Below are 288,358 nucleotides of genomic sequence, written 5' to 3' on the forward strand. Positions count from 1 at the left end.
TAGATTCTCATTACGTTGGCAGGAGATAATTAGTTTTGTACCACAGAGATTAATGATTGAACCCCAGAAATTCAAAATCTCTGAATGATGTGGGTTCAATACATTTTTTGTACTTCAAAGTATTAAATTAATTCGAAGAAAAACACGAGAGTGCAGAAATATGGGTTTGTTTGGAGTTTACTTTAAAACGAGACGCGCACGTATCACGTAGTGGCGTGATGACGTATGCATCCATGACGTATTTTTACATATAACCCGTAATTAAGTATTCTTGTTCCTTTCAATAATTAATCAAACTATATATATTACTCAAATATGATTGAAACATTAAATTCACAACACTCCTCCCTGCTTAGCTATAAACTCCACTCAATAGTAAATGCATCTCAACTATATACTATGCTGTGGATACAACTCCATACAGACTATATACCGAGAGTACGTTTAAATTGTCCCGCTCAGACATAAAAATTTAATCGCTGCAGAGGGTTTCTTACTCTTGAGGGATACCGTCTTTCCTGACAAGGGGGATCATTCTGTTTGGAAGGTGAGAATTGTGGCTGTGAAACAATCTCATGTTCTGGTGTCTTCTTCGTGGTGATTGGAGGAGTTGAGTTGGACTGCAGGAAGTGGTTCTGACAGTGATCGCCACCTTTCTTCTTCTTCCCTTTTCTCGCAGTTTGTGAATCTTGAACTTGGAAAGGTGCTTTTAGTTCACTGCAGAATTCTCTTATTAATCCTTCTATTGCTCCCTTTATGATCTGATTTCTCCTGTTGGTTTTCTCATGTACAACATCACCTGACGAATCCTCTGTACTCGTATCTCCATTGAGTCCTTTATTTTTGTCCTTTCATTCATCCAGCTGGGCTTTGGTCTTTGCATCTATTTTTACAAGCAGTGTTATTTACAAGTTCATGCAATGACATTATGGACGCAGAGTAGATTCTGGTTCTTTACAATCACAAAAACCGAATGCTTGCAACCTTCCTGAAGCTCCCTGAACTCTTTTCCAGCTTAAAACCAAGGCACATTTCGCAAGTAACTGCCTGATTAACAGATTAGAAACTTTCTTAGATACGTTGCTTACGAAAAGTGTTGTAGTTGGACCACTGCTTTGATCACTTTCATGTTTCCTCTGAGCAGCATGGTACTTTCTTGGTCCAATATGCTTTCCAACCAAGGCACAGAGGTTGGCACCAACACCTGTTTATCCTCTGTTGGGCAACATTTCATGGTATTCGCTATGGAGACAGTTGTGGCATCATCCAATACCTTTCTTAATTCACTTTCGATTGGATTCATTGCAGGGGTTATGGCATCTCCAATCAAATTGTAGTTGTCTCAGCCAATCACACCCCCACAATGCTGGTCCCCCTGTTTTTACTACATACAAGCTCAATGTGGCTTGTTGGTAGCTGTATATCACCGCAAAGAATGTTACTCCCAGAGGAGTTATCTTTTCTCCAGTATAAATTCTCAGTTGGATATCTGCAGGCTTCAGGCTAGTGTCTATGAAATGCAGTTCAAACACATTTTGTAGAATGACTAAGACAGCTCCATTTTATTTAATTTGCAGTTCACTTCTGGTGTAAGCCATATTGCTTGCCTCCTGTTAGTTTTCACATTATAAATCTTAAGGGAACTCAGACCAGTGTCACTTTCATCACTTTTAGGTTTTTCCTCAACAGCATGCAGATTTGTGCTCTTTTTGAAACTGCAACTTGGACTTTAATCTTTTTCTCTTCTTTGCACTGTCCACTTAGTTGCATTAATTGCAAGTTTTGCCTTTAAATCTGCATTTGTTTGGTCTTTATGAGCCCCTGCCATAATAGTAACACAATTTGTTCGGCCAGGCAGGTTTCTGTTTAGACATTGCAATTTTGTTCACATTCACTTTCATCCTTAACTGCAACTCAGTTGTGTCCCTGCAGTTTCCATTGTAACAGCAATTTCCACTGCTTGTTTGAACGTGAGCTGTGATTTGGTTAGGAGCAGTTTTTGAATGCTTTAAGATTCCTAAACTAAATGATCTCTTAGTGTATCATTAAGCCCATTACTGAACTGACAGTGCTTAATCTTTTCATTTCCGCCATGTAAGCTGAAATGGAATCCCCTTGCTTTTGATTCTGCTTATAAAACCTAAAATGTTCTGCAATCAACACTGGCTTCGGTTCTAAGTGATCCTGCATTACTTTTACAATAGCAGCAAAGCTCATTTATGAGGTTTAGTTGGAGAAGTCAAACTTTGAAGCAAACTGTATGCCTTTAAACCTAATACCCTTGGCACTCGCTTCTCATTGGTTACTTCATTTGCTTCAAAATAGCGTTCCAGTAGCTCAGCATACATGAGCCAATTACCGTATTGTAATCAAACTTGTCAATCTTTTTGATGTAGCCAGCCATTTCTGATTTTTTTAAAAAGACTATAATGACCCAGTACTCACTTTATATGAATGCTGAATTCTTCAGTTTTTAAACTTTTTTAAAAAAATTATCGTGTCTTCCCTTCTGAAGAATATGTGTTGTGCTGCTTTTTGCTTAAAACTCTTGCTGTACGTGCTGGATTGGGTATTTTACCCGATGTTCCTCTGAGTTTTTTTTAGTTCGAACTCTATTTTAACAGGTCAGCAGCCGTCTTGAGTTCATTTTAAAAATACGTTGTCGCCAATGTCATGTTCTGTACTTCAAAACGTTAAATTAGTTCAAAGGAAAACACAAGCGTCTGGGAATAAGGGTGTAGTTCGAGTTTACTTTAAGTGAGGCGTACATGTATCATGTGGTAGTGTGATAACATATGCAATTAACGTATTTTTACATTTTTACACATAACCCATAATTAATTATTTGAAAGAACGCTTAAACAATATATATATATACACACACAAGATTACTCAAATATTATTGAAACATTAAATACACAATAGCTATGTATTTTTAATAGTAAGAGACTGGGAATTACTGATCTGCCAAGGGGTCTAGCAGTCATTGTCTTGACTTCATTGAAAATTATGATCTGGGCACAAGAGGCAGTAAGGAAAATAGATTTCATGTTATGTTCTCTAAGACTATAAGAAATGGAAGCAGAATTAGGCTATTCAGTCCATAGAGTCTGCTCCATCATTTGATTATAGCTGATATATTCCTCTCAAACCCATTCTCCTGCTTTCTCCCCGTAACCTTTAATGACCGTTCAAAAAGTAGTAGACACAGCCCAGTCCATCACGGGTAAAGCCCCCCCCCCCTCCATAGAGCACATCTACAAACGTTTGTACACGGAGCGCTGTTGCAGGAAAGCGCCATCTATGATCAGAGACCCTCTTCATCTGGGCCATGCTTGCTCCTTACTGCTGCCATCAGGAAGGAGATAAAGGAGCTTCAGGATCCACAACATAAGATTCAGGGACAGTTATTAACCTTCAACCATCAAGTTCTTGAACCAGAGGAGATCATTTCACTCACCCCAATATAGAACTGTTCCCACAACCTATGGACTCACTTTCAAGGACTATTCATCTCATGTTCTTGATATTTATTGCTTATTTATTATTATTATTAATTTTCATTTGTACTTGCAGTTTTGATAAAGTTTTAAGGGAATTGGGGGATTCTCAGATTCCTGTAAATAATGGGTTAAGGTTGAGTACCAACTGTGTCTGTGTATTCTGGTTTGTGAATGGCTATAGCATGTTTAAGGTGATGCCTCACAGCTGCTTCTTTGGAGCAAGATCAAGGTAAAATCTCACACAGATCCACAAAGGACGTCGCCTGATTATTCATACCTTTTGGTCTCGACAAAAGGCAGTTACTGATGGAGATAAGACAGGACATTCCTTTCTTAATTAAAGCTTAAATTTGGTGGAGTCTCTTATCTAAGTTTTGCTCTATTTGAGTAGCTGGAACGTCTATCGAACTGATTGTTCTTTTGTATTGGAGGCCTGAAAAATGGTAAAAGTTCTGGAAGTCGAGGAGTGAACTTGTTTGAACCACCAGAGAGATGAGGACGCTTCTCCCCCTGATGTCGAGACCAAGTTCCCTCATCAGCTGAGCTTGAAGAAGTAAACTGGTGAAAAGATAAGTAATGATCTTTTTGTGCTGTGGTTACTTGGTCCAGCAAATTTAAGTTTACAGTTTGTTGTCTTCTACACATTGGTGTCCATCTTATGTGTGGTCTTTCATTGATTCTTTTGTGTGTCTTTGTATTTACTGTGAATGCCCACAAGAAAATGAATCTCAGGGTTGTATGGGGTGACAGATAGTATATACTTCGATAATAAACTTACTGTACTTTGAACTTATAATCGGGAAATCGTCAACCACTGCTTTAATTATACTCAATGACTTGGCTACCACAATCATTTATGGCAATGAATTCCACAGGTTCACCACCATATGGCTAAAGAAATTCCTCATCATCTCTGTTCTAAAGGGACATCCTTCTATTCGGAGGCTCTGGTCCTAGACTCTCCCACTAATGGGAACATCCTCTCTACGTCCAGTCTGTCAAAGTCTTTCGTAATTTTGTAGGTTTCAGTGAGATGGCCTCTCATTCTTCTAAACTCAAGTGAGTACAGGGCCAGAGCCATCAAACACACCTCACACATTAACCCTTTCATTCCCAAAATCATTCTTCTAAACCACTTCTGATCTTTCTGCAATGCCAGCAGCCTCCTTTCTTAGATATGGGGTCCAAAGCTGCTTACAATGTTCCAAATGCAGTCTGATCAATCTCTTACAAAGCCTCAGCATCTCATCTTTGATTTTATATTCTAGTCCTCTTTAAATAAATTACATTTCCCCTACTTACTACCAACTCAACCTGCAAGTTAAACCTATAGGGAATCCTGCACTAGGAATTCTAAGCTCTTTTGCACTTTCAATTTCTGAATTTGCTCCCTGTTTAGACAACAGTCCATGTCTTTATTCCTTCTTCCAAAATGCATGACCATACACTTCCCTACAATGTATTCCATCTGCCACTTTTGTCCAATCTCCTAATCTGTCCAAGTCCTTTGCAGATCTTTTGCTTCCGCAACACTACCTGCCCTTCAAGCTATTTTTGTATCATCACAAACTTTACCACAAAGCCAACAATTCCATCATCCAGAACATTAACTAATTCTTAGTAAAGGATATGAATAAAAAAGTAAAGATATTTTATGCAATTATATATGGTCATGGTGAGACTACTTCTGGAGTATTGAGTGAAATTCTGATATATATACACACACATTACTTGTTACATACACCTGTTAGGGTGCATTCTCTAGTTACCTTATAAGGTAACCGTAGCCTTCAGCCAGGAGCAGATGTCATCAGGTGGTTCCCAACCTTCACCGAGTGTTTCGACCCTTAACCATGACACTCTCCAGTTGGTGGGCCGGCAGTGGTGGCCAAATCACTGCCCATCTGCTCCTGGCTTCCAGCTCCCCTCCTCTCGCCTACTCCAAATCCAACAAGAAGCTTGTTCTGCCTCTTCCCCCATCCTACGAGCTGCTTGTTTTTTTGCTCCTTTCGTCCAGGCCCAGATCTGACAACAACTGCCATGCTGATTTGGCTGGAAAACCTCTGCAGCTGATCTCCACAGGGAACAACCATGCCTGCCATCCCTTGTTTTTACACTCCTGCAGTAAGGGCTGGTACTTCAAGGCCTTTCTCTCGTGGGCCTCTTCCCATCCGTCCTCCCACAGCACAGTCAACTCAACCAGAATTATTTTCTTGTCTTCCATTGACCACAGTACAATGTCCGGGTGTAGGGTTGTGTGCACTACATCCGGGAACTGCAACCTCCTTCCCACATCGACCCTCATCTCCCAGGACCTGGCTGTTAGCAGCAGATTGGGCTTTGGTTTTTTGGTTACGAAAGGCCTAGCTCCCTCTTTGATGAAGGTGATGGCCTTCCTCAAATCTGTGCCAGCCATCCTCTTCTTGCATCTCTCCCGCTCTAGTGTGTCAGCAAGAGCCAGAAGCACCTTATCACGGTGCCACCTGTACCGTCCTTGAGTTAGAGCTGTTTTACACCTGGACAGTATATGAGCCAGTGTCTCCTTTTGACCACAGAGCTTACAGTTCGGGTCCTCTCTCATCCCCATGTGTACAGATGTAATGGTGAAGGAAGGGTGTCATACACGGATCGCAAGAGGAAGGAAATATGGAAGGGCTCCAGTGTCCATAACTCTGCCCATGAGATCTTGCGCTGAGGCAGATCCCATTTTGTCCAGGCACCCTGGGACCCTTGTTCCACTGCCTTTGAAATCCGCTTCTCTTCCTCACGGATCCGTACTTCTGCCTGTAACATGTCTCGCCTGTTCCTTATGCTTGTGTTTCCCCACTTCTGGAAGTGAACTGAGCCGAGGCTTTGCCGCCTGACGCAGGGGTTGCCGATGATATCTCGCAGCTTCAGAGAACACACTGCCTCCTCCACAGCTGCGTTGGCTGCCCATTTGCGCCCAGATCTGGTTGTTACGCCTGCTTGCTTTACCAAGATGTCATTAGAATCTCTCAAGCTTAATAAGGCTCTGCATTTTGCCACCTTGAATTCCTCCACAACAGATGACAGGGGAAGCTGCAGTTGCCCAGAACGAATGTAGAGGCCCACTGAGGAGAAGCTTGGGGGAACTCCTAACCATTTCCGCAGGTGCTTGTTGGTTTTCCTCTCAATGCCCTCTACGACAGTCATGGGGAATTCATAAAGTGTGAAGAGCCAGAGAACCTGGGCAGAAGGCCGTATTGGTACAGCCAGGTCTTGAATTTACCCGGAAGTCCAGATTTGTCGATATTCTTCAGCCATTCGTCTGTCTGCTTCACAGCATTGGTGACATTGGCCCCATCTGTCAGTGACACATTAAACCACTTCCTCAAGCATTTTATTGGGTTATCTTCGATGGAAGGGATTACCTCACCCTGAACTTGGAGGCTAAACTTGCTAGTAACTTTGCCCTTTCTGATCACCATGCATCTGGACTTCTTGGCCTTGAAGGACATCCTCGCCCAGGTGGCTACATTACCCAGGGTTTCCAATACCCATCTTGCTTGGACATGTGACACAGTTGTTATAGTGATGTCGTCCATGACTCCTCGTAGAGCCGGCTGAACAATGCCTGACTCCAACGTCAGGCCGCGGGTTACATGTTCTGTGCTGATAATAGGAGGTTCATTCCTGTAACAAATAGGATGGGGGAGATGGTGCACCCTGTTGGAATCCCCTTCTGGAGGTCCAACCAACATTTGCTATGGAAGAAATGCTGTGAAGATTCACTTCGTAGAGAGCTTGAAAGACTTTGTATAGGGAGGAATCTATCCCGATTGAGAAAGAATTCTGGGTCATGGTCTCAAAATAAGGGTGAGGGCATTTATAACTAAAATGAGGAGAAACAGTTTCACACAAAGGACAGTGAATGTTTGGAATTCCCCATCTCAATTATTTATTTCATTCAAAACTGAGAATGACAGACTTCTCGCTATTAGACGAAGCAAGACACTTGGGGATACAGGAGGAAAATAAAGGTAGATCAAGCAGTCTATTTACAGGTGGAGCAGATTAAGGATCCATGGACCCATGCTTCTATTTCTTATATTTTAAAGTTCAGTGGATCTGCCATGTTGCTACAATAGGAAGAATTCAGGGATTAAAATAGATGAGCTTGACATGAATAACTGGATGACTTGAAAGGCCGTGTCAGATTGGTACTTGATTATCTGATGGTACAGCAAACTAAAGAAGTGCTTTCATAACTTTGGGTAGGTGTCCTTGTCAACAACAATTAAAGATTGTGGATGGTTGTTATGTGTTGAAATCAATGAGCAAGTTTGCTGAAATATAGCCAACTTTCATCTTGTATGGCTGATGAGAAATAGGAAGTCATTCCTGTCTGTGGCCATCAAACTTTACAACTCCACCCTTGGAGGGTCAGACAACCTGAGCCAATAGGCTGGTCCTGGACTTATATTTCCTGGCATAATTTACATGTTACTATTTAATTATTTATAGTGCAACTGTAACGAAAACCAACTTCCCCTGGGATCAATAAAGTATGACTATGACTATGACTATAGAAGTAAAGCTACAAATTAATGACATAGCACACTCTACTCCAGATGTCAGTGACCTAGGTTTTCTTGTTCACTGTTATTCATTGCTTTCCCTTTGCATACCAATTATATCAGCTGAACTTGCATTCCACCACTTTTGTACTATCACTTATTAATAATAAAAGGTAATTTATTAAATGGTAATGACAAATGAACTGATTTGATTTGGCACTTGTTCACAATTTGAAGCTGGCTATGGAAGAAGTCAAACAAAATAGAAAGTTCATTGATCAGTTTCAAATGAGCTTCACCTAGTCTGAGAACATTACATTGGATGGGCAAGTGGTGCAATAAAATAATAGTGGATCAAAACTGGTACAGTATTCTCCATTTCCCTACATGAAGGCAAATAGAACATAAGGGGGAAGACAAGGTACTGGAGGTGTTGTTACAGAACACTTTGCTGAACTTTAATCAAACAGGTTTGTAAAGAAGAGAAAATATGAAGAAGTCCTAGGCAGGTCAGGCTACCCATGCACGACGTGTTCTTCAGCCTCCAGCCCGTAGTCATATTTCCATGTCTGTAGAGATGAAATGACTCCCTTTGACAGACCTTGCACTGGAAAGTGTGCCAGTAAAGTACAGATGGCAATACAAGATTAAGGGAATGCCTGACTAGCTGTTACACTGCAAAGTCCCCCAGAAACACTACAAGCACAGCATGTCTTTGCTTCAGGAGGTATCTCACACACCACACACACACACACAAATGTAATCAGTGCCCAACGGCAAATAATAGGTAAAATCTCCAATATGCTAACTAATTTTTTTTAGGTCCTGGCACATGTAATTGGCAATAAATATGAGGACATTATTTCAGACCTCTGGGTCAGGAGAGTAACAAAGTTCAGGAATCCATCACAAGTACCTGCTAAATGCTGTAAGACTGACAGTAATGGAGATTGAAATTAGCAGTGATGCTGCACAAGTACTGATTTATGAAAATGGTGTACAGAAGGTAACCTTCATCGCATTACTAGTTCATAAACCACTGTGTTGACTTTAAACAGTAATCAAAATTGATTGGGTGTTAAGCTGCTCCAATAGCTTCTTGCACTCTCACATCTAAGGTTTTCTTTCTCTGGCTTTTGCTTGCCTTCACTTACTGATCTGCCTTTTTTTTTACAATTACAGTTCAAAGTTTTCCAGCAGTGATGTGTGGTAGGTAAAATGATACTCATCAATATAAGGCACATCAATATCAACCATCTCAATGCATCAGGAGCATCCTATCAAACTCATCAATATTTCTCCATGTTGACATGAAGTGTTCAGGTACAGTAAGCTGGAAGACAAATGGTACGTTAGACTTCAACGCAAGAGGATTTGAGTACATTTACAAGGATGCCTCGTTGAGACCTGACTTGGAGTTTCTGGCACAGTTTTTGTTTCCATATCTGAGAAAAGACATTTTTGCCACTGTCTGGGTTGTCAGGACTGATATTTCAAGAGATTAGGTCAGTTAGTCTTATATTCACAAGACTACAGAAGAAAGAGAGGAGATCTCTTACAAAATTAACAGAACTGAACAGATCTGATGGCCAGAGAATGCAGGACCAGGGCCACGGTATTAAGATATATCAGAGCATCCTCTTCAATCCTGAAGAGGTCAAGACCTAATGGGCCCTGTACCACACTCAGAGGTGAACTAAGATCAGCTAAAATGGAGTATACCATTTAGAACCAGGATCAGGAAACATTTCTTCATGCAGACAGATATATTCCTTAATGCCAAAGGGATCAAGGGAATAACAGTAGAGGGTAGGACCTGGATGTTCAAGTCAATGATCATCCATGATCATGTCGATTGGTGGAGAAAGATGGAAAGTCCACTCTTGCTCCCATTTTCCTGTGTTATAAACACCTCTGAATGACTATTGATGCTCCCCCTTAAGTCATCAGCATCTTCGCTCACTTTACAGCACCCCTACAATTAATCACTAACCCCTACACTGTCCTGCTCACACACAGTCATCAACACCCATCACATTCTTCACTTCTGTCATGATCACTAACACCCTCCCAATACATTAACACACCCCACATCAATAAATATCCTCATAGACTCAATGTAACCTCCATTCATAAACAACTCCACCAATTCATCAACACCTGTTATACTTATCAACACACCCTCATACTAATCAATATCCCTGTCACTTAATTACAGCCTGATACAGCTCTTCTGGATTGAGGGGGACACTTTGATATTGCTGTCATATTTTCCCAAATACATCTATATTTCAAAAGATGCTTGAAATAATTTGAGATGCTTTAATAAAAGAAAAAATTCAATTACGAAAAAACTTACTTATAGAGCACTTCCCTGTGGAAGATCTTCAGTCTTCACTGTGGAAGACACTGGCAGTGTTGTAGTGTGTGAAGGAAGAGAAGTGAGTGCAGCTACTATTACAAGGGAGAAGGTGCTCAAAAAGCTGAAAGACCTAGAAGTACATAAGTTACCCGGACCAGATGAATTGCACACTAGGGTTCTGAAAGAGATAATGTTAGAGATTGTGGTGGATTTAGAAATGATCTTTCAAAAATCATTGGGCCAGAGCACTGGTTCTTGATTGGACATGACATCAAAGATTACGGGGATAAGACTGGGAAATGGGTTTGAGGAGGAGATAGAAAAAAGGTTCAGCCATGATTGACTGGCGGAGCAGACTCAATGGGCCAAATGGCCTAATTCTGCTCCTATGTCTTATGGTCACTTCATACAATGTGGTTCAAAGTGCTTTACAATGGGATAAAATGCAAACATGAAAATAAAAAGACAAAATTATGTTAGCTAAAAGCAAGGTTAAACAAATAGGTGTTTAAAAGTGTCAACTGTGTCTGCATCCCTTATCGTTTTAGGTATTGAGTTCCACAGTTTAGGAGCATAGTTCAAAAAAGCTAACCTGCCAGTTATCTTTTGAGGGAAATAGTTTAAACTTGAGACCAGCTAAAGAAGACCTAAGAGTTCGAGCAAGATTATAAAACAGAAGTGATTCTGTGACGTACTCCAGGCCCAGACCACTGAGTGCTTTAAAAATAAATAAGAGAACTTTAAAATTAATTCTAAAAGATCCGGGAGGCCAGTGCAGAGTAGTTAGGATGGGAGTGATATGCTCCCTTATCTTTATTTTGGTTAAGTATCTAGAAGCGGTATTCTGAATGATTTGAAGTTTGTCAGTAGATTGTTTTGGAAGGTCAGTAAAAAGTACATTGTAATGTCCTGCTATTCGATATAAAGGCATCAGTTAGTTTTTCAGCATCATTAAATAGTAGAAATGGACGTACCTTTGCAATATTTCTTAAGTGTGGAAATGCTGCCCTGGTCACTTTCTTTATGTGGGGTTTAAAATTCAGATCTGAATTAAAGATAATAAGCAGGATATCTACTTCTGACTTTACAGGGGAGCTAAGTTCCCAAGTTTATCAAATGATCTCTTTTGGCTTTGGGACCAATAAGACTATAGTCTTATTCTTCCATTCTTTTACTTCGACATTTTAGTACACTCTTCCCATCTTTAATTAGGAGAGACATTCTGGGGAACAACTGGAAATGTGCATTTTTAAATCTAAAATACTGTACTCCCCTAGAAATGTTTTATGTCTAGTTTCTTTGCAATGGGGTTTGTTGCACACTTAACTTTTTTAAACTAAAAGCTGCTTCAAAATTCAACTATCCAGCATTTGTTCAAAGCTGACTTCAATCATGTTTTTCACCTTCATTCAGAGAAAAAAAAAAGTTTCAATTACAATACTTATTCCTTGCAATTTGGAATCTTTAAGTGCAGTCTCACAATAGTTTATAGCACCAGTAAATTTACAGTGGAAGTAGAGTATGAAACCATCTCTCAGATTGGTGGCACATCTGGCTCATTGTGCCACAATCCTTCTGCCCCCAAGAAAACCTGCTTTGGCATCGGAAAAATTGATTTGGTTGACAGCTGGAATTTCTTAAACCCCTCAAGAAAACCTGCTTTGGCCTGGGAAGAATTGATTTGGTTGGCAGCTGGAATCTCTTAAAACCGTGACAGTCACTCTAGAAAACCAATGCCTTCTCATTCACCAATGTTCCTGAAACTGCTCCTTAGTTGCCTAGATATGTACAAACTTTTGAAATGATAAATATTCTTGTAAGGGTGTCAATTTCCATTTAATCTTTCATGTGTCTTGGCTGCATCTTCTGGCTGCAAGAACAGTTTGTCCACTCAGGGTAAGTGCTTCATGGCAAATTCCTTTAACTGTTTAGGATTTTTTTCATTGGTTTCATTCGCTTTTGAAATTGACTTAAAATCACAGGATTTTGATAACCATGATTAAAATTGTTTCCAAACCTTTCTCAAGTCTTAGAAGAAAAGGATGTATTGAATTTTTGCTGCAAAAGGTAGCACAGGCATGCTTTGGCCATAATTTATGGGTGTAAGAATTGATGATACCCTGAGAGATGATAACAGCATCATATGTCTTAAAACATAACTTGATTCTGATTTGCATTCATTAATAAGTCACCCATCTGCTTCTTGCATTAATGTTTATCTGGATCAAAATAGGTTAACATTCAGAATGTACAGAAGTTTGGAACTTCAGGCATGTGTGTGTTTTTGATCACAATGCTAGATTTTAAATGTTCCAATAAGGTAAAGGCGGCATGAAAATTACTCTTGATACACTTTTTATAAAATATTTGAATTTTTCATACACATTTCTGAGTCAGTTTTCTTTCTGCGTGTAGACTAAAAACAATTGTTTTGAAGAAGTTGGTTATGTGAAATACACTGATTCACTATTGTCTTGGAAAAGCAGTTTTTCCTCATCCCCATCCTAAATCTATTCCCCTGAGTCTTGAGGCTATATGCCGTGGTTCTAGCCTCACTTTAAAGTTCAAAGTTAAATTTATTGTCAAAGTACATGTATGTCTCCATGAGATTCATTTCCTTATAGGCATTCACAAAAAATACAATGGAATCAATGAAGACTACACACAAAGACTAACAATCAATGTACAAAAGACAAACTGTGCAATTAAAAAAAAACAAATAAGTAAATAAATAATCCAGGGAACATGATCGATAGAGTCCTTGAAAGTGAGTCCACAGCTTGTGGAATGATTTCAGTGTTGAGCGAAGTTATCTACGCTAGTCCAGGCACCTGATGGTTGAAGAGCAGTATCTGTTCCTGAACCTGGTGATATGGGACCAAAGACTGAAGTATCTCCGTCCCGATGGCAGCAGTGAGAAGAGAACATGACCTGGACGGTGGAGCTCCCTGATGATCGATGCTGTTTTCTTGTGGCAGCTCTCCTTGTAGGTGTGCTCACTGATCGAGAGGGCTTTTCCTGTGATGGAAACAGCTTTCCTACCTCCATATTATCTATCCCTTTCACAACTTCACCTGTTTCTAAAAGATCCCCTCTCATTATTCAGAATTCTGACGAGTATAGTCTCAGGCGAGTATAGTATATTCCACTTCATCTCTGGAATCAACCCAGTGAATAGAAAGGGTGACTAGAAACTCACTAATATGTTCAATTCTTTGGAGGAGGACTCAGAACTATGACTTTCTCACTCAGAGAGGAATGAGCTAATACACAGCCAAGGAGATGATTCCTAACTGATTGAGAATAGATTTACATTGTGTTTGGGTACATTCTGTATCATGAATCTAATTAACTAAAATTAATTCAATGTCTTTAAGAAAAGGTTGGATTCCTGTTTAGAATTCAACATGCACAAATGTACTGCAGTAAGCTCTGAGCTTTTGCTATTTAAAATTGAAATTTACTGTTTCAACGTGCCCAGGTCAGTCAAAACTAATCACTATTTATAACCTAGATTTGTATTTTGCATGCTGGTAGTTAAATACTTAAATATTTATAGATTCAGCGATGTAAGAAAACTACAGCACCCTCTCCTGCAAATGCAATTCCTCATTTTCTGGTTAGAGATACAGATAATAAGACATCAACTCTTCAGTATCTGTGACAGTTGGTAGATATTAAAGAAGGATTATATTCGTTCTCCAAGGAGATTATTGAGAAATTAGGGATACTTTTAGTGTGCCAGATAATTGCTAACAATGACAATTTTCAAAAAGCTATAGTATAATCTTTTAATTGTCACAGAAGAATACCGATGTTCACTGATATGACAATTTAAACCCAAAAAGTATATTCTGAAACAACCATACATGAAACAGATAAAAATTAATCAGTGGATCTGGTGAGGCAGTTGATTGACATCTATCACAATCCCTATTCCTGCTTATTTTGTTTCGAATGCTCTGACATATCAAGTAGTAGGTTTCTTACCAAAGTAACTCTGTATCTCTCTGTGACACTGCAAATGTATCATATAACCAAGGGATTCAGGATATATATTGACCTGGGGTTGGGCAGTACAATCCACATGGAAAGAAGGATTGCTTGATTCAGTTTGAATTGGACAGAGGGGATCAGTGTTCAGGAAAATATAAACCGTGTGCAAATAAATGCAAGCTTGGCACACTTAGTAGTGAAAAGATTTATGGCTTCAACCTCCATCAGATTATTGTAATGTTTTCAACCTCTGCTCTCCAAATTTGGAAAGTGGCAAATGATTTAATTGTCTGTCCAAAGTGTACAAACAACTTTTCACTGTGATCCTGGTGGGTGAAGACTTAGCATTTAGAGTGACACTTTTAAGTGTAATGTTGAGAGAATGGAACATTGTGAGAGGTACTAAATGCAGCTATGAAGGTAAAATTGTACTTAGGTATTTGTGAATGATATATTGTTTTAATTGAAGAACCCGGAGAATTCATTTGGTATCCAGAATATCATTATGATCCCATTAAAAACAAATTAACTGTATAGTTATTTGGTTGTTTGTGATGTCTTATTGCTTAGGCAAACTGGCTGCAGCATTTGCCTAAAGAACAGTAATTGCACTATAAAAGCCTTTTGCAATCTCTTCAGCATATACTAAATACAAAGTTCAAAGTAAATTCATTATCAAAGTACATATGTCATCATATACAACCCTGAGATTTATTTTCTTGAGGGTATACTCAATAAATCCAATAACCATAATAGAATCAATGAAAGACTGCACCAACAGGGCAAAGAACCAGTATGCAGAAGACAACAAAATGTGCAAATACAAAAGAAAAAAAAAAGAAACAATAACTAGATAAACAAACAAACAATAAATATCAAGAACATGAGATAGAGTCTTTGAAAGTGAGTTGTGGGAACAGTTCAGTGATTGGGCAACTGAAGTTATCCCCTCTGGTCTAGGAGCCTGATGGTTGAGAGGTAACAACTCTTCCTGAACCTGGTGGCCTGAGTCCTGAGGCTCCTATACCTTATTTCTGATGGCGGCAGCAGCATGAATGGAGTATGACCTGGGCGGTGGGAATTCCTGATAATGGATGCTGTGTTCCTGCAACAACGCTCCGTGTAGATATGCTCAATGGTGGGGAGGGCTTTACTCATGTTGGATTGGGCCATATCCACCACTTTTTTTGAAGGATTTTCTGTTCAAGGATATTGGTGTTTCCATACCAGTCTGTGGTGCAGCCAGTCAATATATTCTCCACCACACATCTATAGAAGTTAGTCAAAGTTATAGATGTCATGCCGAATTTCACAAACTCCAAAGGAAGTAGAGGCACTGCTGCACTTTCTTCGTAATTGCACTCATTGTGCTGGGCCCAGGACAGGTCCCCTGAAATGATAACACTGAAGAATTTACTGACCATCTCCACCAGTTGATCCCCACAATGAGGATGGCTCATGGACCATTGGTTTCCTCCTCCTGAGGTCAATAATCCACTTGTTGGCCTTGCTGACCTTGAGTGAGAGGCCGTTGTTGTTGTGGCACAGCTCTGTCACATTTTCCATCTCCCTCCTATATGCTGATTGAACATCTCCTTTGATTCAGCCTATGACAGTGGTGTTATCAGCAAACCTGCAAATGGCACCGGAGCTGTGCTTAGTGTCACAGTCAGAAGTGTAAAGCAAGTAGAGAAGAGGGCTAAGCACACAGCCTTGTGGTGCCCCTGTGCTGATGGAGATTGTGGAGGAGCTGTTGTTGCCAAACCAAAATGACTGGGGTCTGTAAGTGAGGAAATCAAGGATCCAATTGCACAATGTCTTAAAGTTTATTGATTAGTTTGGGGGGGGGCGGGATGATAGTATTGAATGCCGAGCTGTAGTCCATAGAGAGCATCCTGATGATGTCCGGATGTTGAATGCCGAGCTGTAGTCCATAGAGACCATCCACATCTTTGCTGTCCAGATGTTCCAGGGCTGAGTGAAGAGCCAAGGAAATGGCATCTGCCGTGGACCTGCTGTGACGGTAGGCAAATTGGAGCGGATCCAAGCCGCTTTTCAAGCAGGAGTTGATATGCTTCATCACTGTGGATGTAAGTGCTACTGGATGATAGTCTTTGAGGAAGGTTACCATGTTCTTCTTCAGCAACAGTATAATTGAATCCTGCTTAAAGCAGGAGGGTACCTCAGAGTGCCAAAGCAAGAAGTTAACGATCTCAGTGAACACGCTAGACAGTTGATCAGCACAGGTCTTTAGTATTTGGCCAGGTATCCCATGTGGCTAGATACTTTTCATGAGTTCACCCTCCTGAAGGATGCTCTCATGTTGGTCTCAGACTGAAATCACAGGGTCACTGGGGGCTGTTTGTGACGGTTGCTCCATGTTTTGACAGACTAAGCAAGCATCAAAGGCATTAAGTTTATCTGTAAGAATTGTAGTTTATGTTGCTTGATTTTACTTTGGAAGAAGTGATAGCATTCAAGCCCTGCCACATCTGTCAAGCATCCTTCATTGATTCAGGTTTAGTTCTGAACTGCCACTTGGCCCGTGAGCTGGCATACCGGAGATCGAACCTGGACCTCCTGTAACTTTGTGTTGCTAGACTTGAATGCCTCTGATCTAGCCTCCTCAGACTGCAGATCTCATGGCTTCATCCAGGGCTTCTGGTTGGAGAAGACTGAATGATTTTGTGGAGACACACTCAACTACAACTATTTTTATATAGTGACTTCAGATCCACAGATGTGTCCATGAACACAGCCCCAAGAAATGAAAGCATATACCTTTGTAGCACCTATCAAGATGCCCCAAAGTGTTTTCCAGCCAATTAAAATAGTTTTTAAAAGTATAATTACTATTTTAGGAGATACAGAGATGAGGTGACCTAGTTATAGTATGCTAACAGACATTGGAATAGAGAGTGTTGTCAAAATTCAAGATTCTGTTGTCAAACATGTGGATGATATGGTCTGCCTATCAGAGCTGTTTGAATGTGTTCTGGCTTGAGTGGTGGGGATGGTGCCTTTAGAAAGGATGCTGCTGTGAGTTTGCAGATAGCATTGATGCTGTTCTCCACAATTTAATTACCTTTACCTAAAAAAAATACAGTTTCATTGGAGATGGTTCAAAAGCAGCTCATCTTGGGATGAGAGGACTGACCTATCAAGAGAGACTTAAGGGGTGGGGCCTGTATTGTTTGGAGTTTGGAAGAAAAGGGGAAGTTTATTGAGAAAGGCATCTTGACACAGTAGGTGCTGGGATGTTTTCAATAGTGGGAGAGTTTCGAAGACTGGAGACATACTTACATTTAAAATAGAGATATGTGGAAATTTATTTTACTCAGAGCGTTGTGAATCCCTGGAAAGGTTAAATCATTAGCAGTAATTAAGGTAGAAGCAGATAAATTTAAAAAAAGAACGACACAGAAGAGGAGCTGAGGCTACCTATATCAATCATGATCATACAGAATGGTGGAGCGGGTCTGAGAGGCCTAGTGGCCCACCCTGCTCATGTTTTTGTGTTCTTGTGCTAGGTTGGAAGAAGTTTAGGAAAAGGATAAGTTTTGGCCACATAGTCTCAGAGATTTAACAATTACCATGCACAATCTTAAAAATCCAAGCAGAAGAACTAGAGATGCTGCCTGGCCTGCTGCGTTCACCAACAACTTTGATGTGTGTTGCCAGAAGAAAAGCAAGTTTGTCAAATTAATGATGGTGCTGTAATAAAATATCCAACAGTGTTAAGTTTTGTCAGATGTTCGTTGATCTGTATGGATGGTAAGTAATCAATGACATAACAGAAAATCATTAAGATTGAAAAGCCATGATTTTGACTATCTGCTTAGGCTAAACCGTGTAAAGTTTCTATATCTGAAAAGTTTAAAAGGCATGTTTTTGTTAATGCCGATTGGAGTTTGAGATTTTTCAATAAAACTGCAGTCCATCAAAATATAATAGCACAGGGAATCAGTGTTAGTCAATTCATTACAGAGAAAGTGTATAGCTAGTTTAGAATCAGGACAAAGTAGGATCAACATGAATAGTGGTATGAACAATAACAGAGGCAATCCCAGCAGCAATCAGAATGTAATGTTAATCCCAGGCTAGCAAGCATTGTCTACTATTTACTAGGGTTATAAAGGTCAGTCTCTATCTCCCCGGTAGAAATGCAAATATGATGTAATATAATTGGCTCTGTGTGGACAGTTGAGTGGTAAAATGCATGTCTGTTGTGCTAAAAGCCCTTCAGACCAGAACCTGCTTAATTCAGTTTGCACGGAGTCATTTGATCTCAGCTAGACTAATTGAATAAGTCTTGGAGATTTTAAAATTAGAATATTTACCACCCAGTGTTCCCATTCTTGATCATCAGAATTCCATTTGAGGTAAAACAGATCAGGCCCAGGTATTACATCCTCCAGTTTTGAATGGAATATTTTCTACATACAAGTCTTCCCTGGGTTACGAATGCACGACTTATGGACTCCCCATCTGTATGATCGAGACCAGTAGGTTGGATGGTGATGGATTTGGCATCTGCTGCTAGGTAGGTGTGGGGTCTTTCCATGTGACTTCTCCCTCCTGCCAAGCACTGGGTCAAGCCAAGGAGAGCCACTGGAGGAATGGGCAAAGAAGTGGCAGATGGAGTACAGTGTCTGAAAGTGTATGGTCATGCACTTCAGCAGAAGGAATAAAGGCATAAACTATTTTCCAAATGGGAAGAAAATTCAAAATTCAGAGGTGGAAGGAACTTGTGAGTCCCCGTGCAGGATTCCCTAAAGGGTAACTTGCAAATGTAATCGGTGGTAAGGAACGCAAATGCAATACTAGCATTCATCTCAAGAGGACTAGAATGCAAAAGGAAGGATGTAATACTGAGGCTTTAGAAGACATTGGTCAGACCAGACTTGGAGTATTATGAGCAATTTTGTGCCTCTTATCTAAGAAAGGATGGACTGGCATTGGAAAGGGTCCTGAGGAGGTTCACGAGAATGATCCTAGGAATGAAAGGGTTAACATATGAGAAGCGTTTGATGGTCCTGGAGAGGAGTGTAGGACCAGAGGGCGCAGCTTCACAATTGAGAGGTGTCCATTTAGAACAGAGATGAGGAAAAATTTCTTTAGCTGGAGGGTGGTGAATCTGTGGAATTTATTGTCATACACAGACGTGCAGGCCAGCTCATTGGGTATGTTAAAGGCGCAGGTTGAAAGGTCTTTCATTAATCAGGGCGTCAAAGATTATGGGGAGAAGGCAGGCGAATGGGGTTGAGTGGGATAATAAATTGGCGATGATCGAATGGTGGAGCAGACTCAATGGGCTGAATGGCTTAATTCTGCTCCTATGTCTTATGGTTTTATAGATTAAACTGTTTTGGTATAAGTTTTAGACTAAATGGCAGAGTCCCAAATTTGCTGTCCAGGTCTTTTCAGGAGTGGACTACGGACATAATTCTGAACAAAATTATGTCAGTTTGAATCAATTTTCCACAGGCCATCCTCATGGGCACTCGCCTCCTAGCATCAAGGACATCTTCTAAAGATGATGCTTCAAAAAGACAGCATTCATTGTTAAGGACCTCCGTCACCCAGGACACTCTCTTCCCATTGCTACCGTCAGGGAGATGGTTCATGAGCCTGAAGACATACACTGAATGTGTTAGGAAACACTTCTTCCCCTCCACCATCAGATTTCGGAATGGACATTGAACCAACCCATGAACACTACCTCACTATTTTTATTCTCTTTTCGTACTACTTATTTAAATAAATAATTTATTTGTTTTATGTTTATATATCTTATTGTAATTTATAGTAATTACTGTGGCCGTAAAGCAACAAGTTTCACAATGTGTCAGTGATATTAAACCCAAATCTGATTCAGATTTTTGACTTCAGACAGCTGTTTGAAGCTAAAATGTCAAAATTGTGAATTTTGAATCTGAGATTGAAAGACTTTTGAAAACTAAAAATATTAATGAATACATGGGAAAGGCACGCATAAAGCAATAGTGCAAAGGTCAACTATCACGTTGAATAGTTAGTATTAGAGGCTCAAGAAGAAAATTTGCCTGTGGGCCAAATTTGATGTATAGCAATTCTTGCCTCAGCCTACTTCCATGAAGATAAAGAGCAAATTTGTAGGGAGACTGCAAAGATGTGCAAAAGCAATAATGGGTTTGTCATATCCAAATATATACTGGAATAGCAATGACATGAGAAACAAAGATGGGAAGGAGTTTCTGGAGCATGATCACTACAGATCCAACAAGGAAGACAGTGATGCTGTACCTGGAAGCAAAAATTCTAATATCATTAAATTCACAACAGCTATCTTGAAGGATATAGACTAATCAGAAGTAAAAATTATCACTGGGAGAGATGGGTCAATCTTAATCAGCTAAAAACAGATCCGGCTTGGATAAATTGGAATCTAAAGTGACCAAGAAATCTAAATGATTAATGCAAGACTTTTAAGATAAAAAATTTCATCTGAAGTCTAGGTATATTCACGAGGGATAGGGTAGAGAGATTAATGCTAGAACTTAAAAAGATAAACAGAAAATAGAAGAGGCAAACAAGAACATGTAAAAGCACTAATAGGCAAGACACAAGTCAAAAGTTGTTCACACATAGGAGAATCAATCCCATTCCCTATCATTTTAGACACTTTAGAGAGTGGTACAGATAGCTCAGCACATCTGTTGACATGAACTTCCCACTATTCAGGGCATTTACAGAGACAGGTGTGTAAAAAGGACCCAAAGGACCACTGGGGGCCCAAGTCACCCCAACCACAAACTGTTCCAGGAAATGGTACTGCAGCATAAGAGCCAGGACCAACAGGCTCTGCGACAGCTTCCTCCACCAGGCCATCAGACTGATTAATTCACGCTGATACAATTGTATTTCTATGCTATTGACCTGTTGTACATACAATTTATTACAAATTACTATAAATTGCACATTTAGACAGAGACGTAACGTGAAGATTTTTACTCATGTACAGTATGTGTAGGACTTAAGTAATAAAGTCAATTCAAGTACAAAAGGAAATAGGGACTCAAAGACAGAGCACAAGGAAGGATGGACAACAAACATGAAAATAAAATCCAAAAGTATTCCATAGGCAGATTAATAGTAAAACATTTCAAGACAAGAGGAGGAGCTGATTAGAAACTAAAAGGAAAGCCGAGCTCGGTGATCAACCAAACTTACAAATAGCCAACCCAAGCAACCAATATTCCACAATATTTCACTAAGGAGAAAAATTTACTCACAGGAGTGGAAATGGCCAGGGTACTAAATTAGTTCTTCATATAAGATTTCATCAAGGAACATGATGCTTCTGGAGTTTCAGCACAGAAATACCAGAGGGCGGAGAATGCTTAAAGAGGAGGTACTAGAAAGCCTAGCTGCATTTAGTTGATAAAACATTCAACTGAAATGGGATGCATCCTAGAATGCTGAGGGAAGTAAGAAAGGAAATTGCAGTGGCTGTAGATGCAGGTTTCCAAAAATATTCAGAAGTGATACTTGAGGAATGAAAAACTGCAACGTTACACAGTCTTGTTCACTGCTGGAGGGAAGATCACAGAAACAGAATATGTGGTTGTGTTGGACAAGGAAAGCGATCTGGAAAGATGGTTGATTTGGGAGTGCATCAAGACCTATGGGAGTGAGGGTACTGGTTAAGTGACAGGATAAAGGACTGAGGAAGGTAATTTTCCTGATGGTTAGACATAAGATAATGGGATGCAGAAACTTAAGAATATGAGGTGGAGAGGTATAGCTAGGAAAAAAAAACCTCCAAGATAGAAACTTTAAGATATCTACTTCGAGCAAGGTGGACTCCCTGGTCAGTCGTCCAAAGAGGAATCCAACGTAATGCTTTAAGCAGCCAACTGGTTAGGGCTTTCAGCATAATTAACAAACCTGATATGCATGGTAGAAACACACATAAAAGTTGCTGGTGAACACAGCAGGCCAGGCAGCATCTCTAGGAAGAGGTGCAGTCGACGTTTCAGGCCGAGACCCTTCGTCAGGACTAGCTGACAAAGGGTCTCGGCCTGAAACGTCGACTGCACCTCTTCCTAGAGATGCTGCCTGGCCTGCTGCGTTCACCAGCAACTTTGATGTGTGTTGTTTGAATTTCCAGCATCTGCAGAATTCCTGTTGTATGCATGGTAGAATTTTGCTTAAGTATCGTGAAAAGAACATTGTGCACCAATTTATGCCACTGTGGATGACAGCTGGATTCTGTGTACTCAGTTCATCACGTGGACTCCTGGCCACAAATGGCCATAATACAAATGTGTGAGCGCCTCCAGGATAAATGATGTACTCCTGTTTCTATGCATACCTATAATAAAATTATTGGGATTTACTGCCATCACAATTTGTATGAACACTGGGTCCTTGTACAAGATGTATGCTTTATGATTAACTTTTCAGAGGCATCACATTAGTAAAGTCAAGCCTACCTTATCATCACAAAGCTTTCAAGAAAGAGTTCTACAATACAATTTGGCTCTTAATGCACCAAATTGACAAATTAAAAAATTTGTTTATATCAAACCCAGCAAAATTGCTACTCTAGTGCTAAGCTATAGAATACACAAAATAAACCCAATGATGTAACAAGGCACATTTTAAGACAGGGAAAAAGACTTTAATTCTGTAAGCTGCCTCCACTGTACAAAATAGCACTTACTCATTGTGAAGCACATGGCAAAATATTGTCTTTAGGCAAACCTAATAAAGAGTCTACAAGTAGTTCTCAGACATCATACCACTGGAACTTTTTCAAATGCCCTTTACATACAGTAGATTAATACTTAAATAGTCCAGTGTCTAAACTTATATTCTGCATACAGCAAAACATTAAATAATTTTATGTGCAGTAACTCAGAAGTGCTGTGAATTGGACAGGTGACTTCCACGGCAGACTTAGGCTTCCCTTCTCAGCAGAAGATAATGCCTTTGGATTTTATATATGCACGATATACATTTATTAAAAATCTCAACCTGTTAATTGTACTTTATTTGTTGTAATTAGATGTAGTTTGGATGGCTGAAAGACAAAACTAGTTGCAAGTTAAACAGTGTTTTCAATTCAGCTTGTATAAGAAATATTAATATGATTATAGCTCTATTCCAATTTTGATATAGATGAGATGAAATCCAATCTTAATCCCCATCAACAGTATTAATGATACCATATTGCAATTGATTAATTAGATTTTTTTTCTCTCAAGCCCCATGCAATCTGTACATACAACATTACAGGTCAATGTCATTTTATTGGAAATGACTTGAAATAGTAACCAAAAAGCTGCCTGAACTGGTATTTCTGTTTTCCATTTTTATTTCTCAATTCAACCATGAGCATTTTTGTATACCATATTTATCTGCTGGATGTTATGTTATTTTAGACTTAATTTAAATTTATTCTGAGTCTTCATATTTACTTATCCAGAATCTGGTCAGTATCCTGTGATTCTTATAATGGTGCATTATTTTTTGCATCCTAACAATAAAATTCAAAATCCAACTGTTTTTGCAACTTTATCACACTAGGATTAAATTTAATTCCTGCATACATCTGCTCCAGCTCTCTATGCTCTGAGAATTCAGTTCTCCTGTTCTGGCATTTGAGAATTGCACATTTCCTTTGCCACTCACACAGAAAACATACATTCTGATGTCTGAACTCTGAAATGTGAAATTCCCTACCAAAGTGGAAAAATGATTCCCTTCTACCTCCTTCTCTCAGATCCACTTTACCTTTGACTTAATATACATATTCCTGAAATACTTTATGATAAAGTGACCAGCGTCAAGCTTCAGCCTTGAGGTGCAGTGGACATCGCAGTGAACTTGCAACACATTACCCGGTGGCCAATTTCAATCAGTGTTGACTCTTTCTGATTTCAGATTCAGATTTATCTATCACAGGTACACCGAAACATACAGTGAAATGTGTCACTTGCGTTAACAACTAACACACCCAAGGACGTGCTGGGGACAGCCTGCAAGTATCGCCACACATTCCCGTGGCAGCATAGCATTTCAATAATGCTCGGCAAAACAAGCAGAACACAACAAGCAACAAAAGTGAAGCGAATCCCATTCTTTCCTCCCTGCACCCATCTACGCACATACACAGTCCTCTAACCCCAAGCCTTTGGCTTCCAGCCTCCTGCTAGCTTGTGGAGTTGCGGACACTGGGCTCCAATTTCTGAAGTGGACTCAGGGCTCTGGCTATTGGGCCTTCTGGACTTGCAATCAGCCTTTAGGCTTTGATCTGGACCTCTGATCAACTTTGGGTTTCAATCTTTGGTATCGACACAGGACTTGCAAATAACAAATGAGGACTCTGGATGAGGGTGCAAACTCTAGCCTCAGAACTCCGGACTCACAGATGATGGGACCCCACAAACTAGGCCTTAAATTTTGGTCTCACTGATGAGAGAACCCTGAATGTCCTCACCAGTCTGCTAGCCTGATCTCCAATCACCCTCACGCTGCTGGACTTCGAATGTGGAGCGGAGACTAGGACTCTAGCCTGTCCTCCAATTCCACCCCCACATCCCTAGACGCTAACCTAACCCCCAACTTCCCCCTCTGTCCTCAAAACCATCCCTACAAACCTTTAAAAAAATGGACTGCGCTGTCACTGTGAGAAGACTGCAGCTCAGTTTCATCTTGGAACCTTTCATTGAAATATGAAAGAAATTACACTTAAGATTCATAAATCAAAGGTTATCTATTGACTAGAAAGGTCTACCACAAGACTCTGGGAAAGACAAAATATATGGGGAGCCATCTCTGTGATTGCAATCATCAATGTAGAAATTCACCATCACCCTTGCTATTCCACCTCCAGAAGAGTTAAACGAATGTCAGTATCCTCTCGCAGTCTATTATTCCAGAATTGCACACTCTGTTCTAATGCAAAGGCTACATTTTTTCATTCCAACACTAGATTCCCAAAAAGGACAACTCTATTCTGAGTGTCATAGCAAGAGATATAAAAAGGACAAAATAAAACATTTTAGGATATTCTCAAAGCTTCCTTGAAAAAGTGTAACATTTTCCCAACTACTAGGAAATCCTGGCCTACATTAGTCCAAAATAAAAAGGGCCTTTCAAAGGGCATTGAGCAGTGCGAGTCTCTCTGTCGGGAGCAAAGGCCCAATGTAAATAAATGGTAGAAGAAATGCGACATATTTCTATCTCCCCACCTACCTTCCTCGTTGAAAACCTTTGCCTCCATCTGAGACGGAATTAAGTCTTACGTTGGCCTCAGCAGCCACCTCAGAACCCACAGAAGCAGATGTAAATCATCTTCTATCCCATAGGTTGCCTAAGGAGGGCGAGAAGACTAGATAAATATAACTTTCTGTAAGGTGAAGCCAGTTACATTCAGTGAGTTGAAACGCATTTCTTCCACACTAGTAAGCCTCCTATTTAGGCATGTCGAAGGTCCTCCAAACGTGACAGCAGCTTCGCTCACATTGTACTACACTTAATAAATCTATCTGCTAAATCCTCATGCTTGATAATGTCTTTGAAAACTTATTGACTGTTTTCTTCTCAGTTTTGAGCTGGATATCTGTCAATCGATGTTAAGGGAATAGCACTGGCTACTGTTTACACTATGCTAGATATAAAAAGGCTGGATTTTAAAAAGGTATACTTCAGCCATGGCTTCCTGTGGCGCATTTCGGTGCAGCTTTGGAGAATGTTAAATCACCTAGACCTCCCCCTCGGGGCGGGATGCGCTATTGCGCAATCTGGGATAGTTTCTTTTAAAAGGAGCGTGGTTTGTCTTCAACTCTGGACACTGCAACTACTGCTGACCCCAGCAATGAGGGTAATTAGGGGAGAGGGAAAAAAAACCGAAAGTGGAACACCATAGTTAACCGATAATCGATGGAAACGAAACCACACAAGGACATTATTTCTGAGCTATCTGAAGTCCACAGGTAACAGCCCAGCTGTATAAATGAATCTTTGTCCCACACAAGGCGTGCACCCCCCCACCCTACCAAAAAAAAATCCATCACCCATCCGGGTTCCTTTGTAGAAGACATTACCATCCAACCTAACCTGATCGGAGCCCGCTAGATTATTGGATTGACAGCCGCCTGGACGAATAGCAAGCCCTATCGGTTGCCATTGCGCTACGTAACGGAAAGTCAGTTGTACCTTCTCCCCAATTAGCATCGAGCACTTGAGGAGGGGGTGTCCGGATGTGCACCTATCAAGCTAGTCGGAGCAAGCGCACAGAAGTTAATGGTTCGGGTGGACTAATATTCGCGGGGCCTAGTGTGTGTGTGTGTGAGAGAGAGTGTGTGTGTGTGTGTGAGAGAGAGCGAGCGAGCGAGGCGCGGGGCTTTCGCTGGTGGTAGCTGAAGTCAAACTTTACATCAGAAAAATTCAAACACAAAATATAATAATACACAGCTTCTAGCCAGACTCAGAGGCGCCCGACACGGTAAGGATAGAGCGCGAAGAATATGCAGAATGAAGTGATAGCGGAGAACCGAGCGCTGGACACGATGACAGACGGCTTTGAAGACGAGATAGATTCTGTGACCGCTGCCGTCAGCACTAAAGTTCGCATTTTAGAGCCGACTCCCGGAGATCGCCTGGATTTCAAACTGGCCGTGCTCTCTGGGAGCGAAGAGGATGAGGTTTCTGAGGTAAAGTGACCCTTGCTTCACGTCGCCACTCAACTACACCCGCTCTTTAGTGAATCATTTGAAGGTGTTGATAGCCCCCCCCCCACTTCCCCACCAATCTCCTCCCCTCCATAAAAGAGTAGGCCTAAGAGCTGAGCATCAATGGCGGTGCGCACAAATCCGGGCCTAAGTTTGTAGCACGAAGCCGAGGCTCGATCGCGGAGCTGGGTGAAGCTCTAGGCCGGGGTGGGGGTTGGGGGTTCGGTTTTTGGTGTGGGGGGGGTAAAAAAAAGGAGCCAAAGAGACGATGCGCTTGCGCAGAGGCCTCCCCTGTTCTTGGGAGGTGTAGTTTAAAAGGTGACTTGGAGTTTGAAGGGAATCGGAGAAAAAGCAAGGTTGAACTACATCTCCCAGCTAGCCACACGGTCGTCCTAGCTCCTTGGTTTTTTTTGGAATCCAGAAACTAGTTCAGGCCTGAATTGTCCTAAAGCCTCTAACCTCTTTCAAATCATAGTTTACGTTGATAAAATCAACAAAAGGCGCTGCATTTACGATTTTCTATAAAATAAATGCATCATGTAAGATATAATTTTCTCCACGATATGTTTACTCATTAAATTTTCAGTCCAATTTTCTGTGGATGTGTTTCGCTTACGTATGCCTGACTACTGCCGAAGTTGGAAGGTACCATATTATTCCCTTTTACGTTAGGAAGCGTCGAACATAAGGGAAATTGGCCTAGTGGGCCTTCAACCTTTGAATGCATTCCCTGCTTGCCCAAATCTAGTCTTGTGGGCTTCGTCACATGATGTAATCTCATAGAACGAATGTGATTGTAATTTGTATCTCAGTTACAGTTCCAGATTGATTTTGATGCATTACCAGATGAGCTGACGTGCCTGGTTTCCCTGGATTGGGAAGGGATGATAGCTATGTGCATGTGTAACAATTAGAACAAGTAGGCAAAAAGAAAATCGTTTTGTTTTAAAATTTCTTTCCCTGTTTTACTTATGGGAAAGGTGATTTTTAATGGTATTAAATATCTTGATGTGAGTTTGTCATGTCTGGACAGTTAAATGGTAGAGCACTTTTGCATATATATGTAAGAAACCAAATCATCAATTTCTTGAGTAAAAGTTAGGTTGAAGAGAAACTTGGGGTATCTTAAGATCAAGGAAAAGAATTACTAGAGTAGGTTGATGAATTACTTGTGTCTTCATGATGGCTTGGAGTTAACTAAGAGTTCAGTACTGCAAAGGAAGAATTTTTGTTTTTAAAAGGTTCAAAATTGTGCTGAACGAGTTTTTAGTTGTATTCTAGGCTAATTTGTTCTTAAGTATTGAAATTGGGTTGACGGCAAGGAGGATTCAGGATTAATTATGGATTGACATTAGATTGTGTATTGTACTTTGAAATGTTAAAACTCAGGCAACTTGTGTGGGAAATGTTGTTGGATTTGCTTTACTATAAGGTTTTAATCTTTAGAAGGAACAAACTATTTGGAATTTCTTAGTTGACATTTTTTCTTCTTGGTAGAGAGTGGTCAAATAGAGCGCAATAGCACTAGATTGACCTGCACTCCTTTCCCCATATTAAGAGATCAGTCCCCTTCAGCCTTTGCATTGAAAGACTGCTCATTCTTGTGTTGATGTTGTTTTACAGGTGTGGCTCTGTTAAGTCACTCCTTCACTTACATCAGATTCTCTTGTGCCAAGGAACATTCTGTCTTCTCATATTTATCTGTTCACCTCCACTGAAATTTAGACCATGACTTCTGTTCATCCCTCTTACCAATCTGTTGGCTGTCTTTTCTCTCACCTCAATAAAAATCTTTTGAATCAAACTGCCCTTACTTTTATCCTAGCTTTACACATCTTCCTCCTTCCAAGTTCATTTTGTTCATGAAACCTTATTTCATATACATTGACATTCCTAGAGGATTTTGCAGCATTCAGTCTAACTCTTGTATTGCTGTTTTTCCTGAGTGATGCCTTTATCCCTTGCAAACTTGACATTGCTTTCTTCCTCTTTTAGGTCAAAACATCAATAGTCTTTGTCCTTGAAAAGTGCCTTAATCTCTGATGTACCTTTCTTTACCGAAGTTGTTGCAAGTAATGTTGCATGCCTAATTTGTATCCAACAAGTTTGTGCTAATTAAAAAAATTGTATCAGCTATAATTCATTTGGTCATAGGTGCTCTTACTTTGGAATTCTCTAACCCAGTATTAACAATGGGTCAGAGAAGGTTTCTTTTGTTGATCCCAGGAGAGAAGGTATGTCTTGGAAGAAAAAAGGTTGAAAAAGTTACCTGTATATTTATTGGAGCTTGGAACAATTAAAGGTAATCCTTTTGAAAAGAGATTCTGAGGTGGATTGCCAACATTGCTGCCAAGAGTATTTTTGGGCAAATGTAGAACTAAGTGGTAATTTTGGAATTGGGTTTCCTCTTTGTTTAGTGTTTCTTATGTGGTCTGTTTTTACTTTGGAATACCTTAGCCCAGGAAGTTGTGGAGGCTGAATTGTTGTAAATTCTCGGGGCTTGATTATAGGTAGAGTTTTGGGACGATAGGGACATTGAGGGGGTGGGGTGGATATGGATAAGTGGGACTGAAGCCAAGATCAGATCTGCCATGATCTTATTGAATGGTAGAAGAAGCTCATGGCAGTGCTTGCAGTTAGTAATATTCTAATCAAGACTAGATTGCAGCACAACAACTAAGGGAGCTGCATGGTTGGAGGTGATTCATGCTGGATAAAGACTTGTAATATGTAAGTTTTACATTAAATTGGAGAAGAATGGTCTCCCTGGTTAGATATAAAAACTTCATTGGCACTTTTGTTTGGGTGGTGTGGAAGTGATGTGTTTAATTTGTCCTGAGATCAATACTACTAAAATTTTTTTTATTCATTAACCTGAAGTTTTTTATATAGGAACTTGCTGAATGCAAATTGGCTGTCCTGTTTTTGGCATTACTATAGTGACAGCATCTTAAAGTACTTCATTGTCTGTGAAGTGCATTGATGTCCTAGGGTGCTATTTTGTTGAAAGGTTTAAGCTTTCTACACATTAAACAGCTTTAATCAAAGCCAAGGCTGGTACCCACAATAATAAAATTAATCCTCCAGCCTTCCTGAAGTCAATTGTATCATCCTATTTGAACATGTAATTTTTGTGAAGAGAAATCACCCTTACTTGTTTACACTTGTCTGTCCCATCATAGCTGGCTCATTTACAGATTATAGCTTTATCAACTAAATCATTACCGTTGGATTCCTGCAAATTACTCTTTGTGATCTCTTCCTAATGTGTTCTATGTGAACTATTTGAAGAGGGAACTACCTTCTATGTGTGCTATACACAGATGGCTTTGTATTCAACAGCTCATGAATCTTCATTCCAACTCATGCTGGAAGGCCTGTTTCATTTAGTTGCAATTTCCTTCAGTTAGATATTGGTAAAATCAAGAACATTATCTCTGTTCCCTGTCACAACTTTGTATTCTGACACTGATTCTCATCATACTCCGTGATCGAGCGAGTTTGCTTACTTGGCATCCCATTTAACACTGAACGGAATTTCTAACTCCTACAATTGTCATTACTACAAAGACTATCTGTCTTTATGATGGTTGATGTCTCTCACTGCTACAGCTCACTGTTGCCAAAAGTCTCTTTTGTTACCTTTAAACTTTAATGTTCCAATACTGTGCTGATCTTTCTCCCGGTCTTAATGCTCTGTAAACTTCAGCTGATTCTCTTTAGTTTTGCACAAAATATAACTTGCATTTCACCCTTGTCCTTGTTAATTTACATCAAAGACTTTCATCTAAATATTTTAATGGCTTTGTCCTTGGAACTTCTCCAGTATTGTTGTCTTTAGAACTTTCAGGAATTATCCCTCTGACTTGTACAGTGTCCCTTCCATTGCTTTTGTCTCAACTTTGGCCTTGCCTATGACTGATGTTCTCCCTTATATTAAAATGATCTGTTTTTCCTTGTAGAAACTATTAATACAGTCTTTTATCACTTCCCAGTACATCTTTGATGAGTATTTGTTTTGAATCTTTTGTGAAGACAGTGGGTCATGTTTTGTGTTAAATGTATTATTGATTGAAAATTGTTGCCTGCTAAAGTTCATTTTCCAGCTGGTGTTGAACTGCAGGTAGCAGCAGAAATGGTGACCGATTGCTATCTTTACTAAATCAGCAAAGTCCATGAAGTCAAATAAGCTTAAAGTTGCTTACTACTGTTTGACTATTGAGGCAAATTCAGGAAAGAGCTTGTTTGGACGAATCTGCATCTTGTGTAAAGCTCCATTTTAGTTAACCTTTGTGAGCAGCTTTGATATTAACTAGTAATCTAGGTTGCTTGCAGTGTTGGAACAGTATCCTATTCTTTTGAATGATAGTAAATCTAATTCTTAATGTCTGGTAAAGCAGTTTTCCTTTCTGAGAAATCAGCTGCCCTTTGGATTGTCAGTTGACCTGATGCTTAAAATTGGGGCAGACCATTTAAGTACTGATAAAGTGAAACTGCATAATTTGGAAGATCTGAATTTTTGTTTCCTTCCAATATTCTGGATGGTTTTAGGATAATAGCACACATTTTGAATATTACATTTGTTTATTTTGATGTAACTTGCTGTAAGCCTTGAGCTGCTTCCCAAACAGCAATTTAATTAAAAATCTTTTATTTACAAAATTCTTAGCTGTGTAGGAGTTTATCTCTGTAGTCTTCTCCATCCAAATTTTCACCCGACTTTGCCATCTCTGGATCATTGTATGTTATTTTTCACTGCATCACTGATGACAAAACCTTATGGCTTGTATGACCTTAATTAAAGAATTCCATTTCTGGATGTGATTGCTCATCTTCAAGAGCCCCGTTACAACTTTTTGGTCACTTGGTTTGATTTTCTTCTTTATTGCTTCCTTCCATTCTTGATTTTTTTTAATAACTGCATTGTATTATCTTGATTATGATATTTATTTTTTACTCTGCTTTTGTTCACTCTGTTGGTATTGCTTTTTTTTCTAAGGCCTCAGCGCTAGATTTTCCTTCAGCCTTTGCTTCTCACATCCTCCTCTGAGACTCACCTTAAAATGATCTCTTTGATGCAAGTTTTGATTATCTTTGGCTTATATAGAGTCCAATTTTGCCTGATTGTTTTCTCGTGTGATTATGGAGACTTAACCGGTTTTATGCAATTGTTCCTGCTTAAAGCACCTTACACTATACCAGTAGGTTGAAGAGGCTGTCCCTGTGACACTAGATGCCCATTAAAGCTCTCGTCAACTTCTCAACTGTATTCCTTAGCGGTGGAAGACTTGCTCTTCTCTTTTTAAAATATCATTTGGTAGTGTTTTCCCAAAATGAATAGTTGAGTCTCCCAAGTAAACAAAGTACTCTGCTGATACCACACAAGAGCATCAAATATCAAAGTTGCTGATAATGAAACATCACAGCATGACAGTTGGTATAGATGGGATCATAAAATTACAAAGAGACAATTGAGTAAGAATGCAGAGCTGTAGCAGATGGAATTCAGCACAATTAAGTGTGAGATCATTTATTTTAGCTCAAAAATTAATAACTTTTAGGTGGTGGAAAGCTAGCACATGTGGAGGCATAAGGAAAACAGAAGTACACATTCACAGTGAAATGTCTGACTTCGGTTTAAAAATAGAAAATAAACATGTCCAAATGCCCTGTTGGACTTTGTAACTTAAAGAATAAATTATGGGGGAAGTTTTGTGGTTAAACACTATCTTGACTGTTGTCGCCTGGGAACACGACTGTAAAATGTATTGGAGTTTGCACAAATATACAGATTCATCGATATGTTATCAGGCTGGATTATGAGGAGATGTAAATTAGCTTAGTATTCTTCAAAACAGAACTTAAAAACTAAAGTGATTTTTTTTTATTGAATGGTTGGGAATTTTGATACAACTTAATAGAATTAGAAGCAGCTTTATTGTCACAGACATTAGTCATGAAACACACACACCAAATGCTGTAGGAACTTAAGTCAAGCAGCATCTATGGCAGGGGTTCACAACCTGGGGTCCGTGGACCCCTTGCTTAATGGTATTGGTCCATGGCATTTAAAAAGTTGGGAACTCCCTGATGTATGGATGTGAATAAACAGTCAACACTTCAGATCTAGACTCATCTTCAGGGCTGGAAAGGAAGGGGGAAGATGCCGGAATAAAAAGGTGAGGGGAGGGCAAGGAGGATGATCCAGAATCTGATGGGTGCAGCCAGGTGGGTGGAAATGGTCAAGGGCTGGAGAAGGAGGAATCAAATCTTGTAGGAGAAGAGAATAGACCGTGGAAGAAAGGCATGAAGGAGTGCACCAGGGGAGGTGATTGGCAGGTGAAGAGAAGAGGTGTTGGTTATGAAATTTGTTTTGTGGCAGCAGTGCAGGCATAACAAATTGCTATGTTATGAAAAAATCATGCAAGCAAAAAAGCAATAGTGAGATAGTGTTTAAGGACTGTTCCAAAGTTGATGACAGAGGGGAAGAATCTGTTCTAAAATATTGAATGTGAATCTTCAGACTCCGGTACCTTTCTGGTGGCAGTAATGAGAAGAGGGCATGTCTGAGGTGGTGAAGAAGGTACTTTACGATAATGCCACTTTCTTGAGGCATCATCTTTAGCATATGTCGTCAATGGTGAGGGGCTTTTGCCTGTGATGGAGCTGGCCAAGACTACAATGCTTTGAAGCCTCTGATAATTTTGTGCATTGGTGCCTTCACACTGGAGGGTGATGCAGCCAGTCGGACTGCCCTCCTTGATATGTGTGTAGAACTTTGCTCATCCTTAGCGATAAACCAGATCTGAAGTTCCGAATAAAATTGAGCTGCTGGCATGCCTTCATCGTGATTACATCAATATGGTGGGCATAGATTGCATCCTCTAAGGTGTTCATGCCAGGAACTTGAAACTACTCACCCCTTCCATTGCTGACCTCTCAGTGAGGATTGGGGTGACTTCCCCTTCCTGAAGTCCATGATCAATTTCTTGATCTTGCTGACACTGAGTGCAAGGTGGTCTGACCAGCCTATTACACTTCTGTTCGCTGTCTTTTTGGTGTCTGAGGTTGTGCCAACAGTGGTGTCATTGGTGAATTTATAAATGGCATTTGAGCTGTCCCCAGCTACACAGTCTTGAGTGTAAAGAGAGTACAGCAGCGGGCTAAGCACACATCCTTAAGGTGCATCTGTATTGATTGTCAGTGTAGAGGAGATATTATCAGAAATCTGTACTGGTTGTGATCTCCTGATAAGGAAGTCAAGAATCAGATTGTAGAGTGAGTTACAGAGGCCCAGGTTTTGAAGCTTGTTGATAAGTACTGAAGGGATGATGGTGTTGAATACTGAGCTGTAATTGATAAACAGCAACTTGATATAGGCATTGCTTTTGTCTAGGTGGTCCAAAGCCCAGTGGGGAGCCAGTGAGATTGTGTCTGCTGTAGACCTGTCATGGTGTTAGGCTTATTGCAGCGGGTCTAGCTCCTCAACCAACCTCTTAAAGGTAAGCAAGCATCATTTTCCACTGATACCTGAGCCTGGTCCTACGTAGGAAGAGAAGGTAGAAAACACTTACCCAAGGTGTGTAGCAAATTAGGTGCTAGTTGATTCAGTTGTAAATTTGTTAGTAATAGACTTCATTAGGTTGTAGTATTAATTGGCTGTGGAGATAAAATTAATGAAGTTTAGAGTTATTCAATGAAGTTTGAGATGTAATTGATCTCCTATTGCTCATTGGGTAAATTATAATAATGATTTTCTTTTGGTGTGAATTTTGTGGCTTTCCGCAGGGAAAGCTGTTGGATTTCTATAATATTCTTCAGTTCTCCTATGTTTGTGGAGGACAAGATTCTGTCATGATCAATATTATGACTTTTGCAAAAAGGTGAAGATCAATTAAATTTAGTTTTGGGCTTGGCTGTTCTTTATCTTGTAAAGTAGCTTGCTGATTTATTTTTTTAGACAGCATCAAGTGCTATTATTTAAGATACTTTTTTGGCTGTTGGAATCCTTGCAGTTGGTACCTAACCAAACGTGAGGATAGTTGTGTGAATGCATTTGGAAGCAGTAAGCTTAATTCTGAGAAGGGGACTGTTGGCAAATGCACGCCTGTGGCTGTACTTCATTTTAAGTTTGACTTTTTTTATTTTGGGTAAAGTTGAAATGTCGTGATGGTATAACTCATTATCTCTGTTGATGGGCCCAGTAATACAACAGCAAATTGTATTTCACTTTAAATATATTTCTAAGTCCAAGGTGGTTCCCAGGACTCGTCATGAAATAAAACTTAACAATGAGCCTTACAAAGAAATATTAGGGCAGATGATCAAAAGCGTGGTCAAAGTGGGAGATTTTAGCAACATCTTTAAAAGGAGGAAGAAGATGTGGGGAAGGGGAGGAATTCCAGAGTTGGGTCCAGCAATCAATAATGGAGTAAGGTCAAGAGTAATGGAAATCAGGAATGTTCAAGGCAAATATTGCTGTTCAATTTAATTTTTATATCAAGATGCAACATGGTAACAGGCCTTTCCAGCTTGATGAACCCATGCAGCCCAATTACACTCGTATGTCCAACTAACCAAATAAACCATATGCCTTTGGAATGTGGAAATAAACCAGAGCACCCCGGGGGAAAAAAGACATGCAGTCATGGGGAGAATGTACAAAGTCCTTTTATAGACAATGGCAAAATTGACCCCAAGTTACTGGTGGTGTAACATGGTTACCCTTGCTGTTATGCTGCTGTATTGCCCTAGTTGTTTGGGTATTCTGCAAGGATGAAAATTCAGAGAACAGTGGAAATGGAAACATTTGAAGAATCAAATTGGATTAAGAATTGGCTCACATCAAAATTCGTCTTATTCTTAAGAAAAGTGGTTTGTAGTTTTTTGATCATTAATGTTGGCAGGAATTACATGGAGATAATTTAGCCTGGGTCATGGGCCATACGGAGTTATTGTTAGCTTGTCTATAAACAGTGTATTCTAATGTTTGTTTGGTCTGAACAAGCTGGCATTGAACATCCAGAAGCAAACCTTGTCTAGGACTTGTACTATGGCTGCTGCTGTACTTGAATTATGGCTTTGACCTTGCCAAGCCTGATGCTACTTTTAAATTGTGATCCTGACTACTGCAGTGCCACAATGTGAATAGACTGGTCTGTGCCTGGAATATCCTAGTTACCTGCCCTTGCCACCCCCCCCCCCCAAAAGCATTGGTGGAGTGAGGGCAATACATGTAGCATATATAATTGGAGCAAGTTAGTAATGTCTTTTGTTTAGTGAGTGGAATATATAATAATCAATTGTGAATTTTAAATTATTTGTAAGCTGCATGGAGTTGTCGTCCCCAAAATAGTAAGTGTGCTTAATTTCTGGGCCTTGGATTTGGGTCTCAAATTCAGCTTGTGATGTTGTGTTTATAGTACCCAAGTTATGTGAATTAAAATAGATTGTAGTATATGAGTGGAGTAACTTAAGTTTTAAAAATGAGGTGTGTTATTAAAGATAAAATTTGTAAATGTATTCTATTACAAGCTTGTGAACAAAAGTGATTATGTCAGTGACATGGATGTTTGCCTAATCTGTCACTAGCTGCATATAAATATCTCCATTCTGATACTACTGTGCACATTACAATAGTCTATTCTTTCCACCACTTTCACTTCTTCATGTTATCTATGATGAAAATGGTTGCATGTAGGCTGTGCAGCAAGTTCAAGCATTTCAACTTTGTAGTCATTATGCATACTGATCAAGAGTTAGAACATTAGATAGTTTTCCCTTTGTAATTAGGACTTAACCAAAGCAGCAATTGGGATGTTGTTGCCATATCAGAGAAGGGAGGTTGAATTTCAGTTTATTAATTTTCTCGGGCTTAGACTTTGTGCATTATTGGTCCTGTAATATTTAATTTCTGTATTCTGATTGCAGGCAGTTGTCAAAGCTTTAAATCTTTGTTGATTAGAATCCCCTTTCTGAGAGTTTATCACTCATCTGGAGGAGTTTTTTTTAATGTTAAGATAAATTCTCATTGTTGCTGCAATGTGAACTTATCCCGGCCAGGCCATGTAGGAGCTCTCTGCTCCAAACTATTATTGTGATTGACCTGAGATTTGTTCTGGAGCATTGTGGAAGTATGTTATGGTACAAGAAATGAGTGAAGAATATTTTCCTGTATTCCAAAAGGACAGATCAGGTCAGGTAGTGAGTCATGTTCTTAGTGCTTAATTATTTTGAAAAACTAAAATTATTTTTTATCAGTAATGTGATATTCTCAATTAAAACCACTACTTCTAAATGTTCCTTCACCATTTGAGTATAACAATGAAAGTTAGAATATATAAAGTTTAAAATGCCTTTCTAGACCTCAATGTCCTAAATTGCTTGTTTTGTTGGCAGCCAATTGTGTGCACCAATTGAATGCTCTAATTTTGGTGGTGTTTGAGAGATAAATGGCCAGGAGGAATTTTCTTGCATTTTGTTGTTTATGTATCGTATTGTACAGCAGTTTAATGAAAAACTTAAAAGCCAAACTACAGGGGGAAAAACCTTGCTTTTTTTTGTATTTTATCCTGGATTAAACCGTGAGTCCATGATATTCATAGTAATACAGCACAGAAATGGGCACTTCAGCTCAATTTGTCCACTGAATTGCCAGCTGAGTTGCGTACCTGCGCTAATCCCATTTAACTGTTTTTGGCCCATATCTCCCTAAAACTTCTGTACTTGTCTAAGTTCATTCTAAACATTGCAGTTGCTCCTGTCTTACTTCCTCCCACAGCTCAGTTCACATACCCACTATCCTTTGTGTGTGTGTGTGTGGTGGGAGGGATCCTTGCCCCTCATGTTCTTTTAAAAATTTTCCCCTTATGTCTATGCCCTCTACTTCTAGACTCACATGGTACATCTGCAGAATTTGCTAGAGTATTTGGTGACATACTAAATCTCCTTGAGCTCCTAAAGAAACATAATGGCTGGTGTTTCTTTGTAATTGCATTAGTATGCTTTGCCTCGGATGGATCTTCAGAGATGTAGACAACACAGGAATTTTAAGCTGTTCACCTTTTCCACTGCTGACTCCTTGATGATAATTGTTTATTTCTTCAACTTCCCCTTCCGGAAATCTACAATCAATTTATTGGTTTACTGACGCTGAGTGCAAGGTTGTTGTTACGATACCACTCAACCAGAAGATCTACCTCACACCTGTATTCCTCTTCATCACCATCTGAGATTCTGCCAACAACAGTTGGGTCATTGGTGAATTTGTAGATGGCATTTGAGCTGTGCCTAGCCACACAACTCTTGAGTTTCGAGAGAGTCTGGTATTGCAATACCAAATAGACAGGATCAGAAAAATCCCCATCATCTTCAAAGGATGATTCCTCAAGAAGGTGATGCCCATCACTAAGGACCCTTACCACCCAAAACTTGTTTTCTGAAGACACATTCAATGTTTTACAAACAGCTTCTTCTCTTCCACCATCAGATTTCTGAGCAGTCTATGAACATTACTATTTTTCTTTCTTTTTGTGCTACTTATTTTTCATACTTTTTGTAACTTTCTATGTATTGCATTGTACTGCTGTTGCAAAACAATAAATTTTACGACACCTGATTCTGAGTCATTTCAGCACGCTATCCATGTTAGTGATATCTTTGTAGATTGGTGACCAGAACTGTGCACAGTACTTCAAGTGTGGTCTTATGATGTAACATGACTTCCTAACTCTTGCAGTCAATGTTCTGAACAGCAAAGGTGAGTGTGAAGGAGTTTGTACATTCTCTCTGACCTCCAGGTGCTCGGGTTTCCTCCCACATTCCAAAGGCAGTAAGTTGTGGCATGCTATCTTGCTGCTGGAAGTAGCAACACTTGTGGACTGCCCCAGCACATCCTTGTATTGTTGTTGACAGAAATTATGCATTAAATTATGCATTTAACTATATGTTTTGATGTACATATGCAAATAAACCTAATCTTTTCTTTATCTTTCAACTGTAATGTAACCTTCACTCTTGTCTACTTGCATGCCATTTTCTAGAAATTATGTATTTGAACCTCTAGGTCTCTATTCATGCTCAGAGTCCTGCCATTTACTGTGCAAGTCCTGGCTTGGCTTAACTTGCTAAAGTGTAACACTTAGCACTTGTTCAAGTTAAAATTCCATCAGCCATTCCTTGGCATGCCTTCCCAGTTATTCTAAATCCTCTTGTAATCTTAAATAACCACCTTTACTATCAAATTATAAACTATCAACTATGCCACAAAATTTTGGTATCATTATATAAACTTCTTAACCATGCCAACCAAGTCCAACTCCTGGCCTTCACGTGTGGCATAGTTCTTAGCGCAGTGGAGCTGTTCTCACTGACAGGAGAAGGGGCAAAGGCGGGCCACTGGCGCCTCAAAACCAGTTGCTCTGGGCAGTTGGGGCTTGTTAACCATGGATGGTAGCTCATCTAGGAGAGGGAAAACTCCGATTTCAAACCTCTGCTGCCTTGCGGCTATACCCGTTCACAGGAAAGGCTTTGGGAGTAAACCCGAGGAAAAATCTGGAGTCGGAGTCCCGAAGGCAGCTGACTGCTGTACTCAGCACCGGCACGGCAACTCCTGTGACGCTGCTGGCACCAAACTGTATCGACTTCGTCGTTCCTTTGGACCTGTCATCAGCATGGAGAGGGGTGTCCCACTGCATGGGCAACAGACGGTTCTCCATATCAACTCTGCCCTGGCTTGCGCCCTGGAGAGGCCACTCCTAGTGACTACCAGCTGCACAGTACGCATGGTCGATCATGACCTACGGAGGCCACACACATAACCATGTCAACTATATTCTCATCCAAATCATTAATGTATAGTTGCAAGAAAAAGTTTGCAATTACCCGGTTTTCTGCATTAATTACTTGTAAAATGTCGTCTGATCTTCATCTAAATCGCAATAATAGGCAAGAACAATCCACGGGCCCCTTGCTTAATGCGATTGGCCCATGACAAAGGTTGAGAGCCCCTGGCCTAAACTAGTAACACACAAACAATTGTACTACTTGTTGTTACTGAGTACACCATTTAACAATCAGTCTCGGTTCAAAAAAGTCTGCGAACCTCTGGGGTAATGCCTTCTACAAAAGCTATTTGGTGTCAGGTGATCCAGTCAGTGAAATGTGATTGGATGTGTGGGTTGTCGAGTTGCCCTGCCACATATATTTTTTATATCAGACGACCTTCAGAAGAAGAATTGTGGAGATGCATAAAGCCAGAAAAAGCAACAAAAGCATTTCTAAAGACCTGAGTGTTCATCAGTCCACAGTAAGAGAAATTGTCTGCAAATGGAGGAAATTCAGTACTGTTGCTACTGTCCCTAGGAGTGGGCGTCCTGTAAAGATCATACCAAGAGTTCAATGTGCAATGCTGAAGATGGTGAAGAAGAACCCAAGGGTAACAGCAAAAGACCTGCAGAAATCTCTAGAACTTGCTAAAGTCTCTGTCCACTATAAGAGAAACATTGAACAAGAATGGTGTTCATGGAAGGACACCATGGAGAAAATGACTGCTCTACCAAAAAAAAAATTGCTGTACGTTTCAAGTTGTAAAAGACGACCAGGATGTTCCACAATGCTTCTGCGGCAATGTTCTCTGGATAGATGAGACAAAAGATGAACTTTCTAGCAGAAATGCACATTGCTATGTTTGAAGGAAAAAGGGCACTGCACACCAACACCTCATCCCACTCTAAAGCACGGTGGATGGAGTATCATGGTTTGAGGCTGTTGTGCTGCCTCGGGGCCTGGACAGCTTGCAGTCGTTGAGGGAACACTGAATTCAAATTGTATCAAGACATTTTACAGGAGAATGTCAGGATAGCAGTCTGTCATCTGAAGCTTAATAGAAGTTGGAAGATGCAACAAGACAATGAACCGAAACACTAGAATAAATCAACAACGGAATGGTTTAAAAAGAAGAAAATCTGTGTTTTGGAATGGCCAAGTCCAAGCCCAGACCTTAACCCAACTGAGATATTGTGGCATGACCTGAAGATGGTTCTTCATGCAAGGTATCCCAGAAATATTGATGACCTGAAACAGTTTTGTATAGAGGAATGGTCTAAAATTGCTCCTTGCCTTTGTACAAGTCTGGTCAACAGCTACAGGAGACATTTGGTGGAGGTTATTGCTGCTAAAGGAGGTACCACCAGTTATTAAATACAAGGGTTCACATGCTTTTTCCGGCCTGGACTGTGAATGATTAAATAATGTGTTCAATAAGGACATGAAAAGTACAATTGTTTGTGTTATTAGTTACAAAAATTGTGTTTATTATTGTGATGTAGATGGAGATCAGGCCACATTTTTTGAGTAATTAATGCAGAAAATCAGGTAATTGCAAAGGGTTCACAGACTTTTTCTTGCAACTGTATATGATAAGCATAGGTGGATCTAGCACCAATCTCTGGCATACCAGTAGTCAAAGGCTGCTTAATCTGAAAATCAATGCTCCAATACAACCTTCTGATTCTTAATAAATGTGACAGTCACCAAGTGAACCAAACTAATTATCTGAAATATACTTGCCATTTTCTGTTAATTTCAAGGGGAATTGCTGGTAAACTTAATTGTGCATATTTCCTTGTCTGTATATTTGAGCAGAGTTCAAAGATGAGCTAGAAGTCAGATAAGAGCACATTTAAGATGAAAGGCTGGATGTACTTCATATTCAGTGACATACACTCAGTGGCCACTTTTTGGTATACCAGCTTGTTAATGCAAAATCTAATCAGCCAATCATGTGGCAGCAACTCAATGCAAAAAATCATGCAGACGTGATCATGCAATTCAGTTGTTCAGACTAAACATAAGAATGGGGAGGAAAAATGATCTAAGTGACGGTGCAATGATTGTTGGTGCCATATGGGGTTACAGACAATAGTGCGAAAAACAAAAAAAAATCCAGTGAGTGGCAGTTCTGTGGGTGAAAGTGCCTTGTTAATGAGAGAGTTCAGAGGAGAATGGCCACACCGGTTCAAGCTTGTCAGTAAGGTGACAGTAAATGAAATGAGCAGAACATGTCAAACCTTGGAAGTGTATGGGCTACAGCACTAGAAGACGAGGAACACTCAATGGCCACTGTTTTAGGTACTTCCTGTACCTTTATTGGGTACAAACAAGAGAAAATCTGCTGATGCTGGAAATCCAAGCAACACACACAAAATGCTGGAGTTGTTCATCAGGCCAGGAAGCAACTATTGAAAAGGGTGTAGTCGATGTTACGGGCTGAGACCCTTCAGCAGGACTGGAGAAAAAAAAGATGGTGTAGTGTTAAAAGGTAGGGGAGGGAGAAACACAAGGTGATTGGTGAAACCGGGAGGGGGAGGGATGAAGTAAAGAGCTGGGAAGTTGATTGATGAAAGAGATAGAGGGCTAGAGAAGGGAGAATCTAATAGAAGAGGACAGAAGGCCATGGAAGTAAAAGGGGAGGAGCACCAGAGGGAGGCGATGGGCAGGTAAGGAGAGAAGCTGAGACAGGGAAAGGGGGATGGAGTTGGGTGGGGGGGGGGCGGGGGGGGAGAGGTTGTGCCATGACTGGAAGTTTGAGAAATCGAGCACAGTATATGACCCCAACAGACTCTCAGTGAAGTGTCATCTCACCTGGAAGGGCTGTTTGGGGCTCTGGTTGTGAGGAAGGAGGTGTAGGGTTGGGTGTAGTGGCACTTTATTAGGTGTAGTGCATTTAGCAATCCCATTCGAATTGCCAACTGTGGATGGAAAAATAAGTGGCTTGGTTTTCCTAATCATTTTCAAAGTATTAAATGGATTTAATGATTAGGTTATCAACAGAGACGGTTAAAAAAACAATAAATAGTTCATAGGCATTTAATGGTAAAGCTGCTGAAGGCCAACAGGTCTACCCAGAGGCATTGCCTCAGGATCTGCTGCCAAAGGCTTTTTTATTACTTGGAGGGTAGTCTGGCAACAAATGTTTGAGCTCATTTGGACCAGTCGAACTGTAGAGAATAAGCAGCTGTGGGAGTAGTGTGAGGACTGAGAACAGGTGGTGAATCAGAATCAAGTTTTTTGTAACTGACACTAGTCATGAAATTTGTTGTTTTGTGACAGCAGTACAGCACAGGCACAACAAATAACCATGTTCCAACAGAAAGAAAACAAGTAGTGCAAAAGAGGAATAGTAAAATATTTGTCATGAGTTCATGGTCCATTTAAAAAATCTGATGGTAGAGGGGAAGAAACTGCTCATAAAAAGTTGAGTGTAGGTCTTTAAGCTCCCATACTGCCTCTAATGCTAGTAATGAGAAGAGGGTATGTTCTGGGTGGTGAGGGTCCTTCACAATGGATGCTGCCTTCCTGAAGCATCATCTTTTGAAGGTGTCCTCGATGGTGGGAAGGCTAGATAGAGTACCATGTTTGACATTGTTAGGCATTTCATTTACTTAATACCATTTGCTTTACTAAATTTAGTTTTCCCTTTTGACTACATGTTTTTGGTTCTTTTGAGCTGATACAGAAATGAAGTATGCCTAAACCTTTTATAAAACATTAGATCGCAATTGGAGTATGGTCCAATTTTGGACACGAGGATGGATGTAAAGACTTTGGAAAGGTTTCAGCAAAACCTGCAAGTATGGATCCAGGAATGAGGAATTCCAGCTGCAGTTTTAGATGAGAAGCTGTCAAGAGTTGCAGAGAATTTTGATACTTTAAGGTAAATAAGAAGAGCAGTTTTCTGTTAGAAGTTTGAAGAAGCCGGAACACATTTACAGTATTGAGCAAAACAGATGGGTGGTGAACATACATTATGGGTAGTGGTGAACTGTCTATAATGTTGGTGGAAATGGACTCAATCAAGGCTTTCAGAAGAAAATCTGATTGGCATTTGGGTGATAATTTATTGGACCATAGGGGAATGGGTTGATTAGATTGCCTTAAGCTGGCATGAGCTGTTGCCTTTTGTATCATAGCCAAACTCAGATTTCCAGCATTTGAAATCAAAAATTCAGTTAGATAAATTGAGTGATATTAGTGGAGAGAAATGGAGTTGACATTTCACATTGAATAACTTGCTGTGAGAATGATTTTTTTTTAAATAGGTCAGTCAAATGGTCATTAAATGCTCAATATTGGGTATTAAATTGAAATTTGCTCATTGCATTCATGTATTGTTGAGTATTTTTGACAGTCAATAATGCTGAGCAGTAAATATTTAGATAAATTGGGGGTGCACATTATAGAGGCAAGCCATTGTAATTGGTAATGTTGATATGTTAAATGAGCATTCAGTGCAGCTCTGATTTTGATTGAATTACCAATAAGTGCAAATGGTATATTTAATTATTTCATTTCTGCTCTAGGCAATCTTCATTGATATGCAGTAATCAGCCTCTAACTGAAATTTAAAAACTATTATTTTAAAACTGAACAAATTGTGAAATGGAATTGATTAACAATGTTAAAATAGTTATGAATCTAGTTAGTATATTGTATTGAGTTTTAAGAAGTCCTGCATTCATCACTGTACATTTGTGATGCTAGAATTGATCATGGCAAGAGAAAACAAGGTTGCTTTTGTTATCTAGTAAAAATGCATGCTTTCATGGGCATTAAACTTGCAGGATCAAACTTGTCTCCTGCCTATTGAATAGCTACATAATTATTAATTGCACAGGCTCTTTTTTGAAAACTACTCTAGCATGTGTCAGTATTCAGAAAAAAATTAGGGAGTATTTGTGTGTATGGTGGGATTGATAATGTTGTATAGTTCTAGAATTCTGGTCTATTTTGTGCTCTAGATAATGTTTATGTTACCTTAAAGAATTAGAAACTTAATTGCCGTGGCATTGATGTAACTTAAGTTCTTCCTGGATGGTTTATTTTCATATATAAAAACTATTCTGATTCCTCCCCACTTGCTTCCTATTCCTTTACAAGGCTGTCTTGTTGACTGCTGTCTACAAATTGACTGCCAAAGCTTTGCAAAAACTGCCACTATCTACTCCAGTGAAAAGAGACGTACCAGAAGTTATTAAAGCAAAACTAACGAATTCTCTTTATTTTGTTATAATCTTCAGAGGCAAAATTCTGTTTATCCAAAATCAAAATTTTGCAGACACTGGAAATCTGAAATAAAGTAGAAAATGCCAGAAGTACTCAGTAGGTAAGATGTATATATTGGAGAGAAGTACTGTTAACATTTCAGTTCCATGACCAGATCATATCAGCCAAATGTTAAAGGTAGCTGCAAACTAGAAAGGGAATAAAGTAAATCAAAAGTGGAAGTCTGTTTGGGAAGAGAACAAAAAAGATTATTTTACAAAATGGGTAATAGGGTGAGTAGAAAAAGGTGGGGAATTTTTTAGTAAATGTCAAAATGTAGGTTTGAAGGATAAATAAATGATGCATAAATCTGAAATTTGCAGCAGAAAGTGTTTTTTTCACTTTCATTGAATAGATCTCTTATCCAATCTTCTTATTTTGCTCCCTGTGGTTGCATTATTTGTCTGAGGCTTAAGGCACAATTATTTGCAAACTATACAGAAACATAGGAAATTTAAGAAATAGGAAGAAGCCACTCTGGTTTGCATTTGTGTCAGTTGAAAAAGAGCTACAGTGGTGCTAGAAAGTTATTTCTGCATAAATATGACCTAAAATATAATCAGATCTTCTCACGTCCTAAAACTCGATAGAGAACCCAATCAAATAAATAACAAAAAAAATTAAACCTGTTCATTTATTTATTGAATAAGTGATTTAATATTACATGTATTTGTTGGAAAATGTATGTGAACCTCAATGATTATCAGTTAATTTAAAGGGGAAATTAGTCAGGTGTTTCAATCAATGGGATGACAATCAGATGTGAGTGTGGGAGGCCCTGCCCTATTTAAAGAACATAAACCTGAGGCTTCACTATTAAAGTCTAATCTTCACCACACATGTTTTTGGAGGTATGCCATGCCTCAATCAAAGGAGATTTCTGAGGATCTCAAAAAAATTTGTTGATGCTCACCAGGCTGGAAAAGGATACAAAACCATTTCTGAAGAGTTTGGGCTCCACTATCCAAAGTCAGGCAGATGGTGTACAAATGGAGAAAATTCAACACCTTTGTTACTCTCTTGAGGAGTGGTCGATCAACAAAAATCACTCCTAGGAGCAAGGCGTGCAATATTCCAAGAGATCACAAAGAACTCCAGGGTAACATCTAAAAGCCTCTCTTGCATTGGCTAATGTCAGTGTTCATGAGTCTACCATCAGGCAAACACTAAACAACAGTGGTGTGCATGGCAGGATTGCAAAGAGGAAACCGCTATTCTCCAAGAAGAACATTGCTATCAGTCTAAAGTTTGCTAAAGATCACGTGGATAAGCCAGAAGGCTATTGGAAGAATATCCTATGGAAGCATGAGTCCAAAATAGAACTTGGCTTAAATGAGAAGCATTGTTTGGTGAAAAGCAAACTCTGCATTCCAGCATAAGAGCCTCATCCCATCTGTGAAACATGGAGGTGGGAATGTCATGATTTGGGCTTGCTTTGCTGCCTCGGGACCAGGATGGCTTGCCATCATTGACAGATTTATGAATTCTGAATTTTACCAGCAAGTTCTACAGGAAGATGTCGGGGTATTTGTCCATGATCTGAAGCTCAAGTGAAAGTGGGTCATGCAGCAAGGCAATGACCCTAAACACATGTCAGTCTACCAAAGAATGATTAATGCAGAAGAAATTTTATGTTTTGGAATGGTGGAGTCAAAGTCTTAACCTTAATCCTATAGAAATGCTGTGGAAGGGCCTGAAGCAAGTAGTTCTTGCAAGGAAGCCCACCAACATCCCAGAGCTGAAGTACTGTAAAGAGAATGGCCTAAAATTCCTCCATGCTGATGTGCAGGGCTGATCAACAGTTAGTGGAAACGTTTGCTTGAAGTTATTGCTGTACAAGGGGGTCACACCAGTTACTGAAAGTGAAGGTTCACAGACCTTTTCCAACAAATACATGTAATATTGGATTATTTTTCTCAGTAAGTGAAAAAGTATAATGTTTTTTGTGTTATTTAATTGGGTCCTCTTTTGTCTAAATTTAGGATTTGTGTGAACTGATCACATTTTAGGTCATATTTATGCAGAAATGGAGAAAATTCAGAAGGGTTCACAAACTTTCTAGCATCATTGTATCTGTTAAATTTTGTCTTCCAGGGCCAGGGCCCTGCAGATTATGGCTCTTTAGGTGTAGATCTCTACAAGTTGGGGAAGGGATGAGGTGTCTACCTCTGCCTTCTTTTGAGGTGGTGAATTTCACAGCCTTCCTGCCATCAAGGTGAAAAGAATATTTTCTACCTTGGTCTGTGTCATGTAGTGTAGATACAGCTCCTTTGACCCACTATGTCCATATTGATCATCAAATATCCTTGTCCCATTTACTAGTACATGGTCTGTAGCCTCCTATGCCTTGGCACTTCAAGTGCTTGTGCAGATGCTTTGTGGTTCTGTTTGTTTGCCAATGGCAGACAGTTTGACTAATCTGTGAGGTGGTTCTAATTGTTTGTAGGGCAGATTTAGAAGTTGCACTGTGCATGAAGTGACTTTTCCATGTCTGAATTTGGTGCCAAGGTCAGTACTAGGTGGTTTGTCTAGTTTCTTTCCTTCCACTTACATGTAGTACTGGGTTATAAATTAACAATTTGGATAAGAGTGGCATGATTTACTAAGTTTATGGTGACACCAAAATTGGTGATGTAAACAGAGAAGAAGGTTGTTTAAGTCTACAGTAATCTGTGGAATGCTCTGCCACAGACTGCGGTGGAGGCCAAGTTTGTGGGTATATCAAGGCAGAGATTGATCTTTACTGTTCGGTCAGGGCATCAATGGATATGGTGAGAAGGCAGGTGTATGGAGTTGAGTGGGATCCGGGATCAGCTCCACTGGAATGGTGGAGCAGACTCGATGGACTGAATGGCCTAATTCTGCTACTATGTTTTATGGTCTAATTGGGATCTGAATCAATTGGGAAAGTGGACCAAGGAATGACAGATGGAATTTCACTTCATTTGTCTGTAAAGCATTTTACAAAGTTAAACAGGGCAGATCAATCACAGTGAATGACAGAGAGAAGTACAAATACATAATCCCTGAAGTGGTTAGTTAGACAAGTAAAGAATGTGTATGGTATATTTGGTATATTTGCATTCCTTTGACAGTGCATTGAGTACAAGGGTTTCAATGTGGCTGTTTCAACACATTGGTGAGACCGAACCTGGAATATTTTGTTCATTTCTTATCTACATGCTCTAGAAATGATTAAGCTGGAGAGGTTGCAGAAAGGATTCTCAAGGATGCTGTTGGGACTGTAGAAGGCTTGGATTAGAAGGGGAGACTGGATAGGCTGGAACTGTTTTCCTGGTGTGGAGGAGGGTGAAGGGTGACCCTGTAGAGCAGGGATTCCCACCCTGGGGTCCATGGACCCCTTGCTTGATGATATTGGTTCATGGCATAAAAAAGATTGGGAACTCTGCTATAGAGGATTACGATATTATGAGGAGCCTAGAGTAGATAGGTTATCTCGGATTCTAAAACTACAGGGCATTAAGTTTAAGGTGAGAGAGGAAATATTTAAAGGGGATCTGAGAGGCATGTTTTTTCAGTGTGGTGGGTATATGAAATGAACTGCTAGAGGTAGGTGCAGTTACAATGTTTAAAAAAAAAAAACATTTGGACAGGTAGGTGAATAGGAAAGTTTTATAGAGAGTTGGGCCAAATCTAGGCAAATGGACCTGATCAGGGAAACACCATAGTTGGGCTGCGCGTATTGGGCTGAAGGTTCTGTTTCTGTGTTCTGCAAATCTGACCGAGTGACTGCTAGGCTACTACAAAAAACAGTAGGAGTCAGCAATGTGGAGGGAGGTTCGCTGTTTTGGCAACCCTTGTCATAGGATGCCTTTCTGAAATTCGCATCATACATATCAAATCTTTCCTTGGCCCTTCAGAAAATTCAGTTGCCTCATAAAACACTAGCTTGACATTTTCTTACTGATTTGTACCTTTCTTTGCGGAGGTTTGGCTGCCTCTCAGAATACATTCCAGTAATTTGCCCACCGTTCATGATTTACTTGCAATTATTTACCTGCTATTTATAAAAAAAAATATTGCATCTTTAACACTCCAGTGTTTCGACACCACTCCTGTGACTGATGGTGATGTAACACAGTCAGGACCTTCATTATTTCCTTTCTTATAACAGCCTGGAATATTTTACATCTGATACTATACTCACTCACTCACATTTTCTGTTTGTATCCCATCCAATATTTCTCTCAATTCCTCCTGAAACACATTGCTGACACCCTTTTCTGAAGAATGTGAAGACAGCACTGAATTTTCATTATAAAGCTTGTCCATCTCCTCTCCCTCCCAGGTAAGTTGGCCTTTGGGTGCTTAATAGAATGAATCCTTATTTGTTGTCTTGCTTTGTGTGCAGATATTTTTTGAATGTCCTTAATTTTATTTGCTGGTTTCTTTTATTTCACTCATTGCTTTTATTTCTATTTTAATTTTGCCCTTGCACTTGCAGGCTTTCTGCAATATTAAGTGCATAAGTACTTTGTCCTTGTCAAGTTGTAAACAAATTGTGATTGAGCATCTTAGCATAGTTTGCATATGCACATTTGTCAGTGGTGGCTAACGAATCAGCAAAAGGAATGAATAATATTGGTCATTCCTGACAAATATATGCAAGTCAAGTTAAATTTATTGTCATTTAACTATACATGTATATAACCATATAATGTATTTAAAAATGAGACAATGTTCTTCAAATCATGGTGTAAATCACAGCAGGTCATATAACACATAACTTGTGAAGGTAAGAATAAAATCCACAGATGAACTACACAAAAATAAACTAAACTGCATTAATATTAAATAATGTAAGGTATGGAACACATTAACCAATAACACTTTGAACGTGATGCAGCAGGGAGTTCAGAAACCTAGTGGCCTGGGGGAGGAAGCTTTCTCATTCTGACTACTCTTGTTTTTAATGCATTGTGGTCTCCTGCCTGATGGTAGAAAGTCGAAGAGGGTGCTTAATGGATGTGTGGGTTCTTAATAATACTAAAGCCAATTGAAACACCTGTAGTCCTCCTTTAATTAGTCCAGATTGATATCAAGCCTGGAACCTTCTTTATCTGGATAGCTTGGTTATAAACTAGGTGATATCTAAACAATACGTGAAGACTCACTTCAAACTTGTTTTCATTTCAATGTATTTAATTTTTTTATGGTAATGTTAAGTTTCTGATTCTACATTTCACTAATATTGCATTGCTTTACTTGATTTTTCACCTGTTTACCTTGAGAGTTCAGTGAATTGAATTGCGGATTGCCAATTTTCTGATCTATTGTTGTGCATGTACATTGTGTGTGAGTATTCAGTTTCATTCCATCCTCTAGTTTCAAAGTGATTTGAACTTGGTTTGGTAAGGGAAGAATTCCTGTACATCTGTACCTTGTTACCACTCTTCAGCACTAACCTCTTATCCAGTGAATAAAATACATTCTTTGAATGTACTTAGTGAGTTAGCTCTACAACTATCTTGAAACTTTGGAATCCTTTCCAGCTCCCGAGTAAAGAAAGTTCATATTTCCTTCCTGATTGGCTGACACCTTACTTTAATATTGCAACTCCTTGTTCTAGGCACACCAGGAGGAGAAAGCTTATCCCTTAATTTAATTTCTTTCCTTGAGAGATCATAACCTCATCCTAAGAATCAACCTGATGAATCTTCCTTGCATTTGGTTCGTAATGAGTGTACTGTTTTCGATAGGGAGTGCAGTCTATCTTCAGTATTCTAGGCACGGTCTCACTAGGATCCTCCTTTTTTAGGCAGTCCCTTGATTAAGGATGATTTGTATCCATTCTAAGATGACTGACGAGGTTAAGATAGTAACTACAGATACCTTCGTAGATGCATTCATGCGATCACTCGAAATGAGTATCATGTTCTTCTGAAGGGTTAATCTCTTAATGGAGAATGCTTGAGCATGACTTTGCTTAATGTGGGGAGGCTGCTGCATGGGAAGCCACCACATGTCCTTGACAAATTGGGGTCAGGGTTCAGTGGCATAGGATGTAAGGTGACTGGGGACCCTTCACTGCTGTTGGGAGCTGTCATCATCTTCCGCCAGTTCCACCATTGAGGTCTTGGTTGCATTGCTTTTCATGTGCAACCTCCCCCCTTGACCTTACTGCCATGGGTGACCCTACCAAGAGCTAAACTCCAGATGACGTTGCCTTTTCAGGAACTCACAAGCCTCTTTCTCCACCACAACAAGGTGACAATCCAAGGGTAGGAGGTGCCTGATGAAGTTGGGAGGTTTGTGAGTTGGTATGCTCTTGCTGATCACATTAGTGTACTGTGTGCTCCCAATAAATGAACTTGGTTGTTGGAGCCATTCCAAGGTCCCTGGAGCTGTGAGGCAATAGTGTTAACTTCTGCTTCACTGTGCTGTAGAGTTGCAGTTAAGGAGGTCTTTCAAGTATATACTAAAATAGGCACTGACTGCATCTTGCCCTCAAAGTTTGCTGCCTTGTAGTGTGACCTTATGTTTGACTAGGCCTTTGACAATGCTGAGGAACCAGTGCACAATATGGCTGTTGGCCTGTTGTTGGGCCTTCTGTGCTCTTTCCACAGAGTCTCCTGTTCTTTAGTTATGGCTTTTCTGGTAAACTACAGATTTGCTAGATATGGAGGCTCATGGGTTGATGGGTAAAGACAAGAGGAACATGGGGCAATGCCTCTTGTCCTTGTCTAACACCCATGAGCTGCTGCCATCTCCAAAGGGATCCTTCCACCAAACACATCTTTACCTCCACCTCCACCCCCCCCCCCGTACCACATTCTGCTTTCCATAAGGATTGTTCCCTCTGTGACTCCCTTGTCTATTCATCTCTCCCCATTAAATCTGTCCCGGCACTTATCCCTGTAAGTGGCCAAAGTGCTACACCTGTCCATTCACCCCCATTCAGGACACCAAACAGTCCTTCCAGGTGAGGCAACACTTCACATGTGAATCTGCTGAAGTCATCTGTTGTATCTGGTGCTCCTGATGTGGCAGCCTCTACATCGGTGAAGCCAGTTGTAATTTGAAGAGCAGCTTAATCGAGCACCTCTGCTCCATCCACTAAGAGCGGAACTTTCCAGTGGTCCATCATTTGAATTCTAATCCCCATCCCCATTCCTGTTCCAATATGTCTGTCCATGGCCTCCTCTTGTGTCACACTGAAGCCACCCTCAGTGAAGGAGCATCGCGTTGTTTTCTGTTTGGGTAGCCTCCAACCTGATGACATGAATGTCGATTTCTCCTTCCAGTTAAAAGAAATTACCTTTCCCACGGTCCTGGCTTCACCTGTCATATACAGGTTTCCCCCGCCATCCAAAGGTAGAGCGTTCCTATGAAACTGTTCATAAGCCAGAATATTGTAAAGCGAAGAAGCAATTACCATTTATTTATATGGGGGAAAAACTTGTGAGCATTCGCAGACCCAAAAATAACCTACCAAATCATGCCAAATAACACACAAAACCTAAAATAACAGTAACATATAGTAAAAGCAGGAATGATATGATAAATACACAGCCTATATAAATTGGAAATACTTCTCTACAACGATTGTTCTCCGTAGCGAAAATCTCACGCAAGTGCTCTCGGCAGAAACACGGCGCAAGCGCTCTCGGCAGAAAATCTCACGCAAGCGCTGTTGGCAAAAACACTCTTCTCCAGTAACCTATAAGCTATGAAGCTGCCAAATCATACTAAATAACACCTAAAAATACACAGCCTATATAAAGTAGAAATAATGTATGTACAGTGTAGTTTCACTTACCGGAATCAGGAAGACATCAAGCACACTGATGATGGTGTGTTAGGCTCAGTCTTCGGAGGTTGGGGTGGTGTAGTGGGCCCCACCCTCCGGGCCGCCGCCTAATACCGATCCGTGAAGCATGCAGGGGTACAGCGGCAGCCGGGACTCGTCCAGCACGTCTTTAAGAAAAAAGCCGAAATAAACAAGCTAATTAATTAGGTGCTGCCCCGGCACGTAATTAATTAGCTTGTTTATTTCGGCTTTTTTCTTAAAGACATGCTGGATGCCTCCCAGTTACTGCTGCATTCTCCGCGAATCGGTATCTGTCCGCGGCCCGGAGGTTGGGATGACTGGGGTGGTAGGATATGGGGGTGTCATCTCATCGCTGATCAGGGGAGGCAGGTCATCTTCTATGTCTGCCTGCCTCGATGTTGAAGGTCGCGGTTCATCGTCTGCTGTGGCTGATGTGGAAGGCTTGAAAAACAACAGTATTCTTGACTGCTAGCCTCGCACATTTTTCTATCATACAGTTCTTTGTAAACCATCATGCAAATATGCCCTAAACTGATGTACCCTTCCAAAATTAAAGTAGTACTTTATCATTGCAGCGAAAATCTCACGCAGTTGCTTCACGTTCAGTTCTTGGACGACTTCACTTTCGGTCCATTCGCTCCTGCATTCGGTTTTGATTGTTATCCTTTCCTCTTCCAATTGCATCAGCTCTTCATCTATCAGTTCTTGGTCATGAGATGCCAAACCTCTTCAACATCATCTTCGTCATCTTCCACAAGCCCAACTCACTTTATCCTTACTTCATTCACCACGATTGAAACGCTTAATTATGTCTAGTTTTATGCTAAGTGCAACACCCTTATGAGTTTTAGGCTTTTCTCATACCTTAGAACTCATCTTGCAAGCGGCTGCTCACAGACACGTGTTTAAGCAATGCCAGCTAGAATGCAGTTCCAAATCTGGAGGAGGAGCAGCTACTCGGGGCACGCGCTGCTTTTTTCATAACAGTGAAAACCTCTTCTGTTAGCGAAAACAGGTAACTAATGTAGGTCTTTCGTAACAGCGAGGTTTCGTAAAGCGAACGTTTGAAAAGCGGGGGACACTTGTAGCTAGCCTCCTTCCCCTTCCCTCCACCTTTTTATTTTAGTGTCTTCTTCCTTCTTTTCCAGTCCTGAAGAAGGGTCTCTCCCCAAAATGTCAACTGTTGATTAATTTCTTTGGCCGTTGCCTAGCCTGTTGAGTTCCTCCAGCCTTTTGTGTGTGTTGCTTTGGATTTCCAGAATCTGTAGAATTTCTTGTGTTTATATGAGTATTATGGTGGCCGAAGTGTAACCTTGGAACATATTTAAAACCAGTCCATCATTGCCCCTTGCTGCAACTACCCATCAGTGCTCAGACAGCTTTCCAAGCAGAACTATGTGGGCATGATTCACTGCAACAGGAGCAACAGTGGGGAGAGCAGCACAGTAGCATACAATTGGGGAGGGTATGGTTTTGCAACAGATTTCTGGCATAACTTTGGTATGGCTATTATAAAGTACAAGGGCAAACGTACTTGGGAATGTGCAGTCTTGAGTATTGAGAGTGCTATGATAAATCTATTCTGAGGCAATGCTGAGTAGGTTATATTTATCAGAGGCACAACTTTAGCTTAATACCTGTAAAGAATTTATTGATGGCTTAAAAACAAATATTCTGTAATAACTGGATACAGGAGTTGTAGTCATTCTGTCCCTTTTACTATATATATTACAATAACTTCAAATTTCGTGACCATGTGTTCCAATTTGAGTGAACTGTTGGAAAATTAAAATCATCTAACTTTCATACCATATGAGTCTTTGGTTTTTGTCTATCTCAAGCTCCAAAGTGTGCACCCTTTCTTGAATTATTAACAGCCTCCAATTAAAAAATAGAGGTGCATGGAAGGTGCAGATCATTTATCAGCAAATATACTAATTTGCAATGAGAAAAAGATGAATTGTGAAATACTGCAAGTAGGATGGGTTTGTGTCACTGCTCCTAGTATTGTAATAGTAACATCATTTCTCTCTGCTCCCTCCTTCCCTTTTGCTCCTAATGGCTTTTTTCTCCCTTTTTCCTGCAGCCTTTCAACCTTGAACTTCTCAGATGGTCTGTTGGTGGTTTCTGAGATGGCTTAGGAGGCCAATCTGGGAGCCATAAATTCACCCATAGGTGGGATTTCCCACGGTCTTGTGATTGCTGTTGGGATGGGTAGGGGTGCAATTTGTTCGGTGTTCTACTGGGCTGCCTGTGTGCTGCTTCTTTGGTGCCAATGGGCCGACAGTTCCATGGAGTCAGTGGAAATAATGAATTTCTTTGGAGGCTTTGAGCACTTCTTTGAATCTTTTCATCCCTCTCAATGTCATGACAGAGCTTGCTATTATCTTCTCTATTTCAGAAGTCTGGAATATGAGAATAGTGTGACCTGCTCAACTTGGCTAGGGCTTCAATATGGGAGGTGGGTGCGATGTTGGTCTTTCAGAGGACACTGACTGATATTGGCTCAATTAAACTTCCAATGAATTTGAGGTAGTTTGCGGACACAATATTGGTAGCAATAAACAGTCTGCTAGAGGAATTCAGTGGGTTGAGCACCTTTCAGTGGGAGAAAAGGAAGTGTTGACCCACAGAGCTGCTGACCTGATGAGTTCCTCCAGCAGATGGTTTATTGATTCAGATTCCAGCATTATGCAGTCTCTTGTCTGCAATGGTGGTGGCACTTTTCCTGCCTTGAAATTTCTACAGTAGATTGTCCAGCCCATAAAAGCTCCCAAAAGAACACGGATCACTGCTACTCTAGAGACAGTAGCTTTGTGTTAAGTCTAAGATCATCGATTTCCTTTTTCAGTTTTCCTGTGGGGCATTGAAGGTCATAGTAAAGTTCAAAATTTATCATCTTCCTTTGTGTGATGGCAGTTTAGGTGTTTTGGCTGTACCTTTTTAAGTTGATCAAATCCCTCCTTTTTCTTCTCCCCTTCCTCTTTCATTTGTCCAATCTACCCTTTGTATGTTTATTCTCTCAGTTTCTGATTTACCACCTCTGGTGTGAATCTAATTGAAAACGTACTGTAGGTGAAAGTGATGAGGTCAAGGACAGTTGGAATTGAAAGCTGGAACATAGCCTATTAGCTGGGTTAACTCTGTTTAGTGCTTAACAGTTAGTGTTTCAAATGCTTAAGCATCTTAAAAGCAGTAATTCTTGTTTGTACCATGCCTTTTATTGTGTTACAGGAGAAGAGATTTGATGACTCACCACTGTACAATTGCTATATTTTTTACAATTCAGTTTTTAGCATCTGGTTGTTGTTGTCAGGGCCAGCACTTAGTGGCCATTCCTGATGCATCATTAGCAATACTGTGCCACAGCCTTAGTGAGGGTACTACCACTAGCAGTACCTCATGTATAATTACATGAAAGATTCACAAATGGAGTAGCAATATTTTTCTAGGTCAGGGTGGTGCAAGTTGGATATGAATCTTTAAGTCTATGTATTTAATGCCCTTTTCTTCCTTCATGTTGGAGTTTAATGCTAATCTGTCAAGAATAGCCCAGGTGAATAATTGCAGTGCATTTTAAATATTGTATACAATGAGACGTGGTCCTCTGGTGGAAGGAAGAAACACTTAGAATTATGGTTAGGGTGCAGTCAAGTAGGCTATGTAGTATTGAGAAGCCACGTATATCTTAAATTTTTAGAATGAAGTATAATGAGAACTTTCAAGTTAACTTTCTTATAGTATTCCATTAACTTAATATATCATTTATTATTCATTTAGAAACAGTGAATATTTCTAATAGTTTTAACACTAATTTGGATGGAATGACAGGAAGGCTCTGATTGTTTTTAAATTTGGTCTTTTGTCCTTGAACGAATACTGTAACAGTGTCCAGCGGTGAGTGGTCCTGATAGATTTAATTGTGTTAGTGGTAATTGACCGCACCGTCAGTGATCCCTTGACTTGGCAATTGAAATTCAGCTGATAATGCAAGCAAAACATTATTGCACTACACATCTAGATGATTTCTTATTCTTTGATAGTTTCTGAGATGGTCTTTCAACAGTGCTAGAAGTGGTTAGCTAGAGATTTGGTGAGCTCTGGAGTGTAAACCCATCTCTTCTCTCTCCTCCCCTCTCCCCACTCTCTCTCTTCCTGTTCCCCATTCTAGCTCCCTCTTACCACTTTACTTCTTCCATCTGCCCATCTCCTCCTGGTGCCGCCCTCCTTCCCTTTCTTCCATGGTCTACTCTCCTCTCCTGTCAGATTCCTCCTCCATCAGCCCTGTACATAGAAACCCTAAAGAACAATACACGCCCTTCAGCCCACAAAGTTGTGCTGAACATGTCCCTACCTTTGAAATTACTAGACTTCCCTATAGCCCTCTACTTTTACAGGCTCTGTGTACCTTCGAAAAATCTCTTGAAAGACCCTATCGTGTCCGCCTCCACCACCATTGCCGGCAGCCCATTGCACGCACTGACCACTCTGATTAAAAAAAACTTACCCCTGACATCACCTCTGTACCTACTCCCCAACACCTTAAACCTGTGTCTTCTTGTGGCAACTGTTTCAGCCCTGGGGAAAAAGCCTCCGACTATCCACACGATCAATGCCTTTCATCATCTTATACACCTGTATCAGGTAACCTCTCATCCTCTGTCACTCCAAAGAGAAAAGGCTGAGTTCACTCAACCTGTTTTCATAAGGCATCGTCCCCAGTCCTGGCAACATCCTTGTAAATCTCCTCTGCACTCTTTCTATGGCTTCCACATGCTTCCTGTAATGAGGCGACCAGAAGTGAGCACAGTACTCTAAGTGGGGTCTGACCAGGGTCCTATGTAGCTGCAACATTACCTCTTGGCTCCTAAATTCAATTCCATGATTAATGAAGGCCAGTACACCGTATGCCTTCTTAACCAGTGTCAACCTGCGCAGCTACATCTTCCACCTATCACCTCCCAACTTCTCAATTCACACTCCTTCCCCCACCCACCCACTTTTCTCCCTCACCTGGTTTCACCTATTATTGCCAGCTTCCCCCACCTTGTTGTTCTGATTTCTTTCCCCTTCCTTTCCAGTCTTGATGAGAGCTCTTTGCCTGAAATGTCAACTGCTTATTCCACTCCATTGATGCTATCTGACCTGCTGAGTTCCTTCAGAATTTTGTTTGTGTTGCTGTACATGCACTGAGGATGTCATCAAGTCAGAGCCTTTCTTGATAAAATGAGTTAGTTATGTAGGCTGACGACTTGTGTCTGAGATGATGAGGATCCTGAGAGGCCAAGGTAATTGAAACTTCTGAAGATTAAAATATGGTTTATTATTGGCCATTGCTTGATGGTCCTTGACTTTTCTATGACTTGCTAATGCTTAATGGAGCTGCCTCATGCTTCTGGTTTAATTAATCACTTGTCACACCTGCATATAACAGGATTGAAAGTTTTGATTTATTTCATTTTGGCAGTGCATAATTCTGTTTCTGACATGCTAGTTTAACATGCATATAATCCTGTTACTGTATTTTTGATGTTGCACATTTCTTGATCAGTTTATTTTTTTGCAAGAGGCCTTTATTAAACAGACAGTGTTGCAAGTCATGTTTTAAAGTGTAGCATGCTATTAATTTCCCTGAAACAATGGGATGAAATTAGCTTCATTTAAATGTACAGTAACCCAACTGATGTTGACTTGTTGACAGTGATTGATTTTTAAAAAAGGTTTCTGTTTTCCTTTGCAGTTGCTTATGTTTTAACATATTTGCACATTGTGTAGTAGATTAGTTCATTGAGGAACCGAAGACAGTGCAACAGTAAATATAATTTTTTAACCAGCATTTTGGAGATCTCCTGAGATGAATATTTTCCATTTTTTTTCCCTTGTGCATCTTGTGAATAATTTTCTTAATTGAATGGTAGTCTTCTCCAAGGTGAAAATATCTTCATGGTCTCTGCAGCTTAATTTCCCTTGAAGTTTGATTTGCAAAGATGGTGAAGTACTTGAGCTTATATTGAGCATATTTTGCATTTCAGTTGAGAACTGATAATGGCCTGTTTTCTTTATTGTTTCACATTGATGTAGTCTTTTGATTCCAAGAAAAATGCAATCTTGTGTTTTTATGCCCAGGGAAGGCATAAAATTGAGCTTTTTTCTGAGTTTTGATTTGAGTTTTCTTCCTCCAGAATCTTATCAAGAATAACTTGGCTTGGGCTTGATGAATATAACATCTGTAATGTATTAAATTTACTTAGTGTATTAAGTTTACCATTCCAAATTCTGTGCATCTGCTATCGTGAGAGTAATTTTGTGTACACAATGATCCACTGTTAACTTGGGCTCTGTGATGGGGATGGATTTGAAATACTGAAGGTACTTTACGTTGCTAATTTGTATATGACTGTCAGTATACTTGAAACATCCACTTATTCAGTGAGTGTCATAAAAGATATAATCTCCACAAGTTGGTATGGTTAGAAATAGATAGCTTATGAAAATTAACAATAGGAGCTGTAATGTAGTTCAGGAACGTTGGAGAAACTACAGTGAATAAGGAAAAAAATTGGAATGAAGCCTCTGCCTTTAGCTCTAAATTTGTAGCTCCCTTAACCATTTGCCATCAAGAAAAATCTTACTTTAAAAAGTAGTCTGAAGTAGAAGCAAATAATTTAGAGCGGGGGTGATTTAAGAGAAACCTTTATTAAGATCTATCATTGTGGCATGGCAGAAGCACTGTTTTTACCTACCCCTGAAAAGTTCTACAAATACTAACCACCTCAGCAATATGTGAACCTAAAGTGTCAGGAAGCTTTATGATTGCTTATAGCTGAGCCTTATCCTGTTCTCAACAGATGTTGACATTCACGTTTACCAGCTGGAGTTACTGGATAGCAATCAGGAGTGGGAATCCTGGATGATATTTCTCTTTCTATTGAGACCAAATGTAGTATTCTAACTGCTGCTTCAGCTGAGATCAGCGAACTCTTTTCATCCAGGAAATGGATCTTCAGGTTTGTATGGCTAGCACAGTGCAGTGCTTTTACCCAGGGGCTATTGCAAGGAGTAGTGATACTAATTTTGTGCTTTTTTTTTTGTGGATCAATGCTTAGCCATTCATACTGACTATGATTTACTTTGTTGCAAATTATCTAGAGTTGTATTAATTTCAGATATTGTATCTAGCTGTCAGAAGTGTCTGAAAATCTTGGCAAGGAATATATCTCATAACTAAACAGATGTACAAGTTGAAGATTAAATATGCTAGGAGAATGTAGCACCCTTTTAAACAAAGTTATCTCATTCTCTGCACCCTTCTAACCAAATGTTTGGGTGGACTGAATCTAAATTCATTATTCATGGAATAAACTAGAGTCACAATGAAAAAGGATCGTGTACTTTCCCAGCATATATGACAAATAAACTCTTCTCAGACTTCTAGCTGGATGCAGTTATCGATTATAATCGATGTTTCAATGACAAACTCTCCCATTTTCTTCAGGGATGATGTCTAGGTAGTCCAGCGGTATTTATACCCTCTTATTCCATCCTTCCTGATTGGTTAGTTTTCATCTGTTCAGGTTTCTGTTCTCCCACCTTGTTTACAGTGGAATTTCGGTTCTTACTTAGAGCAAGACTTTTCATCTTTGTTAAAATTCTTTTGCTCTAGTTTTATTTCCATGGTTTCCTTTACCAGGTGGTCCCAAAGCCATTGGCATGGCACTGTAGTTTTATTCCATGGAAGTCAATCCATGTGGTTATTGCAAGTGCAGTGTTGTTCTACCGCCGATTTCTCCGGGTAACCCATATGATACACCTCCTGTGCTCCTTGATGCAGGTTTCCACATTGCATCCCATTTCGCCGATTATGTGCTGCTCCACATTCACAGGGAATCCTTATGTCCTAGGTCATCTTTGACCTGCATAAGCTGTGAATTGAGCTTCTTTACGGGCTCGTGGACTGTATTAATCTGGTATTTATTGGAGACCGTGGAAATGTAGGGAAGACGGGCAGTAACAATGGGTTCCTCCTTGTTAGGTTTTCTGGGTTTTCTGGATTTTCTGCATTCACAATGGCCATAGGATTGACTACTGTGTAGCACCAATGGCTTTTGGGGCTGCCTGTTGAAGGAAGCCATTAAAACAAAGCAGTTGGAAAGGAATTTTAGAAAAGACGAAGGCCATGCTCCAAGTAAGAACTGGAATTCAATTGTAAACGAGGTGGGAGAGTGGTTAGTCCTCATCAAATCAGGTTTCCAATCAAAAGGGATGGACTACTGGGGTATAAATACCACTGGACTAGACATAGCCAGGCATCATCCCTGAAGAAGATGGCGGAGCTGGTCATTGATACCTTGGTTATAATCAATACCTGTACCCGGCTGGAAGCCTGACAAGAGGTTACAGGGTCACAGTGTTTGCAGCTATCTTTTTCTCATTCCCTGTGACATTCTGTGTTTGACTATGTTGTCTGTTTGACATTTTTATTTGCTAGCTTTTGAATTTGTTTTGCAGTGTACTAGTAGACTGTATCCCTGTATACTGCTTTCACATTTTCCCTCAAGTTGAATAAAATGGTTCCATTCTATTGAATTCTATATAAAATAGCAATACCTGATCACTGGTAAGCAATTGGTTGTTGAAGCACTGACAGTTAAAGCATTGCTACCTTTGTGCCAGTCCAGTGTTGTACATTTCAAAGAAATGTTGGAGTTATGGTGGAAGAAGTTGTGAATTATGGTTGGTATATCAATACAGTTTTCAGTTTAACATTTCAAAAGACGTTGCTCCTCTTTGACTAAGCATGCAGAGCAACCAGATCACAGCAATTTTTTTAAAAGCACAGATTGAACTTGCAAATAATATTTGATTAAACACTGTCATAATTATTCAGGACCAAATTAGATGCAAGGTTTAGAATATATCATGCAACTTTTCGTTTGGTCACCTTGCTGTTTAGCTGTACTTTTCTATTTAAGATGTTTATCTTTTGTCACTTTGGTATCTTTTTCGTTTTCAACTTCCTACCAATATCTCTTTAAAGAGGCAAATTTAGGTACAGAGAAAGGAAATGATTAATTTTTATCTTTAACTTGGGATTTTAACTTTTTCAGGTTGAGTCGTTTATTCTGGACCAGGAAGATCTGGATAATCCAATGCTTAAAACAGCCTCTGAATTATTGTTGTCAAGTGCTGCAGATGGAACAGATCTACGAACAGTCGATCCAGAAACACAGGCGAGATTGGAAGCCTTGCTAGAAGCAGCAGGTATTGTTTTCAGTCTAATTGTATCACTAAACTTCATGTTCTCTTTAGAATTGATTTATAGATGTGTACATTTTCAGATCACATTAAGTATATTCCAACCCTTCTGGCACAAATTCTTTTAACTTGGACAAATAAATTGGTACCATTCTTGAAATCTTGCCAGCACAAAACTTTAGTTTCATGAGCTGATGTCCATTCAAGAAAACAGTATTTGATAGTAACAAAGCATTTCTGAGCATGCTTTGTTCACACCTTTTGGTTAACAGAAATCTGTGGATCTTAGATTTAAACTGAATAATTCATATAGTCATTCATTGTTTGTGCAAAAGTTGAGAAAACTCCTATCATTCTTTTACTTTTTTTTAAAAAAGTCTTCCAAACCTTGTACCTAAAAGCCTGACTAATGCTTGGGAAGTGCCTCACCAACATGAATAGTTTCTTTAATATCTTTAAAATCAATCAGATTCCCAATTTTTGAATTCCATGGGATCAGAGTTCCACTTGTGTAATTTATCTTAATATCTTGAGTCTTGGAGTCCAGAAATTATGCCGATAATCAACATCTGCCTTCAAAAACTTCATTGTTTCATAAATTGAGACGAGGGTTACATTGAGTACAGGTGAATACAGGTAAAGCTTTAAGTAGCTGCAGTAAAACCTACTTCATTGTTTTCTAGTCCTTCGTATATAAGGTCACTTCCCCTTAATCCTTTTGATTAATTTTTTATTTCATTACATTAAAATATCAATGAACTTAACATTGGATCTCTGCTTCCATCTTTTCACATACAAAAAAATCTCTTTATATTGTAAAAATGTGTGATTTTATATTCGCTAACTGTTTTTCCATCTTAATTGGTAAAGATCACTTTGCATCTTCTTTCATATTTCAGTCTGTAATTTTAGTATGAAACTTCTTTGTCATTGAAAAACTTGGATATTTTGCACAGTTTTGGCCCCCTTTTTTGGGAAAGGATAGATGAGCATTGGAGATGGTCCAGAAGAATTACTTAGCAGGTTCTAATAGAATGAGGGTGACCTTACTGAAATATTTATGAATGGGTTCCCACTATACATTCCCCTATTTTTAACCTGTTAGAAGATTGACCCAATTCAACATGGGCACACTTCAAAGCAACAAAAAATCTTTTGTCTATTTGCCTTTTCTCCCTTGGATATTCAAGTTGATTATATTAAAATTGCTATAAAATGAGTGTTCCCAAACTCTTGGGCTGTAAACTTAATTTGGCTTATTTAGTTGTTACTCTGTTGAATTTCATGTTTCCAGTGACAGAAAACTGTGCTGAATGATTTGATTTTGTTTTCTACTGTGTGAGAATCTTTTCTTAATTTATTTGAAGTTTAAGGCCTCTTTGCCTCCGCAGTACATTTGTTTAATCACGGCATTTATACATTCTACCACATCTCAGTTGTTCTCAGGTGTTTACAAGCAACTCCTGTTGTAGTAATTTCTAAATTGATATTCTAGGGATGGATCCCAAAATCTTATTGCCAAATTCTTTGTAATTTCTAACTTCTAATCATTGCTTGTTTATCTCCAGTTACTTCCTCTCCTTAAAATGTTTCTTTTACTTGGATCACTGTTACTCTTCTATTGTTCTCTACTGTAAACCTCGGATCTTGAGTTTCTTGGGCTGACCATTTTTCATCTATACCTCATTAACAGCAACTACAATCTTGTTAAGGTGATCGAAGTCTGCAAAATACAGAAAGTAAAATACTGCAAGTGCTAGTAATCTGAAAACAAAAGAAAATGCTGGAATCATGGGCAAGGCGTCAGGTAGTGTTTGTGGAGAGAAAAAGAGAACTCAGCAGTAAGAGGTCATCGTTTACAGTCTCCATGGAAGGTCCTCATCCCACTAAGTATTTGTAGCATCTGATGTATTATGAAAGAATATCTGTGGTGTTTAACTGTGTATCTGTAAGACTTTGTTCGGATTTGTCACTGAAGTGGTGAGTTGGCTGAAATTGTTTCAGGTAATTTGTGTGGTATAAATTATACATTCATCAGTAGTGTTTGTAAAAATGATCCAAGTAATACTTTAGTAACCTATCAGATAAAATGAGAGGGTGAAACTGATTCTTTAAGAGCTCGAAGATGGTGAGACAATGTCTTTGTAAAGCAAATTTCTGATTAACAACCTTTTGGAAGATGAGAATTTCATGAGAAATTGCCAATGAGGTAGGGCATTTGAAGTGGTAATGAAGTAAGCAAAGAAGAAAAGGTAGAGTTGGTTGAGTTGTAGATGGGAATAGTGAAAGCATATCGGAGATTGCTTAAATTGGTAATGGATTGGGAAAGTTATTATATTGTTTATCTTAAAATGCATTTAGATGAGCTTGTGCAGATAGCACAACATGGGCCAGAAAGGGAATGGGTAATTAAACAAAATGCTTTTGGTAGCTTGGGATCATGCTTATGGACTGAGATGTTTCAATAAGAAAATAGAATATTATCGAGATGAACCTTAAACTAAAGAACAGCTGGTATCTTGTCCATTTACAAAGGATTCTAAACATGGATGCAAAGGAATTCAGTTGATGTTTGCAGTATCTTTTGTTTTCATATTCTTCAATATCCACTTTGTATATGCGAAGTTATATTATAGCATCATCTTTGTTTCAAATAATTCTGTTGTGCATCAGAGTAAATAAAAATTAATTTGCATCATTCCACCATTCTATTCTGTTACATTTTTGATTATGAGCAGCCATTCTTGAGACAATACTTCATTTGCAAATCTTTCAAATATATCATGTAATTTTCCACCCAATTCAATGGAGAGCTGCAAGAATTGATTTTCAACTCACAAGAGCTTGCTATTTAACTGCAAGTACAGATAATGTAGTTTAGTTGTTTTGCCTTATTGTCATTCTTTTTATAATTTGCTTTGTTATGTACCCCTTGGGTTCATATTTTCTGTGGACTGTCACTTTAAAACGCTGGGAGAATGAGACTGACTTTTGGACACTAAGCTGCTCTGGAGAGGGGGAGAGAGAGATGGAGTTACTTGATGGACAATCATTGTTATGGTTTCTCTGCAGCTTGTCTTGAATATACAAGGACACGCAGATGCACTAAGGTGTGGTGAAGACTCCACAGGGTTGCTCTTTCACGCACTAATAATCATATATCGTTTCCTCTCAATCGATCCTCAGTCCCACCTGAAAAGGATAGTGGTATCTTCACACCTTAGTGCGTCTGCGTGTCCTTGTATATTCAAAACAAGCTGCAGAGAAACCATAACATCGATTGTCCATCAAATAACCCCCTCCCCCCCTGAACAGTGTCCAAAAGTCAGTCTCATTCTCCTAGCGTTTTAAAGTGACAGTCCACAGAAAATATGAACCCTAGGGGTAAATAACAGCTTAAAATTTATTTTGAATCTATTTTGTAATGTCCTTATGTGGGTGAAAACTTGTTTGCTGTCACTTTTGAATTAGTTTGTTTATATTTTCTCTACATGATAGCTGGATGTGCAGTGTATCCCCAGTCTTTGGCCTGCTGTCCATCAAATCTTAGAATCTTGAGTAATGTTACCATTTTGCAGTTTTCTCAGAGAAAATAAATGCGAATAAGAAATTGAACAATGTTTTTATTGCATGGAATCCTGCAATTTTGAAGGATGGAATCAGTGATTCATCAGTTACATTCGTCTCATCAAAGATATTTTTAAACAATTTACAAATCAGTTCAGTTGGAATTGATTGACGCTTGTTAGTTCTAATGCTTTACATAAGACTGATTCTGCTTGTTTTAGTGGCCATTTAAAAACTATTCTCTTTCTGGGGGGTTATATAGCATTTCAAAGGATTGTCTTCGAGAGATCAGTATTTTGAAATGTCGCTGAAGAGTAAAGTTTGCAATGAATATGTTTTGCATTGTATGTAATGTTCAATTTCTTTTGATATAGGAATGTCCAAAGTGTTTTCATTATTACTAGAATCTTGTTAGAAAATTTTCTACACATTGTTTTAATTGAAATTCCTTTATCTGTTATTGGTGCTGCCTTTTAAAACAAAGGATGTGAAATGAAAACTTATGCAGTTACTAAGCACCTCTCACATTTTAGCCAATAGTCCCATGTGACATTGTATATTTTGAGCAGATAGTACCTCTGAGTAATTAAGCCCAATTTTGAAGTGATGCTTATGGTAGTAGTCTAATTCAGTTTTAAATTAGAAATTGCATAAATCAGAAGGTCAGAATCCTCAGGTACTGAGGATCCCAAACATGGATTTAAAAAGTTTCTTTGAGGAGGAATGCCAGTGGGGGGCGGGGGGTTGGTTAGGTGAATAAATTGTTTAATCCAATGAAGGCAAGCATGGCCTACCTATAAAATGGATTATAAGTGAGGTAAATTTGAATTGTTGAGTGAGGTAAATTTGATTCATTAAGTGAGGTGATATATTGGCATTCAGACTGGATCTGCCAAGGCATTGAAAAATACTATAAGCCTTACCATGGCTACACTCTATTTCTTGGGGAAAATGTTATACCCAGAGAAATATGAAATGTAGGATATTCTCAGTAAATAACTTTTGTCTCAAGCTACCTGTATCATATTTGTAAATTGGCTGTTTCCATTTGGTGTTGTGATTTGTATGTGACCATTTAAAAAAAAATTGATGCCTCTTAATGTGGTACCATACTGGCTGAATGGTGTCACAACAACAACCTTGTGCTCAATGTTAGCAAGACAGGAATTGATTGTGGAATTCAGGAAGGGGAAATTGAGTGCACGCACACAGGCAAACAGACAGACCCCCATTGAGATGGTGGTGGAAATTGTGAGCAGCTTCAGTTTCCACAGCATGAACACCTTGGACACAATATGTGGATGCAGTCGTGAAGAAGGCCTGCCAGTGGCTTTCTTTCACTAGGAGTCTGAGGAGATTTGGTGCACCGCCAAGGGCTTTTTCAAGTTTCTACAGATGTATGGTGGAGAGCATTCTGTTGGAGTTCCATCACCACCTGGTATGGAAGCTCCAACGCACAGGATCAAAAGAGGCTGCAGAGGGTTGTAGACTCAACTATCTCCATCATCGGCACAACCCTTCCTGCAACTGAAGCAGTGCCTCAAGAAGGTAGCACCCATCATTAAAGACCCTTACCATTGGGACATGCTCTCTTTGCATTATGACCTTTGTGAAGGAGGTACAGGAGCCTGAAGATTCACACTGAATGCTGTAAGAACAGCCCTCCCCCTCCCACCGCCCCCATCAGATTTCTGAATGGTCCACGAACAGAAATTCATTCTGTTTTACATTATTTATTTTGTAACTTGTAATTTTTGTCTTGTACTGTACTGCTGTCAAAAACAACAAATTTCACGTCATATCAGTGACAACAAACATATCAAACTTGTAAAACTTAAAAGTAACACTGAAGCATTGAGTGAAAGACCAAACTTATTGTGACTTTGTATCATGAATTACAAGTGGTATCAACAAGGAAGCTTTTGAGATTCTTTGCTTCCTTTTGAGACACTTTTTATCTGATGCAAATAATCGTAAATTGACTGAGTTATTCAGCACCTTCATAAAATATGATTTTACCCAGTAAGGGATTTAAAAATTGAACACTTTAATTTGCACACATGTATAGTTTGGTCTGTGCTTAGTCTGTGAGGTTGATGAGGCCCAGCTATGCTATAAGCAATAGCTTATTTCTTTAGGATTTACATATGATGGCCTTTGTGAATTTTCTAGTTAATCCATTCCCTGAAGGTTAACTGCAGATTGAGTCAGTGGTAAGGAAGGCAAATACAATGTTTGCATTCTTTTCAAGAGGACTAGAATATAAAAACAAAGATATAATGCTGAGGCTTAAGAAGGCATTAGACTACACTTGGAATATTGTGGGCAGTTTTGGACCCCTTGTCTAAGAAAGGTTGTGCTGACATTGGAGAAGGTCCAGAGGAGGTTCATGGGAATGATCCCAGACATGACAGGGTTAACATGAGCGTTTGATTGCTTTCGGCCTGTGATCTCTGGTGTTCAGAAGAATAAAGGGGTATCTCATTGAAACCTATCGAATATTGAAAGGCCGAGACAGTGGATGTGGAGAGGATGTTTCCTATAGTGAGTGAGTCTGGGACCAGAGGGTACAACTGCAGAATAGAAGAGTGTCCCTTGAAACAGAAGTGAGGAGGAGTTTCTAGATCCAGAAGGTAGTGAATCTGTGGAATTCATTTACACAGATGGGTGTGGAGGCTAAGTCATTGGGTACGTTTAAAGTGGAGGTTTATAAGTTCTTAATTAGTAAAGGTGTCAAAGGTTACAGGGAGAAAACGGAAGAATGGAGTTGAGAAGGATAATAAATCAGCCCTAATTGAATGGTGGAGCAGACTTGATGGACTGGATGCCTAATACTGCTCCAATGTCTTAGGATATTATGATTCTACAGAGCTAAATAGTAACATAGTATCTTAACAATTTCTGCATTATAGCTGGTTTTGATACTCATCATTCCTAAAGAATACTATTTGATTTAGCTGACTAAAAGACCTGGCTGCAGAGGCAATGTTTGTAGTTGATGCTGTTAGTCAGATTTGTTTCCATGGCCTGTGGTGTTGTCATTCTGTGATGCTGTCAATCTGGGTGGATGAGATTACAGGTAAAGATGCCATGCCCAAGTAATCTCAGTGTGTTTCTGTAGTCATTCTGTAAATTTTGCTCTACATCAATTAAGTTGAGAAAGTGAGTCTATTGGTTGGAACAGTAGTAAAAATTATCAGTCCATATTGGTGTTGAGCCTCTTTCATATTATTTTTCACTGCGCCCATAACAGGAAACTAAGGGGTATTCTGCCAATCTACGAACATCATTTTGAGGATTGAGATGAATAGTTTTTGTGACTAGTAGTTGAGCTACTTTACATGGGTAGATGCAGCCCCATCCTATACACTGGCTGGTCCAGTTTGGCTTTTACTTGATGGTAATCACTAATATCTTGATTTATGGGGAAGTTGAATGTTCTACTAACCAAATAGGAGTAGATGAGTACAAAAGACATCTTCAGAATTAGTGATTATTGTAGCCATATCTGCATATTTTAACTACATTGCATTCCCATATTCCAAGCTCTGTTTTCCTGTTGCCTGCCAAAGGAGTGGTGATTTCTCCCACACTGACCCACCCCACATCTGTAATATTTGAATTAAACTGCTTGCAATGGCATCCCTGCAACAGTACTGAAATAACCCTTGAAGGTCCTGAACTATTTGTCCTTAGCCCCATGTGATGTGTGTGCATCAAGGTTACCCAGACCATTCTGTTCCACCCTGCTGGGTGGGACTGCCTGCCCTTGCCTCTTTCATTCTTAGTGCTCCAATTGTAGATTCCTCATAGAATCATTCCTACTTCTCACTTGTGTTTAATTCCTGACAGCTCCCATGACATTTCTGTTTCTCAACTATGCTCAAAAGTACTACAGCTGGTCCCTGGCTCTGCTTTATTGTTCTTTCTAAACTTTGCATTTATATTGATTTGTTACAGTTTTTGTCTAAAATTCTTTACTGAATGCACAGAAATTCCCTCTGAGCATTTGTGAAAGCAAAGCCAATGTTTTGTTTCTGTTACAATCTTTGGTCACTGGCTCCATCCCTTGTACTTGTGTGTGTGGAATTGGGTTGCATGCAATCTTAGGACTCATATTTGGTCTTGGAGTTGGAACTTGAACTTCTCAGTCAGAACATTGTTTGACTCTGGTTCAACATTAGCTCATCTGTTGATTCCAATACTTTATATCCCTTTCTGATTTTTACCACCATAAACGTGATCTCATCTAAAACTCTAGTGTTCAGATTCTAACCCATCACTCCAAGTACACTGAATTAATTTGCTTCTGATTGTGTAATCGGTCCATTTTGATGTTATACCGATTTTTAAGTTTTCATGGCTTCACCTTTCACCGTCAAAAACCACCTCCATTTATAATACAACTGTTTACTAAAGCTTATTGGATAGTTCACCTAGAATTTCTGTAGTCTCTCTTGTCTTAAAAAAACAAGGGTGGCAACTATATTGGAACTCTCTCCCACCAACCTCACAGCAACCTCATTTATTACTATTTCTGTTAAGTCAGAAGTGAAAACTTGGTAACTGTTGCTCTGAGGGAGTATAGTCATCAGAGTTTGCAGTGGTTGAAGGAGCAAGCTCACCATTGTTACTTCAAGGGAACTTGGAGTAGTTGAAGTACAAGCAGCACAAAACTCCCTGAGATTGAATTTAACAACAAAGTAGAAGATAAATGGTTAAACTTTCTCTTGTTCAAAGTAATGTGAATTTTACCAGAACTTGTTATCTTGAGTCTGGCTATCATCCCTTTTCTTACCAATGTATGTCAACCTGGTATGTGCTAATCATTTGTAATTGGCATTGGTTGCTTTGTTGAATTTTGTAACTTAAAATTACACTGTTGTACTTTTCAATACAGGTTTCCCCCGCCATCCGAAGGTAGAGTGTTCCTGTGAAACGGTTTGTAAGCTGGAATGTCATAAAGCGAAGAAGCAATTACCATTTATTTATATGGGAAAAATTTGTGAGCGTTCACAGACCCAAAAAAAACCTACCAAATCATGCCAAATAACACACAAAACCTAAAATAACAGTAATATATAGTAAAAGCAGGAATGATATGATAAATACACAGCCTATATAAAGTAGAAGTACTTTTCTGCAATCATTGAAGCACTGTCTAGCGCAGCCAAAATCTCACGCAAGCGCTCTTGGCAGAAACGCTCTCTCCAGTAACCTTTAAGCTATGAAGCTGCCAAATCACACATAAAAATACACAGCCTATATAAAGTAGAAATAACGTATGTACAGTGTAGTATCACTTACCGGAATTGGGAAGACAGCGCCGAGCACACTGATGAAGGTGTGTTAGGCTGAGTCGTTGAAGGTTGGGATGGTGCAGTGGACCCCAACCTCCAGGCCGCCGACCGATACCGATCCGTGAAGAAAGCGGTCTAGCGGTAGCCAGGACGCACCCAGCACATCTTTAAGAAAAAAGCCGAAATAAACAAGCTAATTGATTAGGTGGCGCCCGGCACATAAATGTCGGCCCAGATCAGAGGCGATTGCATCATCTCTGATCTGGGCCGACGTTTACGTGCCAGGCGGTACCTAATCAATTAGCTTGTTTATTTCGGCTTTTTTCTTGAAAGATGTGCTGGGTGCGTCCTGGCTACCGCTGCATTCTCCGCGGCAATGTATCAGTCCGCTGCCAGGAGGTTGGGATGGTGGGATACTGGGGTGTCATCTCATCATCATCTGTTTCCATCAGGGCAGGCAAGTCATTTTCTTCACATTCAGTTTCTGGACGACTTCACTTTCAGTCCGTTTGCTCCTGCATTGAGTTTTGATGATTATCCTTTCCTCTTGCAATTGCATCAGCTTTTCATCTATCAGTTCTTGGTCATGGAATGTCAAATCCTCTTCAACATCATCTTCATCAACTTCCACAAGCCAAACTCACTTTGTCCTTACTTCGTTCACCACGATCGAAACGCTTAATTATGTCTGGTTTTATGCTAAGTGTAACATCCATATGAGCTCCTTTAGGCTTTTCCAATACCTTAGAACTCATCTTGCAAATGGTTGCTCACAGGCATGTGCTTAAGCAATGCCGGCTAGAATGCAGTTCCGAATCCGGGGGAGGAGCTTGGCTGCTCGGGGCGTGCGCTGCTTTTTTCGCGCGCTGTCTTTTTTCGTAACAGTGAAAACACCTTCTGTTAGCAAAGACAGGCAACTAATGTTGGTCTTTCGTAACAGTGAGGTTTCATAAAGCGAACGTTCGAAAAGCGGAGGACATCTGAACGTGGAATATGCTACTCTTTCATTTTTGCTTTCATAACAAAGCGCATTATTTGAAACTTTTAAATATGAACATGAGAAATCTGAGTTATAACAGCAAAAGAATGCTGGGGGTGGCAGATGAGACTGAAGGGTTAAATCTGTGGAGAGCGAAATAGAATTGGTATTTTGAACCATTTACCAGATTGAGTTTTGATGACAAATTATTAAATGAAACAATTGCCTTAATTTGGTCATAGATGCTGTTTTACCTGTTAGGTATTTCATCTTTTTATTTGGTGATTCCAGCATCCAGTGTAAAGCAGTTTAATCACCAGTTGTCTGACGTCAAATTTGCTTAGTTTTTATCTCTTATGTAGATTTCATTGCTTGCTTTTAACCAGGTTAAATTTAATATATGGTGAAAAATTGTGTTAAAGAGCTGGAGCTACAGCTGGATGCCCTTCGGCTTGTATAGGAAAATGAGGTGATAAGAGATACAGGGACGTAGCCACCCCTAAGCCGCAGGAGGCAGGTAGCTGGGTGACTGTCAGGAGAGGGAAAGGGTAGGCAGCCGATTAAGAGTACCTCTGTGGCCATTCCTCTCAAATAGTAAGTATACTGCTTTTGATACTATTGTGTGTGGGGGTGGGAGGGAGAGACTCATAGCACTGAGCTCTTTGGCTTGGGAGGGAAGGAGAGAGAAGAGGAATGTAGTAGTGATAGGGGATTCCATAGAGGAGCAGGCAGGAAATTCTGTGGAAATGAAAGAGACGCCCAGATGGTATGGTACATATTAATACCAGTCACGTAGGCAGGAAAAGGGGGAGGTCCTGATGAGGGAAAATAGGAAGTTGGGTAGAATGCTGAAAAACCAGGACCTCTAGGGTAGTAATCTCTGATTTCTACCTGTGCGGTACACCAGTGAGGGCAAGATGATGATGATTTGGCAGATGAATACGTGGCTGAGATTGATGCATGGGACAGGGTTTCAGATTTCTGGATCATTGGGATCTCTTCTGGGGAAGGTATGGCCCATACAAAATAGACACATTACACCTGCACCTGAGAGGGACCAATATCTTTGCGGGCGATGGGAACTGGAGTGATAGGTCGAGGACGGGGCACAAGTAGATGCAGTGTGAAGAAAGTCTGAGGAAGGGCAGGTGATAGGGCAAAATTGCAGTTATTTGGTTGAATTAAAGTGTAACATGGGGGCAGAATCGAAAAGGGTGATGAATACAGGTCTGAAGGTGTTGTATTTGAATGCATGCAGTATATGGAATAAGGTAGATGATCCTGTAGTGCAGTTAGAGAATGTAGGTATGATATGGGCATTGCTGAATCATGGCTGAAAGAGGATCTTAGTTGGGAGCTTAACATCCAAGGATTCACTTTGTATTAAAAGGACAGACAGGTGGCCAGAGAGAGTAGGGTGACTCTGTTGGTAAAAATTAAATCAATTCCTTAGAAAAGTGGCATAGGATCAGAAGATGTAGAATCCTTGTGGGTAGAGTTAAGAAATTGCAAGATGAAAAGTTATGCAGGCTCCAAACAATGCCCAGGATATGTGTGTATTTTTCTGTATGCACACAGTACTGTGCAAAAGTCTCAGGCACACTGAATTTTTAATGAAGTTTTTTTAATCTAATGTATTAGATTTCCAAGCATTCATTTTCCAAAAAATTAAATGTTACAGAGAGATTTTTGTATTTCGTTGAAGCAACATGGTTACTTTCTAGGTATAAAGCCCAGTGCATGATTAAATAAAGATAATAACTGAAACAAATGGGTGTAGAAGGAATCCAACTGGGCGAAGGGCAACCAAACTAAAAGATGGGGCGTTGTTTAACCTTCAGATCATCAATTCTTACATCTTAACAAGAGTGAGCATAGCAACAAGACAAGCTGGTCACCCTGCATCAGCAAGCTCTCTTCCAATCAGAAATTTCTTGTTAGACAGGAGTTTCAATGTGTTCTGTATAAGCTCTTCTGAAGCACAGAGAAATGGGCAAGGTTGAGAACCGGAAGCGCAGTGGTCAGCCATGGAAACTGAGTGCAGTAGATGAGAGATGCATTAAACTGACATCCCTTCTAAATTGGAAGAAGACGAGCACTGCTATCAACTCTGAACTCGCAGAAACCACTGAAACCCAAGTATGCTGCTCTGCAGTCTGGAGAAATCTTTTCAGAAGTGGTCTTCATGGAGAAGTTGCTGCTTAAGAAGTCATTCCTCTGGTCAAAGCAGAGGCAAGTGGAAACGCTCACCTATGCGCAAAATACAAGGACTGGGGTATTGAACAATGGCAACAGGGGCTCTGGACTGCTGAGTCATAATTTGAAATTTTTGGTTCAAACAGGAAGCAACTTGTCCGTAGAAGAGACAGAAAGTGCTACATAGATGTGTGTCTGTAGCCAACAGTGAAGCACGGTGGAGATTCATTGCAGGTTTGGGACTGCATTTCTGCAAATGGAGTTGGTGATCTGATCAGAATTAATGGAATCCTCCATGCTGCGAAGTACAAGCAGATTCTCTTCCATCGCACAGTACCATTAGGGAGGAGTCTAATCCGTCTCAACTTAATTCTGTAGCAGGGCAAGGAACATGAATGCATGGCAAAGGTAATGAAGACTATCTTCAGTGAAAAAGAAGAACAAGAACTTCTGCAACAGATGGTATAGTCTCCACAGAGCCACAGATAACCAGGCTGTCTTTATTTTGTGAGTATGACCGAGGAACAAATGTTGGCAAAGACCAAAAATGAAAAGTGCCATGGTTTTTTTTGTTATTTTTGAAGTGGCAAATTTATCGTCTTCATTGAAGGTGATGGCTGATGCTTTTTAAAATTGCATTTTAAAAGATATAGAGTAAACTATTGAGACTTCTTATAAAAAAAAGGTTTTGGGACACTTGCTCCTTGAACAGGACCCCACTAAGGAACACCAGGCCACCGTCTCCCATAATGTTACCAACCTTATTGACTCTGGAAATCTCCCATCCACCGTCACCAACCTCATAGTTCTTGCACCCTGTACCTCCTGTTTCTACCTCCGACCCAAAATTCACAAACCTGCTTGTCCAAGTTGACCCATTGTTTCAGCTTGTTCCTGCCCCGCTAAACTCATATCTGTATACCTTGACTCTGTTTATCCCCCCAGTTCAGTCCCTTCCTCCCTGTATCCGTGACACTTCATGTGCTCTTGATCTTTTCAAGGATTTCAGGTTCCCTGGCTCCCATCATATTTTTACTATGGATGTCCAGTCTCAATACACCTCCATCCCCCACCAGGAAGGCCACAAAGCTCTGCATTTCTTTCTGGGCACCAGACCCAACCAGTTCCCCTCCACCACCACTCTCCTCCATCCAGTGGAACTGGGCCTCACTCTCAATAATTTCTCCTTTGGCTCCTCCCACTTCCTTCAAACAAAAGGGGGTAGCCATGGGCACTCGCATGGGTCTTGGCTATGCTTGCCTGTTTGTTGGCTATGTAGAACAGTCTGTGTTCCAAGCCTACACTGGTGACTACCCCACACTTTTCCTACGCTACATGGACAACTGCATTGGTGCTGCTTCCTGTACCCGTGCTGAACTCATCAACTTCATCCATTTTGCCTCTATCTTCCACCCGGCCCTCAAATTCACCTGGTCCATTTCTGACACTTCCCTTTCTCAATGTAACTGTCTCTATCTCCGGAGACAGTTTATCCACCGATGTCTATTATAAACCAATGGACTTTCACAGCTACCTGGACTATACCTCATCCTACACTGCTACTAGTAAAAACAGCATCCCCTTCTCTCAATTCCTCTGTCTTCACCGCATCTGCTCTCAGGATGAAGTTTTTCATTCTAGAATGAAGGAAATGTCCTCCTTTTTGTGTGCAGTTTTGGTCCCCTAATCTGAGGAAAGACATTCTTCCCATAGAGGGAGTACAAAAAGGTTCACCAGATTGATTCCTGGGATGGCAGGGCTTTCATATGATGAAAGACTGGATCGGCTAGGCTTATACTCGTTGGAATTTAGAAGATTGAGGAGGGATCTTATTGAAACGTATAAAATCCTAAAGAGATTGGACAGGCTAGATGCAGGAAGATTGTTTCCAATGTTGGGGAAGTCCAGAACGAGGGGTCACAGTTTGAGGATAAAGGGGAAGCCTTTTAGGACCGAGATGAGGAAAAACTTCTTCACACAGAGAGTGGAGAATCTGTGGAATTCTCTGCCACAGGAAACAGTTGAGGCCAGTTCATTGGCTATATTTAAGAGGGAATTAGATATGGCCCTTGTGGCTAAAGGGATTGGGGGTATGGAGAGAAGGCAGGTACAGGGTTCTGAGTTGGATGATCAGCCATGATCATACTGAATGGCGATGCAGGCTCAAAGGGCCAAATGGCCTACTCCTGCACCTATTTTCTATGTTTCTATGTTTTTCAAAGAAAGGGGCTTCCCTTCATCCACCATCAATGCTGCCCTCAACAGTATCTCTTCCATTTCATGCACGTCTGCTCTTACCCCATCCTCCCTGCCACCCCACCAGGGATAGGGTTCATCTTGCCATCACTTACCACCCCACTAGCCTCCATGTCCAGCATGTGATTCTCCAAAACTTCTGCCACCTCCAACTGGATCCCACCATCCAACACATCTTTCACTCCCCCTCCCCACTTTCTGTGATCCCCTTGTTCATTCATCCCTCCCACTGATCTCTCTCCTGGTACTTACCCTTGCAAGCAGAGCAAGTGCTACACCTGCCCCAACACCACCTCCCTCACTACCATTCAGGGCCCCAAATAGTCCTTCCAGGTGAGGCAACATTTCACCTGTGAGCCTGTTGGGGTCATTCACTATGTTTGGTGCTCCCAGTGTGGCCTCCTGTATATGGTGAGACTCGATGTAGATTGGGAGACTGTTTCGCTGAGCATCTACGCTTCGTCCGTCTGAACAAGTGGGATCTCCCAGTAGCTACCCATTTTAATTCCACTTCCCAGTCCCATTCTGGTATGTCCATCCATGGCCGCCTCCACTGTTGTGATAAGGCCATACTTAGGTTGGAGGAACAATGCCTTGTATTCCGTTTGGGTAGCCTCCCAGCTGATGGCATGAACATTGATTTCTCAAACTTCCAGTAATACCTCAACCCCCCCTCACCATTTCCCATCCCCTTTTCCCCCTTTCATGTTATCTCCTTGCCCACCCATTGCCTCCCTCTGGTGCTCCTTCCCTCCCCATTTTTTTCTTACTTACATGGCCTTCTGTCTCCTTCACCAATTAAGTTCCTCTGCTCCCTCCCTCCTCCTCCCCCCACCTTTCAAATCTATTCAGCTTTTTTTCTCAAGTCCTGCCAAAAGCTTTCGGCCTGAAACGTCAACTGTGCTTTTCTCCGTAGGTGCTGCCTGGCCTGCTGAGTTCCTCCAGTATTGTGTGTGTGTGTGTGTGTGTGTGTGTGTGTGTTGCTTGGATTTCCATCATCTGCAGATTTACTCCTGTTTGTGTTTGGGATAAGCCAGTCATTTTCATCAAATGTGAATTCATAATCAGGCATGCATTCAAGGTCGTTTGATGAAAACAAGAAGTTAGGACAAGTTCAACATTTTTACTTAAGCAGAATGAATTATTAAGATGGATATTGAGACGATTAAAACCAGTATTTTTATGATGTCTTTCATAATCTTTGGAATCCTTAAAATAAGTCATCTGTACGCAGTGGGAAAAACAGGCTGTGGAATGGGAAGTAAAATAGATCTGACAGCTATAGTTGGCACAATAGTAACCATGTGTGCTTTCTTATTCAGTGATACAATAAGTGATGGTAGCTATGATTCGTATGTTGAATTCATGTTAACAAGAATACAGTTGATACTCTGTAAATTCAACATGTTGTACTGCCTTGTAAGTATGACAGATTTTCATAATCATTTCAAATAAAAAGTCAGCCATTAGCTCAGAGTTGTTGCTTCCAGTTGACATGCAATAATACAGCTTACTTCTGTTTCCTTGGTCTTTGGCATCCTGCTCCATACAACTTATCTTGATTCTAGTGGTTAAAAGAGACAGGAGTATTTAGAGGTTTTTTGAAGAGGTAAGAGAATTTGTAACTGATGCCTAACTGACCTGAAATTATTTGTTGGTGAAATTGTTGAGTTTTAAGATGCATTCAGTGGATTGAAAGTTAGCTACTGGATTGGAAATCTTGTTGAGTTTAAAAGAAAACTTGTGATCATGTTAAAAGAAAAGAAAATGAGAAGGCAATGACTGTTGGATTTTTTTTACAAGCAAAATTAGATCAGTATTGATAAAATAAATGCATTTGTTTAAAATATTTTTTGATAATGAGGCAAGAGGGTTAGCATTATTTCTGTCCTTTTCATGTATTAAAATGCCAAGAGGCATGAGTGAAAAGGACATTGAACCAGGCAAAATAATAATAGGAATGATCAAAAGCTGAGTTGTAGTTATCAATTTTTAAGCAGCTTGTCAAAGCTCTTATAGCTGATGCTTAAGTTTTGGGAGCCTTTCAGAGACAATGCAGCCCTGTATTTTGTTTGTGGTTCAGCCAAATTTGGTTAAAGATGTGAAAGTTGGCTTCATACCTATTTGAAAATGCTACCCTGACAAAAATATCTTGATGTTCATTCTCTAACATGTTTTTGGCATTGGTGTTACCAAGCTGTGATGAACATATAAACTTTGATACTTCTTCTTTGCATTTTTGTTTGTTTTGATTAAAGTGAGCGTCTATTTTGAAATGAAGTACAGCTGCTAGACAATTTTTCTCCCAATCAGTTTTTTTAAAATTTAGATTTTTATTTCTCGAGATTTTTCTCCCTGGGAAGAATTACTGTATATGCTTTGCACATAACGTTTTGTAGCCATGTCGAAAATGTACATCTCATGGGGCCCATGTGGAGGAAGCCACTGGCTGGTGATCTTCCCTTTTGACAAGTGGTAATAGCCTTTACAGAAAATGAAGACCTAACTAGAAAGAAATTAGCAGTCTATCATATTAGGGAATTGGAGGTAGTTTCAAAATTAATGAATCTTACTAAATTCAAGAATATACAATTAACATCAGGGGAATGGATAAAATATTTATGACTACAAAAAAAAGTCTTATGTGGTTGCACATTTTACTAAATTGCTGGTCTTCTATGTTAATGAATCCATAATTATAAACAAATATTTTTGTAAGAACTGATTTTAGTAAACTTTGGAAAATCTTAGTCCCATCTTATTTCTTATTTGAGTTAGGTGGTCTTTCTCTTTCTGACATGTACACAAAATTTGATGTTTTTTTTATCATTAAATATTTACAGAATTTCAAGTAGGAAACCTTGTGCATCCCTTACGTGTGTGTTGGTGTGTGTGTGTGTAAAAATGAGGAATTGGTTTTCATTGTCTGTGATCCACTGGATTCCATAAATCTGAATTTAAAAAAAAGTAATAGTGAGTGGCAGAGTATATTCTGGGTGATTTTTGTGGAGGAGGTTATTTGGATTCTGCAAAGAAGGGTATGCTTGGTATTTATAATGCCAGTTTACGTTTCTTATGCCATTTGCTGTGAGATGCATGTCTGCTGGAAAACCAATGCCTCTTTGTATAATGTTGAAAAAATATGGGACGTGAGATTTTATTTCATTGAATTTTAAAAAAAACTTAATTTCTAACTTAATTCTGAGTTCCTCATATGCACAGCTCTGCCTGGAAAATGTCATTTCATATAGTCATTACTTATAATTACGTTTTGTTTTGTAGATGATGATGTGATTAATGTACTTAAATCAGTCATAAGTTGATTTAATCTTAGGAGTCTTTCCCTTTTTATTGCTGCTAATTAGTCAAAACTACTGTAACCTTTTTCAAATTGGTAAAATCTTTTGTATTTTTAAAATCTTTGAACTGGTCAAAAGATGCAATTGTTGGTATTGAGGGGAAAAACCTCATTTGGCTAAAAATATGAACTATAATCTTGAAGAAATTTAGTTGTTAGTTGGAGGTTGATTTTATTCTGTCATTATATAGTTCATTTGGAACATTTATTTAATGATGGTATCAAAATGTAATCCGAGGCCTGGAGCCCAAAAAATCTTTAAAGTTGACAGATAGCACATAACTGTACTGTCCACAAATCACACCTCATAATTGGAAGAAGGGGTGGGAAGGGAGGGTAAATATTGGTCTTCAGATGAATGCCCCATTAGTACAAGTGTAATATTTGAGTTTCTGAAAGGCGTGAACCTGATTCCTGCCTTGTATTTCCATTTGCACAACACATTTTCTGAAGGAAGGAATTCAGGTTTTATACATATGAAGTCATTCTACTTATTTTTTTCTTTTTCCTCTCCTCCTGAAGATTCAGAATGGGAAGAGATATATGGTATGTGTACATTTATGGTCTGTTTGCCCATTGCCTTGATTTTTGTGTTTGCTGTTTGTGTGAAGATGGTGATATTTAGTTTTTTTTGACCCAGTGCATTTGTTTTTATTGCATGTTTTATGGCATTCAAAACAGTATGCAAAATACAGTATTTAAATTCAAGCACTGAGTAACGGGTAGCATGTGCTTTATAGCCAAGCTGTGTTCAAGTTTGAGGCAACATCCTTTTTGTCATCGTTTTAATATGGAAATAAATTCCCTTGTCATATTTTTCATGTTTTCTCTTATTATATGTATCTGGTTAGTGGCAGAATCTTTTGACTTTATGGAAAAATAATTTGAGATAATATTGAGGCAGTTCTATAACACTGCATAATACACACTGTTTTGGTGTACCATAATGTTTGGAAGCGTTTGACTTGATATAAAAATGCATGTTACTTTATTTTAGTTGAACAGCAAGCAAGATGATCTGTCTGCTTGATGAAATTACCTTATGACCATGCTTTTAGAGGAAAATAAACGCCTGTCATCGGAGCCTGAGGTTTTATTATGTCGCATGTTTTGGCTAAATGATTTTAAATGAGATTAACTTTTCAACACTCAGTAAAGTTTTCATCAGATAATTGGGTTTAAACTCTCACTTGTTAGGCAGCATTGTAGTACAAAGCATCGTGGGATGTAATTGCCCCTTGAGGTGTAAGTGTTGAAATTTGAGGGATGATAGGTTGGGGACAAAATATGTCTCTTAAATGTCATTATGTTCAACTTATTTAAATACATGATGGTTAAAGCATGTTTGTAAAACAATAAAATGAATGCAAATGTCTACAATTTAACCTCAACTTATTAATCATTTTTTTTGTTCTGAATTAAATGTTTGGCATTGTTTTAAAATTTCCATTTTTTAGAAGTTTTCCTTACTGTAGGTTATGTTGTTCTTTTCACCCTAGTGTGGTAATAGTTGGAATAAGTTGGTTCCTTTTGGATTTGGGTATTAATTTTTAGAAAATTAATTCATATTTTCTCATTACTGAACAAATAGTTTATTTCTGATTTGATGTATTTAGTTTCTTTTTGTACAGTAAATATAAGTGCTTCAAGCACTACCCATTGCTATTTAAATGGAGATAATTCAGGCACATCTCAAAAGTACTCAAGTGCTTATGACTTGCCATAAAAGAGAAATTGCTGGAAATATTCAGTATCAAAGGGGAGAGAAACAGGAATAATAGCCATTGACTTGAAAGATGAACTCTGATTGTCTTTTCAAAGGTTCTGCTGTTTCACCTGAGTATTTGCAGTGTTTTCTGTTTGTATTTTAATTCTCAGTAATTGCTTTTTTTTTGCTTGTCGATTTTGGATGCATTAATATGTCTTAAAATATTAGTTTTATTTCAGCCAAGATGAAATGAAGCTGGTCAGGCCTGATGTAAAAGGTTATAACTATCTAAATGGAATATTATTTCAGTAGTTGCAGTGCCACCCTGAGAATAGCATTTTGATTGCAGGCAGATAAATTTAGTTTGTGCATGACTTTAGAACTTTGAAGGGTACTCAACATTTGAACAGTTCTTACTACTTCTGGCCTGTTGTAGCAGTGCAATTTTAAGCATTTGTTTCATGAGAACTTCCCCAGTGATCAATTTAGAAATGTAGAATTTATTTCTTTGAGAAAAGAACATTTTAATGATCCACCTGATTTTCCCGCTATGCACACTTTAGTAGTAATTGTATACCAACTTGTCCCAAACCTATAGTACAAATTTAATTGGCTTCATTTTGCCTTGTAATCAGAATGCAATGAAGAATAGATTTAGGTGAAACAGGCTACTTAAATACTGGAGTGTTGGAAGTACAGATGTTCTTTTGCCCCATTCCCCTATTGTGTTGGTCTTCAAGGATGGGTTGAATAGAATAGTGAGATAGTTGGCCAAAACTATATTTAGTTGTTTGCTATGGATGAGAATTGCCAATTTTACAATTGAAATCTTAGTTATTTTTCAGTAAGCTTTTAAGCTATTCATTCTGAATGATAAATTCTGAATTTGCTGTAGTTATAGATGACCTACTTAAGATGTAGCTGAGAGTTTCCAAACTACCATTTTTGGTCCCAAACAGCATTATGATGATTTTAATTAATTTAACTACAAACTCCAGCTTTCTTCACTTGGTTGCTCCTTCTGCTTTCACACTGTTCTCCAAATACTAAAATTTGGGGGATATATTTGAAAATTCTTCAAATAAATCAATCTTAATTTATCTTCATGATATACTTCAAGTTTGTTGCATAAAATTATCTGTCCTCTTCCTTGGGTAATTCCTTGCTGGTCAGGGGTGACTTCCAATACAGTTCATGTTTTCTCAGATGTCTGAAGCATTTTTTATGGGATCCAAGCACACTGACTCAGCGGGGAGTGTGCTGCTTGATAAATTGGGTAGATTGGTTATAGTGCATCAGTATTTGCATTTGGCTGTCCCTGCTTCTGTCCTAGGGAATTGAGAACACAAAAAAAATGGTATGAGTAGACTAGCAGACCCCTCAAGTCTGCCTTGCTGTTCGAAGCGATTCTGACTGATTTATTTTGGCTATGGTCTCTCTTCTCAGTCAGTTTCTGATAGTCTTCAGATCTTTGATGTGTCAAATATTTATCTATCTAATATCTGGCTTCTATCTTGGATACAGAGGAGAAATTTCTACTCAGCTCAGCTTTAAATGACTGGTTCTTTATTTTGTATCTATGTCCCTATGCTTGTGACTCTTTGAGAAAACATCTCAACATCTGTGCTGTCAATCTCTCCTAGGATGATGGTGGAAAGTGTTCTGCAGACTGAATGCCTGTGATTAATGGTGTGTCTCAGCAGTGCTGGCCCCATTGTGTGCATTTGTGTCAATAAATGTACACATGGTTAGTAAGTTTGCAGATGAGACTAAAGTAGCTGGTATAGTGGACAATGAAGAAGATAATTAAAAATTATAGGAGGATCTTTGTAAGCTGAATATCAGATCTGAGGAATCATAAGTAGTTTAATTTGAATAAGTGTGAGGTGTTGCAATTTGGAAAGTCAGATCAAGGTAGGACTTTCACAGTGAACAACAGGCCACTGGGCAACAGAGGTCTGTGATTCCCTGGAAGTGGAGCCACAGACAGGGCGGTGAAGATGGCTTTTGGCATGCTGGCCTTCATAAGTCTGGGCATTGGTGTTGCTATAAGGATGCTGGTAAGGCCCCACATAGAGTCATGTGTTCAGCTCTGGTACTCTGCTATAGGAAAGATATTTTTAAATTAGAAAGAGTACTGAAAAGATTTACAGTGATGCTGCCAGGACTTGAGGGATTTGGACAGGCTATAGGGTAGGTTTGGATTACTTAGCACATAATTCAAGTTTATTGTCATTTATCTGTACACTTGTTTACAGCTAAATGAGACAATATTCCTCTGAACCAAGGTGCACAACACAGCACGTTTAACAGGCATACATAATGTAATATTGCCACAAATAAATTAATGAAAAATAAGTTGCCTATTTGCTACAAATGAAAAAGCTACTGGTACTTCATAGGTGATGAGAGCTGGGTGGTGGCAGGGTGTTAAGTAGTTTTACAGCCTGGGGGAAGAAGCTGTTTCCCATCCTAACAGTTCCTGTACTAATGCTACAGTAGCTCCTACCTGATGGTAGGGGGTTAAAGAGATTGTTGGACAGGTGTGAGGGATCGCTGACAATGCTAATGGCCTGTGTTCGTAGCACTCCTGATGAATATCTCTAATGGATGGAAGAGAGATCCTGATGATCCTCTCAGCAGTCCTTGTAATCCTTTGTAGGGACATGCAGAAACTAAGAGGTTTGTAGGAAATTAAGAGGTGATCTTTTGAGGGGTAAATTTTTTTTACACAAACGTTGCTGTGTGTGGAATGAGCTGCCAAGGAAGTAGTTGAGGCATGTGCAGTAACAACTTTTAAAAGACAGTTGGACAGGTACATGGATTGCCAAGGTTTAGAGGGCTTTGGTTTAAATGCTAGGGATTTGAAACTAGCTTGGATGGGCCGTCTTCGTGGGCCCGGATCACTCGGGTGGAAGGGTCTGTCTCCGTTTAGTATTCTTTTTAGGCAAGGTCACCCTTCATTCTTTTTAAACTCCAAGGAGAGTAATTAGGACCTTAAATATTAGTTGGACTGGCTAACATTTTATAATTCGTGCACTAGAATATCTAGTTCATTTTGAACCACTCTAATTTCCAGTCTCTCTCCATTTTGTTAATCCATTCTCTTGTTTTCCCTTGCCAAAGTGCACGACTTTGCACTATCTCACATTAAATTCCATTTGCCAGCTTTTCTCCCTCTCTAGTTATCTTCTTTTGTAGAATCAGAATGTCCTCAGTGCACTGTCTTCCTACATATTTTGGCAATCTAGTAAGCTTTGCATGATCTCTTCCCACAATTAATGGAAATAGTAAATTGAGGGCCAAGAGCCCATCCTTCGAATATTTCAATATACAATTCCAACCAGCCTGTAAAGGGTTCATTTATTATGTCTTTTTGTTTTCTATGTGAATCAAGGTTTTTGGCGTCTTCCAGGTTGGTGCTCTTCCATTTTGGGTGATAGTCCAGGGAATCCCATATATCAAGAATGATGTTTCAATTTATTATGAGAAGGTGACCTTCAGTATTTTCTTTCCTCCTGGATTTATTTTACTGTGCAGTTTTGAGTCTGGTGTTAGGAGTTAATAATGTGCCCATTGAAGCTGTTTGAACATGTTAAACAATCAGAATGCTGGGAGTATTGTGACCATGGTTTGCCAATCTTTGCAAGTGGTGACTATGTGTTTTAAGGTACTGATTGCAGGCTGTTGTTTTGGGAACACATAAGAGCAGAGATCATTACTACTTGGGCTGTTAGTTGGCTGATGGCTTCCTGGCATCTTAAGATATCAAAAGTGATTCATTCTTTCCAGAATCTCACTGAAGATACTGATTATCAAGTGAGCTTTAAACAACTAGAGCAGATTGGCAGAGGATCTTTAGGCATACTAGAGATACTTCCTTTTTATATAAAATCCATTCATTTGTGTGCATTAGTGGCATATGTATTATTTGGCATTGGCCCTGAGTGTGCGTATACACAAGTGTTGTTGTTTTTTCCTGTAATTCAATAATTAAGACTAGAATGCACTTGGCTCTTGAGCAGAGCTGACAATGTTTAAACTCCTCCCTGTTGGCACAATAGATTACCTTTCATTTGAAAAGATTCCTGGAATGGCACAGTCTTGCACTTGGATGTTAGGTCTGTGATGGAACTTTTGGTTAGAATTATTGAATTGCATTTATTGCTTAACAGATGTGTTTTAGAAATATACTTTGTAATCCCCTCAATGTTTTGTTGGATTGTAACGTGCTTCGCACAGTGGTTGGTGCTGCCTTGCAAGTTTTTCTTGGATTTGTCATGTAGAGAAGGTCTTGCCATTCATAATGGGGAGAAGCCACGTTGCATCTCTGATAAGAGATTTTTGGCACTAGGGAGGAAGTTTTAAAGGAGGGCCTTTCTCTGTGGCAGCATCTGAGAGTAATTATTGGGGTTGTTTCCTTTCTTGAAGCTGATAGTGATTATAATGTCTGAGATTCTCTGGCAATATTCCTCTCCAAGTGAAGGGGATGTGGTCGTGAAAATGTGCCAAAAATGCAGATGTCATGTGTTGTAGAGTTTCAAGGATTATGTCAGATTCAGAGGCTTTTGTAGATGGTGATTGAATAGGTTTTTCATTCTCTTCATGATTGGGTTCACTGGATAAATAGTGTGAGAAATGCAAGGATTTTGTGTCTAAGACAGGTGTCTGCCGATTTAGTTTTCCTGTGTTGTGGACTCTCAGAAGGCTGATCTTTATAGTGCTGAAGAATTCATGCATGGGATATTGCTGACAGTTTTGGTGGATCTCCCATGCTTTTTACATCTTTGAGTAACTTTTTATTTGCCAGACCCTGATCCTCGTTTGGTTGTAGAACTTTCTTTTGAATATGATGGTGTTTCCCTTTTAATGATACCTAGTATTTTGTGACTTAATTGCATTACATGATAATTGTGATAAAACCAGAGTGTTTTTTTTTGTATAGAAGCCAAGAATCTTTCTACAATTGCTAATTATAAAGTCCTACAGACAGGCTGTTCTGTGGATACACTGGCTCTTGGTTGGGAATCAAGCTTATGTGAGGCATTGAGTACAGCTTTCTTTATTGGCTTTTTGACTCCCCAACTTTATTTACTTGTAGTGTTTCTTTTGCTGTTAGCATTTAGGGTCCATGTTGTTAGAGAAAAGAACAGATTAAGTATATTTTTCCCATGGCAGTTTCAGCACATATCTTAGTGCAAGTTGTGTGGATGTTCCTGCAGTCACTTGGTCAATGGCATTGTTTAATTAGATGCCTGTACATACTTGAGTAAATTGTAATGAAGTCTTGCACAAGTTTCTCTGAAGCAAAGTACTGATTGTCAATCTTCACATAATTCTGAACACCCTGGATTCCCCTCCACAGATGAACTTTCAATGCTCTCACAATTAATTTTGGTAATAGTTTAAATGTGAGGGTTACTCTCCAAGAATAAATGTTTCAAATTGTTAAGTGTGAAGTTGAGTTTATTGAAAATCATCTGCAAGTTTCACAGGACTGGCAGTCTATTGTGGTACAATGATGGTGCCACTTACTGGTAAGCAGGCGTACAATCTCTTACCATTTCTGACCCTCTAACTTTGTAAATAAGGTGTGAAATGGGCATTTTTCTGTTGATCTTTGCATCATTCACAAAGTTGATCTTTGCATTATTCACAATGCTAATGAATTAATGTTGTTTAAAAAAATTGAAATTTTATTTTTAATTTGAAAAATGAAACTCATTAACTCAAAACTTAATGACTATAGCTTTATTCATGTCTTTGTTCCACCTTTTGAATGGTGTGTAAAAGAAAATTAATTGATTTACAGGTCATTATTATCTCTTACAATTGAATTATGCTGAATGAGTTCCAATCCAAACTGAATTGTAGATTACCAATTCTGGTGCTATTATTTCATAAATATTGCAATTGTGTTGCCTTCCAAATTTGTTTTAAAGACAAGTTCTTAGTAAATTTCATACTTAATTGCTTAATGACAATTTATTTTTATTTCTTCTGATAGGATTGGCATTGACATTTAAATGCTACAATTGAAATTAGTATAATTAATGCTAAATGCGCCATGGTTATTGTTGGACTCTCTTGTTGCAGCTTTACACTTGCTATTTTGTCATCAGGCTGATTTTGAGAATTATATTCTGCAAGGAATTTTTTTTGTTACTGGGCTGGAATTCATTACCAGCGGTGAGCCATTTGTACTTGCTGCTGACCAGCATAGTAAGTATAAGATGGTATATTTCAGGTTTGGTCTTAAGTTGTAAATCACAAATTAAGTGGTCTGAACAGAAAAAAAACCCTCCAGAATTTGCTGAAGACACACTTGACAATGTAGCCTTTGGCTTAGACCTATCTCAAATCTGATGGAAAGGTTTTTGACCACAAATGTTTCGCTTTCCACAGATGCTGCCGGAACTGCATATTATCTCATCCACTTTTGTTTTTTTTAAATTTGGATGTCAACACTGGCATTTGTATCATTTGCTTCTCGTTTCTCAACTTTTCTGATGTAAACATTCACACTGTAATCAAACCTTTAAACTATTTACGAAGTAAAATACTTTTGTGGAATTGAAAGCAGTAACATCAACTGTTATTTCAAAGGTATATATTACCAACTACTTAATATACATTCCTCCATTGAAATGGATGTACTTGCTGTTTATGTGCTATAGGTAAGTAGTCTGCAGGGATTTGCTGGCATCCATTGAAATGGATGTACTTGCTGTTTATGTGCTATAGGTAGGAAGTCTGCAGGGATTTGCTGGCATCCACATGAAGTCCCTTGTCGGAGTAGTGTTGGGGATTCACCAGCAGAAATCAGCCAGCAAGTTCAAGATACTTACTTTAGTTCAGGAATCTGAAACTTGGTACCATTTTCATTGAAAAAATCTTGGTAGTTTGGTGTGCAATTGATGGCATTTCCTAGTTCAACAAGATGGTGCATAGTACATTTTGTTTGCACTATACAGTTAATTCCATTCTCAGATGGAATCTGATGGAGTCTGTTGTAAGCTATCATCTGTATTTATTATGAGTAATTGCATTTGTTAGTCCTCTTGCTGACTATGTGCAGAGTTGTTAAAGCTAGCTTGTTTTTGTGTATGTATATGTTGGTTCCTTCCTTCTCAGTCCACATTCTGTACACTGTCCCCTGTACCTTTAATCCTTCCAGAGAATTGAGGGTGCATGAAACTTACAGTTGATAAAGTTGTTCATAATTCTCAGATGGGATTATTGTTAGCAAGGGCAGCTTCTGTAGCACTTGCTGAATAATGAGATACACTTGTGATGAGTTATTTTCTAGATTTTATGAAAGTATACTTACGTATACTGTAGGGAAAAGTTGGATTTAGGATTGTGATCCAGTGTGTTTGGAAGGTAGGATTGTTCATAACATGGAAAATAACTTGTAGATAGTAATACAGTTATAGGTTGGCCCGTTGCCTTTTGGATTGGTTAGAGTTTCTGTGTTTTGATGGTGTTCTCAAAGTTGCATTGTTAACATATAGTATTGCTGTTTTGAAGCAGTATGCTACTAGTTAAGGTGATGAATTTTGGATTAGTGGAAAGGATACCAATTAAGTACATTTGATGTGGAGCTCTTTGAATATTGGTAGAGCTTTGGTTATTTGGACAAGTGAAGTATATCCATCACATTGCTGCCTCAAAAATGATGAAACGACATGGGAGCTGTTGAAAAGTGAGCTGGAGTCAAAGATCACTATAATGTAGAAACAGACCCTTTGAGCAGTCTTGCCTGTGCTAAACTGCCTTGTCTCATCAATGTGCACCTGGTCCAGAGACCTCCATACCCCTCCCATCCATGTATTTATCCAAACTTTTCTTAAATGTTACGGTCAAACCCATAGCCACCACTTTTGGCAGCTTGTTTCACACTTGCACCACCCTCTGTGTAAAGAGGTTCCCCCTCAGATCTTCCCTTAAATATTTTGCCTTTCACCATAACCTATGACCTCTAAATCTAGTCTTATCTGACCTCAGCGAAAAAAAGCCTTTTTATGTTTACCCTATGTATACCCCTCAATGTACCTCTATCAAATCTCACCTCATTCTCCTACACACCAGGAAATCAAGTCCTAACCTATTCAGCATTGCTGCCACAAAAATAATGAAATGACATGGGGGCTGTTGGGAAGTGAGCTGGAGTCAAAGATCACTATAACATAAAAATTGGTCCTTTGAGCAGTCAAGTCTATGCTAAACTGCTATTTCTGCCTTGTCTCATTGACCGCACTTGGTCCTGGCAACATTCTTGTAAATTTTCTTTGAACTCTTTCAAACTTATTGATATCGTTCATGTAGGTAGGTTACCAGAACTGCACACAATACTCCAAATTTAGCCTCATCAACTTCTTGTACAACTTCTTCAAAGTATTGAGTACAGATATTGGAATGTTATGAAGGCCAGTGTGCCAAAAGCTCTCTTTTCGACCCCGTCTATCTATGATGCCACTTTCAAGGAATCATGGATCTGTATTCCCAGATCCCTTCATTCTACTGCACTCCTCAGTGCCATATTCACTGTGTATGCTGTACACTAATTTGTCCTCCCAATGTACAACACCACACACGTCTGCATTAGATTCCATCTGCCATTTTCAGCCTATTTTTCAAGCTGGTCTAGATCCTGCAAGTTTTGATAGCCTTCCTGGCTGTTCACTATATCCCAATCTTGGTGTCATCTGCAAATTTGCTGATCCAGTTTAGCACATTATCATCCAAATTGTTAATATAGCATCAATACACCCAGCACCGATCCTTGTGGCACATTGCCAGTCACAGGCCTCCAGTCAGAGAGGCAACAAACTACCACCCGTTCTCTGGCTTTTTCTGCTGAACCAGGGGTTCTCAACCTTTTTTATGCCATGGACCATTACTATTAACAGAGGGGTCCATGGGCCCCAGGACACTAAGCTGATGTTCAATCCAGTTGACGACTACATCCTGTTAAAAAGTCCATGTAAACCATGTCCACTGTCTTTCCTTCATCAACTTTCCTGCTAACCACCTCAAATCTCTGGTTAGACATGACCTGTCATGCACAATGCCATGTTAAGTATCCCTAATCAGGCCCTGTCTGTTCAAATACTTGTCCCCTTAGAATGCCGTCCAATAATTTACCCACTATTGACATCAGAGTCACCAACTTATAATTTCCCATCTTATTCTTGGGTCCTTTCTTGAACAACATTGGGTATCTTCCAGTCCTCTGGCACCTCATACATGGCCAAGGACATTTTCAATACCTGTGCCAGGGCCCCTGCAATTCTGTACGAGCCTTCAACAAGGTCTGAGGATCACCTTGTCAGACCTTGGGGATTTATCCACCCTAATTTGCCTCGACAGTAAGCACCTCTTCTTCTCTAATCTGGATACTTAACGTGACCGCACTGCTGTTTTGTCTTAGTAGTGTAGAGTCCGTGCCTGCTTCACAGGTAAATGCAGATGCAAATGATTAATTGAAGATCTCCCTATCTTTTCTGGCTCTATGCATAGATGACCACACTGATCTTTAAGAGGACCACCAATGTCCCTTGCTATCCTTTTGCTCTTAATATAGCTGTAGAAGCCCTTGGAGTTCTCTTTCACCTTGTCTCAACAAGAGAACCATTTTTATTCTTCTCCTTAGTTATCTTAAAGCTACTGGAATTATAACTAGATCCAAAGTGGTCCTTTACATACTTCTGTTGTGTGCCCTGTTTCATTCCCTATTAGGGGGATCCAGTATTGCACTCTTGATAGTTGGAACCTCTATATATTGATTAAGGAAATTTTCCTGAGCACATGTGGAAAAACTCTATCCCATCCAGTCCTTTTACAGCATGGGAGTCCCAGTCAATAGTGGAAAATTAAAGTCATCTACTTTGTTGCAACGGTTTACTATCTCTGTACAAATTTGTCATGGCTACTTGCCATAGAACATCAGGTAGCTGTATGCTTGTATCCAGATTTTATGCAGCATAAGTAGTTTAACTTAGTCTTTGGTGACCCAGGATATTGGTGGGGAGAAAGTGATTATGTGTTTGAAAATTTCAGGATGATAGTTCGGCACAAGTGGGATATTTTGCTCCCTGGCATTTGTGTGATGAGAATGTTACTTGCCACTTTTAGCCCTAAGCCTCAATTGTCTAGGTCACGCAATAAATGGGTATGGACGAGTTTGTTTTATTTGAGACACTGAATGGAACTAAAATGTAGTTCTGATTTTGGTTTAAAGAAAACAGATTCAAGCAGCTGAAGTTATTTGGACCTCTTTAGTTTGCCCAACGGTAGGCAATAGCAAACCACACAGTTGCAATTTGCTAAGAAAACCATGGTCAAACTCACAAAATGTGTCACACAACAACAGTGTCAAGAGGATCTTCAAGACAACTCTGAAGATGTTTCGCTCAGTAGGGTTGATTCTGGCCAGCAAGGGATCCCCATCTGTCATCAAGCTACTCCCTTGGAATGTAAGAACCCTATATCAAGCAGGAAGATTGGATAATGTGATAAATGACATGGAAAGACTAAAGATTAACATCATGGGAATTAGCGAAGTTCGTTGGATAGCTGCTGGATCATGTCAGAATAGAAATAAAACACTAGTTTATTCTTGTGGAATGTCCCATACTAATAGAATAGGAATTCTTATGGATGAAAACATGGCAAAAAGTATTTTAGGACGTTGGGCAATATCAGAAAGAATGCTCCTTGTTAGATTCAGAGGACAACCATTTGATTTAGCAATTATACAGGTATATGCACCAACAACAGGTGGAACAAATGAAGATATAGCTAAGTTCTATGAAGAGCTTGAACAAGCAAAGAATGGATGCAAATCTCAAGATATTGTTATTGTCATGAGAGATCTAAATGCTAAAGTAGGACAAGGTGCTGATGGAAATACCATAGGAAAATTTGGACTAGGGGAAAGAAATGAAAGAGGTGAGAAATGGGTAGAATAGTGCAAGATGAATAATCAGGTCATTATGAATACTTACTTTAAAAACCATCCAAGACACTTGTGGACCTGGAAAAGTCCAGGTGATAACACAAGAAATCAAATTGACTTTATTACTATAAACCAAAGATTTAGAAACTCAGTGACTCAATGCAAAACATATCCAGGTGTAGACTGTAATAGTGACCATAACCCAGAAGTATGTCATGTAAAAGTAAAACTTAAAAAAATAAAGAAGCAAATACCTGAACAATCCCTTGACTATTTGCAATTAATTAAAGAAGAAAGCTTAAGACAGAAATTTACAATTGAAGTAAGGAATAGATTTCAAAGTCTAGAAATAGAATCTGTTGAAGACGATAGCAATCAAGTAGAAATGAAATTAACCCCTGAAGGATGCCTTGGTAGAATCAGCAAAGTCAGTGATTCCTAAAAAAGGAAAAAAGCACAGAATAAATGGATGACAGATGAAATAAAAAATCTAATGGAAGAAAGGAGACGAAAGAAACCAAATCCTATAGAATATAAGTCTTTAGATAAAAAAGTTAAAAGCTTATGTCAAAAAGCCAATGAAGAATGGTTAAACCAGGAATGTGAGCAAATAGAAAGAATCCCTATTACTGATCTAAAAATCTAACAAGTCAAGAATATCCAACGAATCAAGAATATCAGTGGTAAAAAGCTCCTCTGTTCTTCAGGTGGATGTTTGAAAGCAAAGGACGGTACCATTATCATGGAAAAAGATGAGATTATGAACAGATGGACTGGGATATTCAGGAATTGTTTGAAGACGATCGAGGCGAAAAACCAGAAATTAAGAAAAACATTGAAGGTCCAAGTATTTTAAAATCTGAAGTTCATAATGCAATAAATAAGATGAAGAAAGGAAAGGCAGCAGGCCCTGATGAATTAGTAATAGAACAAATTATTGCCTTTGAAGATTATGGAATTGAAAAACTTACTGATTTAATCAATGACATTTATGAGGCTAGAATAATACCAGAAGAGATGAAAACCATCAGTATTTATCACTCTTCCTAAGAAAGCTGGAGCAATAGAATGTGAATTACATAGGACCATAAGTTTAATGAGTCATGTCACCAAGATACTTCTAAGAATTTTGATTACAAGAGCTAAAAGTAAGATACAAGCTGAAATAGGCAAAGAACAATGTTTTGTGAAAGACAAAGGTACAAGAAACACAACATTGATGTTAAGGATACTATCAGAACGAGCTATTCAAGTGCAAAAGGATTTGTTTGTTTTATCGACTACACAAAAGCATTTGATAAAGTGAAGCACAATAAGTTATTTGAAATATTACAGAAAACGCTAGATCTAGATTCAAAAGACCTCCGCCTAATCAGAAATCTGTATTGGGAACAAACTGCCGCTGTAAGAATAGATGGAGAAGTGAGTCATTTTACGAAAATCAAGAGAGGTGTTAGACAAGGGTGTGTGTTCCCTGATTTATTTAATGTGTACAGTGAAACAATATTACAAAAAATAAGAAACATCTTGGGAATCAAAGTTGGCCGTGAAAACATCAATAATTTCAGATATGCAGGTGACACTGTGTTAATTGCAAGTACGGAGGAAGAACTACAAAACTTAATTGATATAATTGTTGAAGAAAGTTCAAAAATAGTTCTATATATCAATTGCAAAAAGACAATGTATGGTGATATCCAAAAAGGAGGAGAATTCTATCTGCAGGCTGAGAATAAATGGGGAAGATATAAAACGGGTAAAAAATTTTGCTACTTAGGAAGCTGGGTGACATCAGATGGCAGGTGCGACTTGGACATCAAAAGAAGAATAGGGATGGCAAAAGACACCTTTACGAGAATGAAGAGTATACTGACCAATACTATACTAAGCATGGCAACCTGCCTCAGTGCTGAAATGTTACGTTTATCCAGTTATGTTATATGGCTCAGAATGTTGGACAATATCTAGTAACATGAGGAAACGAATTGTAGCAGCAGAGATGTGGTTTTTGAGGAGGATGCAAAGAATATCATGGACGAAACAAATACCTAACGAGGATGTCATGAACAGAGCAAACACAAAAAGAGAAATAATGTATGAGATCATGAAAAGGCAACGTAACTTCATTGGGCATGTGATTAGGAAAAAGGAGTTAGAATGCGCAGTAATTATGTGAAAGATTGAAGGGAAGAAAGCCAGAGGAAGACAAAGACAAATGATGATGGAGACAGCAGCCAGAGAATTGGAAATGAATACTAATGAATTGATCCACTTGACCTGAAACAGGAGTGTGTGGGCAATGGCAGTCAAAGCTTAAACTGGGCATGGCACCTGATGATGATGATGAAAATGTGAAGCTCTGTAATTGAGATGATAGGGCCCTACCAACTGCAGTGTTTTTTTTTTGTTGTGCTAGATGGGGATATTTTCCCTGTAATTCTCCAATTTCAATTTTCCTAGAGCTACTTGGTGTCACAGATTGTCATGCAGGCAGTTATACTACCCTTGCACCTGGAAATGGGCTAATATTTGAACTGTGTAAGTAATGGTGTCGCCAACTGTGGGTCATATTGGTAAGTGTTTGATGACAGCACCAGTGAAGACACCCTTCATCAATCTGCTGTTGATCTAAGATGACGCGGTCATTGTCTGTATATGGTTTTGTATTGTGAAAAAAGGTGAGTAAATTTCCATCTTGTTAGATGCCTGTGCTGTGGTGCTGAAGTAACTTGGCCAGTGTAGTTACACAGCTTGATTCCTTGAAAGCTGAATTGAATTGTCTTCTGTGAAATTGGGAATCTTGCTCTGGATGACTGTTTTGAATTCATTAGTTGTACTCCATTGGCTTAGAGAGGATGTTCATGTGGTTTGGTACCACTAATGACTTGGGGAATAGAACACTGAAGTGCTTTGGGACAATTGGATAATGAAAATGATTTTTTTCTTAATACAAGATTTCTTAATTATGGGTCGTATTTGTGCCATTATTTTCTTAAATGTCAACTGGTAAATACTCACTGAAAGGAAAACTAATATTACAGTTTTACAATTTCACTTTTATCCGAGGAAAGGACTGTTTAAAACACACTACTGGATATAGCTGAGTATCACGAAATTTATGCCATCATTAAGGATTTTTATTTTTTTTTGGGTTACAAATTCTGTAGTGACAACTAAAGCAAAGTTATGTGCAATTGATGTACATTGTAACTGCTGACAATTTCTGGAGCCTAAGGGGTGGGGATGGTGTAGTGCAATAAGGAATTTTGAGGAGTTTTAAGTGTCCCATGTTACAGGCTTTTGTGGAACCATTATATCAAAAAAAAACCTAATGTTATGGATGCCAAATTTAACCTGTTAATTCTGTGTGTTTTTGAGATTTGATCATGACATTTTGATATTTTATTTGTTTTCATTACCATTTTGTTAGTGTGTTACAATTAAAACCTTCTTTCTATTAGATTTGCTGTCTCAGAACTAAAGAGCATTGCCTAGTCAGAGATCCTGGAGATCACATGAGAGTGGTAGTTTTTTTGGAGACCAATAGTGAGTTTTATTGCTGATGGGGGAAAAACTGAACAATAATCCGTATGTGTCCAGGTTAAAAGCTGTGATAATTCCCATTGTCATCTAGTAGATTCAAATTTTAGTGTTCCCTGTCTCTTCATTTGGTTGAAATGATTTCTTGGTGGATTTATTAACAGAAAGTCTCCTTTGAGTAATATGTTGCAATGCTTTGGATCTCATTTTACCACTTCCGTCCAATGATGTCTTACACTAAATTGTTTAAAGAAAACAAAATTCTGTGTGCCTGTACAAGATGGTTGTAATTTTTTTCTGATCTCCAAGCCAGGGTGTCCTGTTCAAATGAATGGGAATAATAATCTTAAACTAGGCTTCATCAATGGAGAGGGGGAGTATTCACAGTATAATGCCCAGTAAATTGTCCACTGGACTCCATATTGTGTTTGGGGATGAACTGTAGTAATGCATACTCCATTATTCTAATGCTAATGAGTTTTAAATGCTAAAAGCTTGGAAGTTTCAGGCAGAACCACTAGATCAATCAAAGTTCACCCCTGATGCAAGGTTTCGACTGGAAACACCAGCAAAGCCTGTGTTCTCTCATCCACAGCTTCCAATTGATGCTGTTTGACCTGCTGGACTCTGCTAGCACATTGTTCAAGTTTCAAACCAAGGCTTACTTAGCCGGGTTTAGTACTATCATAATTGTGATTAAGTTGCACGTTTGTGTTAGAAGATAGAGGAACAGGCGCAGGAACAGGCCTGTCAGCCCACGGTGTTGAGCCAATCTAATTCAATTAGTAATCAAATGCCAAACAAAACTAATCCCTTCCGTCTACGCAATTCAAAAATATGTGCATACAATATATATTACACGTATAAAAGTAACTTCTGTCCCCAAACCACATGCCATCCACACGACAAACTCCAATAATCGTGAATGCTTGAGATGTGGGTGCCAGATTAGATGATTTTCTGGCTTATCAGAGAATACTCCTATTAATGTCCCAACACATGATTAGTTCATCCTTTTTTTCCAGATAACATTATTTTCTAGTAAATCAGTTAATGAGGACCAAAGCTCTGGTGAGTTTTGAGGTAGACCAACCAAAGTCACCTGGTGAGCCAGATGCTGAACCATGGGATTTCTGAATTGTCAGATAATGGATTATTGAAGTTTTACTGCAATATATTTGGATTAATATGGCTCCGTTATTGAAGTTCAATATCATATTGGACACGAATCACAATCTTTTTCCTGAGTAATTACATTATCCACTACATCACCTGTGAGATATTTTTGCTGCAATTCAGTTTTTTTCATTCTCCAACCACATGGATAAGGATAGCAGGTACATGTTGATGCCAACCTTACAAGTCCCATATTATCACAGATTTTAAGTATTTCACTGTTCCTTTGCTGTTACTAAAGGTATGTTCTTTTATTCTGAGGCTGCGCCCTCTGGTCCTAGGCTTTCCCACTACAGGAAACATCCACTCTATTTAGACCTTTCAATATTTGATAGGTTTCAACGAAATCTATTCCCCCCCCCCGCCGCCCCCCAATTCTTCGAAACTCCAGTACAGGAGCCATCAGATATTTCTCCTGCTAACCCCTTTCATTCCTGGGACCTCTTAAGCAAAGCCTCAACATCTGTCATCAGCTCGGGTTCATGAAACCTGCTTGCTTTGCTTGTTACCTTAACAGGAACATGCAAATCCTAAATGCTTGACATCACACTTTCTTTAGGAGGTATTTTTCTTGAGGTTGTATACTAACCAGTCTGCATGTCTCAGATTAAGATTTACTTTGACAAATCTGGAGTTAAGGTCACGGTAAAGGTTAATATTGTTGTGAATTAAAAGTCACTATTATATTGCCTGAGGTGTAAAGGCTTTAGAGAGGTGCCTTATTTCTGGAGTTATTTTAGTAATGTGGATATTGAAGAATCTGTGTTTATGAAGGCACCTGACAGATGTATTTAAAGTCTTGCAGTAGGTAGATAGCCAGTTTATGAGAAACAGTTTCTGTGGGCTTAATATTAAAGACACGAGCTGAAGCTGAAAGTGGCATGAAGAGTGAGTTGTAAGGATCTGGAATGCACTTGGGTTAATGCAGGCATATGATACAATTGTGTTTGAAAGGACTTTGGATAATTGTGCAGTTTTCAGGGCCATGTGTTGAAGCTAGGGGGTGGAATGAGTCGTATTCCTCTTTTGTAAACACATACAGACTTGATGGGTCAGATTTTCTTCTTATTGTATCCATTCTTTGATTGTTCAGTTTAATCCCTTAACAAAATCTAGCGAATTTTTTTTCTGGTGTGTGTCTTGAAGTGTTTGTGCAACTTGAAAATAAAATTCTGCGTTGCATTTTTCAGTTTTACTTAATTTTTGTCAAACTCGTAATGTGTATATTTGTTTGAAATTGATGGTTTAGGACTGTTATTTTGGGACTTGGCCATTATCTGTGATAGAAATATCTAATTTCTCATTGTGATAATCTCAATCTCAATATATTTAAATAGAGAAGTGATTGGAAAAAATGTTATTTTTATTCTAAAAACATTTAGTCTTAAAAACTATTGTTTCTTCAAAAACAACCAAAAAGTAAATTCTATTGTTTTAATTGAAAATGTAAAGTTATTTTGTGTTGTAGCATTTTCTTTAAGTTGCATGTTTAGTATGAAACTTGCTATGAATGTTTAACTATTTGGTAGACTAACCTTGTGTGTGCATGTACTGCATTTAATGTATGGCTGTTGTGTTTGTGTCTTTGTTTATTCGCCTGCAACACTCCTACTAACTGAACGAAAACAAAAGGAATTGGTAAATTATCCACTGCTGATGGTAAAGCCTTCGCAGATCCCGAAGTACTCCGAAGACTGACTTCTTCTGTTAGCTGTGCGTTGGATGAAGCTGCTGCTGCCTTGACCCGGATGAGAGCAGAGAATACTCTAAATGCAGGACAAGCAGACAAGTACGTGCCTTTTTAATTTTGTGGGAAATGGATGGAGGTGGAAGGAAAATTTATTGAACAAAGTAATATTAAAATGCAAAATTAGAGTTTCATAAAACTGATTTTACTGCTTGGGAGTCTGGATTCCTGTTCCTTTTTTTAAAGCAGGCATTGACTGATTCCTTCTAGCAGTTTGTGTTAACAGAAGAAAATAACTTCCAGTTTTACTATGTTAGTATTTTCTATGACATGGGATTTTCTATTACACCTTTTTTGATGTGCTCTCCATGTGCTTTTTATTCGATTCTTCAATTTTGTGAAGTAGCATAGCTTGTAGAACCTCTGACCGATTTTTACAAAGCACATTTCAATCGATGTGTATATAGAGTTAAGTTTACATGTGTGTTAAGCTTTATGCTACCCACATATCCAAAAAAAATTGATTATTTTAAAAACAATTGTATTGTTAACTTGGACAGTAGTGCTGAATCATTAAAAAACCATTAGCATATTGTAATCTTCATAAATTCTTTCTCATTTTAAACCAACTTTTGAAGGATCAATAAATTTGAATTTAAATTTATGAAACATGCTTGGCCATTCCAGCCATTTGGCAGCATGTTAGTGTTGCAGTTAGCATAATACTATTACAGTAACCATGGTTCAATTCCACCACTGGCTGGAAGGAGTTTGTACTTCCTCCCTGTGACTGTTGTTTCCTCTGAGTACTCCCATATTCCAAAGAGATGTGGGTTAGCAGGTTCATTGGCCAAGTGGGTGTAATTGTGATGCACCAGCTCATTGAACAGTTACTGTGCAGCATCTCAGAATAAAAAAAATTCCAACTTTTCCTTTTGCTTTATTCCTTAATCTGTGTTCTGCTTATTTTTAAATCAAAATTTTATTCCTGTATAACCTTTTTCTACAGTTTCTTTTCCAACTGCAATACCTAGCTTTTAAATAACTTTCACAACTAATTCTTTGATTAGTTATTGACAAATTATTGAACTTGGGTTAAAAATGGAAAGGTCCACTTTATAATACACATTTTTTGTGTACGTGTGTTATTGAATTGATTGGTAACAGTATGGGCATGAGCTCATTTTGCTATTGGGGGGTTGTACGTTTTAGAAGGACATTGCCGAGCAGGAGGTGGATTGACCCTGTGCCTGGCTTTTAAAGGCTAAGTGACATTTTTAAATATATCAATTTTCGATAAAATTACAGCAAATGATTGAATCGTGCAGAAAAGAATGGAGTTCAGATATTATTCGTGTGTGTACATAGGTTTCCCTACATGGCAAAGATCCTTTTCTAGAAATATGGCTCAATCTTTTGTGTATAATCTTGGGAGCAAATAATACAGCAGAATATAATTTATTCACTATTAATTAGAGTTCGTAAGGGTTAAGGGGTTGAATTCGAGTTGTTTTTAAAATGCATGTCGAAGTTATCATTGATACCACATGCATTAAAAGTGTACTTTGCAGAGCTGCTCTTGATCCTTTGCCCTATTCCTAACTGTCTCCATGCTACTTTTCGAGTGAACTGTCATGATGCACAAGCTAGAAAGCAAAGACCCCTGAGATATTTTTGTTAAAGGAATCCTTTCCATGAATGAGATGAATATCATCGTTATCCTTTAGTCTTCACCTTGTAAATTATACCTTATAGGATCAATTTAGTATTATTGTGTACCATTTCCCTGATCTAGATCTTGACCCTTGTGTGTGTTTTTTTTAATGTTACTGTTGATGTGCTTTTGCAAGTGATTGGGCTGCTGTGTAGTCTAGGCTATAACCTGCCTCAGATCATTGTTCAATGTGTTTGACATGCTATAGAATAAATAAACACCATTTTGTGATCTCATCCATACTCTCTGACTGGCTTTGTTGCTTTTCTGTTTGCACTCAACATTTTTAAACTGGTAAATTTTCTAATGAAATTCTTTCCTAAAGTTAAGATTTGAATATACAATAAATCTTCTGGGATCTACATTTTCAAAAATGAAATTTCATATGAATGTATTGCATCAAATTATTTGGACTTTAAACGCATCTATTGGAAATAAGAAGTAAATTGATATGCTATGTACAGCTTCAATAAAATCTGATTTTCTGTAAAATAATTTTTTTTTGTTAGCCGAAGCCTGGCAGAAGCATGCTCAGATGGAGATGTAAACGCAGTCCGAAAACTACTTGATGAAGGTCGAAGTGTAAATGAGCATACAGAAGAGGGTGAGAGTTTGCTGTGTTTGGCATGCTCAGCTGGTTACTATGAACTTGCACAAGTAAGTATTAACAGCACATTTGAATGAAAGTGAATATACTTCAACATCCAGAATTTTGTGTCACTCTGCTGTTCACTTTTTTTTTGGGATTTCTACCTTTTATGTATTTCTCTCTGATATTGAGTTGATAAGTAACAAAAACGAATTATATAGCCACAATTATGCAAAAGTCATTTGAAATATCAACAAAATTGCAGTTAGCTTACATAGTTTTTGTTTTTCTGCTAATTAACATCTAAACCTATAATGATGCAGTCATAGCAAAAACACTGTTTTTAAAATAGTTAGAATATTTAGAATGACATCTAATGCTGAAAAGATGCTTGTCTTGCACCACCAATATTCAAAAGCAACACTTGATTATGTTGTTGATTTGTCTTTATGGAGATACCTACTTGATTTGTGACCCGATCTGTTTGCATATCCTAATTCTATCAACTGTAAAACCTCTAGTTTGATACTTTCAGATACAGTGGCATGCAGAAGTTTGGGCACCCCTGGTCAAAATTTCTGTTATTGTGAATAGCTAAGCGAGTAAAAGATGAACTGATTTCCAAAAGGCATAAAGTTAAAGATGACACATTTCTTTAATATTTTAAGCTTGAAAACTTTTTATTTCCATCTTTTACAGTTTCAAAATAACAAAAAAGGAAAAGGGCCCGAAGCAAAAGTTTGGGCACCCTGCATGGTCAGTACTTAGTAGCATCCCCTTTGGCAAGTATCACAGCTTGTAAACGAAAGTTCTATTTTAACTTCATCAGTCAACAGGACTTGTTTCCAAAATGCATCAGGCTTGTTTAGATGTTCCTTTGTACCTTTTGAATAGAACATTTTGGCCGCAATGAGCAAAGGTATGTTTGGAGAAAAAAGGTGCAGAATTTCATGAAAAGAACCCCTCTCCACACGGGGGTGGATTGATCATACTTTGGGCTTGTGTTGCAGCCAGTGGCACGGGGAACATTCTCTGGTAGAGGGAAGAATTAATTCAATTAAATGCCAGCAAATTCTGGAAGGAAACATCACACCGTCTGTAAAAAAAAAAAAGCCGAAGATGAAAAGAGGATGGCTTCTACAACAGGATAATGATCCTAAACACACCACAAAATCCACAATGGACTACCTCAAGAGGCGCAAGCTGAAGGTTTTGCCATGGCCCTCACAGTCCCCTGACCTAAACATCATCGAGAATCTGTGGATAGACCTCAAAAGAGCAGTGCATGCAAGACGGCCCAAGAATCTCACAGAACTAGAAGCCTTTTGCAAGGAAGAATGGGCGAAAATCTCCCAAACAAGAATTGAAAGACTCTTAGCTGGCTACAGAAAGTGTTTACAAGCAGTGATACTTGTCAAAGGGGGTGTTACTAAGTACTGCCATGCAGGGTGCCCAAACTTTTGCTTCGGGCCCTTTTCCTTTTTTTTTAATTTTGAAACGGTAAAAGATGGAAATAAAGAAGTTTTCTTAAAATATTAAAGAAATGTGTCATCTTTAACTTTATGCCTTTTGGAAATCAGTTCATCTTTTTCTCGCTTAGCTAGTCACAATAACCAGAAATTTTGACCAGGGGTGCCCAAACTTTTGCATGCCACTGTATCTAAAAATATCTCTCGCATGGGATGGGTGCTGTTCTAAAATGAGAAGCTGTTCCAAAAGCAAATGTGTGCTTAGCCAAAGATGTGCTTTGTGAACATCCTGTAAGATCGGTGATGCATGAATTTGCGTTGGGGTTAGTTTTTAGTTAACTTTGATTAATCCAGATAATCCGAATCATCATTTATTTTTAGTTAATGGCTTTGTGGTCACTTGTACTTCTGAAATATATCTTGATGACAGATGAAGTGTGTTTTCTCTAGATTTGTGAAAGATTGTATTATACTAATGAAAGATATGGGTTAGATAATTAAGAGGTTTATGCCTGGGTAGAAAATATTGGTGGAAAAGATTTAAAAAAACGAGCTGTTCCAGTATGTGATGACCTGCTGAAGTGTTTGGTGAACCAAGCTCAACATGACAATGACTGCTGGAGTACTAATACAGTTCAGGTGGTAGATGAAGACTAAAATGTTTGTGGATAAGAAATGGTTGCCCTGAACAGGAGGTAAAAGCATATTTTGGTGAGCAGTTTGTAAAAGTGCTGGATGACTAATTAACAGGTGGCAGAGTGCTATAGCTAATAGTGCTGATGCCTCAGTGTCAGAGATGTGGGTTCAATCTTGACCTTGGATGCCAAATGTGTGGAGTTTGCATGTTCTTTCTCTGATGGTGTGGGATTCCTCTGGTTTCTTTTCATTATCTCAGTCATGCAGTTTGGTAGTCTAAATTGACCACTGTAAATTGCCTCTAATCTGTAACTGAGTGGTGCAACCTTAATGAGAATATAGGGAGAATTAAAGAAAGGATTAATGCAGGATTAGTATAAATGAGTGACATGGATTTGGTTAGCCATAGGGCAGGTTTGTTTGTATCTTTCTGAGACTGATTCTGAGGAATTAAAAAGCTGATTTTTAGTAGTGTGATTAGGCCCAGGAAAAGTTAGCTACAAAACATTATAAACCTTACTTCCATTCACTTAGCAAGATTTAACTCCTGGATGAAAAAGCACATGGAAAATTGTTTTATTAAGAGGTAGAATTACATTGCTTCTCCCAAAGAGTTAAAATTGAACCTGTAACATAGTACATCATCTCTATTTGATATATTATGACAAATAATAATTTGATATGATCTTGTGAACTATAATCATATTTAATTTGGAACATTGGCAAGGAACTTGATCAGATTTTAAGATAATATGAGTAACGGACAACAAAAAAATTTGATAGCTGGAATCCAGAATTTGAAGATTGATCTACCTGTCATTTTAAGACATTACAGCAGCAGATGCCATCTCATTGGCTCTTCACTCAATCCTGGACAACGAAAATGCATACATCAGGATGATCTTTATTGACAAAAGCTCAGCATTCAATGCCATCATCCCTTCAAAACTAATCAATAGCTCCAAGACCTTGGCCTCAGTACCTTCTTGTGCAGTTGGATCCTCAATTTCCTCACTTGTAGACCCCCAGTCACTTTGGAATAGCAACGACAGCTCCATAATCTCCATCAGAAAAAGGTGTACCACAAAGCTGTGTACTTAGCCCCCTGCTATACTCGCTTTATATTTATGATTGTGCAGCTAAGCTCAGCTCTAATGCCATTTTCAAGTTTGCTGACAACACCACTGTCATAGGCCAAATCAAAGGCGCTGATGAATAAGCAAATAGGAGATTGAAAATCTGGCTGAGTCGTGCCATAACAATCTCTTAAAGTTGGCAAGACCAAGGGCACAGGAGTACATTCAGCCAGAGATTCATTCCACCGAGATGCAACACAGAGCGTCATAGGAAGTCATTCCTGCCTGTGGCCATCAAACTTTACAACTCCTCCCTTGGAGGGTCAGACACTCTGAGCCAATAGGCTGGTCCTGCATATATTTCATAATTTACTGGCATAATTTACATATTACTATTTAACTATTTATGGTTTTATTACTATATTATTTATGGTGCAACTGTAACGAAAACCAATTTTCCCTGAGATCAATAAAGTATGACTATGAGCTGATTATTGACTTCAGGAGAAGGAAATCAGAGCTCCATGAACCAGTCCTCGTCGGAGGATCAGAGATGGAGAAGGTCTGCAACTTTAAGTTCCTGTGTGCTATTATTTCAGAGGACTGTCCTGGGCACAAGTGCAATTACAAAGAAAGCCTCTACTTTCTCGAGTCATGCCGAGTCTTTGCAAATGTCTAAAACTTTGATAAAATTCTATCATGAACAGTGGAGAGTATATTGATTGGCTGCGTCACAACCTGGAATGGAAACACCAATGCCCATGAATGGAAAATCCTCCAAAAAGTAGTGGATACAGCCTAGTACATCATGGGTAAAGCACTCCTCACCAACGAGCACATCCACGTGAAATGTAGTCGCAGCAAAGCAACATCTGTTATCAGGGGCCCCCTCCACCCAGGACATGCTTTCTTCTTGCTGCTGCCATCAGGAAGGTGATACAGGAGCCTTAGGACTCACACCACAGTTATTACCTCTCAGTCATCAGACTCCAACCAAAGGCGATAACTTCACTCAACCTCACTTGCCCCATCATTGAAATGTTCCCACGACCTATGGACTCAATATCAAGGACTCGTTGTCTCATGTTCTCAATATTTATTGCTTATTTATTTGTTTTTTTATTATTTCTTTTTGTACTTACAGTTTGTTTTCTTTTGCATACTAGTTGAACACCCATTGATTCTGTTATGGTTATTATGCTATTATGGATTTATTGTGTATGCCTGCAAGAAAATGAATCACAGGGTTGTATATGGTAATAAATTTACTTTGGACTTGTAGGAAAGACATCAAGTTGGAAACTCTTCTATAAATGGTAATTACCTTGGGTCAGTTACTTTTAATCCAAGAGATTTTTGTGAGATTTTTGAGATTTTTATATGAAGGGATTGTAGTTAAGTGAGTAGGTCACACATTGGCTGTGATGGGTAAAGGTTGTATATGCCCTATGAATTACAGTTCCAAACTGAAACTTGTACTTGGTTTACCTTTTTGATTCCTATTAATTTAATAACTTGATTATTTAGGTTCTACTAGCTGTGCATGCTAATGTTGAAGATCGGGGCATCAAAGGAGATATAACCCCATTGATGGCAGCTGCCAGTGGAGGCTATGTAGATATAGTAAAATTGCTGTTGGCCCATGACGCTGATGTAAATGCTCAGTCTTCAACAGGTAGGTAGAAATGGTAGTTGGCAATCTAACTTGACTTTCTTTGTAAAGATTTCTTATCTCAGTTAACATTTCTACATTCTTCAGGAAACACAGCACTCACATATGCCTGTGCAGGAGGGTTTGTTGATGTTGTAAAAGTACTTCTGAAAGCAGGAGCCAATATTGAGGATCACAATGAAAATGGTCATACACCTCTGATGGAAGCAGCAAGTGCTGGCCATGTTGAAGTTGCTCGGGTGCTTTTAGAATATGGCGCTGGAATCAATACTCATTCAAATGAGTTCAAGGAAAGTGCACTTACACTGGCATGTTACAAAGGTATGATCATTAATCTTTAATAGTAATCATGATGTGACAAGAAGATATGCACTTCAAAGCTCGCTTTGACTATAATCCAAGTCTTCATCTCAAGGTAGAAACATTGAATCTACTTGTAGAACAAAGTAAATTAAGTTATTTACTACCATGTAAGAAATCAGAAAAGACCTCTGCTAGCAAGAAATTGTCAGCGAATTTAGCATTGATGCAGAATTTTTATTATAAAATAAGCAAAAAGCTGCCCTTGTGTAGCTAGTCAGAGTATCCAAATTAAAGGCTTGTGCAGTTGTATACTATCTGAGCTGTGTCTTAATACCACTATCAACTTTTTAGCAACCCTTGCATCAATTTTTATGCCATGTTTGAAATAATTCAGACAAAGCATCATGCCCTATGCCCTTTCCCTCATCTCCCCTTCATCCTCAAAGTTGAAGCAAGGGAAAGCTAAAAGAACATTCACCAAGAAATTTCATATACAGTGTTTATTCTGGAATGTTGAGCGTGCAGTATATGAATCAACTATTTTCTATGACAAAAATTTGAGGACTTTATTTAGTCTGAATAAACTTTCAACCATTCACATGAAAGCTATTTTTAATTTAAATTATTCATTGTGTCATTTCTAACTACCCTATGTTTCATACAGGTCATTTGGAAATGGTGCGGTTTCTTCTTGATGCTGGTGCTGATCAGGAACACAAAACTGATGAGATGCATACAGCTTTAATGGAGGCATGTATGGTAAGTGTTTTTATTAATTATTTCCCCACCTCTTAAAATTCTTTTGGGTCTCACTCAATATATTAAAATTTGTTTACAGTTTTTGCGTTAATGTTAATTTTACTGAACATTGTTTATCTAGTCCAATTCATTTTGAAATACAGACTGGCGCCATCTGATGGAAAGTAATGCCAGTAAGTTTGTTTTAAAAGTAGATCAAAACACTGCATTAAGGAATTTATGAAAATTCAACTCCTTTGTCAAGTAATTTGCTTTTCTTTTGCCTCTTCATGATTGCATAACTCGAGCACCAATTTTCATGCATTTAGTCGGTTGTTTGTATTCCACAATATAAACAGTCTTCATTTATTAATGAATGTTAATTACATACACTTATAATTTTTATGTGAAGTAAATTGCTGGGTGCTTGAAATCTTAAATATCATGAAATGCTGAAGGAATTTGGGCAGTGTGGCTGAAGAAAAGAACAAATTCTTTGAAGACTGTGCTGTGGATAAAGGAGAACTGATTTTAGATTTTCAAACGTTTAATGAGGTTTTCCATTAGTGGTTATGACAAAATATAAAAACTCATGGAAGGGTAATGTATTGATGTGGATAGATTGGCTTGCTTATAATAGGCCATATGGTTGACAAAACGTAACAACTAATATACTGTATGGATTGGTGCCAGGCCCTCAACTTTTTACAATTTGGGTAAAGATTTTGGAAGAGGGCACTGAGTGATTACTAATGGTGCAAAGGTGGGTAGTAAAGTAAGTTATGAGGTTGACTTCAAAAAATGTAAAGAAGACATAAGGAAGCGATGGATAAGTTGAGTTAGCAAAGATCTGGCAAATGGAATGCAATCTGGGTAAATGTGAAATTGTTCATTTTGGCAGGAATTTTTTTTAAAACAGTATTGAAAATTGTGAGAAGTAGAGGGGTAAGGGTGATCTAGTTCATGATATGGTAAAGACCTGTGTACATTCAGTGATAGGAACATCAAGTGATGTTATTGTTCATTGCTAGGGTAATCACGAACATAGTTGATTAGGCTTCAGTTGGATAAGACCATATTTGGCATATCTCGTCCATTGGCTTGAGCAACTAAGTGGATCACTTTCACTTCTAATTGAGTCATTGGTATGGGATGGATCTGAACACTTAACAATTCCTTTCTCAATACAGCATTATTTGCTGAACGTTTCCAGGAGTTTATTATGATTGATTTTTATATATTTGAAATTGCATTTGATCTATGAATATTGCAATGGATTGTGCTGGATATTAATGTATGACGATTAACTTTACCAAATAGGACGGCCATGTTGAAGTAGCTCGGCTCCTTTTGGATAGTGGTGCTCAAGTAAACATGCCAGCTGATTCTTTTGAGTCGCCATTGACTCTTGCTGCTTGTGGTGGTCATGTGGAGCTAGCGGCTTTGCTCATAGAAAGAGGAGCCAACCTTGAAGAAGTAAATGATGAAGGATATACACCATTAATGGAGGCATCACGAGAAGGTCATGAGGAAATGGTAGCTTTGCTGCTCGCTCAGGGTATGAAATATCTCTTGCATTCAGAAATGACACACATCGACAGACTGCATAATGAAATAATTGACTAATTAATGACTGAACATTCCATATACGTTTAATTTTGATTCAAATCCACCATTTCATTTTTTCTTTTGGGTAAGAATGTAAAAGCATGTTGAAATGAGCCTTAATTGCCCATTGAGCCTTTCATTATGAACAATTATCCAGTTGTGCTTGTTAGACCAATTTGATGTACCTTTATTTCAGATATTTAAAGTCATGATCTTTTAGTTTAGGATTTAAGATCATTTGCCTAAATTAGCTGTGGTAAAACTTTTTCCACTTGCAGGTCATGTTCAATGTTAAAGCTATAGCGAGTTTTGGCTATGATAAAGCAGTCGTGTGATGTTATGGATTTCAGTTATGTCTGAGCATATCCTGTGGCACTTGGGTTCAATGCCATCATAAACTGAAATGTTAATTTTTGAGAGACTACATATTTTTTGGCCTTTATATATGAAATTTTTTTTCTCAATATCTGAAAGAGTAAAGTCTATGTTTTTGCTCCCTTAGATCAGGAATAAATATTGTTTTACATTGCAGTCTGCACTTCCTTTCTTTGGAAAAGATGATAGATTAAATAGTTATAAAGACTGCCTACAATATAATAAATCTGTTTAATAGTATATTAATGTGTCTGAAGGCAATTCAAACCGATTTGGAATTTCTGCCTTCTGTAGTAGTATTTAGCTTTTGTGAACTTTCCTCTGGCCTTGATTACTGTGGATGGTAGCAGACAGCTTAGCGTGAAATAGTTTTCCATTAGCTATTTTTGTTCAACAACTCTAAATGGGAATTTCATCATGTATCTTCCAACTTCATTAGGAAAATAAAACCTTCCTTTGATTCCCATGAGCATCATCAATTGGAGATGCTGGCAGTGGGTACCCAATAAACAAAAGTAGTTTAGCACTGTTTGTGTTTATTCTTTTGTTCTCAAGAGTATGTTTTTATTAAACTTGTTTTCCAAGTTCAAAATGGGTTAATCTCAGTATTTGAAGTATTGCTAATAGTATCAGAACTTTTGCTTGTAACTAAGATAATATGTATTTGGCACTTAAGTTATAAAGTTTAAAAACTCATCATGGAATCTGGGCTTATCTTCACTACATTTGGCAATCATGGAGAGCTAGGGCCACAGAGAGTCTTGGTAGGCAATAGTTCCATTAATTTCATCTGTACTGAAAGGCAGCAAAGGGAAGAAGATTTCACTCTTCTGGAAAACCCAGATTATAGAATGGTACCTGTCAGAATAGACAGGAAAGGAGAATAAAGACAAACAGTGCTAAACTACTTTTGTTTACTGGGTACCCACTGCCATCACCTCCAATTGATGATGCTCAAGGGAATCAAAGGAAGGTTTTGTTTTCCTAATGAAATTGAAAGATACATGATGAAATTCCCATTTAGAGTTGTTGAACAAAAATAGCTAATGGAAAAATATTTCAAGCTAAGCTGTAGTAGAAAGGTAGTAGAAAGACCAGATAATTTTGGGAAGCAGCTTGAATATTTTGTGGAGATATGTTTACAGGGCAAAAAGCATAATATGCCATAGGGGAATGTTTGGAGGCTGGTATTGATTGAGTTGATGAATGATGATGATTGGCAAATATAATTAGTGATTTAGATAAGGAGGAGCCAGAAAATGCAGCATATTTGAATTTACGGTAAGATCACTAGAAGGTTGTCAAAGCAAATGAGAGTTCATGGGGGTAATATATCAGAGTGGATTAAGGAATGGGCAATGGACGGAAAAGTATGAAGAACTTTCAGGCTGGTAGTCTAAGTAGTCAGATGTTATCTGTTTCATGAAGGGCTGAGTGTTGTGTTCAAATATGGGTTAAGTTACTATAAGGATACGGAAAGGCTTCAATAAAAAATTGATGGGCTAAGTGAGTGAAAATAAGAGAAATGTATTTTGAGGAACTTGAGTATTCTGTAAGGACTGGGAGTATACAACTTTTTAAAAAAAAGTGAATCTGTTAATTGTGTAAAATGCAATTGTACTTATTTTTATGATGTGATAATAGTATGTGTTGTCAGAATTGTAATTATATAGGACCTTGAGACCGCCATTAAAATGCTTCTGTAGTTTTCTCTTTATTCTGAGAACGATTTACTTAAAAGGAGGCAAGTAAAAATTCTCTTGACTGATACTAGATGGACATGAGAGGTGAAAATTGAAAATGGCCGTACCATGTTTGTTGTTGAAAGAATTTTCTAGCTAAAGGCTATGCTTGATGAGAGCTTTCCTATTAAGAATTCTGAATCTGGGTCATGAAGAAATTGAATGTTTTGGTATGTAGTGTTGAAATAGATAATCAGCCATAATTCTCCTTGACCAGGACTTCATAAATAACATAACTCTACTGGGATTCTTTTAGGAGCCAATATAAATGCACAGACAGAAGAAACCCAGGAAACGGCACTAACACTAGCTTGCTGTGGCGGATTCTTGGAAGTTGCAGATTTTTTAATAAAGGCGGGAGCTGACATTGAATTGGGCTGCTCTACGCCATTGATGGAAGCTGCTCAAGAAGGTCATCTTGAATTGGTCAAGTATTTACTTGCGTCAGGTATGTTTTGATTTGCTAATGGTTTTCTACTTTTCTAATTCTGGGAATTTTTGCTTTACAGTCTGCCATTCATAATGCACAGTATTTTGTAACTTTTGATGTCCTGAACATCATGTATGCTTCCTTATCTGTTCCTCATTATAGCTCTTTTTAGAAACAGAGCTGGCTTCAAAGCTGGAATCAGATTTGAGAGCTCTACAAGCCATAGTGCAAACTGACATTAGGGAATAGAGTTGACATTAGTTAAGTAAAATTTGTTTCAAAATTGACATTCAAAATTAACTTTAATATGTGATAAATATAAGATAAAAATTAATTAGTACTATAATAAAATTAATTAGGACTAATGTCATCAATGTCATAAAGTAAAGTAAACAAAAATTAATTAATACTTAGACCTCCAGCAACATTGGGTGGAATCTGTGATTTAACTTTCTCTCTACACCTATTACAATGATGCAAGTAAAGTATGGACAAGACTTGCCACTTCTTGCTACTTTTCTTGAAATGATGAAAGTGTTGGCAGATGTTACGAATCTTGACATTTTATTTTTGGCAAATTGTTGAGACAGAACAGATATTTTAACTTGGCAGCTCTATTGAGATAAATGTGCAGTTCAGTCCAAACACACACTTCTGTACATTAATTTTGGTGTTCAAATTTGCTAGGGTCAAAAACAATTATAGTACCTTGTCTTCCATTACATTTGAGCTTCCAAAGTAATCAGTTGTTTAAAGCAAAGCAGTTTACCATATTAAGACTACATTTTATTTATACTAACTAATTATTAAAACTCGGTTGTGCTTATAATAGGGTGGAAGGGAAAAAGTAGTTGCAATTGATGAAATAGTATCTCTTTTCAAATGGTAAGGCTGAAAGCCCAAACATGAAAGACCGTGGATTTACTATTTTGCTTTTATAACAAAGTTCTTCAAACTTTGCATCTGAGGTAGAAACAGAACTCTGATTTTTTTAAAGAGCTTTATCCAATGCCATTTTTCTGACATGTAAATTTATAATTCAAATATTTACATTTTTAATCTAAGCTGTCAATGCTCAGGCTAATAAATTTTTGTCTATATAATGCATGCATAATTTCTGCTTTTATTAGGAGCGAACGTGCATGCCACAACAGCTACAGGGGATACAGCCTTAACTTATGCCTGTGAAAATGGGCATACTGATGTTGCTGATGTTCTTCTGCAAGCAGGAGCTGATTTGGTAATTAATATTTCCTGTAACATTAAACTATCACAACAGGTAGGCGCTAACATGGTAATTTGACTGACTGTAATATATAAATCTATTTTTAGTATTCAATTATTTGAAATATAATTAATGAAAGCCGTAATTTAATGTTGTAATGAATTATTTGGAACTTCAGAGTACATCTTTGACAACTTCATTAAATTGCATGTAGTTTTTACAGAATTAGATTCTACTTAAGGCTCTTCATGAGGTTCCTAAAACCTTTGTTTTAACAGGAACATGAATCTGAAGGTGGGAGGACACCACTGATGAAAGCTGCAAGAGCTGGACATTTGTGTACAGTACAATTCCTCATTAGTAAAGGTGAACCAGTTGTCATTTGTCCTCTACAATGTCCTGACTATACACTTTTTTTTCCCTCCCCCCTTCCCCACTTTCAGCCTGAAAGTCCAATTTTAAAATACAATTTTAGAAGTTAATCCATCGATTGATGTTTGTAACCCACCTTCAAGTATGTTGGTTGTTAATGCAAATGATGTATTTCACTGTATATTTCAATGCAGAAATGACAAATAAAGTTTCACCATGAATTTAAGACAATGTTAATCAGTTTTCTCTGAAAGACAGAAATCAACATACAAGTAATATTGTTCAAATATCAGAAATATGCTTTTGGTTTACCAATCCCGTTAGTACAATGTGAAACTTGTTTATTTAGTAGCAAACCAGATTTAGATTGATTGCAGTGCATCATACAGAGCCAGAGCTGGCAATCTGGGTTCTATTAGTGATTTTTGGAAATATTACAAGTGTAGAAAAGCACTGCAAGAAAGCTTGATGGCTGTTCTAAATTCACTTAAATTGAACCTTAAGAGATGATCCTGACATTAGGTAAACAATCACAAAATGCTTGAAGAATTCAGCATCAATGCAAGGAAATAAACAGTCGATGTTTCAGGCTGAGACCCTTAAGCAGGACTGGAATGGAAGGAGTCATAAACATTGTTAAAACATTGATTTATGGCTCTGCAACTCTTTCAGGAAATGTTCTAGATCCTTATCACTCTCAAGGTGATGTTTTCTTTTCTGCGGTAATGTCTCTATCCAATTTAATTGCACTTATTAGAAGAGCTGTCAAACTTCATAGCAGCGTTTCTCTGCCTCCAGTTCCAAATCGTCAAAGAAATATGTTCCACTGTTGAAAATTCTTCCAATTTTAGTTTCATTTTAAGTTGTTGATTCTAGGGTAGAAGAGATCCTTCCAATTTACTCTATCTTCCTCCTTAATTTTACACACCACGTCTCCCTCAACCTCCCTGCGTAGAAAATTATCGTGTCATTTTTGTTTTCTTCATGGCTGCAAATTTCCAGTATTGACATCACTATAATTTTATTTCAATCATTTTTCTTTTTTTTATGTTGATTAGAATTGCATTCAATATCTCAACTCTTTAACTGGTGCTCTATCATTCTATGTAATCACATGGCCCTTGGCAAACAAAAAGAGCATTCCTTATGTCTTTTAACTATTTTATCAATGTGTCAGGTGCCTTTAAGGATCTGATTGCTTGGCCTCAAAGGCCTTTTCATTTCTGCACATCACACGTCTTCTACCCTGCCCCTACCCCTCATACTTAATGCACCACCCTTTCCTTGTTGCATCAGCTAACCTGGCCAGATCTATTGTGGGCACTAGCTTCTCCAGCATTGGAGGCATCTTCAATAGGTGATGCCTCAAAAAGATAGTAGCTGTCATTAAGGTCTCCCCATCACCCAGAACATTACCTCTTACCATTGCTACCATCAAGGAGGAAATACAGGAGACTGAAGGTACACACTCAGCACTTTAGGAACAGCTTCTTCCCTACTCCTATCAGATTACTGAATGGACAATTAACCCATGTAGACCAACTCACTTTTTTTGCTCTCTTTTTTTCCCCTACTTATTTAATGCCAGTGATATTAAACCAAATTCTAATTCTGATCTTCCTGAATCGATTACTTTAGTCTTCTGACGACATCAGAATTTAATCGAATTCCATTTGGCACATTTCTGCCCAGATGACTAAGCCATCTGTATCTTTGTTCATCCACCAAGTATTAATACATTATTTTTAATAACCTTTCAGTGTAGAAATATGTCAAAATCAACTATTAACCCCAATTTGATAATCTCCCTTGGATCCAATAGGCTTTTACTCTTTTCACCAGTCTGCCATATTGGACTTGTCAGAACTCCTCCTAAATTTGCTAACCCCACTAACCCTCCTCATTCGCAAAAGAATTCAACCAAGCATGTTAAGCATGACCACCTGAATTCTGATAATTGGCATAACTGAAGTTAATCTGGGTTTTGATTTCTGGGTTTTATTTTTAGAACAATGATGCTCTCCAGTCTTAAGTTTCACTCCTGTAGCCTTGGGGATTAAAAAAAAGTACAGTGGGATCTTCTTGCTCTTTTTAACACAGCCTAATATGCATTTTATCAGGGCCAGCCAATTTATCCATCTTCAAAGGTGATAAGTCCTTAACCTATGTTTATCCCATCCATTTGCTGTTCACCTTAACTACACCACTTACATTGAATCTTTCCTTTGTGAAATCTCAAAAAAATTGGGAAACTATCTGACATCCTTCACCTTCACACATGGGCTACTTATTTTTGTCCTATCTTTCTCTTTAATATCTCCTTGTTCTTCATGCACTTAAAACACCTTTGGAGTTTGTGTAAGTTGGCAACATTAAGTGATTGCTGAACAGCTAGGTAGTAAGCATTGTTGCTGCTGATCACTGCTGGTATTCATGTTCTACCTTGATCTTAGCAGCTGTCTAGGCAGAGTTCAGTTTCTTCTGTTTCTTCAAATTTCCTTTGAATTTTCAGACATGAATATATATTATCTCATGGTGTTAGTTAAAACAACATAGGTCTGAGAGGTTCATAAAGCAATTACTTTATTTACTTTAAATTACTTTAATTATTTACTTAGTTGCTCTAGATTTACTTGGGTCATAATTAAGTCTAAAGGTTAGTTTGTCTTACTTCAGCCACCTCAATAGCCTTGTGCCCAACCAGGCAAAGTTGCTTAACTAAAGGTACTTTTTTTTTGTAACAAGTAATTGCACAGCAACTGTTTTCGTTCTTTTATATCATCTACATGTCACAAGAATTATCTTTAAGTGGCGTTGCAGGTTAGGTTATTGTATTACCATTAATCTAGAGCTATAGTTGGGTTAGAATGGTAAAGATGTTTTTTTCTCTAAATGGATATGAGTGAACTGTAGGATTTTTCTAACACAGGAATTAAGTAAATGTACTGTACTATTATCAAGCCACAATTGCTCCATGATGACTTGGCTTTTATCTTTTTAGGAGCCAACGTGAACAGAGCTACAGCTAATAATGATCATACTGTAGTGTCTTTGGCATGTGCTGGAGGACATCTTGCTGTTGTTGAGCTCCTTTTGGCACATGGAGCTGATCCTACGCATCGATTAAAGGTATTGAAAATGTGCTTTTTAGGGCAAATTTTGTAAACTACACTTTGTATGGAATTCTGATGTGGGAAATCCTGAACAAAATTCCTTTAATTAAACTAACTTTGTATTCCTCAGGATGGCTCTACAATGCTCATAGAAGCTGCTAAAGGAGGGCATACAAATGTAGTGTCATACTTGTTAGACTATCCAAACAACATCTTGCCTGTACCAGGCCCAGATGTGGCACAGCTCACACCACCTTCTCATGATCAGTCTCAGGTGAGGTCTCAAATTATTTTCAATTTGTATTGCTTCCACTGCAGAAGTAAATTTAAATTACCCATTTCATTTAAGCTGATTTTTCCAGATGAGAATTTGTTTTTGAAGCCAAGTGTGAATACTAACTAACAAAAGTGAGTAAATGTATTAACTGGATACCGTAACCTTGATATGTATTCAAGGTATTCTTGCCAAAGTTTGAAATTTTGGTTGATTATAATTATTACTGCATAAGCTTGTATGCGCTGCCTTTTAACTTGCCATATTTTTAGACTGTTAGCTATAAATTGCTCTATTTTCAGTTTTGCTTATCTTGGCTCAAAATTGCAATAGGAACACAATGAACACAAGTAATATTTTTACTGAAGCAGATAGAAAAACAGCACTAGGACATTTGACTCAGTGCCTGTCCTGCTGTTTAGTTAAATCAAAATTAATTTCTGATTATGGTACCCTCAACCCTCATATCTCTTCATTTCTTTTATATTGTAAAGCCCTGTTAGTCATTCCTTGAATGTACTGTGGATGAATGCTGAAGAATCGCAGTACTGTGGGGTAAAAAAAAATACAAAAGATTCGTGAAGAGTTTTCAAAATAGCACTCCCTCATTGATGTTGATTTTCCCCTTGTTCCAGACTGGCCACTCAGGGCAAGGTTTCTTCCAGCACCTACCTTGCTATGCCCTTTATAAATCAACTTCCACTCTCCTAAGCTCGCACATGTAAGCTTTATGTACTTGATCTTTCTTTCTTTGATAACCCACATATCTAATTTATCTACCACAGCAGTTGGTATGTCCTTCTATTCTACCCCTGTGAGGAAGAGTTCACATCCATTCTACACGTAATTCTGTAGCTGTTGACTACTTTAGATGAATCTTCTGATTGAGCCTTAGTCAGGTCGCACAGGTATTGAAACATTGGCACTTTTTCCAGCCTCTGTAAAGAACTCCACCTCAGGTGCATTCTGTTTTGTTCGGCTTACAATGATAATAAAGTAGTTCTAAAAGTCATTATTGGAAAGGCAGCATTATTGGAAAGCAGATAAGTTAAGTTTGTGAAGTTATGTGGGGGGGGGGCTCCCTTTGAAATGTAACAAATACTTGCCACTAAGTAGGTTGCATTACTGACTTTTCCACAAACACAGCAAGTGGTTGAGAACAAAACAGAGAATTGAGTCAAAATACAACTGTAAGTGCTGGTTCAAGTTGAGAAATTGAGTGCACTTGAGTGGGGAGGAAAAATTGAAACCTGAATTGTTTCATGTTTTTACACTTGGACTGGAGCAGGTTGGTACCAGGGATGCACAAGTTCTATTATATGAATAAAAGAGAAGCTGACATCTTTCTCTTTAATGTTTAGAAGGTTAAGGGGGAAAAAAGTAATCTGTATATTTAATGTCATGGTAGGTATTGGGCAACAAGAAACTGTTGGCAAAAGAAATTGCTTCCAGTTGCAGAAGGATCAGTAAACAGCGGTCTCCTGATTTGGACAACTAACCAATCACCTCCATGAAATGGAGAGATGCTTTAAAAGAGGGAACAATTTGTAAAGCTATAGAAAAATAGCAAGGAAATGAAACTTGTTGCTCATTCAAAGCATTGGCACAGATATAATGGGTTTGCATCCATGATTGGCTTTGATTCTGACAAAAGCTTTAATAAATATTGGAAAGTTTGAATAATCTGAATTGTATCTGAAAATAGTTGTTATTTTTGGATGAATGTGTGGGTTTATATGATAACTGGGTTATTCTGTAATTTTTTCCCCCCAGGCTCCCAGGGTACCAGTGCAAGCTCTCGCCATGGTAGTTCCACCCCAAGAGCCTGATCAATCTCCAGCAAATGTTGGAGCTTCTCTTTCTGTAATTAATAAAGGTGAGTTTTTGATTGTTTTAGTAGGTTGAAGGAGGGTATCATGGTCCTTGTGGCTTGTAACTTTGTACTTCCCTTCTAATCATTAGGGGTCTGAGTCTTAAAGAAATTACAATAAAAGAAAATATGGGAAGTAGACTTTATTGGAAACAAACACAAATTTCAATGAAGTAAGCTTACCCCATGAGTAGTTTTTGCATGAGTTAAGTTTGATGTTCTAGTTAACTGAAGTTTTAATACTATTGTGTTTCTTTTTAAAATAAGATCAAAATAAGTTTCATGGATTTTTGGTAGACTGTCAAAATAGTTTAGTCAATTGGCAGGTTTAAATAGATTTCCTGTCTTAATTTTAAATGGTGGGATGAAGGTAATAATAAACCTTTGTTAGGAACTACTAACTTGTCACTTTAAGACTAGAGAGTAGGAAATCTTGCTATTACTTTGAGCAAGATGAGCTAATATATCAAAATTGTGATTTCATTGAAGGAAGTTCTATGTGAAAATGAAGTTCTTTTCACAAGAAATATAGGACTGAGATTTGGGATAGCTTTTTGACAAAAGTAGTTGCAATTGCATGGAGATGACTGGCCTGTACTCAGTCATTCTTGATGTCAAATAAAGACCTGGGCAAAGCATTTAAAGAGGAAGCCTGGCACATAATCCTAGGTGCAAGATCAAGATGGTATTTATTGCTAGTTCTCGGGCCTGCGCAGCATATACTGTATATGGTTTGCTAAGAGATCTAGGTGGAATCAAAGTAGAGTTGAATAGTGCAGAATGTGTAGTGGAGTTCTCGACTTTGTGGCATTGTGTATTGTAAGACTGAGAAAACATTTTGACCCAGTTCCTTATGCAAACCCTAAGAAGAAGCTAGAAAGTTTGGGAATGAATAATTTTTTTAAAATGGAAGTGGTGCTGAGTCCAGTATTTTTATAAGCATAGTTAGAAGAGCTGTTGTTCTTGTGTCAAAGATGAGAGGCATTTATCAGCTGTCACCCATCGCAGGAATGGTCTTTCAGGTCTTTCACAGTTGTTGGGATACCTTTATCTTTGAAACATTTCTGTAAGATTAGTTCACTTTATGTCAAGATCAGTGATCACTAATGGTAGATTTACTTGTAGGTGGCACGCTTTGCTCACCATGTTAACCAGGGCATTTAGTTGGTGGCTGTCTTGAATTCTGAAAAGGAATCAGTATGTTTACTCCCTACTTAATTTTATCAAAATCCCAATGCATTAAAAGGTGGTGGATGTTTCTACATGAGAGAGTAGGACTGAGCTGTGGTCTAAATTTTTGACAAAAGGGGGAAACAGTTGTATAGAGATAGCTCTAGCTTGTACTTAAAAGTAGAGTCATCCTAATTGCCAAATGAAGACCTAGGTTAAGCACTTGATGAGGAAGCTTGGTACATATTGCGTTTGGATGTCTGCCTGACATTAAGCTGTTATACACAGGTCATTCTATAATACTGAAAGCCATGGCCTACAGTTATAGTGGGGAGTGGGGGCAGAGGCTGGTGAAAATGTAAGGAAAGGATTGCCAAGAGCTTTCTATCTTTAATAATGAACTCGTAGGTAATTCGTAGGTAATCATCTCAATAGTTAACAGTCAACCAAATTTTATTTGTCTCTACCTCAGCACCTTTAATGGTTATTTGTAAAGTCCTTTGAAATATCTCATTATTTTGAACTTACTTAAAGTTAAGTTTCTATTAGCAGTTGTTAGAGCATATTTAATCAAAGAAGGCCACAAAGTAACTTGTGTATAGATCCTTCAGTGATGTTGCAGCAGCAGCCAGTTTTTACTGAAGTGCCACACGGCAAACTGAAATGTGAAGTTTGTGCTGTAATCAATAGAACAGTATATGGGCTGGTCAGTTCTGTTGCTCACTTTGTTACTCCTGAGTATTTCCAATTGTCTCCCATTATTTTGAGGGCTTGAACTTTGCTTCTTATGTAATTATCAATTGAAGATTAAACTAGTTGGAAAGATGAGGAAGAAGATTAGTAATTGTGTGCCTTTGGGTCCTGTATGAAGATCTTGATTTGGATGGGTAGGAAGGAGCCTACATGACTGACTTGATCCAAAACTTGAGTTGGCTAGCTTTGTAGTTAGCAGTGCTGTACATGACTGCAAGATAACTAAGAAAGTCAAGACCATTGGGTACACTTATTTGGTGTTTAATCCTCAAACATGTTTTAGATTTGGGGTAATCATTGGATTTGGCCAGGTAGAGAATGGCAAAATTGCAAGTATTTCAACTAGTTAGATTGGATTTATTTTCTAATTGGGGAGAAAATTCAAAAATCAGAGGTGCAAAGACACTTAGGAGCCCTTGTGCAGGACTCCCTAAGGATTAACTTGCTGGTTGAGTTGGTGGTAAGGAAGGCTAATGCAATGTTTGTACTAATTTCAAGAGGACCAGAATATGAGAGCAAGGATGTAATATTGAGGAATTATAAGGCATTAGTCAGACCACATTTGGAGAGTTGTGAGGAGTTTTGGCACCTTATCTAAGAAAAGATGTGCTGGCATTGTAGAGGGTCTAGAAGGAGGCTCACAAGAATGATTCTGGCAAAGAAAGGGTAACGTGAGGAGCTCACCTGTACTCATTGATGTATCTCATTGAAACCCGTCAAACATTGTAAGATCTGGATAGAGTACCTAAACTATAGTGGGAAACCTGTAATGCTCTTGTTCTGGTAAAATCTTATGTTACCATCTTGGGAAATATTTAGGTAAGAAGGAAAGATAGTAGTCAACTCTACTTTAGGTAACTGTGATACACATTAATGGAATTTTAAGCACTTCTATACACAAGTGAATTTCTTAGCAGCATTACTTAGATATGCAATCCAGGACTCATTTTGGAGTGTGTAAAGACACTCAGTTTAGCCTTGGAAATACTGTGATGTTTCAACAACAGTGAATGGTGCTGATAATGGGAACAATACTATGCTTGCCTTTCCCAAAAGATGAAGTCCTATGGATGCCTGTTTTTAAATGTAAAGGTGAGTATCTGCTAGGCTTCATTACATTCCGAGAATAGAAACCGGTTAGGGGTTCCTTTGAGAAACTAATGAGGTCTTTACTATTAGAACAGATTGGCCAAGGTTTTCCAATTGACACCGCACACAGAATGCTGGAGGAACTCAGCATGTCAGGCAGCATCTTTGGCAGGAAATGGGTAGTTGACATTTTGAGTGAACACCCTTCATCTGGACTGAAAGTTAGCAGAAAGTATAAAAAGGTGATGGGAAGGGAGGAGTAGATTCAAGTGAGGGAGAGGAAGAGTGGGAATGATATCTGAAGCCGAGAGGTGATAAATTGGTGAATTAAATATTCAAACTCCCATGTTGCAGACTATCCAGGTGGAATATGAAGTGTAATTCCTCTAATTTGCATATACCTTCAACTTGTAGAGCAGACTGAGGGCAGACATGCAGGTATGGGAATGGAAAGGAGAATAAAAGTCGCTGGCAGCTGGGAGATCCAGGTGGCTGTGGTAGATAGTGAAGATGCTGTTGAAGTGGTCACTGTATCTGGAGGGGATTTAGAGGAGGCTGGACTGGATGCATTAAATAATGCCAGTAAAATGACACCACTTGCAAATGTTGCTTTGGGCCCTGGATGGTGGTGATTTGAGAGGTGTAGGGGCAGGTGTTCTTTTGTTGTTATAGGAGAGTGTGTCTGGGGAGGGATGAGCAGACGAGGGAATCATAGAGTGAGGGATCCCTGCGGAGAAATGAGGGGAAAATGTAGCTTGTGGGATCCCATTTATAGATGGCAGAAGCTGCAAAGAATGTTAGGGTGATAGATGAGGACCAGCAGAGCTCTACTCCTGTTCTACCTGGGACGGGGAAAGGGGAGGGAATTTGACACTGTTAATATGACAATTCTTGATATGGACCTCAAAGATTCAGTGACCTGGTGAGTCGAGATTTGCATGTATATAAAATTTTATTCCTTGAAGGACATGAATAAACCAGATGGGATTTTATGACAACTGAGTAGTTTACTAGCTACTTTTATTGAGGCTGACTTTTCACCCTAAGTTCTAGTTATTTTGATATAACTTGAATTTAAATTCCTTGTTGCAGTATTCAAACTGGGTGTCTTGAGACCAATAGGTCAGGGCTGCAATAAAATAATGTTAGGTAACAAGTTAAGCAGCCAGGAAATGCAATTGTTTGATTATTTTAGATCACCTTCAGTGTTGCAGCTTTAATTGTAGCATATGCAGGGATTAAGAGAGATGCTGCTGAAAGATTTGCTGACTTTAACAATGGAAGGCCTATTCTTGCCCAGCTCAGTGTCAGAGGCATACAGCAAAGAAACAGTCTACCACTGCTGTACTGGTAATTTCAGCCAACTATTCTAATCCCATTTAGCACATAAGCTCTCTAAATTGGACAGTTCCTGGAAGGAGAAACCAGCAGTGGTAGCCATGATTGAACAAATTGAGAACATTCATGGCAGTATAATTAAGTCCAAGCTTTAGTGTGCAATTGTTTCACTTTAACAGTCTTCATTGTAAAATCCTCGGTTTTAAATTGAAATGGTTAATGTTGGAATGCAGTTAAGCCACACTGATGACAAAAGATTGCCTCCTTTTTATACTGAGTTTTCCCAAATGAGTAAGACTTGTCAAATACCTTTCAGGTCTTTAAAAGGCAGATACTCGGCTGCATTATTAACTGTTGATGGAAATTATGAGGGTTACTTAAATGCATCAACCCAAGCAACATAGTCCAAGAGAACATTGTTTTAAAAGGAGAACTGTTCTTAGCATCTATAACAGGTTCACATATGGGATCCTGTATGCAGTGTGAAATATGCTCCTAGGATTGAGATTTCACACAGCAGGTGACAATCCCTAGCACACTGGTACAATGGTATGAAAGCAGCCTTCTCCAGTTCCATTTTAAGATGTTCAGTACAAAAATGCAGGAATGAACAAATTGCCTTAATGAAAACATCTTGCTTTGAGTGTGATACACAGATATCTCCTTGCTACTCTTCATCAAGGCTTAATTTAGTTCTATCACAAATATTGAACATTTTGACTTGTTCTTAAATTATAACCAGCAAAAATCTAACTAATTGGTAGCATCTTTTATTTCCAATAAATATATAAACTTTTCTCCAAAAATTGCAACATTATAACAACGAGCTCTTATTTATAAAGATGTTAATTCAATTTAGATTAATCTTAAAAACTAATATCTGCAGAGTTAAAAGACCTAGTGTGCTGTTTCAATCTGATATCAATATTTTCTCCAAATTTTAGGTTGTTGCATGCCATAATTATTAATGACAAGGATTTTTTAAAACTATTCAAAATGGAGTAGCTATATGAGCATTCAGTTCTGTGTCCCTTTGCCAGTTTTTAAATAATATTTAAAGCATCATTTGCAAGGTCATGGCATGATAATTAGATATAAACCATCTCATCTTAATTGTATCCTTACTTTTGTTTCAGATATTTGGTAAAAGTGACCTCCTTAGAAAATTGAAGGATATCCAGAAACAAATTCCAAATAAAATCCATTTTGTATTGTGTCTAGGTAAATTGTCCCCATCACTTGTCATTTTTGCAAGCATGCATATAGGCTGAAAATATTATCTGATGATGCATTTTAGCAAATGATAATATTGCCCAATAGTTTTGCATAAAAGCACTAATTTTTTGATAAGCAATTCATAGCAGTACCATAATGAATTATGTAAAACAAAAATTAACTCTACTGGAAATTTCCTCTCTGTCAGTGATGCCAATTGGTGATAGCATGAAATCATTACAGGCCTTAGATCTTTGTTAATAAACTGATTTCAAAACAAAAAAAAAGTCTTTCTGTGAGCTTTCTCAAGTAATACATTTTTGTGGAATAATTCTGGCTTCCTTGCCGAATAAACAATTAAGATTAGTTAGAATGCATTCTTTTTCCATCAACAATGTGTGTGACCTATGCAGTTATTGAGGCAGCCCTGAAACTTCAATATTTCTATTTTCTTTGGTAAAAATTATGTATTTTGAGCTCTGATAATTGTCCTTATTACTAATGCATTTTTCCCTCTCCTCCCCATATCTTCAGTGAAAATGATATTAAAGTACTGACATAGTAAATCTGCCTTTGGCCAATAGAACATTTTTTTTTCAAACATAAGCAGCGCTTTAAGTTAATGCCCATTTTCTGGAAATAGGTATTTATTTAATCACTAATTCTGTCTCCAAACATTCTGTACTATAGCATATGATAAAATTTCCTGGGTTCTTTGTCCAATTATTTGTTCTATTATTTGTTCTTACCGTGGGCCTATGTAGAATTAAATAGCATCTTTGCAGCAAGGTTTCTCGAGGTAGTTCCCTGAAACTTTAGACATGTGTAGGGCATCTTTCATGAGACTGAGAGCTTGCACAGAGAGGAGAAAACAGATTTAGGGGTAGAATTCTAGAGTAGATTCATAAGGTAGCTCTTGGTATGGTTGACATTGGTGGAGAATCATGAGTTCAGAATCAAAGAATGCAGTGTTTTTGGGAGTTGGTATTGTGCTACAGGAGATGAAGGGGTTTCATTTGAAAGGTTGTGATTTTTAAAAAAATGATATTTGATTTGGGAATGCGTTAATAGATGAAGGACAGTTGTGTATAGAATATGGGCAGAAGGCCATTAAAATTTACTTTAATCTTCTGTGTGCATTTGTCCCTCCCAGCAAGGATCATGTCAAACTTTTGAGGAAATAACTGTTCCAAACTGTTTGTCTTTTTACTGAGCTTTGGTTCTGTGGCAACATGTAACCAGAACTTGTTTGGCTTTGCTGCATCAGCTGAGGTCATAAACAACAGAAATGAAATCTGGAGCTTTACTGGCTCTGTACTGCCTCAAGCGATATTGCATGAAAGAATAGACCATCAAGCGAAATTATCCTGCAATCTTTAAGTTGATTTGCAGGGGGGGAGTAGTAATTTGGAAACATCAAATATTTGCATGTTTCAGATTCATTGGGATCCTTTTCCATGTGGCACCAGTTCACAGAAGACAAAAGTTACAGTATTCAAAGTGAATGTATAATTTTAATCAGACGCATCTTAAAAAGAAATCTAGCGAATCTCTGAACATGTACTCACAATATTTTGAATTGTAGTTACAAGCCTTTTGCAATTCAAAAATTAAATATAAATTGGGGATTCAAGTTATAATTCAGATTTTTAAGTTTGTTTCTTCAGCTCTTTAGTTGGATCTTAATGTATAATTCACATTTCTGGTGCTTGACGAAGAAATGGTCCCATGTTAACTGTGATTCAGAAGTTTTATAGTAGCCTTATACAGTTGTCCTTGGAGACAATTATTTGATGACCAATTCAAATATATTTGCAATAGTTGGGGAAGAGACATGTAGACTACAAATCGGGGAAGAAATTGTTGATCTTAAGGCAATAAAATTGTATTCAAAACAAAAAGTCTTAATGTTACCCCGTAGTTTTTACTATAATTGTACTTTAACCCTTTTATGAAAAATATCATTTCTGGAAATTCTATTGTGGAAACTTTATTTTTTCCTTTCCCATTTCTTCTCTGACAAAAAAATGATTACAAATAATTTCCGAAAACTTGAAAACTGATATGGAATTCAAATTCTTCATTAGATTGAACAAAGCAAATGTAGAAAAGTTTATTTTCAGTGCTAGACTGAATAAAAGCCACAATGTGGTGAAAAGTTTACACTGCTTACACATGGGTAAGTAATTTTTGCATGGCATTTTTTCAAACATTTTTCGTGTGCTTAGGTACATCCAAGCAGAAGTCCAGTCCCCTGCAGGTAGCGGAACAGGATGTCCAGCCCTTCCACCAGTACCAGCCTTTAGAATGCATTGTGGAAGAGACGGAAGGCAAGCTGACAGAGCTGGGACAAAGAATTAACGCTATTGAGAAGGCGCAGTTGAAGTCACTAGAATTGATTCAGGGAGACACTTTAACCAAAGACAAGATAGAAGAACTAAAAAAGAGCAGAGAAGAGCAAGTACAGAAGAAGAAAAAGATTTTGAAAGAGCTGCAAAAGGTTGAAAGGGAATTGCAGCTGAAAACTCAGCAGCAGTTTACCAAAGAGTACTTGGAAGCCAAGGGTCAACAGCAGACACTTCAGCTCCAGCAACAACAACAGCAATGCCCACATGGAGGACTGTTCTCTCAGGTGGGGACTGGTGAATGTCTGCCAGAGGAAGACTTTTCAAAGTTGCCTCAGGTGGACACCATCTTGCACAGAGATGGCCAGCAGCAACCACCTGCAACCCAAATGGGGTTTGTTCCTATTCAACCTTTAGCAACACAAGTATCTCCAAACTTTGCTAGTTCTGTTTATCCTATCACTAACGTACCTGATCTACAGCGAGTAATTGTGAATCAGCCTTTGTTAGGACAGGCACAACTTGCTGGACTTGGACAGGGACTCTTAGCTCAAGCATCTGATGGATTAATGGTTGCAACTCCAGCACAGACGCTAACTGACACTCTTGATGACATCATGGCAGGTGGGTTGAGAATTGGTCCTCTTTTATACTTTGCCTTTGCTCACATCTACTAGCTTTTAGGTGCAAATGGAAATTTGTTAGATTTATTGAGAGACAACTGTAGATGCAATGCTTTATTCAGACTACTGCAATGCTGTTTAAAGCCAGCCAAAAATTGCCATTCTCTTTAAGTAGCTCTTGTCATTTGAAAGTTGGATGTGTAGAGCTCAATTAGTATCTGAAAGATAAACTGAAGTCTGCATTTTGACTATGATACCCTATTACAACTGAACAGCCCTAATCAAGGGTCATACATCACTTCTTTGTCTATCAGATACTTGCTTTGCACTTCCAGCCTTTACCTTTAATTTCAGATCTTTGAAGTTCACAACCTCTCATTGTCACTCTTAGTTTTCAGGGGGAAAAAAAAGTTAAATGGTCTTGAAATTAATGGTAAACTCATTTGAAAATTAAATATCACATGTTAAATGGAAAATATCTTCAGGGAGTTTGTTACCAAACATTAAAACCTGTTTTGCCCTTGAACTATTTCAGTACATGGACATGATCTCAATTTGGACTCACAAATGTTCCCTTGATCTTTGTGATTTAATATTGACCTTGTCATTACAGTAGTTTAAGCTACAAAAGAACTGAAATAAAGAATATTGCTTAAATTGGAGGACAGTTTTATTTCATATTTTATTATTAAAACTAGTGCCACTTTGACACATATTATTGCTACAGTTTAATTTGAATTGAAGTATAAGAAACTACTTCCAGGAGACTATTTTGGCTTAAATCAGCCACAACCAAGTTGCTCCAGGAAAAAAGAATGTCCCAGTCAACCACTAAAATGTCAATTTATTTTTAATGTTATGATTGTGCTTTTCCCCCTTGTTACAGCATGTGTAGTGAAGCTCATTTGTCCCATAAATTAGTTACTGAATGAAGTTTTCTATAACTGCAGTATATCCCTTATTAAAATATTTAAGTAAAATGAAATCAAATTGTATTTTGATATCAAGAGAATATTAGAAATGGAACTGAACCTCTTATTTCACATTACAGAAGTGCTTCAGAAAACTTTGCTATGTATTTTATCCCAATCAAAATGCATTACTCTTGTAGAATGTAAATTATGAAATTATACCATCTCCCCACATACTTCATAAGAATCACAAATAAGGAAAGAATTGTTTGATTTTCTGAAATGGACAAAAATTTAAGCCTTTGTTATTTAAACCTTTATAAACCTGCCTTTTTTGGTTTTGAAATGCTCAAGTTGATTTACCATTTAAAAGGAGAATTTGTTTAGAGTAAACTTAATTCAGTTATTTTTTGGCCTACTGTGGTAATCGTATCATTAAGGTATTGTTAAATTTTTTTAGCTAGTGACAATCTCAGGGGCTAGTCATTTGCCTTAATATTTGTGATTGCAAAAATCATTATTCTGATATGTATAAAATTTCCAACAGCATTTAAACTAAAATTAACTACCATTAAAAATGTAATGCTGGTTGCTGTTCCAGGTCCTACCTAGCAAATAACATAGTTGTGAAAAGTAACTAGACAGAAATCTGGTTGTAAGTAAGTTATCAAGGTGGTATTCTTCCTAATTTCACAATGAAATGTGCTGGGCTTATGCTGTATATTTTGTTCAATAGTATATTGTAAAGGTGATGTATATTTAGATCACAAATCCAACTATTAATTAGTGCAAATAGATAATAAAACCTTATCAGCCCACTCATTTTTTTTTAAGATTGAGTTTTGTTCTGCTACAGTGAGGGCTTGTACTTGAAGCTTCACTTTACTGGACATTCTTAGTGTACTTTTAGTTGGCTGTTGCTGTATATTTGTAAGAAGGGTTTTAGAACTCTGGTTGCATTTGTAAATTGCTATAGTGGCACCTAGTGGTAGTATAATAGTATAAATAGCCTAACACATCACGATAAGAATTCTCAGAACAGCCAGGTACTTGGCTGTTAGAACACCTTCTGTTTTGTTAAATTTAATTTGACTTGTCATTTTGGTATATCTGGATGTGATAAATTTATTGTGATTCTACATAGTTTAGTTTAAAGATGCTGATGAAATGGATTACGGATTTTAAAATGTAGGCTCATTCAAAGGAATTGAAAGTTGTTTTTAACCTCATAATAAAGACCACGATATTTAAGCTTGGAAGGAATAGTAGTTGCATTTACAAGAACTAACTTTTTACTGAGTGTGAGGTGAGACTACTGCTGACTTATAGAGGTGAGATTCTTACTTTGAAACTCTTTATTGCTCTACCCCATGCTGTACATTACATGCAACTGGGAATGAAACCAGCAACCAACAATCTGTAGTAGTTGGTTTTCTTCTAAATTACTTTGAAGTTGGGATATTGATACTGAGAATTGATGCATTTCATTTTAAAGATTGTTAGTAAGGAGCAAAGCACTCCCAGTTCAGGGTACAACTATTCTTCATTACTGGATTCTTTAGCCTTAACTCTGGAATAGTATTCTTTTGCATGTGGTGCTTGCCTTACCCATTCGAATGGCCCATTAGTTTCTGAGTGAGTTAGCCAAATTATGGATAAATTTGTGCTGTGGGTCCACAACCATGGGCTCAACTGGTCCTGTACACGTTAATTTCATTAAAAAAGGTAACGGCTGCAGTTAATTTTTTATTTCATTGGACTCTGGCTGGACTTGAAGTTAGTGTCTGAGCGTTGAAGAATTCTATATCTGTTGCATTTGATGTGGCCAATATTTTGCTGGAAACAAATTGGCCATTCTGCGTGTGTCATTGTAATTTTGGCTGAAAGGTATGTGTTATCTGTCATTCAAAGACTGGCTGTGTACCTGCAACTAACATAACTGTAATACTGGAGATGTCAAAAGAACTTACCAAATGTGGTCAAGCACATGCCTGACATGTCTTCAGAAATCTGGCCATTTGGGTGACATCCCAGACAGCCCACTATTGCCCTTTGGCAGGACAGCATGAAAGGTTGAATTGAATATTCAGAACTACTTTAAGGTCCACATTAGGCATGGTATAAGAATCATAAAATTTAGCCACTTTTAATTGGAAACTAACTTACAAAAGCTACATTTATGTGTAGAAAAGTAGAAATTCAATGTTTTTAAAAAGATACAATTGTGAGCTTGTTTGAAGAGGGGTATCCCTGCTAATGTTCTTTACTAGGCATATCCCATCTTCAGTTGTTACACCAGCAGTCTAAGAAGCGGGTTCCATCCTGAAGCAGACAAAACGTAATGAACATGTCATTTACTAGGATTCTAGATGGCCCTATGCTTCGGACTAGAACTCCTGCTACTGGATTAGAGTATTATCAATTCATTTTATTTTGCTGACCAATAGATACAGAGCACCACAGCTCAGAAACAAGCGCTTTAGCCCATCTAGTCGGTGCTGAATTGTTGATCTGCGTAGGCCCATCGACCCTCACCTGGACCATTGCTGTCCATACCCCTTGCATCCGTGTACTTATCCAAGCTCTTTTTATTTTGTAATCAACCCAGCATCTACTAATTTATCAGTTAACTAGTACCACCAAAATGTATTGTTCATTGTTTTAAGGTTAACCATTTAATGTACTTTAAGTTGAGATCTTGGCATCTGTACACCTTTATCTTGCATTCCCATATTACCTTGTTAGCAAATTTTCCATTTTAGTGGTTTTTAACTCTGTTCGCTATACTTTAATGGTTCTTTTAGTGTAGAGAACCCAATTGCAAAAATAAAGGACACATACAAGATTAAACCTTTTGAATACTGGTGGACAGTGTATTTTTAAAATCTTTTTATTAAAATTTTACTTAATCCAAAAACCAACTGCATTATTTTGATCATGGATAAATCCTGTGTACTGGCTGGAACTGTAATCATTATCAATCAGTCCAATTGATGAGTCCCAGAGTATATAGAAATATTTATACCCTCTTCTGTCTTGCAAAGTGATGCAGGAAAAACACCCTTTGTTCCACTTTCATTATTGAGTTAACTGTTTTGTATCGACCTCCAAGGAAAATGCCTTTGAAAACTTTAGCTTAACAAGTTATACCTTGTAGTTTCTTCTGTGCCTTGAGATCAGCCGCATTGAGTTCAAGTTGTAGATGGCTCAGTTACCACATTCAAAGTGTTTGCAGTATTCCAAGTTTAGTATAATAAAAGTGCAACTGGCTCAATAATAGATCCCAGCACCTGGTTCATGTTTTTTGAAACATTATACACTTACTGGGTATGATAGGTGTCAAATTAACAAAGCTTGGTCTTTTTTAAACTAAACTCTTCCTTAGAAAATGGAAAATGGTGGAGTGCACTAGCACGGTGGTTCAGTTACTGGAATAGTAATTGGAATTCTGGACAATTGATCGAGATAGAGCCATCTCAGATTCCACATGGCAGTTGGGAGAATTTATCAGAATTAAATAAAAATACAATTTACAAAATGTCTGGGTTGATGTAAAACCCCTTACAACTTACTAATAACTGTCAGAGAAGAAATTCTCTAACAGATGAGTTCATCCTAATCTAGTCTATTTGAAGCGTGATTCCAAATCCACCTGTAGGGCAATAATGCATAGAAAATGTTGATTTTGCTTGCAAAGTCCACATCTCGTGCATGAGTAAACAGCAAAACAAAATCTGTACAACCATTGATGTGCCTATGCCCAACTTCATTTTCAATGTTGTACTTTCTCTCCTTGTTTTTGTCAAACAGCTCTCCTAGACTGACCTTTGGCTGCAACTAATCAATAATTTAACGTCTCATGATTATTTGTGCAAGTTTCTTGCACAATAATCTACCAGCTTTCTGAAGTTGTGATGTTCTGTTCTGTGCTGTATGCTTCCTCTCATCTCTTCCTCAGATGCATAAGCAAATCCATATTCTGATGCAGGACGTAGCTAAAGGATATCACTAACTTGCCTCCTGATCTGGAGAGAGGAACTCAAAACGAAAACCATTCTGTGCAATGGAAAAGATTGATTACAATAGTCAGGACCTGTCTTTAATTTCATTTGTGCTAGGATGAGATAAAGACAAGTTAGGGTTTAGATGAGAAGCACCACTTTTTCAAGTAATCTATCAGTAGCCATTGTCCAGACTCTGTGAATCTTGCTGGTTTTGCACCCAGTTTTTTCATATTTTTATCAAGCATTGATAATGTTTTACCACACTCTTGAAGGTAGTATGGCAGTGGGGAAAACAACTAGAAAATTCAAAATATTACGTATTAGAGTTATAGAGTCTAAAAGTTGTATAAATCAAATTCTTTAACTGTACCCATTTTCAGGTGTTGAGGTTAATGAGAAATAAATTTGAACAATATTTCATGTTGAAAATAAGCTCTGAAGATTTTTTAAGCTTTCATCAGTGTTTAGCAATAAAACGTGTCCAAAGTTAATAATTACATTGAAAATCTTTTCATGCATATGATGCCCAACAGGTACATCTGTTCTGAAAACAGCTGGATCATAAAAATTAAACGGAAAATTGCTTCCAATGAACAAACTTTTGCTGAGGTCCAGTAAAACATTGTATTTATATATGTTCAACATTAAAGGTATTTTGAAATTGAAAATCAAAAAAAGACAACAGATGTGACTGGTGTTTCATCAAATTATTCAAGCAAGTAAAATTGAATTATTAAAATATGCAAAAGATATAAGAATAGGTGAGGTCAATCAGCTGCTGCAGTGTTAAAACAAATGACAGTCCTCTGCAAGTGCAAAAGGGATGGTAGAAATCTGAAATCTAATGCTGGAGGTGCTAGATTAGTGATTTATCTGAACTAAGAAAAAAGATGCAAGTGATTTCAGGAAGAGGAGCATAATGATATGAAAGGGAAAATGGAAAAAGGCCGTGATGTGGTAGAAGACACATTAAATGGTAAAATGTGTGACAATACCAATCTAAAAGGATATTAATAATATTAAAAGGAGAATAAAAAGGTCTGGAGGAGGTGTAAGTGCAAATAGCAGTATTGTTCCTGAGAGTTGTGATCAGGGAGGGAAAGTGGGTATGGTCCTGATCAGAAATGATTAAGATCAATAAGTCTAGAAGGTTCAGGTATCTAGTTGAAAGATTAGCTACTTTGCCTCCAGTATTGTATTTAGTTTTTTCAAAACCAGTAGGATGAGTGAGTAGGGGATGAGAGTGGATGGTGAATTGGTGAATGGTATTGGAAGATGATTGTGGTGCTTGTGTACTGAAAATAATTTGCAAGTCATATCCTAACTGTTTTCCCCATTCCAGGGTGGAGGAAACTTCACTGTGAGTACAATAAATGGTACAAGCTGAAGTTTCACCTGGAACGAACTTTTGGGGCAATGGTTGGGGATAATGGTGTAGGTTAAAGGTCAGGTATTGCAACTCTTGCATTTGGGGTCATTCACTGGGAAGAAGAAATGGTGATAAGTAGATTAGAGAATGAATTCATCATGCTAAGAGGGGATGGTAAGGTATTAATAGCCTTGCTCTGAAAGTTTGGGAAATCTGTTGAATTTGGCAGTTGCTGAGATGAAATTTGCCAAGAACAAGAGTCCTTAAATGGTTCTTGCATGCTAAAGCCATGTTGCATTATAAAGCATATTGATGTGCAGTTGAAGAGGTCATTCATGTAACTTTTTTTCTCAGAATTTGAAGCATCAGATGCTGATATTTTATGGGAGGTCAAGTACGGTCCCGATCCCTATTCCTGTGGAGTCAATCATTTTAGCTAGATATCATCTGTTACTCCATTAATGAATGTCATTCACATTTGGAGTCCAGCTTTTGTTTAATAATCAACATGAGGTCAACATGAAGGGGAGAGACTGCAATTAATCTCAGGACAAAAAGGAGCGATTTATTAAAGAAATTTTACTAGGTTTTTAGAAACTATTGTTTGAGAAAGTATTGGCCGATGTGGATTTGTATATTAGATTCACAAGCCTCCAGAGTTTTTCACTTTAGGAATCAATGGGCCTTTGGGTAAGATTAAAATTGTTGTGGATTTGTTCGGCAGGGCTCAATCTTAAATTGACTTGTATTACTTGTGTATTAATGAGTTTTTTTATTCTAATAATTGAACAGCTTTCTGATGCATAGTTTTAAAATGTTTTTAAATAGTTTTCAGTTTCACGAAGTAAAACATTAGTTACTTAAATGTAAGCTACATCTACTTAAATGTAAGCTACATCTATACAATACTTCAAAATAACAAATTTCCACACAATTTCTCAATTTCCAAGAAGTATGTGTTTTGGATAGAGATTTGCCTTCTACCAAAATCCCACAGTTCTTTCTCACTTTGTACTTTAATGTTGAAGAAATAACTATTGATTTTGTCTTGCAGCTGTGAGTAATAGAATGCCTTCTGGACCGAATGCTTCTTCCCACACTACAACCCCCCCTACTCCTCAGCCTCGTACTCAAACTCCAAGTCCAGTTGTTTCTCCTTCTTCAATGTTGCCCCTTTATCCTTCAGTTGAAATAGATGCCCAAGTAAGTTTTATATAAGAGATAAACATTGGGAAATTCGGAAAATGGGAAATTATGAATATATTGCGAGTTATTTAGTGCTGTTCTAGATGAAAGTTCTAATACCAAGATTTAGCTAATCTATGAAATGTTTATTTCATTAGTATGGATGAGTGATTTCCATCGACAGTGCTATGCTCTTGAGTATAAGCATTAATTACATATATGCTGTAAAGTTGTTTAAAACTTCATTTAACAATGCATTGTCTTCACTTAGACGGAGAGCAACCATGATACAGCATTAACGTTGGCATGTGCTGGGGGACATGAAGAACTTGTATCAGTATTAATAGCTCGTTGTGCTAACATTGAACACCGGGATAAAAAAGGTATGCATTAATTTGTAATTAGATCTGGTTTAATTTCATTGAAGTAGCAAAACATTTGCAAAACAGTCATATTCCGTGGTTGCCAACCTATTATAAGTATGAAGGATGCCTTAATGGGTATCCTCCTTTGTGAGCAAAGTTGCTCACAAAGAAGACCTCAAATGCTTGATAGGTGCTACACTGGCGTAAGCCTAGTAGTGGCCTTTAGCAACTTTCAGAGCATGTATGGACAGCTATCAAATTATAGTGAATATGACACAATTCATCAGGAAGATTTCTCTGGGGGAAGAAAAAGCTTTCCTTGAACTTTCTAGTCCCATTGCGTGGAGCTTTTATTGGAGTTTGAATTGTAATTTTAAGTCTTTTACAACCACTATAAACTGCTCCTTATAGGCAGGTAGAGAATGTGTTGTGCAGTTATGTAGCAAAGAATCAAACCATTTGGCCCAACAAGAACAAACAACGTTTGTGCTCCTTCTGCCTTACAACATCTCAATGGCACATTTATGTTAATATTATTGGATCTCCAGCATGTCTAATCTGAAATTTATTACTCTTTTCCTCTGATTAGGCTTCACTCCATTAATTTTGGCTGCCACGGCTGGTCATGTTGGTGTTGTAGAAATTCTGTTGGACAAAGGTGCAGATATTGAAGCACAATCTGAACGCACCAAGGATACGCCATTGTCATTGGCTTGTTCAGGAGGAAGGCAAGAGGTAACACACCTTTAAGTTCATATTAGAGGTTAGATTCAATAAGCACAACTTGAGAGTACAGTTGGCCCTCCTTATCCACGAGGGATTAGTTCCGGGACCCCTTGTGGATACCAAAAAACGCAGATGCTCAAGTCCCTTATTCAACCTGACTTAATGCGGTGGACCTTAGGACCCAACGGAGCCCCGGACCTTATTTAACCTGTTTCAGTGCGGTAGACATTAGGACCTGGTGGCGGAGCTCTGAATCCGCAGTGTTTCTCTTCATGAAAATAATCACGATCATGATTGAAAATAAAGTGGAAATAAGAAAGCGATCAGAAAGAGGTGAAGTTCTATCGGTCATTGGAAAAGTGTTGGGCTACAGTCAGTCAACGATCGGAACAATTTTAAAGGATAAAGTGAGAAAGGGCCTGCCCCAATGAAAGCTACAATTATTACTAAGCAACGCAGTGGTTTAATTATTGGGTTTTGGGTTTTTGATCCTTCACATCAACCCGGCAGGGATGGAGAGCGCGCTCGGGAGCGGTCTGACACTGGATCGAAATCGGGAACTTCCATTCCCAACCCGGCGCTGAAACATACGTTTCTTAAGTGTTTTATATGCATAGAAAGGTAAAATATATACTATATACTAAGACAAACATTTGACTTAACAGACGCTAAATAATATCGGATGTAAGAGAACTTCCGTTTTTTTTCGATCCCGATCCACGATAACCTACGCACATCCTCCTGTATACTTGAAATCATCTCTAGATTACGTGTAATACCTAATACAATGTAAATACCATGTAAAATAGTTGTTATACTGCATTGTTTCGGGAATAATGACAAGATAAAGAAGTCTGTACATGCTCAAACAAGTGCTGGAAGAGCACTTCCGGGTTTTCTCAATTCGCAGTTGGTTGAATTCGCACATGTGGAACTCGCGGATAAGGAGGGCCGACTGTATATGGAAATTGCACTGTATCAAAGTATAATCTCAATTTAATGAAGTAACTAAGGTTATAAAAGAAAAGTTAAATTCATAAAGCCAATATATTTCACGTGATTATAATTAATAATAACAGTTAATAGCAGTAATAGTCAGCCTTTTGTTACATTATTGGTCACAAAGGTCAATACTAAATCCCAAAAAGATAAGATTTTTCAAGAATACTGTAGCATCCCATAGACGACATGTCTGAATGGTATCTCTTTTAATACCATAATCTTGCTATGCCATATAATATTTGGTAAAGTGGATCAACTTTTGTTGACTTGTCCATATCTAAACCCTTTTTCTTGAATGACTTAAGGTGGTGGAGCTGTTGTTGGCTCGCGGTGCAAACAAAGAACATCGGAATGTTTCAGACTACACACCTCTTAGTCTTGCTGCCTCTGGTGGCTATGTTAACATCATTAAGATCCTTCTGAATGCTGGAGCAGAAATTAATTCCAGGTACAATATATTAGTGATTCTGATGTAGGAATGATGTTCTCCAATGATGTTTCCTTATAATGTGATGAAAATATTCTAGTCTGTTGATTTTTAGATTTCATTAGATATACACAATTTTCGTGTTAGTACATTTTTTTCTTCCCCCATTTTTGTTTCCCCATCCTATCCCCAAAAATTGTTATGGTTTTAATTTTGCTAGTGCTTTCCTGGCAATTTAGATTAGCCTAAACAAATCTCCACGTAAATGGCTGAAAGTACAGACGGATAATTATTTGAGATTATCGGGGAACATGATGAGCACAAGACTGCAGTACAATCTTATTCACAATATGGTTCGAAGATTGAAGTAAAGAAGAAATGAAAAGCCAGATGTATTGTTGTCAGTGAATTCAAAGTCAAATAACTTGCAGGAGTTACTTGCCCTGGAGGTGGAAAATAACTTTATGGCCTTCCTCTGAATTGAAGGGAAAACAAGAAAATGAGATTTTTCAAAGTTATGAAAGCAGTAAAACTAATGTTTTGGTTATCTGGTTTGTGATATTCCGCTTATGTTACATTGAGTCATTTGGCATGAATTTGAAGTTAAGTATTTATAAACGCACCTCCAAACCTATTTTACATGCTTTAACTCCATTTTCATGCTTTGAACAATTTTAAGTGTAGAAGGTTTGATTAACTTGAAAGGTTACACGGGAAAATGTGTAATAACTTGGATTCGGCATTTTCTTGGCACTGGCTTCTGCTTAATCACTTCAGGGGTTTCACACAGGTTAGAAATCACGTAAGACGTGATTTTTGTGGTGGGCTATGTGTATCAGTTTTGCATATAACAAGGTAGCAAAAGAAAAATAAGCAGTGTGTAGACGTTTGCAAAGATGGTGATTTAAGCTGTTTATTCTGTTGCAGGACTGGCAGCAAATTGGGGATTTCTCCTTTGATGTTAGCTGCAATGAATGGCCATGTGGCATCAGTAAAGCTGTTGCTTGATATGGGCTCTGACATCAATGCCCAGATTGAGACAAATAGAAACACTGCCCTCACTCTGGCTTGCTTCCAAGGCCGTGCAGAAGTTGTCAGCCTACTGTTGGATAGGAAGGCGAATGTTGAGCACAGGGCAAAGGTACTTTATTTAATAAAATAAATGCATTAAATGCAATGCTCAAATTTAAAGATGTAAAATATTGATCTTTAAAATGTTTGTTTTTGGTGCAATCACTTTACTTGAACTACTTTGTGAACAGTTTGAATTTTAGTTTTTTTTTGAGTGCCTTATTTCAAAAGTTAGCAGTTAACTTTGTATATGCATTTATTTGTCTTTTTGACTCTAATGGAATTTTAGGGTTTTTTTTTTTGCAGCTACTTTCATGACAGTGGATTTGTTTCTCTATATCCTATTGAATTTTTTACTCCAGCGATGATTGATTGAAGTGTTCTTATTCTCCAAACTGTGTTCTCAGAATGCAAGTTCTTACCTTTGGCTAGGGTAGATCATTTTGCATGGTTTTCAAGTTCTAATTCCTTTGTTTTCCTGCCATTTAATTGCTGCCTCTCTCCATTTCTCTTGCTGTTCTTTCTTGGTCTTGTATGATTGTGCAAATTGGAGTGGGAGTGAGGTTCAAATCCTGTATTCCATCTCTGGTTAGAAACAGGCTGAAAATTTAACAATTATCAAAAGGAGTCAAGAGGCATTAAGACTATATGGAACTCAAACAAGCAGGAAGACTAAAATTATGCAAATATTTATATTGCAGAAAAGATAGGAATATTGGTAGTGGAAAAATGAATGTTTAAATTGAACTTTATGAAAGCCAGAAATAAAGCTAAACATATCTAATGAGAGCAGATTGTAATCACCAAAATAAACGGGCATTGGGAATAGGAGTGCCAAAATAATTATGGTATTGATACTGAATGAGCATCCTTGAAAGATTAGGAGGCAAGGTCAGTGGTCAGTCTCCTAAAGATCCCTTGTCAAGCTTTTTGCACTTTTTCTCATTTTTTTATCCAGGTGGTGCAACATTTAGTACTTTTACTTCACAGCTCCAAAATGTAGGTTCAATCCAACGTGGAGTTTGCACGTTCCTTGTGTGGGTTTCTCCCAAGCGATTCAGTTTCCTCTTGTGTCCTCTTAAGTGTGTTTTCAGATTAGCTAGCTATTGTAAACTACTCAATGCAGGTAATTTAATAGTAATGAGACTAATAGGATTACTGAGCTGGGAGTGGACATGGACCTGAACTCTTGTGTCAAAATAAGCAAATCCTTTTAACAAAGATAATTATGCTGAAGAAATTTGAAGCCGACAAATTCCTTGGAAGTGATGGGTTTTGGAAAGGGTCAACAGAGTTTGTAGAAATGTTAGTTTTAGTCTTCCAGAATTCCCTAGATATTAGAATACACTTGCAGTTGAAATGTTGATCCCTTTGTACAAAAAGACTGGACAGAGAATGCAGGGAACTTTCGGCCAGTTGGTATGATAGGAAAAGGTGAGCTACATTAAAAAAAATTAACATATTTGTATGATATTACATAGTTAAATGAAAAGAACATCTTGACAAATTCAAGAGTCATGCACACCCAGCAGATGTGATGATGAGAATCAATAGATGTAATGTATTCAGAATTTCAAAACAATTTTGGAGTGTGACATGCAAGAAACTGACAACATCTGGTGTAAATTAAGAAGTAATCGCATATCACGAAACAGAATAACTGGGTTATTTTTTCATTTTGTTAGGAGTCTGTGAGTTACTGAAAAAAATCGTAGCTTGGGCTTAGCTATGTTCATTCTTAATTACTTAGATGTGAGAAGTAAAATACCGCGGTGGTGCTACATTGGAAATATACACCATACTGTTGTAAAAATAAAAGATCCTTCAGGCAATACTGAAGTATTTCACAAAATGATCAGGAAATTCTGATCATTTGGTTGAGTTCCCTTCTTGACCAATAACAGTCAGATAAATTACTGTGTTTTGATAGGCGTTTGCTGAGTTTTGGGAAGATACATTTGTCTGCTGCAGGATCACAAAACTTGAAGTGCGTAATATGTAAATTATTTTGGTATTTTTGTGTTGTGTTACTATATAAGTTTGTTAAATTTCTAGAACGATGCAAAGCAGATGAAATTGAAAAATAATACTGCTGTTTAAAATAACTGGAACTCTTTCTATTTAGACTGGCCTCACACCCTTAATGGAAGCCGCCTCTGGAGGGTATGCAGAGGTGGGGAGAGTTCTGCTTGATAAAGGTGCTGATGTTAATGCACCACCTGTGCCTTCATCACGTGATACAGCTTTAACCATTGCTGCAGATAAGGGTCACTACAAGTTTTGTGAACTGCTGATAAACAGGTATTTAATAATTTAAATTCATTAAAGGATTGTTTTTGTATAAAATGATTTCATTGAAGTCCTGTGAAATTTCAGCCAATCAATTTTTGACCACCTTTCTTTGAACACAACAGAGGGGCTCACATTGATGTTCGCAATAAGAAAGGTAATACACCTTTATGGCTGGCTGCAAATGGTGGGCACTTTGATGTTGTCCAGTTATTGGTCCAGGCTGGTGCTGATGTGGATGCAGCAGACAACCGAAAAATCACACCTCTTATGGCGGCCTTCCGCAAGGTAACTCTTGTTCTCTTGATGACACTATTAACAAGGTGGATGCCACTATTCCTGTTAGAGATCATTGTAGTCAAGCTATGACTTTATTCTCATATGGAAACTGATCATGACTCTAGGGAAAAAAAATAGATTGTGGTTTAAGTATATTCTGATCCTTAAAATCTTTATTTTTCCTCTAAAGATGACCACATGGAGAAATCTGCACTTTTAAACCATAAAATTCCTCTTCCACACGAGGCATTTTCAGTGTTTCAGAGTTCCTAAATCTTGTTGTATATGCCTTTTTATGTAAATTGAGTGTTCAAAATTCAAAGTAAATTTATTATCAAAGTACATACTGTATACTTCATATGCTATTCTGAGACTAATTTTCTGGTGGACATTCAGAGCAAATACAAAGAAACATGAAAAACTGCACACAACAAAAATGGACAAACAACCAATGTGCAAAAGACAGGAAACTGCAAATACAAAAAGGAAAATACATAATAATAATTAAAATAAGCAATAAATATCAAGAATGAGATTGAGTCCTTGAAGTGAGTCCATAGGTTGAGGTATCAGTTCAGTGTTGGAGTAAGCAGAGTTTTCCCCTCTTGTTCAAGAGCCAGATGGTTGAGAGGTAATAACTGGTCCTGAATCTGATCGTGTGGGACCTGAGGTGCCCTGATAGCAACAGAGAGAAGAGAGCACATCCTGGGTGGTGAGGGCCTTGATGGATGCCGCTTTCCAGCAACACTCCTTGTAGATGTGCTCAATGATGGGGAGGGCTTAACCTGTGAAGAACCGGGCTGTATCCATTCCTTTTTGTAGGTATTTCCATTCAAGGAAATTGGTGATTCCATGCCAGGCTGTGATGCAACCTGTCAGTATACTCTCCATCTTGTATCTAAAGAAGTTTGAGAAAGTTTTAGATGATATGCTAAATCTTCGCAAACTTCTTTATATATAAAAAAAAGCAGAAATGCTGCCTTTGTAATCGTACTTGTGGGCTGTACCCAAGACAGATCCTCTGAAGAAATTGTGCTGAGGAAATTAAAGTTGCTGACCTTCTCCACCTCTGATACCCCGATGAGGAGTGGCTCATGGACCTCCTGGTTTCCTCCTCCTGTTGTCAATGATCAGATCTATGGTTTTGCTGACATTGAGTGAAAGGTTGTTTTTGTGGCACCATTCAGCCAGATTTTTAATCTCCTATATGTTGATTTTAAATTCCTTTAAGTTCCTGGGTGTCATAATCTCAGAGGACCTGTCCTCAACCCATCATATAAATATTATTGTGAAGAAAGCACGTCAGCACCTCTATTCCACAGGAGTCTGCGGAGGTTCAGCATGTCATCGAAAACCTTGGCAAACTTCTATAGCTGTGATGTGGTAAGTGTGCTGACTGGCTGCATTATGGCCTGGCATGAGAACACCAATGCCTCTGAGCAGAAAATCCTACAGAAGGTAATGAATTTGACCCAGTACATCACGGGTAAAACCCTACTAACCATTGAACACATCTACATGAAACGTTGCTGTAGAAAAGCAGCATCCATCATCAAAGATCCTCACCACCCAGGCCATGCTCTTTTCTCGTTGCTGCCGTCAGGTAAAAGGTACAGATGCCTCAGGACTCGCATCACCATGTTCAAGAACAGTTACTACCACCACAAACATAAAGCTCTTGAACAAAAGGGGATAGCTACACTCATTTAAGAACTCTGTTATATTGTTATTTCACACTTTTTTACTGCTATTTATTTATATCTGCATTTGCACAGTTTGTTCACAATTCCGTATGTTTGCAGTTACTGTCCTATAGATTTGCTAAGTATGCCTGCAGAAAAAGAATCTCAGTTGTGTATGGTGACATGTATGTACTCTGATTATAAATTTTACTTTGAACTGATTTGTCACCACTTTTCATTCTGGCAACGCAGTAATGTTGTTAGCAAACTTAAACATGGCATTGGAGCTGTGCTTAGCCATGCAGTCATAAGTGTAAAGTGAGAAGAGCAGCGGGCTAAGCACACACACAGCCTTGTGGTGCACCTGTGCTGATAAATTGTGGAGGGGGTGTTGCAAATCTCAATCCAAGTAAGGAAATCAAGGATCCAGTTGCACAAAGAAATATTGAGGCCCAAGTCTTGCAGCTTATTGATTACTTTTGAGAAGGTGATAGTATTGATTGCAGAACTGGAGTCGCTGAAGATTATCCTGATGTATGCATCTTCACTATCCAAATGTTCCAGGGTTGAGTGAAAAGCCAACCAAGTGGCATCGGCTGTTGACCTGTTATGGTAGGCAAATTGGAGGCAGGAGTTGATGTGTTTAATCACCAACCTCAAATGCTACTGGATGAAAGTTGTTGAAGCAGGTTACCACATTCCGCTTTTGGATACTGGTATAGTTGAAGCCTGCTTGAAGCAGATGCGTACCTCAGATTGCCAAAGCGGGAGGTTAAAGTTCTCAGTGAACATTCCAGCAGTTGATCAGCACCGGTCTTCAGTGCTTGACCAGGTACCCAGCTGGTCTGATGCTACTTTGGGGAGTTTGAACTAGTTTTGCAGGGGCTGGGAACTGCAGCCCCAGGTCAGCAAGGGAAAGATCGGACCAGAAAGTAGATGCCAGGGGAAGTAATGAAAGGCAAAATTAAAATAACAGGTATGATTTGATGGATGGTTTGAAGTATGTATATTGCAATGCTAGGAGTATTATGGGCGAGGGTGATGAACTTAGAGCATGAATCAGTAGTTGGAGCTACGATGTTGTAGCCAATACTGAAACTTGTTTGAGAGAGGGGCAGGAATGGGTGATTAGCATTCCAGGTTTTTGAAGTTTTAGAAAAAGTAGAGGAGGAGGTATCACAGCTGCACTGGGGGAGTTATAACTGATGGGTCAGACACAAGTTCATTTGGGTGGAACTCAGGAATAGGAAGGGTGCAATCACATTGATGAGATTATACTACAGACCCCTAACAGCCACTGGGACATTGAGAAACCGGTATGTAATCAGATTAAGAAAGTGTGTAAAATAATAGGGTTGTTGTCAGAGGGAATTTCAACTTCCCTATTATGAACTGCAGCCATCTTGGTGTAAGGGGTTTAAATGGGGCAGAATTTCTTAAATGTATCCAGGCGAGTTTCTTACATAAATATGTGGACGGTCCAAAGAGAGGAGGTGCCATAACTGGATCCGGTGTTGGATAATGAAGTTGGCCATATTGACTGACTTTTCAGTGGGTGAACAGTTAGGAAACAGTGACCACAACTTCCAGGATAGCTATAGATAAGGATAGGTACGGTCCTTGAAGAGTTTTAAATTGGAGTAGAGAAAATTCTGAGGACATTAGGCAGGAACTACGAAGTGTTAATTGGGAACACCTGTTTTTCTGGCAACTCCACATCAGACATGTGGAAGGTGTTTAAAGATCAATTACTGAGTACAGGACAGATATGTTCATGTGGAAGGAAGGATGGGGATAGAAAGATGAGAGAACCCTGGTTGTCCAGAGAAATGATGAATGTAGTCAAGAAGAGAAAGTAAAAGTATGTAAAGCTTTTGAAGTTAGGATTGAATGAAGCATATGAGTATAAAGAGGCCAGAAAAGCAGTAAAGAAAGGAATTGGGAAAGCCTGGAGGAGTCATGAAAGTCCTTGGTAAGTGGGATTAAGGTGAATCACAAGGCATTCTAGACATACATAAAAAGCAAGAGGATAACTAGGGAGAGGGTAGGACCACTCAGGATATGGGGGGGTGGGGGGGGACATTTGTTTGGATGCAGAGAATGTGAGTAAGGTACTTAATGAGTACCTTGCTTCAGCATTTACCAAGGAAAAAAATATGAAGGTCCATGAGATCAGTGCTGAGTATACAAAATACGTTAGGGTGTTTAAGGGTCAAGGAGGAGGAAGTGTTGGGACCCCTAATGAGTAATAAAGTAGATAAATCCCAAGGACCTGATGGGATTTACCACAGGTTATTGAAGGAGGCAAGAGATGAGATTGCTAGGCCTGTGACCAGTATCTTCATGTCCTCTCTAGCCATAGGTGAGGTCCCAGAGGACTGGCGGGTGGTTAATGTTGTACCTCTATTTCAGGAGGGAACAAGGGAAAATCCTGGGAACTATAGACTGGTGAGTCTATTGTAGGGAAATTGCTGGAAAAAATTCCAAGGGATAGGATATATGAGCATTTGGAAACCCATGGCCTAATTTGGGAGAACCAGCATGGCTTTTTGTGTAGCAGGTCATGCCTTACCAATTTGATTTGAGTTTTTTGACGAGGTGACGTGAAAGATTGATGCTTGTGGGGCAGTGGATATTCCCTACATGGATTTTAGTAAGGCATTTGATAAAGTCCCTTATGGAAGGCTAATCCAGAAGATTAAGGTGCATGGGTCCATGGTGAGTTGGCGGTTTGGATTCAGAACTGGCTTTTGCATAGAGAACATATAAGTTAGTGATTGAGGACTTATTCAAGCTGGAGATATGTAATCAGTAGAGTTCCACAAGGACCTGCACTGGGACCTCTGCTGTTTGTGAAGTATATAATTGAACTGAATGAAAATGCAGATGGGTGGGTTAGTAAATTTGTGGATGATGCCAAGATTGGTGAAGCTGTGGATAATAATGTAGAAGACTGGTAAAGAATACAGCACTGTATAGATCAGTTGCTAATATGAGCTGAGAAATGGTAGAAGGAGTTTAACCCAGATAAATGTGAAGTGTTGCACCTTGGTAGGGCAAATGTAAGTAGGCAGTACGTACACTATTAAGGGGAAGATCCTTAACAGTGTTGCAGAGCAGATAGATCTTGGTATCCAAGTTCATAGCTCCTTGAGGGTGGCCACACAGGTCAGTAAGGTGGTTAAGAGGCTTATAGAATGCTTCTATTTGTTGAGGCATTGAGTTCAAAAGACAAGAGGTTGTGCTGCAACTTTATAAAGTTCTGGTTAGGCCACATCTGGAGTATTGCTTACAGTTCTGGTCATCCCTCTATAGGAATGATGTTGAGGCTTTGGAGAGGATGCAAAAGAGGTTTACGAGGATGCTGTCTGGTTTAGAGGGCATGTGCTATCACGAGAGGCTGGATAAACGGGTTGTTTTCTCTCAAGCGCTGGAGGCTGAGGGGAGATCTGGAGGAGGTTTACAAGATTATGAGAGGCATAGATAGAATGGACAGAGAGTATCTGTCTCCCAAGGTTGAAATGTCTAGTACCAGAGTGCATGTGTTGAAGGTGAGAGGGGGTGTGAGGGATAAGTTTGTTGCCCTGAGTCATGCATGTCTGGAATTCACTGCCTGACGTGAATGCGAATACATTAAACCCTCCCCAACAGCTCTAGCAAACTGCCCACAAGGATGTTGGTTCCCTTCAGGTTCAGGTGAAACCCGTCCTTTTTCTATAGATCATACCTTCCCAAGACGAGATCCCAAAATCCAGAAATCTGAAGCCCTGCGCCTGCACCAGTTCTTCAGCCACGCATCATTCTAACCATGGACTTTTTACTCTCCTCCCATCTGGTAGGTGCTACAGGAGCCTCCTCTCCCACACCAGCAGGCTCAGGAAGAGCTTCTTCCCTGAGGCTGTGACCCTGCTAAACCGTATTGCACCCATATTGTACCGTCTCAGTACTTTTATATTTGTGTGCTGTAGCACTTCTTGTTCGCAGTAATTTTGTAAATAATATTCTTTTGCACTTCTGGTCAGATGCTAATTGCATTTCATGGGCTTTGTATCTGTACTCGGCACAATGACAATAAAGTTGAATCTAATCTAATCTAATCTGCTAAATCATCCTGTTCTTGCCCTCACTTGTGTGTGGTACATGCAGTAATCCAAAGATTACTACCCTGCAGTTTAGGAGTTTAAAGTGATTTGGTTTGTTTCACAACACTAGGATGATCTGATCAGTAAGCTTATAATTTTTTTTATGAACACATTGTTGTAATCCCATTCTTAAGGTTATTTAACAGTTTAAATTTAATAGTGGCTTCTTACTATGTTTACCCCCAGGGTCATGTAAAAGTTGTGCAGTATTTGGTAAAGGAAGTGAATCAATTTCCATCTGATATTGAGTGCATGAGATACATAGCAACAATAACTGACAAGGTGAGTGCATTCCTACTGCAAGAGAGTCGAGTGTGTACAAGTGGATTTTTGTCTCTAGATTTCAATTTAATGTTGATTTGGGCACATTATTTCTCCAGAATCTCCGCAGTCATTAGCATGAATGATGGTGCTGTTATTCCTAAGCTGAATAATTGACTTTTGTTCCATTTTTATTCTAGCATCATCAATGGTAGTTTGTAATTTATATAATATGTGAAGCTGCCCAAAGAGGATCTTTCACTCTTCCTCCTCTATGCATTCTATTTTCCTAGGTTCAGCTTTCACATTTATCCTGATACATGCACAATTTCCCTGAACCAGTGTTTTTATAGTTTGCATTTCGTGATGAAGAGCTTCCACCCGAGTTGGGAAGACAGAAGCTACCACCATATGTCTATGACAAAACCAAATACTTTCACCCTGGTACATTCTTTACAAACCCTTTACAATTTGACCCTAAACTCGGCTCTTGAATCCATGTCCTCTTTATCAGAAAAACTGCCTGCTTACTTTTTATATTTTATCTGCTGGGTTATCTGCAACTGAAGCTGTCAGAGTAGGCGGGCATGCTTTCTACCTTTTTGTTCATGTGGACTCTTAGTGAAGATGACAGGGCTGCCACCTTGACAGTCATTGGCTAGATGCTGTTGAACCCCATTGCAAATTAAAGAAAACAAAACATTGAGAGTCTGAAGTATGTGTGTAGGTATCAGTATACACACACAATCTGAACTGAGATTGTAATGTCTGAGAACAAAATGCATCTGTGAGAGAGCAGAAGATAGATTTTTGGGTATCTTGGCAGATGTTACAAATGCACTGATATTTTGATGTCATAACTGAAATGGAACCAAACGCACACAATTCTACTGAGCTTGACAATAGAAATACATTAGAGAATGCTGTGATTATCCATGTTAAAGACTGCAGAGTAATGTGTTGAAGTCAAAAAGATTTTATGTACCCATGAATGTATCCAAGACGTGCTTGCCTAATCCTGCAAACCTGCTGACCTACATTTGCTTTGTACTGGAATTATTCTTTTAAATCTTCTGCCTTCCTTTGCCCTTTAATAATTGCTTTGAAACTTTACATCACCCCTCTTGTTGATTAAGCAATACAAATTATAGTAAGATGCTGGTGTGTAATTTAAGGCACACTGTTGGAATGAAGATGAGAGTAAGTTCAGTTGATGATATCTGTTCCTACAAAGAATCTCATTGAACATTTTTCCAGTGCAAGACTATGCTTTGTAGATAAATGAATGTCAAGAGATTTTCAACCTTCTTCATTTTCCATCTATTGTATAATCTACACGTGCAGCTACTCAATCTTAAGCTTTAAAAGCTGTTAAACTGATTACTATTGTTGTAGGAGCTGCTTAAGAAATGCCACCAATGCATGGAAACAATAGTTAAAGCAAAGGACCAGCAAGCTGCTGAAGCAAACAAGAATGCAAGCATTCTGCTGAAGGAGCTAGACCTGGAGAAGGTGGGAGATCATTCTGAATAATTGTGATAGATGTCTAAAAATTTTACCATGGTGCCTATTTTAAACTTGTGAATTTAAATATTGCTGGGCCATCATTGTCCTGGGTTAATTTATTTAAAGTTAGTAGATTATCCTCCTTGTTGCATTTTGGTAAAGTCAAGCCATTATTTCCTCATGTAATTTTCTTCATGCCTTATATACATGCTTCTGTATCCACATGGTATCTTGGTTTAAAATTGATTTGAAAATTTCAATGTGCCCCCACAGATAATTTCCTTCTTGCAACAGCTTTTGAAAATGATTGATCCTATTTGTTTTATTGATTGATTCAAATGTTAATATCATTATAGTCAAGAGAAGAAAGCCGAAAATTAGCTCTTGCTGCAAAAAGGGAAAAACGAAAGGAAAAAAGGAAGAAGAAGAAAGAAGAACAAAAGCGGAAGCAGGAAGAAGAAGAGGCCAGAGTTAAGGAGAGTTCAGAAAAACAGCAAACTCCTGAAAAGGATAGATTTGAAGGCAAGTTATTTTGATAAATATGTGTAAGGGAAATATTTGTTCAGCCTTTTGATTTAAAGATTGAACTGACCTGTTCCCGATTTCTTCACAGATGAAGAAGTTGTGCCTATTGAACCACCCAGTGCAACTACAACTACAACCATTGGTATTTCTGCAACTTCAGCCACCTTTACTAGTGCTTATGGGAAAAAGAGAGCTAATGTAGTAACAACACCAAGTACTAACAGGAAGAACAAGAAAAACAAAACTAAGGATTCCTCTCAGAGTGTGCAAATAATTCTAGAAGATCAGCACATGTCTATAGCCCAACAGAAGGCAGATAAAAATAAAATAAATGGAGAACCGAGAGGTGGTGGTGCAGGAGGGAACAGTGATTCTGATAACGTTGACAGTACAGACTGCAATAGTGAGTGCAGTAGTGGTGGTAAAAGCCAAGAGCTCAATGTAATTGCTGATTTCCACAACTTCAGTGAGCAGAAGTTATATCCTACAAGAAGTGAAAAGCCTAACGCTTCCTTCTCAGAAACCCCAAATCATGCAAGGTGAGATAAATATTGGATGTTGACATTGGTTCATTCTCAAAATAGTAGCATTACTTTTGGCATTTTCTCCTTTTTGTGAAATGTTTTATTTCTAGATTGCATGATGGCGCCAGTGAAATGAATTCCAACTCCTTATCTACAACTCACAAGTCCGCTTCACTGCCATTGTCCTCCCCGAATGGAAAGATAAATTTAACAAGTCCAAAGCGAGGTCAAAAGAGGGAAGATGGCTGGAAGGAAGTTGTACGAAGGTAACTATAAATCATTAATTATATCTATATGTAAATATGCTTGTAAGATTAAAATCTTGCTTTCCTTTCCATTGAAGTGACACTCAGAGGAACTAAGTTTGCTTAATTCTTCTGACATTGGTGTGTTTTGGTCAAAATGTAATATTTTTGTTTGAGAATGTGGCATTTAATCCATTGTTTTTTGAAATTTGAAAATAATCAACCAAAACCAATTCTTCTCACTAGTCAGACCTTTACTGATATCCCTGGGGAAATAAGTGCAACATTAGCCTCGTCAGTTTTTATTCCGGTAAACAGAATTCTGTGCTAAATAGTCAACAAGTATTGAAAAAAAAACTTCATAAGAGGAGTAATGTATCTATTATTCAGTCATCTTCTACTTAGCTTTATTGAGATGGAATTGGAAATGTATTTCTCTGAAAAATTTTGATGTCTAAACAGCCTTACTTACAGTTGGGGGGTGGGGGAGGGAAAGAAGAATGAATGCCTTTGAATGAATTAGGATATTAACCTAGCCTGTGCATAGCATAAAAAACAAGCAAGATGTTATTTAAGGAACATGTGGAGGGAAATTGCGGAAAATTGCACAGAAATAGGCTTGCTGTATCAATAGGTTACAATAGGTACATTTAATATCAGAGAAATGTGTACAATATACATCCTGAAATTCTTTTCTTTGCAAACATCCACAAAAACAGAGGCGTGCCCCAAAGAATGAATGACAGTTAAATGTCAGAACCCAAAAGCGCTCCCCCCTCCCCTGCACAGCCAGCGGCAAGCCCACTGCTTCCAGTCTTGTTCTCCCGCAACGCATCAGTCGGCGGCACAGCCTTGAATCAGCCCGCCACCAGAGCATGAAAATCCGGCACCCTGAAGGTACACTAGTCTTCTAGGCCGTGTCCTTGGGTTATGGAAAAGTGGCCAGTTGTGAGGTCCTGAGAGCGGGTCCCATTGCCACAAAGAACCAAAATCAGGGTGTAACTCTAGGTCATGGTCTTCAAAAGAACCTTGAAAGGAAAAAAAAAACATATCAAAGATAGAAATAAAGCTGTTTCCGAAGATGCAAGCAAAGGAGTTCCGTTTTGCACCATCATCACTAAGCTCCACGCTCTTTTTGCCCTCATATTGGGGCATTTTATCTGGAGGTTCAATGGAACTGCCATGGTGCTTCGGGCTTCGATAGGGTGGATATTGTTAAACATATTTAGGAATGTTTCCTCAGACGATATGTACCAGGCCCTACTTGGGAAAGTGTAAAGCTTGACACACTGTATTGCAGAAAGTGACTGAGGTGTCAGCAGAAAGCACTTTGGAACCAGCAGCCATAGTTCATTAGTTTTAAAATAGTTTTGGAAAGAGACGTATATGGCATCACAGTTAGATAGGTGGGCAAAGGGATATTTAACAAATGGGAGGTTTTTAAAAATGAAACAACAAGTTCAAGGCCTGCATGTTCTTTTAGATTGATGATTACTAAGGAGTTACTAGACCCCCACCTTTACTCTCTGTATACCCATGACTGTGTTGCCACCCACAGCTCCAATCTGCTAATTAAATTCGCTTATGACATTACACTGATTGGCCTAATCTCAAATAATAATGAGGCAGCCTACAGATAAGAAGTCATTACCCTGACACAGTGGTGTCAAGAAAACAACCTCTCCCTCAATGTCACAAAAACAAAGGAGCTGGTTGTGGACTACAGGAGGAATGGAGACAGGCTAATTCCTATAGACATCAATGGATCTGGGGTTGAGAGGGTGAACAGCTTTAAGTTCTTTGGCATAAACATAACTGGGGATCTCACATGATCTGTTCATACCGCCTGTGTGGTGAAATAGGCACAATAGCGCCTCTTTCACCTCAGACGGTTGAAGAAGTTTTGTATGGGCCCCCGAATCCTTAAGAACTTTCAATAGGGGCACAATTGAGAGCATCCTGACTGGCTGCATCACTGCGTGGTATGGGAACTGTACCTCCCTTAATTACAGGACTCTGCAGAGTGTGGTGCAGAGAGCCCAGCGCATCTGTAGTTGTGAATTTCCCACTATTCAGGACATAATACAAAGACAGATGTGTAAAAAGAGTATGAAGGATCACTGGGGACCCGAGTCACCCCAACCACAAACTGTTCCAGCTGCTACCATCCAGGAAACGGTACCGCAGTGTAAAAGCCAGGACCAACGCTGTATTTCTGTGTTACATTGACTGTCCTGTTGTACATACTATTTATTATAAATTACTCTAAATTGCACATTGTACAGTTAGATTGAGACATAACGAAAAGATTTTTACTCATGTATATGAAGGGTGTAAGCAATAGAAGTAGAGTTAAGTTAAGGCTAACAGGTGCAGGGAACCTTTGATGATGAGGGATGTTGAGGCTCTGTGGGAAGGGAAATCAGGAGGCATGTGGATCCCTGGAGGATTATAGGGGATGTTGGAATATACTCAAGAAGGAAATCAGAAGGGTACAAAGAGGGTGTGAGTTTTGGCCGAGGAGATCAAGGAGAATCTAAAGAGATGTCTTAATTATATTAAGGGGAAAGAGTAACTGGAGCAAGAGCAATGAGAGTTCTTGATTTAACCATTCCTTGATTTTAAAAAAAAAATGGCATGTATTTGTGTGAAATATTTTGTTAAGGTAAATTTTGATGTTTAAAAGATTGGGTGCAATATATTTTTGGTATTTCAGTAAAGTTTGTAGAGTGGTATGCCATTTACATTAAAGCAAAAACAATGTTTTTGTAGTTTTACCTCAAAAATACATTTTACAACATTCATAAATTGAGGAATGACTATTGAAAGTAGATTTTTGCATTCTGCAATCCAATTATGTAAATGTCTATTGAATGCACTTCAGCCCATCTAGTCCATGCTGAACTGTTGTTCTGCCTAGTCCCATCGTAGTGTGCCTAGACCATTGCCCTCCCATCCGTGTACTTATCCAAATTTCTCTTAAATGCTGCAGTCTAACTCGCATCAACCTCTTCCCCTTGCAGCTTGATACACACATGCTTCACCCTTGAAGTGATCATGTCCCCCGCCCACTTCAGGTTTCTCTTAAATATTTCACCTTTCACCCTTAACTTAGGTCCTCTATTTCTAATCTCACTCAACCTCAGTGGGAAAAACCTGCTGGCATTTACCTCTCATAATTTTGTATACATCTATCAAATCTCCCCTCATTCTCTGATGTAAGGTGGTTCAATCAAAACTATTGCAACAATTCCTTAAACATGGTTGAAATTTGCAATTAAAACTTAATTTGACAAGGTTGTTAGATTTTTGAAAATTCAACTTTCCATAATCCCATAAAGGGAGCAAAGAATTTCTTTCCATATGGAACAAATAAATACTGGAACGCGCAGTATAATTTTGACATCCCTGCCATGTAATCAGATTTGTTGATGGGCTACTGTTTTTAGCTAAAATTAAAGTTATTGGAAGCCAGTATGTTTTTGAAAGGTTTTTTTTGCCTGCAGTTATATTATGAGATGCTGTCTGATGGCTAAACAATTGCATGGTATTTAGCATATAGGGCAGTTGTGATTTATGTTCACTGCTTGGTCTTTAACCAACTGGTTGTCATTAAAGTTGTTTCAAATTTGTTTCCAATTCCCTGACTTGGGATTAAAACAACATTTTGATTCTGATTACATCAGACGAGAATAATGAGTGACAAAGCTTCTGTACCAAAGTAATTTTCTCATATTCATGAAAGTTTATATGTGAGGAATGCTTACTTGTGATATGTTAACAAAAGCCACATTGCAGCATATAATGTACTTTTTGGGGGAGGGGGTGGGGATTGTATATGAAAATGCAAACTTGAAATGATATATATTGAGAATTTTATGATTTTTATATAGAGTTGCTTTAACCAGGTCAAAGAAATTATCTGTGCCTGCATCGGTTGTATCAAGGATAATGGGAAGAGGGGGATGTAATATAACTGCTATCCAAGATGTTACTGGTGCACACATTGATGTTGACAAGCAAAAAGACAAAAATGGAGAAAGAATGATCACAATAAGGTAATGGATCTTTAACTAAAATTGATGAAAGCTGAAAATAAGATGAGGCTCTTTGCTTGTGGCAATGGTCAAGCTGGTAGAAACCTGCAAAGATGTTATGACATTTAAGTTGATCACTGAAATTCCTTGCTTTGTTTGCTCTTCATGCTCCTAGTCAGCTGGAATGCTTGAAACTCGGTTAAATACACAAACCTCTGATAGAAATTATCTTTGTAGTAAAACTACAAAGGTCTTTAAAAATAGTTTAAATACTTCCATATTTTTCCCCAGTGAGGAATTGTCTGGTCCCCAAATTTATTTTCTTTCACTGTAACCATTAAGCCTTATTTTTCTACTTTGTTTGGAGGCTCATATTTAAGTGATACAAATCTGAACTCTCTGTTCATATATATGTTACTGGGTATTGTGGGCACAGTTGTCCAATAGATGCATGCTTGTACTTCTGCAGGAAGGACTTCTCTAACTCTTAACTCATGCTTTCCTTGAATTCCTGTCTGCTATGTCCCTCAATTATCCCATGTTGAGATTCATCATTCTCATAACACTATGGATAATGAAGTACTTTCTGAAATCAATAATGAGGTTTTAATGGCTTCTATAATTCCTGGATCCATTTCAATTTTGGCTACAAGTGAAACATGTCCTTCCAAATAATTACAGAATTTTGAGGAAATTCATGAGATGTCAATTACAGTTGGAACAAGTATACTTAAAGTTCATAGTTTCAGTCAACTACTCTCAAATTGAATGAACATGTCAGTATTAATTTTGACTTTAATTACATGTAAATTGCTGAAGACAGTAAATCTGGAATTTTTGTATTTGATCACTTAATGTCTTGTACCTGAAATTTGCCCATTGAAGTCCTCTTGTTTTGAAAAGTGTGCTTTCTTCAAATAGAATTCTGTTTAATAAGTTGTCTTAAGTTTCTTTCAAACAGTTTTAGCTGAAGTGGTGGTGGGGAGGTATATAGGAATTGATTGCATGGTAGACAGTTTGGATCTGAAAACTAATTATGGAATCAATTTTTCCAGATATGAAAGAAATAACCAGATTAATTCACAAAAATCAAGATTGATGACTTAATGTAGTGATTATTATTTGATAGCAAATGTTGATTATTTTTCCCCCTGGACAAACATTTAGGCCTCCTTTAAATTGATTCCATTGCATAAAATGATATTTCGGTACTTCTGTCATTAATTACTACTTTGGAATCTGGAAAATTTATTTTATCCAGATCCGTAAGTTGTCATATTATAAAATAATTGAGATCACAAAAGCCTACACCTTTTCTTTTTATTGTCAGCATCATACTCAATAAATCTCAGATCTAAAGGCCATTAAATATTGGTATTTTGTTTAAGGGGCATTCATAGTGAGTTCATTAGGCCGTCATTGATTTTCATTTGATTTAGAATGAAATACAAAGAATAGGGATGGTGCTCCATTATCCAGGAAGGTCAGGCTTATCCAACTTGTGTCCCAACAACATTTTTCCTGTTCTTTCTTGATACCCTGTGACTTCTGTGCTCTCAAAACATCCATTGTCCTGCCTTGAATATGTTTGGTAACTACCCCCATAGCTCATTGGATTAAAGAATTATGAAGATTCATGGCCTTTTGGATAGCCTGCTGCTTGTTTTCCATATTGTACTGGTTGGTGTAGCATGTGGGCAGCCAGGATACAAAATCTTTGGTCAACCTTGATCAGTGGATTCTCTGACATTTTTCAGAGATGAAATTCCTCCTTATTTCCTCTTAAATGATATTACCCTAATTTTATTTGCCAACCTACCCTCTCACGTAAACCATCTATATCCCTTTGTACCATCTGCATCACAATTTGCAAACCACTTTGTATCATCAGCATATGTGACATTTGCACTAAATTCCTTCATCCACATTAGTTATGTAAACCATAAATATTTAGGTTTTAACACTAATCTGTTTGCCCATTAGTTATGTTTTGACAGACTAGAAATGACTCCTTAATTCCAATTAATTTGCATTAACCCCAACCATGTTCACTCTAATCCAATACAGGAAACTTTTACATGGCATATTGAATGCCTTCTGGAACATCAAGAGCTCCACGTATTCCAGTATTTTCCAATTACTGGTCAGACTAACTGGCCAATAGTTTCCTGTTTTTTTTCCCTTTTTTCTTTCTTAACCAATGAATTGGGTCAGTATTCAGAGTCTTATTTAGCTGCAAACAAAATATCAAAGGAATCTCAAACAAACTCTCTTATGATGAGATTTAATTTTTACTTTTTACAGAGGAGGTACAGAATCAACGAGACATGCAGTGCAGCTGATTAATGCATTAATTCAGGATCCTGCAAAGGAACTCGAGGATTTGATTCCCCGGAATCATATCAAAAGTGTCATGGCCAACACAAGAATGGGGTCTACAGCTGCCACCAGTACAGCTAGCACTACAACTGCAGGAAACAGAATAACAGTTTCAATGATGTCGTCATCTTCAACATCTTCTCTGGCTACACCATCATCCACATCATTACAATCCATTAACAAATCTGGTAAAAATATCGTATCAAACAACATGCGTCCTACATTTTCAGTCTCACTTCCTTTGGCATATTCACATCCACAGTTAGCACATGCTTTGCTTGCTGCACAAACCATCCAGCAGATTCGGCACCCACGATTACCCATGGCACATTTTGGAGGAACCTTCTCTCCATCGCCAAATACTTGGGGTCCATTCCCAGTAAGACCTGTAAGTCCTGGAAGTGCCAATAGTTCACCGAAACATAATACGGCTCGTCTCACAAACCAAGCTGGCAATGCTGCTCATGCTGAGAGTGGAAGTTCAGCTTCAATCAACTCACCTTCTGTGGCTGTGAGTTCTCCAACTTTCACTACCCAGTCTCTGTGTGTAACAAGCAGTCCAACTCCATCGGCTAGAAAACAACTTTTCACCTCGGTCAATAAAACTAACACCATGATAACTGTAACTTCAGCTGTGACGAGCAGTTCTTGTCCACTGCCTACAAGTTCAACTGTATCAGTGAGCAATGGGCAACCGCCTACTCCGCCGCCGCCGCCACCACCACCACTTGCTCCACAGCCTTCTCAACAGTCCATATCGTTGACTAAGAATGAATCATTTGCCACTTCCACGTCAAAGGAAGAGGTGACCACCGCAGACCAACCAGCAGGGAGCCAATGCGCACTTTCAAATGTCTGCAGCAGCTCTTCAATCAGCAGTAGTTCTGGAGCTATAGGAATACAACCAACCTCATCACTTCCCAGCATTCTGCCACAAATTCCAAGCCGTAGCTCCTCAGATATTCGACCCACTTTGCCGAAGCCTTATATTTCAAATCCAGATCCTGGATTAGTGGTCCCAAGCAGTCTAGCATCTACTCGCCCTGTGACTATGTCAGCTTGCCCTAATGTTCAGACCAACAACACTTTACCTCAGTTAGCTGCAGTCTCTCCTCAAGTATCTCACAGAATTCAACCTGGTGCTCCTTTCTATCCCCTGGTTCAGCAAGAGCCACAATCGGTTTTTGTCCCAAACCCAGTTCCGATGGTTTCTACTCAAGATCCAATGAAGCAGCATGGTGTACCTTCTATGCAGCTTTCATCTGCACTTGGCATGCTGAATGTTTCGCAGATTCATGCAAACCCAGGAAGCAAATCCTTACCCCCAAATTTTGGCTCAGCAGCACTCTTCAGCCCTTTCAACAGTTTCTTTGACAATACCCAGATGTCAGCAAATCACGTATGGGGAAGTTGTCCACTGCCTTCACGGCCAACTCAAGATCCAACATTCAGTGGACATTCTAACTACATGAGCAGTTCTGTTCTTGGACAGTTAGATGGAGTGCTTCCCCATGATAATTCCAAGGCTCCTGGTTTCAGGCCACCTTCGCAAAGAGTGACTTCAAGCCCAACAGGTGAGATGAACAAATTATATACCTATATATTATCTCTTTTATCCTTGTTTTGAGGATACTTACTTAAAACTTTTATGAACTCCATTATCTAACAATTGTAATATTGTGATGTTTAGCCAATTAGTTTCCAACACTGTAACTAGGTTGTATTTGCTTTACAACCTCACCACCTTTGAACGTCTTGTACCATAAATTCAATGATAAGATAGGATCATCGAGGGCTAATTCCCCACGCTACACCAGTAACCCTCATGGAAATAGACCTGTTTACATTTTGTGTGATTCTTAATATCTTGCTCAGGAAAGGATAATCCCAATAATTGAAGAATTGATCAGTGATAGTGCTGGTGACAAGAACCCGGCAGATGGTCTGTTGATTGTAGTCTTTGATAACTTGCTATTATTAAACAATATCAAAACTGGACCATTAGTTGCAAAGTTCATTAATTTATCACTTTCCTCGCAAAAGTTGACTATCAGTGTGAGGATGGAGCAGAAGGTTAAGGGGACACTGAAATGCTTTATAGTAATACATACTGAAATTCAGCATCAATTCAGTAACTAAAATTTAAATGAATTTTATTTTGCTGCTCATGAAACATGCTTCACTTTTGGTAATGCTTTTGCAATCACTCATGGTTGCAGGGTTGTGTGTGTGTGTGTGTAGAAGTGGATGGTACTGTGGTGTGAGGGAAAATGTAAAAAGTAATAGGACATTCAAATATAAATGTGTGGTTTTGAAAAGGGTTTTAATTGCTTGGATTCATTCAATATTAGACAAACTGAAAATATCCCGAATACATTTATACATGGAAAATAACTTGGAAACTCCCTGGCTTAAAATTCTGACCCCTCAACCTTTTGAAGGAATACCATACAAATTCATCAGAAAGCTTCCTGGGTTTAACATTTGCCAACTACCATTTCAGTATTTGAAAGGCAAAACAACCAAGGTTAACCATTGGTACATAACAGTAATGTGGGTGAAGAATTATTACACTTCCTTCCTTCAAGCCTTCCTTCAGTGGCATCAGGTCCATTCACTAATGGGGGCTGGAGTATAGTCAGACTTTCAGACTTGCTGGTGTACCTCAGCCTGGAATCTCTAGTGACTCTTTGTGGTTTCTGTATCAACCTAGAATGAATGATTTAGGACAGTATTCTCCCAGTTGTCAGTGGGAGTGCTAAGTTTTCTTGGGACTTGCGTGACCATGTTATCTTATTGTAGCTTGGCCTACATCTGGGCAATGTCTGGTTTTTAAGTTGGCTATAGTTAGAGCTTGATATTTCTAATAAGAGAAGGTTACTTAAACTCAGTTTGTAATCTGTTGACTTTCGAATGCTGAGGAATGATGTAAACCTAAGTAAACAAACTATTAAAATTGAAATCAGGCTATTCAGGAGGAAATAAAATGTGAAGCACCTCTCCCTCCCTCCCTCCCCGCAAAAGAGCCTTCTTTCTTGAAATGAAGTGGATGGCAGGTTTAAGTTATCAACAATGAGATGGGCAGACTTTTTTGATTATCAAGGCTCCTTGAGCAAATATAAATAGAGGTTGGGATGGCTCAGCTATGATCTAATAGAATCCTGGATCAAAATGTGATGAATAGTCAGCTTCCTTATTGGACAGAATTATGATTTTTCTTGAGGTAGCAGAAGCTTCAAGGCAAAGTACATTTGTGCCATGTCGCTGAAGCTCATCTGTTCTAGGCAAAATCTCTCTCAACATGGCTATTTTTAATCAGCCCTTTTTGTTTATTTTAATGCGCATATCCTTTTAAATTTTTTGGTAAGACTACAAATATTTTTCTCTACTTTTTTTGCAGTGAGAATTTAAGTACACACTTGTAATTTTAATTATTATCCCCTTTATTAAAGAGAAATGTGCAAGTTATAGATAAGTCACTTTTTATGATGTGCATTTCTCAAGTAATTCCATTACATGTGCTTTTTTAAAAATGTCTTTGAAGGAATGTCTGCTATGGACCCATCAGGCAATGCCATTTCTTCCTCTTCCACCCCAATGACGAGTTTTGCTCCAAGTATGGCTGGAAGTCAGGTGTATGTACAAGGACCAGCCCCTGTAGGAATGCCTGCTCCTAGCTTCAGCAGACAACATTTTTCCCCACACCCTTGGAGTTCAACAACTGCTCCAGCTACATGTATGTACAAGCTGATCCTTTCTTTATTTTAGTGATGATTTTGGGCGTTGGAAGCTATAAAGTTTAGGATCCAAGTCTTTATTTGCACTTGTAAAAACTTCCAGAGTCCAATCTGCAAAGTATAGTTAGATAATTGTGATGCTAGCTTAGCAAACCAAAATACAGAAAAAGGTGCAACACCAAAACTGTACATTAGGCCTGAGAGATTTTGGGGGCAGTAATTTTTTTTTAATTTGTATGTAAAGCTAATTAAATTCACATTATCTGTCAATAATTACATTTGAAGACGCCACATAATAAGATAAACTTAAAATTCTACATTGATACTTGCTATATCTGAATTACATAAGTGCCAAGACAATTCATCTTGGTGCCTTTGATAACTTTACAAGCTGGAATCTCTCTGTAGAATGAAAATTAAACCCATTGACAAGTAGTAAAATATTTCTTAATCATTTATTGTTTCTTTAAGAGTAGATGTCTCATCTAACTAAATTTTATTGTACTTTTGTACAAATGTGTAAAACTGAGTTTTCAATATCAGTTAGATGTAGAGCAGTTTAAAACGTGTGAGTGCCCATCTTTTAAATGTTCTTGCACATTTTCTGTATCTCCAGCTTTGAGGAAGGTAACAAGTAGTAGCTATTCTGTTGATTTGACTTGAAATGGTTTCTCAATCTCCATTAGTAGTTGAACTTGGGGAGACAGAACTGTTAGGATTCACTGTGGCTTAAGGTTGATAGTCAGGTAATTGCACATTTGATGCTTTTAATGCAGTCACCATACTCCAAGGTGCTTCCCAGGACTATTTTGTGCCAAAGTGAAACAAATTTGCTGATGTCTTCCCTTTTTGAAAGAAGGTAGAATTGCAGTACACATTGTTATAAATACTTCTAATTAGCTACTCCTTCCACACCTCCACCCTTTGCTTCAGTGTCTCACTATTGCTTTTGAGAAAGAAAGCTCAAGATAAAATTAAAGGAGGAGTTGAGGCAGTGAAATTTCCTTGTATTTTCAAGTGTTCTGTGATGATTATGAGGACTGTGGGTAAAATAACATTTTCTACTTTAACATGAATATCATCTTGCCATAAATTACTTAGATTACCAACATTTGAGGGCTTCTAGTCCCCTGCTGCTTGTGAAGCTGTTATGTACTGAAGGTGGATACATTAGGCATTGACCTCCAGTAAATTAATTTTAAAGACTTAGTGATTAAAGATGGGATAATTTCTCCTAATATTTAAGTTTAATGCTCAAGTTAGTCAAAACAAAATTGCAATGGTTTTAAAATTAATAACTGACAGATTATGGTTAAAGAACTAGTACAAGAAAATATTTATGCCAGAGTTTTTAAATAATTTCATTTCAGAATCTATTTTTGTATTTACAAAGGTTGTTCTGTCCAATTCTCCCCTTTTTGCAACATTTTGACAGCTGAAGTAAAGCGTACAAACTTAAAAAAAAATATGAAAGATGTGGCTTTATAACTCTAGGACTGCTTGTTTATAAATATTTTTTACTTGTTTTAGAATAGATAATAAGATTTTGTATCAACTTTGCAATAATCTACTTTTTAACTTGTTAAAATAATTGACATAGCTTGTATTCAAAGTTAATTTATTTTGAGTAAGATTTTAGTGGACATGGTTCAAAATTTATAGTTGCAAAATATTGCAGAGCATTGCAATTGAAAAGAAATGTACTGTGTAATGTTTTACAAATTGCTGACTAATTTTTGTGTTTGGAATTTCCATGTAGGTGAATCCCCTCCATCGGTTTCTTCTGGAGCCTCTTCACCCTTATCTGCTGCTTCTGCACCTCCTTCCTTGGGCCAACCAAAATCAAGTAATGCAAACCAGGATCGGAAGGTACCACCTCCTATTGGAACCGAGAGATCAGCTCGCATTAGGCAGACTGGCTCTATGACACCACTTTCCACCATGATGGGTGGTAACCTGACAACACCTGTAGGACAAGGAGGGATCTGGTCCTTTGGTGTTAGCAATAATTCAGGTGAGGATTAGTAGTTGCCATATGAAGAAGATTGTAGGTAATTGAGGTAAAAGTACAAACTCATGCAATTGGTGTATTTCTCTTCTAGACGGAATATCTGGCTGGTCCCAAGGTGTGATGGGTGGTCATTTAATGCATCAGTCTATTTCAGACCCAGCTTCATTTTCTCAACATCAGTCATTGGAAAGAGATGATACTGGAATTGTGGCACCTTCAAACACATTCCATCAGCCAGTGCCAAGCAATTTCATGGATTATAACAAGGTTAGTCAAATTTCATTATTTTTTAAATATACTGTGTATATCAGGAAGCCCTGATAGGATAGTACCAGAATCCAGTGAGTGGTTAAATTGCAATTCCCCCCAATTAATGTGACATAATCTACGCATTCCAATTTTATTACGGACTTTCATGGGGCTTGATACCATAGTGCAACAATACATATATTATGGCAATGTGACTTATTGTAATTTTAAAGTGGACGAAAAACTCGTAGTTCGACAGAATAGTTATACAGTGGTTCTTTGGATAAATGCAACCGCTGATGCTTGTCTTAATCCAAGCAGTTTGCCATATTGTTACTCAGTGGTTAATTTTGATTTATATACTTTGCATAGGTACATAAGCAGTTATTAAATTGAACAGGACATTTTTTTAAACAATATCTGCTGCGTTATTTCAATGTCATTTCAGGTTGAGAATCATCTTGAGGCACTTGGGGGAAATGTGGCTCAGAAAAACAGACCACGGAAAGTAATAGGATCTAAAAAATGCTTTCTCCCTCTCCATGTGCCTTGCGTGTTACACGCTTGGGCGATCATGGCTTTCCACATTGAACGATCCCACGCAGCGTCACTGATATCTCGCACACTTAGATCTATTAGTTCTTTCACATTAGTCTTCCGTGTTTCCCAGGCATACGGCCTTGTAATGTAAGGCATTCTATTTCTCCCTTTCTGATGACATGGCCCAGGAATTTAAGTTTCCTCTCATTTAATGTTCTCATTAAAGATCTTTTTGTATGGGCACTTTGGAGTACTGTCTCATTAGTTACCCTATCTCTAAATGATATTTTCAGCATTCTTCTAAGAAACTACATTTCTGTTGCTTCTAAGTTTCTTTGGAGTTCTGGTGTTATAGTCCATGTTTCAGAAGCATACAGCAAGATTGACCAGATGTAACATTTTAGTAGCCTAAGCCTTGTTGTCATAGAAATGTGTCTTGGTAAAAATGGGTTTCATTTTTTGGAAGTTGGTTTTGGCAATGGCAATTCTTCTTTTTATTTCTAGCATCTTGTGATATAAACCTACCAAGGTAATTAAAGCTGGTCTTTTGTTCAATCTCTTGGTTACCGATGTGCAGTTGGGAGTATCCTGCTGTTTTGATTTTACCATACGTTTGTTTGTTGTTTTTTTTTTACACTTGATGGTTAGACCAAAATCTGCACTTGTTTGTACTACTTTGTCTAGGAGGATTTGTAGGTCTTCTGCAGCACTTGCTATTAGGGTGGTATTGTCTGCATATCTTGTATTGTTGATGTTAACACCTCCAATTTTTATCCCATCTAGGTCTTCTATTTCTCTGAGAATCATTTCACTATATATATATTCCAATGAGGCAATAATTCCAATGAGGCAACGCGTCCCTGTCTAACTCCTCTTTGAATTTTAGTCCAACTGCTTATATTATCATCAACTTTTACCACCGCCGTTTGAAGCAGTTGTTGGTCCTTTCCGTCAATGTTTAGTTTAGCAAGAATTTGAAATAATTTTTCATGTTGCACTTTGTCAAATGTAAAAAGAGCAACACACAAAGTTGCTGGTGAACACAGCAGGCCAGGCAGCATCTCTAGGAAGAGGTACAGTCGACATTTCGGGCTGAGACTCTTCATCAGGACTAACTGAAAGAAGAGCTAGTAAGAGATTTGAGAGGGGGAGACACAAAATGATAGGAGAAGACAGGAGGGGGATGGATGGAGCCAAGAGCTGGGCAGTTGATTGGCAAAAGGGATATGAGAGGATCATGGGACAGGAGGCCCAGGGAGAAAGAAAAGGGGGAGGGGGAAAATCCAGAGGATGAGCAAGGGGTACAGTGAGAGGGACAGAGGGAGAAAAAGGAGAGAGAGAAAGAATGTGTGTATATAAATAAATAACGGATGGGGTATGGGGGGAGGTGGGGCATTAGCGGAAGCATTAGCTCAAACTTCAAATTAGCTCAAGCAATCGCCTCTGATCTGGGCTGACATTTACGTGCTGGGCGGCACCTAATTAATTAGCTTGTTTATTTCAGCTTTTTTTCTTAAAGATGTGCTGGGTGCCTCCCAGCTACCGTTGCATTCTCTGCTGATCGGCATCTGTCCGGGGTGGGGGGGGTGGGGGGTTAGTGGGACACTGTGGTGTCATCTCATTGTCGATCAGGGCAGGCAGCTCATCTTCTATGTCTGCCTGCCTCGATGTCGAAGATCGAGGTTTGTCGTCTGCTGTGGCTGATCTGGAAGGCTTGAAGAACGACTGTATGCTTGACTGCTAGCCTTGCGCATTTTTCTATCATACAGTTCTTTGTAAGCACTCAAACCATCTTGCAAATGTGCCCTAAACTGATGTACTCTTTCAAAATTAAAGTTGTACTTTATCATTGCAGCGAAAATCTCAGGCAGTTGCTTCACGGCTTCACTTTCGGTCCATTCGCTACTGCATTTGGTTTCAATTGTTATCCTTTCCTCTTCCAATTGCAGCAGCTCTTCATCTATCAGTTCTTGGTCATGGGATGCCAAAACCTCTTCAACATCATCTTCGTCAACTTCCACAAGCCAAACTCACTTTGTCCTTGCTTTGTTCACCACGATCAAAATGCTTAATTATGTCTAGTTTTAAGCTAAGTGTAATACCCTTATGAGCTCTTTCAGGCTTTTCCGATACCTTAGAATTCATCATGCTAACGGCTGCTCACAGGCACGTGTTTAAGCAATGCCGGCGAGAATGCCGTTCCGAATCCAGGGGAGAGCGGCTGCTCTGGGCGTACGCTGCTTTTTTTTCGCGCGCTGCCTTTTTTCGTAACAGTGAAAACACCTTCTGTTAGCGAAAACAGGGAACTAATGTAGGTCTTTCGTAACAGCGAGGTTTCGTAAAGTGAACGTTTGAAAAGCGGGGAACACCTGTACACCCTTTAGATATGGGGCCCAAAATTGAGCTCTCACGTACTACTTGTGCTGGTAGCTCATTTCACACTCTCATGGCCCTCTGAAGAAGTTTCCCCTCTTGTTCCACTTATACTTTTCACCTTTCACCCTTAACCCATGACTTCTAGTTGTAGCCCCACCCAATCTCAGTGGAAAAAACCTGCTTGCATTTACCCTATCTATACCCATCATAATTTGTATAACTCTTAACAAATCTCCTCTCAATCTTCTGCGTTCCAAGGAATAAAGTCCTAACCTATTCAATCTTTCCTTGTAATTCAGGTTCTGGAGACCCAGCAACATCCTTGTAAATTTTCTCTGTACTCTTTCAACCTTATTTACAGCTTTGTCTGTAGGTAGGTCACCAAAACTGCACACAGTATTCCAAATTGGGCCTAACCAATGTCTTATACAATTTGAACATAACATCCCATCTCCTGTACGACCCTATCTATCTCTGACACCACCTTCAATGAATTGTGGACCTATATTCCCAGATCCCTTTGTTCTACCAGACTCCTCAGTGCCCCTCACTCTGTAAGACCTACCTGGTTGGTCCCACGAAGTGCAAGACCTCACACTTGTCTGCGTTAACTTCCATCCGTCTTTTTTCCAGCTGGTTCAGATCCCGCTGCAAGCCATGATAGTCTTCCTCGCTGTCCACAACATCCCCCCCCCCCCCCCCAATCTTGGTGTCATCCACAAATTTGCTGATTCAGTTAACCACTTTATCGTCCAGATCAATGATGTAGGTGACAGCAATGGACCTGATTCCTGTGATACTCCACTAGTCACAGGGCTCTGGTCAGAGAGGCAATCATTTCGACCACTATGGCTTCTCTCACAAAGCCAATGTCTAATCCAATGTACTACTTCCTCTTAAATGCAAAGCCACTGAAGCTTCCGGACCAACTTCCCATGCTGAACCTTGTCAAATATCTTTGCTAAAATCCATGTCGTCAACATCCACTGCCCTGCTTTCATCATCTTTCCTGGTAACTTCCTTGAAAGACAATATAAGATTGGTTACATATACCTACCACGCATAAAGCCATGCTGACTGGAATGTCAGGAAGTTTCAGTCGCTTTGCATTCAAGATGATGTAGTAAATTAGATTAGACATTGGCTTTCCGGGAGAAACCAGTGGTAGTAAATGATTGCCTCTCTGACTGGAGCCCTGTAATTAGTACATAGTTCCAGTCTATCCAGATACTCATATTTCTGGTCCCTTAGAATATCTTCCAATAACTTTCCTACTACTGCCAAGCTCACCGGTTCTGATATCCTGGTTTATTTTCTTTTTAATCAGTAGATCAACATTAGCTAACCTCCAATTCGCCGGTACCTCACCTGTCACTAAGGATGATTTAAATGTCTCTGCTAGGGCCCTGGCCATTTCTGCATGGCTCCCACAGGGTCCGAGTGAATGCCTTGGCAGGCCCTGGGGAATTATCCACCCTAATTTGCCTCAAGAAAGGAAACAGCACCTCCTCTAATCTCTAATCTCAATGTTGCTTAGCAAAATTCATTTAAGATCTCTTCCATCTCTTTTGGCTCCACGCATAGAATACCATTCTTACCTTCCAGAGGACTGATTTTACCCCTTGCAATCCTTTTGCTCTTAACATACCTGTAGAATCTCTTAGGAATCTCCTTCACCTTGTCTGCTAAGGCAACCTCATGCTTTCTTTTAGCCCTCCTGATTTCTTAAGTGTTCTCTTACATAATCTTATACTCATAAATCATTTGTTGGTACCTGCCTATACCTGCTATGCACCTTTTTTAAAAGACTAACCAGTGCCTCATTATCTCTCAAAGTAAGGTTCCTTACACCTGTTATGTGTACCTTTTATTCTTACAGGTACATAACAAGCTTTGTACTCTCAAAATTTCACTTTTGAAGGCCTCTAACTTATGAAGTACACCTTTGCCAGAAAACAGCCTGTACCAATCCACATTTGGCAGATTCTTTCTGATGCCATCAAAATTGGCCTTTCTCCAAGTTAGAATCTCAACCTGCAGACCAGACTTTTTCTCCATATTTGCTTTGCAACTGATGGCATTGTGATCACTAGATGCAAAGTGTTCCCCTACACAAAATTCTGTCATCTGACCTGTCTCATTCCCTAATAGATCAAGTATCGCACTCTCTCTTGTTGGGACTTCTAAGTGCTGATTAAGGAAATTTTTCTGGCTATGTTTGACAAATTCTATCCCATCTAGTCCTTTGAGTCCAGTCAATACGTAGAAAGTTAAAATCACCTACTATAGCAACCTTGTGTTTCTTGTAACAGTCTGCAATCTCTCTATAAATTTGCTCCACTAATCTATAATATAGCCCCATTAACACGGTCATTCCTCTTTTTACTCCCCAGTTCCACCCATAAAGCCTCACGAGGAGAGTTTTCCAGTCTGTCCTGACTGAGCACTGCAGTGATATTTTCCCTGACTAATAACACCACCCGTCCCTCTTCATCCCTCCCACTCTGTTGCATTTAAAACAACGGAACCCCAGAATATTAAGCTGCCAGTCCAGCCTGTTCTGCAACCAAATCTCTTTCTGTACTTCTCTTACAAGAAGCTGAAAGTCATATCAGGTATGATTGACTGACTCTTTTGAACATTGGAAAGATGGCGTTCAGTCATAACATGCTGCCCTTCTTGCACTGGGACCCCCTGCTCACATGAACCATGGAAGGTTCATTCACTACACCAGCATTACCAGAGGCCAGGAAGAAGGGCTGATGTATTGGTCTTGGTCAATGTTACCAGACTACTTTGATAGCGTCACCTGGGAGGTATTTTGAGCTGAGAACATTGCCAAATACAGGCTTCATTCGGAAGTGCATTGAAGACATTGTTTCCAAAAATTTGGTATGGGTCTACTCTAACCAGAAGCCTTGGATAAACAGTTCAGTGCATGTTGCTCTTAGCACAAGGGATAAAGCTTTTGCCTCTGGAGACCAACAGGAGCTCAAGAGATGCCACTGTGATTTATGTAGCGCCATCAAGGTTGCAAAACGGCAACGTGGACAAAATCCAGCAAGGATGGCACACCATCATGGACTTCAAGACGAAACGCAGCAGTACAGCCAACATTGCTGTATTGTTCCCAAATGAGCTAGATGTTTTTTACGCTCAATTCGAGGTTGATAAGACTGAACCTGAGGAGAGCTGCTGGCAAAGCCTGCTCCTTGGTCATCTCGGAAGCTGAGCTATGTAGAACATTCCAACGTGCCAACAGCCGCAGGGCAGCGGGGCCGGACGGCATCCCAGGGCGGGTCCTCTAAGTGTGTGTGAAACAACGGGCTGGTGTGTTTATGGACATTTTTAATCTCTCCCTCTTCCGATGTGTAGTGCCGTCCTGTTCCAAATAACATTCTCCTTTGTATTGCATTGTTCACCTCCAGCATTTCAGTTGGACCCATCAACCATGATAGCTTTTACAAACTGAATTTGGCTTTCTCTGATTAGCTGAATTTTCAGATAATTCTGTCAAGCCATCCTTCAATGTTTTATGGGTCAGGCTTTCCTGACAAGATATCTTATGCCAGTAGTCCCCAGCCACCGGGCTGTGGAGCAGTACTGGGCCGCAAAGTATGTGCTACCAGGCCGTGAGGAAATGATATGATTTGGCGATATGAGTCAGCTGCACCTTTCCTCATTCCCTGTCACGCCCACTGTTGAACTTGAACGCACGTGATGTTATTACGCACGCGTCATCCATGTCAGCGCGGGAAGATGATCAACTCCTCGAGCTTGCAAATGATGGCAGGCTGAAAAGTATGTTTGACATAACATCTCTGCCAGCATTCTGGATCAAAGTCAAGGCTAAATATCCTGAGGTAGCCATGAATGCAACGAGAACTAAATCGCGGGATAGACTGGCCATAAGGAATCCCCTTTGAGTATCGCTGTCTCCCATCACCCCTCGATAGGACCGTCTTGTTGCAGGGAAACAAGCCCAGGGCTCCCACTGATTCAGCGATATTGGTGTGTTGCAATGATTTTATATGTTCATACGAGGAAAATATGTGCAGTATGTGTAATATCCAAACGTTACTTAAAATGTTATGATGCTATTGACTTATAAGTGACATAGCTGACTTATCACTATATTCATGCGAGGAAAATATGCGCTGTGTTTTTAATATTAAATTCATTAGATGAACCCTTTTAGAAATGAAATTGAGTGTATTAGCCACTTATAAGTGATTTGTTGTTGACTTATCACCTATATTCCGGTCGTGATTAACCCCCCCCCCCCCCCCCCCCCCCGAGTTGCCAACTGTCCTTTATTAGCCGGGGTATCCCGTATATTGGGCTAAATTGGTTTGTCCCATACAGGACTGCCCTTGTCCCGTATTTCCCCCGCTAAGGTAGAGCATTCCTATGAAACCTTCCGTGCTGAAATGGCATAAAGCGAAGAACCAATTGCCATTAATTTATATGGAAAAAATTTTGAGTATTCCCAGACCCAAAAATAACCTACCAAATCATACCAAATAACACACAAAACCTAAAGTAACACTAACTTCCAGTAAAAATAGGAATGATATGATAAATACACAGCCTATATAAAGTAGAGGTAATGTATTTACAGTGTAGTTTCACTGAACAGAATCGCCAAAATGGATTTGTAGAAAAAAATCGGCACGTACACGCATGCGCACATAGATGCCCATGCAAGGCTTCATGGTCATGGTAGTCTTACTCAGGGTAAACACAAGTGTCCCGTATTTGACTGCTACTCTTGTCCCTTATTTGGGAGTGAGAAAGTTGGCAACCCTAACCCCGCCCCAGCCCCCCCCCCGGTCGGCCGGTCTTCAAGAATATTGTCAATATTAAACTGGTCCGCGGTGCAAAAAAGGTTGGGGACCCCTGTCTGATGCTACTGGTCTATAATTCGTTGGCTTCCCTGTACCACCTTTCTTGAATTAGAAGAGTGACATGCACACTTTTCTAATGGATTAGAAAGTTTCCAAGCTTGGAAAAGAGTTGAAAGCTTATAGTAAGGAGTCTTGTGTTCTTGTTTACTTCCCTAAAAGTCATGGGATTATTTATTTGTGTTATTTTCCTTTGATGAGTTGCTTATTCACTAATTGTTTTCTCAGAATATCTCACATTCTGTTATCTCCCTTGCTCTAAATAGTGGTTTAAAAATCATCATTCATTGTACCTACAATTCCTTTAATCCCCTTTTTATGACTCATCCATTTTGTTATGGTTTGTTTTTGTTTTAATTGTAGCTGTTATCAGAGTAATAAACAATATCTAAGTGGAGAATGATTCCAGGGGTCTCAGATGTAGGGTATCGTATAGTATTCACAAATGGCTAGCATGCACGTACAGCAAGTAATTTGAGAAGTTAGTGTTATTATTTGTTGTGTAGTGGAATTGAATTCTAAAGTAGGGAGTTTATGTGCTGTATTCCCATTCAAGGAAGAACGTTAATATGTTGGAAACTGTTCAGCAACCTATTTATGAACTATTGTCTAGAAAGGGTGTGTGGTGTTGATGAAATGTTGGGCAGGTATGGCTCAAATCTCTTGGAATTTAGAAGTGAGAAGCAAACTGATTGAGGAATCTGAACAAGGTGGAGATTTCCTTTTAAGAAGGAATCTAAATTATGAGTTCTACTATGAAATATTAAAGTGCTGAAGAACTTGAAGTAGGATTAAATTACTTAGCTCCTTGTGGCTGCTTCACCAGTCAATAAGATCATAAATGAAATTTTACCTATGCCACTTTCTTGCACTATGCCCCTGGAGTCTTGTAATATCTGCGTGATTATGTCATTAACTGAACATGACCAGTTGTTCATTGCTAAATCTAACATGGTCCATTTTTATATTTACCAATTGTCTTAAAAATGTAACCTTAGTTCTTTTCAAGAAGTTTGCAACATTTTAAGAAAGTTAGGCTTCCTTTTACTGCACACTTATGTAATCTCTGCAGTTTACCAGCACCATAAATATTTTTCTATATTTTAATTCAAAACAAGAATCCACTCTCTGCATACCTCTCACTGTATTCCTTCATCAGTGTAGTGACTTCATCCTGAGTTTGGTTTACTTTTTGCTCAATGTTTCATGTAGGTTTGATTGCCTGATAGTGTTATAAGTTAATATTTAATTTTTAACCCAAATTTTATCAAATTTGTATCTGGAGTGTAATATACGACTTAAAAGAATGGAAGGGAAGTATGAAGTATGTTAGAAAGGTAGAACTTGTTAAAGATGGCCTTGTTTGTGAATGTGTTGTACGATGACACTATAACTTATTGGATATTATGACCATGGATGGGAATATATGTATGGAGGGGTTAAGGAAGTCTGGAGAATAGCCAGGTATAGAATGTATTTGAAATCGCATAGTTTCTCTGTGATTGTGAAGGAAAAAGGAAGATATTTTCTGAGGTTTTCAAGTTTTGAGCAATAGTGTAGTTTTGTACTCATGAGGGAAAAAGTGCCAACCAGATGGGCACTCCAGTGTGGAATTGGGAACACTGCCTGAAAAGGCGGTGGGGGCAGGAACTTTTGTAGCATGTAAGAAGGATCTGGCAGAATATTTGATGTCCTGCGCATCTGTAGATCTGAACTTCCCACTATTCAGGATGTTTACAAAGACAGATGTTTTTTTTAAAAAAGGTGGGTGGGCGAAGGATCATAGGAGACCTGAGTCACCCCAACCACAAACTGTTCCAGCTGCTACCATCCAGGAAATGGTACCACAGCATAAAAGCTAGGGTCATTAGGCTCTGGGGCAGCTTCTTCCACCAGGCCATCAGACTGATTAATTCACACTGATAAAATTGTATTTCTATTGACTGTCCTGTTGTACATACTATTTATTATAAATGAATATAAATTGCACATTGCACACTTAGATAACAAAGATTTTTACTCCTCACGTATGTGAAGGATGTAAGTAATAAAGTCAGTTCAATTCAATTGCAAGTCGTAGTCGGCAATGGACCAAGTACTGGTCATGGGATTGGTATGCATGTATGTGATGGTTCGCATGGATGTGATGGGCTTTTTCTGTGCTGTATGACTAAATGAACAGGGTAACCATATAATAGCACGGCTACTGCAATGAACAGGGAAATAGATATTTTCATTTCACTCAAGCCTTTTCTTCATCTTGAAAGGCTATTCACAGTGTGAATAATCATTTTCTAGTTAACTGGTTGCACATGCCTCTAGCTGCTTGATTCTGGGCTTCTTCCAGATGCTCCAGTTTCCTCCCACATCCCAGCAAAGAATGGGTTACTAGGTAATCAGTTACTATAAATTGTCCCTAGCTCACATGTAAATCGTAGAATCTGGTGGGCTTTGATGAAAACATGGGGAGAATAAAATGGGACTAGTGTGTGATTTGTATGGATTCAGTAGGCTAAAGGACTCATTTTCTTGCTATATGACCAACAAAAAGCTGAACATTATTCAAAACCAAATTGTCTGCTTTTCATCTGAATTTCTTTTCCACAGATGTTGCCTAACCTATGTAATTAGAGTGTATATTGCTACAATGAAAGCTTTAAAATTTTCTGAAAATGGAAATAAGTTCCTTACTACCTTCAAATGTAATGTTCAAATTTGATTTAGTGCCAAGCATAGAAGTATTCCAACATTAGTTGGTTGTGAATATCTTAAAGGAGCTTGTGACAAATAATCAGTACAAAATCTGCTTTTCATACAAATACTTTTTGGTTGTTATTTCTTAACTGGAAACATTTGGAACTTTGTAAAATTAACTAAGTCGTATATTTTAGAGCTGGTTTTAAGAACTATCTTTATTATCAGAGTAATACAGCGTAGAAACAGGCCCTTTGGCCATCTAGTCCATGCTGACCTGATGTTCAGCCCCGTCTCGTCTGCCTGTATCCAGACCATATCCCTCTATATCTCCCATCCATGTACCTATCCAAACTTCTTTCAGACTTTACAATTGAATCTGCATCTACCACTTTCACTGACAGCTCATTCAACACTTGCACCACCTGAGTGAAGAAGTTACCCCCTCAGAATTTACATGAATAAACCTATGACCTCTAGCTCTAGTCTCACTGAGTGGGAAAAGCCAACTGCATTCACCCTAACCCCTCATAATTTTGTATACATCTATGAGATCTCCCCTCGTTCTCTTGCACTCCAGGTAATCAAATCCTAACCTATTTAACCTTCCCTGATAACTCAGATCCTCAAATCCCAGCAATAATTTTGTAAATTTTCTCTGCACTCTTTCAAGCTTATTGATATCTTTCTTGTACGTAGGTGACCAGAAATGTACGCAATACTCCCTAAATTCAGCTTCACCAACGTCTTGTGCAATTTCAGTATAGCATCCCAACTCCTTGTGAGTCTCCTGACCAGCTGCATCACCGTCGGGTGTGGGAATTGCAAGGCATCTGACTGAAAGGCCCTACGGAGGATTGTGAGAACTGCTGAGAGGATCATCGGGGTCTCCCTCCCACCCGTTAGTGATTTATCAGTAGTGGTGTGTACACAGGCCTTAGCATTGTCAGTGATCCATCCAGCAATCTCTTTGACCCCTGCCACAGGCAGGAGGTATTATAATATTTGTTCAAGAACTTTTAGGATGGGAAGCAGCTTCTTCCTCCCAGGCCATAAGAACTCCTTGCCATCACCCAGGTCTCATCACGTATTAAGAGCCAGTAGTGTTATACTGTTTACTTTTTAACTTGTATCATATATGTGCCTTTTTATTTGTGCTAACGTTACTTTGTATGTGAGTTATATGTACAGTATTATGCACCTTGGGTTGGAGAAGCATTGTCTTGTTTGGCAGTGTACATAATGGCAGTAAACTTGAACTGTGCTCAAGCCCTGATTTGTGAAGGCCAATGTGTAAAAGCTGTCTGTGATGCCTCTTTCAAGAAATTGTAGATCTGTATTCCCATGTCCCTTGGTTCGAGAGCCCAGCCATTCATTGTAAAAAAAAAACCTTAACCCGATTTGTCCTCCCGAAGTGCAATACATAGAACATAGGAATTTACAACACATTACAGGCCCTTTCGCACACAATGTTGTGCCGACCATGTCACCTACTCTAGAGACTGCCCTCTGTTTTTCTAAGCTCCATGTACCTATCTAAGAGGTGCTCAGATGACCCTATTGTATCCGCTTCCACCATTGCTGCCAGCAGTGCATTCCACACACCCACCACTCTCTGTGTGGAAAAACTTGGCCCTGACATCCCTTTGGTACCAATTTCTAAGCACCTTAAAACTATGCCCCCTCTTGACCTGACACTTGTCTGCATGAAGTTCCATCAGCCCATTTTCCCACCTGGTCAAATCACGCTGCAAGATTCTTAGCCTTCCTTGCTGTGCTCTTCACCCTCAACCTTACTGTCATCCACTAATTTGCTGATCAAGTTCATTACATTATTTAAATCATTAATATAGATGATAAACAACAACATACCCACCACAAAGTTATGTGGCATACCACAAGTCACAGGCCATCAATCAGAGTGACAACCATCTACTGGTTTCTCCCACTAAGCCAATGCTGGATCCAGTTGGCTACTTCAATCTGAATGCCAAGTGATTTAACATTCTGGGCTAGCCTTAGTTGTCATTCATCATTAAAGCACCATCTTAATTTTCTACCTGTGTTCAAATGAATGAACTATTGGTTAAATGAGGAACAACTTCTGGAGAGCAGCCTTTCAAAAGATATATCATCACATAAAAGTAACTTGGAAAAAATCACTTGGCTATTTTGTGAAACTTGGAACTATTATGTATTTTAGCAGGGCTTGCCACTTTCCATGTATGGGAATGCCATGATCCCTCCACATCCACAGTTGGCTGATGGCCCGGGGGCACCTCTTTATAATGGACTTCATGCTACAGATCCTGCCTGGAATCCTATGATAAAAGTTGTCACAAACTCCTCCGAGAATGCTGACCCCCAGCAGGTGAGAACAAAAAAAATGTCAATTGTGAGCATAATGCAATGGATTTGTGCGATGAGACACTGTAGACATTTCTCCAATTCCACTACACCAAGCCACATTTTCGCTCTTCTCCATGATAGCCTCTTAATCGCTCTATAGCGGCAATGGTGAGATACTCTTTTAGACTGAGAAACTTCCCATGTTGACAACCCAAAATGACAGTGGCTGCAAACTGCACATAACTGTCATCTGGAGTTGTGCAGATAAAGCTTTTTAGATGAAAGCAATCCTTAACATTTTTTAACCTGTATTTAGTAAATTTCCTGAGGCTATTTTTTTGTTACTCACTTGGTTGCATTTCGACACATAAGCTCCAATTTCAAGGCATTTGGCTTGTCATAAACCACCGTGCAAAAGTTGTCAACTTGCATTTGCTTAGTCTTGGGTTAATTAAAATGTTTTCAAGACATATAATTGAACTATTGTTTTACAAATCTGGAACTTGTTATTTGAGATACCATTTGCCATAATGTATGTATAATTTGTTTATAATCAACCAGGTTTGTGGTTAATTTCAGTTTTATTGCATTATTGTCCCTGTGACATTTGCTGCCATTAAGAAGCAATCAATTGCACTGCATTATATATTAGCAGTAAACATTCAAAGAATGTAGTAAAAATTGGCTTCAATGGTGAAAGTAATAACAAAGCAAAAACTCTAGCATATTAAAAAAGGAAAAATAATATTTTAAAAGGGGTAAGTGAATGAAGGCTATTAAAATCACTAAATAAGCACACAACTGTATTGTCTGTTGAATGATTTAATAATTTTACTTTATTACCTCTTTCCTCATGTTAAAGCCACTCTAAGTTTTAAGACATGATTGAAAACGTTCACATGGATTATTGTTCTACTTGTAATTAGCTATAATATAGATCTGTTAAATATACAGTTTTAATTCTTAATTGCAGGTGTGGCCTGGAACCTGGGCACCACATATTGGCAATGTGCATCTGAACCATGTCAACTAGAAGACGCAAGCATGCCCACAAATTCCTGAGGTGTCTTTCTGAGATTGAAACTAAATTGATCTGGGAAGAAATTAACAGGACAAAACTTTTCTGATGTGCCTAACTGAAATTCTGTGGGCTGTTATGCATGAACTTAATTGATTTACCACTGTCTATGAACAAAGTGATCGCCTGCATAGCAGGTTCGGTTCTCTGGTTAGTTTAGCCATTTTGACTTAAGATTTGGGACAGACTATTCTTGTGCTGCTGGCTAAACAGTACTGTAAACTGCTTGTATGCAGCCGAGGACTAGATAATTATGTGAATTAATCCAGATGTTTTAGAGTGGTAAATACATGTATAATTGTTTACATACTAAAAAGGGTTAAAACAAGAGTAAATTTCATGTCGTATAGTGGCTCTACTTTATGTAGCCTGTATTAATGTGAAATATTTACCTTAATATTCAATAAAAATGAACAGTACCTCACTTTTAGCGTCTTTATTGCTAGCAGTTAATTATTTAGACTAAGTTATAGCCTTTTGTAATTTGTATTTATATCACAATACCTTGTACAAATAACATATCAAATGCAAAGCCTACAAATACAGACCCAAAAGGCGTAATACAAACAAATCTTCATGTTTTTAAATTGTTTCTGCATTTTTTAACTAAAGTTAGGATAATGTTTAAGAATATTCTGATTCAGTTTGTGAAGTTAGGTGTACTTTAATTTTTAATATGGATATATGTTTTCAGTTTGGCAGAAATCAGTAAATCTAAAGACTCTATTAAATATGACCTGTGTAGGTACTAATATTTTTGTTTCTTCTGTCCTTGTCATTTACATTTTCCTTTAAGAACAATTGGTGATCATTCTTATTTCTGACTCCGTGCATTGAATAAATAGTGATAGTCTAAAAACATTACTGCCAATCTGATTAGAATCTTTTTTTCTCTTACTGTATTATGTTTCTTCCCTAATGACTTTGAGAATAAGAAAGGACACCATCAGACTAGGCAGCTCTGTTGATTTCTAGAAGTAATGGAAGCAACATTATTAGGGCTGAATATTCTCTATGATACTATAAGATGAGCAAGAAACGCTATATGCTAGCTTATCTGATCTTCACTGTCTTTTCCACTTTAAAGTAATTTTCTGGAACATCAATATTTTTATTTACATATCTATAAGCTACTAGATTCTGTGGCTAATATTCTCTTGGTACTGAGCTTGCTTGTTTTTTTTTCTTCTTGGTACCAAGCATTAAGCTTTTCTTGTAAGTTGTACGTAGCTTTGCATAAAATTAGTTGGAAATTGTTGAATCTTGTTTCAGAATTTCTTTAGCAGGCCTTAAGTGGTTGATTTAAAAAAAAACTTCAAGAGTTAAGGAAACTGTTAAGAACAAATACTAAAGTGCTAGGCCGGATGAGCAGATTAAAATTAAACATACTTGTATATTGGTTACATATTGTATATGTGTAAACTAGAACTAACTTTTATTCTCTCTTTACAGTTATGAAGGTTTTCAACCTGAGAAAATAGCTGTCACTTTCCATGGATGCTCTCTGACCTGTTGAGTTTCCTATATTTTCAGTTTCTAGTAGCTATTTGCTATTTCCACAAAGGAAAATATAGGAAATAATACAGTAAAATTGGGCTGAATTAGCACAACAGATTTTACCTAAATGTCCACATTAGTTCAAGTGTAACATCTGGACAGAATTTGTACATTTTTGCTTTCACCCTTTGAAAATGGATATACAGTACCGTAAAGGTGGAGAAGGTGCACCATGATCTGCAAGTATAATGCTTAAATATGGTTTTGTGGAAATTATGAATTTGAAATGCAGAATGGTTAATGTGGAAGTCTGGGAATGGAGCCCACATAAGTGAAAACTGTAGTTGCAAGACACTGGACTATAGGGTTGGAAGGAAAATGCTGAAGTGTTCCTAAACTTAATGTGCATGAAATAGCCATTCTGAGTAAGTGAGGTTAGTATGCTGTTCGAATGGTCTAAAAGATGTTTTGCCAGGCCATGAGAAAAGATGGAGTGGGACTAGCTTGATTACTTTTGCATAGAGCTTGTAGTTATTCAAGCCAAATGGCCTTCCATGTTGTGACCATTATAAATTCATGGGGTAGAAAATACTTGAGTTAAAATATTAGTGGTTAACTGCAATTGAAAGAGCATAAGGTGATGCTTATTTCTCACTATAGTTCCTGGTTAGTGTTGATAAAGGGATACCAAATTATTTCTGGCCTTTGGATCCAATCTTATGGATGTAACTCAGCACATACCCCGTGTTTAAACAAAGTATACAACATTTAGTTTTAATTGTTCTTAATTTGTTGACAACCTTTAGGATATCAAAATAATGAATTAAATAGAATCTAGCAATTCGGACATTTTGCATAAATTTGCATTGCTATTCATAAAACCTACTGGAAAATCTCTACAGGGTGCTTGGATTTTTAGTTAGGATCTTGCAATTCTTCACTCTGTCAATTATATATATTTTTTGAAACTTTAAGATGGAGTAGAGAAGATGGGAATAGGTAGAACATAGTTTGCAAGTGTAAAGTTTGAGCAGGGTTTTGCAGTGGCATTAGAAATACTGATCAGCAAAGAAGTTTGGGATGGAGTCCACATAAATGGAAACTTAAGTGTCAGTATTGAATGAACATGAGCAGGTTCAAAAGGTGAAAACTGAACACTGAAGAACATAAGGCAAGACATCCATTTTGGAAAAATATGAGGACATTAGAATATAGACTTAAACTATTAAACTAATAGTTGGCGAGTCAGACTGAGTGTGGAATGTACTCCAGACAACAGAATTCTGCATTGACTGGTACTTAAAGGTATTGAAAGCCAGAAAGGAAAATATTTAAATAGTGGGGTCTGGGTATGACATAGCATTGACAGGGAGGAAGTTTAAATGCTTGAGATGAGGCAGTGATGTTTGTGTGTGTTGTGGCATGAATAGGGCATTACATTTAAACTTTGGCTGAAGAGTACACCAATATTGTGGATACTAAGGGTATGTAAGGAACTAGGTATTGAGATGAAATTGATAGAAATAAATTTTTGGTGGCTGTGTTATTTTTAATTGTAACTATTTTGGTCAGTTGTTTTGACAGTGCAAGAAGTTGTGAATTTGAGGGCAGTAGACGTGCTGATGCTCTTGGAACTGGCCTGCAGGAAAGTATTATGGTTCACTTTTTCAAAATGTTATCTTGAAAACATGAACATCAAAGAGAATGATTTCACATTTCAGTTGGGTGGTGAATGGAATAGGTGACTTTCACTTCAGTAATGTGAAAAAGGAGAACACATGACATCGAAATCAGAGCTTGAATAGATGGGAGTAAAAAGGTTTGCTATAAAGGAAGATGGTGGGAAATGCTTTGGTGTTGTCTTCAAGTCAAATATTTTATAAAACTTAGTATTGGGGGGAAAGTAGTGGAATTCTAGTTTGAGGCAACAGTTAATGGGAGAAAAGGATTGAGTTAATATTTTTCTCCAAGAAAAATTAGGAAACTGTTTTGACTGTGGTAATAATTTATTGATCTAAATCTGACAATAAATGCTTCAAGTTTATGACCCCATTTGAGAGTTTCAAAAATTGAATAATTTGGAAGAAAAGACCTCAGTAGTGATGTGTCCAGCATCTCATAAGTTTAGCTACATAGTAAATAGGTTACAAACAAATGTTAAGAATGAGCTTGTATTGGTATTTGTAGACTATTATCTTGCACAAATGTATCATCGTCCTGGATATCTGGGTACTGATTTCGAACATCTTTCAAAAGTGAAAAGGGCCAATTCTTCTCACAGCCAAAATGAATAATGGAAACTGGAGCCTCTTGGGAATGTAGGTTGTTTTCTTAAGCAAGGTGTGTAACCTAATGAAAGGCACTCCACTTCAATGTTAACTGATTTTTTTTTTCTTCATGGAATCTGATCTGCACTGTATTTCCAGCATACTGTTCTTCTTTCCTTTTATAGCTAATTCCTGTGGTATGAACTTGACTTTTACAAGCCCAATTTGTCCCATGCTATTTGGATGTAAATAAAAACAATTAAAATAGCACAATTTTTGTGTCTACTGGAAAAGGACTTGCCTTTGGTTAGATTATGTACATCAAAGTCCTGCAGTTTAAGACATCAAACTCTCACCTTTTTAATATTGTTTGCCATCTTTGTAGATAAGAACTTCATCCCAAACTGCTGTTCCCTCTATACACACTGCAACTTGATTTAAGTATTTTTTCCATGTGATATTTCATGAGACAACTACTGTTCCCTCTAAGCTACATGGGTGAGTGACTGTACAGTAATTGAAATGCTCCCGCGCACATAGCTTTTGTTGCCACACTGCTGGAATTTCCTTTTATATCCTGTTAATATAAATTTGAAATGCACCATAATTATATTAATAAATATAATCCATAAATTTTCTAAATAAATGTACCACAATCTTTGAAACATTAAAGTTTCAATGTATTTATAGTTACAATACTGTTACAATTTGTAACAACAATAAACTGGAAATTGGTAGCTCATTGTTAATAAGCCATGGCCTGCTGAATGCTGATGTCATTAAATGCATATTACAAAACAAAACATTTAAAGTGCTGCACAGTTTTCAGGCAGTGTAAATATTTCCTGCTCTGAGCAATGTTTGGTCCATGCAGCAAGTTTTTTTTAAAAGAAGGGAGAATTGGACATGACCCTGTGTAGAGGGAGTAAAGTAGTCGTCTTAAACATTTCAAAATAAGTATAATTCTGTGTTTCAAGTTTAAATCTCCAGATAAATGTCACAGATAATCTCATTATTGGGGGCAAGTCTAGGACATGCTCCAGTGTTCCTATAGTAAAAAGCATGCGTATGTGACTGCAATATTCCTTTCAGGAAAAAATCTTTCACTATTGTAAAGTGCAATGGCATATACTTTTCTCCAGCAGTAAAAATACTGCAACATTGAGTAGACCTGCAACTCAATATAATTTTCAGTGATGTTTGTTAATTCCTTGCATGTCTTATGAATTGTTTTGACATTGAATTTGAAAAGAATGTACTTCCATAGCAAATTATATTTTTGTAGCATGTTAATCTCATAGCAAACTGTAACACTCCAAACTATTTCACAGCTAATAAAGTACTTTTTGTAAGTATTGGAAGTAGGGTAACCAATTTTCACACAGTATAGCCAATAATAGCAAAACCTTTTTCAAATATTGTTTGAGAGAGATAGTGGCAGGCTACTATTTAATCCCTTTATCAACACTTCATCAAATCTCTGAAGTAGGGTTGGAACTGCTTTCATCTGGATGAAAAGGTAGCCTTAACGTTGAGTGTGGACCTATCTCTGATGAAGGCAAACTTTAATCCACCTTGTTATTGAATAATTTCATAACACCATGGAAGCAGCAGCAGTAGCTTAGTGGTTAGCGCAACACTTTTACAGCTTGGGGCATCAGAGTTTGGAGTTGAGTTCAGTCCCGGTGTCCTCTGTAAGGAATCTCTACATCTTCCCCTGGAATATGTGAGTTTTCTCCAGGTCCTCCCAGTTTCCTCCCATAGTCCAAAGATGTACTGGGTAGGTTAAGTGGCAATTATAAATTGTCCTGTGTTTAGGTTAGGGTTAAATTGTGATTGTTGGGGTAGTGCTGATTGAAGGTCCAGAAGGGCCTATTCCACACAGCATCTCTAAATAAAATAAATAAAGATAACTTGTGCCCAGTTTGAACACCCGAGTTTTGTAAAGAACAGTGGTACTGACTCCCCTCCCTCACCTTACACTGACTTCATCCTTTTTTCCCAGCACTGATGAAGGGTCTTGGCCTGAAATGTTGGCTGTTTACTCTTTTCCATCAATGCTCCCTGGCCTGAATTCCTCCAGCATTTTGTGTGTATTGTGGTACTGACTACCTTGAGAAGAAGAATGTGCCTGGTTCAGTTGTAGTAAAGGACAGAGTAAGTCATATAGTACAAAGTTTTGGATTATTGAATGGATTGTAATATATGTAAATGCATAGTTTAAAATGAACTAATTTATATCCTGTTAATGGACTTTTTTACATCATTTATGTTGGTGTCATGGAAGCAGCTGCAGACCTGTACACAAGAAGCTCGAGCCTCATTCCGCTATCCTTCATTTAATCACTAATGTTGTACCAAACACACCCAGGCTCACTGAGGCATTTAGAAAACCATGTCAGGTATACCTGCAAATTAATTTTGGAGCTACACCACAGTACCACATTCATGCTAACCATTCGAAGCAACACCAGAGATCCAACTAAGAAATCCTGTAAATCAATAGATTGAAATAAAGCTCTTTCATCATGCTAATATCCAGCCTCAATAGTGGAGTCTAGGCCATAAGCGCAAATCCTTTTTGGCTTCCAACCAAGGTTGTCACTAACAACGATAGAGTCAAAGTGATTTCAAAGCATCAAACATCAAGAAATTTTGAGTACACTACATGCACCAAGGCCTATAGCATCCTGGGTGTATTAATACAGATCTAGAATCAGTTCCATTTTCAATCAGTTTTAATTCAGTTACAACAATGGCATCTTAACTGGAAAAATGGATACTGACAGAAAATGAAATTGAACTTGCCCTATTTCTATTTGGAGTTGAGAAGGATAATAAATCAGCCATGATTGAATGGTGGAGCATACTCGATTTGCCAAAGGATCCAATTTGCTCCTATGTCTTAGTCTTATTTCCAACCAATTAGTCTGCTTAATCTTTGGCAAAGTGATGGAAGATGTCATTATAATTCATTGAGATATTTTTCACCCCAGTTTCCTGTCACTAATGCTGAGTTTGATTACATTGAATGGTTACAGCTTAGAGTACATTGAGTAACTCAGCTACTCTTTCCCCACACATAGCCTTGCCAATTCCTCCTTTTAGATCTTACCACATCCACTTCTGAATGCTACAATTATTACCTCTGGAAGTTTTGCTGCCTTTGCTAATTTTAATTCTTTTGCTAATAGCCTTCTTTCTATGTATGCTGGTTATTAGGAGCAGCGTCTTGTTACCTAGTTTGCTCACTGAAGTATTTAAAACATTATGAGAATTAAATCCACCCACATCCTATATTGTTCTAAATAGAACCACCATGGTTTCACCACTATGTGATTATATCTAGCATGCTGTTGTTTTAACAAAGCCTTTACTTACATCTTTCCTAAAATGTTATGCCCAGAACTGAACAGGCCAAATATCTGTTTTGTAAAGGGTCGTCATGACTTCTGCACTTTTGTACTCCTGAGCCTCCCAGACTCTAGGACCCAGCAACTCCTCTGCAGCTGGATTCATGACATCCTGGCCAACAGACTGCAATCAGTGAAGATGTGCAGCAATACCACCTCCATGATTATCTCCAACACAAGGCTGTGTCCTAAGTGTGCGTGTGTGTGTGGTCGGTTACAATTGTGTGGCCAAATTCTGCTCAAGCTCCATTTGTAAGTTTCCATATATACCTTGGTGGGCTGGGTGTCAAATAACAGATAGATTGTATTAGAAGGAAATGGCCTGGTGGTAAGTTAGAAAACAAAACTCCAATAACAGCAAAACAAAACAGATGGTCATTGACAGCAAAGTAGGGCAAAGTACGTAAATGCCCCTGTCAAAGGTGGGGATGGTTGAGAGGTTCAATTTCTTAGCTGTAAATGTCACCAAAAATTATTCTGGTCCAGCGACACACCCTATGGTCAAGACAGCACACCAACAGTGATACGTTCTCAGAAGGTTAAGCAAATTCACCAAATTCGTAAGACCATAAGTTATAGGAGCAGAAGTAGGCCATTTGGCCCATCGAGTTTTCTCCGCCATTCAATTATGGACTGAATCAATTCTTCCAGTCATCCCCACTCCCCTGCCTTCTCCCCATACCCTCTGATACACCCAATGACTTCACCTCCACAGCCGCTCGTGGGAACAAATTCCACAGATTTACCACTCTCTGAATAAAGTAATTTCTCCACATTTCTCTTCTAAATGGACGTCCTTCAATCCTGAAGTCATGCCCTCTTGTCCTAGACTCCCCTACCATGGAAAATAACTTTGCCTTATCTAATCTGTTCAGGCCTTTTAACATTTGGAATGTTTCTATGAGACCCCCCCATTTTCTTGAACTCCGGGGAATATAGCCCAAGAGCTGCCAAACATTGCTCATATGGTAACTCTTTCATTCCTGGAATCATACTCGTGAATTTTCTCTGAACCCTCTCCAATGTCAGTGTATCCTTTCTAAAATAAAGAGCCCAAAACTGCACACAATACTCTGTGTGGTCTCATGAGTGCCTTATAGAGCCTCAACATCACATCCCTGCTCTTATATTCTATACCTCTAGAAATGAATGCCAACATTGGATTCGCCTTCTTCACCACTAACTCAACCTGGAGGTTAACCTATAGGGTAGCCTGCACAAGCACTCCCCAATCCCTTTACATCCCTGCATTTTGAATTCCCTCCCTAGGTTCAAAAAACTAGGTAATGATAGAGATCTAGAAGATTACAAGGCTAGCAGGAAGGAACTTAAGAAAGAAATTAGGAGAGCCAGAAGGGGCCATGAGAAGGCCTTGGCATACAGGGTTAAGGAAAACCCCAAGGCATTCTACAAGTATGTGAAGAGCAAGAGGATAAGACATGAGAGAATAGGATCAATCAAGTGTGACAGTGGAAAAGTATGTATGGAACCGGAGGAGATAGCAGAGGTACTTAATGAGTACTTTGCTTCAGTATTCACTATGGAAAAGGATTTTGATGATTGTCAGAATGACTTATAGTGGATTGAAAAGCTTGAGCATGTAGATATTAAGAAAGAGGATGTGCTGGAGCTTTTGGAAAGCTTCAAGTTGGCTAAGTCACCGGGACCGGGCGAGATGTACCCCAGGCTACTATGGGAGGCGAGGGAGGAGATTGCTGAGCCTCTGGTGATGATCTTTCATCATCAGTGGGGACGGGGATTGGAGGTTTGTGGATGTTGTCCATTATTCAAGAAAGGGAGTAAAGATAGCCCAGGAAATTATAGACCAGTGAGTCTTACTTCAGTGGTTGGTAACTTAATGGAGAAGAACCTGGGAAGCAGGATTTATGAACATTTGGAGAGGCATAATATGATTAGGAATAGTTAGCATAGCTTTGTGAAAGACAGGTCATGCCTTATAAGCCTGATTAAATTTTTTGAGGATGTGACTAAACACATTGATGAAGGTAGAACAGTAGATGTAGGATGTATGGATTTCAGCAAGGCATTTGCAAGGCTTATTGAGAAAGTAAGGAGGCATGGGATCCAAGGGGACATTGCTTTATGGATCCAGAACTGACTTGCCCACAGAAAGCAAAGAGTGGTTGTAGTGGGGTCATTTTTGGCACGGAGGTCAGTCACTGGTGGTGTGCCTCAGGGATCTGTTCTGGGACACCTACACTTTCTGATTTTTATAAATGACCTGGATGAGGAAGTGGAGGGATGGGTAGTAAATTTGCTGATGACACAAAGGTTGGAGGTGTTGTGGATAGTGTGGAAGGCTGTCAAGAGTTTACAGTGGGACATTGATAGGATGCAAAACTGGGCTGAGAAGTGGCAGATGGAGTTCAACCCAGTTAAGTGTGAGGTGGTTCAGTTTGGTAGGTCAAATACGATGGCAGAGCATAGTATTAATGGTAAGACTCTCGGCAGTGTGGAGGATCAGAGGGATCTTAGGGTCTGAGTCCATAGGCCACTCGAAGCTGCTGCACAGATTGACTCTGGTTAATAAAGCATACGGTACATTCGCCTTCATCAATCGAGGGATTGAGTTTAGGAGCCGAGAGGTAATGTTGCAGCTATATAGGACACTGGTCAGACCCCACTTGGAGTACTGTGCTCAGTTCTGGTCACCTCACTAGAGGAAGGATGTGGAAACCATAGAAAGGGTGCAAAAGAGATTTACAAGGATTTTGCCTGGATTGAGGAGCATGCCTTATGAGAAAAGGTTGAGTGAACTTGGCCTTTTTTCCTTGGAGCGACGAAGGGTGAGAGGTGACCTGATAAGAGGTGTATAAGATGATAAGAGGCATTGATCATGTGGATAGGCAGAGGCTTTTTCCCAGGGCTGAAATGGCTAACATAAGAGGGCACAGTTTTAATTTGCTCAGAAGTAGGTGCAGAGGAGATGTTGGGGTAAGTTTTTTACGCAAAGAGTGGTGAGTGCACGGAATGGGCTGCTGGCAACAGTGATGGAGGCGGATATGATAGGGTCTTTTAAGAGACTCCTGGACAGGTACATGGAGCCCAGAAAAATAGAGGGCTATGGGTAATCCTAGGTAATTTCTAAGGTAAGGACATGTTTGGCACAGCTTTGTGGGCCGAAGGGCCTGTGTTGTGCTGTAGGTTTTCTGGTCTATCTAAATAATAGTCTGCCCGTTTATTTCTTCCACCAAAGTGCATGACCACACACTTTCCAATGTTGTATTTCATTTGCCACTTCTTTGCCCATTCACCTAAACTATTTAAGTCTGTCTGCAGGTTCTGTTTCCTCAACACTACCTGCTCCTCCACCTATCTTTGTATCCTCGGTAAATTTAGCCACAAAACCATTCATCCCATAGTCCAAATCATTGACATATATCGTAAAAAGCAGCGGTCCCAACACCAGCCCCTGTGGAACTCCACTGGTAACTGGCAGCCAGCCAGAGTAGGATCCCTTTATTCCCAGTCTCTGTTGTCTGCTGATTAACCAATGCTCCACCCACACTAGTAATTTGCCTGTAATTCCATGGGCTCTTATTTTGCTAAGCAGCCTCATGTGCGTCACCTTGTCAAAGGCTTTCTGAAAATCCAAATACGCCACATCGACTGTTCATTCATTTCCATAGATGTTGGCTGACCTGCTGAGTTCTTCCAGCATCTTGTGTGTGTTGTCTTGTATTCTAAACTTGAACTCTCATTCTACCTCAAAATGGTCCTTGCTGTTTGTTGATCTGCACTGCACTTTCTCTGCAAGTAAAACACACTATATTCTGCACGCTATATATCATTTCACGCATGAAGGGTATGTCTGGAGTGCACACAAATATCTGCAAACATTCACTGTATTGTGATAATATTACCTTCATGTATAAAACCTTTGTAGCTATTGAACTATTTTCTCCACCTGCCCTGCCACTGTGCATGAAGAATGGACCCTATCTTTTCTCCTTTACAGTAAAATCTTTTTAGAATTGCATCCTCAGATTTATTGCGACCCTCAGTGTACCTTCTACCAATATGTAACACCTTACTTTGACTCCAAGTTTTTGAGTTATCAGCAAATTTGGAAATTGACTTGTCCACTATGGTTGTTTTTTGCATCATTTAAAAAAAACTCTCTACCAAGTTATAACTCATTTGGCTTTAACATATTCCATGCTGGCTTTCTTTAATTGATCAATATTGACTTGGGTGCCTAAAATAAAAAGTCTATCTTTCTGCAAAATCTCTTCAGCCATGCATCTCTTTTTCCTATCACAGTCCATAACCTATGACTCTTCGTGAATTCTTTCCTGAATTTTCTACATGTCTGTAACACTCGCTTCGCCTCGTGGCTTAATATAGGGGGTGATAACAGCCTGCCCAGCCAAACTTAAGAAACACACATAAAAGTTGCTGGTGAACGCAGCAGGCCAGGCAGCATCTCTAAGAAGAGGTGCAGTCGACGTTTCAGGCCGAGACCCTTCGTCAGGACTTCAGTTAGTCCTGACGAAGGGTCTCGGCCTGAAATGTCGACTGCACCTCTTCCTAGAGATGCTGCCTGGCCTGCTGCGTTCACCAGCAACTTTTATGTGTGTTGTTTGAATTTCCAGCATCTGCAGAATTCCTGTTGTTTGCAAACTTAAGAAACCTTGTTTGGGTGGATGCTGAGCGATGTGTCCCGTTACAAATCAGTACCCCGAAATAACAAACAGTACACAATATGTGATTAAACAATTAAGCTTTATAACTCTTACTTTGACTATATGGTCAGTGAAGAAACAAAATATAAAATAAAAAGGGCCCAAATCATAAGATTTAATAATAAACCGTCTGAGCACAAACCGTTGGAGCTCACACAGTTCCACCATCGGTCCCCTCCGAGCTTCACCGATCTTTGGACCCCCGCTCCGAGTCCACCCCATCTGGTGATCTACCAAACCTCTCCATTCGCATATCCTCTCTCCCTCTGGCAAAAGCCCGCGAAATCAATGGCTTCCAGAATCACAAAACAGGGCAACAAACTCTTGATTGGCTAACCCCTGCATTCCAAATCCCCATTATCTGTAGTCGTATCCCAAACATTGCTGCTACCAGAGAAACCATTACCTTAACAGTGGAACATTACAAAGAAGCCATTACATTAGCCTTAGCAGTGAAACCTTACAGTGTGTTACATGTCTATTTTACATTCTCCTTTTAAACTCACTGGAGCTCTATTTCCAAGACTAATTTTACTATCGTATGAGAAATGGAGATTTTGTCTAGGTTTTTTCTTTGTAAGGTCTAGTTTGTTCTTGGTATAGTATTAGTTAAAGATCTGGATCCCAGAGGTGAGACAAATGTGTCATCAAGGCAGCAAAATAATATTAAAGTCCTATCTTGCTAAAACAGGATCAGTGTGAGTGGAGACTTCATCCTAAGGATATTACTGGCTGGGTGCCTCAAAATAGTTGTAAAGGCCCAACTATCTTGAGTTACTTGATGGCAGAAATTGGGATGTTGTTATTGTTGCCCAGTTCAACTCCTCACAGAATTTAGACCATAAGATATAGGAGCAGAAGTAGGCTATTCGGCCCATCACCTCTGCTCTGCCATTCAATCATTGGCTGATCCAATTCTTCCTGTCATCCCCACTCCCCTGCCTTCACCCCATACCCTTCGATGCGCTGGCTAATCAAGAATCTATCTCTGTCTTAAATGCACCCTATGACTTGACCTCCACAACTGCACTTGGCAACAAATTCCACAGATTTACCACCCTCTGACTAAAGTAATTTCTCTGCATCTCAGTTCTAAAAGGACGTCCTTCAATCCTGAAGCTGTCCTTGAATCCCCTACTATGGGAAATAACTTTGCCATATCTAATCTGTTCAGGCCTTTTAGCATTCGGAATGTTTCTATGAGATTCTTCCCTCATTCTCCTGAACTCCACGGAAATCAGCCTGGATAATAAATTCTGTAATCACTGTTTACACTTGGAATGTTAAGAGGTCAGTATCCTTCGATACACAAACGCCAGACAATTACTATTGTGAGCAAGAAACAGATTAATTTTGATAGATTATGGTGCTGCCATCACTGAATCCCCCTGCCTATTGAGATTTATTGTTATCACACTAAGCTAAATCTGCTCCATAATATTGTAGCTGTAAATATAGGACACCTAATTTGTGACTTCCTAAACTCCTGGTATTATTTGAGATGTATTTTCCCAGATGTGTGCAGCTCCTCCACTCAAACCATCATCATCTAGAACAAGTAACACGTACAAAAAGCTGGAGAAACGCAGGTCAGGCAGCATCTTTCGAAGGGAGTTCAGTCGACGTTTCAGGCTGAGGCCCTTCATCAGGACTGGGAGAAGCCAGTATAAGAAGGCGGGGGGGGGGGCGGGGATTGCACTTACTACACTCCTCCCCCACCTTATTCGGGCTTCTTTCCCCCCACTTTCCAATGCTGATGATGGATCTCCGCCCGAAACTCTTCACTCCCTGCCATAGACACTACCTGACCTGCCGAGTTCCGCCACCATTTTGAGCGTGTTGCTCTGCATTTCCAGTGTTTGCATAATCTCTTGTGTTTATTCAGAGGAAAGCAGCTATCCTGGTTGCCCTCTCACTTGCTGTCGAAAACATTTACTACTTGCATTACCATTGCACCTTGGCAACGGGCTAGCTATAAAATACACAGTGACAAGTTGCAAAAAGTAAGGCTTATTACACAACTCTTTAAAGGACGCAGTAACCGCAGCCGAAAAACACAACTTTTCCACGTCATACACCAACTTTAGCCGGACGTATGTGGCGTATACTTGGTAAATCCCCGACTTGCGAGCCAACACAAGTACAAATCCATGAGGTGATCAATTCTCGTCGTTTCATGGTAATTAAGGATGGGCTGAAAAAGCTCGACCCTCCAACGACGGCCGCGACCCCGACCGAACAAAACAAAAAATCTGCATCATGTATGCGTCTCCTTTTTGGGAAAGGATCGTCAATACCACGTGAGCAGCAATGAGCATTTCTCGGAACTGTTATTGCCCAGGCTGTAAGGCGAAGCTGCTGCCTGTCACTTGGCGTCATGTCCGCCCTTTATTTGTAAACCGACCAGCACATGGTCTGCTTTCGGTATTCTGCAGTAGACGGAGCTTGAGTGCGTAGCTATTGCTGATCTTCATTGCGAAATATCTCCCGTAAAACAGCGGCTCATAACTTCTGGCAAACTTTTTTTCGCTTCACAAAATGTCTACAAGCTGCCATCAAAGCAAAAGCTGCCCAATCCCAACCAAAGTGCTGCTGAAGGATTTGTCCCAGTTGCCCGATCTGTACTGCAGTACCCCGGGCGGCACTCTGTTTTCCACTACCCCAGGAGGTAATGTAGTCAATGGAGGTGTCACCGCGGCAGGCTCTGGTTTCGTTCCCGACGTTTTTCGTTATTTGTTGCTGCTGATTGAGTAAATGTTTATTAACTCGATTTATCACCCGTGTTTTCGACAGAACTTACAGTCGTGTTTAAAGGGGCCGTTGGACCCTTTCGTTTGCCAATTCTTAGTATAAACTAAGCGGTGCATTTGACAGATTAAACTAGAAATCTGCATTTAATTTGAAGGTTGGTGTGATTTCTGCAATGATGTCAATACCCTAAATGATCTGGCTGGTTGCAGTCACTGGCGCTCTCGCTACCAACTCTGTTCTGAATCACGTGCACCATAAGTCAACTGGACGTAAATATTTTGAAGCAGTACTTTATATGCGAGCTAAGGTTTGCCTTCCTCGGCGTATCAACGGAGAACCGCGTCCAAAACAGTTGACTTGGCTGAAGGCAGAAACTAATGCTTTTAGGCGAACGGAATTAGATTTAGTGGCACTTGTCGCAGCAGGCAGACAGGATTCTTAAATTTTATTCAATCTCAGTGAGATTCTGGGTGAAATTACTGACAATAAGGGAATTAGTTTACACTTACTCCCGCATTTGAGGGCAGTTAGTTTGGGAGTTATTTGCAAGAAGCTGGTGATCTCTCCTAAGTTTTGGGGGGGAAAAGTATGAATATGATATCATTAGAGAGAATCCTCATTTTCTCCGTCAGAAAGAGTCAATGTAGTTCCAGCTGATCAAATCGATTCGATTGATTAAGCTGGAAAAACAATGCTACTTAAATTCAACAAAATGCTGGTGAACGCAGCAGGCCAGGCAGCATCAATAGGAAGAGGTACAGTCGACGTTTCCTATAGATGCTGCCTGGCCTGCTGCGTTCACCAGCACTTTTTGTGTGTGTTACTTGAATTTCCAGCATCTGCAGATTTCCTCGTGTTTCCACTGAAGTTACCATACATACTGGTAGGGCTCAGTACTGGTAAGGATGTGTGGTTTGAAGCATTAGCACTACTGGAGAACCTTGGCGTCCGGTCTTTGGAAGCGCAGTTCAGCAATACTGTACCACCAATGCCCACGATCCCAGATGTATCCCACTGTCACGAAGAGATTCGGAGATTTAAAACCCATTTGTAACCACTAATTTCTATAAATTTGGCAGTTTTGGAGATTGAGAGTTCCAAGGCCCGTATTATCACGACAAGAATAAAATATGATATAACTTTAATTTTTACTACCTTTTAATTTAAAGTATAATTTTAAAAATATACTATACTGATTTTAAAATGAAGTGTGTCATTATGAATTACTGTATTTGTTTGTTTTTGTACATTCATCTTACTGTTTCCATTAGCTTGGCTGATGTGACTTTTGTAGTGGTTAAGACATAGTAAAGGCTTTACAGTCAACTCACCTGACAGCACTCTAGTAAGCTGGAGAAAGATAATTTTCATATAAATTTTGAACTTTTTCATTGTTAATGTTATACTTGATTCTGATTCATTTTGAGTGACACATGAAATGCAGATACACTTTGTATTTGAATAAACAGTACATTGTAAGCAGGTTGTAACATGAAGTTAGTGCTGTACCTTCCAACTTTGCCTCCATGATTCCCTGCCTATAATGTACATCTCATTTAGTTTACAACTGAGGGTAAAATTTTGATTTTTTTTAAATTTGTGAGGCTTGTAATCTTATGACAATTTGTAAAAAAAAGTGTGGAGGTTGGTTACAAGTCTAGCAGGATATTAATTTGTTTAATTATTTTTGAAAGAATCCCAAGATTCAGGATTAGCTCACATCAGGCTTAAAAATAGGAACTGTCACAGATGGATAGCTAATCCATAAAGGTATGTAATGTTAACAAGAAGCTCATAGTTTGAAAACATAATTTGGGACATACGCAAAATGCTGGAGGAACTCAGCAGGTCAGGCAGCATCTATGAAGAAGGGTAAACAGTCGACATTTCGGGCCGAGACTCTTCATTAGAACTGGGGAAAAAAAGATGAGTTTAAAGCACGTAGTGTGGGAGGGGAGGAAGTAGCACAAGGTGATAGGTCATTGGTAAAAACCTGGAGAGGGGCTCCCCCTCTGTGAACTCTGCTGCCCTCATTGGAAAATGCATTGTATTTCCTATGTATTACAGTATTTACTCAAATGTACACATTGTATTTTCCATATTTACTATGTAACCACTGCTAGCTGAATAGAAGGTATTCACTATGTAGCCATGACTTTTGACCTGTTCACTATTAATTCATGAAGAGAACTCGAATGAAACCAAGTAGAAAGATAATGGTGGCGAGTAAGGGGATGAAATATGTGGCAATATGTCAACGCAAAACTAATTAAGAAATAACTGTGGTTAGGGATGAGAAGACATATGGTCTAAAATGTAAACTAGGATATAATTAAGTTGGGGAGTAAAACAATAGTGGAAAGTCGAGAGCAGATATATTGATGATATGTAATCACAGGCCGACTGGATATGATAATGTAGCTAAGATAGGAAAATTGCTATAAAAATGCTGTATACAAGCCTCGATGAGCAGTCAGCTACTAGCTTTCTGATTGTCTCAGCTTTGATTTGCAAATTAAAGTTTAAAACGTCTTGATGAGTTTTCTGCGTCTCCTTGTCGTTTGTGAGAAACGAGAAACCACGACACCCTCTGACCCTTCAACCATGGGCTCACCTAAACCCGCTTTTTCCCCTCTCTCCCGGTTTCACCTATCATCCACCACCTTGTACTTCATCCTTCATTCCCCCCACCTTCTTGCTGTAATTGCTCATCTTTTTTTTCCTGCCCTGACAAAGGGTCTCGGCTTGAAACTTCGACTGAAATCTTTTCCATAGTTGCTGCCAGGCCTGCTGAGTTCCTCCTCAGATTTCCAGCATCAGCAGATTTTCTCGTCTCTAAACTTGCAACATACTATATTGAAATTCATCAATTAAATATTAAACTGAGCATCACTTAAACATTCAAACAAAAAAAGTATGTATTTTATAAGTTGTGCTCAACATGGGAGCTAGTAGTATCTGGAATAACAGCGTCACGTAATAATCCCCAATGCAGTTCTATAATGAGTTTAGCATTGTGGAAATGCTTAACTTCTGAAATTCCTTTGCAAAGAGAATCCTAAATATGTTGTATTAAAAAATTCAAAGAAGTACCTTCAATGTAGTTGTTCTAAGTATTTGTTTTCCTCTTTTATTAAAAGCCTGATTTTGAAGATTACCCAAGAGAATTGTATATGATCAAGTTGCTCACTATTTTTAGGCAGTTTCTAATTTTTTTTTATTTGCTGGAATATGACAACAAAAATCAGGATTATACTGATTGGATATTATATTAATGAAATCCAAGGTCAATTTACTTCATTTGCAATTGTTCCGGGATTACATTTTTTTTTCTGACTGAAATGTATGGCTTTCTATTTCTTCATCCGAGTTGTATTTCAGCTGTGGACATTGAAGGCCAAGCACAGAACCATGCAGCACAACATCCACTGCATCCTGCCTTTTATTGGGCTTTCTTTGCTTTTCTGTATTGCGTTGCTCAGCTACTTTCTTAGTGACTTTGAACTTCATTTGGTAGTCACTTGTGAGGGATCTTATCAGGTGCCTTTTGGAAGTCCATGTTTAACATTCATAATTATTCTATTTTCTTAAGATAGCTAAATGAATGTATTTAACAATGTAAAACGTAGTCACTGTTCACGATAATTATGATATCATTTACCATTGATTGTTTTCCTATATTTTCTGAACATTGATATCTGATAGTGGCTGAAATATTAGGGCCGATAGAGGGGAACCTGTAAATGTAGTGTATTTAGATTTTCAGAAGGCATTTGACAGGGTGCTACATAAAGGGCTATTGCACAAGGTAAGAGCTCATGGTATTAAGTGAACGGTCTTAGCATGAATTGCAGATTCATTATTACTTAAAGACAGAAAATCAGAATAAGCAGGACATTTTTTTTAAAAGAGTGGAGCATCAGTTCGTTGCCCTCAATTATTTTTATTAATAACCTAGCAGGGGGTAAGTGGCAATGACACGGAAATTGGTCATACATTGAAGATATTCATTGTCCAAAACTGGAGACAGAGAGGTTGAGTAAGGGGGTGAAAAATTGGCAAATGGAGTTTAGTGTGGGAAAATGTGAAGTTATACACTTTGGTACATGGAATCTAAAGGCTAACTGTTAACTAAATGGAGAAGAATGGCACATCAGCAAAGCAGGGGGGTGTTTCAGCTTTCTTGCGCAGGGAACACAAAGCATCAGCAGGCAGGTGGCAAATGGCATCAGAGCATTTATTGCAAGAGGGTTGGACTTTAGAAAGTACTGTCACAGTTGTTCAGGTCCTGATGAAGCCACATCTGAAATACTGTGCACAGTTTTGGGTTCCTTATTTAAAGGAAAGAAGTACTGTCATTGGAGCCAGGTCGAAAGAGATTTGCTAGGCTAGTTCCAGTGATCAGTCCTATTATGAATGATGAAAGAAACTCTATTCTGTGGAGTTCTGGAAGACGAGTGATGATCTTATTGAAACATACAAGATACTTAGGGGCCATAGTAGGGTGGATGTTGAGAAGTTTCTGCTAGTGAGAAAGTGACAAAAAAAGGTGACATAGTTATGAGATTAGGGGCAGTTTTTAAAATGACAATGCCTAGGAACTTCTCACAGAGAAAGGTGAAGTTTTGGTACTCTCTATCTTGGAAGGTTGTAAAAGCTGATCATTGAGGGATTTAAAGAAGCAGATAATTTTGTGAAAGTTTAGAGACTGTAAAGTTGCAGGGAATTGGCACAGAAGAGAAAATAAAGCCTGGGACAGAATAACCACGATCATATTGAATGACAACGTGGGTGTGAGGAGCTAAATGGTCTACTCTTACTTCTGTTTTCTTGGTTTCAGGATTATTTATTCTGATGCAAGGACACCGACCAGCTAAAATTTTACAGCACTAAAACTCGTAGAACTTTAGTACTCTCAACCTGCACATATTGGATCAATATTAATTTGAGCAATTATCATCATGTACAACTGTAACAAGCAGTTTCCCAGCCATTAATTAGCTGTGATATAGCAGAACAGAGCTCTTGCCATACCAGTTTTAAAAAGCTTTATTAAAATATTGTCACACATACATTACTTAGTTGCATTTCCAAAAACAGTGCCAATAGTAAGACTTACACACACTCACTCAGTGGCCACTTTATTAGGTACAGGTGTGGTTTGGTTATTTAAGTTACTGTCATCTTCCTGTTGTCTTGAATCAGTCTGACCATTCTCCTCTCACCTGTTTAATTAAGAAGGCATTTTCGCCCATAGAACTGCCTGTCACTGGACGTTTTTTTGTTTTCCGCACCATTCTATGTAAACTCTAGAGACCGTTGTGTGTGAAAATCCCAGGAGATCAGTAGTTTATGAGATACTCAAACCACCCTGTCTAGTACCAGCAATCGTTCCACAGTTAAAGTCATTAAGATCATGTTTCTTCCCCATTCTGATGTTTGGTTTGAAAAACAACTGAACCTCTTGACCATGTCTGCATACTTTTATGCATTGAGTTGCTGCCACAATATTAGCTGATTAGATATTTACATTACTGTGGTGTACAGGTGTACCTAATAAAGTGGTCACTGAGTGTAGATAATTTATTAGGTTTTATGAATGTTGGGCATTTTTTTTTAAGTATTGTGACATCAAGAGTTTCTGCAATGTTAATTCCACTTTAGTAATTCAGACTTGCCTTAAACTGCAGTTCATCCACATGTTCAGGATTTACATTAAAATCAGAATCATTATCACTGATGTCTATCATGAAAGTTTTGTTTGTTGCAGTAAACAAATGCAAGACATAAAATGACTATAATGTACAACAACAAAAAAAAGTGCCAAAGAAGAATAGTGAGGTGATGTTTATGGGTCCGTGGACCATTCAGAAATCTAATGGCAGAAAGGATGAAACGCTTCAGCCCTCTGCACTGCCTGCCTCATGGAAGTAACAAGAGGACATGCTCTGAAGGATGGGGGTCCTTAATGATGGAAGCCACCTACCTGAGGCATTGCCTGTTGAAGGTGTTTTTGATGATGGGAGGGTTATACCCATGATGGAACCCTCTGCAGCCTCTTTTGATCCTGTGCATTGGAGCTTCCATACCAGCTGGTGATGCAAATAGTCAGAATGCTGCAGAAAATTGCTTGAGTATTCGGTGACAAACCAACTCTCCTCAAACTCCTAATCAAGTATAGGCACTGGTGTGCCTTCTTTGCGAAGAGTAAAATGGAATAACTTGAGCATGCAACATAATTGGCTGGATAAACACCTTGTTCAGAAGGCATTGTAGATAAGTCATGGGTATGTGACACACTGACCAGAAAGATAATTATTATCCCTTTCCTCACCACTTCACACCGCCTCATCCCTTCTATTAAATTTAATGAAAAGATGCACAAATTGCTCCTGACTACATGTAAAACCACCTGTTTCATATCTGGGCAAGTACCAGCAATCAATGTGAAAACTTTTTTTTCCAAACACAATTGCTTTTATGTAATTTAAATTAGATATTTTAAAATGCACATACAACAGCTGTTATGCTTCCAACTCTTTAGCATCTGTACAATTCACAAAGTCTGTCACAGGAAGTAATTTTCCTTTTAAAAAAAAACATCATGTGATGGATAAAAGCCAGCCAGAATGGATTATTTCATCCCATTTGGCAGTGTAGACACTCATACGTTTGTTATCTGTTGCTTCTTTGAATATTGAGCAAGTGTTGTTTAAAAGAAACTTCCCAGAGTTACCGGCACTATGTGACACACTTGTCATTAAAATTATTGTAGATGTACTAAATTGTATAATATAATTCAACTTGTGATTGATAGTTGTATATACTAAAATTCCCTTTGAGAGATAAACTGTAAATGCTTTAACTCTGAAAATAAAAGCAGAAACATCTGAAAATACTCAGCAAATGAGGAGAGAGTAATAGTTAAGACAAGAAGCTGCAGGTAATGGACAAGCGTTGCAACAACTGAACAGTCCATGAACACACAAACACTACCTCAGCATTTTGCTGTCTTTTTGCACTGCTTTTTTAAAAAAATATATACATTTCAATAGGTTCAATATAGCTACATTTAATGTCAAAGAAATGTATACAATATAGATCCTGAAATTTTTCTTGTAGCATAGCAACTTTTTATGTATTGCACTGATTGTTGCCACAAAACAGCAGACTTCAGGACAAACTGCATGCCAGCAATAATAAACCGGATTCTGATTTTGACATCTGCCCATTTACCTTCTCTTCCTCCCAACCAGAGATTCAAACAGTGCTTCCAGGTGCGGTAGCAATTCACTTACTCTTCCTCTGATTTTGTTTATTGCATTCAGTGCTTATGATGTGATCTCCAAACTGGAGAAAGCAAGCACCCCTGTTTGTTCCAACAGGATTACCCTGAACTTCCAGTTGCCCACCACTGTAGTTTTCTTACTTCTGCATTGTTACAAAAAAAGAACAGAAGCTCAAGGCAACTCAGCTTTTATTTGGGCAAGTTGCAGCCCTTTACCAAGCCTTTACTGACCCCATCAGAAGTGACCCGTTCAAATGTATAGTCATCCATCAATAGCATTAGTTCAGCTTTTACTGTTTACTCTTTACTGTTGCACTTGATCTACTGACTATTTCTAGTATTCTCTTTTAAATCAAATTTCCAGCAATTCTCCCCCCCCCCCCAATATTCACCTCCCTCTCTTTTCGTATCCTCCAAACAGATCAGGTATGATGAACAAGCGTACACCACTCCCTCTTAAACAGCACCCATAGCATTTATGTCACCTGATCGCCACTTAATCACAGATGTTCTTTGGTCTTTCCACCGCTCCCCCTTCTCTGCAACTTAAATTTTGTTTGCCTTTGTTTTTTTTTAAAGTTCTACTGAAAGGTCATTAACCTGAAACATTGCCATTTTCACCCCACAGATGTTGGCCGAGTATTTTGAGGATTTCCTGTTTTGATTTGGTCACATTGGTTTCCCTTTGGGAGAGTCAGTTTCCCCCAGTGGGAGAGTCACATACAAGACGACAGACACATCTACAAAATATGGGGCCAGTTATTTACAACTAGCGTGTCTTCTGTCAAAGGGCAGTGAGTCTCTGGAATTCTCTGCCCCCGAGAGAGGTGGTGGCCAGATTTATTAGATATATTTAAAGGGGAGATAGAAAGATAATTAGAGATTGAAGAATTGAGGATGATGGAGAACTGATAGAAATTGAGGTTAGCATGGATCAGGCATAATCAGGTTGACTATGTTTGCTCTCATTTTCTCGTTATATTGTTAAGAGAGACAGGAACAAATTATAGTTTAGGTCAGCAGACATGCATTAATAAAATTACCAAAATTAAAAAGGGTTGGAATTTAAATACTCATTATTTGTTATTCAGGCACGCGGATTGTTTATGGACGCAAGTTTTTGCTAGAATGCAGAAATTCTCCACTTGCCCGGACACCTCCTTCTTGCCTTCCTCAGATTCCCGGTGTAACTCTTCCTCAACATTCAACTTTAAGCAAAGTTGAAGAACTTAAAGAAGAAGAAAATGAATCAGGAAAAGAATCACCAGGTATTGTGTCCTTAAGCAATTTAATATGTTGCCTTTTACACTTTTGTTGTAGTACTGTTTGAACTTCTTGGGTTTTTTTTAAAAAATACAATTCCCATCAAAATTAAGTTGGTCAGTACAATTAAAGTATGTATACAGTTTACAACACTGAGATTTGTCTTCCCACGGAAAACCACGAAACAGAAATACCATAGAACCTGTTTAAAGAAAAACTCCACACAAAGATAATCAAGCTCCCAATGTGCAAGAAAAAAAATGATGCAAACAGCAAAAAGCGAGCAAGTAAAACACACAACATTAAATGTCAAACCACAGAGTCTCAAAACCAGTCTGGGAGCCCTAACCACTGAGTCAGTCAGTTCAGTGCTGTGTTGATGCAAAGCTGAAAAACCTTGATCAAATAACGCAAATGTTCTGAAAAAAAGTAAACAAAAATGCATGGAACATGAATTGCAGAGTCCCCAAATGTGAGTCCACAGCCATGAGCCACTGAACATTGTAGCATGCGGCCCCAAGATTCCAGTACTTTCTGTTAGCAGCAGCGAGAGGGAGACCGGTTATACACAGGCAGTGCAGTGCTGAACACCTGTTCGCTTTATGCTCTTGTCCTTGTCGATTTTAATCTTGCTCGATGCTTTAAATCAGCACAGTGTAATGGACCCGACCACCGGTTCGAGGTCCGCCTTTAGGAATCAGTGGCTGCCTCTACACACAGTGCTAGCTTTGCCAAATCCCCCAGATCATCACAAAAGCACCAGATCGTTTAGTTGGCTCAGAACTACTTATTTAAAATGGAAATTACAGATTGTAGTTGGGGAGAAGAATTGTATTTAAAAGTAGTAGAGTATCTAGTAGTTTCGTGAGCTGCTTGCAGGATGTTGCCGTTGGTCACTGGCACCATCTTGCCAGAATCCGAGTTGTGGTCTGACAAGAATCTAGCAGCAGATTTAATCATATTTTTCAAAAAGGAATAATAAAGACACCTGAGAGGAAAGAAAATCAAGACTACATGAAAATGACCAAGTGGAGACAAGCTGAATCGTTCCTGAAGAGAGCTGATGTACCTGATGGGCTGAATCATCATTATCATCAGGTGCCGTGCCCAGTTTGAGCTTTGACTGCCATGGCCCACACACTCCTGTTTCAGGTCAAGTGGATCAATTCATTGGTATTCATTTCCAATTCTCTGGCTGCTGTCTCCATCATCATTTGTCTTTGTCTTCCTCTTGCTTTCTTCAATCGATGGGCTGAATACCCCCTCCAATATTGTCACAATTCAATGACTGAATGTTTTAAATACAATTTCTTGTGATTTTTCCCCATTGTGAAAATATGGTAATTATTTTAATATTAGACCACGACCACAAGATATAGGAGCAGAATCAGGCCATTTGGCCAGGGGTCTGCTCCACCATTTCATCATGGCTGATCCATTTTCCTTCTCAGCCCTAATCTCCTGCCTTCTCCCCATATCCCGTCATGCCCTGACTAATCAAGAATCTGATCAACCTTTGCCTAAATATCCCCAATGACTTGGTGTCCACAGCCGCCTGTGGCGATGAATTCCACAGACTAACCACTCTCTGCTAAGGAATTTCCTCCTCAACTCCATTTTAAAAGGATGCCCCTCTATTCTACAGCTGTGTCCTCTGGGCTTAAACTTCCCCACCATAGGAAACATACTTTATCAAAGCCTTTCAACATTTGATAAGTTTCAATATGGTTATCCCACATTCTTCTGAATTCCAGTGAGTAGAGGCTCAGAGCCAACAAACACTCCTCATATGTCAAGCCTTTCAATCCCACAATCATTTTTGTGAACTTCCTTTGAACCCTCTCCAATGTCAGCATATCCTTTCCTAGATAAGGGGTCCAAAATTGCTGTCACTGCTCCAAGTGAGGTGTCACTAGTGCTTTATAAAGCCCCAACATTACATCCTTGTTTTTCTATTCTTGTCCTCTTGATACGATTGCCAACATCACATTTGCCTTCCTCACCACTGACTCAACCTGCAAATAAACCTTTTGGGGAATCCTGCGTGAGAACTTCCAAATTTCTTTGCACCTCAGATTTTTGAATTTTCTCTCCATTTAGAAAAAAGTCTGTGTTTTTATTTATTCTACCAAAGTGCAGGACCAAACACTTCCCGACACTGATTTCCATCTGCCACTTTGCCCGTTCTCCAATCTGTCCAACTCCTGTCACTTCCCTACTTCCTCAGAACAACCTCCCACTATCATCTGCAAACCTGGCCACCAAACCATCAATTCTGTCATCCAAATCATTGACATACACAGTGCCCAAGAAAAGTTTTCATCTCCCTGGGAAATTTTCATGTTTTGTTTTACAACATTGAATCACAGCTGATTTAATTTGGATTTTTTGACACTAATCAACAGAAAAGGCTCCTTCGTGTCAAAGTGAAAACAATTTTCTAGAAATTAGTCTAAATTTATTACAAATATAAAACAAAATAATTGCACAAGTACTCACCGTCTTCAAGTCAGTATTTAATAGACACACCTTTGGCAGCAATTATAGCCTTGAGTCTGTGTCAATAGGTCTCCATCAGCTTTGCACATCTAGACACTGCAATTTTCCCCCATTCTTCTTTACAAAACTCCAAACACTTTTCAAGTCCAGCCACAAATTCTCAATTGAATTGAGGTCTGGACTCCGACTTGGCCATTCAAGGACATTAACTTCGATGTTTTTAAGCCATTACTGTGTAGCTTTGGTTTTATGCTTGGGGTCATTGTCTTGTGGGAAAAGACATTTTCTCCTATCACAGTTCTCTTGCAGAATGCATCAGGTTCTCCTCCAGGATTTCCCTGTATTTTGTCACATTCATTTTACCCTCTACCTTCACAAGCCTTCCAGGGCCCGCTGCAGTGAAGCATTACTACAGCATGATGCAGCCACCACCATGCTTCACGGTAGGGTAGGGTTGGTGTGTTTTTGATGATGTACAGTGTTTGGCTTACACCAAACATAGCATTTATTCTGATGGCCAAAAACCTCAAGTTTGGTTTAATCAGACCCTAGAACCTTCTTCCAACTGACTTCAGAGTCTCCCACATGCCTTCTAGCAAACTCTAGCTGAGATTTCATGTGAGTTTTTTTTCAACAGTGGCTTTCTCTTTGCCCCTCTCCCATAAAACTGCAACTGCTAAAGCACCCGGGCATCAGTTGTTGTACACACAGTCTCCCCCATCTCAGCCACTGAAGCTTGTCACTCCTCCAGAGTTGTTATAGGTCTCTTGGTGGCCTCCCTCACTAGTCCCCTTTTTGCACTGTCACTCAGTTTTTGATGGCCTGCTCTAGGCAGATTTACAGCTGTGCCATATTCTTTCCATTTCTTGATGATTGACTTAACTGCACTCAAAGGATATTCAGTGACTTGGAAATTTTCTTGTATCCATCTCCTGATTTGTGCTTTTCAATAACTTTTTTGTGGAGTTGCTTGAAATGTTCTTTTGTCTTCATGCTGTCATTTTTGTCAGGACACTGACTCACCAGCAATTGCACCTTCCAGATACAGGTGTATTTTTACTACAATCAATTGAAACACCTCAACTGCACAGAGTTATTTCCATTTAACTAATTATGTGACTTCTAAAACCAGTTGGCTGCACCAGTGATGATTTGGTGTGGCATATTAAAGGGAGTGAATGAATACTTATGCAATCAATTATTTTGTGTTTTATATTTGTAATTAATTTAGATCACTTTGTAGAGATTTGTTTTCACTTTGACACAAAAGTGTCTCTTTCCTGTTCATCAGTATTTTAAAAAAGCCAAATTAAATCCACTGTGATTCAGTGTTGTAAAACAATAAAACATGAAAACTTCCGGGGGGGGGGGGGGTGAGTACTTTTCATAGGCACGGTAATGTAAGAAGAAGTGGTCCCAACACACAGACCCCTGTGGAACACCACTAGTCGTGGCAGCCAACCAGAAAAGGCTCCCTCTATTCCCGCTCTTTCTCTCCTGCCAATCAGCCAATGCTCTATCTGTGCTGGTATTGCTCCTGTAATACCAGGGCCCTTAACTTGTGAAGCAGCCTCTTGTGGCACCTTGTCAGAGGCCTTCTGAAAATCCAGTACATAACATCCACTGATTCTCCTTTGTCTATCCTGCTTGTTATTTCTTCAGAGAATTCCAGCTGATTCGTCAGGCAAGATTTTCCCTTCAGGAAACGATGCTGACTAAGGCCTATTTTATCACGTGCCACCAAATACTCCCAAACCACATCCTTAACAATTGACTCTAACGTCCTCCCAACCACTGAGGTCAGACTAATTGGCTTATAATTCAGCCTCTTTCCCTTCTTGAAGAGTGGAGTGATATTTGCAAATTTTCAGTCCTCCAGAGGCATGCCAGGATCAATTGATTAAGATCATTACTAACGCTTCCACAATCTCTTCAGAAATCTCTGACAGAAGCCTGGGATGTATATTATCTGATCTAGGTGACTTATCTACCTTCAGACCTTTCAGTTTCACAAGCACCTTCTCCCTAATTATAACAACTGTACTCATTTCTGTCCCCTCGCGCTCTCAAACTTCCGGTATTCTTTATGACCTTTTTAATTATCTTCTGTTGGTTTTTAAAAGCTTCCCAATCCTCTTAACTTCTCACTAATTTTTGCTCTATTATATGCCCTCTTTTTGGCTTTTATGTTGTCTTTGACTCCTGTCAGTCGTGATTGTGTCACCATGCCCTTAGAATACTTCTTTGTGATGTAGATATCCTGCACATTATGAATTGCTTCCAGAAACTCCAGCCATTGCTGCGCTGTTGTCATCCTGCTTGTGTTCCTTTCCAATCAATTTTGGCCAGCTCCTCTCTCATGCTTCTGTAATTCGCTTTACGCCACTATAATACTGATACATCTGACTTCAGCTTCTCCCTCTCAAGTTGCAAGGTGAATTCTATCATAGTATGATCACTCGTTCCCTAAGGGTTCCTTTACCTTAAGCTCTCTAATCAATTCGGGTGCATTGTGCAACACCCAATCCAGAATAGCTGGTCCCCTAGTGGGCTTAATCATGAGCTGCACCAAAAAGCTATCTCTTAGGCATTCTAGAAATTCCCCCTGTTGAGATCCAGCACCAACTTGATTTTCTCAATCTAGTTGCATCCTGAAATCCCGGATTACTAGTGTAACATTGCTCATCTGGCATGCATTTTCAATCTCCCATAGTAATTTGTGGACCACATCTTTACTACTCTTTGAGGGTCTGTATATAGCTCCCATCAGGGTCTTTTTATCCTTGCAGTCCTTAGCTGTACCCACAACGACTCAACACCTTCTGATCCTATGTTACCTCTTTCTAATGATTTGATTTCATTTTTTTACCAACAGAGCCACACCACCCCATCAGCCTACCTGCATGTCCTTTTGATACAATCTGTATGCTTGGACGTTAAGCTCTCAGCTGTAATCTTCTTTCATCTATGATTCTGTGATGCCCACAACGCCATATATGCCAATCTGTAACTGTGCTACAATTTCATCTACCTTATTCTGTATACTGTGTGCGTTCAAATATAACACCTTGTGTCCTGTGTTCACATTTTTAGATTCTGTCTGCCTTTTGTATTGCAACTCATCCCGTTGACTGCAATTTGGCCCTAACATTAGCCTCTCCTTGCTAGCAGTCTCACTACATATTGCCTCTGCTTGTAAACCCACTCCCTCATCTTCAGCACTCTCACTCTGGTTCCCATCCCCCTGCCAAATTGGCTTAAACACTTCTGAACAACTCTAGCCACCTGTCCGCAAGGATATTGACCCCCCCTTGGGTTCAGGCGTAACCTGTCCTTTTTGTACAGGTCATACCTTCCCCAGAAGAGATCTCAATGATCCAGGAATCTGAAGCCCTGCCCCCCGCATCAGTTCCTCAGCCACGCATTCATCTGATAAATCATCATATTCTTACTCTCATCAGTGCGTGGCACAGGCAGCGATCCAGAGATTACTACCCTGGAGGTCCTGATTTTAAGCTTTCTACCTAGCTTCCTAAAAACTCTCTTCAGGACCTCCTCACCTTTCCTACCTATGTCACTGGTGCCAATACGCACCGAGACTTGTGGCTGCTCACTGTCCCCCTTTAGAATGCCATGGAGCCGATCAGAGACATCCCTGGGAGGCAACATTCCATCTGGGTGTCCCTATCGCACCCAGAATATCTCACCTCACAATCTCTGACTATGGAATCTCCTAGCAACACTGCAGTCCTCTTCACCTTTCTTCTCTTCTGAGCCACAGCACCAGACTCAGTGCCAGAGACCTAATGACTGTGGCTTCCCCCCAGCAGGTCGTACCCTTCAACAGTATCCAAAGTGGTCTAGTTGTTATTGAGGGGAACAGCCACAGGGGTACTCTGCACTGGCTGCCCATTTCCCTTCCTTCTCCCAACAGTCACCCAGTTACCTTCCTCCTGCAACCTAGATGTGACTCCCTCCCTGTTGCTCCAGTCAGTCTTCCATAAGAGCTGAAGGACACCGAGCTGCCGCTCCAGTTCCTTATTCTGTTTCTGTCTTGGTAAAATTGAATAGTTAATTGTCTGTAAAAAGCAAATGTAAACCAGTTGGATTATTAAAGTAAGGTAAGGGCATCCGTTAGTCTTGCGAGACCATGGATCTGCGCCTGGAAAGTCTTCACTCTCCAGGGCACAGGCCTGGGCAAGGTTGTATGGAAGACTGGCAGTTGCCCATGCTGCAAGTCTCCCCTCTCCATGACACCAATGTTGTCCAAGGGAAGGGCATTAGGACCCATACAGCTTGGCACCAGTGTCGTCGCAGAGCAATGTGTGATTAAGTGCCTTGCCCAAGGACACAACATGCTGCCTCGGCTGGGGCTCGAACTCACGACCTTCAGATCGCTAGTCGAATGCCTTAACCACTTGGATTATTATATCAATGTTTTTAGCTGTCTGGCGTACCTCCACTATGCAAGCAGTACTTTCTTAAGTTGGCACAGTCAGCAGCAAAGTTCCCTTTGAGTCAGAAGATATGGGTTCAAGTCATACTCGAGAAAAAAAATGCGTCACCTTGTCATTTGCTGTCTATCAAAACCCAACACCTTAAGATTTTTTTTATAACATTGACAACAGTTAAATCTTATCAGAGGTTGAAAGATGCAAATACTAAATTAAACCCTAATTGTAAGTTCACAAATTATACAAGTTCAACTCCAGAAAAATGAGGTATGTTTGAGCAAAGCTTTACCAAGAAATTAGGTAGGTAAACAGTATGTTGGACTTTCATCACAGGAGGATTTGAGACCAGGAAGAAGGATATATTGCTGCAATTATATACTTGTCATATGACGAGCATTTGATGGCTCTGGGCCTGTATTCACTGGAATTCAGAAGTATGAGGGGTGACCTCATTGAAACCTATCGAATGGTGAAAGGCCTTGATAGAATGGATGTGGTGAGGATGTTTCCTATGATGGGAGAGCCTAAGATCAGAGACACAGCCTCAGAATAGAGGGATGTTCTTTTTAGAATGGAGATGAGGAGGAATTTCTTTAGCCAGAGAGCCATGAATCTGGGAAATTCATTGCCACAGGCAGCTGTGGAGGCCAAATCTGTATGTATATTTAAGGCAGAGATTGATAGATTCTTGTTTGGTCAGGGCATGAATGGATATGGGGAGAAGGCAAGAGATTGGGGCTGAGAGGAAAATTGGATCAGCTGTGCTGAAATGGCAGAGTAGACTTGATGGGCTGAATGGCCTAGTTCTGCTCCTATGTCTTATGGTTCTTATATAAAGCCTGGGTGAGACTGCACCTTTTGGGCTTTGGTCAGATCTCCCTGTTCAGGGAAGGAAATCCTGTGGAGTGAGAGAGGAGAATCCCCCATGAAGAAAGCCTGAAAGTCTGTACAACCAGGCTGAAGGACAACTTCTACCCTGCTGTTAGAAGACTATCGAATGGTTCCTTAGTATGATAAGATGGACTCTTGACCTCAGAATCTACCTTGTAATGATCTCGCCCTTATTGTCTACTAGTACTGCACTTTCTGTGTAGCTGTTACTTTATTCTGCAATCTGTTGTTGTTTTTCCTTGTGCTAGCCCAATGTACTGTGTAATGATTTGATGAGTTTGAACAGTATGCCGGTCAAGCTTTTTACTGTACCTCCATGATGTGACAATAATAAGCAAATTCTTATTCCACAGAGTGGGTGTATATTCTCCAGACTTTAAAAAGAATGCAAAATTCTTCCAGAGCTTTCCAGGGTAGATTCAATGATAATATTTTAAGAACCAAGTGTCACAGTCTCCAAATAAGGGTCAACAATTGAGAAGTCACATTGGAAGAAACCCAGAAGGTGGTGGGATCTTTGGAATTCTCTACAGTGGAGGCTGAAATCTCTGACTAAGTCAGAGTAGGGGAGGGGCAGCTCTGTGAAAAATCATATGTTGTTGTCTGTGTGCATTTAGACCCTGTGTGTCGTGCTGGTCATTGGACTAGGACTTTGCTCAGTCAAGGCCATGTGATAGTCCAGGTTAAAAGAATTCATGTGCAGCAGACTCCACTCCTTAAAACTAGAGTGGAAGCAATAAAAACAGAAAATGCTGTAAGTATTCAGCCAACAAGGTAGCATCTGTAGGGAGAGAAACAAGAGTTTCAGGCCAAGAAGCTTTCTTCTGTCAGACTGTATGTTGAAAATTCAAATGCTTGAAGTTGCAGAGAGCAGGAGGGATAAAGACCACAGAGATAATATCTCTGACAGGGGTCAGACCAGTGTTCAAGGTAGCAATTACAGTGTATTCTGGTTAATTGAGACACACTGGGTCTAGTCCATTTTGGCCCAATTAAGTGGTTATCCCAAGTAGCAGATATTTCATTGAAATAGTTAAAATGGTATACAAAAAACAACCTACTGTGTAACTAAGTAACAATCTAAGTATAAAAAAAACTACAGAACAGATTAGAACAATACCAATGCTTCTACAGTACTATAAAACTGTGTATTAGTTCCTGCTAGTTATCAACTGAGGAATTCGTCCAGTGTACACTGCCATGTTCTTTTGATTGACTGTAAATGAACAATATCAGCACAGACACCGAGTGCAGTTAATGGACTGCCTTCATTAAATGCTTCCGACAATTGAATCCTTCAAATCCCCACTTTCATTGTAACATTCAAGATGATTGTTGATACCTTCAAATTCTTTATAATTCCTAAGTTGTTGAAGTTGTGAAATCATTTCAGTTTCACCTCTGACCATTTCTGGCATCTCCAAGTCTGAATGCTTGAAACCATGGTGAGCAAAACAGTTCTGAATTGTCTTACTGCTTATTCCTCACCAACTATCAGTGACAAAAACCACTGCTTCTTGAACACAAACACACGCAATTGATACTATTTAAAAACTTCGCTTCAAGTAGAGCCTAATGTCTAACTGCACACAAGTACACGTAACTGACGCTAGTTAGACACTGTTCGACAAGTCTCCTGGCCCAATTAATGGCATAGTGTCCCAAATAAATGAAGGGAACCCTGGATATCTTCTAGATCAGTTTTTGTTCTTTAAGGGTTGTCTCAGAAAGTGGTTGCCCCAATTAACCAATGGCCTCATTAACTGGAATCCGCTGTACTAGGAAAGCTAGAAGTTAGAGACACAGAAGGTAAATATAAATAAAATGAAGAAAAAGGGTATGGCCACATCTCTGAGCAAGTGAGTGAGAGAGAGAGATGCATTTTTTTCATCGGGGAAGTATAGGAGGTCAAAGGCAGATAGGTCAGAGTGGAAGTTGGACAAGGAACTAAAGGGACAGACAAATGTCTTGTGTGCTTTTGATGCCTTTCATTACAATATACTGGAGGTATGGTTACGATTTTGAGCCATTTTCATGTAGTTTCCAAACTTGAGACAAAAAGAACTGATGGACATCTGTTAAAACAGAATCCATTTGCGAGCTAAGGTTGGCCTGTGTGTCAAGGCAGACCTAGCCTAGGCAGAGCAATGGTCAGCAGGCAGCACTGACAGTTCTTAATCCCTCTTTCCTCTTGCTGTGTGAAGGAGACATGGGACAATATGAGTGAGTTACTTATTAGAAATTTGGCTCCACCATGATTCCAGTTTGGAATTTTAAACTAAACCTAAGGTCACAGGTAGAGTACCTGCTGCTCCAAATGAAAAACTTGTTCCTCTTTGTTTATGTGCCCAAACTTTTATCATGACTGTTGCCCAACTTCTTCAAAGGCTCAAATGCGGCATATTTTAATAATAGCTTCAGTCACTTGTAGTTTTTACACTCATGACTGTCACATGTATAGAATGATTTCATATGTCGGAACCTTGTTTTGAAGTAGATGATTTAGAGAGTCATGAAGAAAGGCTAAAGTCTGTAACCTGATATTTATAATGGGCGTGTGAACTCGTGTAAACATTTCATAAGTTCTCATTGTACCTGTGGTAAAGTTAACCTTTAACAGATTTTGACAACCAATCAGAATATTGTTGCTACTATATCTGATGTGCTCCAATGGGAAGCTTTACCAGAAGGGCAAGTTTTGTTTCCTTGTGAACTGCTTTTTTATATCCCCTTATCAATATAGTTTGCCATTTTTCTTTTAATAATGATATACACCTTTTCAGGAGTTAGAGCGTGGGATCAAAAAAGAATATTACAATCAATTTCTTTTGAATTTACTCTTAATACTGTTGCAAGTTCCCCTCTGTCTTGCAAAGGACAGCCCACCATGGAATTCAGCCACAAAAATTGCCCAGCTTCAGATTGTATCCCTGATATGCCTTCCGGAACTGGAACAACAGTAGCTGACCTTACTGTTCAACTGGACACTGTCATGGGCCTGTGGAAGGTGGGTGAGAGCTGGGAAAGCAAATAGGTGACACTTTTTCACTCCTGATCACCATACTATGACCATATCAGGGGGGTATAAATATTAGCTGAGCCCTGGGCAGTAAAATAAGTTACTAACATTAATTTTGAAAAGCATAGCTATAAAGGGTAGTTAATTACAATGGGACTTAATCAGAAGGAACTGCATCATGCTAAAAAATAAACGGTGGGTGGTAGTGAAAACTAAAGACTTTTTTGTTAAATAGAACGTTTCTAATAATTTGCAGTTATCACCATTCTGAATCTTCACTGATAACCGATAAAGTTTAGACAGGTGTGTTGTGTATTAATCACAAAGTGATATTTTGCCACTCTTTAATATTTTTCTCTGCCAACTTTATATACTAAGTATATTAATTCCATGGAAACAGGAATTCTGCAGATGCTGGAAATTCAAGCAACACACATCAAAGTTGCTGGTGAACGCAGCAGGCCAGGCAGCATCTCTAGGAAGAGGTACAGTCGACGTTTCAGGCCGAGACCCTTCATCAGGACTAACTGAAGGAAGAGCTAGTAAGAGATTTGAAAGTGAGAGGGGGAGGGGGAGATTCAAAATGATAGAAGAAGACAGGAGGGGGAGGGATGGAGCCAAGAGCTGGACAGGTGATTGGCAAAAGGGATATGAGAGGATCATGGGACAGGAGGCCCAGGGAGAAGGAAAAGGGGGAGGGGGGGAAAACCCAGAGGATGGGCAAGGGGTATAGTCAGAGGGAGAAAAAGGAGAGAGAGAAAGAATGTGTGTATATAAATAAATAACGGATGGGGTACGAGGGGGAGGTGGGGCATTAGCGGAAGTTAGAGAAGTCAATGTTCATGCCATGAGGTTGGAGGCTACCCAGACGGAATATAAAGTGTTATTCCTCCAACGTGAGTGTGGCTTCATCTTTACAGTAGAGGAGGCCGTGGATAGACATATCAGAATGGGAATGGGATGTAGAATTAAAATGTGTGGCCACTGGGAGATCCTGCCTTCTCTGGTGGACAGAGTGTAGGTGTTCAGCAAAACGATCTCCCAGTCTATGTCGGGTCTTGCCAATATACAGAAGGCCACATCGGGAGCACCGGATGCAGTATATCACCCCAGCTGACTCACAGGTGAAGTGTTGCCTCACCTGGAAGGACTGTCCGGGGCCCTGAATGGTGGTAAGGGAGGAAGTGTAAGGGCATGTGTAGCACTTGTTCCGCTTACAAGGGTAAGTGCCAGGAGGGAGATCAGTGGGGAGAGATGGGGGGGCCTCCTGTCCCATGATCCTCTCATATCCCTTTTGCCAATCATCTGTCCAGTTCTTGGCTCCATCCCTCCCCCTCTTGTCTTCTCCTATCATTTTGGATCTCCCCCTCCCCCTCCCACTTTCAAATCTCTTACTAGCTCTTCCTTCAGTTAGTCCTGATGAAGGGTCTCAGCCTGAAACGTTGACCGTACCTCTTCCTGGCTGCCTGGCCTGCTGCATTCTCCAGCAACTTTAATTCCATGGAATTGATTTTAGTAAAGATTTTCTCAAAACATTCTTAGATTTAGGTCTGATAGATTCCAGTCCTGACATCTAATAGATGAAATATATGCTGTCGACAGTTGCTATTTTAACGGCCATAACACCATGCTACTGCGTCTGTTTATCAAAGAAAATGTGTGTTGTTTCATATGCCATGAAAGTTTCTATTGGCAGTGAGCTGGAGTCAGCTGCCCAAGCATTGCCTGAAATAGAATGTTATATCTAGCATAGACTCTATAGGACTTGAGTCAATATGTATTGCAGAATTTGAAATGCCAAGGTTACTAGAGGCATAATAGATTAGTAATCCACAGACAAGGACTAATGATCTAGAAAAATAACTTCAAAACCCCACAAGCAACAGGTAAATGAGACAACTATTTAAGTAATTGTTTAAGTCGAAAAATAAGAAAAGTATGCTAATTTGTGTTGTTCTTAATTTATAGCTGATGATGCTCAGTTTGAAATGGATATTTAAACCATCCTGGAAGAAGAAGAAGATTGTTCTCTTGACAGAAGCACATGTGCTTATTGAGGAGCAATGCACCAACATGAAAACCGATGAGGATGATAACTTCAGCAGTGGAGATATAATAGTTTGTAACTTGTGATTATACAGTTGGGGAAGGGCAGAAATTTTAGGTGCTTTCCTTTATTTTTGGTGCTGTTTCTCCATAGGAACATATAATTTTTAAAAAGAATTTGTTTACTACTTTAGTCCAGATAAAATGGCGTTTTTTTGGTCCTCAAGTCCAACTTTACAAGCTTTTAATCAGCTGTAAAGGAGTCAATGGTCCAGACATTGGTGTAGCAGCAAGATTGGTGAAGAGCTCTGTCTAGCACATTGAGTTAGAGGGGTATATTCCTACAATGTTGATAAGAATAAATCTCACTGGGATGTAATGGAAAAAGCATTCAGTGGGCAACACACTGATCTCATTGTTAATGGTGTGGTTTTGGTATGGTGGTAATTGAAATGCTGAAATCTACAGAATGCTCCATTCTTAATATCTTGTAAATGAGATTCTTATATTTATGGTGTGAAATATTAAATAAAGACGAAGTTTCCATATTTACATAGCAGCGCGTTCCAAAGGCCTTAAGTCCTTTATTTGTAAAAATACTGTCACTGCTGTTATATGGGAATTTCACATGTAATAAGCTTACCTCAAAATAAATCGTGCACAGTGAGCCGACCAGAAACACGAGTTTTGTGTCCAAATAGCAAGAGTACAAACTGACCTAAACATGAGACAGTAATGAAAGTTATCATGGATTTACATGTAGTCAAGCCATGATAATTTTGTTTTTCATAAAGATTTTGAGTGTGTCAGTGTTTAGAGTGGCTTTGGCTCATCAGGCTTGGGTGAGGTAAATTGTCTTATAAATTACTCTCTTTTTGTTCTTACTTGTTCATCCTTACCTGTTAGCGCATAGTGGTTAGGTGAGAATGCCTCCAGAGGCAGTGCTTTGTGCTGTCTGTTTGTGATGTAGGAAGCTTGGGAGATGTCTCCTGGATAAACACATCTACACCAGGTGCAGCAAGCTGCAACTCCTGAGAAAATGTGTTTAGGAATTGGAGCTGTAGCTCAATGGGAGAATGAGGAGGTGATAGGGAGTTAGTCATCCCCGGACAGCAGGAGACAGGTAGCTGGGTGACCGTCAGGAGAAGGAGGGGGAATGCACAGCCTGTGCAGAATACACCTATGACCATTCCTCTCAATAATAAATATACAACTTTAGATATTATTGAGGGAGATGACCTACCGGGGGAGCCATAGTGACTGGGTCTCTGGTACAGAGTCTGGTGCTGTGATTCAGAAGAGCAGAGAGGTGAAGAGGACTGCAATGTTGCTAGGAAATTCCCTAGGAACAGAGATGAGTTTCTATGGGTGCGATAGAGACACTCAGATGGTGTTAAACTAATTTGGCAGGATGGGAACCGGAGTGATAGTGCTGAAGATGAGGTAAATGGTTTGCAAAGAGGCATTGTGTAGTGAGGAAAGGCTGCTGATAGGGCAAAATTACAGCTAACAGGATGTGTTGCAACGCAAATGGCAGACAAAATTGACAAAGGTGAATACAGGACTGAAGGCATCATACTTTAATGCAAGCAGTATGCAAAATAAGGTAGATGAACTTGTAGCACAGTTACAGATTGGCATGTATGATGTTGTAGGCATCACTGAATCATGTCTGAACGAAGACTATAGCTGGGAGCTTAATGTACAAGGTTACAAGTTATTGAAAGGACAGGCATGAAGGCAGAGGAGTTGGCATTGCTGTGTTGGTAAAAACGAAATCAAATCATTAGAAAGAGGTGACATAGGGTCAGAAGCTGTTGAATCATTGTGGGAAGAGCTAAGGAACTGCAAGGGTAAAAAAACCCTGATGGGAGTTGTATACAGACCCCCAAACAGTAGTAAAGAGGTGGTCTACAAATTACAACGGGAAATAGAAAATACATACTAAAAGGGCAATGTTGCAATAGTAATGGAGGATTTCAATATGAAGGTAAATTGGGAAAATCAGGTTGGTGCTGAATTCTAAGAGGGGGAGTTTCGAGAATGCCTATGAGATGGCTTTTTAGAGCCGCTCATGGTTGAACCCACTAGGGGATCACCTTTTCTGGATTGGGTGTTGTGCATTGAACTGGAATTGACTAGAGAGCTTAAGATAAAAGAACCCATAGGAGAAAGTGATTATATTATGATCAGATTTTACGTGAAATTTGAGAGGGAGAAGCTGAAATCAGGCATATCAGTATACAGTGGAGTAAAGCGAGTTACAGAGGCATGAGAGAGGAGTTAGCCAAAATTGACAGGAAAAGAACATTGGCAGGGATGATGGCAGAGCAGCAATGGCTGGAATTTCAGGAAGCAGTTTGGAAGGCACAGAATATATACATCCCAAAGAGGAGGAAGTATTTCAAAGGCAAGATAACACAATTGTGGCTAACAAGAGAAGTCAAAGCCAATATAAAAGCCAAAGAAATGGCACAAAATAGAGCAAAAATTGGTGGGGTTAAAACCAACAGAAGGCAACTAAGAAAGTCATTAAAAGGTAAAGATGGAATATGAAAGTAAGCTAGCCAATAATGTTCAAGAAGATCCTAAAAATTTCTTCAGATACATAAAGTGTAAAAGAGAGACCAGAGTGGATAGTGGACCACTGGAAAACGATACTGGAGAGCCTCCAGTGGAGACATTAGTAATGACCTTTCAAGAATCATTAGATTCTGGAATGATTCCAGAAGACTGGAAAATTGTAGTTGTTACTCCACTCTTCAAGAAGGGAGAGAGGCAGAAGAAAGGAAACAATAGGTCAATTAATCTCACCTCAGTGGTTGGGAAGATGTTGGAATCAATTGTTAAGGATGAGATTTCAGGGTACTTAGAGGCACATAGTAAAATAGGCTATAGTCAGCATGGTTTCCTCAAGGGAAAGTCTTTTCTGACAAATCTGTTGGAATTCTTTGAAGAAATACCAAACAGGATAGACAAAGGAGAATTGGTTGATGTTGTGTACTTAGATTTTCAGAAGGCCTTGGACATGGTGCCACATGAGGTTGCTTAACAAACTGTGGACCCCTGGTATTTCAGGAACGATTCTAGCATGGATGAAGCAGTGGCTGATTGGCAGAGGCAAAGAGTGAGAATAAAGGGAGCCTTTTCTGGTTGTTTGCCAGTGACTAGTGGTGTTAACATAGAGGTTTATGTTGGGACCAATTCTTTTTATGTTATATATTAATGATTTAGATGATGGAATTGATGACATTGTTGCAAAGTTTGCAGATGATATGAAGACAGGTGGAGGGGCAGGTTGTTTTGAGGAAGAAGAAAGGCTACAGAAGGATTTAGACAGATTAGGAAAATGGGCAAAGAAATGGCAGATGGAATACAGTGTTGGGAAGTGTATGGTCATGCACCTTGGTGGAAGAAATGAAAGGGTAGATTATATTCTAAGTGATAAGAAAATACAAAAAGCAAGGATGTAATGTTGAGACTTTATAAAGCACTGGTGAGGCCTCATGTGGAGTATTGTGAGCAGGTTTGGGGCCTGTGTTCTAGAAAGGATATGTTGAAACTGGAGAAAGTTCAAAGGAGGTTCACGGAAATGGTTCCATGATTGAAGGGCTTGGCTTATGAAGAGCATTTGATGGCTCTGGGCAGTATTCACTGGAGCTCAGAAGAATAAGAGGTGACCTCATTGAAACCTATCAAATGGTGAAAGGCCTTGATAGAGGGATGTGAAGATGATGTTTCCTATGGTGGGAGAGAAAGTCTAGAGAACATTGCCTTAGAATAAAGGGGCGTCCTTTTAGAATGGAGATGAGGAGGAATATCTTTAGCCAGAGTGGTGAATCTATGAAATTCTTTACCACAGGCAGCTGTGGAGTCCAAGTCTTTGTATATTTAAGGCAGAGGTTGATAGATTGGTCAGGGCTTGAAGGTACATGGGGATAAGGCAGGAGATTAGGAGCCGAGAGGAAAATTGGATCAGTCTTGATGAAATGGTGGAGGAAACTCAATGAGCTAAATGGGCCAATTCTACTCCAATATCTTATTGTCTTTGGCCAGTTGGTGGCGTAGTGGCATCAGCGCCGGACTTCGGAGCGAAGGCTCCCGAGTTCGAACCCAGCCGGCTCCCCAGGCACGCTTTCCATCCGTGCTGGGTTGAGCGTTGAGCTAGCAACTCGACCTCGTAAAAAAGAAATTGCCTGCCACAGAAACACCAACAGCAAAAAGTTGATGGCCTATGCTCTCTGGTGAGCTTTAAAAAAAAGGCAATCTTATTGTCTTATGATATGAAATTCAGCAATGAGAAGGGTAGAATATGACTACTGCTCTCAATGTCTCTGAGGAAGAATTTTATGTAAGTGCCAGATTGTTTAAGACCTGGAGTTGTACCTCATTGCCTTAGAAGCTGGGCATATTTTGGCTTGAATGTCTAGATGTCCACAATATACTGTTAAACAGGGAGATTCTGGAAAGCTTTAGGGCAGTTTCATGATAAAAGATCCCAGAGATTGCTCGTCCAGTTGGAGTGCACACAATGTACAAATTTTACATACGGGGATTGACAAGGAAAAGCCCTTCCTGCCGCAGGCAGTGTGAAATTAGGTCAGTATGAATTTGTGGTGCATTTTCTCTTGCTTTTTTACTTTATAGTGATTCTTCCAAGAAATAAACTGTGAACTGCAGTGGTATAGCATGATGAATACTGGAAATACTGGGATAGAGTTAGTTTGCAGCCATAATTTTGAGAATGAGCTCTGAGTGTCACTGCCGTGGTCAGCATTTACTGCTGTCCCCTTCTTGCCCTTGAGAAGAGGTTGGTGAATTGCTTCCTTGAACTGCCTGCAATGTTCTTACCCCTACTGCTGTTGGTGCTCTTCATCTAGCAACGTTGAAGGAAAGGCAATAAATTCCTAAATTGGGATGATCCCAGCATAATGTGATGCAGATACTATAGTGAGTATTCATTATAAGAGCTTAATCACTCTACACAATATTTAAGAATGTTTAACTCTGAACTCCAGCATCAGTGTCATGGAGAATCACCACTAACCAGAAACTTAACTGGATCAGCCTCTAAAATGACTGATAATAGTTGATTTCAAAGTCTGGATATTATGTAGAGGGTGACCTCTCCTGACCCATCTCTTTGCTGTCTACCAGGCACAAGTGAGCAATGTATTGCGATTCTCTTCACTTAAGTAGATCTGCGCGACAGTCAAGGCATTCCAGGAACTCAGAGCCGTACAGACAATATTTGACACCATACTCTGAGCTCAAATTCCATATCAGATCATGAAATATGTTTCTTAACCATCATGACAGAACCAGAAAATTAAGCATATGCATACGAACAATTCAATATTCTTAGTCTCGATGTACAAAATTTATAAATATTTAATTCTTCTGATTTATGTTAAGTCTAACCCATTGACATTAAATTGTCTTTGCTGGAAGTCTTTCCATTTCACCTGTCTATTTGTTGGTGAAGCCATTCCACTAAGCACATCATCTCCCTCCTGGCACTTATCCGTGTAAACGGAACAAGTGCTACACATGCCCTTACACTTCCTCCCTTACCACCATTCAGGGCCCCAAACAGTCCTTCCAGGTGAGGCAACACTTCACCTGTGAGTCGGCTGGGGTGATAAACTGCGACCGGTGCTCCCGATGTGGCCTTTTATATATTGGCGAGACCCGATGCAGACTGGGAGACCGCTTTGCTGAACATCTACGCTCTGTCCGCCAGAGAAAGCAGGATCTCCCTGTGGCCACACATTTTAATTCCATATCCCATTCCCATTCTGACATGTCTATCCACGGCCTCCTCTACTGTAAAGATGAAGCCACACTCAGGTTGGAGGAACAACACTTTATATTCCGTCTGGGTAGCCTCCAACCTGATGGCATGAACATCGACTTCTCTAACTTCCGCTAATGCCCCACCTCCCCCTCGTACCCCATCTGTTACTTATTTTTATACACACATTCTTTCTCTCACTCTCCTTTTTCTCCCTCTGTCCCTCTGAATATACCTCTCGCCCATCCTCTGGGTCCCCCCCCCTTGTCTTTCTTCCCGGACCTCCTGTCCCATGATCCTCTCTTATCCCTTTTGCCAATCACCTGTCCAGCTCTTGGCTCTATCCCTCCCCCTCCTGTCTTCTCCTATCATTTTGGATCTCCCCCTCCCCCTCCAACTTTCAAATCTCTTACTCACTCTTCCTTCAGTTAGTCCTGACGAAGGGTCTCGGCCTGAGACGTCGACTGCACCTCTTCCTAGAGATGCTGCCTGGCCTGCTGCGTTCACCAGCAACTTTTATGTGTGTTGCTTGTGCCTTTCTCACTGTTTAGTACATTCCTGAGTTTCATAAGAAATAGAAAGTAGTAACATTAAGAGAACTAAGTTACCAAAAGACAAAATACAGTCATAAGCTAATTGTGTCTAGATTTCAATGTAAATGTTTCTTCTGTTGTTTTCTCCTTATTGTTGCCTTGTCTGCTTTTCTCGCTCTTGAAGTTGAGCACAGACTGGAAACTGATTATATCTTAAGGAAATTGCCAGAGGAAAGCGAGTAGGGAGCTGAAGACACGAATGAGAGAATCTCCAGCGTGCTGAAAGGATTTTTTTTTTCATTTGAAGCTCTGGAAACGCAGAACAGTCAAAGCAGCATGTGTAAAAAGATGAATCTTTGTACTGAAGCTTTATGTGTTTCTCTTATCTAGACCAAAACTTATTCACAGATGAAACAGGCTGCCACTTGGATTTGGATTGTGATATTCTTTGGATGTCTAAATATGTTGAGACACAGAAGGTAGAAGGAATGGGAATTCCAGCCAGTCTTCCTGCTAATGTAACAGGCCATCTCTGGCAAAGCCAGGATTTCAGCCTGCCACAGGCCTTGGTGTAAACTTTCAACAACAGCTTCCCTTGACAGATTCTTGTTATTCTTGTATTGAGAATGATTTATTCAACAGGATGTTGCCCCAACTTGACTTCCTGACCTTGCTCAACTTCCACTGCTTGTGCTCCAAGGGACATAGATGTAAAAAGTAAATTGTAATCCATTTCTCTGAAGGGACACAGATGACAGCAATGGTGATGCCCAGATCAGGGCCTGTCCATCTTATACTTTCACACCATCACAATCTTCAGTACACCCCCGATCTGAGGCCCTAAGGAAATACGAAGGTTACCAGAGTTTTAAATTCTGACATTACTCAGATTTTTGTGCTTTCCTGGATAAGAATCTCTATATCACTTAGAATTTGTCATAAGACTATTTATGATGAAATATTCTCCTGCGGTTTATATATTCCAAATAGTTTACAGAATTATTGAACCTATTTTAGAGTGTATTATTAAAGCTCAGAGTTAATTTATTATCAAACCTCCTGTGAATGAGGTGAACTACAGGCCACACTGGTTCCTTTCACCATACCTGGAAGTACAATGCCAGCCCTTAGCAATTACTGGTCTAGCCGTTATGGATGTGAACTGCACTGTGCAACTGGACAAGTGCTGGTCTTGCTCTACGTTTATTCCTGATGGAGCTGATTTAAGATGGCTCAGCTGCAGGTCTCAGTCAGGGGTTCCCAACCTGGGCTCCGGGGACCCCTTGGTTAATGCCAGGGGTCCACGACATAAAAACGGCTGGGGGATCCCCTGGTCTAAGTGCTTGCAGCTGCAAGGTGTTCCGTGGAAGCTTTTCAAAATACTAACTTCCTGAAACAGTTATGCGAGGAGAAGGATGACTAATGTTATTTAAACAGCACTGTATAACTTATTGTCTTCTCTTTGAAACTTTTAAAAACCGAGTTAAGGAGATACACTATGCAGTTTTTGGGGGAGAAAATGGAACATATGATTTTCTGGCTTTTAATCTTTAACTTAGATTTTTAAAACTGTAATTAAACTGCATGTCATTGATCTATTAATAGGAACAGGCTGTCAGAAGCAGTTAAGAGGCAACAAGTCAGTCAACTATAAAGAATTGCCAGGAAAGTGAGCAGGAAGCTAAGAGAGCGTTTATAAGGGAACAGTTTGAAAAGAAGTATAAAATACAAATGCAAAAAGGAATGATGTACATTGTTGTCATAAATGGAATACATTGTAAGCAGCCTGTAAAGTGAGAACTTGTTTCGTGGCTGGTGGAATAGTAAAGAGTGACCTAGAGTTGTTGATCTTGATGTAAATTAATAGGAGAAAATATCCTGTTTTGGCCAGTATTTTCATGTTTTATGACAAGCAATTCATGTCTGTAATAGATGTCTATTTAATTTAAACTGTTCCATATTCTTCCATTAGTTTTATGGAAGTGTAGAGGAGGAGCATCGGAACAATTTGTTCCAAATCATCCTGTGTACAGAGATACAGGGTTTGATGTGCCCAAAAATGTATAGGGCAAAGGCATTGCATGTGAGTCAGAGAGTGAGGGTCTAACAGACACAACATACCATATACACAGGCAGGTATGAAGCCTATCAGAAAAACACCAGAATTATGATCAGGAGCAGAAGGCTGCCCAAGGGAGGAAAGAGAAAGGGGACCTAGAAATTGGTAATCGCAATCCATACTATACCGGGACAAAAAACAAGGGTTCCAGCCCGAAACGTCGACTGATCGTTTCCACGGATGCTGCCCGACCTGCTGAGTTCCTCCAGCGTGTTGTGAGTGCTTCTGTAAGAAGGGTAGTGAATCTTACATTACGTGTTTAGTTGGTGTTAAGATGAACAGCATCTTGAATTGGCTTGAAGGGAATGGAGTCAGTCTACATTGAGACCAGCAACATGGGAAAAGAGTGGGGGCACAAGGATTTAAAGTAGATTGACTTTAAGTGTTGCATCAAACACCCACGTTATACACACATGTAGGTAATGACTACAGGGGCACTAATTTCCCTGCTTTGGTTGGCCCTTCCACGGTTATAGCTACAATGTATATACCTTGGGAAAGAATGGGATCTGAATGGTTCTAATCAATGGATTATCCCCATATCCACATGCAAATAGATTTGGGAATAAGAATATGTGTACATGTGTCTGAAGGCGTATCTGGGAAAGAGGGGTTCTATTTCACAGGAGAGGCACTAACAGACAGACCACAGAGTCCTGTACTATTGGGAAGGGCTCCACTTCAACAGGCCTGGGACCAGGTTACTAATGCAAACAATAAACATTAGTTGCAAGCACTTTAAATGAGTGAATTGGTTAATGGGGATGGAAAAGTGTGGGGGAAGGTGATGAGTGATGGACTTATGAAAAAAATAATTTTTTAAAAGCAAATTGAATAGAAGTAAGTTGTAATCAAAAACTGTGCAATAGACACGAGAGGTACTGGGTGCATTACTCGTTGACACGACGTGCTCTGGCAATATCAGAATCCAACTGCGGAGGAAAGACACTCCAATGTACAGACGGTGACTAGAGCTTATTCATAATAGTTCCAAAATAGCATTGGTGAATCGGCCGAGGGACACTGCGAGAAGTAACATTCTCAAAACTAGGACCCCGTGATTAGTGCTAATTGGGTGTCTGCTTAAATAATACAAGTAACGCAGAATCCCTGAGCCTATTAAAATAAACTTAACAAGATTAAACAGAAAGCACCATAACCACTGCAAGTTATGGTAAGTCCTGTTGGTGGCTGTTATGCATTAGAATGTATAAACAGAGTCAACTGACAATAAAAATATTATCAATATACTCAACCAGGTGGTATACAAAGAGGGTCAAAGCCGGAATGAAATTAGTGAATATTATGTGCAATTAACAGATGGCAGGATTTAGTGTGTGGAGTTATGGGGATTTACCACAACAGTGGAAGTAATGAATAGAAACATAGAAAACCTACAGCACTATACAGGCCCTTCAACCCACAAAGTTGTGTTGAACATGTCCCTACCTTAGAAGTTACTAGGTTTACCCATAGCCCTCTATTTTTCTAAGCTCCATGTACCTATCTAAATGTCTCTTAAAAGACCCTATCGTATCCACCTCCACCACCGTTGCCGGCAGCCCATTCCATGCATTCACCACTCTGTGCGTAAAAAACTTAACCCTGACATCTCCTCTGTACCTACTCCCCAGCACCTTAAACCTGTATCCTCTTGTGGCAACCATTTCAGCCCTGGGAAAAAGCCTCTGACTATCCACACGATCAATGCCTCTCATCATCTTATATACCTCTATCAGGTTGACTCACATCCTCTGTCGCTCCAAGGAGAAAAAGTCAAGTTCACTCAACCTGTTTTCATAAGGCATGTTCCCCAATCCAGGCAAAATGAACCACTTCACACTAATCTGGGTTGAACTCCATCTGCCACTTCTCAGCCCAGTTTTGCATCCTATCTATGTCCTGCTGTAACCTCTGACAGCCCTCCACACTATCCACAACACCCCCAACCTTTGTGTCATCAGCAAATTTACTAACCCATCCCTCCACTTCCTCATCCAGGTCATTTATAAAAATCATGAAGAGTAAGGGTCCCAGAACAGATCCCTGAGGCACACCATTGGTCACCGACCTCCATGCAGGATATGACCCGTCTACAACCACTCTTTGCTTTCTGTGGACAAGCCAGTTCTGGATCCACAAAGCAATATCCCCTTGGATCCCATGCCTCCTTACTTTCTCAATAAGCCTTGCATGGGGTACCTTATCAAATGCTTTGCCGAAATCCATATACACTACATCTACTGCTCTTCCTTCATCAATGTGTTTAGTCACATCCTCAAAAAATTCTATCAGGCTCATAAGGCACGACCTGCCCTTGACAAAGCCATGCTGACTATTCCTAATCATATTATACCTCTCCAAATGTTCATAATTCCTGCCTCTCAGGATCTTCTCCATCAACTTACCAACCACTGAAGTAAGACTCACTGGTCTATAATTTCCTGGGCTACCTCTACTCCCTTTCTTGAATAAAGGAACAACATCTACAACCCTCCAATCCTCCGGAACTTCTCCTGTCCTCATTAATGATTGAAAGATCATCGCCAGAGGCTCATCAATCTCCTCCCTCACCTCCCACAGTAGCCTGGGGTACATCTCATCCAGTCCCGGCAACTTATCCAACTTGATACTTTCCAAAAGATCCAGCACATCCTCTTTCTTAATATCTACATGCTCAAGCTTTTCAGTCTGCTGAAAGTCATCACTACAATCACCAAGATCCTTTTCCATAATGAATACTGAAGTAAAGTATTCATTAAATACCTCTGCTATTTCCTCCGCTTCCATGCACACTTTCCCACTGTCACACTTGATAGGTCCTATTCATTCACATCTTATCCTCTTGCTCTTCACGCCTTGGGGTTTTCCTTAATCCTGCCTGCCAAGGCCTTCTCATGGCCCCTTCTGGCTCTCCTAGTTTCCTTTTTAAGCTCCTTCCTGTTAGCCTTATAATCTTCTAGATCTCTAACATTACCGAGCTCTCTGAACCTTTTGTAAGCTTTTCTTTTCTTCTTGACTAGATTTACTACAGCCTTTGTACACCATGGTTCCTGTACCCTACCATAACTTCCCTGTCTCATTGGAATGTACCTATGCAGAACTCCACACAAATATCCCCTGAACATTTGCCACATTTCTTTCGTACTTTTCCCTGAGAACATCTGTTCCCAATTTAAGCTTCCAATTTCCTGCCTGATAGCCTCATAATTCCCCTTAATCCAATTAAACGCTTTTCTAACTTGTCTGTTCCTATCTCTCTCCAATGTTATTGTAAAGGAGATAGAATTATGATCACTATCTCCAAAATGCTCTCCCACTGAGAGATCTGACACCTGACCAGGTTCATTTCCCACTACCAAATCAAGTACAGTCTCTCCTCTTGTAGGCTTATCTACATATTGTGTCATGAAACCTTCCTGAACACACCTAACAAACTCCACCCTATTTAAACCCCTTTCTCTAGGGAGATTCCAATGGATATTTGGGAAATTAAAATCTCCCATCACGACAACTCTGGTATTATTACACCTTTCCAGGACTTGTTTCCCTATCTGCTCCTCAATATCCCTGTTACTATTGGGCAGCCTATAAAAAACACCCAGTAAAGTTATTGACCCCTTCCTGTTCCTAACCTCCAGCCACAGAGACTCCAGAGATAATCCCTCCATGACGTCCACCTTTTCTGCAGCCGTGACACCATCTCTGATCAACAGTGCCACGCCCCCACCTCTTTTGCCTCCCTCCCTGTCCTTTCTGAAACATCTAAAACCCGGCACTTGAAGTAACCATTCCTGCCTCTGAGCCATCCAAGTCTCTGTAATGGCCACCACATCATAGCTCCAAGTACTGATCCACGCTCTAAGCTCATCTGCTTTGTTGAGTAAATTTAGCTGCTGAATCAATGCAGGAGAAAGACAAACCCCCATCTTCTTCAAGATAAGGCCTTTTTTAGATCTTCTTTCTGAGCGATCACTCCCATCACCCACTCTCAGCCCAGTGGAGGAGACTGTACTTTGCTTTGCTGAAGAAAGATTATTGAATTCATGCTTGGCACAGAGACAGAGACCATAGGTAATCTCATGGTAATCTTATACCCTAATCCCTCTCCCATCACTTTAGCCTGTATACTGTACATATGTTCATCCCAGCATCCCCATTAATTCACTGATCATCTAAATATGTGCCTTTTATTCACCCATCCCATACCAAAAATGTTCACTTTCACCGCTGTTCTTTTGGATGGCTAAAAATTTTAAGTTAGACAGGAAGTGGTAGAAGAGCAAGAAGTGAAGATGACAAGACACACATAGGAATTCATCGGTTGCACAAGCTAAATATTTGGCATAATGACATAATTGAAATTATGTTTCATTGATGTTAGGAATCCTTAACATCCAAGAAATATGTTATCGAATATTTGCCAAAATTACAAACTAACAATAATTAAGATATCAATAACACCGAGCAGAAATCTTCTTTCCAGTGTTTAAAACAAAATTAGTAATATTGCAGAATCACAGACTATAATCTACCAAATAACTTTTAATTTGGGACTTATTCAATTAGGTTTAAGAAAGATGAGAGGCAGATACCAGAGAAGTAGTTGAAGACCAGTAGTGTAACATTTTTTGTCAAGAAACAATGTATACAACTAAACATAGAGTAACTGAGTAGATTTTCAGAGCTGATGTGGATCATACAGGTAGGTATATATGGTGAACGTTTTGATGAGTGACTAAAGTTATGAGTGACAAACCTTACCTGTATAGATCTCCGGAAGGCATTTGATAAAATCTACCATGACGGATTAGTAGAGTAAGTTTTTATAGAACTGAACACAGCCTATTAACCTGGGTCATGGCTGAACAATGGAAGACAGAGCAGGAATAATAAACACAAGAGATTCTGCAGATGTTGGAAATCCAGAGCAACACACAAAATGCTAGAGGAACTCAGCATGTCAAGCAGCATCCATGGTTTATTCTGAGACCTTTCATCAGGACTGGAAAGGAAGGGGGAGAATGCCAGGATTAAAAGGTGAGGAGCAGGGAAGAAGGACAAGCTAGTGGGTGATAGGTGAAGCCAGGGGGTTGGGAAAGGGAAAGGGAAAGGACTGGAGAAGAAGGAATTGAATTGGTGAGCAGAGTGGGCCATGGGAGAAAGGGAAGATGGAAGGGCACTAGAAAGAGGTGATAGACAGGTAAGGGAAGGAGGTAAGAGGCCAAAATGGGGAATAGAAGAAGAGGGAAGTAGATGGGGAAAGAAAAAAATCACCGGGAGGAGATATCAATATTCATTCCATCAGGTTGGAGGCTACCTAGATGGAATATGAGATGTGCTCCTCTAACCTGAGAGTGGCCTCACTGTGGCAGTAGAGGAGGCCATGAACCAATATTTCAGAATAGGAATGGGGATAGGAGTTAAAATGGTTAGCTACTGAGATCTGCTTTTGACAGATGAAGTGGAGGTGCTCATGTCTCACCAATGTAGAAGAGTCTGGATAGATGACACCAACAGATTCATTGGTGAAGTGTTATCTCTCCTGGAAATACTGTTTGGGGCCCTGAATGGAGATAAGGGAGAAGGTGAATGAGTGGGTATAGCATTTCTCTCGCTTGCAGGAATATGTGCCAGGAGGGAGATTAGTGGGCAGGGATGGATGGCCAAGGGAATCACAAAGGGTGCGATCTCTGCAGAAAGCGGAGAGTGGGGGTGAAGTAAAGATGTGTTTGGTGGTAGGATCCCCTAGAAGATGGAGAAAATTAAAGAGAATAATGTGTTAGATGTGAAGATTCCTGGGATGGTAGGTGAGGACAAGAGGAATTCTATCCCTGTTAAGGCAGTGGGAAGATGGGGTGAGCACGGATGTCGGGAAATGGAAAAGATGCGAGTGAGGGCAGCATCAGTGGTGGAAGAAAGGAAATCCAGTTCTTTGAAGGGAGGATATCTCTGATGTCCTGGAAAGAAAAACCTCATTCTGAGAACAGATGAGGTGGAGGTGAAGAAATTGAGAAAAGGGAATGGCGTGTTTACAGGTGACAGGGTGGGAAGAGGTATAGTCAAGATAGCCATGGGATTGGTTGGTTTATAAAAGAAGTCAGTAGACAGTTTATCTCCAGAGACGGAGACAGAAAATAGGAATAATGATTGACTGTCTAATTGCCAGCTTTGCTTGGTGGAGTTTTGACTGGACCTCAAGTATTTGTGTAGTTATTAACTACTGGGATGATGGTTGTGGGGAGAAGTCACATGTTCACGTTCTGCACTGTTAACTCAAAGATCTAGGTTGCCTTTCAAGTGCTGCACCTCAGAGATGCTCCTTTTTAAATGATACATGAAGTTAAGTTTCGAAGGTAGGTCTAAAAGATCCCACACGGACCATTCTGAGGGAGATCCGAGAAATTTTTCTTGCGCCCCTAAATTTATTCTCAATATCACCGATAAAGATCATTTGGTCATTTTCAAATCAAACTGCAAACTGGCGGCTCCATTTCCTTCATCACCAAAACAGTTACCCTTCAGAAGTTACTTCCTTGAGTACAAAAGCACCAGAACAGAAGAAGTTCTGTTCTGCACAAAACGCTGGAGGAACTCAGCAGGTCAGTCAGCATCCATGGAAATGAACGCATAGTCACCGTTTCGGGCTGAGCCCCTTCTTCAGAACTTCTAGAAGCAATGGAAGGTGCTATGTAAATTCAAATCCTTTTTTTTCTTTCGTCATGTGCCTCTGCCCATAATAAATAAACAAACAAGGTGGTGTAACACTGACCTATAGAACAAAGAATGATTCCAGACCAATACCTGTTTATTCAGCTGGCCACAGTCAGGATAGTAAATGAGGAGCTCTAAAATGGGTTACTACTGCTCCCTGGTGCTAGAGCATAATATGAGTTTTCAGTATGAACATTTACATTAATTCTTTATAACCTGCTGCCCTTTGAGTATTATGGAAATTATTTGTTTCCAATTGTATCATTTTCTGTCAATGATTTTTGAATGCTTACTAATATCCTGCAGACCTTTGAAATTGACAGTTAAATATAGCCATAGTTATCATTTTGTTTCACACTTCACAAGTAACTGAATCATCTATGAAAAGGGTTAGAAAATTAGCAGTGAAACATAATGAATTTGCAGTTTGCAGAGAGTGGGAACCACGTATGGGGCAACAACAGAGCAAACCTCAAAAGATTGCAATCAGAGTCATGCTGATCCTAGCCGGAGTCATACTTTACAGGCAAAATTTTTCTTGAAAACTCTGGACTAGAGTGGATAGCCTCCAATAAACCTTGCAGTGAAGTGAAAAGCAGGCGAGGCCTGGCTCTGTGATCAACAGCACAGACTAAAAATAATCCATTGATCTTTATAGATCCGGAGTAACCACCTCAGACGGGTACAGTGAGCTGACAGGCTTTGTGCCTTTGAGAGTTGATGCTTCTTGAGGAACTGGTAAAGAACAGCGAGTGGGAGAGGGGGCATTTGTTCAAGGTTAGCAGGCACCATGTGTAATGTATACTCAGTGGCTGAGAAATTCAGCCTTATCAAAGCCATGGGTGCATATCTGTGTACAAATTTGATCATGATTTCTGATTGTACGTTGTTATGATGTTTCTGACAATGGACCTCGTGGTTTGTGTGGGTCACGTAAGCAGGCCCACAACACGTGGTATTGATGTCAAGAGTCCTCACAGTTGCTCAGTTGATATGAAATGGGTTGCTGAACTATGCTATATGAATGCATCACAGTCTTGATAGCACACAGGAGATCGAGCCAGAAATCTCCTTCTCCAAAGCAACACACACAAGATGCTGGAGAAACTTAGCAGGTCAGACAGGATCAACGGAAAAAGAGTAAATAGTCAACGTTTCCGACCAGGACCCTTATACAGGACAGGAAAGGGAGGGGGAAGATGCCTGAATAAAAAGGTGGGGGGGGGGGAGGAGGAGAAGGAGGCTAGTTGGAAGGTGATGGGTGAAGTGGGTGGGAGAGGAAAAGAAAGAATCTGACAGCAGAGGAAAGTGGACAAAAGGAGGAGGGGACGCAGGAGGAAATAATAGACAATGAGAAGTGAAAGGTCAGAGCAGGGAATAGAGGAAGGGAGGGGGTGGAATTTGGTCACTGGAAGGAGAAATCAATATTCATGCCATCAGGTTAGAGGGTACCCAGATGGAATATAAGGTCTCCAGCAGAGAGCACAAACTGTGGGAATGCAGTTATGCCAGGATTTAGGACTTGCTGAAAGGTTCAGGGTCAGATAGACTGCTCACCAAATGAGCCAGGGATTTTCATTTGTGAAACGGAACCTGTTGTCAGCAGAAATAGCTGTGATTCTCTGGACATGTGATCATTGCCAAAAGTAACACATGGTTAGCACTATCTTCAGGAAGCCCACACGCTAGGCCAGCAATAGTTTTTAGGGGACTTTCTGTGCTCCTCACTTCTGACCAGGCTTCTAGAAGTAAGCTCCGTGGTAACTGAGTGGGTTGTGGCTTTTTAAGGACTGAGTGTCCCTTGTTGCATACACTTTATATTTTGGTTGTTTTGATTGCTGATTTCATCAAAAGATGACTGTATTTTCAAGAGCACCAAAGAAACCCAGATACATTACAAGTACAATTACAACCAGAGCTACTGGGTATTGGGAATAATAAAGAGTCTACTCGTGAATTCTATTCATTCTCTGCATCTGTCATCCAGCAAACTGCAGTACATTTTGGAAAGGATCTCTGGTTATAATTCCTTGCTGTAACTTCACAATGGCAGTAAGGAGGGCAGAGAACTTGCCTGCTAAATGTCAGGAGGAGGAAGGGAACAAGAAAGAAAGAAGTATTTGATGAGAGAAGCCTTACTCTGAGAGTGGACTAGGTTTCAGGGAGTTTATATTGTCCCTGAGGGTCAGATTAAGATGCTACGCCACTGTATAAGGGTTTGGGTGGAAAGAGCGCCCATGCCTGCTCCAGTATGAACTGTAGGTGTGAATTCCAGGTAGAAGTGGCACTACACTGACAGAGAACCTCTGTGCGTCACTATTTTAGCAAACCATAAAACCATAAGACTGTTAGGCATTGCAGCAGAATTAGGCTACTTGCCTAATGGAGCAGAATAAGGCTAATCTGCTCCATCATTCCATCATGGCTGATTTATTATCCTTCTCAACCCCATTCTCCTGCCTTCTTCCCATAACTTTTGATGCTCTGACTAATCAAGAGACTTTTGACCTCTGCTTTAAATGTATCCAATAACTTGGCTTCCACAGCTATCTGTGGCAAAGTTTTCCACAGATTCATTGCCCTCTGGTTAAGGAAATTCCTCCTCATCGGAGGCACTGAAGTTTTGAATTCATTTGGAATTGAATCTTCTTGCATTCAACTGATCAGATGTGGAATAATGTGGGGGATGCCGAAGTATTAACTGTTAATTGTTACACTGCAGTTCATGGTGAGAAATGATTAAAAAGGGGAATTATTTCAAAGGAACTGCTTTATATATATCTTCCTGTTAATGTGTTAATAATAAACGTTAGATATTAACAAGTCCACCTAATATCAACAAGCTGCATTATTAATGTGAACACGAAGAATTCTGCAGATGTTGGAAATTCAAGCAACTTTGATGTGTGTAGCTGCATTACTAACACACGTTTGTATTATTAACACAAGAGAGTGTGCAATCCTTGATCTTCTATTCGGGAATGAGACAAGAATTTGCGTAGAGGAACACATTGCACCAAGTGATCATAATGCCATCAGTTTCAGGGTATTTATGGAAATGGATAGGTCTGGTCTTCAGGTTGAGGTTCTATGTTAGAGAAAGGTCAGATTTGATGGCATCAGTAAGAATCTGGCAAGTGTGGAATGGGAGACTGTTTTCTGGCAAAGGTAAGTGGGAGGCCTTCAAAAGTGACATTTTGAGAGTACAACGCTTGTATGTACCCATTAGAATAAAAGGCAAGGATAACAGGTTTAGGGAACCTTGGATTTTGAGAGATATTGAGGCCTGGTTAAGAAAAAGAAGGAGATGCATAGCAAGTATAAGCAGAAAGGAACAAATGAGGTACTTGAGGAGTATAAGAAAGGTAAGAGAAGACTTGAGAAGGAAATCAGGAGAGCTAAAAGAAGGCATAAGGTTGCTCTAACAGGCAAAGTTAGGGAGAATCCTAAGGTCTTCTACAGATATGCTAAGAGCATAAGGTTGCAAGGGACAAAATGGTTCTCTGAAAAATCATATTGGCAATCTTTGCATGGAGCCAAGAGATGGGAGAGATCTTAAATTGTTTTTTTGCATCTGTATTTACTTGGGAGACAGACACAGCGTCTACAGAAGTGAGGCAAACTGTGTAGTGGACAGTGAGGAAGATTATCAAAGCTTGCAATGGAAGCTGGACCAGCTAGAAAAATGGGGTGGAAAGTGGCAGATGGAATTGTACAAGTGTGAGGTGTTGCACTTTGGGAGGACCAACCAGGGTAGGTCTTATGGGGTGAACGGTGGGGCACTGAGGAGTGTGGTAGAACAAAGGAATCTGGAAATACAGAGCCATAATTCAGGGAAAGTGGTGTCACAGGTAGATAGGGTCGCAAAGAAAACTTTTGGCATATTGGCTTTCCTAGATCAAAGTATTGAATACTGTTGTAGGGATGTTATTTTGTAGCTGTATAAGACATTGGTGAGGCCTAATTTAGAGTATTGTGTGCAGTTTTGGTCACATACCTATAGGAAATATGTAAATAGGATTGAAAGAGTACAGAGAAAATTTAATTTACAAGGATGAGAACATGAGTTATAAGGAAAGATTGAGTAATTAGAACTTTATTCCCTAGATTGTAGAAGATTGAGGGAAGTTTTGAAAGAAGTATTCAATATTATGAGGGGTATAACTAACAACTGTTCTCACTGAATGTCCAGTTGATCTGTGGAGTTGGTGTGACTAACACCTGTTCTCACTGAGTGTCCAGTTGATCTGTGGAGTGACTAACAACTGTTCTCACTGAATGTCCAGTTGAAGCCCAAAGACCAATTTTTGTTGACCAGATCAGTCAGTGCTAACTGGACCAGAAAACAACATAACCCCTTTTACCCAAAACATGCCTAACATCTCACAATCTGATTTGATCACATGCCATTTGATCATCCGACCTGTGTGCCCACTACAATTAGACCACTCTCGTGTCTTCCACAGGGGCTCTCCTTAGTCACTATCTGAAATTAAGGATGATCATTGTGTTGAGTTGTTCTCTGATCTTGGCAATCCATTAGCAAACGTTTTGTCTCCACATGAGGAGACATCACCATTGTGGTGTGTCCTCCAAATGCTTGGCCTTTATATACTTACCAATCAGCTGACTGGTTGTCATTACAGAAATTCAATTCTTTCGCATGCCACGTGTTTGCTCGTGCTATGACTCCCTCTCACTGATGCCCAGTCGAATTTGTGTCCCTCTCAATCTTCATGGGTAGAGACTAGGGAGAGTTGGTCATTCTGCTTCACAGCCTAGTCTGTACCCATAAAGGTTGAGAGGGGCACAAATTTGACTGGGCATGAGTGAAAGTCATGGTGCAAGCAAACACACGGCATGCTGGAGAATTCCTAGAAGCGTGGTTTCTCACCATCAATCCTGTAAACAGACACGTAGACATCAATCCTGTTTATAAGCCAACGGGAGCAACGTTCCAGACCACAATGCACAGAGTTCACCACACAACCAGTCAGTAATGAGACCCCCTCCCTCTGTCACAACTGAGTTTCCATAATGACATCCAATCAGCTGATTGATAAGTATATAAAAGCCTAGTATTTGGAAGGTATGACACAAGTGAACAGCGCACTGATGATGTCTCCTCGTACGGTGATGAAACGCTTGCAAATAGATTGCCAAGATCAGAGAACAACTCAGTCCAACCATCAACCACCTGAGCTGCACATTATCCGAGTTATTTCCATTAGGGACATCATGTGGGGCAGCTATTTATAAAACCTTTTAGTTCTAGTCTGGTCTTTTTGGTCTCACTGTAGCATGGTTAATGCAAGTCCTGAGAAGACTCAAGGCTGCCGCTGGTTTGCTCTGAATGCTTTCCCAGAGTAGTTGAGGTTATTACTCATCAGTTATGAAATGAATGGAGTGAAACGGACTGAGTCACATCTACGCGTGCTGGATGCCTTACTCAACCAATGAGAGAGCTCGGTATCACTCATCCAGAACCTGCAGCAGAAAGCCTAAAGCTTGCCTCTTGGGGACACTGGCATAGCTAGGATCTTGTGCTGTCAGCCGAGGCATTGACTCTAACTTGCGGGCACAGGTTGGGACTAACCAGCTTTCAACTTGCGCAGACCCCAGGCACAAAGTCTCTGCCACTTCATAAGTTAGCAGAGATGCTCGGTCAAAGCCAGAAATGTCCAGGTATGGGTCATTCAGTGTGCAGTAAAATTAGCTACAATGTACATTTCCTGTGGCAGGCAACCCACCATCTTAGTTAATCAGTCAGCATGTGTCATAGCTGATTCATGCAAAGGTAGCTTGAGTTAACATGTGAAATTGTTGCAATCTACACCAGACTCAAAGGGCCATGTGATCTGTCCATTACTACTTCTTATATTTTCATGTTTTCGCACTTTCCAGGTGGTGGTTACGTTTACAAAATCCACTGAATGCTAGTTTTGTGTAAGTTTTGGTAGCTATGCTATGAAAAGGCAGTTTGTTGTCTACAAGTTCCAGTAATACAACATGCACAAAATGAACTCAACAGGTCAGGCAGCACCTATGGAGAAAAATGAACAGTCAATGTTTCAGGCTGAGATCCTTCATCGATTACCTTAACACTTAATTCCAGTAATTGAGCGTTCAGCTAAATTAAAGTGATACAGTGGATTCCAGTTAATTGTGACACACTGGGACCAGTATATTTGGGCTCAATTAAGTGGTGGCCCCAATTACCCAAAGTTTCATGGAAATAGTCAAAATTTATAAAAGGAACAAACTACCATTTAGTTGAATAACAAATTATGTATTTAAATGAAATACAGAACAAATTAGAACACTATCAAATCTGCTACAGTACTATAAAACTATGTATTGGTTCCTAATAGTTATGGATGGAGGATACTGTGTTCATTTGACTGTAAGTGAACCAAATCAGTGCAAACACCTAGTACAGATAATGGACTGTGTTCATATAATGCTATCAATGATTGCATCCTCCAAATCTTCATTTTCATTGTGATATTCAAGATGATTGTCGATACCTTCAAATTCTTCATAATTCCTAACTCGTTGAGTATTGAAATCTTTTCATTTTCACTCCCAGTTGTTTCTGGCATTTCCAAGCCTGAATGTTTGAAACCACAGTGAGTAAAACAGTTCTGAACTGCCTTACTGCTTATTTCTCACCAACTATTTGCGACAAAAATCTCTGCTTTTTGAACACAAAGTCATGCAACTGATGCTATTTAGAACTGTTCACTTTAAGCACGGTGCAGCGTCTAACGGGCACACAAGTGCACACAACTGTCACAGGAACTCCTTGGCAACAGTCCCTGCCCCAATGAAGCCACATAGTATCCCAAATGATCAAAGGGAATCCCAACTATTTTCTTGATTAGTTTTTGTTTTTCAATAGTTGTCCCAAATGAGCAGCTGTCCCGATTAACTGATGGACCAATTAACTGGAGTCCACAGTACTGAAGTTCAGAAGGGAATAGAGTGGAGAAAACATTTCTCCCATGAAGGGCCTGACAATCACTGTAAATGCAAATCTGTACTGGCTGAGATATAATGTACCGATGAGAGAGATCCTGAAGCGCATGGGCTTCTGCTGCCAGTGGCAACCGGAAAGATGAACCTCTCTCTATTGGATGTACCAGTAGGAAGTGGCATTCCAGCAGAAACCTGATGGTCTTAGTCAGCCAGCGGGTCTTTCCTGGAATCTTTCACAATCAAGGCATCTCCTGAACAAATTCATGTTGCTTTACTGGGAAGGTAAGAATGTGGTGAAAAGTAAAATGCATTGGATTTTCTTAAAAAATAGTCAAATAGGGAAAGATGTTCATTTGAATTTCCTCATGACAGTACAGGACAGGAGCCATGGATTTGGCATTTTTTTGCAGTTGATAAAACAAATACCACATTACTGTTAGTTTGTGTACATAATTCCGATGGCTTATAATGAAATGTTACATTTGAGTAGTAATTACAAGCAGTTTCTCTTGGCAGTTTGTTATTGTAATATATTGGCTCCTTTCTTGAGTTTGTCGCCATACCTCTTCTTCTGAGTACCTGAACAAAGAAAATTTATTCACTTTACGTACACGATATTGAAGAAGATTTATTTCCAACATAAACACAAGAGATTCTGCAGATACTGGAAATAAATGAGGAATAAACAGTCGACATTTGGGCCGTAATAAACAATTAACTTTTGGGATATCCATAGATGCTACCTGACTTGCTGAGTTCCTCCAGTACTTTGTGTGTGTCACTCAGGATTTTTGTCTGTAAACTGTTAGAGCTACATTTATATTAACAGCTATATATTAGAAGCTCAACAATAGCTCTTATTTCAATTATCTCCCATTCAGCCAACATGTGCATAAAATTTCAATCATAATAGGATTTTGATAAGGTTACTTTTCTTATTTTTTTGACTACAGCCCTGTTTAAAATAGAATAAAATTCAGCAATTAAGTTTCACTAAGATCATGAGATAATTCCACCTAACAATTGAATCACTGTAGTTCAGAATCATAGCACAGGTTTCCCACTCATACCTGCTGAGACTGCAAAAGGGAAACGAAATAGCCCCAGAGGAAACATGAAATCTTTGCATATAACATTGACTATTATTGATTTTTAGATAAATGTTTTTTGTTTAAAATTTTCTTTCTGGAATAGTATGGAATCCATGATGCTTCAAGCCCAAAAGAACTTAGCATTGTCTTTTGGACATTGATGTTACCTATAATTTTCAGTTTTCAAATAGTCTCAGCTTTTCTTTAAATAAAATCCCTCAGAGAAGGGCTTGTCAAAAGACTTAGCTGGGAAAATAATCTGTTCTATCACCTTCCAAAAGTAAGATTGATCAGTCGACTGCTTTCAATAACACTTTAACCTGATTACTATCTGATGCTCCAGGCACATGTCATGTCAATTAAAAACTTCCCAGTGGCAAAAAGTAAGAGAAAGTTTAGAATGTTTAAAAATTAAAATTCAGTACTTATTTCATTGCTGTGAAAACTTAAATAGTATCTACCCAGGAATGTATTAAGAATTCACGATTTGATGGCTGAATGAGCAATAGAGCAATCTGTTATGTTTTGTAACTCCAGAAGCTAATTGAAAGAAAAACACAGGAACTGGGAAATGTTTTGTCGGCTTAGTCTTTTTAGTGAGGCGCTCACATGGCATTTGCGTACTTCTTACAAAGAACACATAATGATATATGTAATGAATAAAAGAATGCTTAATCAACCAATATATTAATACAGAGGACATTTACTAAAATGTTGCCTGGGTTTCATCTCCTAAGTTACAGAGAAAGGTTGAACAAGTTAGGTCTTTATTCTTTGGAGCGTAGAAGGTTGAGGGGGGACTTGATAGAGGTATTTAAAATTATGGGGCAATCGATAGAGTTGATGTGGATAGGCTTTTTCCATTGAGGGTGGGGGAGATTCAAACAAGAGGACATGAGTTGAGAGTTAAAGGGCAAAAGTTTAGGGGTAACATGAGGGGGAACTTCCTTACTCAGAGAGTGGTAGCTGTTTGGAACGAGCTTCCAGCAGAAGTGATTGAATCAAGTACGATATTGTCATTCAAAGTTAAATTGGATAGATACATGGACAGGAAAAGAATGGAGGGTTATGGGCTGAGTGCAGGTCAGTGGTACTAGGTGAGAGTAAGAGTTCGGCATGGACTAGAAGGGCTGGGATGGCCTGTTTCCGTGCTGTAATTGTTATATGGTTATATACTCAAATATTACTGAAATATTAAATACATTACACTATTGGCTCAGAGATCAGCCACCGTTTGATTAATGCTAATAGAGCCTATGCTAGATTAAGGAAAAGAGTCTTTGAAGAATGCGACCTACAGATCCAAACAAAACTTTTGGTCTCTGGAGCAATCATCCATCCTACATTATTGTATGGAGGTGAATCATGGACCACCGACGGCAGACGCCTGAAACAATATCACCAAAGAACCTTATGAAAACTTGGAGGATCAGCTGGAATGATGGACACATTAACACTAACGTACTAGGCGAGGCCAACATGAACAGCATTTCCATCACAATAAAGCAACAGCAACACCGATAGATAGGTCATGTCATTTGGACGCTAACTCAGATCCTTTACTCACAGATGAGGGAAGGTCAGCGAACCCTGGCAGGAGAGTGAGAGAGAGAGAGAGAGAGAGAGAGAGAGAGAGAGAAAGAGACAGAGATAAAAATGAGTGGGACTCACTCTTGGGGTTTCATAACTGTCTGTTGTTCACCACGCCAAGGGCTTGGCCTAAGAGTCTGGCTCGGATTTGGAAGCCTAGGATCTCAGGGCTCTGGAGATGGGCGGATCAGGGGTCGGTGTCATCAGGGGAGCCGAAATATCTATGGCTGTGGGCCCGGAGACCCAAGATCTTCGAGATCTTCAGGCACAGAACTCGGAAAAAGTGATGTAACAGACCTTTAACATTGTAAACCAGTGAGTTGTTTGTTATGTCTCCCTGCTGGCTGGGAATACAGAGACACCTCCTTCTCCCTTATTAAGGAGAGAAGGAGCCTGTGTATGTTGTATACCGGGTGAAACGCAAAGTCTTTGGGTAACTACAAGTCTGTGCCTTTGCTATTGCTTTGCTCACACCTGAGTGCTCAGTGGTGGGTGCCGATGGTTTTTTTGCTGGTGGGGGGAGGGGAGATTGTTTCTTGCTGCTGCTTACATGTGGGAGAGAGGGGAGCTGGGGGGACTTTGGGGTTCTAACATTTAACTGTCGTTCATTCTTTGGGGCACTCCTCTGTTTTCGTGGATGGTTGCGAAGAAAAAGCATTTCAGGATGTATATTTATACATTTCTCTGACATTAAATTGGACCTTTGAACCTTTGAACCTGCAGAGGATTTTGTAGTGGGAGGGGAAAGATCCAGTTGTCATGGTCCATGTGGGTACCAACGACATAGGTAGGATGAGAAAAGAGGTTCTGCTGAGGGAATTTGAGCAGCTAGGGACTAAATTTAAAAGCAGAACCAAAAAGGTGGTAATCTCTGGATTACTACCTGAGCCACGTGCAAATTGGCATAAAGTCAAGAAGATTAGAGAGTTAAATGAGTGGCTCAGGGATTGATGTGGGAGAAGTGGGTTTGAATTCATGGGAAATTGGCACCAGTATTGGGGAAGGAGGGAGCTGTTCCAATGGGACGGGCTCCACCTGAACCGTGATGGGACCTGAATCCCAGTGAATCACTTAAGTAGGGCCGTGGATAGGGCTTTCAACTAAATAGCAGCGGGGTGGGTTCAACAGATTGGAGAAGTATGGATAAAGTAAAAGAGAAAAGTGTGGTTCAATATAAAGAAAAAGCAAAAGATAAAAAAAGAGAAGAGTAAGAGTGGAGAAAGGAAAAGTCAAGTGCAAAAGCGAAAAAGATTACAAGATTTTAACAGCACAATGAGTGTAAGGGCACTTTAGCTGACTGCCCATATTCGAAATAAGGTCAATGTGGCACAGATCAGTATAAAGGAGTATAATTTAGTGGCCATCACAGAGACGTGGTTGCAGGGTGGAGAGAATTGGGAATTAAATATCCAAGGAGATCAGGCAATATGGAAGGATAGACAGGAAGGTAAGGGAGGTGGGGTAATGCTCTCAATTAAGGATGAGATCAGGGGGATAGTGAGAGATGATGTAAGATCTAAGGAGCAGAATGTTGAATCCATCTAGGTAGAGAATGAGAATAGTAAAGGGAAAAAGAATCACTGGCGGGAGTTCCCCCTCAGCCACTGAATAATAACATTACAATGGCACAGGCAATAAACAGAGAAATATCTGAGGCATGTAAGAATGGAACAGCAGTTACTATGGGGGACTTTAATTTACACATAGATTGAGTGAATCAAGTTGGTCAGTGCCATCTTGAGGGGGACTTCATAGAATGCATTCGTGATAGCTTTCTTGAATGGTATGTTACTGAACCCACAAGGGAATGTGCTATCTTAGATCTGGTCCTGTGCAATGAGACAGGTAAAATTAGTGACCTTGTAATTAGGGACCCTCTTGGAAAGAGTGATCACAGTATGATTGAATTCCTCATACAAATGGAGGGTGCAATGGTTCAATTGAAAACCAATGTATTATGCCTAAACAATGGAGACTATAATGGTATGAGGCAGGATTTGGCTAGTTTAGACTGGGAACACAGGCTATATGGCGGGATGGTTGAGGAACAGTGAAAGACTTCCAAAGAGATTTTTCGTGGTGCTCAACAAAAGTATATTCCAGTTAAAAGCAAGGATAGTAAGGGTGGGGAGAGCCAGCCTTGGATAACTAAAGAAATAAAAGAAGGCATCAAACTAAAAGTTAGTGCGTACAAAGTCACCAGGAGTAGTGGAAAACTGAGAGATTGGGAAAACTTTAAAAAGCTACAAAGAACCACTAAGCAAGCAATAAAGAAAGGGAAGATTATGAAAATAAACTAGGACAAAATATAAAAACAGATAGTAAAAGTTATTATAACTATATGAAATGGAAAAGGGTGGCTAAAGTGAATGTAGATCCCTTGGAGAACAAGAAGGGGGTACCTGTATTGATATTGGGTAATGAAGAAATGCCAGAGGCTTTGAATGACTATTGTGTGTCAGTCTTTACGGTGGAGGACATGTCTAACATGCCAAAGAGAGATGTTATGTATGCGATGGGAGGTAAGGACCTCGATAGAATAGCTTTCTCTAAGGAGGTAGTGCTGAGTAAACTTGTGGGCCTGAAGTAAGTCCCCTGGTCTTGACGGAATGCATCCCAGGGTGCTGAAGGAAATGGCAGAAGTTATAGTAGAGACTTTCGTAATAATTTACCAAAATTCTCTGGATTCTGGGCAGGTCCAGGTAGATTGGAAGACGGTGAATGTCACACCACTGTTCAAAAAGGATGTAGGCAAAAGGCAGGTAACTATAGGCCGGTTATTTTAACATCTGTAGTTGGGAAAATGCTTGAAGCTATCATTACAGAAGAAATAGCAAGGCACCTGGAAAGAAATGGATCCATCAGGTAGATGCAGCATGGATTCAGCAAAGGCGGGTCCTGTTTGACAAACTTACTGGAGTTCTTTGAGGATAGAACAAGTGCAGTGGATAGAGGGGAACAAATGGATGTTACTTACTTGGATTTCCAGAAGGCGCTCGATAAGGTGCCGCATAAAAGACTTATCCATAAAGTAAGGATGCATAGAGTTGGGGGTGATGTAGTAGCTGGATAGAGAATTGGTTAACTAATAGAAAGCAGAGAGTTGGGATACATGGGTGTTACTCTGGTTGGCAATTGGTGGTGAGAAGTGTGCCATAGGGGTCGGTGCTGGGCCCGCAACTTTTCATGATATACGTTAATGATCTGGAAGAGGGAACTGAGTGTAGTGTATCTAAGTTTGCTGATGATACTGAATTAAGTGGAAAAGCAAATTGTGCAGAAGATACAGAAAGTCAGCAATGAGATATAGATAGGTTAAGCGAGTGGGCAAGGGTCTGGCAGATGGAGTACGATGTTGGTAAATGTGCGGTCATCCACTTTGGAAGGTAAAATGGAAGAGCAGATTATTATTTAAATGGTAAAGAATTGCGGTATGCTGCGGTGCAGAGGGACTTGGGAGTGCTTGTGCATGAATCACAAAAGGTTGGTTTGTAGGTGCAGCAGGCTATCAAAAGGCAAATGGAAGGTTGGCCTTCATTGCTAGAGGGGTTGAATTTAAAAGCAGGGAGGTTATGCTACAGCTGTATAGGGTACTGGTGAGGCCGCACCTAGAGTACTGAGTGCAGTTCGGGTCTCCTTACTTGAGGACAGATATACCGGCTTTGGAGTCGGTGCAGAGGAGGTTCACCAGGTTGATTCCAGAGATGAGGGGGTTAGGCTATGAGGAGAGATTGAGTTGCCTGGGACTGTGCTCGCTGGAATTCAGAAGGATGAAAGGAAATCTTAAAGAAACATATAAAATTATGAAAGTGATAGATAAGGTAGAGGCAGGAAAATTATTTCCTCTGATTGGTGAGACTAGAACTAGGGGACATAGCCTCAAGATTCGGGGGGAATAGATTTAGGATGGAGATGAAGAGGAACTGCTTTTCTGTGGAATTCTCTGCCCAATGAAGCAGTGGAGGCAACCTCAATAAATATATTTAAGATAAGTTCGGACAGATTTTTGCATAGCAGGGGAATTAAGGGTTATGGGGTAAAGGCAGGTAGGTGGAGATGAGTCCATGGTCAGATCAGCCATGATCTTATTGAATGGCAGAGCAGGCTCAGTGGGCCAGATGGCCTACTCCTGCTCCTATTTTCACTGAATAGATACATCTGGAGGGAATCTGTTCAAGAGGGAGCTGTGCTGCATGAGAGTGACCTCTTCTGTACTGCAGAGAACAAGTGACAGCTGCGAAAAGAGAGAATGATCAACCAAAAGACCCAGCCACTAACCACAGCCACCACTTCCGTGTCCACACTGCACCAGAATGTAGATCCCAGATTGGCTTCTACTGCCACCTGAGGACCCACCAATCGATAACCCCTTGGGAGGACACCTTACTTGATTCAAATGATTGTATAGTTATTATTAGAGCTAATACTTAATGTTTTTACTCGCTTTCTACAGATAGAATGACATTTTATTCATAACATTTGAAGAAATTTTTGAAAATACCAGAGAGAAATATTGTATTGTCTATCTGGGAACTGCTCTGATAACAAAGGATCAAATAATTTTATACTAGTTTTATATTAATACCTTTATATATTTTCCATGCCCATCATCCAGAGGGCAATATACTGGTGTACAGTGGTAAACCTATAGATTATTCAGGTTCTAATTATGTCATACACTGGGATTACCAGAGAGAAAGAATACATCAGGGGAAGAATGAACAGGGACTATCCAAAGAATTCAGTAGGTCAAGCAGTATTTGCAACAGTAAAAGGTTCGTGAATGTTTTGTGTCGAGACCCTGCAATGGACATCCAAAGCAATGATTTATACATTTGCCTCCACGGATGCTGCTTGACCAGCAGTGTTCTGTTTCTTTTGTTTCAGATTCCAGCATCTGCAGTCTCTTTTGTTATCAACATAGACTATCTGTCTTGCCTGATGTTCATGTTGTGCCTGGAAGTTTGGCATATCCACATGTAGTTAAAATGGGTACTGCTGCAAAAATTAGACTATGGTATACGTATCTCTGATATGCTCATGAAGGTAATTATTATTTAAGTTGACAATGGTCTTTTGGATGGTGTACCAGAAAGTTTATCAATGTCTGTGGAAAAGTTCATCAGTAAAGGTATCAAGACCATTCCAGTAGGATTTCTACGGTGTTATACACAAACTTTCCACTTGATGGTGCTAATGTATATTTAGTGCAAACACTCAATCAGGTTTCCTGTCCAAAAAAAGTAGAATTTGAAATGATATTATGATGGTTTCAAATGAAGCACCAACCAGGATCTGTAAAGTTCCCAGAGGGGGCGAGGCTCAATTACATATAATTACCAGCACCTTAATGCACAGTGTTCACGTTAGTAGTAGCAGTTGCCAGTCGCCATGACGCCTACAGCAAGCATTATGGCTGTCATTAGAGAAGGAACACTACAGGGGAAGCAAAGGTCTATAGGGTGGGTGGGGTGGGGAGTGGTAGAATGACCTGTGCACACACACTGGGAGAGGGGCAGGAGACCTCACAGGGTCGTAAGAACATAAGAAATCTGGCCTGTCAACCCTGCTCTGCCATTCCATAAGATCATGGCTGATTAGGCCGTGGACTCAGCTCCACCTACCCACCTTTACCCCATCACCCTTAATTCCGCTGCTGTGCAAAAAAATTACCTCACTTTGTCTTAAGTGTATTTAATTAGGTAAATGTATTTAAAAGGAAAGTCTCTACTGCCTCTCTGGGCAGAGAATTCCACAGATTCACTATGCTCTGGGAAAAGCAGTTTCTCCTCAGCTTTGTTCTAAATCTATGTCCCAAATCATGAGGCTTTGTCCCTAGTTCTTGTCTCACCTACCAGAGGTATCAACTTTCCTGCCTCCATTTTAACTACCCCTTTCATAACTTGATATGTTTCTAAAAAATCCCCTCTCATTCTTTTCAATTTCAGTGAGCATAGGCCCAGGCAATATAATGTCTCCTCTTAGACCAATCCCTTCATCTCTGGAATCAACCTGGTGAACCTCCTTTGCACCACCTTCAATGCCAGTGCATCGTTACTCAGGTATGGAGACCAGAATTGCACACAGTTCTCCAGGTGCGGCCTCACCAGTACCCTGTACAGTTGAAGCATAATCTCCCTTCTCTTAAATTCAATCCCTCTCGCAATGAAGGCCAACATTCCATTTGCCTTCTTGATAACCTGTTGCACCCACAAACCAAGCCAGGCAGCATCTCTTGGAAGAGGTACAGTCGACAGTTCAGGCCGAGACCCTTCATCAGGACTAACTGAAGGAAGAGCTAGTAAGAGATTTGAAAGTGGGAGGGGGAGATCCAAAATGATAGGAGAAGACAGGAGGGGGAGGGGGATCTATGCTGTGTCTGCCTGATAGAAAAACTTCTATCCAGATGTCTTGCTATTTCTTCCTTAATGATAGCTTCAAGCTTTTTCCTGACTACAGATGTTAAGCTAACTGGTCTATAGTTATCTGCCTTTCATCTACATCCTTTTTTAAACAGTAGCGTGACATTTGATGGCTTCAGATCTGCCAGGACCTGCCCAGAGTCCAGAGAGTTCTAGTAAATGATCACAAGCATATCTATTATAACTATTGCCACTTCTTTCAGTAAATGGATATTTTTGAACCTGTATTAACTTAAGGGACCGACACATAGTCTATAGATGTGAGGCAATACAGCAATGAGGTCATGGACTCAATACAGATTACAGAGGAGGAAGTGTTTGCTGTTTTGAGGCAAGTTAGGGTGGATAAATCCTCAGGGCCTGACACTGTGTTCCATCAGACCCTGTGGGAGGCAAGTGCAGGAATTGTAGGGGCTCTGGCAGAGATATTTAAAACATCCTTAGCCATGAGTACGGTGCAGAGGATTGGAGGATAGCTAATGTTGTTCCACTGTTTAAAAAGGCTCTAAGAATAAGCCAAGAAATCATAGGTCAGTATGCCTGACATCAGTAGTGGGGAAGTTATTGGAAGGTATTCTAGAGGACCAGTTATATAAATATTTGGATTGGACAGAGACTGATCAGGGATAGTCAACATGGCTTTGTGCATAGTAGGTCATGTCTAACCAATCTTAGAGTTTTTTGAGGATGTTTCCAGGAACACTAATGAAGGTAAGACAGTGGATGCTGTCTACATGGATTTTAGCAAGGTCCTGCATAGGATGTTGGTTAAGAAAGTTCAGCTGCTTGGCATTCAAGATGAGGTAGTAAATTGAATTAGATATTGGCTTTGTGGAAGAAGCCAATGAGTGGTTCTAGAGGGTTGACTCTGACTGGAGACCTGTGACTAGTGATGTGCCGTAGGGATCAGTGCTGGGTCCTTTGTTTTTTGTCATCTATATCAATGATCTGCCTAATAATGTGGTAAACTGGATCGCAAATTTATACTTTATACTTTATTGTCACCAAACAATTAGTACTAGAACGTACAATCATCACAGCAATATTTGAATCTGTGCTTCACACTCCCTGGATTACAAATATTAAATATTAAAAATAGTTAAAATTAGTAAATATTAAAAATTTAAATTATAAATCATAAATAGAAAATAGAAAAATGGGAAGTAAGGTAGTGCAAAAAAACTGAGAGGTAGGTCCAGATATTTGGAGGGTACGGCCCAGATCTGGGTCAGGATGACAAATTTGCAGATGACACCAAAATTGGAGATGTAGTGGATAGCGAGGAAGACTATCAAAGCTTTCAGTGGGATCTGGACCAAATAGAAAAGTGGACTGTTGCACTTTATGAGGACCAACCACAGTAGGTCTTACACAGTGAATGGTAGGGCACTGAGGAATGCAGTACGACAAAGGGATCTGGGAATACAGGTCCATAAATCTTTAAAAGTGGAGTCATAGGTAGATGGGATCATAAATAAAGCTTTTGACACATTGGCCTTCATAAATTAATGAATTGAGTATAGGAATTGAGATCACAAACATGAAAAAAATCTGCAGATGCTGGAAATCCAAGGCAAAACACACAAAATGCTGGCAGAACTCAGCAGGTCAGGCAGCATCAATGGCCCATTTCCATAGATGCTGCCTGACCTGCTGAATTCCTCCAGCATTTTGTCTGTTTTGCTACAGGAGTTGGGATGTTATGTTGAAATTGTATAAGATGTTGGTGAGGCCTAATTTGAAGTATTGTTTTCAGTTTCCTGCAGGCATTCACCTACTTACAGGAAGGAGTGCAGAGAAAATTCACAAGGATGTTGCCAGGACTTGAGGACCTGAGTCATAGGGAAAGGTTGAATAGGCTAGGACTTTATTTCCTAGAACGCAGAAGATTGAGGGGAGATTTGATAGATGTATACAAAATTATGACGGGTATAAATAGGGTACTGTAAATGCAAGTAGGCTTTTTCAATTGGGGTTGGGTGATTCCGCAACTAGAGGTCATGGGTTAAGGATGAAGGGTGAAAAGTTTAAGCGGAACATGAGGGGGAACTTCTTCACTCAGTGTGGAATGAGCTGTCAGTGCAAGTGGTGGATGGGGGTTGAGTTCCACATTTAAGATAAATTTGGATAGATACATGATGGGAGGGGTATGGAGGTCTATGGTCTGGTTCAGGTTGATGGGACTAAGCAAGGTAATGGTTCTGCATGGACTGGACGGGCGGAAGAGCCTATTTTTGTGCTGTAGTGTTCTATAACTCTAGGGTGCATCTCATCAGGACCAGGGGAATTGTCTACCTTTTGGGCCCAATAGTTTGCTCATCACTAGGGTTGCCAACTTTCTCACTCCCAAATAAGGGACAAAAGTAGCAGTCAAATACGGGACACTTGCGTTTACCCCGAGAAAGACTACCATGACCGTGAAGCTTTGCTTGGGCACCTGTGTGCACATGTGTGACGTGCGCATACATGACGTGTGCATGTGTGTACGTGCCGATTTTTTTCCTACAAATCGGCTTTGGCTTAATCTTCCCGATTCTGTTAAGTGAAACTACACTGTACATACATTATTTCTACTTTATATAGGCTGTGTATTTATCATATAATTCCTGCTTTTACTACATGTTAGTGTCATTTTAGATTTTATGTGTTATTTGGTAGATTATTTTTTGGGTCTGGGAACGCTCAAAAATGTTTCCCATATAAATTAATGGTAATTGCTTCTGTGCTTTATGCCATTTCGGCATGAAAGGTTTCATAGGAACGCTCTACCTTAGTGGGGAAATACAGGGCAAGGGCGGTCCCGTATGGGACAAACCAATTGAGCCCAATATACGGGATGTCCTGGCTAATATGGGACAGTTGGTAACCCTGCTCATCACTTCCTCTTTAGTGACAGCAATTGAAACAAGGGCCTCATCTCCCATCATTCTATAACAACTCTCTTGGGTGTTAGGCATGTCTCCACAGTGAAGACCAACACAAAATAGTCCTACAAGGCCTCCGCTATTTCCATGTTGTTGTTATTGAGTGCCATCGAGTCATCATTGATTCCTGGCAACCCTCTGGATCGTGCAATTGTCCATGGGGTTTTCGTGGCACGTCACTGTCTTCCACGTAGATATGGCTGCTGCCAAAGTTGGACCTGGCTGGATTTGAACTCGGGACCATCCCCCTCAAAGTCTGGTGCTGATACCACTACACCACCGGCTGGCCCAATATTATTCCCCCTTTATCATCTTCCACTTTAGCCACCCTTTTCCGCTTTATAGAATGATAAAAAATGTTAACTGTACAGTATCTTGTGCTAGTTTACTTCCATAATCTATCTTTCCTTTTCTTATTGCTTGTTTAGAGATTCTTAAGAAGTGGTGACTGAACTGTTCTCATCCTGTAGTGCAAATTTCTACAACAAAGAAAATGTAGCAGGATATGTTGAGGTTGGTTACAAGCTAGATCTGCTCTCATACTTGACCACATTGAGATACCAGCTCAGTCACAAAGAAATTGTAACATAGACACAGATCCATGCACATGCATTTACAACTACTGGAGCTATTGCTAAAATGCCCTTCCACAAGACTCTCACCACACCCTTATCATTCTACCTGCTCCAGTTGCTACATAGAAATCAAACCTCCAAATGTAGGATAACCACAAGTTAACTCATTGCCCTTTATTTTTTACATTCAGGCTAAGAGAGCAAGGGATATGAAAGAGGAACTGACAGTGAGTCAGGCAGCTTCAATGCAGAGAAAAGGACAGTTGATGTTTCTGGTTGAACTCTTTCATCTCAAGGGGAGATAGCTAGTCTGAAAAGGTGGAGGGAGGAGGTGGAGCAAAAGCTGGTAAGATAGTTGGATAGGCAGATGGGGAGTGGGAATAGTGTCAGAAGCTGAGAGGTGATTGGTGGAAGTGATAAAGGGCTGAAGAAAATGGAATCTGATAGGAGGAAGGAGCATGGAGATGGGAAAAGCAGGGAGAATAGTGCTGGGGGAACTAGCGGGAGGACAGTATGGGCGATGGGCAGATGGAGACGGTGGAGGAGCAGAATGAGACATAATGATGGGAATGGGGAGAAATTGGATCCAGAGGAAAGAGAGAAAAAAAAAGGGCATGGGAGGAGCAGTTACCAGAAGTTGGTGAATTCAGAGATTATGTTGCCAGTTGTAGGCTATGTGGGTGGAATATGAGCTTCAGATTTCAGCAGCTGCAGTCTTTTGTGTCTCCAATGGATAAGGATGTGTTTTCCATTCAGGACAAGACTATGTAAAGAGGCCCAAATTATTAAAAACTTGCCAGAAATGTATACTAACAGTATGCTGAAGTGATTACTATGTCCCCTTTGATCTCTTTTACAGCAGATGCTCTCACTGCAAGCGTCAGTATGAAGCAAGACTGAAAATAGATGGAGAAAGAAGAGGAGAAGGGGATGGTAATGATGGAGATGTAGGGGACTGCCGATGTTGGAATATGGATCAACACAGAATCTGCTGGAGAAACTATTGGGTTGAGCAGTATCTGTAGGAGGATAGGAATTGTCAACATTTCCAGATGAAACTTCATCAGGCCTTGTTATGAATGGAGTCTCATAGGGTAAACAGTGTCATGCTCTAGGGCATTGAAATTCATACAAGTTGTGAAATAGGATCTTCATAAAGGGTTACAATTTTTTTTAAAAGTTGTAAATTTCCAAGAATATATTATTTGATTTGACATTATTTTTAAATATTCAGAAGGCATTTCATTGTTGAAATACCTTCCCTTCAGAGTAATTAACAATTTTGCAGAGATAGGTAACATTGGTGTGACAGCTGCTGTCATCTCCATACCCCCTCATATGCCTCATCAAGTAAGATGTTATGGATGCCATGTGAGTGTACTCTAGCTAATTCTTGATTGTGCATTGAGAGGGCTATAGATGATGGTGAACCCAAGTGCAGAGTAAAATCTAGAATTAATCAGACTCAAAATAAACAATATGCCACAAACAAAATCCATAGGTTAAATTACAAATCATAGCACTAGAAATGGAACTCGTACAATTGAGCACAGAATGCTCAGCATGAGGCTTTTAACTACAGACTTTCCATGAAGGAATGTGGAGGCAATACTGGCAGTCTGAACCTTATAGGGACAGTGGCAGCTACCCATACTCCGGGGAAATGAAGTGTTGAAACTTGGATGCCTGCCCCTGTTCAGCTGGGACAATGATAGATTGTGGCCAAACATAGAGTGAAATATTCCACTTAAAATTTATAATTAAAAATGATAACCCACTGCACTGAGGCAGAAAATTGTGAAATATTTAAACTCATGCCAATGGTTTCCCACATTGTTTTGGTAATAACTGCAAATGAACCATCTCATTAACTCTAGCCTCTGTTTCTTTTGTTCTTACAGTAATTATAACAGGAAGCAGAAAACCATGAGGATTGTTTCATGTGGGATGAAGCTCATTGTTGCTCATTCTCTTGGAGCACACCCTCGCTCCCAGGCACAAAGTTAGCTGATGCATATAATCTTCAGCCTCTCACTGCTGAACGCTGATGTTCCTGCCTGCTTCAAAAGGGAGGTAATCATACAGATGACCAAGAAGTGAGCCGCCTCAATGACTATCAAGTGGTAGCACTCACATTTACTGTAACGATGTGCTTCAAGAGGTTGGTTATGGAGATAATTAACTCCTGCCTCAGCAAATCCCTGGAGAAGCTACAATTTGCTTAACGCCACAAAAGATCTCTAGTGAATGCAATATCGCTGCCTCTCTACTCTGCTTTGGATCAATTGGACAACAGCAAAACATGTCAGGCTGCTGTTTAGCAATTGCAGCTCGGCGTTCAACAGCGTCATCCCTTCGCTGCTAATCAACAAGCTTCAAAGCATGGGCCTCTGTACCTCCCTCTGCAACTGGATCCTCAACTTCCTCATCAGGTGATCACGGTCAGCGCGGATGGGTGACAACACCTCATCCTCGCTGACACAGGCACACTTCAGGGGTGCACCCTGATCTCTCTGCTCTGCTCTGTTCCACAGAACAACTGCGTGGCTAGGTGCACCTTAAACTCCATTGTTGGTTAAATCTCAGCATCGAGCAGGCATACAGGAGCGAGACTGATCAGCCGGTTGGGTGGTGTGCAATAACAGCTGAACTCTCGACATCAACAAGACCAAAGAATTGTTTGTGTATGCCAGGAAGGGGAAGCTTTAAGTACACATACCAGTCCTCACCGAGAGGAAAGGTTAACCAGCTTTACAGTATGTTCCTAGATGTTAACATCTGAGAAGATCTGTCTTGGGCCCAACTTACTGATAACAATCTTAAGGAAGGTATGCCAGCAGCTCTAATTCATTAACAGTTTGAGGAGAATTAGTATGTTGCCAAAGACTCTTGTAAATTCCCATGGGTGTACAGTGAGAGGACTCTGACTGTTGCATCATCATCATCTGGTATGCAGTCTCCAATGCACAGGATCATAAAGGGCTGCAGAGTGTTGTAGACTCAACCAGCTCCATCAGGGGCATGAGGCTCTCCAACACTGAGGACTTCCTCGGGAGGGAGAAGTGTCAAGAAGGCAGCTTCCATCATTAAGGACCCTTACCATTCAGGGCATGCCCTCTTTCCATTACTACCATCAATCAGGAGGTACAGAAGTCTTAAAACCCACACTCATCAATTCAAAACCAGCTTCTTCCCCTCCGGCATCAGATTTCTGAATTGTTAATGAACCCATGAACACTATTTTATTATTGCTATTTCTTTGCACTTTGTTTTGTGATTTGTAGTCTTCTTACAGTATGCCTTGCACTGTGTGTCCATTGCAGAACCACTAATTTTGTGCCGTGTAAGACAGTGATAATAAACCTGATTCTTATTCTGAATCTGACGTGGGGGAAAGAAGTGGGGTCATCTAGTTTAAGAGGAAGAGCAAAAAGTCAAATAATTATTTAAATGGAGAGAGACTACAAATTGTTGCAGTACAAAGTGATCTGAAAATTCTAATAAAGATTTGCATGCACGTACACCAAGGCATTAGGCATGCTGCTGACATATATGCTTTAAGTATAAAGGTTATGGAATATAAATGTGAAATTTTGCAAGGTGTTGGTGAGACTGTATTCAGTTTTGTGCTCTATATTTACTGTTTTATTTATTTATTGAGATACAGCATGGAGTAGGTCCTTCTGGCCCTTCAATCCGCACTGCCCCGGCAACTCCCAATTTAACCCTACCCTAATCACGGAACAATTTACAATGACCAATTAACCTACCAACTAGTACATCTTTGGACAGTAGGATGAAACCAGAACAGCTGAAAGAAACCCATGTGGTCATGGGGAGAACATGCAAGCTCCTTACTGACAGTGGCTGGAATTGAACCCGGGTCGCTGTGCTTGTTTTAAAATCATGCAGAGAAATTACCTGAGAAGAAGGAGTACACATATAAAGGAAGAGTGAGATAGCTGGGATAATCGTCCTTGGGAATTTAGAATAGTAATAGTGATCTTACTGAAACAATTAAGATTCTGAGAGGATATACAGGGTGAATGCTGAGAAGATGTTTTCAGATACAAAAACCTGAAAGCACGTATCATTAGGCTCAAAGTCAAACTTGTTGTGACCTTGCTCCTCATCGTCCACATACACTGCACTTTCTCTGTAGCTGTTGCACCTTATTCTTCACTCTTATTATTTTGTCACGTAGCACTTCAATGAACCGTTGTACTGACGTGATCTGTATGGACAGTATGCAAGACATATTTTTCACTGCGCATGTGACAATAGTAAGCCAATCTACCAATTAAGGAGCTGCCTGTTGTGGAATTGAGAAAGAATTGCGTTCCATCAGAGTTCCATGAATCTTTGGAACTCTTGAACACACAAAGTTGCGGAGGCAGGACCACTGAATATATTCAAGGTGGAGATGATTGAAATTTGAAGTGAGGAAAATGCTGAGTTTAGATCACCCATGATTTTAGAATATAGAACAGTACAACACAGTACAGGCCCTTCAGCCCACAATGTTGTGCCGACCCTTAAACCCTGCCTCCCATATAACCCTGCACCTTAAATTCCTCCATATAGCTGTCCAGTAGTCTCTTAAATTTCACTAGTGCATCTGCCTCCACCACTGACCCAGGCAGTGCATTCCACACACCAACCACTCTCTGAGTAAAAAACCTTCCTCTGATATCCCCCTTGAACTTCCCACCCCTTACCCTAAAGCCATGTCCTCTTCTATTGAGCAGTGGTGCCCTGGGGAAGAGGCACTGGCTATCCACTCTATCTATTCTTCTTATTATCTTGTACACCTCTATCATGTCTCCTCTCATCCTCCTTCTCTCCAGAGAGTAAAGCCCTAGCTCCCTTAATCTCTGATCATAATGCATACTCTCTAAACCAGGCAGCATCCTGGTAAAACTCCTGTATACCCTTTCTAATGCTTCCACATCCTTCCTATAGTGAGGCGACCAGAACTGGACACAGTACTCCAAGTGTGGCCTAACCAGAGTTTTACAGAGCTTCATCATTACCCCGCGACTCTTAAACTCTATCCCTCGACTTATGAAAGCTAACACCCCATAGGATTTCTTAACTACCCTGTCTACCTGTGAGGCAACTTTCAGGGATCTGTGGTCATGTACCCCCAGATCCCTCTGCTCCTCCACACTACCAAGTATCCTGCCATTTACTTTGTACTCTGCCTTGGAGTTTGCCCTTCCAAAGTGTACCACCTCACACTTCTCCGGGTTGAACTCCATCTGCCACTTCTCAGCCCACTTCTGCATCCTATCAATGTCTCTCTGCAATTTTACTGAACAGCAGAACAAGCTCGAGGGGCCAGTTGGCCTGTTCACATTCTTATATTCCTTTTGTTATTCAGGGAGTTGAAAGTGACAGGATTAGGAGAAACTTCATTTGTGAGAGACGATGGTTCATGCAGGAAAGTGAGTTGTCCCATTGATCACATCCACTTTAGTAAGATGAGTGAAATATAGTGATACTTCATTATTTCTATCTCATTGCATACCTTGAACCAGCCAATTATTATGAACCTCAGCTGGATACTCTTCATTCTTCAGTGCAAGCCAGACTGATCACAATTCAATCTGTTTCTTTCAACATTTTACCATGCTTCTGCAGAAAATGGACTTCTTTCTATTTTACCATTTACCTTGCCATTAGCTCTAATGCACATATTCCTTCCAGTGAAGCAACAAATCAGTTGTATATTTTCCAGTTTAGTGTAATCCATTCAGAGATCACAATGTAATCTCCTCTATACTAGAGAGCAAACATAGATTGGGTAACTACTTCACAAACATCCTAGTTCTGTCTACAATGGCGATCTCCAGCTTCCAGGCACCTCACTTTAACTCTGGCTTTGGCTTCTTACATTATTCCAAAGCAGCCCAATGTGAACTCAAGGAAGAGCATCTAATTTCTGCCTGGGGATAACACAGTCCTCAGACTCAACACCAAATGGTTCCATGTTAATATCAGAGAACGTATGCAGAATACAACCTGGAATTCTTCCTCTTTGCAGATGTCCATGAAAACAGAAGAGAATCCCAAATAATGAATGACAGAAAAATGTTAGAACCCCAAAGCCCCCTCTCCCCCCTCCCACACACAAGCAGTAGCAAAGCGTCAACCTCTCTCCTCCCTATCACCCATTCAGCAGGAAGCGTCAGTGCCCACCACCCACCAAGCAAGCAACAGCAAAGCCCCCAAAGGTGAGTCTGTGATCTGCAGTCATCAAAAACTATTGTTAACCCCACAGTTAGACAGACCACAGGCTCTCTCTCTCTCACTAACAAGGGATAGGGAGATGTCATCCATTTCACAGCGAACGGGGAGTCTGTTAGTCGCTGTTATGGTGTTACAACTTGCTGCGTCACTTTTTATTCTGAGATTCCCCGACTTGACAATTGGCAGCAAACTCTCCCTACCATCAAGAGAAAGAGGGAGGGGCAGTGATTGCTTGAGTACAGAGACCTCCATTGGCTGCATCTGCTGCCATGAAATTCTGAAGTTCCTTCTCCCGCAACGCCTCGGTCGGTAACACCCGCATGGAATCGGTCATCCACTGGGTCACGCAGGAACGCACCCTGGAGGTGCACGTCTTCCAGGTCGCTCCTGGAGATGTTGAAAAATGGCCGGTCGGTGAGCTGCAGGAGTGGGAACTCATCTGTCACGAAACACCACAGTTTGAGTGACTGTGACAGAATCCCAGCCACCTGGAAAAGGATAAAAAGAGACATTAAAGATGAATTTAAGCTATTTATGCAGATGAGCTCAAAGAAGCAGCCATTTGGCACCATCTTAGCTCCACCAGCTTCAACGATTTCAGGTAATGTGCCTTTCCTGTTTATATCAGAACCGGTCAGTTCTAATGAACTTTGTTAACATGAAATGTCACCTCTGTTTTTTCTTCACCGATGCTGCTGATCTCCTGAGTATATTTAACATTCTCTGTTTGTTTTCACTATCTCCATCATTTTGTCTCTTTTATTTCCAGTATGTTGATTTTCTGCCTCTTTGGCACTCATTTATCTCCTTCTAATCACATTTTCCCTGAAATGATCTGTGGTTAGTAATAAATCTTCGCCATTCTTTGGTAGCTGGCATCACCATCGCATGTATCATTCAGTTTCTCTTTGCCTCCACCCTCATGGTTGTCCTTTGTTCTCTTTAACCTTCCCCTTCCTCCAGATGCTAGCTCTGCTAGGAGTTGCTAGTTCTCCTTCCACACACACTGCCTGGCATCCTCGGCATTTTTTATGCTTACTATATTAGATTTATTTATTTATTATTAGATTGAACTCTGTGCTTTTTCCTCCACAGATGCTGCTTGACCTACATCATTCTGCTACAGTAAACTTGGAGCTTTCCTGGTCTGTATGAGTCATTAATGTACTTTTTGGTACAGTCACCCTCTCACCTTTCAACACTCTCAAAGCGAAGAAATTTCTGCATCACCTTATTATTAAACCCGCCGATAAGGGGGTGCTGTTGTAGTCTGGCGTACTGACTTCTACCTTGCCGAGGCACAGCGACAACTTGCGGATACCTCCTCTTATTTACACACATCAAAGTTGCTGGTGAACGCAGCAGGCCAGGCAGCATCTGTAGGAAGAGGTGCAGTCGACGTTTCAGGCCGAGACTCTTCGTCAGGACTAACTGAAGGAAGAGTGAGTAAGGGATTTGAAAATTGGAGGGGGAGGGGGAGATCCAAAATGATAGGAGAAGACAGGAGGGGGAGGGATGGAGCCAAGAGCTGGACAGGTGATTGGCAAAAGAGATACGAGAGGATCATGGGACAGGAGGTCCGGGAAGAAAGACGGGGGGGGGGACCCAGAGGATGGGCAAGGGGTATATTCAGAGGGACAGAGGGAGAAAAAGGAGAGTGAGAGAAAGAATGTGTGTATAAAAATAAGTAACAGATGGGGTACGAGGGGGAGGTGGGGCATTAGCGGAAGTTAGAGAAGTCGATGTTCATGCCATCAGGTTGCAGGCTACCCAGACGGAATATAAGGTGTGGTTCCTCCAACCTGAGTGTGGCTTCATCTTTACAGTAGAGGAGGCCGTAGATAGACATGTCAGAATGGGAATGGGATGTGGAATTAAAATGTGTAGCCACTGGGAGATCCTGCTTTCTCTGGCGGACAGAGCGTAGATGTTCAGCAAAGCGGTCTCCCAGTCTGCGTCGGGTCTCGCCAATATATAAAAGGCCACATCGGGAGCACCGGACGCAGTATAACACCCCAGCCAACTCACAGGTGAAGTGTTGCCTCACCTGGAAGGACTGTTTGGGGCCCTGAATGGTGGTAAGGGAGGAGGTAAGGTGGGAAGGACCACTTTGCTGAACACCTACGCTCTGTCCGCCAGAGAAAGCAGGATCTCCCAGTGGCCACACATTTTAATTCCACATCCCATTCCCATTCTGACATGTCTGTCCACGGCCTCCTCTACTGTAAAGATGAAGCCACACTCAGGTTGGAGGAACAACACCTTATATTCCGTCTGGGTAGCCTCCAACCTGATGGCATGAACATTGACTTCTCTAACTTCCGCTAATGCCCCACCTCCCCCTCGTACCCCATCTGTTACTTATTTTTATGCACACATTCTTTCTCTCACTCTCCTTTTTCTCCCTCTGTCCCTCTGAATATACCCCTTGCCCATCCTCTGGGTCCCCCCCCCCTTGTCTTTCTTCCCAGACCTCCTGTCCCATGATCCTCTCTTATCCCTTTTGCCTATCACCTGTCCAGCTCTTGGCTCCATCCCTCCCCCTCCTGTCTTCTCCTATCATTTTGGATCTCCCCCTCCCCCTCCAACTTTCAAATCCCTTACTCACTCTTCCTTCAGTTAGTCCTGACGAAGGGTCTCGGCCTGAAGCATCGACTGCACCTCTTCCTAGAGATGCTGCCTGGCCTGCTGCGTTCACCAGCAACTTTTATGTGTGTTGCTTGAATTTCCAGCATCTGCAGAATACCTGTTGTTTTCCTCTTATTTACCCCTCGATTGTGACCCCACTAAGGAGCACCAGGCCATTGTCTCCCACACCATCACTGACTTTATCCGCTCAGGGGATCTCCCACCCACTGCTACCAACCTTATAGTTCCCCCACCCGCACTTCCCGTTTCTACCTCCTACCCAAGATCCACAAACCTGCCTGTCCTGGCAGACCTATTGTCTCAGCTTGCTCCTGCCCCACCGAACTCGTTTCTGCATACCTCGACATGGTTTTATCCCCCCTTGTTCAATCCCTTCCTACCATGTTCGTGACACTTCTCACGCTCTTAAACTTTTTGATGATTTTAAGTTCCCTGGCCCCCACAGCTTTATTTTGTCCAGTCCCTATATACTTCCATCCCCCATCAGGAAGGTCTCAAAGCTCTACGCTGCTTTTTGGATTCCAGACCTAATCAGTTCCCCTCTACCACCACTCTGCTCTGTCTAGCGGAATTAGTCCTTACTCTTAATAAATTCTCCTTTGGCTCCTCCCACTTTCTCCAAACTAAAGGTGTAGCTACGGGCACCCGTATGGGTCCTAGCTATGCTTGCCTTTTTGTTGGCTTTGTGGAACAATCTATGTTCCGTGCCTATTCTGGTATCTGTCCCCCACTTTTCCTTCGCTGCATCGATGACTGCATTGGCGCTGCTTCCTGCACGCATGCAGAACTCGTTGACTTTATTAACTTTGCCTCCAACTTTCACCCTGCCCTCAAGTTTACCTGATCCATTTCCGACACCTCCCTCCCCTTTCTAGATCTTTCTGTCTCTGTCTCTGGAGACAGCTTATCCACTGATGTCTACTATAAGCCTACTGACTCTCACAGCTAACTAGACTATTCCTCTTCTCACCCTGTCTCTTGTAAAAACGCTATCCCCTTCTCGCAATTCCTCCGTCTCCGCCGCATCTGCTCTCAGGATGAGGCTTTTCATTCTAGGATGAGGGAGATGTCCTCCTTTTTTAAAGAAAGGGGCTTCCCTTCCTCCACTATCAACTCTGCTCTCAAACGCATCTCCCCCATTTCATGTACATCTGCTCTCACTCCATCCTCATGCCACCCCACTAGGAATAGGGTTCCCCTGGTCCTCACCTACCACCCCACCAGCCTCCGGGTCCAATATATTATTCTCCGTAACTTCTGCCACCTCCAACAGGATCCCACCACTAAGCACATCTTTCCCTACCCCCCCCTCTGCTTTCCGCAGGGATCGCTCCCTACGCGACTCCCTTGTCCATTCGTCCCCCTCATCCCTCCCCACTGATCTCCCTCCTGGCACTTATCCTTGTAAGCGGAACAAGTGCTACACATGCCCTTACACTTCCTCCCTTACCACCATTCAGGGCCCCAAACAGTCCTTCCAGGTGAGGCGACACTTCACCTGTGAGTCGGCTGGGGTGATATACTGCGTCCGGTGCTCCCGATGTGGCCTTTTATATATTGGCGAGACCCGACGCAGACTGGGAGACCACTTTGCTGAACATCTACGCTCTGTCCGCCAGAGAAAGCAGGATCTCCCAGTGGCCACACATTTTAATTCCACATCCCATTCCCATTCTGACATGTCTATCCACAGCCTCCTCTACTGTAAAGATGAAGCCACACTCAGGTTGGAGGAACAACACTTTATATTCCGTCTGGGTAGCCTCCAACCTGATGGCATGAACATCGACTTCTCTAACTTCCGCTAATGCCCCACCTCCCCCTCGTACCCCATCTGTTACTTATTTTTATACACACATTCTTTCTCTCACTCTCCTTTTTCTCCCTCTGTCCCTCTGAATATACCTCTTGCCCATCCTGTGGGTCCCCCCCCCTTGTCTTTCTTCCCAGACCTCCTGTCCCATGATCCTCTCGTATCCCTTTTGCCAATCACCTGTCCAGCTCTTGGCTCCATCCCTCCCCCTCCTGTCTTCTCCTATCATTTTGGATCTCCCCCTCCCCCTCCCACTTTCAAATCTCTTACTAACTCTTCCTTCAGTTAGTCCTGACAAAGGGTCTCGGCCTGAAACGTCGACTGCACCTCTTCCTACAGATGCTGCCTGGCCTGCTGCGTTCACCAGCAACTTTGATGTGTGTTGCTTGAATTTCCAGCATCTGCAGAATTCCTGTAGTTCTGCATCATAATTTATGTTTTTATATTAACGAGCATTCATTTTCACTGAGCAACATTTAGTGGGACTCTGTGGGTAACTTTGTAAAGCATGACAGAAGACCATAAGACCATAAGATATAGGAGCAGAATTAGGCCATTTGGCCCATCGAATCTGCTCTGCCATTTCATCAAAGCAAATCCATTCTCCCTCTCAGCTCCAATCTCCTTCCTTCTCTCACTATCCCTTCATGCCCTGACTAATCAAGAATCTATCACCCTCTGCCTGAAATATACCCAGTGACTTGGCCTCCACAGCTACCTTGGCATAAGATTCCACAGATTCACTATTCTTCAGCTAAAGAAATTGCTCCTCATCTCTATTTTAAATAGGACATCCCTCTATTCTGAGGCAGTGTCTTCTGGTCTTAGACTCTCCCACTATAGGAAACACCTTCTCCACAAATCGAGGCCTTTCAAGATTCAAAATGTTTCAATGAGGTTATCTCTCATTTTTCTGAATTCCAATGAATATAGGCCCAGAGCCATCAAATGCTCTTCATATGACAAGCCTTTGAATCCTGGAATCATTTTTATGAACCTCTTTTGAACCCTCTCCAGTTTCAGCACATCCTTTCTTAGATAAGGGGCCCAAAACTGCTCACAATAGGCCAAGTGAGGCCACACCGGTGCTTTATAAAGTCTCAACATTACATTCTTGCTTTTATATTCTAGTTCTCTTGAAATGAATGCTTATATCACATTTGCCTTCCTCACCACTGACTCAACATGCAAACTAACCCTTAGGGAATCTTTCACATGGACTTCCAAGTCTCTTTGCACCTCAGATTTTTAAATTTTCTCTCCATTTAGAAAATAGTCTACACTTTCATTTCTTATACCGAAATGTATGACCATTCACTTTCCATCACTTCCTGAAGGCACACACTCAGTGATTCAGGAACAGCTTCTTCCTCTCTGCCATCTGATTTCTACAACACTACTTCACTTTTTTTGAAATTTCAATTTTTACTCTACTATTATTAATTTAACTATCATATATGTATGAGGGGTGATTGATAAGTTCGTGGCCTAAGGTAGAGGGAGTCAATTTTAGAAAACCTAGCACATTTATTTTTCAACATAGTCCCCTCCTACATGTACACACTTAGTCCAGTGGTCATGGAACATACGGATCCCTTCTTTGTAGAAGTGGTCCACAGCAGGAGTGGTTGATAAGTTTGTGGCATAAGGCAGAAGGAGATGAGTTATTGACTTCAAACTTCCTGCATTATCACTCAAAGAGATGAACTGCACGTGCATGCAACGAGAGCGTCTTGGACCTCCAGGTGGTCCACAGAAGGGGTAATTGATAAGTTTGTGGCCTAGGTAGAAGGAGATGAGTTATACAGCTCTCATTACATGCATGTGCAGTTCAACTCTTTGAGTGAAAATGCAGAAAGTTTGAAGTTAATAACTCATCTCTTTCTATCTTAGGCCACGAACTTATGAATCACCCCTACTGTGGACCACTTCTGGAGGTCCAAGATGCCTACTTCTACAAAGAAGGGATCCGTACACTCCACGACAGCTGGTCTAAGTGTGTAAATGTAGGAAAAATAAATGTGCTAGGTTTTCTAAAATTGACTCCTTCTACCTTAGGCCACAAACTTATCAATCACCCCTCGTACTTACTGTAATTCATTCATTTATTGATTTTTTCTATATTTATCATGTATTGCATTGCACTGCTGTCGCTAAGTTAGCAAATTTCATGACACACATCAAATTTGCTGGTGAACGCAGCAGGCCAGGCAGCATCTCTAGGAGGAGGTACAGTCGATGTTTCAGGCCGAAACCCTTCGTCAGGATTTCGTCAGGGTCTCGGCCTGAAACGTCGACTGTACCTCCTCCTAGAGATGCTGCCTGGCCTGCTGTGTTCACCAGCAACTTTGATGTGTGTTGCTTGAATTTCCAGCATCTGCAGAATTCCTGTTGTTTGCGTTTTTAAATTTCATGACATATACCCAGGATATTAAACCTGATTTTGATTCAGATTCTGATTCTCATTCTGTATTCCATCTGCTGCTTCTTTGTCCATTGTCCTAATCTGTCTAAGTCCTTCTGTGGCCTCTCTACTTCCTCAAAACTACCTGTCCTTCCACATATCTTTATAATTGTGGAATTACAAACCGAAAAATATCAATTTCATTCAAGACATTAACATATTTATTCTCCATTTGCTGTAAAATGGCATTTGTTGCAGTTTCATTATTTCTCAATGCTTTCAAATAATCCAATGAAAAGTTCTGCTATCTCAGATATCTGCTGGATAGGACAGAGAAGTTTGCGGTGATTTTTGGTTTATGGTGTATTCAGCTCCAAGAACCTCATGCACAAACTTTAACAACTAGTCTATCAATAACTTTTAAAATATTTTTGAATGCAAAATCAAGCTTTTTGCTTCATACACTTTTGCGGCTGATATTAGAATTATTCATGACTACATTTAATTTTAGTAATTTCCCTTTGTTTTTTTTCTGTTATATTATCATTGGTAATAACTATGGTCAATGAACAAAGAGCATATCATAACTAGAAATATCAAAACAAAGCAGTATAACCTGAAAATATGAAGTCACAGTGAGGATAGATCTCTCAATAAACAAAAAAACTGAACATTTTACTCTATTTAGTCTCTTAAGTGGACAAGTCGACATAGGTAATAAAACCCAGCTGCTCAGTTTAGAAAATATTTTGTTCTTTGTTACCGTCTCACTTAGCTGCCAGGCAAAGTATGTTCCTAGGGACCAGCCACTGTGGGTTCTTCACAGTGTGTTTGTGCACACCTTAAAATTATTGGCAGAATGATAATACTCCTTTAAGTTCGGCGTGCAATCCAATTTTCCCAACTGCCAGGAAACATTTCTAACATGAAATATTGACATGTGGAATTAATCCACAATCAGTAATCTTCAGGGCACGCTGTGATGTTTGTACTGAATGATCTCACACGTTCAATTTTGCAGTGTTCAGCAAAATAATTCATTGAAGAGATATTATACATAAAATATAGAATGAATTCTATATGAAAATGTTGGCAAGAAATGTTCTTGGCAGGTGAAGGCTTGGGATCTTCTGGAGCAGGAAAATTTCATGGTATGCACTGTGAGTTGCACCTCTCCCTCATCCATCCTCTCTGATTAATTATGTATCGCCTATTGCTGGGAATTCGTGTGTGATGAGATCATGCACTTTTTCTTTCTTTTTCAATCTTTTTATTAATTTCAGAATATATAAACAAAACATAGCAATAATACAAATAGTAGGAGATATATTGTTACACTTACAAAGAGTAATTATAAAATCAAATATTGAAGTTTGACAAAGCTCCCAAACGTGTAGAACTGACAACGGATAATACAAATCAAAAAAAAACTGAAAAAAAAATCATGAAAAAGAAAAAAAACAAAACCAAAAAAAAAACCCCATCCCCAAAGAAAAACAAAATTAATCAACTAAACTAAAAGACTTGGGCAAAACTAAAAACTTAAAAATGGAAAAAAAGAAAACCTTAGTGCCGACGACTCCATTCCCCTCCAACAACAGTACAGAGAGATAAAACAAGTTTGGAAATAAACAAATTACATCAAATGAAAATGCTGAATGAATGGCCTCCAAGTTTTTTCAAACTTAATGGAAGGGTCATAAACTGCACTTCTAATTTTCTCCAAATTCAAACGCAGCATAGTTTGTGAAAACCAATGAAATACATTAGGAGGGTTAATCTCTTTCCAATTCAACAAAATGGACCTTCTAGCCATTAAAGTAAGAAATGCAATCACTCTTCGTGATGAAGAGGTTAAATTATTTAAGTCTATCATTGGTAATCCAAAGATAACAGTAATTGGATGACGTTGTAAGTCTATATTTAGAATCGTTGAAATAATATCAAAAATATCTTTCCAATATTTCTCCAACAGGGGACATGACCAAAACATGTGGGTTAAAGAAGCTATCTCGGAATGACATCTGTCACATATTGGATTAATATAAGAGTAATAGCGAGATAGTTTATCTTTGGACATATGAGCCCTGTGCACTACTTTAAACTGTATCAACCTATGCTTAGCACATACAGAGGATGAATTCACCAACTGAAGAATTTTTTCCCATTTCTCAGTCGGTATATTAGTCTCAAGTTCTCTTTCCCAGTCAGTTTTAATTTTATTAGAAGCATCAGGACATAAATTTATAATTATATTATATATAATTGCTACGACACTTTTCTGAGAAAGATTTAAATCTAAAATTTTTTCCAAAATATCCATCGGATATGGGTGTGATGCACTTTTTCTACTGGTATTAGAATCATTAATGGCCACGTTCAATTTTAGTCATTACTCTGTGGTTCATTTTGATTATTTTTTCTGTAAAATTGATACTTTAGTAATTATTGCTGTCTTTTAAACAATATAAACATTGATCATAACTAGAAGCATCAAAATGAAGCAATTAAATCTGAAAATATAAAGTCCCATCCGAGGGTAGAGCTCATGGTATATAATAAAAAGTGAAGAATTTTTGCCAATAAAGTGCATATGGTGGGATCAGGGACATTTATGGATGATCAGATCAATAGTCAATCCTTTTAACTAATTTTGGGGGTCTGAGTGGTTAATGTTACTCTGAAATGGCATCAGCAAATTATAGACTTCAGAGACATGGCACAAACAATTGTATGAAGACAGCTTTTGCCTAATGTTTCGATCGTTTATCAATTCTAGAAATTCAAGAACTGTAGAGAGCTTCTCTCTATATGTCAAAGCTATATACTTTGTAACAACACTCAGAAACTCACATTAGATGACCCACAGTTAGAAACATTTCTTTCATTGTTGCGCTTTCTTAGTTAAAAGCATTTCTGCGTCCACAAATGAAAACAGATAAATATTATCAGACAGTGGTTCAAAGTAAATTTATAATCAAAATATTTATATGTCACGATATACAACCCTGAGATTCGTTTTCTTGTGGGCATACTCAATAAATCCATAATAGAGTAACAACCATAATAGAACATAATAAACCGAACTTGAGTGTTCAAGCAGTGAGCAAAAAACAACAGACTGTGCAAAAAAATAGAAAGAAATAATAATAAATAAATGAATACTGAGAGCATGAGGTGAAGAGTCCTTGAAAGTGGGTCCATAGGTTGTGGGAACATTTCAATGATGGGGCAAGTGAAGCTGAGTGACGTTACCTCGTTTGGTTCAAGAGCCTGATAGTTGAGGGGTGGTAACTGTCCTGAACCTGTTGGTGTGAGCCCTGAGGCTCCTGTATCTTCTTCCTGATGGCAGCAGTGAGAGGAGAGTACGACCTGGGTGGTGTGTCCTTGATGATGGATGCTGCTTTCCTGCGACAGAGCTTCCTGTAGATGTGCTCAACAGTGGGGAGGACTTTACCCGTGATGGACTGTGCCACATCCACTACTTTTTGTAGGATCTTCCATTTAAGGGCATTGGTGTTTCTATACCAGGCTGTGATGCAGCCAATCAATATACTCTCCACAACACATCTATAGAAGTTTGTAAAAGTTTTAGATGTCATGCTAAATCTTCTCAAACTCCTAAAGAAGTAGAGGCACTGCCGAACTTTCTTTGTAATTGTACTTATATGCTGGGCTCAGGACAGGTCCTCTAAGGTGATAATACTGAGGAATTTCAAGTCGCTGATCCTCTCCACCTCTGAATCTCCGATAAGGACTGGGTCCTGGTTTCCTCCTCCTGAAATCATTGATCAGCTCCTTGGTCTTGCTGAGTGAGAGGTTGGTGTTATGACACTCAGCCAGATTTTCAGTCTCCCTCCTGTGTACTGATTCATCATCACCTTTGATATGGCTTACGACATGGTGGTCATCAGCAAACTTGTATACTGAAAAAGATCAGCTTTGGCCACACAGTCATAAGTACAGAGTGAATAGAGCAGGGGACTAAGCACACAGCCTTGTGGTGCCCCTGTGCTGATGGAGATGGTGGAGAAGATGTTGTTGCCAGTCTGAACTGACTGGTAAATGTGTCATCTGTGGAGAGAGAGAAAGAGAGTTAATGTGTAAGGTTAGTGACCTTTCAGCAGAACTAGGAAAAGTTACAGATGAACAAGTTTTGAGATGGATAAAGAATGAAGAGCAAGAGAGAACAAGGTCCATCTGAGTTTAGAGCACAGGGAAGAACAAATAACAATATGGATTATAATGCATGGGGTAGGTAGTGGTAATGGCACTTTATTTTCGCCAGCAAACATGGCTGTCCTTCTTTTTGAATCTATTCCCTATCATTACTTTCCCTCTGTGAGGGTTTAATTCCTTTTAAAGATTTGCATCTTCAACATAGCACACTGGCCAAAATAAACTTATATGGAAAATATTGGTGAGTTCATAGTAATTGTCTCGGTAAGTGTGTAAAACAAAAGAGCACTGAGGACAACAGATCTGGTATAAATTGTGAATGTACAGAAACAGCTGGAGTACTTGAGCCTCCACTACTGGCCACTCGAAAAACAGAATTTATTACCAGATCCATTGCAGTCATATCCTCTGAAATGGCCTAGGAACTGAGCAAAGAATTGCAGTCTTGTCAGTGATTCAATATCCTGCAAGTAATAAAACCGATCCTTAAAAATATTTTGTTCTAATAAATGTGATAAATAATTGTTCTGGCCCAGGCAGAAATATGGTCTATAATCTAAACCTTTTCAATAGCTTGACAATAATTTGCTCCTATGATTGGCTGAATGTGTGAAGTACTTTTTGGTGGCTTAGATTTAAAATAAAGTGCTGTATTGACTTATTTCCAAATTTTCAAAGGGTTTTATTTGAAACCAACAGCATCCATTCTAATTTTTATTATTCACAGAGAAGGAATATGAAAAGCAAGAGAATCATTTGTTTCCAATTGCTTGTTGATGCTGTTTTGGCATTAGTCTGCACTACAGGTTACAGCTATCAAATTATTTAAATAATATTTTGTCACATCTTGTTGCATTCCAATTGAGGCTAACATTGTATGTCATAAACTGTTATATCAGTTATTTTCCCAATTAGAATTTGCACAGAGTATACTGAAATCAGATCTTAATGAATTGTGTTTGTGATTTATTTTCCCTCACTTGTTATTCGGTATTGAACTGAAAGCTATAGCAGAATCATTTAACGGAACAATATGATGAAATGCTATTTTTCCAACATGCTCTCGGAATTACACCAAACATACTGTATATTAAATCTACAGGCGTATCCCTTTCAAAAAAATGGTATCTACCAGAGATTTTAAAATACATACAAATAAATCTTGATTGCTTTTGAATCATTTATCAGATGGGAAAGTTAGAAAGAGCAGTTTAAATTATTGATGATAAGCTATCAACAAAGTGTTACAACAGACTATTTGTCATCATTCAGCACAATTGCCTTGTCTTTTGGTTTCTGTGATCCTTATCCTTGGATAATGAGGTGCGACACATTAAATGTGTTGTAATGTACAGGAGCTATTATATAAAATAATCTTCATTCTTCATTAATATGCAAAATATTGCCCAAAGCAGGAGTTCCCAACCTTTTTTATGCTATGGGCTTTTACCATTAACCAAATGGTCTGTGGACCTAGGTTAGGAACCCCTGGCCTAAACCCCTTCTCTGTCAGAAGAAATGTATGATACAGAAATTATACTCCAGATGGATAAGTACAATTGACAAGAGCAAGATGAACATTTATCATGATCCAAAATGCAATACGTTGAATTAATGTCTTCAAAGTGTAATCATTGTTCTCATGTCAGTAAAGTTAGTAATTATTTAGTTTTGATTGACAGTATTACCATCATTGGTTCAGGGAGGAATGCGGAACACTAGGAGATGTTCCTACATTTTGACAATTGAGGTTTTACAGTCACTGGATCAAGCAGTTTTCACCTTAATTTAATGTGTCATACGAAAGATGTGATAAATGTAATGCAGGACTGAAGCATCAGCCTAAGTGATACAGTCAGGTTTTATTTTAAAAATGGAGAGGCAAAAGGATTCACAGGGATAATACCAGAATTGGAAGGTGAAGGCCTCCAAGATTTTGGGTTGAATTTTCACCCATGCTTTGGAAAGCATAGATAGGTGATAGCAGATGTAGATGATAAAATAAAGATCAAATCTCTTTTTTAAAGGAGCCCAGAATTTCCTCAGTTGCACTTTATATTCACCTGTTTGAAATTGAAATTGGAATAGATTTATTATTGTCACGTGCACCGAATTACAGTAAAAAAAAATTAGTTTTGCAAGCCATCCATACTGATCATTTCAAAATGTAAGTACTTGAGGTAGAACAATGGCATGCTGCAGAATGTATTGCTACAGTTAAAGCTGCAGAGAAAGTGCAATGCAGGTAGACAACAAACTGCAAGGCAATAGGGTATATTGTGAGGTCAAGAGATCACTATGAATGTGTGAGAGATCCGTTCAGTTGTCTTATAACAAGAGTATAGAAGCTGCCCTTGAGCCTGATGGTGCAAGTTTCCATGTTTCTGTATCTTCTGCCTGATGAGAAGGAAGAGAAGAGCTAATGTCCAGGGTGGGAGGGATTTTTGATTATGGCCATTGCTTTTCCAAGGCAGTGAGAAATATAGACAGAGTTGATGAAGGGGAGCCTTCTTTTTGTAATGGACTGTGTCCACTGTTCTCTGTAATTTCTTGTGGTCTTAGGCATGGCAGTTTCCATCTTCAAACTATCTTGTGTGTTAGGAAGGCTAGTTCAACATAAAAACTATGGGATCCTTGACTTTACTAATAAAAGCAGGAACTCTGCAAATGTTTGTGAGCCAGAAGCTGAATTCATTCTGGGCCCCATATCTAAGAGTAAGGATCAGGGCCTTTGTAATGGTACAAAAGGGTTTTACTGGAATGATCGCAGAGATGTGGATCTTTTATTTAAGTCCAAGAAAATGAGGTTGCTGTCTTTGAGATAAGAAAGTGAAAGGTTTGACAGAAACACAAATGCAGATGCTGGAAATCTGAAATTAGAAGAGAAAATTCAGGAAATATTCTACTGTTCAGACGGCATCTAGGGAGAGAAAAGCAGAGTTACTGTTTCAAGTCGGTGACTATAAATGGGAAAATTTAGAAAATGTGCGTGCATCCTCACAGAGCGATGGAAGGAGTGAGATAGAAGGATCAAAAGGAATATCTGTGATAGGTGGAGAGAAAGAAAACGCAGATGACATACATAGTGTTGACTAGTACAGGAAGTTGTTGGTAGACTTAAAAAGATGACAGAAGAGTTTATAGCCAGAAGACACGACTGAAGAAACTGGCACTGCAACCAAAGGCAACAAATTAAAACTTTTTTCCACTGGAAAAAGCTGCTGATTACTACTTGAAAATATCAAAGCAAATTTGATCATTTTTAAAAGGAAATTGGGTACAGTCTTCATGGAGGGGATTGTAATGTTGTGGGGAAGTGAAACTAGGTGGACAACCCCACTGAATATTCTGTTTGGTGGAAGCAAAACCTCCCATGATACAATCTTGAGGAAGAGCAGGGATGGCATCCCTGCCTTTGCTCAGTTAATATAATTGCAACGATGTTCACAAGCACTTACTACACGCAAATTAACTGCTGTTCTTCTTTCATCACAATAGCAATTGTATTTCATAACTACTTTATTGGCAGTAAGGCTCTTCTCATGTGTCCCTCCAAAAGGCTTTTAGTGCTATTTTTGAGAAAATGATTCATGACACCCTAAAACAAATATAAAATTTGGCCTGGTCTGACCAGACTTCACTTTGGCCAGGGAAATGGTGCTAAAGGCCGAGCATGTGATCAAGTTATAATATGAGAACTTAATTATGCTACTGGAGTTCAGTATAAAATTGTGGGCAAGCAGTGTAAGCAAGTATTGCAGCCAGAAACTCTGAAGGCATTGTGTGCAGGAAATGTGGTTGTGGCCCCAGACAGACTGCATGACGACACTGGATCTGCACATGGAATCACTTTATTTAGAATCTCTGTGAGGTGAAGAATACTGTGGATAACATGCTTAGTGAATTGATAGTACCACAGCTTAAGAGCCTAAGAAAAGCTAGGGAATTGGTGACCAACAGGCAGAGCAGTAACAGGAAGGTAATGCACAAGTCCCCCGTGAGCAGCTTTGGATACCACTGGGGAGATGACTCATTATGGGGAAGGCTGCAGCAGCCAGTATCATGGTATCTTGGATGGCTCTGCCGCACATGCGGGCAGGAGGAAGGGTGGTAGAGCTATTGTAGTAGGGGGATTCCATGGCATCCAGAATAAGCAGGAGCTTCCATGGCCACAAACGGGACTCCCTGTTGAGTTGTTGCCTCCTGGTGCAATGTCAGGAATGCCCTGGAGCACCTGCAGGGCACTCTGAAAGGGGATGGCAAGCTGCTAGTTGCCGTGGTGCATATTGCGACGAGAGGCCTAGGCGAGGATGGTAAGGCCCCAAGTGCTGGAGTATCTGAGACTAGAACTGAGGCATGATTTCAAGACTGAGAAGAGGACAGGGTTCTTGACTAGCTGCTAGATGCGAACCTGATGGGACTGAATGAGAATCCAATTGAGACAGAAACCCTAAACACAATCACAGCTGAACCAAAGTTGGGCTGATGATTGAGCACTGAGCCTGAGTTCAGATACTCTTTAAATATCCAAATCTTGGTGGTTAAACATGGCTGCCAATTAGCAGAGTGGGCCAAAATCTTTAAAGGGATTACACCAGCTATGGAGAATCAGAGCATCTAAACCCCCAGAGGCTGGCATGGTTGTGTGCGTACTGGGACAGGACCCTCTCCAATATGGCCGACTCTGGATGGCCCTGGCTGCTTGGGTTGACATTGACGGTAATCATGGATGAGTGCAGCATCCAGGACGACCTTTTCTGGAACCCAGCACCATTCCTCAGGTCCAAACTCTACCCAGTCAACGAGGAACTGCCGAACACCCTGAAATGTTCTTGAATTCAGAAGTTTATTATGGTGAATACCTGGCCCAAATCCTTGTAGATGGAGTAAATTTTGACCAGCTTGGGTGTTGCACCTACCCCAAATGTCCCTCCAAAGAAAACTCCTGAGGCTCCTTACGTACTGGGAGCATTTTGGCAAACCTCAGTTGAATCCTTTGCCGAAACAGAGTCCAAATCGTAGTCCTTATCTGGCTCCAGAGACTTGACCAAATCAGAGTCCAAATTTTCATGGCAACGAGGCACTATGAATATCCTTTGTCCTCTTAGGACTAGGCCCTGAGACTCCGAGGATCTACGTCTAGGAGCCCTTCTGTTAGATGGGACTTGGTAACTGGTTCCCTCAGGTTTATCTGCTAAGGCTCCGGATTTCTTGGGCACATCCTTGTCGGGCTTCTTGGCTTGTTCCTGAACTTGAGACCCTTTCTCCAGTTCCAGTTCATCTCTGACTAGACAGGGTCAGGACTCTCACGGTCCTGTTGACTGGAGCCGGCTTGTCTACCCTTGGAGGCATGACTGGATCTGTTCAAGGCCTTGAGTTACCCTGAGCAAAAGTCTGCCTCCTTGTCAGTTGCTGGTCTTAGGAGCTTCTGGGGGTCGGAACACAAACCCAAAAGCATCCTTTCTTGCAAAGACTTGACCTTGCAATGATTCTCCCTTCCTCCCATTTCAGGGAAGGATTAAGCTTGGACAGCCAAGGGTGCCTTAGAGGTATGAGAGAAGAATCTATGATATGGAACCAAATGTCCTCAGTATGTTCCCCTGTCCTCATTCACAAAACTGATGTCTGCTACATCAGGGGTCCCCAACCTTTTTTGCACTGCGGACCAGTTTAAAATTGACAATATTCTTGCGGACCGGCCGCCGGGGGGTGGGGGGAATGGTGTTTAAGTAGGGTTGCCAACGAGCAAGAGTAACAGTCAAATACGTTGTGTTTACTCTGAGAAAGACTACCAAGACCATGAAGCCTGGTGCGGGCACCTGTGTGCGCATGCGTGTATGTGCCAATTTTTTTCTACAAATCGTTTTTGGTGATTCTGCTCAGTGAAACTACACTGTACATACATTATTTCTACTTTATATAGGCTGTGTATTTATCATATCATTTCTGCTTTTACTATATGTTAGTGTTATTTTAGGTTTTATGTGTTATTTGGTAGGTTATTTTTTGGGTCTGGGAACACTCAAAAATGTTTCCCATATAAATTAATGGTAATTGCTTCTTCGCTTTACGCCATTTTGGCATGAAAGGTTTCATAGGAACACTCTACCTTAGCGGGGGAAATACGGGACAAGGGTGGTCCCGTATGGGACAAACCATTTCAGCCCAATATACGGAATGTCCCGGCTAATATGGGACAATTGGCAACCCCGGGGGGGGGGGGGGGATGTTAATCGCGACCTATGGTTATAGGTGATAAGTCAACTATAAGTCACTTATAAGTGGCAAATACACTTAATTTCATTTCTAAAAGGGTTTATCTAACGAATTTAATATTAAGCACACAGCGCATATTTTTCTCGTATGAATATAGTGATAAGTCAATAATATTATAACATTTTAAGTAACATTTGGATATTAAACACTGTGCATATTTTCCCCGTATGAACATATAAAATCATTGCAACACACCAATATCGCTGAATCAGTGGGAGCCCTGGGCTTGTTTTCCTACAACAAGACGGTCCGACCGAGGGGTGATGGGAGACAGTGATACTCGAAGGGGGTTCCTTATGTCCAGTTTATTCCGCAATTTAGTTTTCATTGCATTCATTGCAGAAAACCCTGCTTCGCAGAGATATGATGTTGGAAATGGAGGCAGCATTTTCAGTACTTTCATGGCTGTCTCAGGATATTCAGCCTTGACTTTGATCCGGAATGCCGGTAGAGATGTTATGTCAAACATACTTTTCAGCCCACCGTCACTTACAAGCTCGAGGTGTTGATCTTCTTCCCGCGCTGACATGGATGACGAGTGCGTTCAAGTTCAACAGTTGGCATGACAGGGAATGAAGAAAGGTGCAGCTGACTCATCGCCAAAGTATATTGTTTCCTCACGGCTCGGTAGCACATGCTTTGCGGCCCGGTGGTTGGGGACCGCTGTGCTACATGATCTGCCCAGACCCAGGAGGACGTGTGTCTGGGGAAGTTCAGGTTATGTACTGGCTCAGCTCCTGCAGGAGTATGTTAAGCCGATGGGCTGTCCCCAAGTTCAGGAAATTACTAGCAGCCCCAGAGTCCACAAAGGCATTCATGTTTAGCCTGTTCTTTCCCCAGGAGATGTCCATCTTCAGCCTGACACCATAATCTGTAGGGTTGGGAGTAATAGCTGCTCCTGCCACAGTCCTCCTGACAATGGACGTTCTTAGCAGTTTCCTGATGGCTGCAGCTTCAGACATTTAGCCTACAGATGCCTTTCCCCACAGTAGTAGCAGCAACATCAACTCCAATGCCGGGACCTCTCTTTGGCACCGAGTCTTGTACAGGAGAAGGGCTGAACATTATCTAAGGCTGGGAAGTGGAACTATGATGCGATGAGGCCAGGCTTGGGCTAGCCTTCTTTGACCTCTTGAGATTTTCCTCCTTTCGCTCCGCCTGGAGATAATCAAAGCAGATTGACTGATCAATCAGAGCCTCTGAGTCCTTCTCCCAATGCAAGGGTGTCAATTAGCGGAGCGTGCCAGAATATTTAAAGGAACTGTGTCAGCAATCCATACTCTGGAGAACTGGAGCATCTAAAGCCCAGAGGCTGGTGTGGTCGGATGCATACCGTGACATATGTAGGTACCAATGATAATGGCAAAAAGTAGGATGAGGTTCTACAAGCTGAATTTAGAAAATTTGGAAATAAATTAGAAAGTAAGACCTCAAAGGTAGCAATCTCAGGATTATTGAAGTCCTGAAGACAGCCTGAAACGTCAACTATTTATTCATTTCCATAGATGCTTCCTGACCAGCTGAGTTCCTCTAGCATTTTGTGTGTGTTGTTCTGGATTTACAGCACCTGCAGAATCTCTTGTGTTTATAGTCTCTAGGTTGCTACCTTTGCGGTTTTCAGACAGAGATGAGGAGGAATTGCTTTTTTCATGGAGTAGTAAATCTGTGGAATTCTCTGCCAGGGAAGCATGGATGCCCCCTCATTAAATATATTTAAGGTACATTTAGATAGATTTTTGCACAGTAGGGGAGTTGAGTCCATGGCCAGATCACCCATGATCTTAATAAAAAGTGTAGCAGGCTCGACAGGCCAGTTAGTCTACTCCTCTCCTATTTCTTAATCACCCTTGATATTGTACAGTTCATTTTGCTTTGGCCTGGCCTTATTTATGATGTGCAATTAGCATGGACTGTGCTTTCCCCAGAGAAAATGAGCAGCTGAAACATTGATCATCTTATTTCTACTAGCTGATACATTTGCTTTCAATAAAATAGGCTTTCTTTTTGTCGCATCATAAAATCAATGACCATAAATGAGAATCAGACCTGTAACTGTCTGTTTCAAAGATCAGCAAACATTCTTGAGACTTTATTTTTTTCAGCTTTATCTGATTAATATGATTCAGACAACCAAGAAGAAAGTCGTGCTGACTTTTCTTTTCAATGCTACTCTACATTTTTTTATTATATTGAGAAGTTATTGGACTCCAGTTCAGTAGGTAGGTGCCCTTCATTGCACGGGCCATGCTGAATTGGCTAGTTTTAAGTCTGTTAGTTCCAGCTGTCTGGCCATGAAGGGAGTAAATATCAATCTTGCACAACGTTGCTCTACAAAAATATATGTATTGGAAAATACAGAAACAAGACTGGATACTAACTACAAAAGTTGTGAAATCCTAAAAAGCTTCAGGAAAATCAGTGCATTTGTGAAAATACTGATAATTTGAAATTGTGTATGATTGAACTAGCTTGCAAAAGACTTATGACTGAAATTTACGATTTCAATGTGCCTGACAGTCAAATTCCCCGATGCATGGCATTATTTGCGGTTTGGTCTGACAAGGAGATCCAATTGTGCATGATGTAAGCTGTAAGCACACAATGTTTTATTTATCCCTCACTAAACCATGACTATCAAAGCATGGCAAAGTTACAGTACAAGATTATATTTGTGCTACAGAACAAAAAGCATATGCGATTGTTAGAGCTGAGCAATCCCCCAGCTGAGGAATCAAATCATAGTTCTGCAGTCCCACCCTATCTTGTAATGAATGATGGTAGAAAATTATATAGTTAACTGGAGAAGGTTCAAGAAGATTCAAGAACATTTTCATTCTCAGAAATGGACAAACTCGATGCCCAAATGCCAAAAAACGATGCCATTCACAGCCGCTTCAGTCAGAAGTCTTGAAAGAATGATCCATTTCCACTTCCATCTTAAGGTTCTACCATCACAGATGACAGCCAATTTTCTTATTCCATATGATAAGAGATGGCCAGAGAACTAGATAAACACGGGCTTTGGAACTAAATGCCATCACAAGTACTGCACTGACAATTTGTGTTCCAGAATTAGCTACAGCTTCATCCAAGCTACAGTAGTACTATCTATCTCAAAGTTCACAAAAGAACCCTTTGCCTCTAACTGGAAAAGAAATCCAACCAATAATTCTGACACTGCTTCCTTTTCAATTCAAACCTGTCCAAAAAGTGCAGATGGTGAATGGTTCCTTCTCATGTTTGTACCTGGCTTTCTAGCATGTTTGGCATCCAAAATGTGTTAAGTGCTTACTCATGGGCCAATGTGGAACTTGTCAAAGATATGCTATTTCCAGCACCCGGAGGAGTATGCAGAGGACTGAAGAGCCTCAGGTACAGAAGAAAGACGTATTCCAAGAGCCACCATCTTACACCCTGCATATTCCAGCATATGCACATGATTTGCATAACTCAAAATTGCAGGTGGTAACTAAAAGTGTTTTGAGTGTGCTTTGCAATCCAAAATGAACCTATACCCACGGTGTTATAAAATCAGATTTCTAAGTCATTTGTGTATGTATGCCAAGTGAAGATGGAATTGACTATAATGTCCCATCCACTCTAGAACTGAGTGATCTGGTGTCATTGAGTTTTATATTTCTAAAAGAAAAAAAAAAGAGGGCTATGCGGTAGGGTAATTCTAGGCAGTTTCCAGAGTGGGTTACATGGCCAGCACAACATTGTGGGCTGAAGGGCCTGTAATGTGCTATGTTCTATGCTCTAAGAGCAACCATTTGAGAAAAAAACATTGGATGGTCATGAGGAACTATGGAATGAGCAACAGTGTAAGTTGTTGTACCATGGGAGGTAGGAAAACATTGTGTCATAGTTTTAAATTGATAAACTGCAAATCTTTGAAAAACAGAAATTGTAGGAAACCTGAAATAAAAGAAGAAAAAGTACTCTGATATAAACTGGATCTGCCCATCATCTGAAAATGTTGAGTTCTGAGGTTTGCCACGTCCTCAGAGGGAAGATGAAATGCCATTCCTCAGTGCTGTTCCAAGGACAAAGATGGAGGTGGAGCTCAGAGAGGAGAGGAGTTACAATATTCATTAGAGTGAACATCATAGCGGTGCATATGCTGCAGCAAATGTTCAGCAAAGTCACATGCGTAGAAATAGAGAACGGGTGATTACTTCTCCAGCTTTACAGTGAGAGGAAGGAGGTTTAAAGGGAACGTGAGAGGTACATTTCTCACACAAAGGATAGTTGGAAGCAGACAATCGACTTCTTTTGTCTCCAGAGGAGACAGACACAGTCACCAAATTTAAGAGGCATCTGAACGAGTACCTGAATAATTAAGGCATAGAAAGGTATGGAATTAATACAAGCTAGTGAGATTTACATAAATAGGCATGATGGCTTGCCCTCCTGACCTGTGAAAAGCCTTTCACAGCTACTTTTGGAGACCTCTTATTGGCTACAATGTTTTCTTAAATCCTTTCTCCTGAGAGAGTAATTGCCCTGAAGAATGATCTGAATGTCAATGAGCAGCTCATTATTTTTAATCAGAGATTATTTCTAGAGTTGAATGCCCATATAGATTGAACTCCATGAAATTTGTTATGTGTGAACTCAGTATTACTTTTGACATCACTCAACTCTTCTCCATTATTTCAGCATAAGTGAAATATCAGCACAGGCCAGCCCCAGGTAACAACTGGGTTCTGTTTTTACTGATACTTCTATATCAGAAAATACTCAACTGTCACCTGACATGTTCATCATATTTCCACAGTATTGTAACAAATAGCATAAAAACAGCAAAGATTAATAAGAATGATTACAAAAAGTGGAGAAGTGAAGAGAGAGAGAGAGGGAGAGAAAGAGAGAGAGAAAAGTAGTTCTGCTGTTTGTAGGAATAAACATAAATATGTACATCAGGTTTTTAAATTTAATATTATACGAGCTTGTTTGTATATAAGGGTGTCTGCAAGTCCAGTGTTTGTATGCTGTAAGATATTTGATTAGTGATTATACTTAACCCTAAATTTCAGATGAACTTAGTTAATCTTACAAAGGTACGTTTTATGTTTTCATTGATTGACATTTTTATTAAGGGGCAAATATAATCTTTAATATCTTTTGCAAGAGATCTTCATCTATTTCCAATTGAAGCGAATATATTATTGCTGTGGGAAGGGGGGAATTTCGTGCTAATTCTTCATTAGTGTTGAGAGCTGCCAATGTGCTACTTCAATTCTGCTCTGCTGTGTTGAATAATTTGCTTGCTTATGTGTTATTCATATCTTTATTTATTCATAGTCACGCCCCATAGCAATGGGAAAAAAATTCAATTTTTTAGCCCACTCCTATGTTTTAATTCTTGTAAGCCTTTTTGCTTTAAACCTTTCTGTAGTGCTCCCATGCCCTTATCAAGGTAATGAAAACATAGCCCATCATTAAATAAACTGAGAGAAGTATACTTACAATAAATATTTACATTTTGGTATATGGTATAAAGCACAAAAATATTGAAATTTATTTTTTCCTTTTGATCTTATCTCATTGCACCTTGACACCGGCTGTTGACCTGAAGCTAATCAGGACCACAGACCAGTAATCGTCTACTGACAAGGGTACAGTACTCAGAAAATAATGGCCTTGTGCAGCATTTATGAGTGACCTACTGTATCTCATTTTTATGTCTATTTTGGCTTGTTCTATTATTCAATCTCATAAATACTTTTGTAAGGTTTCAAAACACTAAATAATTAAATGTGAAATCCTATGTTGAGGTATATTGTACAAATGTAATATTTGCTATAGTAACATAGTTATAGATAATTTTGATAAATTCTTCATGATTCTGCCGACTGATGATTTCTATAGTCTCAAGTTTGTGTTCTGTTCTGTTTCAATTGCCAATCTGGCAACAAGGAGGACTGGCATTGTTCACTTGTCAAACTTCTTGCTGAATGGACAATTTTCGACTATAAAGCCTGAACAGGGAGAAAAAATGGTCAACATTCTGAATTTTAATAATTATGCTGTCCAATATATTGATTGTGTTGGATCGGAAATCTGACCAAAGCAAATCATGACAAATTTTTATTTAGTATTTTGTAATGGTTATTCATTGTAATTTTAAGGTTTATGTGTAGAGTACTTATCAAATCTGCTGGCACTCCTGTTACTCATCTGTGTTAAATTGGATAAACACAGGATATGATTTGGTGCATTAACTGCTTTACTCATCTTCTAATGTACAAGGAGAAAAGATTTCACAGATGTGCACATTTCTGATGGGAGTCATGCATTGCAGTGGATCTTGCTGACTTGCAGTGCACTGATGTTCCAAACAGACCTTCCTGTTTCCTGTTTGAATGGAATTAACTCCAGCCCTTCTGAGCTTAGAAAAATAAGCAATGATATTGAAATGGATAAAAATTTGAGAAGGCACAACAGATTAAAATATGCTTGACAATTTTCCCTGGATAGAGACTGTAAAACTTAAAAAAGGAGGGTTACCCTAACTGACACTCAAAGGCCTCATCTAATGTCTCATGCTAAGATGACAAAGTTTATTGTCATGTTACCCCAAAGAGTTGTGAGCTTTTGGGATCATCTATCTATGGTATTGCGCGTAATAGTGAAGTTATGGTTGAGGACTAAAACCGATATCTTTGGATGACAGAGCAGACTACAATTTCTTGTTAGGTATAAGATATATTGAGAATCAGGTTTAATATCACTGGCATATGATGCGAAATTAGTTAACTTTACAGTAGCAGAACAATACAAAACATGATAATAGAAAAAATAGAGTATTTGATGATATCCATCAGAGCTGTTCACACGAGTCTCTTGTCAATGGTGCCACGGAAGTACAAAATTCTCACCCACACATATGCATTGCCTTTGGATCTTACAAACATACAACATAGAACACAGAATAGTACAGCACAGTACAGGCCCTTCGGCCCACAATGTTGTGCCGACCCTCAAACACTGCCTCCCATATAAGCCCCCACCTTAGATTCCTCCATATACCTGTCTAGTAGTCTCTTAAACTTCACTAGTGTATCTGCCTCCACCACTGACTCAGGCAGTGCATTCCACGCACCAACCACTCTCTGAGTAAAAAACCTTCCTCTAATATCCCCCTTGAACTTCCCACCCCTTACCTTAAAGCCATGTCCTCTTGTATTGAGCAGTGGTGCCCTGGGGAAGAGGCGCTGGCTATCCACTCTATCTATTCCTCTTATTATCTTGTACACCTCTATCATGTCTCCTCTCATCCTCCTTCTCTCCAAAGAGTAAAGCCCTAGCTCCCTTAATCTCTGATCATAATGCATACTCTCTAAACCAGGCAGCATCCTGGTAAATCTCCTCTGTACCCTTTCCAATGCTTCCACATCCTTCCTACAGTGAGGCGACCAGAACTGGACACAGTACTCCAAGTGTGGCCTAACCAGAGTTTTATAGAGCTGCATCATTACATCGCGACTCTTAAACTCTATCCCTCGACTTATGAAAGCTAACACCCCATAAACTTTCTTAACTACCCTATCCACCTGTGAGGCAACTTTCAGGGATCTGTGGACATGTACCCCCAGATCCCTCTGCTCCTCCACACTACCAAGTATCCTGCCATTTACTTTGTACTCTGCCTTGGAGTTTGTCCTTCCAAAGTGTACCAACTCACACTTCCCCGTGTTGATCTCCATCTGCCACTTCTCAGCCCACTTCTGCATCCTATCAATGTCTCTCTGCAATCTTTGACAATCCTCTATGCTATCTACAACACCACCAACCTTTGTGTCATCTGCAAACTTGCCAACCCACCCTTCTACCCCCACATCTAGGTTGTTAATAAAAAATAAAAAACCCAAACAAAAAATATTTAAACTGTGCCTATTGCATCCATTTTGCGTGAATTAAGGGGAAGATTAAACAGCTTGCCAATGGAGGTATAAAGAATACCTAGGGAAAAGCTACCTTTCATATAATGTGTGCAGAATAGCAAAGGCTGGTTATTCTAACTGGCACCCAAAGACACTCACCTGATTACATGTTAAGGTGGCTTGAGATTTAATAATCATTTAATTTGGGGTACACGATCAATCCAAGTCCCGTTCACCATGGGAGATTGGTGATCCTTCTCTGTAAATGGCTCACTGAGCAGTGCATGCTACAGAGGTTGTTTGTTGTCTGTATGCATTAACAGGGGTGTATGATTTTATAAATAGCTCATGTCACCTAAAAGTAGCCTCTACTTTTTAAAGGTAAATGTATTAACGCTGCAAGAAAGTGTCTGATGCATTGGTAAATTGAACCAGAGTTGAGATACTTTGTTGAATGACGCATGTGCAAGAGAGTGTACATCAAGGTTATTTTGAATGTTTACTTGAGATCTCGAAGTAAGACTAGGAGAGGAGAGATATTCTTTCATTCGTTCTGCAGCAATGTGGGATGCGAGAGTTTCCTGACTTTCACTTACGAGGCAGTGGCAAGAAGCTGGGTCAAGAATCAATGCCTAAGTGTAGCTCTGAGAAAGTGATGCAATGCAAAATGAAGTACAGCAATCTTGCAAGCATTGTCAGGTGAGGGAGAATTCAATCTTCAATTGGCATTGATACTGAAATGCTCCTGTAGCCACATCCATTACTCAAATCACATATGCTTACATCACTGGTCTGCCAACAATCTGTCATTCAGTATTCAATAAACCAATTCCAATAGTGTATTTCATTCCCACACAACTAGGACTGCTACCAACTATTCAACTATGATAGTCACATTATCCAAATGTATTGCGCGATGCTCACTGACACAACATCCACTTCCTTGCATGAAAGAACAGAGAATAAGCCGGGTGGAAAAATGAATCACTGATTTGTGGTCAGGAACCTGATTTTGCAAAGACTGGTAATAAGGGTATCTGCTCTGCTAATTTCCTCTCTTCCCATTCCTGCCTGAATGGTGGTGGGGTCCAGGATACATGGACTGAAGATAAAATTCAAAGCATTTGCAACCACTGTTACGTACCCCGTAACTGGGTTGCCAAACTAGCAGAAATGGACCACTTAGTTGGAGTCTGGATTACTGGAACCAAGAAAGTTTTATTAAAGAAATAAGCAACACAGTACTCTAAACAAAAGGATAATAAATGCAACAGTTCAGCAATGATAAGCACACATGTACACAGAAATAGGATAACAGGATCAATCAAGCTCTATGGTCGTCTAGGGGTAAATGACCAGTTTCAAGTGACGCAAAGTTCAGTTCAATTGAGTTCAGTTCAGTTCACAGTAATCACTGTTGTGCTGTTGGGGGCGGGGGGGGGGGGAAGAGAGAGAATGAATGAATATTCAAATCGGATTCCAAACAGACCTTCAATATTCCTCGCATTCAGCTTTCGGGCGAGCCCTTTGTGATGTCTTCTGAGGTCACCGACTGTGACCCCTCCGTTCCAGACACGATCGTTCTTCTGCAGTGAACTCAGCACCCAGGCAAGGGTGGACACACACATCAGGTTCCCACCGATCCGTACCTTTCTACCCTGTGCGTCTATGGCTGGTCCCGCGAACCAGACCTCCAAAAACTCCCACCAACTAGTGGGGGAGCACACCGCTTTCAGGATCTCGTTACCTCGTGGAGTCGTGTGTCTGTTGCCTTAGCGAACCTGTCCCTTTTTATCCCCCTGCTGGGGTATCGCCTGTCCATCACACTTCAAACAGTTCAGGGTTCAAAGCCCCCGGTCTCTGACAATACTCGGAACTGTGTCTCCTTTCCGTTAATCCCTCTCGTCTCTAAGGTTCCCCCATTGTCCTCTTATTGGCATCGATCTTCTGATAACTGGCTTTTTTTTTGTCACACCACATTTAGCCAGATTGAAAAGGCAATCCACCTCAGCTTCCTCTGATATCAAAAGCATCACGGAAACCACTATTTTGCCAAATTGATTACCTTCTTAGGATATGGGGACTTAATTGTGGATTGAGCATAAACTTCTCTGCTGTATTACTGGTTCTAGAGCACAGACATTCCGCTGTGCCTATAGCCAAGCTGTTCTAGTACAGCTACAATACTGATATCCACTTGATAAAATGGAAAAAAATTACCTGGATAAAAAAGATCACAAAAAGCAGGACAAATCGAAATGACTAGTCATTCTCACATCATCATCTGCATGTTCCCTTTGGAATCACAAATGATCCTAATTTGGAAATATATTGCAACACACACACACACACACACAAATGCTGGAGCAACTCGGCAGGTCAGGCAGCTTCTATGGAGACAAAGAAACAGTTGATGTTGCGGCTCGAGACCCTTCTTTGGGAGTGGTAAGGAAGGGGGAAGATTCCAGAATAAAAAAGGTGGGGGAGGGGAAGGAGGACAAGCTAGAAGGTGATAGGTGAAGCCTGGTGGGTGGGAAAGGTAAAGGGCTGGAGAGGAAGGAACCTGATAGGAGAGGAGGGTGGCCCATAGGAGAAAGGGAAGGAGGAGGGGACCCAGGGGAAGGTGATAGGAAGGTGAGAAGAGTTAAGAGGTCAAAGTTCAGAATAGAAGAAGAGGGGAGAGAGAGGGAATTTTTTTCACTGGCAAGAGAAACAATATTCATGTCATCAGGATAGAGGCTTGGAAATATATTGTTCCTCATTGTCACTGGGTCTAAATCTCGGAACTCTTTACCCAATAGGACTGCAGTGGTTCAGGCGGTCCGCTCATCATCACCTTCTGAAGGACAATAAGAGATGAGCAGTACATTTAGGCCATGCTAGTGATACCATGATCCTGTAAATTTTAAAAAAATCATTGAAGTCTTTGAATAAAAAAGGCATATGGAAGATAGACCCTCCAAGGAAATGTTCTTGGGTAAGCAGGCAATGAGTTTCATCTTGATATAATTTATAAACTTGTTTTTGAATGTGCATTTTCTGGTGAGTGCGAACCCTCAGTTCCTCTACCAAAGGTATAGCACTGAACTATCATCCACTTCATTGAATAATATATTCATTGTAGCGAAGGTGAGTGTTTTAAGTACCAGCGGGGAAAGTATTGCTTTTGTGTCTCGTGGTATTTTTCTTGTTGAACAATGCAACTCTGAATTCACATGTGCAGCTTTCCCGGTTCTACGACCAGGTGGACTTGCCCATAAAAATACCTCGATTGGCGGTTTCAATAATGAAGTAAATTATAGCATCCAAATAAAGTCCAGGAATGGATATCACAAAAAAGTCATAAATCTTACATTTGTCCTTCATATCGCCAGCAGCCTGATAGAGGTCAAGTTTGATCCAAAAATCTATGTATCTTGCTTTTGGATTAAGTGCCAGGTTGAGGTTATAATTTTGCAAACGGGTGACACAGAAATTGTAACATAAATGCTTTATCCAACGAGACAATAATTATGGCAATGAGCAAAGGAGTTTGCTTTAACAGACTGTTTTTAAATATATGGTGGCTTAAAATTTGTTCAAAACAGATGTTTTGTGCTAGACAGCTGGTCTTTGCTCTGCTATTTCCCAGAAGAGCAATGATCTGTGCTGTCAATTGGGAAACCTATTTGTAACTTCTTATTTCTGTAAGAAGAAGCATTTTGAAATAAGATGTTTATCAGCTAAAGTTGGAATGTTACTGGATGCTCCTTTCCCCATGTGGTCATCTGCTTTGTATTCAGTAGTGATAAATGAATTTTTAAGAAGAAAATCTATTTGAGCTTCCTGCTGAAGCATCGCAGATGTCCACAGATACACCTTTAGCCAGTATAAATGAAATTTATTTGGTGCGATATTGTGCTAAGGAAAGCTCCAGCTAAGAATGAACAATACAGGCAGAGGGGTCAGTATACTCTTTGAGAATTTTGCTGGATTTAACTGGAGAAATAAGGAAAGGAAATCTGTAGGGAATTTCTGCTGAATTTTGCAACACATTTCATGGCACTCATCAAAATTAAGCTTTCCTACTTGTGGTTGTCATAAATATTTAGTGAGAGGTTCCCATGCACTGAGTATTTTAAGATTCAGGTCAAGGTGGGTGTTACCAGGGCTTGAACCATGCAGCAGAAGCTGAGGACTAAGTCAGATATGCAGAAACTCTCGGTGGTCAGCAGACAAGGCGCAGCAGAGGAAATACGGGAAGAGCTGAGGTCATAGACAGCACTGCCACAGAACAAGTCAGAGCACATTTCTCCAGTGTTCTCAAACAGCAGCAACTCCAGAGACATGTCAGCGTCCTGGAACATATCCTTTAGCACCACCCCCACTATGCCAGATCAAGTGACAGTGCTATGCAAATGGTCCTGAAAGTGATCAATGCTATTTTGTCTCCAGATCTTCCCAGGGGAGTTCGACATATTTGGGATTACTCATTCAGCTGCACACAATTGTAAGTCACTGACAAAATGCATCTGTTTGACAATTATAATATTTTCCTAGGTGTGAATAAGTGAGTTGGTATTATTGCCTGATATCCCAGGGATATATCAATAACTATACATAACAATCTGCCCCAAATCCAGATCAATCAAAACTTTGCATGCAATTAAAAGGTTTATGCAGGTGTGTGCAACATTTCTTGGAGCCAATTATTTTGCTTTCATTATGACCATTTAAGATTATTTATATTTTAAAAACCTTAAACAGACTTAAGACTGACTAATTGATGACAAAAAATACCCACTTCATTCTTTTCACTATGAATTAAATAATTATATAGAGTATATTCTTTAGAAGGTCAATATTGACACATACCTGCTTATCCACTGACCACACCAAATAACCTTTTACTGTTGAACTATAGTTTATTTAGTTTAGATTTGAGGGTCAATCCATTTTTCTGGCAACTGCTCCACAGATTCCTTCTTTCTTAGAATCATTTTAAGTTATTGGACATATTGTTCTCGTCGCAGCTGGATGCCATTAGCGAGAAAGTCTATTCAGCAAATTCAGCTATATTTCAGCATCCAGGGAACTCAACCAAGGGATATAGGGCTTTGTATAAAATAGTGGAAAGCAATATCCAAGCCATATCATATATCTTCCTTTGAATATTAGAAAATAATAATTATCTATTGGTTAAAAACTTTCCGCACTATTTTTGATAGCAATCTCTAGATTATAAACTTGCTGAATATTACGTATATAATCTCACCAGACCTAATCAGTTTTAGAAATAATAGTCATGATATTACTAAATTGCTTTTGCAGATGACACAAAGTTTAGTGGTGTTGAGGATAGTGTAGATGATTGTCATAGGATATAGGTAAGATGCAGAGCTGGGTAGGGAAGTGACAGATGGAGTTCAACCCAGAAAAGTGGGAAGTTGGAAGATCAGACTTGAGGGCAGAGTACAAGGTTAATGGTAGTATTCTTAACAGTGTGAAGGAACAGAAGGATCTTGGGATCCAAGTGCATGGATCCCTCAAAGTTGCCTCACAAGTTGATTGTGTGATTAAGAAGGCCTTTATTAGCCGGGGAATTGAGTTAAAACATCATGAGGTAATGTTGCAGCACTACAAATTTCTGGTTAGACCACACTTGGAGTGTTGTGTTCAGTTTTGGTCACCTCTTTATAGGAAGGATGTGAAAGCTTTAGAGAGGGTGCACGGGAGATTTTCCAGGATGCTGCCTGGAATAGAGAACATATCTTATGAGGGAAGGTTGAGTAATCTAGTGCTTTTCTCAGTGAAGTGAAGGAAGATGATAGGTGACTTGATAGAAGTGCATAAGATTATGAAAGGCATAGATAGAGTGGATAGCTAGAACCTTTTTGTCAGGGAGCAATGGCCAACACCCATTTAAAGACATCCATTTAAGGTGTTTAGAGAAAAGTATAGGAGTGATTTTTACACAGAGAAGGTAGGTGTCTGGAATGCACTGTCAGAGGAGGTGGTAGTTGATGCAATAGGGACATTTAAAAGACCCTTAGATAAGCACATGGATGTAATAAAATAGAGGATGATAAACTTTGTAGGAGAGAAGAGTTAGATTGATTGCTTACAGGTTGGGGTAGGAATAGGTATGCAAGTTGGCACAACACCATAGGCCAATGGCCCCATACTGTGGTGTACTATTCTATGTTCTATATATAGAAATGGATGCATTATACTTTATTGTCGCCAAACAATTGATACTAGAACGTACAATCATCACAGCGATATTTGATTCTGCGCTTCCCGCTCCCTGGATTACAAATCGATAGTAAATATTAAAAATTTAAATTATAATTCATAAATATAAAATAGAAAAATGGAAAGTAAGGTAGTGCAAAAAAACCGAGAGGCAGGTCCGGATATTTGGAGGGTACGGCCCAGGTCCAGGTCAGGACCTGTTCAGCAGACTTATCACAGTTGGAAAGAAGCTGTTTCCAAATCTGGCTGTATGAGTCTTCAGGCTCCTGAGCCTTCTCCCAGAGGGAAGAGGGACGAAAAGCATGTTGGCTGGGTGGATCGTGTCCTTGATTATCCTGGCAGCACTGCTCCAACAGCGTGTGGTATGAAGTGAGTCCAAGGACGAAAGATTGGTTTGTGTGATGTGCTGCACCGTGTTCACGATCTTCTGCAGCTTCTTCCGATATATATCCGGATGGGTGTTATAGCATTTGAAAGTAAGTGGACAGGTATCTGTAATATGGAACTTGCTCTTTTCTGAACTTAACCCATTACAAACAATCTTTCCTTTTCTTTGTTTACAAATAAGGTCACCAATTTACACAGATAAGTAAGATTTCACACTTTACACCTCAACCTTCTGACTTGAGTTATCCCCAATGAATTTGAAAGCCTGTGTGTATCAAAACGCTGCTCCAGTAAGAACAATCAAAAAGTACCTCATCCTTTATTATTTCACACATATGTATGTACAATAACTTCCTAAAGTATACAGTGCCTACAAAAAGAATTCACCCCACCCCCCAGAAGTTTTCATGTTTTATTGTCTTACAACATTGAATCACAATGGATTGAATTTGGCTTTTTCGACACTGATCATCAGAAAAAGACTCTTTCATGTCAAAGTGAAAACAGATCTCTACAAAGTGGTCTAAATCAATTACAAATATAAAACACAAAATAATTGATTGCATAAGTGTTCACCCCCCCCCCCCCTTTAATATGCCACACCAAATCATCACTGGTGCAGCCAGTTGGCTTGGCTTCAGACATCACATAATTAATCAAATGAAGATCTGTTTTTGGAGACTTGTGTGCAGTCAAAATGTTCCAATTGATTGTAGTAAAAATACACCTGTATCTGGAAGGTCCAACTGCTGGTGAGTCAGTATCCTGGCAAAAACTACACCATGAAGACAAAAGAACATTTCAAGCAACTCCGCGAAAAGGGTGTTAAAAATCACAAGTCAGGAGATGGATACAAGAAAATTTCCAAGTCACTGAATATCCCTTGGAGTACAGTTAAGTCAATCATCAAGAAATGGAAAAATATGGCACAGCTGTAAATCTGCCGAGAGCAGGCCATCAAAAACTGAGTGATCGTGCGAAAACGGGACCAGTAAGGGAGGCCAACAAGAGACCTGTGACAACTCCGGAGGAGTTACAAGCTTCAGTGGCTGAGATGGGAGAGACTATGCAGACAACAACTGTTGCTTCGGTGCTTCACCAGTCGTAGCTTTATGGGAGAGTGGCAAAGAGAAAGCGACTGTTGAAAAATACTCACATGAAGTCTCTGTAGAGTTTGCTTGAAGGCAGACTCTGAAGTCAGCTGAAAGGAGGTTCTATAGTCCGATGAAACCAAAATTGATCTCTTTGACCATCGGACTAAATGCTATGTTTGGCATAAGCCAAACACCTCACATCAAAAGCACAGCATCCTTACAGTGAAGCATGGTGGTGGTTACATCATGCTGTGGGGATGCTTCACTGCAGCAGGCCCTAGAAGACTTGTGAAGGTAGAGGGTAAAATGAATGCAGCAAAATACAAGGAAATCCTGGAGGAAAACCTGACGCAGCCTGCAAGAGAACTGCAACTTGGGAGAAGATTTGTATTCCAGCAAGACAGTGACCCAAGCACAAAGCAAAAGCTACACAGGAATGGCTTAAAAACAAGGAAGTTAATGTCCTGGAGTGCCAAGTCAGAGTCCAGATCTCAATCCAATTGAGAATTTTTGGCTGGACTTGAAACAGGCTGTTCACTCATGATCCCCATGCAATCTGACAGAGCTTGAGCAGATTTGTAAAGAAGAATGGGGAAAAATTGTAGTGTCCAAATGTGCAAAGCTGATAGAGACTTACCCACACAGACTCAAGGCAGTAATTGCTGCCAAAACTGCATCTACTAAATACTGATTTGAAGGGGGTGAATACTTGTGCAATCAATTATTTTGTGTTTTATATTTGTAATGAATTTAGATCACTTTGTAACATTCTGTTTTCATTTTGACATGAATCCTTTTCTATTGATCAGTGTCAAAAAAAAGCCAAATTAAATCTACAGTGATTCAATGTTGTAAAACAATAAAACATGAAAACTTCCAAGGGGGATGAATATTTTTTTATAGGCATTGTATATGTTAATGTGCATTTGAGAATTCAGAAATATTTTATATGGTCAGTTAACTATATATATCTATCTATATATATATATATCAATCCTACTGAAGCTACAACTATGGTGAGCCACAGAAAGAATGATAAAGTTGTCTTCTCTCTGATGCAATTGTCAGGCTTTATATAACAACATTTACAGAGCTATCCAAATGTAATTTTATTGCTTCCATATTTTAAATCCCATCATAAGATTCTGTAGTTGACTTCTTTGGGTGCATAGAAGCTAATAGCTTTGCTTGAGAAATAGATGAGAAACAGATTTTAGTATTTCAAGCCAATTATATTAGATTTTTTGAAATGTTTTCAAGTTTAGTAATGCAATTGTATGTAAGTCGTGACCACAGTGAGATGGAGATTCAATGTGTAATTTGAAAACAGAATTGGTTGAATTTGCACTGTGGATAATCCCTGGAGATGAATTGAGGTGAAATTAAAAATCCTTGGTTGACCTGACAATTTTGGATTAATTCCTTACATTGTCAGATTCAAGTACTGTATAAATGTGATACCACATTTATTGAACGTTTGAAAATATTTTTTAAGCTACAGGGAATATTGATTACCAGTTCATGTTTATTTTTCTCTTTTGCTATTCATTTTTTCGTAAAAAATTGAGGGTCAGTAGATGGTGAAATATGATGGGGAGAGGCTGGAGTGGATGCATGGCCACAAGCTGGTGATGTGAGAATGGGCTGCAGTGACTGCAATGTTAATGTGAAGCAGAGGGAACTCTATTCATCTCCACACAGAGTTGTTTCCACAAAGATTAGCATCTAGTTTTCCAATTCCACATGAGCAAACTGGATGATGAACACAGTGGGTTACTGACTCGTCGCCACCAGTTTTGCAGTGAATCTCAAAACAATCTTCATGACCCATACATCTGTGCTTCTGCCTCTAAATGAGAGTACTACAGACTGATTAGAGCTAGCCACTGCCAACCAAGCTTAGAAATTCTATCATACCCTTCAATACACAGAGTCAATGCACAAATGCCATTTACTGAAAGTCTTTCAACTGTTCCAATAACATCATCCAGTTTGTAGTCAAGATATCACCCAGGCAACTCACTTGGTAAATTCACTGAAGTATAAATCTGAAGCATCCAACCTAAGTTCCAGCCATGGTTAATATGTTCATCTTCCAGCCTTCAATTGCGATAAAGGTGATCAGGTGCTGCACAGGATCGGTGATGAATTTCTAGGTAGAATTGGAAGTAAGCTGTGATAAGGAACAGCAATCAAGCCTATTGTGGCTGGGATGGTGAGGAATAGGGGGAAGGTTTGCGCTGGCACTGTGTGACTGAGTGGGCACAGGGAAGGCTGGAACCGCATTGGTTAAAGAGAAGGGAAATGTGGTTTGGGACCAGTACTTGGTCAGGTTGATAGAATAAAACTTTGCATTCATGTGTGTTCTTTTCTGATGGGGGATTAGATCTCAGATTGGATTGGCATATGGCCAGTTAGATTAAGAGGGCGAGTGACTGAGATTTTCCATCGGAGGAGTCACAAACGTGGAGTGGTGGGTTAAATGTCAGTGGCACTGGAGGTGATGAGGGTTAGTGTATTGTGGTGTAGGTGCCTGAAGGTTAATGCTGTGTAAAGACTATTAAGAAATTTGGTTTCTCTCTTCATGGGTGCTGCTTGGCTTGCTGAGTATTTCCAAGATTTTCTGTTTATATTTTGGATGTGATATAGTTTAATACTAATTTACCAAGTGAGTCCCCATGTTTATTTTTACTGTAAACTGGATTAGGTTTATGGAATAGGTAACAGGTTTTCATTCAAAGTGG

At 39.6% G+C, this 288,358-nt stretch overlaps 1 protein-coding gene across 8 annotated transcripts; it reads left to right on the plus strand.

Annotated features, from left to right (window-relative positions):
* Nucleotides 1–26,658: 26,658 nt before the first annotated feature.
* ankhd1 (ankyrin repeat and KH domain containing 1) lies at nt 26,659–176,021 on the plus strand. Of its 8 annotated transcripts, XM_072263818.1 has the most exons (35): nt 27,032–27,103; nt 59,864–60,022; nt 62,123–62,276; nt 98,943–99,099; nt 101,221–101,368; nt 106,009–106,156; nt 106,241–106,474; nt 107,121–107,215; nt 108,515–108,752; nt 111,176–111,367; nt 112,480–112,589; nt 112,853–112,940; nt 115,948–116,075; nt 116,190–116,333; nt 118,107–118,209; nt 125,997–126,737; nt 134,075–134,223; nt 134,477–134,588; nt 135,160–135,305; nt 136,604–136,746; nt 137,653–137,866; nt 139,922–140,097; nt 140,211–140,373; nt 146,375–146,470; nt 147,845–147,961; nt 148,312–148,477; nt 148,569–149,019; nt 149,115–149,270; nt 153,143–153,307; nt 155,591–157,239; nt 159,210–159,401; nt 161,162–161,416; nt 161,505–161,680; nt 174,380–174,547; nt 175,499–176,021. In XM_072263818.1, exons 2-35 carry the CDS (start codon nt 60,011–60,013, stop codon nt 175,556–175,558), a joined length of 7,446 nt encoding a protein of 2,481 aa, XP_072119919.1. In that variant the 5' UTR covers nt 27,032–27,103; nt 59,864–60,010; the 3' UTR covers nt 175,559–176,021. The 8 variants fall into 8 exon arrangements, with proteins under 8 accessions (XP_072119916.1, XP_072119918.1, XP_072119915.1 ...); XM_072263815.1 differs by lacking the exon at nt 59,864–60,022 and having other exon boundaries at nt 26,659–27,103; nt 174,383–174,547; XM_072263817.1 differs by lacking the exon at nt 59,864–60,022 and having other exon boundaries at nt 26,659–27,103; nt 153,158–153,307; nt 174,383–174,547.
* Nucleotides 176,022–288,358: the final 112,337 nt, after the last annotated feature.

Source organism: Mobula birostris, chromosome 7 (genome assembly GCF_030028105.1).
Source record: "Mobula birostris isolate sMobBir1 chromosome 7, sMobBir1.hap1, whole genome shotgun sequence".
NCBI classification, from domain to species: domain Eukaryota; kingdom Metazoa; phylum Chordata; class Chondrichthyes; order Myliobatiformes; family Myliobatidae; genus Mobula; species Mobula birostris.

Excerpts from the sequence above, each read along its gene's own strand:
- ankhd1 (XM_072263814.1), top strand. The coding sequence starts at position 26,918 with ATGCAGAATGAAGTGATAGCGGAGAACCGAGCGCTGGACACGATGACA. Across the intron at positions 27,104-62,122 it reads AAGAGGATGAGGTTTCTGAG|GTTGAGTCGTTTATTCTGGA; the intron begins GTAAAGTGACCC and ends TAACTTTTTCAG. Across the intron at positions 106,475-107,120 it reads TACACTGGCATGTTACAAAG|GTCATTTGGAAATGGTGCGG; the intron begins GTATGATCATTA and ends TGTTTCATACAG.